A 288358-nucleotide genomic window follows, 5' to 3' on the forward strand; every position below is an offset into this window, starting at 1 on the left:
TCGCTTTCTGGTGCTGTATAATCTACATGATGTTTTGGTGCTGGGATTGCCATGGCTGCAATCTCATAACCCAGTCCTCGACTGGAGAGCTATGTCTGTGTTAAGCTGGGGATGTAAAGGAACTCATGGGGACGTACCTTTGGTTTCCATTTCATCATCTATTCCCTCTGAGATTCCTGAATTCTTGTCTGACTTTCGTGACGTTTTTGAAGAACCCAAGGTTGGTTCACTACCTCCGCACCGGGAGTGCGATTGTGCCATAGACTTGATTCCGGGTAGTAAATACCCTAAGGGTCGTTTATTTAATCTGTCTGTGCCTGAACACGCTGCTATGCGAGAATATATAAAGGAGTCCTTGGAAAAGGGACATATTCGTCCTTCGTCATCTCCCTTAGGAGCCGGTTTTTTCTTTGTGTCTAAGAAAGACGGCTCTTTGAGGCCGTGTATTGATTATCGACTTTTGAATAAAATCACGGTTAAATATCAATATCCGTTACCACTGCTTACTGATTTGTTTGCTCGTATAAAGGGGGCCAAGTGGTTCTCTAAGATTGATCTCCGTGGGGCGTATAATTTGGTGCGAATCAAGCAGGGGGATGAGTGGAAAACCGCATTTAATACGCCTGAGGGCCATTTTGAGTATTTGGTGATGCCTTTTGGTCTTTCAAATGCCCCTTCAGTCTTCCAGTCCTTTATGCATGACATTTTCCGTGATTATTTGGATAAATTTATGATTGTGTATCTGGATGATATTCTGATTTTTTCGGATGACTGGGACTCTCATGTCCAGCAGGTCAGGAGGGTTTTTCAGGTTTTGCGGTCTAATTCCTTGTGTGTGAAGGGTTCTAAGTGTGTTTTTGGGGTTCAAAAGATTTCTTTCTTGGGATACATTTTTTCCCCCTCTTCCATCGAGATGGATCCTGTCAAGGTTCAGGCTATTGGTGATTGGACGCAACCCTCTTCTCTTAAGAGTCTTCAGAAATTTTTGGGCTTTGCTAACTTTTATCGTCGATTTATTGCTGGTTTTTCTGATGTTGTAAAACCATTGACTGATTTGACTAAGAAGGGTGCTGATGTTGCTGATTGGTCCCCTGATGCTGTGGAGGCCTTTCGGGAGCTCAAGCGCCGCTTTTCTTCCGCCCCAGTGTTGCGTCAGCCTGATGTTGCTCTTCCTTTTCAGGTTGAGGTCGACGCTTCTGAAATCGGAGCTGGGGCGGTGTTGTCGCAGAGAAGTTCCGACTGCTCCGTGATGAGACCTTGTGCTTTTTTTTCCCGTAAGTTTTCGCCCGCCGAGCGGAATTATGATATTGGGAATCGGGAGCTTTTGGCCATGAAGTGGGCTTTTGAGGAGTGGCGTCACTGGCTTGAGGGGGCCAGACATCAGGTGGTGGTATTGACTGACCACAAAAATTTAATTTACCTTGAGTCTGCCAGGCGCCTGAATCCTAGACAGGCGCGCTGGTCGTTGTTTTTCTCTCGGTTTAATTTTGTGGTGTCGTACCTACCGGGTTCTAAGAATGTTAAGGCGGATGCCCTTTCTAGGAGTTTTGAGCCTGACTCCCCTGGTAATTCTGAGCCCACAGGTATCCTTAAAGATGGAGTGATATTGTCTGCCGTTTCTCCAGACCTGCGGCGGGCCTTGCAGGAGTTTCAGGCGGATAGACCTGATCGTTGCCCACCTGGTAGACTGTTTGTTCCTGATGATTGGACCAGTAGAGTCATCTCTGAGGTTCATTCTTCTGCGTTGGCAGGTCATCCTGGAATCTTTGGTACCAGGGATTTGGTGGCAAGGTCCTTCTGGTGGCCTTCCCTGTCACGAGATGTGCGAGGCTTTGTGCAGTCTTGTGACGTTTGTGCTCGGGCCAAGCCTTGTTGTTCTCGGGCTAGTGGATTGTTGTTGCCCTTGCCTATCCCGAAGAGGCCTTGGACGCACATCTCGATGGATTTTATTTCGGATCTGCCTGTTTCTCAGAAGATGTCTGTCATCTGGGTGGTGTGTGACCGTTTCTCTAAGATGGTCCATCTGGTTCCCTTGCCTAAGTTGCCTTCTTCTTCCGAGTTGGTTCCTCTGTTTTTTCAAAATGTTGTTCGTTTGCATGGTATTCCTGAGAATATCGTTTCTGACAGAGGGACCCAATTCGTGTCTAGATTTTGGCGGGCATTCTGTGCTAGGATGGGCATAGATTTGTCTTTTTCGTCTGCTTTCCATCCTCAGACTAATGGCCAGACCGAGCGGACTAATCAGACCTTGGAGACATATTTGAGGTGTTTTGTGTCTGCGGATCAGGATGATTGGGTTGCTTTTTTGCCTTTGGCGGAGTTCGCCCTCAATAATCGGGCCAGCTCTGCCACCTTGGTGTCCCCGTTTTTCTGTAATTTGGGGTTTCATCCTCGATTTTCCTCCGGTCAAGTGGAATCTTCGGATTGTCCTGGAGTGGATGCTGTGGTGGAGAGGTTGCATCAGATTTGGGGGCAGGTGGTGGACAATTTGAAGTTGTCCCAGGAGAAGACTCAGCTTTTTGCCAACCGCCGTCGTCGTGTTGGTCCTCGGCTTTGTGTTGGGGACTTGGTGTGGTTGTCTTCTCGTTTTGTCCCTATGAGGGTTTCTTCTCCTAAGTTTAAGCCTCGGTTCATCGGCCCGTACAAGATATTGGAGATTCTTAACCCTGTGTCCTTCCGTTTGGACCTCCCTGCATCCTTTTCGATTCATAATGTTTTTCATCGGTCATTGTTGCGCAGGTATGAGGTACCGGTTGTGCCTTCCGTTGAGCCTCCTGCTCCGGTGTTGGTTGAGGGTGAGTTGGAGTACGTTGTGGAAAAGATCTTAGACTCTCGTGTTTCCAGACGGAGACTCCAGTATCTGGTCAAATGGAAGGGATACGGTCAGGAGGATAATTCTTGGGTCACTGCCTCTGATGTTCATGCCTCCGATCTTGTCCGTGCCTTTCATAGGGCTCATCCTGATCGCCCTGGTGGTTCTGGTGAGGGTTCGGTGCCCCCTCCTTGAGGGGGGGGTACTGTTGTGAAATTGGATTCTGGGCTCCCCCGGTGGCCACTTGTGGAATTGAACTTGTGTGCATCATCCCCTCTGTTCACCTGCTCCTATCAGGATGTGGGAGTCGCTATATAACCTTGCTCCTCTGTCAGTTTCTTGCCGGTCAACAATGTAATCAGAAGCCTTCTGTGCTTGTTCCTGCTACTAGACAACTCCCAGCTAAGTTGGACTTTTGTCCTTGTGTGTTTTTGCATTTTGTTCCTGTTCACAGCTGCTGTTTCGTTACTGTGTCTGGAAAGCTCTTGTGATCGGAAATTGCCACTCTGGTGTTATGAGTTAATGCTAGAGTCTTAAAGGAATTTCTGGATGGTGTTTTGATAGGGTTTTCTGCTGACCATGAAAGTGTCCTTTCTGTCTTCCTGCTATCTAGAAAGCGGACCTCGATTTTGCTAAACCTATTTTCATACTACGTTTGTCATTTCATCTAAAATCACCGCCAATATATGTGGGGGCCTCTGTCTGCCTTTTGGGAAAATTTCTCTAGAGGCGAGCCAGGACTGTCTTTTCCTCTGCTAGGATTAGGTAGTTCTCCGGCTGGCGCTGGGCATCTAGGGATAAAAAACGTAGGCATGCTACCCGGCCACTTCTAGTTGTGCGGCAGGTTTAGTTCATGGTCAGTATAGTTTCCATCTTCCAAGAGCTAGTTCTCATATATGCTGGGCTATGTTCTCTCGCCATTGAGAATCATGACAGCTCCCCCTTCTGGCCTGGAGTCAGAATTGTGTTGTATGTGCTGAATACCTGTTAAAGGGATCCTTCCTCGCTTCCAAGCATGACATCCCTATCCCTGTGAGGAAAGCAATGCCACTGTAGCAACTGGTTATCTGGGATATTACATTTATATAGTGTGGGGGCCATCATAGAGTTTTGGAGCCATTAAATAGTATAGGGACTACTTAGCTGTCAGTATACTGTGTGGGGGTACTATACTGTGAGGGGGCATTATATTATGTATAGAGAGCATCATACTGTGTAGAGGAGAGCTTTACAGGGGGGAGACTATGGACATTATTAAATGTTAAGTGGGTACTTATTGTTATAGGGGAACTAGGGTAATTGTGACTGTCAAATGGGCACAAAAGGCATTATTACTTTCAGGGGGGCAAAACTTGGGCACTGTTTTCTAGGGCACTTGCAGACGGTATTACTATATTCTTAAAGTTTGTTTTACCTCTTAGAGGGCAAACAGTACCGCACAGCAGGTGCAGTAATAGGGACCCATATGGCAGCAGCGGCTCAGTATTGATGTATCAGCAGGATGAGGAGTTTGTGCAGGTTGCGAATACATGGGGATGGTGCAGGAAATTTAAACAAATGTCTTTTGGATATATTCTCTGCAGATGAGTCCTGGCTGGAGAAGTTGTCTTGTCGGTCTGGGCCAGATGAAAAAGATGGGAATAGTGAACAACTCCATCAGAAAGAACTTCACCTGTAAGTCACTATCTGTAACAGTGCAGATCTATTACATGATCTGCAGGACTGGGATCTACTATTATATGGTCACCAAATGGCGGTAATATCAGAGTTGATCTTTGTATAGAGATTATTTTAGTAACAGCTCTGTCATCTGCTGAACTCCACCATAGTTGTAATCAGGGTTACATGGTTAGGGGCCCACTCAGAAGTTTGGCCCCCTTAACCAAAACCCTAGCTATGCCTCTGAGTAGAGATGAGCAGATCTTTTGAATTTCGAGTTGTTTTAATTTTCACTAAAAATTTGACTTAGGGAGAATATGAATCTCAAAGTGGGGGAGAGGAGAAAGAGTGAGTGAGTGATCTGATGACTATAAAGGTACCTTCACACTAAACGATATCGCTAGCGATCCGTGACGTTGCAGCGTCCTGGCTAGCGATATCGTTTAGTTTGACACGCAGCAGCGATCAGGATCCTGCTGTGATATCGCTGGTCGTTGAACAAAGTTCAGAACTTTATTTGGTCGTCAGACCGGCGTGTATCGTCGTGTTTGACACCAAAAGCAACGATACCAGCGATGTTTTACACTGGCAACCAGTGTAAACATCGGGTTACTAAGCGCAGGGCCGCGCTTAGTAACCCGATGTTTACCCTGGTTACCACTGTAAAATGTAAAAAAAACAAACAGTACATACTCACCTTCGCGTCCCCCGGTGTCCGCTTCCCACACTGACTGAGCGCCGTAAAGTGAAAGTGAAAGTACAGCACAGCGGTGACGTCACCGCTCTGCTGTTAGGGCCGGCGCTCAGTCAGTGCAGGAAGCGGACGCCGGGGGACGCGAATGTAAGTATGTACTGTTTGTTTTTTTTACATTTTACGCTGGTAACCAGGGTAAACATCGGGTTACTAAGCGCGGCCCTGCGCTTAGCAACCCGATGTTTACCCTGGTTACCCGGCGGCCCCGGCATCGTTGGTCGCTGGAGAGCGGTCTGTGTGACAGCTCTCCAGCGATCAAACAGCGACGCTGCAGCGATCGGCATCGTTGTCGCTATCGCTGCAGCGTCGCTTAATGTGAAGGTACCTTTAGAGCCAACACTTTATGCGTGTAAGAGAGAGGACTCCACTGATTAAAAAAGCTTACAAACTGTGCTCTGATGTGAACCGTTGATCTGTAATCGCACAGGTGCTGACCGCCAGTGTGCAAGGTGTGCGAGGTATGATAAACTGTAATATGTCATAGCTGCAGGGCATTATGAGATGCCTTGCACAGCAACGCAAAATGACAATAGCCCGCGCTGTGATGCTTCCAAATGGGAAACGGTGCCAGGCAAATTTTTTATTTTTTTATTTCTGCAAATCATGCATCAGATTTTGAAATGTTTGATTTTGTGTGAAGCTGCGAATTTTTATGAATTACTCAAACACGATCATCCGTGGTTTTATGTGCTTACATGTATCCATTATGTTTTATGCAGCTAGTCATGTGTTTTTTGTGGCCATATGTCTGCAAAAATATTACAGAGACATGTCCGATTTTGTTTATGAGTATCGGTTCAAAATGATGGACTATGTGTCCTTTAAAGTTAGTCTACCACCCCAAAATGCATTTCAAATGGACTATACAGTGTTGTAGGGGATTCTGCCCCCATAACAACCATACTAGCACTGCATCTGTTGCTGGTACATTGCCTGAGAAAATAACTTTTAATTCATATGCAAATGAGGAGGTATCAGTGCACCCTTGGCATAGAAGGGTTTGGTGCACCGTTACGCCTCCTCATTTGCATAGTGGGGCCCTTCCTCCTCTTCTGATGGACAGTGCTCGCTTCTCAGAGGTAGAAGGAAATCAACTGTTTTGTAATAAAGGGTCTTTTTTTATTCTTGGCATTACCCCCAACTTGTTTTTGAACTCTGCTATGTCTTAGAAAAGCGTAACTAGGATGATAAGTAATATTAGATGTCCAAAAAATGATTCTCATAAAAGTAAAATTTTTTCTTTTTGTGCATTGGTAAAATCCTGTTTACACTTGGCTAAATCTGTTCTCACAGTACTGGTTCCATGACATAGGCCTGTGATTAGCAAGTCTCCTTTATATCCGTGGGACCCTGATAAGGGCTGGTGGCTGCGGGCCAAATCATGAAGGTCATTCTATCTGTGTGTCATTCTGCGTAAGTGTTTGTGGCATGCATTGCCAGCCTTCTGCGTGCCGGACAGAAACACCGAAGGGGTCCCACAGGAAAGTGTGACTCAGGTTTTGTGTCCTGAGGTGTATGACCATGGAGCCCTGCTTAGTACTTTCAAATGAATGGTATTAGCCTTTAGACCAATATTTGCCATTCAGGAGTGAATAATACTGTGCATCAGTGATTAACCTGTAAATCACCGTATTCCTAGAGCTGTGGGTAATGACACAGTTTGTCATGTGAAGTTCTGCGCTCTATCATTTGGAAACAATCAAGGCTGACTGAAGAATCTGGAGCGCCTGCACCTTCACATAACCTCTTCAATATTTGGCAAGTTGTCTCAAAAAATAGAAAATTCCTGTGTTTTTCCACTGCAAGCACAAAGCTAGTTCATTCAGTCATGGGTCTCAAGGTTAGGACTGCAGCTAAATCATTGAGAATTAGAGGAGCCATCATCATTTCGCGTGAACATTCTTTTCCTATTTTTATCTAAAAAAAGTTTCCAATACTTGGTATTATATTCAGGATACACTGCTGGCAACCTCTGTGGCATTAAAGAGGACAATATCAACAAAAAATTTAGTTTAATAAAAAAAAATTAAAATATAATTATATCCATGTGTTTACTTATTTTAGATTGCTAAAACCTTTGTTTTATGTACATATTTTTCAATGGGAATGCAATGTCATCTTGTGGATGGCACAACTTCTCACTGATCCCACTGCTCCATTAATACATCTAATGCACATGTGTAGGCAGACAGACCATAAAGGGGCCAATCCTAAGACCATCTTATGGTGGGCTTGCGGTAGCACACTGAAACTAGAGTTAGCGCAAATCGATTTGCAGGACCCAAGCCATCAGCCATATCAGTATCTCTGGCCTCTGGATGGAAGCTATGAAAACCACATGTTATCTGATGGCATCCATGTTTTTTTTTATTAGCTGGTCTTGAAGATATCAAATTCCAGGTCATGTCGCAATGATGATGTTGCGTCAGGCCATCTGGTCAAAAGAAGACAGTGTTCAGGTAAGAGGCAATTCTCGGGGCTCCTGTTTAGCTGACAAGGATTAGTGACTTTGCTCATGGATTGGGTTCAGCACAAATTCTAACTGCACCCAAACTGAACTGTCAGAGGTGTAACGGAGAGTATTTGGGTTAGGCAGAACGAACCATAGGTGACTTTCAGTCTACTGGTACCTGTAAACGGTGACAAAAATTCAATCCTTAAGGGTCAAAGTTAAAATGGAGCCATCTGTGAAGAAAATAACCAGCTACTGGTAAGTTCTAACCCATTCCCAGAATTAACCCATTGTATACAGATACTATTGGAATCATTTCATAGTTTTTAAGGTTAAAGGTAGAATAAAGTCCATTGAGTTCAACCTATCGCCTAACATGTTCATCCAGAAAATGCAAAATCCAAAGGGCAGACACTAATATTAACTAATGTTAGGGGAAAAATTCCTTTACAACTCCACATACGGCAATCAGACTAGCTCCATCACAGAATCAAGTGCCCATAACCTTTAATATTATATTTTTCAAGAATGGTTTCCAGGCCCTTCTTGAATTTTAGTAGCAAATCAATCATTACATCATACGGCAGAGTGTTCCATAGTCTCACTGCTCTTATAGTAAAGAATCTGCATCTGTCATTATAATTAAACCTTCTTTCCTCTAGACGTAGATGATGCCCCCTTGTCCCCGATACAGTCCTAGGTGTAAAAAGATCATTAAAAAGATCTTTGAACTGTTTCATCACACATTTGTACATTGTTTTAAGCCCCTAAACCTTCATTTGCAAACTGAATAGCTCCAAGAGTAATAACCTGTCTTGGTATTGCAGTTGACCCATTCCCTTAATAATCTTGGTTGCTCTTCTGTGCACGCGCTCTAGTTCAGTTATGTTCTTCTTATACACTGGAGCCCAAAATTGTACAAAGTAAGTAATTGTGGCTGCACTAATGACTTGTATGTAGGCAAAACTATGTTCTGGATTTATGGACTACAGAAATGTGGAAAATATTGCACTGATGTCTTGTGCCGTGAATAAGCCGCCTTATATCTCTAAAATACGGTATTGTGATTTGCTCTCCGCTTCTCTTCGAGCCTTCAGCACATCTCTCTGCTTGTTATGTCTTTGACACTTAGCTGCAATTTTAAAAGCATGAACCACATAGATTAGGAAAGCGCTGACAGTGGAGAGCGTGGGTGGAGTGTTTGCAGCATGCTGTTTGCTGTTGCTATGCAGAGCTTTGTTGGCTTCAAGATCTTCCTCTTAGCTCTGACGCCAGCTCTGCAAATGTGTGGTTGATTTCCTATGCAATCCTGGCATAGCCGGCTGGATAGAACTAGATAGGCACAGACGAAGACGCCAGAGGTTGTGTCGCTTCCTATAAAACAAAACATAAATAAGGGCTGTCATTATAATCATGTGCATAAAATATGGTGATGCACCCGGATGGTATCACATTCTCATGTATGATTTATGATATTATCAGGAAGATTTCTTTATCAGATCTGTTTGTGATCCGCATCTAACATAGCAATCCTTTTTTTCTACATTAATAATGGCAATGCTTAGTGGCTCGTAACAGGAATATGACATTGAAAATGAAGCAGCCATTATTTATGGCCCTCACTGAGTCATCGGCTTTTTAATGTATTTAGCCATTTTATTAATATGAATATGACATGCTTGGGTGACAGAAGTTGAAAGACGCCGACTAGTCAATTGGGTTGATTGAATATGATGACACAAGTTCAGAATGAATGGAAGTCATCAGAGAGCGGCTTCAATGAACATCCATCCAAGCACAAAAAGGATCATGCAACAGAGCCAAACAATCTTCTCTTTGTCCTAGCCTCCTTTACAATGTTTGATCAGTGCTGGGAGGAAGCTAAAAGTGACAATAACATATCATAACCTGCTGCTGTGGAGACATATGACCAGATATAGGTACTTGGTCATGGAAATTTATCAAGCAGGGGTGGACATACCACCTATGCAACCCACAAAGAGGCCCAAATCAGGTGCAATTTAGCATTTTTTCATGTGCTGCAAAGGACTCATATATTGTCCTTGCACATGGGCCCTTTCCTGTCTGTGTCCGCCAGTGGTCAAGTCTACCAAGTAAAAAACAATTATCTCTAAAATCCCCTTGACCACCAAGGAAAGGAGTGTTAATTTGTAAAGAACCCTAAAGATGTAACCATATACCCGTCCAATAACATAGACCACCAGTAAAAGAACCATTACATCTTAAAAACCGTAAATGATCTAAGATCACTCGGTATAGAGGTATGAACTCAGTTTTGTGAAATACCATGGTACATATATGAAAGTTTAATTTTGGCAGTATATTAAGGTATTATTTGTGAACAGTCACCATATTTAAACACACCCCATTAAAGGAAACCTATTATAAAATTCTTGCTGCCCAGACCTCGGCCAGCATTATTCAGAGCCTAGCTATACAATTGGAGCCAGGTATGGTTTTCTATGAAATGCCACCGCCGCATTAACAGGTCTCTTCCACGTACATACATGACTAGCTTTTCAAGCTATGTTTTCTTGAAATGCCTATAGGGGCTTTAGAGAGAGACCTGACTAGTCTAGTGCGGCTTCTCTCCACCCCACTCCAGTTGTTTGATAGGTCCTTTTTATGTAAATACATGAGAGAGACCTGTCAATGTCACATCGGGCTCCATATACATGTACCCAGCCACTACTCACACAGATGTCCTTGATAAAGGCCACAAACTTGTCAAAAATGTTGAGCAATATCTGTTTTTACATTGGTACCATATCAAAATAAATCACATTTGCAGCAAATCCATCTTTGTCTCTCTTTGTCAGTGCCGAGGTTATCGCTACCAGTCAATGTGACTGCTGCATTTCAAAGGAAAACATACCTGGCTGCAATCATGCATCCAGGCTCTGACTCATGCTGTCCGTGGTTCGGGTAGCATGAATCTAGTGACAGGTTCCTTTTAATGATTCATCCATCCATTGAGTGAAGGACACATTACAAGTTGTGCTTCCTTTTTGATTGGTTTCTCATATAAATTGACCATTGAAACTCTAGACTTAACAAGTGTCCACTTGAATTTTCATACATATATATAATTGCCTAATGGGTACTTCCGTTTGTTTCTAACTTCCGTCTGTCTGTAACGGAAATCCTGGGTCGCTGATTGGTCGCGGCCGGTCGGCCGTGACCAATCAGCGAGATTGGGGCGGGATTTAAACACAGCTTAACTTTTTACTATTGATGCTGCCTATGCAGAATCAATAGTAAAAACATATAATGTTAAAAATAATTAAAAAACTACGTGCCTGTGTAATATACTATGTGGCTGTGTTATATACTGCGTGGGCTGTGCTATATACTACGTGCCTGTGCTATATACTACATGGGCTTTGCAATGTACTATGTGGCTGTGTTATATACTGTGTGGGCTGTGTTATATACTGCGTGGGCTGTGTTATATACTACATGGCTGTGCAATATACTACGTGGCTATGCTACATACTACGTGGGCTGTGTTATATACTATGCGGCTGTGCTATATACTAAGTGGGCTGTGCTATATACTACGTGGCTGTGTTATATACTGTGTGGGCTGTGTTATATACTGCGTGGGCTGTGTTATATACTACGTGGCTGTACTATATACTACATGGGCTGTGTTATATACTACGTGGCTGTGCATTCTAGAATACCCGATGCGATAGAATCGGGGCACCATCTAGTTATTAATAAAAAGCTATATTTCTTTTACAGACCGCCTGCCATACCACCCCACTGGAAATGCTATCGTGTATCCCTGCTTTCCTGAATTGGACAGCTGAATGTTAAGTTCTGAGAACAGCGCTATCCCTCTGTCAGCATTTTCAATGCTGATCTAGAGAGCTGATTTCCTTTAGATCAAGGACAACATGATGTAAGGATTGCAAGTAAATAATATTTCAAGAGAAAAGATTATTATTCAGTAAGATATCTGCTGTTAGTGATAACTCACAAGTTCCTCTTTAAAAGAACATTAAACATAGAATAGGCACCATTATTACTAAAAAAAATAATATCTCAGCACTTTCCCCGCCATTTTGCTACTTTCCTTGAACCTGATGTTGTCTTATAATATAACTAAAACCAAAACATGCAGTACATAAAGAACCATTTATATGTCCCAGGAGATCACCCATACCCCCTTATTTTGTCTCATTGTCCTGTACCTAACATGAAGACAACTGGCTGCAGCTGGATCCCCTCTCTCTGCCCCCACAACATCCTCAGCTGCTGCTTTACCAAACATAAATTACATAAGCTGAAAGTTACCCTTTTTATACTGCAGGATTACTACAAGATTGCTTTAGGAATATGTAGAAAGCTCTATAGGCTAACATTGTGCGCAATTTATTTGAATCATTCAGGCTAAGTCTTCTTTTAACTTATCATTGCCATTTTTGTGTTACTTTTTACAGAAACCATTATATAATGCAAAGGATGCAAACCTAGGAGGGATAGCTAACACTAGAGAAGACAGAGAAAGGATTCAGAAGAATCTAGAGAAGCTTGAACAATGGGCAGCGACTAATAGAATGGTATTTAACAGGGAGAAATGCAAGATTCTACATCTGGGCAAGAAAAACGAAAATTACATCTACAGAATGGAGGAATAGAACTAAGCAACAGCACGTGTGAAAAAGACGGGTTCACTAATAGGTCACGGACTGCACATGAGTAAACAGTGTGATGCAGCAGCAAAAAAGGAAAACACAGTTCTTGGATGTATTAAGAGAAGCATAGAGTCTAGATAACATGAAGTCGTTATCCTCCTTGGTCAGGCCTCTTCTAGAATACTGTGTCCAGTTCTGGGCACCACATCTTAAGGTACCTTCACACTAAACAACTTTCCAACGAGAACGACAACGATCCGTGATGTTGCAGCGACCTGGATAGCGATCTCGTTGTGTTTGACACGCAGCAGCGATCTGGATCCCGCTGTGATATCGCTGGTCGGAGCTAGAAGTCCAGAACTTTATTTGGTCATCAGATCGGCGTGTATCGTCGTGTTTGACAGCAAAAGCAACGATGCCTGCAATGTTTCTTCATGGAGCAAACTGGAGCGAACAACCAGCGAGAACGATAAGTACGTCACTGGATCGCTCCTGCATCGTTCTGCTGTTGCCGGTGTCTGACGTCTCCTAGCGACCTAAACAGCGACGCTGCAGCGATCGGCTCGTTGTCTATATCGCTGCAGCGTCGCTTAATGTGACGGTACCTTTAAAAAAAACATTGAAAAATTCGAGCAAGTTCAGAGAAGAGCTACCAGGATGGTAAGCGGACTACAAAGTAAGTCCTCTAAGGAATGGTCAAAGGATCTGGGAATGTTTAGCTTGCAAAAAAGAAGGCTTAGAGGAGACTTAATAACTGTCTACAACTATCTGAAGTGATGGTACAGTGTAGAGGGATCATCTTCATTCTCATTTGCACATGCATGGAAACACAAAAGGAGCAATGGAATGAAACTGAAAGGGAGAAGATACAGATACAGACTAGATATTAGAAAAAACTTTTTGATAGTGAGTGTGATCAATGAGTGGAACAGGCAGCCAGGAGTTGTGGTGAGTTCTTAAATGGAAGTCTTGAAACAGAGGCTGGACAGACATCTGTCTGAGATGGTTTAGCGACTCCTACATTGAGCAGGGGGTTGGACATAATGACCCTGGAGGTCCCTTCCAACTCTAACATTCTATGATTCTATAATTCTACAATAATAAATAACTAGGAAACAAAGCTACTCTTTCGGATATTTTTCTGTTGACATGCGCATAAAGAAACAGATCACTGCAGTATATTAAAGTAAATGTTTATCAAACCTTTAACAAGCTTTGTCATATGACTCAGAATAAAAGTCAAACCAGAATCTCAATTTGAAGACATATGTTTCAGGTTGTTGCCTCTCATGAGCGCAAATCATGAGATCTCATTTGGCTGAGAGAGGCTTCTGACTGGGACCTAAGGGGTAACATTTCTCCTTGTGGAGATTGACCTGTCTGACATGCCAGTGTAAGGAGACTTATGAGCCACGTAATGCTTCTATGGGAAATTATATATGCAAATTATCCTACGTCATATGGCAAGGCTCCTTAAAGGGTTGAGATTGACTTTTATGATTGCTACTTTCAATAGGTTGAACATGAGTGCTCTTAAGGTACCGTCACACTCAGCGACGCTACAGCGATATAGACAACGAGCCGATCGCTGGAGCGTCGCTGTTTAGGTCGCTGTAGAGACATCAAACACAGCAGCTCCACAACGATGCAGGAGCGATCCTGTGATGTAACGGTGACTCACTTATCGTTCTCACAGGTCGTTAGCTCCATGTAAAACATTGCTGACATCGTTGCTTTTGCTGGCAAACATGACGATACACGCCGACCTGGCGACCAAATAAAGTTCTGGACTTCTAGCTCCGACCACAGCGATATCCGATATCACAGCGGGATCCAGATCGCTGCTGTGTGTCAAACACAACAAGATCGCTATCCAGGACGCTGCAACATCACGGATCGTTGTCGTTCTCATTGTAAAGTTGCTGAGTGTGAAGGTACCTTTACTCTCTGAAGAGGCAATTTGCATATTTATTTTCTCAGAGGAGCATTTCATTGCTTAAAAGACTCCTTACACTGGCATGCCAGACATGTCACTCTCCACAATGAAAATGTTAATCTTTCAATCAAAGTAAATAAATAACATTTTTGTTCTCAATGTTGATCCAATTGACCGACAATTGGGATCAGGAGGGAAAAAATGCTCTTTAGGGCAGACTGGATCATACTTACCGTAATAGATCCACCTATACCCATTCCCTTTAGCGTTTCTCATTTCTTGGTTGAACTTGATGGACTTGTGTCTTATTTAATTCGTGCTATGTAACTATGTATATAAGTATAAGCTATCCTCTTTATGCCCTGCAGATGCCTAAAAATAGGCAGATTGATTGTACATGAAATGTATAGAAATAATGATCAACATTTGGAAAACGTGAGACCAATAATATCCAAATTTTTCCTAATGGTTTGAGATTCTTGTATTGTCACACAGAACTTTAGCTTTTAGATTGCTACCAAATACTGTACACTCTTGCTTCATTAACGAGTAATGCAAATGCTTCATTTTTTTGGCAAAAAAAGTGACAAACCAAGCTTTATTGCAAACCTGAAGACCTTAAATTCCAGATTCTGTACCATGATGTTGTCTGAGGTCCTTGTACTTTGCAGTTGTTTATCTATACGCTGTATCATTAGAACTGTGTTTTGCTGTGGTTTCTTGGCTGTTATTGGCGTTACCATGGTAGTGTGGTGACTAATTTTGTCCAACGTTCCCGCTCCGGTTGCACACGTTAGATGAGTACATAGAAACCGGCAGCAGACAAGAGCCAGCAGAATTGAGCACAAATCACAGGCAGCACTGAACGTGAATATACTGTATTTTATTAAAGATATTTATGCAGAATTGTAAAAAAAAATGAAAATACACCTTACACTATTGGTTATCTGCACACATAACATAAATATAAAATGACACCAAGTCCTACCCAGTTTTACCTACAGTGGACAGTTATTTAGTAGATATTGTCATGTTCACCAGCTGACTGCCCACACTCAACTTGAAGTACTGAATTCTGCACCTGTAAAGTTAAAGCTCACCTTCAAAAAATCCACAAGAATTTTGGTGACTTTCGTTAAAACGATCTATGACACAGATCTATAATTTAAAAAAAAATTAAAATTCAGATGCCAAGGTTTTTTGAATTAATTTAGTGTATTTTGAGGGTGCTGAATTCAAAAATCCCATTAATTTTGCTGTATTGGTTCTAATTTTTGACATAATTCATCCATGAAAATAATGCATTCCCCCAATGCGACTTGTGTGACAAATGCAATAGCTTTTGGTCTGTCTTTTGATTCTCTAGCAGTGTCTTAGGTAATGAAATATTGCATATACTTATTTTATATTTCAATTCATAGGCTTACAATGCTATAAAAGTGACTTTTTGAAGCCAGAGTTCTACTGTAATTAATTATTAGGAATCTTAGAAACTAGAGCTAGAACTGAAGTCATATTCTTAATCAGCAGCCAAAACACCAAGACCCGACCCGTGGCGGGAAGACTTGGAGAGGGTGAATATTTTCACTATTTTATATTTTAGTTCTGTCAGAGCATTTTTGGGCCAACTTTCCTGAAAGTGAAATACCCCTCCCTAAACGAAATAAGAATTGTGGCATAATATTTATGTATGCCTCACTCACCAAGAGGATTTGATGTGGATGGAAAAGGGATGTCACGCTAAGAGTACCTGTGACTTGTAATAAACATGTACTTTTTTTACATGGTGTATATTCTGTTGTTCTACTAAATCTGGATATATTTTTTTGCTCCTGTGCCTCTCCATTTTGGAGATACAGTGGATTGCAAAAGTATTCCCCCCGTTGGCATTTTTTTTGCATTGCTACCTCACAACCTGGAATTTTACAGTTTTTGTAGGGTTTGCATTAGTTCATGTAAAGAACATGCCTACAACTGAGAACGCTTGGTTTTCTTTTTTTTTCGCAAAGCAAATAACGAATAGGACAAGATAACTGAAAACTTCAGTGTGCATAACTATTTACCTCTCTGAAGTCAGTACTTTGTAGAGCCTCCTTTGGCGGCAATTACAGCAGCTAGTAATATATACTATACTCACACTTGCGGACTCTGGAAACAAAACAATATATATTTCCATTTGTTTCGATCATCTGTGTCTGCATCCATCTTAGGCTAGCGCATAATTGTCTATCTCACTTTATTGCAATAATAACATGTGTCCTAAAATGTCTCTAAATTATCTGGATACTTCATATGCTTTCACTTATATGCTACAGTGACTTATTGTGATATATGAGGAGCATTCGGGCCTGCACTTTAGGGAATTTTTCATCTGATGCTGAGAAATAAAAGGCAGTGTAAATGTTCTCAGATTTATACCTGTGTACTTGATGGAACGCATCCATACATTTGCGCCTACGTGGTGGATGAAGGAATGACACTCTGCCGGGACAATGACACTCTGCTTGCTGACGCATGCGCCTCCAGTACTTCTGGATGCCGTGTCTATCCAAGACTGGTTAGTCTGCATACTGTCGAACATTTGGCAGCACTTATCCATTTATTGATGAAATATATAATGCAGACACTTTTTGACTGATGGTATTCTACCCCCAGGGCCGGTTTTAGGCAAAGTGGGGCCCTAGGCAAAGTTTAAAATGGGGCCCCAAATGCTAACATATTGCACATCACACAAAAGCATTTCGGTTGTATTTACATGCGCTGATCTCAGGCCGCTAAATGAGTTTGATCGACAATACTGAAGCTGTTCAACACTTGTTTCCCGGCCTCTTTCCACCAGCTGAGGAATAATGATGGGACAGAACGATCACTAACAGATCACTATACAGTATCATGTTATCAGCAGCACATCTACAGTTTACACCGGCGATGTGCTGCTGAGAACAATGATTTCTATTTCGGCATAAACAATCCAATCACTCGATGAATATGCAGCTTTTTGCTTGTTTAGTAAAATACACCCCATAGTCCTGCATATATTATAATGTGCACCACAGTCCTCCATATAGTATAATACACTCCCTATAGTCCTCCATATATTAAAATACACTACTTAGTCCTCCATATAGTATAATACACTCCTCATAGTCCTCCATATAGCATAATACACTCCTCATAGTGCTCCATATAGTATAATGCACCGCCATAGTCCTCCATGTAGTACAATTCACTTCCCATGGTGTAATGCACCCCATAGTTCTTCATATAGTATAACGTATTCCCCATAGTCCTCAATATAGTATAATGCAGCCACCACCCCACAGAGTATAATGCAGCCAACCCAGAGTATAATGCAGCCACCCCATAGAATAGAATGCAGCCCCCCTCATAGTTTAATGCAGCACCCTCATAGAGTATAATGCAATCACCCATCAAAGAATATAAATATAATACAGCCCCCATAGAATATAATGTGGCCCCGAATAGAATATAATGCAGCCCACCTCCCCTCAGAATATAATGCATCCCCATCAAAGAGTATAATGCAATCATCCCTCAAAAAATCTAATACAGACCCCTATAGAATATAATACAGCTCACCTCCCCATAATATATAATGTAGCCCCCATAGAATAGAATGCAGCCCCCCATAGTATATAACACAGCCTCCCCATAGAATATAATATACCCCCCATAGTATATAACACAGCCTCCCCCATAGAATATAATAATAATAATAATTTTATTTATATAGCGCCAACATATTCCGCAGCGCTTTACAACTTAACCTCCACAATAGTGTATAACACAGCCACATAGTATATAATACGGCCTCCCCCATAGAATATAATATACCCCCATAGTATATAGTAAAGCCCGCATAGTATATAGCACAACCCGCATAGTATATAGCAAAACCCGCATAGTATATAGCAAAACCCGCATAGTATATAGCACAACCCGCATAGTATATAGCACAACCCGCATAGTATATAGCACAACCCGCATAGTATATAGCACAACCCGCATAGTATATAGCACAACCCGCATAGTATATAGCACAACCCGCATAGTATATAGCACAACCCGCATAGTATATAGCACAACCCGCATAGTATATAGCACAACCCGCATAGTATATAGCACAACCCGCATAGTATATAGCACAACCCGCATAGTATATAGCAAAACCTGCATAGTATATAGCAAAGCCCGCATAGTTTATAGCACAACCCGCATAGTATATAGCAAAGCCCGCATAGTATATAGCACAACCCGCATAGCATATAGTACAACCCGCATAGTAGTATACAGCACAGCCCGCATCTCTCCTCCCCCCCGAGAATGGCCCCACAGTCCAGTAAAAAAACCAACCCACACTCCTCACCTCTCCTTGTGCCCGCGTTGCTCCCTGCGCCTGTCTCGGAGGCTGCCGCTGCACTGCCTGGCACATAGTGAGTGTGCGCACACCCGCAGTGTCAGAGGCTGAGCAGGGAATGATGGGAGAGGGAGCGTCAGCGGACGCTCTCTCCTCCATCATTGTATTCAACTGTACCGGCGTCATAGACACCAGTATAGTTGAATGCGGTGGCAAAACGCTGGTGGGGGGTGAGTCGGCACGCAGCGGCCCGCTACTGGCACAGGCCCTTCTGGCATTTGCCAGAACTGCTCGATGGCCAGTCCGGCCCTGGTTACAAGAGACCCTCAGGGGTTTTCTTCTCCGAGGATGCTCTATACTTTACAAGTCAGTGGCTTAGAAGACACCCTGACATCTTTTTGAGCATTTTTTTCTTAAGAAACCATTAGGCTGGGTTCACATTGCGTTCCTGGCGTCCGTTAGACGGACTACGTTACACCACGGCATAACGCGGTGGTAACATAGTCCGTTAACGCCACCATTGACTGCAATGTCGGACACATCGCTAGCGCACGCCCACAATGGGCGTGCGCTAGGGATGTGCCGTCACTGAGTGACGGACCCTGAGACGCGGGCTGCAACGTTTCCGGGTCCGTCACTGCTAGTGCAGATAGAGCTAGCAGATCCTCTATCTGCGCTAGCGCGATGTAACGTCGGCAATTGCGTTAACAGCAGCCCGTTAGCGTATGTGCTGAACGGGCTGCTGCTAACGCAATGTGAACCCAGCCTTATTAGCAGTTTCTTTACTGCTGAAAAATACCAAGTACAAAAGACACACAAAATGCTAAAGAAACAAAAAAATGAGGTGGTGTGGCCAGTGTGTGACTGGTGTGGTAGTGCAGTTGAAAAAAACTCACCAGTAAGCAGTGAAGTCTCCATATGGGAAAACTCCTGGGTGGCAGCACAGCTCCTGTACTGTGTCCTGACAGGGGCTGCTGTGCAGCGTCAGGACAACGTCAGTGGTCAGGTGTGACATAGGAAGGTCCTGCCGCTGAACAGCAGCTGCCAGCCCAGGACACAGTATAAATTATAACCCTGAAGCCTGCTGCAGAGTGAGGATCGACGGCCATAGCAGAAGAACAGGAGAACATGCAGAGCGCAGGTCAGGTCAGTATAACACGCCTGACTGCTTCTGCCTGGGGGATTGCAGCCGACGTTACAATAGATAACACGAGGCAGTGCAGCGCCGTCAGGAAACGCTCGCATTGCAGAACAGATAAGACAGATACACTTTTATGTCTGCCTCTTCTGCAAAGTGAAGCACTGCCTTGTGCTATTTTAATTTTAAGCAAGCTCCATTGTGGAACCAGCAGGGGGCCCTTGGAGGAGCGGGGGCCCCAGGCAGCTGCCTGGTCTGCCTGTGCTTAACGCCGGCCCTGTCTACCCCTGAGGAAGCCACTTGGCAGGTGGCGATACACATGGAGCTCATCTTCATCTTTATTTTTGCTCTATCCATAGGACAGCACTACTTGTCTTTCTCATTATATACCAAGGTATTTGACCAGTGCCCAGGTCCGCATTTGTGTTCGGAATTGTTTTCATTGATATCATCATCGTACTTATAGAGGATGGTTGTTTATTGTTAACTACTAGTGATGAGCAAGTGTGCTCCTCACCATGTTTTCCGAGCATTCTTGGATGTTCTCTGAGTATCTTGGGTTTGCTAGTCGAATATGTTTTTGTTTCTGCAGCTGCATGATTTGCAGCTGTTAGACAACCTGAGCACATGCATGGATTGCCTGTTTGTTAAGGAATCCCCACATGTATTTAGGCTGTCTAGCAGCCACAGATCATGCAGCTACAAAGACAAACATAATCCATGAGCACGTTCAAGATACTCGAAGACCACCCGAGCATGCTCGGAAAACCTGAGTAACGAGCATACTCGCTCATCAGTATTAACTACTGTACCACTTGTCTTGAATGATTAGCATAGATTCACACCGATCATTGATACATTACACCTAAAGAGATTTAAAAAATCCCGCTATTACAGTACAGTAGATCAATATTGGGGTTTTGGCATGGTTTGATACTGATCATTACTGTCCTAAGGGTATGTGCACACGTCTGGATTTCTTGCAGAAATTTCCTGAAAAAAACCGGAAATTTTCTGCAAGAAATCCGCATTTTTTTTTTGCGTTTTTTTTCGCGTTTTTTTAGCATTCTGCAAGCGTAATTAGCTTGCAGAATGCTAAAGTTTTCCAAGCAATCTGTAGCATCGCTTGGAAAACTGACTGACAGGTTGGTCACACTTGTCAAACATAGCGTTTGACAAGTGTGACCATCTTTTTACTATAGATGCTGCCTATACAGCATCTATAGTAAAAGATAGAATGTTTAAAAATAATAAAAAAAATAAAAAAATGGTTATACTCACCTGCAGGCGTCCGTTCCTATAGATGCCGGTGTGGTTCAGGACCTTCCATGACGTCGCGGTCACGTGAGCGGTCACATGACCGGTCTCGACCAATCACAAGACCGCGACGTCATTGCAGGTCCTTCACCGCACACCAGCTATAGAAACCGAAGCAGCAGCATGCAGCGGAGAGGCGGGAAGACATCGAAGGTGAGTATATGACTATTTTTTATTTTAATTCTTTTTTTTTTTGACCAATTATATGGTGCCCAGTCCGTGGAGGAGAGTCTCCTCTCCTCCACCCTGGGTACCAACCGCACATAATCTGCTTACTTCCCGCATGGTGTGCACAGCCCCGTGCGGGAAGTAAGCAGATCAATGCACTCCTAGGTGTGCGGAATCCCCTGTAATTCCGCATTTTAATGAACATGTTGCTTTTTTTTCCGCGATGCGATTTTTTCATGGAAAAAAAGGCTACATTTGCACAAAAAATGCGGAATACACTGAAAATAATGGGAGGCATATGTTAGCGTTTTTTTCACGTTTTTATCACGTTTTTATAGCGAAAAACGCGAAAAAAACGCGAAAAATACTGAACGTGTGCACATGGCCTAACTCTTGGGTTTATTTAGAATTTGTTTTTCTATATAACGCGGAAAGAAAAAAGATGACAAATGGTCACACACAATAAATAGAAATACTATAAACTTTATTAATAGCATACCACAATATTAAAACCAGGTGAAAGGAGGGAAGGTAGTAACAGCACAAAAACCTCTGTTATAGAGTTAACAGGAAGGGTGCCACCAGGAATACCAGTCCTACAGGCTTATACATTATCAGAGTAAAAAAAAAATAAGCAAAAATAGGAAACAAATAGTAAAAAACTAAATAAACAAAAATAATAATTTGATCCTACTGCAGTCAGGAATACCAAGCCAAATAACAACAGTTCACATATAAGATAGGTAAATACAAGAACCGCTATAGTGCTAACCTAATTGAAGTCCCATAGCCTATCAAACAAACATAGTAGATATTATTGGAGCAAGGTACCCACCGCACAGAGGACTGTAGTACTGGAGGCACGCTTCCACCCCAACGCGCGTTTCGGCGATCACACCTTCATCAGGGGGCAAAGACAGTGAGTGCACATGGGTTTAAAAAGCTCCCGGACCGGAAATGAGCGGGTGCAACGACCAAAATAGTCCGTACGGCAACAGGAAAGAAAGAAACAGTGACCGCATATACCGGAAGTATAGGGGCGTGGCTATCAAAGTGATTACGCAGTACCGTGGAAACCATGACGCAGAAGCGTCAAAAAGAAAACGCTGTAACATGGCAAATCAAAACGCAGCAGCGTCAGGAAAAGAACGTAACTCCGTGGAAACCACAACGCTAAATAGTTGCGAAATTTCATGAACACCATAGCGCCGGCGACGTCCAATGGGGGCCAAAGGGAGCCGGAGACCACTGGGGCCCCAAGTGATCCGTAGCATCCAAAGGCCACCACAAGAACGCACCGGCGTATAGGATTCACTAAAGCAGCACCCAAAGATGTAATAATTACTGCTAGATGGAATCACTACAATCACTAAGAATGGCCCCATTCAATTGTACATAGACATAAACATAGAATATAAGAACATAAAATAAAGGGACAAATACCAATAGATACCTATGACACCGACCACAAACTATATATTACTTTTTTTCTTTCCGCGTTATGTGCTTATCGTGATGATAGGTCTTGTTGGTCCTTTTCACCTATGGTACAGATTTTTGTCATATTATGAGTTACCATGGTGTTTAGTCATATAAGTTGTTATTCATTTCTTGCTGTGTTTTGCACAGGGTTGCTTATAGGCATGGACTTCAGAGCCAAGGAAATAGCTTGGCGCTCACATATTGATCAGGTGTTCGGAGGTGATGTTTCCATCACACAGCAGGCTACCGATCGCAGATGGGAGGAACAAGTTATGGAGCTACAAAATATGGTGATAAAACGGACAAAACTTTGGTGGAACTGTAGCTTCTTGGAAGGGTACCAAAATAGAAAGATGATACCACGTGGCCTTAGAGTTCGGGTCATTCCGACTTTTCCTGTGGAGGATGCGGCCTTTATTGCTGGTTGGGAGGAGGCGTGCAATAATTGTTCTGGTCAACTTATGAAGTTATTGGGAGATTACAATAAAGGAATCATTGAACAGTTGGATGCATCTATTAAGGTGGCAGAGGAGGAGTTGAAATTATGTGGGACTATGGAACAACTCGACCTATGTAATAAACAAATTGAGAAATCCTTGGAAAATGTTGTTAAAAAAATCCAAGACACTCAGTCATCTAAAATTGGTAGAGATCGTCATGATTATGAGTGTAAAAGGGTGTACCTATGGAGAAAAAGTAGACAAGGCGATGGACAGATGAGGCGGGCCCAGTCTCAGTCGTCCATCTCTTCTGTAAGTGATACTTCAGAACGATCTACATCTTCAGTGACCACACGGTCAAGAATGACTACACGGAACCAGAGAGATTTTATGTTTCATCCTTACAGACGAGATGATTCCTCCACCGAGCCCCGTAAATATAACAACAAGGTAATTAACCTTAGCTCACATGACTTTACTGATACTGATTTAGAACTACTAGAGAAGGGTCTATCTTTTTCACCTGCAGCACCCTTTGATGTGTTTGAGGCTGTAAAAGATCTTCACCTCTTTGCCAGATCATTAATTTTCAAAAAATATTTTTTTGATGGTAATCTGGCTGCACTCTTCCCCACAGAGGAAGAACAGATAGCCCTTCGTACTTTGGAAGAATTGGCAGTCGAACACGACACCCCTGAAGGAGGTATGATCCCAACCTCCATTCGTTCTAGATCCAAAAAATTTCCTCCCCTGTCTTCATGTCCAAATGTAGATTTGTTTGTACAAATGGTTACCAAAGATTTTCAGGGAATCCCCAAACACATCTATAAAGATAATTTAACATTTGAGGAGAGGGGGCGTCTTCGTGTCCTTCAAGGTCTTGGGGATGTTGTGTTTAAGCCGGCGGACAAGGGGGGTAACGTGGTGGTTTGGCCGAACTCAATGTATGAGAAGGAGGCCTATCGCCAGTTAAACAACAAAGTTTGTTACAAAAAACTCACGTTTAACCCCTTGTCCGCCTTCTCTAAACAACTTGTTGATATTGTTAAACAGGCTAGAGATGCGGGTACCATCACTAATGAATTAGCATCAGCATTATTGACAAGTGACTCTACAATTCCGACATTCTATCTTCTCCCCAAGATACACAAGGACACAAAGACGCCCCCTGGGCGTCCTATAATATCTGGCAGAGGCAATTACCTCGAGAAGGTAAATCAATGGATCGACTCTAAGTTGCAGCCATTGGTTATAAGTCTTCCGTCGTATCTTAAGGATACGGGTGAATTCCTGAGACTTATGGATGGGGTCAGTCTCGGGGATGAGGAATTGTTAGTTACAGCCGACGTCGAGTCGTTGTACACCAGTATTCGACACTCCGATGGCCTTCGAGCGGTCAAGTTTTTCTTAGATGCATCCAACTCCTCAATTGAAATCATAAAACTTATTTGTGATCTCCTGGAATTTTCTTTAACTCACAATTTTTTTGTTTTTAAGGGGTCCTTCTTCCTGCAGCTCCAAGGAACAGCAATGGGTGCCCCCTTTGCCCCTGCTTACGCCAATCTGTTCTTGGGGCTGTGGGAGAGGGGCCTCTCCCTGCCAGATCATCCGGAGTCAATGTGCCGTGTCCTTCTGTGGACACGGTACATTGATGACATTTTTATGATCTGGCGGGGTTCTTCTATCAGCCTGCAGGAATTCATGACATCCCTTAATGATAACACCAGTAATATTAAATTGACATACAAATTCGATGGCAATGCCATCGAGTTTCTAGATGTCATGACTAAACGGGATGCTCGTGGTGACCTGCAGACAGTGATTTACAGGAAACCTACCTCTACCAATCTCTTGTTGCACGCCTCCTCCTCACACCCGGATCATGTCATTCAATCAGTTCCCACGGGGCAATTCCTCCGTCTGCGTAGACTTTGTTCTACTGAGACGGACTTCTGTGAGCAGGCTGAAGATTTAAAAAACAGATTAGTGTCCAGAGGCCACAGTAAACGCAGTATCAAAAAAGCGTTCAATAGAGCGAAATACTCCTCGAGGGATTCACTACTATATAAGAGCAATGCTAAACAAGAGCACGATATTGTCAGATTTGTTACTAGGTACCACTCCCAATTTCCGATGATGAAAAATATATTACAAAAATCATGGCATGTATTGAGGGCTGACCCTGTTATTGCACGATATCTCCCTGAGAGGGCTGGGATTGCAGTCAGACGGTCCAGGAATCTCAGAGATACCCTGGTGCATAGCCATTATACTGGTGAGAGGATTACCACATTTCTTGATAGTATGGCGGTTCGGGTGGGGTGTGTTCCGTGTGGCCGCTGTGTCGCATGCCCAAACATTGAGAGAATTGGCGTATTTGCCAACTGGGATAGATCACGCGAATTTAAAATAAAGAAAAAAATTACCTGTACTAGTACCAATGTGATCTATGTTGTCACATGTCCTTGTGACAAAATGTACGTAGGTATGACCACCCGCCAACTTAAAACACGTATCCGGGAACATGTATTGGGCATCGGCGCAGCGGCTACTGTGGAAGACACATCCACCCTCAAAACAATACCACGCCACTTCAAGACCTTTCATGACTGTAACCCTGATCTTCTCAGGGCTAGAGGGATTGATTTACTTGAAGTAGGGATCCGTGGGGGTGGTACCTTTCAGAGGCTGGCCCGCGTCGAGTCAAGATGGATATGGACTCTGGGCACGGTTCAGCCGACTGGCCTTAATGACAATATTAGCTATGCTCCCTTTTTGTAAGATTGGCATTAATACAACTGCTCCTCTTCCAAGTGTATATGCTGTTATCGGTCCTGCTGGTAGTATCTGCACGTTTACGCTGTTAGTTCTTTGTTTTTAATCTTGTTTTTTACTTACTTCGTTGTTTTTAGCACATGTTGACCTGGTAGTACCCTGCGGCATATCCCAGATTTTTGTTCTATGAGAAAAAAAGAAAAAAAGGAAAGAAAAAAAGAAAAAAAGAAAAATTGGGAAAAAAAAGAAAAAAAGAGTTAAAAAGAAGAAAAAAGAAAGAAAAGGATTTAGAAGGCAGAAATGAGCAATTGACTAAGGCCACAGTTATTACAACCACAGTTTTGTATATATATATATGCTTTCTCTATATCTATTATTGCTATCTATATATGTGATTGTTATCACTTTTATTGCATTTGCAATGTATAGATTGTATGTTAAATTCGTTGTATTAATCTCTCATTAACTGTGGGATGAGCTCCTTGTATTTCTGTAGGATTAGAGGTGATTAAGTAATATATAGTTTGTGGTCGGTGTCATAGGTATCTATTGGTATTTGTCCCTTTATTTTATGTTCTTATATTCTATGTTTATGTCTATGTACAATTGAATGGGGCCATTCTTAGTGATTGTAGTGATTCCATCTAGCAGTAATTATTACATCTTTGGGTGCTGCTTTAGTGAATCCTATACGCCGGTGCGTTCTTGTGGTGGCCTTTGGATGCTACGGATCACTTGGGGCCCCAGTGGTCTCCGGCTCCCTTTGGCCCCCATTGGACGTCGCCGGCGCTATGGTGTTCATGAAATTTCGCAACTATTTAGCGTTGTGGTTTCCACGGAGTTACGTTCTTTTCCTGACGCTGCTGCGTTTTGATTTGCCATGTTACAGCGTTTTCTTTTTGACGCTTCTGCGTCATGGTTTCCACGGTACTGCGTAATCACTTTGATAGCCACGCCCCTATACTTCCGGTATATGCGGTCACTGTTTCTTTCTTTCCTGTTGCCGTACGGACTATTTTGGTCGTTGCACCCGCTCATTTCCGGTCCGGGAGCTTTTTAAACCCATGTGCACTCACTGTCTTTGCCCCCTGATGAAGGTGTGATCGCCGAAACGCGCGTTGGGGTGGAAGCGTGCCTCCAGTACTACAGTCCTCTGTGCGGTGGGTACCTTGCTCCAATAATATCTACTATGTTTGTTTGATAGGCTATGGGACTTCAATTAGGTTAGCACTATAGCGGTTCTTGTATTTACCTATCTTATATGTGAACTGTTGTTATTTGGCTTGGTATTCCTGACTGCAGTAGGATCAAATTATTATTTTTGTTTATTTAGTTTTTTACTATTTGTTTCCTATTTTTGCTTATTTTTTTTTTACTCTGATAATGTATAAGCCTGTAGGACTGGTATTCCTGGTGGCACCCTTCCTGTTAACTCTATAACAGAGGTTTTTGTGCTGTTACTACCTTCCCTCCTTTCACCTGGTTTTAATATTGTGGTATGCTATTAATAAAGTTTATAGTATTTCTATTTATTGTGTGTGACCATTTGTCATCTTTTTTCTTTCCGCGTTATGTGCTTATCGTGATGATAGGTCTTGTTGGTCCTTTTCACCTATGGTACAGATTTTTGTCATATTATGAGTTACCATGGTGTTTAGTCATATAAGTTGTTATTCAGAATTTGTTTTTCTGTAGTGGTATATTAATAATGACGTCACATTTGCTATAATTAATTTTAAATGGCAGTATATCACTCTCATTCATACTGACGGTACTTATTGTGGGGCAGATGAGGAAAATTGATTGCTATATTTTTGCACACCTTTACTAGAATGTTTACAGCCTTTTGTTTTGTTTTTTTTTATGTTTTTAACTTTGTCTTTAAGTGTTCCTATGTTGTGTAATAAAATGTGTTAGGTGATCCCAAACTGTCTATGCATACTACTTTCTTGTTTATGTTTATGTGCTGATGCATCACACACAAATGGGATTGCAAAAAAAATTAAACACTGGTTGTAATATAACAAAATAGGTAAATATAACAAAATAGGTTAAAAGCCAAGGGGGTGAATACTTTCACAAGCCACTGTATGGATCCCACTTCATTGCATGTAAATTTAGTCTTGTGAGCCAAGGGGGTATAATCCATAATTCTTCTTTTTGGGAATCTCTGTAAGGATCATGAGCCCTTGCCTAACAAGACAACATTTCCATAAAAGAAAGTGTGGGAAATTCTTTATGAACAGACAAAGTAAAGAAAAAAAGATTCCAAATTTAAGAGAACAGGATCATTTAGAACAGATAAAACAGTTACATATTAATGGCAAGGGAAAAATCCTCTTTAAAATGCGCCAAAATAGTCCAAAGGAGCCAACCAGAAGGCAGCACAGTGTAAAATTAGGCAAAGGTGTCTAAATATGCACTAAATTTACCATCCAGCATGAGCGACTGCGATTTACTTACTCAGGGTGACCATTACTTATAATTCTTCACAGCAGAGGTAACAGTTTACAGGCACACAGCTATGACACAGTTCTGAGCTGGAGTTGATCACTGGTGTTTTTTTCAAGCTTCTTTTCATCACACAGAATCACTTCTCTTCATGTAATGCTTCATCAACACATATGAAAGTCTCTTCACAGATAAATTCTCTTCACAGATAACTTGTCTTCACACACAGTATCTTACCTAAGCAGAACTGCACCTTGCTCATGCAGTGAGGTGTTCTGTGCTTCACTTATCCCACGACTCATGTTTTCCGCCAAGACTTTGGGTATGGCCAGAGATGTGTGTACCACCTCCACGACGAGTGTCCCTGATTTGCACTTCCAGATAATGGAGCGCCCCACCTGGGCAGTGGGGTACTCGGTACCGGGTCCGGTCTTAAAGGGGATGTCACGGTGGCTGCGACCCGGTCCGTGGCCCTGGGCGTCCAATTAAGGGGGAACGGTCTTTTAATTGTGGTAAAGTCTGTCGTGACGCCACCTGTGGTGTTCGGTCAATAGTGTAACCAACGCTGCATTAAAGGGGTCCTCTGGGGGATGTTGTGGCAGCAATGATGGTAACGCTTCCCACAGGTGAAGCGGGGTCCCCAGAGGTCCTAAGATGTAAAGCGATGATGATGTATGCTGGGCAATAAGTAAAGGACACAAGTTGTAAGTCTTTACCTGGTTTACTGTAGTTGGCAGGCCACAGTCCAGGCTACCAGGCACGGGTGGTGGTGGTCCGGCCGGCTCAGAGGCAATGGGAGAATCTCCTTCCCAGTTGAGGTCTGTGAACCTTTTCAATTAGTGCTTGCTGTATATGAAGTCCCTGCTGCCTGAAGCTTTCTGCAGAGTCCTCTATTCCCCCTGTCCTGAGACAGGTACCTGCATGACGGGCAGCTTGAGCCTTTTTACAGGGACTCTATCATGCCCCGGGCTCTTCAGGTGCTGCTGCATCTCAGGTATGGTGTGGGCCAATTACATACAGTTCTCGGCCCTCCAGTTCTGCTCTGTGTCTTCGAGTCCCACAAAAGCCTCAGGCTTCCTGTACCCGGCTACTGCTCTCTGGCTCTGAGGGTGTCCTTCTGCTGTTCCCCTCTGAGCCATTTCCTCTCTCCTCTGCTCCTTTCTTCTGTAGCTCAACCACATACAACAACCCTTCAGGTTCTCACTCTTCCAGAGGCTGCAGCTCCCTCGTGGCTGCCAGGCCTCTCCGTCTGTTACAGACGTCCTTCCTCTAGCTCTCCCTCCTGGAGACTCACTCGCTCTTCCTCCGGGTCAGGATACATATAGCTTAGGGAAGCTCCCCTTAATCCGGGTCCTGAGCTCCCCCTCCTGGCCTGGATTTGGGATATGTTGCATGTGGGTGCCTTACCTGCTGAAGAGAACTTCATTGCCTCTGAGCATTATATTACCCTCCCCGAAGGGAAAGCAACATCACTGTAACAACCAGTTACCTGGGGTGTTACAATAACCTCACTGATCAAGTTGTAGCCCAGGATAGTTTCTTTGGCCACATTCTTATCACAGGTGACAAGAAAAGGTGCCAATAACTCAATGGTCACTTCCACATAGCCTATGAAAGAAAGTTCGGTCTGATTGATAGCTTTGCCATGGAGTTCCACAGGTCCTAAGAGTTCTTTTAGTCTAAGAAGGCAGGTATGCGGTAAACTACACTTTCTCGATTCTTCATTTAGGAGGCTTAATTGAGCACCTGTGTCTCAGAGCGCTGTCACCAGGAGTCCATCTAACTTGCACTGTATGAAGCACCTTTCACCGATTAGGTTGATGAGGCTATCCTTACTGACCAAGGATTGCTCTTGTTCCCAGGAATGCATAGTCTGACTTCTGCACTGGGCATTAAGTTGCTGATGCCCCAGTCTCTGTTGCAACTGTTGAAGATGGTCACGTACTGGGTGATAGCGCCTATGCAGCCGTTTCATCTCAAAAGCTGTTTTGAGGGTTGGTGGTGTTTGTGTTTGTTTCTGGGGCTTCATCTGTGTTGTGTTTACCAGTTGCTCTGCACTAGCAACCTTCTGCCTTTTAAACCCAGGAATGGTGACACTTGACATTCGTTGGCATAATGTCCTTCTTCACCACACCTTAGACAATGGACACAGACAGCACTCTGATTTGATGTCCGGCAAGCCTCATAAGCAGGATATCTTCTATTTTGGAAGCCACTACAGAGTCTAAATGGTCTGGGCTCTGGCTTGGTGCGAATCAACTTCTTCACTTCTGTCAACATAGCTCGGAGTTCTCCAATTACCTATCAGGATTCCATGTTCGCGCCACAATTGTTGCATGTACGCCACTCAGTATATGAAGGCGATACAAAGGAAACATGAGTTTTTTTGGAATACTGGGTAAATCTTACTCAGGGTGACCATTGATTATAATTCTTCACAGAAGGAGGGAGGTAATGGTTGACAGACATGCAGTTATGACACAGTTCTGAGCTGGAGTTGATCACAGGGGTTTTATTCAAGCTTCTTTTCATCACACAGAAGTCACTTCTCTTTATGTAATGCTTCATCAGTATATATGAAAGTCTCTTCACAGATAATAACTTCTCTTCACACACAGTGTCTTAACCTAAGCAGAATTGTACCTTGTTCATGCAGTGAGGCGGGGAGAGTGGGATTAGTCCGGTGCTGTAGCTTTCTCACTTCTATATTGAGGTAATAAAGATGCTCCTTGCTGTCCTGACTGCTTCTATAATTACAGAAATCGCTTCCCAGGAAGAACTGGGCTATACAATTGATTTCAGTCTGACAGGAGATTCTGACACACATCTTACTCTTGGATGTCCCGGATACAATTACAACTTTCCCAGCATCCCCTGGGGCTGAGCCACCACTCCCTGTCCACTATACCCATTTTAACCCCTATAGTTGCAGGATGATTCTAAATAGTGTTGAGCATTCCGATACCGCAAGTATCGGGTATCGGCTGATATTTGCTGTATCGGAATTCCGATACCGAGTTCCGATATTTTTGTGATATCGGAAATCGGAATCGGAAGTTCCCAGTGTATGGTTCCCAGGGTCTGGAGGAGAGGAGACTCTCCTTCAGGCCCTGGGATCCATATTCATGTAAAAAATAAAGAATTAAAATAAAAAATATGGATATACTCACCCCTCCGGCGGCCCCTGGACCTTAGCGATGTAACCGGCAGCCTCCGTTCCTAAGAATGCAGTGAGTTTAGGACCTGCGATGACGTCGCGGCTTGTGATTGGTCACGTGAGCGGTCACATGAGCGGTCACGCGACCAATCACAAGCCGCGACGTCATCGAAGGTCCTTCACTCCTAATTCTTAGGAACGGAGGCTGCCGGTTACATCGCTAAGGTCCAGGGGCCGCCGGAGGGGTGAGTATATCCATATTTTTTATTTTAATTCTTTATTTTTTACATGAATATGGATCCCAGGGCCTGAAGGAGAGTTTCCTCTCCTTCAGACCCTGGGAACCATCCAGGATAGCTTCCGATACTTGTGTCCCATTGACTTGCATTGGTATCGGGTATCGGTATCGGCGATATCCGATATTTTTTGGATATCGGCCGATCCCATCCGATACTGATACCTTTGAGTATCGGAAGGTATCGCTCAACACTAATTCTAAATCAACAATGCAGCTTCTATTTGTGACACATGCTTTCTACATTTAAGACATTTTTTATAAACCTGAAACAATGTCTATGGGGGCAGCCCAATAGTTCCTCTACAACTATCATTGTGGGGAAATTGGCAATGATGTGGTGTCTCAGTGGTTAGCACATAGTGATAAGGAATTTAGACTATGAGTTCAAATTGTGACAGTAATGATAATGTCTGTAAAGCGCTGAGGAGGAATCAAACAGCTTCATAAGTGAGAAAAAAAAACTAATTCTCACATTCATGTAGAAAGGTACACCTAGCTAAAGGGAACATGTATATTTAAGGGAGTGTAAAAAGAGGCAATGGTCAAGCAACTGATATATAATGTAAAAAGCCTTTTAATAATTTCCCTGTTATATACAATACATGTTAATTTATATAGAGCTCTCTTTGAATAACTGCAGCTTCAATAGCGAGTGATTTTGAAAATGGTTTAAAATTAAAATCACAAAAGACGAAGAGGAAAACAGGAGAATGTAATGAACTGCACATGACCTCAGAGATTACAACCCAGACGGTCATACTTTACTTTAGTTTCAAACATACTTTGAAATCAAAGATTTGTTAATCTGACATTGCTCTCTACTGATTATAATGAATTATTCTTTGAGTGAGGGATTAGCAGAAATTCCAGAAACGTGAAGGATTTTATGGTTTACTGTAAGATTCAATTTATAATATAAAGGTTTTATAACAATCTAATTTATGATAATGATCCAAACATATTCTACTGATGATATCCCAAAACACTATGCTGATTTATTACATGCTATGGCCCATTAGCGTTTACCCTGTCAAGACACTATTGACTCGTAGTATGGTCTCTTACCATTACCCAGTATTGTGTTCCAGTCTATTTAAAGGAAATCTCTCAGTAGGATCATCCCTCCTAAGCATATAGGTCATGTAAGTCATAGGAAGCTTACCTATATGGGCATGTAGGTCATAGGAAGCTGAATAAAATGATACCTTGATATCTGTGATCAGATGTCTTATTCTAGAGAAATCCATGTTTTTCTCATCTGTAAATGATCTCTTCTAGGCTATGGGGAGGATGTTGCCTGGAAGATAACTCTGCCTCCAGAGTTTATCTATATATATATGATTGCCTTAGGTCCACTTCTGTCTGTTTGTCTGTAACTTCCGTCTGTAACGGAAATCCCACGTCACTGATTGGTCGCGCCCGGCCGGCCGTGACCAATCAGCGATATTGGGGCGGGATTTAAACACCTCTTCACTTTTTACTATTAATGCTGCCTATGCAGCATCAATAGTAAAAAGATATAATGTTAAAAATAATTAAAAAAACCAAAAACATTATATTCTCACCTGTTGGCATCCGCGCCAGCCTTTCCCGCTCATTTAATCATCATTTACTCCCCCCCACCCTTAATTCAAAATTATTTGCTCTTCCCCACTCTCAAGTCATCATTTGTTTTTCCCCACCACCCACAATCAATGCATATATTGCTGTCCTCCTTCCCCACCTTCAATACATAATTTGCTGTCCCCGTCCACCACCTTCTATTAATCATTTTCTTTCCTCATCCTCACTCTTAATTTATAATTTGCTCTCCCCATCCATCACCTTCAGTACATTATTTGCTGTCCCTCGTTCTCCACCAGTAATTCATAATTTGCTGTTTCCCACCCTCAATTCATCATTTGCTGTCCCCTAACATCAGTACATCATTTGCTGTCCCCAGCCCCCATCTTTAATACATCATTTCTTTTACATCATCCCCCACCCTCAATTCATCATTTGCTGCCCCCACCCTCAATTCATCATTTGCTGTCCCCCGTCCACCACCTTCAATTCATAATTTGCTCTCACCCACCCCCAATTCATCATTATTTGAGCTCCCCCAACCTCCATCATTTCATTTGCTGTCCCCTTCCCCAAACTCAATACATAATTTCCTACCCCTCTCCCCTACCCTAAGTGCATCACTTGCTGTCCCCCACCCCCCATCTTCAATACATCCTTTGCTTTACCCTGTCCTGCACCCTCAATTCATCATTTGCTGTCCTCCGTCCACCACCTTCAATTCATAATTTGCTCTCACCCGCCCCAATTCATCATTATTTGAGCTCCCCCACCTCAATCTACATCATTTGCTGCCTTTCGTCCCACACCATAAATACATCACCATTTGCTGTCCCCCATCTTCAATACGTCATCATTTGCTGTCACCCCACGCTCAAGTCATCATCAACTTCATTTCAACATTTGTTTTCTCCACCCACCACCTTCAATACATCATTTAATTTTCTGTCCTCCTTACCCACCTTCAATACGTAATTTCCTACTCCTCTCCCCCACCCTCAATGCATCCTTTGCTGTCCCAGTCCCCGCCTTCAGTTCATCATTTGTTTTCCCCTGTCTCACACCCTAAATCCTTCATTTGCTGCCCACCCTCAGTTCAGCATTTACTTTCCCCTGTCCCCCACCCTCAATTCATCATTTCTGTCCCCCACCATCAGTTCATCATTTGCTGCCCCCACCATCAATTCATCATTTGCTCTCCCGCACCCTTTATTAATTATTATTTGTGCTCCCCCACCTCAACTCATCATCATTTGCTGTCCCTCGTCCCACACCCTCAATATAGTATCATTTGCTGTCCCTCACCTTCAATACATCATCATTTGTTGCTCCCCACCCACAATACATCATCATTTGCTGTCCCTGTCCCTCACCCTCAATACATCTTCATTTTCTATCCCCCACGATCAAATAATCATCATTTTCTATGCCTCAACCTCAGTTCATCATCATTTACTGTCCCGCACCCTCAATTCAACATTATTTGCTCTACTCCCATGCTCCAGTCCTCATCATTTGCTGTTCGCCACCTCCTCCTTCAATTAATCATTATTTGCACTCCCCCCACCTCAATATACCATTTGCTGTCCCTCAGCCCACACCCTCAATACAATATCATTTGCTGTCAAACACCCCCCACCTTCAATGCATCATCATTTGCTGTTCCACATCCTCAACACTTGAACATTTGCTGTCCCTTGTCCCCACCTTTAACCCCTTCATGACCCAGCCTATTTTGACCTTAATGACCTGGCCATATTTTGCAATTCTGACCAGTGTCCCTTTATGAGGTAATAACTCAGGAACGCTTCAACGGATACTAGCGATTCTGAGATTGTTTTTTCGTGACATATTGGGCTTCATGGTAGAGGTAAATTTAGGTTGATAATTTCTGCGTTTATTTGTGAAAAAAACAGAAATTTGGCGAAAATTTTGAAAATTTCGCTATTTTCACATTTTGAATTTTTATTCTGTTAAATCAGAGAGTTATGTGACACAAAATAGTTAATAACTAACATTTCCCACATGTCTACTTTACATCAGCACAATTTTGGAAACACAATTTTTTTTTTTGCTAGGAAGTTATAAGGGTTAAAATTTGACCAGGGATTTCTCATTTTTACAACAAAATTTACAAAACCATTTTTTTTAGGGACCACCTCACATTTGAAGTCAGTTTGAGGGTTCTATATGGCTGTAAATACCCAAAAATGACACCATTCTAAAAACTACACCCCTCAAGGTGCTCAAAACCACATTCAAGAAGTTTGCTAACCCTTCAGGTGTTTCGCAGCAGCAGAAGCAACATGGAAGGAAAAAATGAACATTTAACTTTTTAGTCACAAAAATGATCTTTTAGCAACAATTTTTTTATTTTCCCAAGGGTAAAAGGAGAAACTGGACCACGAAAGTTGTTGTCAATTTGTCCTGAGTATGCTGATACCTCATATGTGGGGGTAAACCACTGTTTGGGTGCACGGCAGGGCTCGGAAGGGAAGGAGCGCCATTTGACTTTTTGAATGAAAATTTGGCTCCAATCTTTAGCAGACACCATGTCGCGTTTGGAGAGCCCCCGTGTGCCTAAACATTGGAGCTCCCCCACAAGTGACCCCATTTTGGAAACTAGACACCCCAAGGAACTTATTTAGATGCATAGTGAGCACTTTAAACCCCCAGGTGCTTCACAAATTGATCAGTAGAAATGAAAAAGTACTTTTTGTTCACAAAAAAATTCTTTTAGCCTCAATTTTTTCATTTTCACATGGGCAACAGGATAAAATTGATCCTAAAATTTGTTGGGAAATTTCTCCTGAACACACCGATACCTAATATGTGGGGGTAAACCACTGTTTGGGCACATGGTAAGGCTCGGAAGGGAAGGAGCGCCATTTGAGTTTTTGAATGAAAAATTATCTCCATCGTTAGCGGACACCATGTCGCGTTTGGAGAGCCCCTGTGTGCCTAAACATTGGAGCTCCCCCACAAGTGACCCCATTTTGGAAACTAGATCCCCCAAGGAACTTATCTAGATGCATAGTGAGCACTTTAAAACCCTAGGTGCTTCACAGAAGTTTAGAACGCAGAGCCATGAAAATAAAAAATAATTTTTCTTTCCTCAAAAATGATTTTTTAGCCCGGAATTTTTTATTTTCCCAAGGGTAACAGGAGAAATTGGACCCCAAATTTTGTTGTCCAGTTTGTCCTGAGTACGCTGATACCCCATATGTGGGAGTAAACCACTGTTTGGGCGCACGGCAGGGCCCGGAAGGGAAGGCACGCCATTTGGCTTTTTGAATGGAAAATTAGCTCCAATCATTAGCGGACACCATGGAACGTTTGGAGAGCCCCTGTGTGCCTAAACATTGGAGCTCCCCCACAAGTGACTGCATTTTGGAAACTAGACCTCCCAAGAAAATAATCTAGATGTGTGGTGAGCACTTTGAACCTCAAAGTGCTTCACAGAAGTTTATAACGCAGAGCCATGAAAATAAAAAATAATTTTTCTTTTCTCAAAAATGATTTTTTAGCCCACAATTTTTTATTTTCCCAAGGGTAACAGGAGAAACTTGACCCCAAAAGTTGTTTTCCAGTTTCTCCTGAGTACGCTGATACCCCATATGTGGGGGTAAACCACTGTTTGGGCACAAGTCGGGACTCGGAAGTGAAGTAGTGACGTTTTGAAATGCAGGCTTTGATGGAATGCTCTGCGGGCATCACATTGCGTTTGCAGAGCCCCTAATGTGCCTAAACAGTAGAAACCCCCCACAATTGACCCCATTTTAGAAACTAAACCCCCAAAGGAACTTATCTAGATGTGTGGTGAGCACTTTGAACCCCAAAGTGCTTCACAGATGTTTATAACGCAGAGCCGTGAAAATAAAAAATCATTTTTCTTTCCTCCAAAATAAATTTTAGCCCGCAATTTTTTATTTTCCCATGGGTTACAGGAGAAATTGGACCCCAAAAGTTGTTGTCCAGTTTCTCCTGAGTACGCTGGTACCCCATATGTGGGGGTAAACCACTGTTTGGGCACACATCGGGGCTCGAAAGGGAGAGAGCACCATTTGACTTTTTCAACGCAAGATTGGCTGGAATCAATGGTGGCGCCATGTCACATTTGGAGACCCCCTGATGTGCCTAAACAGTGGAAACCCCTCAATTCTAACTCCAACACTAACCCCAACACACCCCTAACCCTAATCCCAACCCTAACCGCAACACACCCCTAAACCTAGTCTTAACCCTAATTCCAACCCTAACCCTAAGGCTATGTGCCCACGTTGCGGATTTGTGTGCGGATTTTTCCGCACCGTTTTTGAAAAATCTGCAGGTAAAATGCACTGCGCTTTACCTGTGTATTTACTGTGGATTTCCAGTGTTATTTGTGTGGATTTCACCTGCGGATTCCTATTATGGAGCAGGTGTAAAATTGACATGCTGCGGAAAATACAACGCAGCGTTTCCGTGCTGTATTTTCCTCACCATGGGCACAGCGGATTTGGTTTTCCATAGGTTTACGTGGTACTGTAAACGTGATGGAAAACTGCTACGAATCCGCAGCAACCAATCCGCTGCGGATCCACAGCCAAATCTGCACCGTGTGCACATAGCCTAATTCTAACCCTAATTCCAACCCTAGCCCTAATTCTAACCCTAATTGTAACCCTAACCCTAATTGCAACCCTAACCCTAATTCTAACCCTAACCCTAATTCTAACCCTAATTCTAACCCTAACCCTAATTCTAGCCCTAGCCCTAAGTGCAACCCTAGCCCTAAGTGCAACCCTAGCCCTAAGTGCAACCCTAGCCCTAAGTGCAACCATAAGTGCAACCCTAAGTGCAACTCTAGCCCTAAGTGCAACCCTAACCCTAAGTGCAACCCTAACCCTAAGTGTAACCCTAAGTGCAACCCTAGCCCTAAGTGCAACCCTAGCTCTAAGTACAACCCTAGCCCTAAGTGCAACCCTAGATCTAAGTGCAACCCTAAGTGCAACCCTAACTGTTGTGAATTCTTTTCTCGGGCTCCCTCCTGTGGTTGTGAGTGGTACTTCGGCGAGTTCTGTTCATGGACTCCCTCTGGTGGCTGTGAGTGGAGCTGCTGGTTCTGAGATTCCTTCTCCAGCTGATCTCGTTCAGGTCTTGGCTGGCTGCTCTATTTAACTCCACTCAGATCGTTACTTGATGCCAGCTGTCAACGTCCTAGTACTGGTTCAGTTCTCTTGGATCTTTCAGATGACCTGTCTACTTCAGCAAAAGCTAAGTCTCTGCTAGCTTATTTGTTACCACTGTGTTTTTGTCCAGCTTGCTATTATATTTAATCTTGTTAGCTGGAAGCTCTGGGATGCAGAGTGGCACCACCGCGCCGTGAGTCGGTGCGGTGGTTTCTTTTGCACACTCTGCGTGGTTTTTTGTTAGTTTTTTATGCTGACCGCAAAGATACCTTTTCTATCCTCAGTCTGTTTAGTTCAGTCTGGCCTCCTATGCTGAAACCTATTTAATTCCTGTGTTTGTGACTTCCATCTTAACTCACAGTCAATATATGTGGGGGCTGCCTATTTCTTTGGGGAATTTCTCTGAGGCAAGGTAGGCTGTATTTTCTATCTTTAGGGGTAGTTAGCTCTTAGGCTGTGAAGAGGCGTCTAGGCAGAGTCAGGAACGCTCCACGGCTATTTCTAGTTGTTGTGATAGGATTAGGGCTTGCGCTCAGCAGAGCTCCCACTTCCCAGAGCTCGTCCTGTACTGCTAGTTTGCTCATCTGGTCATTTCTAGTGCTCCTAACCACCAGCCCAACATAACACCTAACCCTAGTTCAACCCTATCCCTAAGTGCAACCCTAACCCTAAGTGCAACCCTAACCCTACCCCTAACCCTACCCCTAACCCTAACCCTACCCATAACCCTACCCCTACCCCTAACCCTAACGGAAAAACAAAAATAAATATATTTTCTGTATTTTATTATTGTCCCTACCTATGGGGGTGATAAAGGGGAGGGTTTATTTACTTTTTTTTATTGTGATCGCTGTGATAGGTTCAAAATGTACAGGGAACGAATCTGCCAGCCGGCAGATTCGGCGGGCGCACTGCGCATGCGCCCGCCATTTTCCAAGATGGCGGCGCCCATGCGAGAAGACCGAGGACACCGGGAGGGACACAGGGACTAGGTAAGTATGGGGGGGTGCGATCGGACAGCGGGGGGGCGGAGGGGAGGACGGGGGAGGGGCGGAGGGGAGAGGAAGGCGCTTAGGACAGGACAGAGGGGTAGGGAACACTGACTGCGGCTGCAGATCGCCGCCGTCAGTCGGTGGGGGGGCCAGATCGGGGTCTCCAGCCATGGCCGATGCTATTGCAGCATCGGCCATGGCTGGATTGTAATATTTCACCAATTTTCATAGGTGAAATATTACAGATTGCTCTGATTGGCTGTTTCACTTTCAACAGCCAATCAGAGCGATCGTAGCCACGGGGGGGCGAAGCCACCCCCCTGGGCTGAAGTACCACTCCCCCTGTTCCTGTAGGTCGGGTGAAATTGGAGTTAACCCTTTCACCCGGCCTGCAGGAACGCGATCATTCTGTGACACAGCATATGCGTCACAGGTCGGATTGGCACCGACTTTCATGACGCATACGCTGTGTCACAGGTCGGGAAGGATCAGCATTTGCTGCCCAACCATCAATTCATCATCATTTGCTGTCCCCCACCCTCCACTCTCAATTCATCATTTGCTCTCCTCCACCCTTAATTCATTATCATTTACTGTCCAACATCCCCCTGTCTCAATACATTATTACTTACTCCCATTCTCATGTCATAGTCATTTGCTGTTTCCCACCTCCCACCTTCAATTCATCGTTTGCTCTCCTCCGTTCCCCACCCTCATTTCATAATTTGCTGTCACCCATCCCCCACCCGCAATTAATCATTTGCTGTCCACCGTCCCCCATCTTCAATACATCATTTGCTTTCCCCCATCCTGTACCCTCAATTCACCATTTGCTGTCCCCTGTCCCCACCTTCAACCCATAATTTGCTTTCACCCACCCCAATTCATTATTAATTTAGCTCCCCCACCTCAATACAACGTCATTTGCTGCCCCACATCCCACACCCTCAATTCATCATTTGCTGTCTCCCACCCCAATACATCATAATTTGCTGTCCCCCGTTCCCAAAGTTCAATACAACATCATTTGCTGACCCCTATCTCCCACCCCCAATGCATCATAATTTGCTGTCCCCGGCACTCAGTACATCATCATTTGCTGTCCCCGTGCGCCCACCCCCAATAAATCATCATTTTCTATCCCCCACCTTCAATTTATCATCATTTGCTCCCCCCACACCCATGTAATTCATTTTATTTTATAAAAAGAAAATTCAGACTTACCTCTCATATGATCCCCTGCTGCTCCACTTCTGGACTGGTATCCTGGCGTGCGTAGTGCATACATGTCATAGCTTAGGTGCTGTCACAGCATGTCCCAGAAAAGGCAGAAGGAGCTACCCTGGAGCTGTGCAGCCATTCTGTTTTGATGACTTCATGCTTCAGGAATGCTCCCAGGGCAGAGATGTTGCCTGCGGTTATATCCCAGGGTTCGGTGAAAAGAATCAAAATAGGGGAGAGCCCCCTGTTTTTGCTTCTGCTCACCGGGCCCCATACACTAGTAAGGGCAGTAATGCCCTGGTGGCTTCCCTGCTTTCTGTTCCTAAACAATTTAGCAGTGGTATTACCCTTTTTCCTTGGTACACTCTGAACCAGTTGCCTAGCCATCACAGAATTGCTATGTACTATATATTATAAAAGAGATTAAATTAATAAATGTAATAAATTATATTATACTGCATCTGTAACCCCCACATTATGCATTAATCTGCTGAAATAATACTTCATAACATGCTTTCCGCATATTAAACAATATCCTCAAAGTGACTAGTTCCCCTTTAAAATACATGCTAACGCAAATGTGACTCAAACAATAGAGAGGAACTTTCAGCCATCATTCTTCCCTTTCTTTAACTTCCCTAGCTGCTACTCTAGAATTGATTTTAACCACTAGTGTTGTAAACATGTACTTTTAATTTTTGTTCAAACATCTAAATGTATAGATTGTTCCTTGTTCCTGCACCACATTTGTTTGCGTTCTATTACTACTTTAAAAAGTTTGGTCCAGGGTTATACATAAAAATCAAGGGGTTCCATAGCAAAAGTTCCAATTGACCCACTTTCCCACACCAAAAAAAAATATTTAGTTCACGGTGTGCAGCGCCCCAGAGTACTGGTCGTTGCAGTAATGTCGTTCTTCCACCAGGGGGAGTGATATTGCGTCTGATGGCAATAAAGGAGATCTTCCTACCAGGTATCACAAACCATACACCACACTTCACACTCCAGACCACCAGGGGGAGCCTTGCTCCTATCTACTAGGGCACTCCTCACAGAAGGGTAAAACTGGTGGGCTGGATAGAAAGTTAGAGAGAGGCTGACTGGGCTTTGCCCAGGCAACACCTGTCAGGCAGACAGGGGGAAAGGAGGAACATCGGAGCTGCAGACAGAGGGTCCCTGACAGGGGTGGGATCCTGTCGGAGGCCTAGCAAGACAGAAAGACATGGAGCTCCGCCTGCCCCACGTGCGGCAGCATCCAAAGAAAGGACACGAAGAGAATTGTGTTGTAGAGGGTGAGATGCGAAGTCACAGCACAAGGAGATAACACCAGAAGAAGTTCTGCCCTGTAATAGGCTGCCTCCTTCTGAGGCGCGTAGCCGGTGGCCAGAACACCGAGGGAGCAACAGTCTCCAAGCCTTGCTCCAGAGACCGGCAGGACAGTCAATTCAAAGTTCATGTAGAAAAGCCACGGAGACACCATCACGTGTTTCTCAATGCAAGCAATGAATAGTCAGGTCTTTCACCGGGAAGGAACAACCACGGGAAGGGCAGCATCCAATAAAGGAAAACCACCTATGCCAAAACATGGTATCCACCCACAGACAGCTGTTTCGGGGTATTTGCCCCTCATCAGTGTGGAGTAGAAAACTGGCTATTAGGAGCAGTGCCTAGTGAAAAGACTATAAACATAAGGATGAATGACCTCGCGGAGATCAAAACATCCAACACTGCGGAGACACCATCACATGTTTCTCAACGCAGTGATCCAGAACACTGCCCCCATCCCTAAAAGGAAATATGCAAATGCATGTAGAAAAGCTGCGGAGAAACCATCACATGTTTCTCAACGCAAGCAAAGAATAGCCAGGTCTTTCACCAGGAAGGAACAACCACGGGAAGAGCAGCATCCAATAAAGGAAAACCACCTCTGCCAAAACATGGTATCCATCCACAGACAGCTGTTTCAGGGTATTTGCCCCTCATCAGTGTGGAGTAGGAAACTGGCTATTAGGAGCAGTGCCTAGTGAAAAGACTATAAACATAAGGATGAATGACCTCGGGGAGATCAAAACATCTAACACCACGGAGACACCATCACGTGTTTCTCAACGCAGTGATCCAGAACACTGCCCCCATCCCTAAAGGGAAATATGCAAATGCATGTAGAAAAGCCGCGGAGACACCATCACGTGTCAAAGTTGGCTGCCCGACCTTAATACCTAGGAGACACGGTGGCAACTTGTGGGGGTCGGGGCGTCTCTAGGGTTCCTATAAACAAGCCTCAGGCCATCAGTCATAGGGGTTTGTCCTATCCACACTATCTGGGGGACAGAGAGGAAGAAATAACATCTAGAAGATCTACAACAGTTGTGAGGACCTTACCGAGAAGCTCAGCAGGGAGGTACTACAACACACAGGCGCTAGAGGAAGGCTACGGATTTCCACCTGGATAAGGGAACTCTGGATTTGCCTTCAGACTGGCCGGACTCTGCCTACCTTGTGGTCTGTACCCTGGACTGTGGATGCCGAAGCCTTCAGTAAAGGTAAAGAGACTGCACCCTTGTGTCCTCGTTATTCACTGCGCCTTACATCATCCACCATCACTATCTACACTTCTGGGAAGCCCTGGGGACACACTTCACCTGTGGGAAGGTATACCATCTAGCTGCCATAACATCACCCCAGCGGACCCCTCACAGCAGCGTACCGAATACCACAGGTGGCGTCACGAACACTATTCCCATAAAGACTATTACTTTTGTTGGACGCCCCCCCTCAAAGGGCCACGGACCGGGTCGGGCCACCGTGACATCCCTACCGAACCGAAGGCCCCGGTACCAAGTTCCCCCTTTGCCCTTGCCTGGGGGCGCGACAGGTGCATAGGCCTAGATGGCGCACAAAATGGAATACCATTCAACTTTAAAAAGAGAGAGGGACGTGTACTGCTGAACTTATACGGTAATTGTGCCCCTATTGAGAAAACTTTATACCTTTAAAATCTAACCTTTAATCCTTATCCTTTAAAAAATACCCAAAAATTTAACATAGAAATACACCTGGCCAAGCCAAGAGGTTATTGCTAATTAGATAAGTAGAATGCCTCACCCTTTGAAGCCCTAATAAACTCCTTCCTACCAGCAGAGGTTGGCACCCTAGCTTGGTCGCAATGTGGCACTCCTGCTCAACGATGGCTCTCCCTGATAAGCCCTGTTTGCCCCTAGCTAGTTAAAGACAGAATCTGGTTAAACCAGCAAAATTCAAGGTCCAAAACCCAGGGTATAAGGAGAGAAAAATAAATAAACCTCTTTGAAGGGGGATTTATTAGAAGAATGGAGAGGATAAATTAAGTCCGAATATTGGACTCCTGGTAAAGGGTTCATCACAGTCAAAGTCAATACAAATCAGTACCAACACATTATGTAAGCACAGGCAAAAGACAATAGCTTACTGCCACAATAAATACAAAGCCTATATAAAACAGATAAGTCTTTTAAGGGTATGTGCACACGTCCGGATTTCTTGCAGAAATTTCCTGAAGAAAACCGGAAATTTTCTGCAAGAAATTTTTTTGCGTTTTTTTTCCGTTTTTTTCGCGGTTTTTTTTAGCATTCTGCAAGCGTAATTAGCTTGCAGAATGCTAAAGTTTTCCAAGCGATCTGTAGCATCGCTTGGAAAACTGACTGACAGGTTGGTCACACTTGTCAAACATACTGTTTTACAAGTGTGACCAACTTTTTACTATAGATGCAGCCTATGCAGCATCAATAGTAAAAGATAGAATGTTTAAAAATAATTAAAAAAATAAAAAAAATGCTTATACTCACCCAGACGATCTCCTCAGCGGCGTCCGTTCCTCTTCCTATAGCTGGTGTGTGCGCGCAGGACCTTCCATGACATCGCGGTCATGTGAGCGGTCACGTGAGCGGTCACATGACCGCTCACGACCAATCACAAGACAGTGACGTCATCACAGGTCCTTCACCGCACACCAGCTATGAGAACCGAAGCGGCAGCATGCAGCGGTGAGGCGGGAACACTGCGGGGGACATCGAAGGTGAGTATAGGACTATTTTTTATTTTAATTCTTTTATTTTTGGCCAATTATATGGTGCCCAGTGCGTGGAGGAGAGTCTCCTCTCCTCCACCCTGGGTACCAACCGCACATGATCCGCTTACTTCCCGCATGGTGTGCACAGCCCCGTGCGGGAAGTAAGCAGATCAATGGACTCCTAGGTGTGCGGAATCCCCGCAATTCCGCATTTTTAATGAACATGTTGCTTTTTTTTCCGCGATGCGATTTTTTTGCGGAAAAAATCGCAACATTTGCACAAAAAATGCGGAATACACTGTAAATAATAGGAGGCATATGTTAGCGTTTTTTTCGCGTTTTTATCACGTTTTTATAGCGAAAAAACGCGAAAAAAACGCTAAAAATCCTGAACGTGTGCACATGGCCTTAAGGTTTGTCTCTGAACTCATAGTCTGGTTTAACCAGATTTTGTCTTTAACTAGCTAGAATAAAACAGGGTTTATCAGCGAGAGCCATCGTTGAGCAGGGGCACCACATTGCGACCAAGCTAGGGTGCCAACCTCCACTGGTAGGAAGGAGTTTATTAGGGCTTCATAGGGTTAGGCAGTCTACTTATCTAATTAGCACCAATTACTTGGCTTGGCCAGGTGTATTTCTATGTTTAATTTTTGGGTATTTTTTAAAGGATAAGGATTAAAGGTAATATTTTAAAGGTATATTTTTTGTGAGCCATTTTTTTATTTATACCTATCTATCACGTATTTAATTTTTTCAATAAAGTATAATGACCCTGAAATTGCCTCCTTACACATTGTGATACTCCCACAGTGAATTTCCCCAAAGTACCACCCACACAAAATGTATGATGACCACACAGCAACCTCAGCAATGATGCCCTTGATGTAGCCAATGCACAAAATGATGTTACCGCATTGCATCAAAAATGGTAAGATGTCCTCACCATGCCCCCAAAACAGTTTAATGCCTCAACATCCTTACAAATACAGTAGGATGTTCCTATAGTTGCCCCAAACAGTATAATTTCTCCTCAATTTCCTCACGAATATGATGAGGCCCCCAATGTGACCTTCAACACAAAATAATGCCTACACAGTTCCCACACAATGGATAATGCCCCCACAGAAAGATTCCCACCCATTCCCCACACTGTATCATGACCCGCACTCATTATAATGGCCTCTCAATGCCTCTACACAGCATGATACCTTCACATAGTATGATGGTCTCACAGTCCCCCCACAAAGTATGGTGGCTCCCAGTGCCTTTCAGACCTGTTAAAATTCCCCCATAAATCCTGTCTCACTGTTTAATGCCCCCCACATCACCACTACATATTATGATATCCCCCACAGCCTTTCTACACTCATGAATTTCATCCACAGCCACTACACAGTATGATGAAGATTACTATTTTTTTATAGAGTATGATGGCCCCCATAGTATCATAGCCCTTAGAAGCACCCACACAGTTCTATGGTCCCTACACAAAATTATTTCCCCGACAGTACCACTACACATTATTATAGCCACACCACACAGTATGATAACTTCAATATCTCCCTATAAAAATTATGACCCTCACACAGTATGATACTCACAGCAGTCCCCACCACACAGTATGATACTCCCGCAGCTACCTACACAGTATGATAACCCTCAAATAGTGTGATGCCCATTCAGTCACCCCTACACAGTTTGATGCACCAACACTTTCCACCACACAGTATGATGCCTTACACAGAATGATGGAACCCATAGACCTCCATCACAGTATGATGGCCCTACAATCACTCTAAACAGCATGATGATCCCCACATAGTATTATGCACCTAAAAGTTTCCACCACACAATATGATGCCCTTCAGCTCTCCACACAGTATGATGGCAACAACAACCTCCCACGCAGTATAATGGCTCCCACAGCCCCCCAACTCAGTATGATGCTCCCAACTGTCTAACTACATCATTTGATAGCCCTCACATAGTATAGTACCCCGAACAGAGTTTACCACACAATATGATACTCCCAAGACCACACCCCACAGTATGATGACTCCACGCAGTATGCTGGCCTGTACAGTTCCCTACATAACATAATATCCCCCACACATTATGATGCTGCACTCACAGTAAGTATAACACCCTCACAACCACCACACAGTCTAATGGCCCCCACACAGTATTATGCCCGCACAGTTGTACTACATAGTATGATGGTGTGGCACCCCAGGAGTCAGGATGCCACAATGGTATTGCCTTCCTCACGGGGGAGGTGATGTCATGCCTGGAAACAAGGAGGGATCCATTAATCAGGTGATACTGACATGCAACACCGTTCTGACTCTGGTCCAGAAGGGGGAGCTTTAAACCCGGCTTCAGGGGAGCTTCCCTAGATATTCTGGCTGGAGGAGGAGTTAGTAGTCAGTCTGCTAGGGACAGTGAGAGGAAAGGATGCAAAAGGAGAGGAGCCTGGGGTCTGGAGCTGTGAGTGGGCTCACCCCAGAGGAAAACACCAAGAGACTGGACACCGGGGTCCGTGGTGGTGTTGGAGCTGCAGACCCAGCCACTGAATCTGGAGGTCAGGAGATTGCAAGTCTCCTGTCCCATCTAACACCTGCAGGTACCACAGCAAGTCAGGAGCCTGAGGCTGCCAGAGGAAGGACAGTGCCCATGAAAGGTTCAAGCTGTCAGTCATACAGGTTGAGAATACAAACACTGAGAGGACTTGTGCAGAGCTTCAGGCAGCAAGGGTCAGATATACAGGACAGAGGGAAGGCCTCCGAGCCCACCTTGCTAAGTGGATCCGAAGCTGTTACCAGGCTGCCCAGACCCCACCGTCACATGTTACCTGTACCCTGGACTGTACCTGAATTCTAGCAGTAAAAGGTAAAGGAAACTGTTATCCCTGTGTCCTGCAGTTATCTCCTGCACCCTCAGTCCTGCTCCCCACTGTCGACCATCCCTCTTACCAGCTACATCGGGAGCCCTGCGGGCCAAGCTCTACCTGTGGGGGAGCTATACCATCTAAGCTGCAAAACCATCAGTCCCAGAGAACCCCTTTAAGCAGCGTTGGCCACCCCTGACCGAATACCTCAGGTGGCGTCACGAACTCTATTATATTAGACTTTATTGCCATTTTCATTAACCCCTTTTTACCGGGGCCACGGACCAGGTCACTGCCATCATGACCACCCCTTTAAGAACAGAACCGGCCCGCTACTGAGTACCCCATGGTCCTAGCGGGCGCTCTAGTGGCCCCCATGCAGTATTATGCCCCACACAGTATGCTTGCTTCCACATAGTATGATGGCCCCCACAGGCTTCACACAATATGATGAACCCACACAGTATGATGCCTATTGCACAGTATGATGTCACCAACTCTTCTCTTCAGCCCCAACACAGTATGATGGTCTCCGAGGCTGATGATAACCTCCATACCGTACGATAGCCTTCACAGCCTCCCCTACAGTATGATGGCTCATAAAGAATGATGCACACTACAGTTCCCCCACAAAGGCTATGTGCACACGTTGCGGATTTTGCTGCGGATTCGCAGCGGATTTGATGCTGCGGTTCTGAAGCTGTTTTCAATGCGTTGTACAGTACCATGTAAACGTATGGAAAACAAAATCTGCAGTGCACATGCTGCGGAAAAAAATGCGTGAAAACGCAGCAGTGTTTTTTCCGCAGCATGTCAATTCTTTGTGCAGATTCCGCACACCTGCTCCTCAACAGGAATCCGCAGGTGTAGAACCGCAAAAGGAATCCGCACAAAAACCGCGGTAAATCAGCGGTAAATCTGCGAGTAATCCGCAGTGCGGTTTACCTGCGGATTTTGCAAAAACAGTGCGGAAAAATCCGCACACCAATCCGCAACGTGTGCACATAGCCTAACACACAGTATAATGCCCCCCACACAGTATGATGCCAACTGTCCCCACCAAATAGAATGTTACCCCTTCAAAGTATGATGGCCCTACACTCACTCTAAACAGTATAAACAGTATGATGATTCCCACATAGTATTATGCACCTTTTTACAACAGGTTCAATTTAATGACATCATTGCTCCTGATGCACAGGCTGACTGTTGCATTTAATTTGAGATGCCCGGCAGGGAGGTTGTGGGTGGTGCTATTCTACAACTCATGGGCCCCATACTGACCGCAAGGTCTGCTACTATTTGGAGTACACCATTAGTTTGGTCCAGCACATCAAGATTGAATTAATCATATATAGGAATATGTGAAAGAAAACATTGTATATATCATGTGTTGTTCAGGCCATTGTTAAACTTAGGAAGGGATTGCAACATTACACTGTGCTAGGATTCTTGTTTTACCGTCATAGTGGGTGTCATGTGAGCTCTTGTATGCGATTTTCATACTTGCAATCGTATGCCGACCACTTTCTTTTACATTTCTTTCAACCGTGACCATTGAGAGAAGCAGAAGAGATAGTGGTCAACACATGATCAGAAGTATGAAAATCACATATAAGAGGTCACGTGAGTGGGGAATCCTAACCATGTGTAGTGCTATACTCCCTCGCTTCTTTTGTACGAGGCCTGGACAACACTTAATTTGATTACAAAGAAGGCCTTCAAAATCATTCTGCTTGGTTAGATAGTACAATATATAAAATGCCAACAGTCACTTTCTCTGAAATTCAATCTCTCCTACAATGCAATCAAACTTAAATAAAAAAGCAAAAGCCATATGTTATCTATATTTTGTTTAGTAGAACGTTGAAGCATCTAGATGTTGTTATATCCGCCACTTAAGCTCAACTCAATGCTAGAAACTTTTTACAGTTTTTAAGCCAGTCAGGAACGGATATAATAAGAGACATAAGTATAAAGGAGAGACTTCTCTGTTTTGTATTAACTCATGTGTTAGCCTCAAAAAACCTGCCATACTTTAAGTTGCCATTGATAATTGATGTCATTTACACAAGATCCGTCATGCCATCTCAAAAATGTTTCAGGAACATCTGAAACTTTTGTACCTTTCCAATAGAAAACATTCAAGCATTGCAATGTTTTTTAAATGAAACTTTCTCTTACATGCAAACTTAGCAGAAGAATATGGCTTCAATCTAAAGGGCACAGAGCCAACTTTGTGATTGCCTTTATGTAAGCTTCTATCCACATTCACATTCCTAAAAGAGTAGTCATCATGCTAATTAAAGCCACAAGCTGTTCGTTTGGAAGCCAATCCCCCAGGCATGAAATGTCTGCACAAATCAAGCATTATATACACGAGCCTCTCATTGTGGGTCTCCTGTTCCTGCTTCTCCTGGTCCTCAGCTGAGGATTACTAGAGCTAACAACACATGTAGTGTGTGCTCGTCACATGTTACTCATATGGTGCTACATGGGACCTTTGTACATTGCATTTCATTTAAGGACTGTTATTCACTGTGACAGAAGTCAAACAAAACACCCATCTGCCATGTCAATCAGGTAGCTAAATTTGGATCTATGTCTAAGGCAACGTTCAGTATTTGGTGAGTATTTTACCTCAGTATTTGAAGCCAAAATCAGGAGTTGAACAATCAGAGGAAAAGTATAATAGAAACGTCACCACTTCTGTATTTTTCACCCACTCCTGGTCTTGGCTTACACATACTGAGGTAAAATACAGACCAAATACTGAATGTGTGAACGTCGTGGCCTAAAGTTGAATCTCAATATCAATTCAGAGATTCACACTATTGAAGCTCAAACCCTAAGGGCTCATGCAAACAATCGTATTATTGGTCTGAATGTGATCCAACAAAACATCGAATCACACCAATGTTAGTCTATGGGGCTCTGCACATGTCCAATTTTTTTCACTTGACAGAGACTGTCCAAGGAACAAATCACACCATGCCTGAGTTTGATCCAATATTCGGATAGTACTCGGCCATGCAAGTCAATGAGTTTATGGAAATCATCAGACTGCATTTCCACAGTCTTTCAAAATGGAGAAGATAGAGAATTTGTTTTCTATCTTTTCCTCATCCGAGAGAATTGAATCACACTAGGCTCACACTGACCAAATGCTCACACAGTTTAAACATAGTGTAATTTGCACAATCGGCCCGATTCTCTCACATGAAAGATTCCACTGCCATCTGCACCTGCCCTCAAAGGTAATAACTAGTAGTGTCCCTGTTTCTTCATGTTAATTTATATATTTTAGGCTAAATGCCGGACAGCTTATTCTAGCAAGTGATCTGTAAGTATTAGGCCGGCGTCACACTAGGCGTATGAAAATACGGTCCTTTTTTTTATGGCCGTAATACGCAGTAATTGTCCCAAAACACTGTTCCGTATTCAATGCGAGGATGCGATTATTATGCACAAATTTATCCGTGTGTCATCCGTATGGCATCCGTAGGGCTTCCGTACGGCGTTTTTTTCTCGCAGGCTTGCAAAATGGACATATCATGGATCCATCAGCTCAAAAAACATATATACAGTCTATATATATATATATATATATATATATATATATATATATATATATATATATATATATATGTCAGTGAGACTCGCTAGTGTGATGCCGGCCTTACAGTTTTAGAGGAGTTCAATTTACCAAAAGGTAACTTTTCTGTTTTTATTTGATTTTGAATGTGTTTTTTCTTAACTTGTTGTATATCAAACTTATTTTGTGGCACACAACTGTTTTCTGAATTTGTCATCAATGCAAAAAAAAGATACATAGCCAAGATAAAAAAGGACAAAAAAGACCCAAATAACAACAAAAAAGTATACAACCCGGAGAACAAGGAGCAAAGCATGGAATTGGATATAAGCAATAAATTTTATTAATACAAAACATTAAAAATTGATTAACAGTAATTAGTCAAGGTAAGGACATTTCCAATAAATATGTGAAGGGGAAACCACCTCCCCACAACACCCCTCACTGACCATAAATGGTAGCCCAAGTAAGCAGGGTAAAATGTGAAACCTGCAGATATATTCAGTAAGCAAGACCATGTAAACATGAATGCACTATATGCCATGAAACATCCATCCCTAACATAGGGGTAACAAAGTGCATCCTATAAGTAATAAGGGCAAATTAGCAAGAAAAACAAGCGGGCTTACCGCAGGAGGGATGAGGAGGGAAGGGCGCAACCAGAGAGCGATCCCCGACGCGCGTTTCACGGCGTTACACGCCGCTTTCTCAAGGGAATGAAGAGTGAGAGCGAACAGGACCTTAAAGTAACCCCTCGACCCCAGTCACATGGGTAAAGCCGGCCAATAGTAATGGCGCAAATGGCGCATGCGCACTGTAGCGGCAGGGTCCTGACATGGAGACAGGGCGTCAGCCAAAGTGCGCAAACGCCAGAAAAAATCCCGGGGCAGGCACACCAGGTAAAGAGACGCCCGCCCACATGCCGGAGCCGGCCATATACAGCGCGATGCGCACGGCCACGTAGGAAAGCAGGCTTCCATAGCGAACAGACCCAGAAAATATGTCTGTACATTGTTACAGCATCATTGGTGACATACAAAATAGACGTACATACAGTGCTGTTTACACAATAGAGAAAGTCACAAAGAACAGTTATATCAATATATATACAGTCCGCTCATTTAGTGGTCAGCCCGTTCTTATTCCAACATGCCATGTGCTTGCTTGTGGGTGGCAGGAATGTAAGTTAACTGAGTCCATAGCGGGTGGAACAGGTCAGAATAAGGTCCATGGACTATAATACTGATAACGAGAAAACAGAAGATAAAAACAGTTAAAAACAAAATAAAGATGACAGCAAATCTGACTACCATGGTGGGGAACCCAGAGATAAAAAGATAGGAAGAAGGTAATAATTCAAATATTGCGGGACATTGGCACGGCCAAGACAGCTCTCACAACAAATGACCTTAAGACGATCCCTCGTCATTTCAGGTCTCACCACAATTGTGATGCCAGGCTACTTTCAGTCAGTGGGATTGATGTACTTCATTTAGGCATTAGGGGCGGTGATAATAAAAAACGTTTGGCACAGATTGAAACTAAGTGGATCGTCCTATTAGACACCTTGACCCCCAAAGGCCTAAATGAATCCTTGAGTTTTGCCTCCTATTTATAATTTAATTTATTATTTGAATTATTACCTTGCGGGCGTCTCTTTACCTGGTGTGCCTGCCCCGGGATTTTTTCCGGCGTTTGCGCACTTTGGCTGACGCCCTGTCTCCATGTCAGGACCCTGCCGCTGCAGTGCGCATGCGCCATTTGCGCCATTACTATTGGCCGGCTTTACCCATGTGACTGGGGTCGAGGGGTTACTTTAAGGTCCTGTTCGCTCTCACTCTTCATTCCCTTGAGAAAGCGGCGTGTAACGCCGCGAAACGCGCGTCGGGGATCGCTCTCTGGCTGCGCCCTTCCCTCCTCATCCCTCCTGCGGTAAGCCCACTTGTTTTTCTTGCTAATTTGCCCTTATTACTTATAGGATGCACTTTTTTACCCCTATGTTAGGGATGGATGTTTCATGGCATATAGTGCATTCATGTTTACATGGTCTTGCTTGCTGAATATATCTGCAGGTTTCACATTTTACCCTGCTTACTTGGGCTACCATTTACGGTCAGTGAGGGGTGTTGTGGGGAGGTGGTTTCCCCTTCACATATTTATTGGAAATGTCCTTACCTTGACTAATTACTGTTAATCAATTTTTAATGTTTTGTATTAATAAAATTTATTGCTTATATCCAATTCCATGCTTTGCTCCTTGTTCTCTGGGTTGTATATGATATTTGTGGAGTGGATCTAATTTGTCTGGGGGCCCATCACTTCTTTGTGCCTTTTTCCAGACTGTCGTCATGTTTTGGGGATTTTGTGTATTAACAACAAAAAAGTAGCCTGATTTAGATATTAGACCACAGTTTCTATGAGGGCTTCACATTGGAAGAGCAGTAAGTTAATGGTTAGAGAGTGGGTCAACATTATGCAGGTGTGTAATGTCTTTTAGTACCCTAACATTTTAGCCATTATCCTACAAGCGTTCTATAGGATAATAAAATATCATGTCAATTACAGATGATGACAGAAAACAAAATTTCACCACACCTAAAGTACATCCACAGTTTATTTCCATAAAGGTCTTGGAAAAAATGGAAGCTCATATAAAGATTGCTAGGCCGGGATCACATATACGCGAGATACGGCCGAGTCTCGCACGTGAAATCCCTCCTCTGGCGTCGGCACTCCGGAGCGGAGCGTGCAGCTGCACAGCAACACATGGAGCTGCATACTCTGCTCTGGAGTGCTGGTGCCAGAGGAGGGATTTCACCTGCGAGACTCAGCCGAATCTCGCATATGTGTGATCCCGGCCTTAGAGTATGTTTTCCAAGGAAGAATGGATGAATGGATGAAAATCCCTCAACCAAGAATTGAAAGACTCTTCACTGGCTACAAAAAGTGTTTACAAGCTTTGATACTTTCAAAAGGGGGTGCTACTAGGTACTAGCCATGCAACGTGCCCAAACTTTTACATTGAACCATTTTCCTTTTAGTAATTTTCGAAATGTAAAAGATTAAAAAAAATTTTTCACAAAATACAAAGGAAATGTGTCATCTTTAACTTTAGGCCTTTTAGAGATCATTTCACCTTCAACTTGCTTAAACCTGTCACCCCAAAAATCGTATCTGAGCTAATCCCATCGGCATCAGGGGCTTATCTACAGCATTCTGTAATGCTGTAGTTAAGCCCCCGATGGAACCTGAAAGATGAGAAATAAAGGCTAGATTATACTCACCCAGGGGCGGACCCGCTGTGGTCCGGGTCCGATGGGCGTCGTGGTCCGGGTCCGATGGGCGTCGTGGTCCGGGTCCGGCGCCTCCTATCTTCATTTGATGACGTCCTCTTCTTGTCTTCTTGCAGCGGCTCAGGCGCAGGCGTACTTTGTCTGCCCTGATGAGGACAGAGCAAAGTACTCCAGTGTGCAGGCGCCGGGAAAGGTCAGAGTCATCTGATAGGAGGCGCTGGGTGAGTATAATCTAGCCTTTATTTCTCATCTTTCAGGTTACATTGGGGGCTTATCTACAGCATTACAGAATGCTGTAGATAAGCCCCTGATGCTGGTGGGCTAAGGCTATTTTCACACTAGCGTTGTTTGCTGTACGTCGCAATGCGTCGTTTTGGAGAAAAACGGCATCCTGCAAAGTTGTCTGCAGGATGTGTTTTTTCCCCATAGATTTACATTAGCAACGCATTGCGACGTATGGCCACACGTCGCTACCGTCGTGCGACGGTTGCGTCGTGTTTTGGCGGACCGTCGGCACAAAAAAGTTACATGTAACGGTTTTTTGCGCGTTGTGTCCGCCATTTTCGACCTTGCATGTGCGGCCGAAACTCCGACCCCTCCTCCCCGGACCTTAAAGTGGGGCAGCAGAAGCGCCGTAAGACTGCTTCCGCTGCCCACGTCGGGCATCACTTTCACAACGCGCGTCGGCTCGTCGGGCCGACGCATAGCGACGGCCCCATGCCGACGCTAGTGTAAAAGCAGCCTTAGCTCAAATACGATTTTTGGGGTGACAGATTCCCTTTAACTGTTCACAATAACAGTAATTTTTACCAAAGGTACCCAAACTTTTACATGCCACTCTATATATCTAACCCAATTAGACATCCTTAAAGTTAGGCTCCTTTCAGATGTTTATTTTTCATATATTTGCTCCATCCATGTTTTTCTCAGTCTATCAGTTATCTATGTTTTTTGTGGACTGTGTGTCTATTAAAAAAAGCCAGAGACAACTGTGTTGGATCTCATTCACAGATCTAACTTGCCCATTCAAATCAATGTGGTTGTGAAGAAAATGGACAGAATATGGATGCTTTCTGTGTGTCATCTGATTGCTGTCAGTTTTTTACTATTTAATGGGTAGGAGAAGCAAGAAAGCTTTTATTTTTTTTGGTAAAAACACACGAAGAATGAGCAGCACACCAAAAATGAATGAAAATTGGATACAGCGCATATATGAAAAATGCTTTATTTTTTTCTCAGATGCAAATAAAAAGGAATATTTTAATGGAGCCTTACCATGAGGATGTCATTGTTTGCATCTAATAATTGTACATTTATCCCAATCTCAATTATCAGAAAACTACAGTAACAACTCTGCTATCTCTTCTTTGCTTTTCTGTAATGCACAAGGATGTATGTAAAATTATAATTATATTATGAAAGCTCTTGTGCACAATATACCAGTTGGCCGAACCAGCTTTGGTGGGACAACTCAACTATTTCATGTGTATTAGGGTATGTGCACATGTTGCGGATTTTGCTGCGGATCCACAGCAGATTGGCAGCTGTGGTTTCGCAGCAGTTTTCCATGAGTTTACAGTACCATGTAAACCTATGGAAAACAAAATCCGCAGTGCAAATACTGCGGAAAAAACCTTGCGGAAACGTAGCGTTGTTTATTCCGCAGCATGACAATTCTTTGTGCGGATTCCACCTGCTCCATAATAGGAATCCGCAGGTGTAAAACCGCATGTGGAATCCACACAACATCCGCAAAAAAATTGCTGTAAATCCGTGGTAATTCTGCAGGAAATCCGCAGTGCGGTTTACCTGCAGATTTACAAAAATCAGTCCGGAAAAATCCGCACCACTTTCCGCAACGTCCGCAACGTGTGCATGTGGCCTTAGAGTCTCTTGACTCTGTCATCTGTCCCGGGAGAGGAAAATCATGGATTTAGAATTTCAAAGCCTTACTATTTTGTTCTTATGAAAGATAAGCCACTATAGGTGTCCGACAGCTTTTTTCAACTTTCACTATTAGGGCACGTGCACCGACCGTTTAAATTGGACTATCCATAATAATAACAACAAATATTAATACTTTTATTTCTAGAGAGCCAACATATTCCGCAGCACTTTACATTTTAGAGGGGACTTGTCCAGACAATGAAAGACAATAAAGAATATCAATAATCACATAAATCACCAGTAACCAAGAGGAGTGAGGTTCCTGCTGGCAAATTTGCAATCTATCAGGAAATAGGGGAGAAAGGTGGATGGTAACAATTGCTTTCATTGTCTGGTCCAGCCATCAATGTACTAAACAGGGTGCTCACGAAATGCTGCATGAACGGGTCACCAACCAGTATGTGTATGGACACAGAGGATTGTTAAGTGCATGTAGGGTGTGTGAACAGATGATACGATGGTCCTGGTTTTGAAGAAAATTTTGTATGGGCAAAACAGGGATAGTTAGATAAGTATGTTGAAGCTATATGCCAGTCTAAAGAAATGTGTTTTTAGAGCATGCATAAAACTGTGGTTATTGGGGATTAATCAAAGTCTCCTGGGTAATGCATTCCAAATAATTGGCACAGCTCATGAGAAGTCTTGGAGATGGGCATGGGAGGTTTAGATTACTGAGGATGTTAATCTAGGTTAGTATAGGGTGGAAACACAAGGAGTTCAGTTTTTGACAGGTTGAGTTACAGATAGAGGGAGGACATGATATCAGAGACAGCGGAAAGACAATCACTGGTATTTTGTAATAATGTAGGCGTGAGTAGAGGTGTATAATTGGGTAACATTGGCATAGAGATGGTACTGAAATCAAATTTACTGATTATTTGTACTATAGGGGCAGTATACAAGGAGAAGAGGATGGGGCCTAGGACTGATCCTTGAGGAACCCTGACAGTAGAAAGAGGAACAGGAGCCAGCAAAAAATACAGTGAAGAAGCGGTCAGAGGGACATGAAGAGAACCAGGAGAGAACGGTGTCCTTGAGGCTGATAGAGTGTAGCATAATGAGGAGTATATGGTGATCCACAGTGTTGAATGCTGCAAAGAGATCCAGTAGAATCAGCATGGAGTATTGACTAGTGATGAGCGAGTGTACTCGTTGCTCAGGTTTTCCCGAGCACGCTCGGGTGACCTCCGAGTATTTATGACTGCTCGGAGATTTAGTTTTCATCGCGGCAGGTGAATGATTTACAGTTACTAGCCTGGTTGATTACATGTGGGGATTCCCTAGCAACCAGGCAACCCCCACATGTACTCAGCCTGGCTAGTAGCTGTAAGTCATTCAGCTGCCGCGATGAAAACTAAATCTCCGAGCAGTCATAAACACTCGGAGGTCACTCGAGCGTGCTCGGGAAAACCCGAGCAACCAGTACACTCACTCATCACTAGTATTGACCATTAAACTTAGTTGTTAGTAGATCATTAGAGACCATAGTGGCAGCAGTTTCAGCAGAGTGTCAAGATCGTAAACTGGATTGTAGAAAATCAAGAAGAGAGTTATCTGAGAGATAACGGATTAGACAGGAGTGGACTGCTTGGTCCAGGAGTTTAGAGATGAAGGGAAGATTAGAGACAGGTGTTTAGTTAGCAACAGCTTTGGTCAAGGGATGGTTTTTTAAGTATTGGATGTATACTAGCATGTTTAAATTAGGAGGGAAAGATATTAGGTGAGAGAGGTTGAATATTTTAGTTAGGTGAGTGGTGACAACCAGACAAATGGACTGGAAAAGATATGAGGAAATAGTATTACTGGTGAAAGTAGTAGGGCAAGAAGATGCAAGGAGCCTGATCACTTCTTCTTCCGTAACTGGTTTAAAGGCAAAGGGTGAGCTAGATTCAGTGAGGCATGGAGGACTGTAACAAGGTATTAAGGGATTGGGAGAAAATTTCCTGTTGGAAATGGTCAATTTTTTCCTTGAAATAATCGGCCAAATCCTCAGTTCTGAGGTCAGTGGTCGGGGGCCTGTACTCTTGAATTGAAGAGGAAATGAAAAGTGTCAAAGAGACCTTTAGGATTGTTGGACAGTAAGGCAACGAGGCTGTTGAAATAGGTTTAGGTAAGGTTAGGTTAGGTGAAATCTTTGGCCAAACTGCAATTTCTCCACACACGTTCAGCGCACCTGGACCACCGCTGTAGGAAATATTTTTGCAGCAAGTGACAGGGTTGTTGCCATCTGTGCCGAGTTGTTCTATGTGTAGGAGGTGCAGCTTCATCAGGGCACTCTGTAATGTATCATTATAATGCTTCACTGCAGGGTCAGAACATGAAAGGGAGGAGATTGGGGCCAATTATGACTACAAATTCTTCATTTCTGCGTGTTAATAGAGAATATATTTCTATAAGTGTGGAAAGTGAGGGTGTCCTGAACTGGGTGACAGTTACTGACAGGGAATGAAAGAAGGAAGTGGTCAGAGAGCAGGAGAGGGGAGTTAGTAAAATCATGCACTGAGCAGAGCCAGGAGAAGGTCAGGTCCAGGGTATATCCCATCTTCATGTGTCGGAGAGTTAATAAGCTGTGAAAGGTTAGAGCAAGAGGTTAGAGACAAAGGGTGAGTGGCAGATAGGGAGAGGGGATCACCAATGGGGATGTTAAAGTCCCCCATGATGAGGGTGGGGATATCACAGTTTAAAAAATGTGGAAGCCAGGTGGCAAAGTTATCCAAGAACTGACGGGAAGGGCCCAGAGGGTGATACACAACCGCCAATTGAGTTGCAAGCTGAAGGAACTGTAGCGTCTGACAGTGTGGACCTCAAAAGAAGGAAAGATAAATGAGTTACTGGGTAGGAAACCTGAAAAGTACATTTGGTTGATAGGAGCAGACCAACACCTCCACCTTATCTGCTCTCAGGTCTATGGCTATGTGAAAAATGTAGGCAACCGTATGAAAGAGCAGCGGCGGCTGTGTCTGACTGCTGGATCCAGGTTTCAGTAGTAGCCAGAAGGTTAAGGGAATTTGAAAGGAAAAACTCCTGGATGTAGGAGAGTTTATTCCACACTGAACATGAATTCCAGAGTGCACAGTTAAAAGAGACAAAAAGCTGGGTTTCTGAACGTAGTAGGGGAGAGGTTGGACTTACTATTACAAGAAGAGGTTGGGAGAGATGTCTGCTGTGACAAGAAGAATCCCGACATGTATTCAACCATAGCCACAGCTTCCATGCATATATATGTCCATGATTTTGATGGCTAGCATTCGTACCTATGTTATTCTATGGAGCTGTGCATATGTCCAATTTTTTCTCTGGACCAAGTGGTATGTGGAAGAAAATCTCAGTATGCACAATTCTCTTCTGAGAATCAAATGGCACTTGGCCTTTCAAGTCTGTGAAAAAAATTGGACCACACTTGGATGTCATCTGAGTGCGGCCCGCTTTTCAAGGACTGACATAATAGAGGAAGTGGAGAAACTTTTTTTTCTCTCCACCTCTGAGAAAATCATATCCTATTTTGATCAAACTCTGATCAGAGTCTGATTAGCACAATCAGACCATTTTTCTCAGATGGAGAGAAAACTGTCATGTGATCCTAGCTTATAAAATATATTCGCAATTATCCAGAATTATTATACAATAATTAAGAACATGTGAATGATGGCATGTCAGCGAGAAAGTCAGATATTGTGAAGTCATCACATATGGCTAATCTGCAACACATTTCTTGTGTTTTTATTATAATAAGGAGTCTGCATTATATATATACTGTATAGTATGGATCGCACTGATGTTGGATGTCAGCATAAGTTTTTACATTTGGGACTGTTTAAATACACAAAACACATAGGTTTCTTATACTTTAACCTTTAAATTTAAGATTTGCTGTACATTAGTTGCCACATTGCATTCATTCCTTTTTGCTGTACTAGCACTGTTGGGCTTTTCTCCTTGCTAACATTAGTAAAGATTTTGCTTTGTGCACTATCAACATTCGCGTTTTCAGAAAAATGGAATCTGCTTCATATACTTGTACATAATGTACCATATTTTTCAGACTATAAGACGCACTTTTTTCCCAAAAATTTTTTTGGGAAAATAGGAGTGCGTCTTATAGTCGGAATACACTTATAAGTAGTGTGGCCGCAACAGCAGTCAGGCGATTCTGCGGTGGTCCCGGTCCGACGCTGCAGGGCGATGATCACACTCCCTTCCCAGGCTGGTGCGGCAAGTTCAGCGGTGCTCTGTGGTGCAGGTGCTGCGCTGGCATTTTGTGAAAGCCCAGAGGACCCCGCACATCCATTGATCCATTTAATTGTACTGATCTGCAGAATTATGTTGCCAGGCAGGCCAAAAGACAATGGCAGAATTTGTGGGGAGACAAGAGGGAGGTCAGCAGTTTCACAGAACTTAGATTTATTTTCCCCGATTTCCAGTATATTGTATGTTAACTCCTTCACTGCATCCGTCCAAACGTTTGCATCGGCCCATTTTCCTTTTTTGCAATTTTATAGATAAGAAAAAATGACAATACATATTTTTTTTGCCTAAAATGCAAAGGCAATGCGTCATCTTTAACTTTAGGCCTTTTAGAGATCATTTCATCTTCAACTTGCTTAATTGTTCACAATAACAGTAATTTTGACCAGGGGTGCCCAAACTTGTACATGCCACTGTATGTCATAATAGTAAGTATAAGGTAAGGGCATGCACCCATATATGATCATGTAGACGTCGTGCTGCACACTAGTATCACAACTGAAGGCTATATTGCATTTCATAATTTCACATTTTCATTTCATAAAAGAATAACATAATTTATTTAGCTTAACTCTTGTAGTATCTTATTCAGCTCGCTTCATATGGGTTCACATGGGGCATGCTGGTACCTTTTGTTTCCCTTTTTGTAATGCTGGACCCCAGTCTCAACAGAGCTATGTAGAGATATGAATGGAATGTGGGAAGGATCCTTAAGAACACAGTGTTCTTTCCTGAGATGGAGCACTGACGTCATCCATTGACTGCCTGTCGCTGAGGAAGGAAGCATAGGCTTATTCTCAACCTGTTCGCCTCTTGTGCTTTAATCTTTTGAAAGAAAAAATTTATCACGCAAAACATCAACATATTCGAACTGAGTCTGCAAAGTAATGAAAACACGCAGTTCTAGCTGCTCTACCGAATCACTGAACAGTATAAGATATTTACTTTGTATTATCTCAGTACTATGTTTGTAGAGTAATCAATAACCCAATGAAGTCCACGCATTTTACATAACTTTAGTTTACTGACTGGGCTAATGAATATGCCCTTAAATACATTAGAAAGATAAAAAGATGAGTTAACTCAATTACTTAAAGAGAATTTAATCAGACTTTGCCATAATAATTGGACAGATTGGCAGTGAATATGCAAATGAACAATGATTAGCATAGTCTGCTACAATAGCAATGACGTAAATTACTGCATTGAGGAATTCCAGCCAGATTTTTGGAAAAAAGGCTTTGAATAATTTTATAGACAAAAACTTAAGTTTGCGGATGGAGACTAGGTATTATGATGTCTCCCATGCACAAACACCCAGAGAAATAAGAGATTCCTGCTCTCTTACCTTTATGTAGCACATGTTTAAAAGCAGAAGTCACAAGGAAAAGGAGTACGGGAATACTGAGCAGAGTAGCTGTTAATCCAGCACTGTGCTGAGGAGATATAAGTACATTTTTCTGATAGGATATATTACAAAGTTTCTTATATTTTTTTCTACTATTGATCTATGCAAAGTTTGTTAAAGCATTACTCCAGCATTTTGTTAATTTCAGTCCAGGAGTGGCACTTCTATTCTAAGGTCCGTGCCCCTACTTTTATACTTACCCACCACCATCTTTATCTTTTATATGTGCTGTTCCAGTCCCGCTGTGCCATCTTGTGACTGCAACTTCTGAAAGGTCGGAAGACAGAGGTAATGGTCACAGACTGGCACCGAGGCTCTCATAGACTTGAATTGAAAAGTGATCTGCGACTCGCTCCAGCTAAAACTGGAGGGATCTGGTAGGTCGCAGTCTGCTGGAGATTGGCAGGAGCAGCGGCAGTAGAAGGAGAAGACGGCAGTGGGTAAGTATAAGACTAGAGGCAGGGAGCTTAGACTAGAAGCACCATTCCAGAGTTACAGTAACAAAAATTAAGTGGTGCTTTAATATGACATCTTTAATAGTAACTATTAAATGTGTATAACCGAGTGCTTCTCACTAAATTAGAATATCATCAGAAAGTTAATTTATTTCAGTTCTTCAATACAAAAAGTGAAACTCATACATTATACAGTCATTACAGAGTGATCTATTTCAAGTGTTTATTTCTGTTAATGTTGATGATTATGGCTTACAGCCAATAAAAACCCAAACTCTGCTTTTAATGGCTCTATATAATATATGAGCTTCACTTTTTGTATTGAAGAACTGAAATAAGTTAACTTTTTGATGATATTCTAATTTAGTAAGAAGCACTTGTATATGTTTTTATGGTGTCCTGCTCAGCATGTTTCGTGCAGCTCATATGGCAGCACGATAAGACAACAGGATTTGTTTAGCATAGGAGCTACATTCACAAAGTAATTGAAGAGGTTTAATCATGATTCTTTGCAAAGTTACTTTATATTTTCTTTAGAAAAATGTAAAATATTTTTATTGATAAAGTGGACAAAGCCATTCAAGTATATGATAAGTAAAGCATATGTGTTAAAGGTTCAGTATTAGCGAATATAGGATGTTTGCTACTAAATGGTCCACCTTTCGTCTCCTGGAGAGAATAGATGTCCTCTGGGGCCAACATAATGTTTTCCTTCCTACATACTATGAATACTATGAAGACGTCTAGCAAATGATATCACTTACATAATTTACATGAGTTCCTTGTGCTTCACAATCATGTTAGCGCAACATTGTAACTGATATGAATGGCCCCTTGTTCCCTGTATTTTCTAATGTCTACGAGCAGCTGAATTCGCAGCACACATAGGCTAAGCCTTAGAACAATGGTGATAACATTCCCAGGCACAACGGTTACAATGCCAGAACTGTACAGGCATTGTGCTACTTGTAATATTATGCATTGGGGTATTCAATGTAAGCAGCACAGAAAGAACCGACAGTGCCACAAATATTTGCTCTTACCCACACACTCACTTATTTACATGGGTCAGAAAATAGGTATTCATGTTAAAAAAAATCCATAGAAAGAAAGACAAAGCGCAACAGTCATAGGAACCAGAATCCAGTATTATCTTCTAGTAACCTAACATAATCATAAAAAACAGCAGAAATCTATTAAAAGGGTATTCACATCTTGAAAGATTAAAAAAAAAAACACTTTAAAATAGGCTACACGATTCGAAGAAGGCCTCTCTCTGCGAGAACAGTAAATGATATTTGTCACCTCGTTTTGACACTGTACTGGCATCTTTTTCAAGTGAAAAAAAATGATCTTGAACTTCCCCAGCCACTAGGCAGCAGCAGTTGAATTTTTTACCATGGGGCCACCACTTTAACCCTAAGGGTACCGTCACACAGTGCCATTTTCATCGCTACGACGGCACGATTCGTGACGTTCTAGCGATATCGTTACGATATCGTTGTGTCTGACACGCTACTGCGATCCGGATCCCCGCTGAGAATCGTACGTCGTAGCAGATCGTTTGAAACTTTCTTTCGTCGTCTAGTGTCCCGCTGTGGCGGCATGATTGCATCGTGTGACACAGGTTGTATACGATGTGCGCACAGTAACCAACGGCTTCTACATCGCAAATACGTCATGAAATTATCGCTTCAGCGCCGTGTATTGCAACGTGTGACTGCAGTCTACGACGCTGGAGCGATAATCATACGACGCTGCAACGTCACGAATCGTGCCGTCGTAGCGATGAAAATGGCACTGTGTGACGGTACCCTTAGGTGAGTAATATTAATTTGGTATATTTTTTATACTCCTAAATACATTCACTCTATTGTGTGCTTTTCCCTACTCAGTTTCTTGCAAATTTTATAAATGCATGATAGTCGTTGATATCAGTAACTACCTTGAAAATGGGACCCTGTTGTGTGCAATTTTAATAACGTAGAGCCGTGGAGATAAAAAATCGTATTTTTCCACAAAAATGATTTTTTTAGCCCGCAATTTTTTATTTTTACAATGGTAACAGGAGAAACTGGACCCCAAAAGTTGTTGTCCAGATTGTCCTGTGTACGCTGGTTCCCCATATGTGGGGAGGAACCACAGTTTAGGCACACGTCGGGGCTCGGAAGGGAAGTAGTGACGTTTTAAAATGCAGACTTTGATAGAATGGTCTGCGGGCGTCATGTTGCGTTTGCAGAGCCCTTGATGTGCCTAAACAGTAGAAACCCCCACAAGTGACACCATTTTGGAAACTAGACCCCCCCAAGGAGCTTAAGTAGATGTGTGGGGAGCACTTTGAACTCCGAGGTGCTTCACAGAAGTTTATAACGCAGGGGCGTGAAAAAAAAAAATCCTTTTTTTTCCACAAAAATTATTTTTAGCCCCCAATTTTTTATTTTCCCAAGGGTAACAGGAGAAATTGGACCCCAAAAGTTGTTGTCCAATTTGTCCTGAGTATGCTGGTACTCCATATGTGGGAGAAAACTACTTTTTGGGTACACGTCGGGGCTCGGAAGGGAATGTTTTAGAATGCAGAGCTCAGAAGTGAGGGAGCACCATTTGACTTTTTGAACACAAAATTGGCTGGAATTAATGGTGGCACATGTCGCGTTTGGAGACCCTCTGATGTACCTAAACAGTGGAATCCCCCAAATTCTAGCTCCATCCCTAACCCCAACACACCCCTAACCCTAATCCCAACCCTAACCATAACCCTAATCACAACCCTAACCCCAACACATGCCTAACCCTAATCCCAACCCTAGCCATAATCCTAACCACAATCCTAACCTCAACACACTCCTAACCCTAATCCCAGCCCTAACCATAACCCTAACCACAAACCTAACCCTAATCCCAGCCCTAACCCTAATAATAACTCTAATCCCAACCCTAATCCCAACCCTAACCCTAATTTTAGCCCCAACCCTAACCCTATTTACTGTTATTTTATTTTGATCACTGTGATAGGGTCTATCACAGTGACCAAAATGAACCAATAGGAAAAATCTCTCTTTTGTTGCTGGGTGCCGGCCGGCAGATTTCGGCGGGCGCACTGCGTATGTGCCCGCCATTTTCTCCCGGAAGAAGAAGCCAGAGGCACAGGGGACTTTATGGGGCCATGGAGGGACAATGACTATACCGGGGGGGATCGGGGACCCTATTTCTCTCTCTAATTTGCGATCACATCAGAGGAGAGAGAAATTAAATGGCAAATCGCTCTTTTTTTTTGGCACTCGCCATTATACGGTTAATAACGGCGATTGCAACATCGGAGTTGGTAAAAATCGACCCGAATCATGTTCTCTTGGGGCTCCGCTACCCAGCCGAGACCCCGGAGAAAATCCGACTCAGGCGGGCGCTATACGCTTTTTCCACAGTGCCGTTAATTAATGGAGCAGTGGTTTAAGTACCCTTAACTACTGCCATTAAAAGGCATATCAGCAGTCGGTAAGGGGTTAAATCATAATGACAACCCAAAACATCCAAGTGTCCCTGATCAAAAGTTCACATACCCTGGGGATTTTGGCCTGATGACATGCACAGAAGTTGATACAAATGGGTTTGAATGGCTTCTAAAGGTAACATCTTCACCTGTGACCTGTTGGCTTGTAATTATTGTGTGTGCATAAAAGCTGAGTGAGTTTCTGGGATCCAGACAGACTCTTGCACCTTTCATCCAGCCGCTGACGTTTCTGAGTCATGGGGAAAGCAAAAGAATTGTCAATGGATCTACGGGAAAAAGTAGTTGAACTGTATAAAACAGGAAAGGAATGTAAAAAGATATCCAAGGAGTTGATAATGCCAGTAAGCAGCGTTCAAACTGTGATTAACAAATGGAAAATCAGGAGCTCTGTAAAAACGAAACCATGATCAGGTAGACCAACAAAAATGTTGTTCACAATTGCTAGGAAAATTGTTCGGGATGCAAAGAAAAACCCACAAAATAACATCAGCTGAAATACAGGACTCTCTGAAAACTAGTGGTGTGGCTGTTTCAAGATGCATAATAAGGAGGCACTTGAAGAAAAATGGGCTGCATGGTTGAGTCGCCAGAAGAAAGCAACTACTGGACAAATGAATCTCGCCTACAATACAAAAAACAGCACAGAGACAAGCCTCAAAACTTCTGGAACAAGGTAAATTGGAGTGATGAGACCAAAATGTAATTTTTTGGCCACAACCATAAACGTTACATTTGGAAAGAGGTCAACAAGGCCTATGATGAAAGAAACACCATTCCTTTTGTAAAGCACAGAGGTGAATCGCTGATGTTTTAGGGATGCGTGAGCTACAAAGGCACAGGAAACTTGGTCAAAGCTGAAGGAAAAATGACTGCAGCACGTTATCAGCAAATATTGGAGGCAAGTTTGCAATCATCAGCCCAGAAGGTGCGCATGGGACATACTTGGACATTCCAACATCACAACAATCCAAAACAAAAGGCCAAGTCGACCTGTCATTGACTACATCAGAACAAAGTGAAGGTTCTGGAGTGGCCATCTCAGTCTCCTGACCTCAATATCATTGAGCCACTCTGGGGAGATCTCAAGCACGCAGTTCATGCTAGACAGCCCAGGAATTTACAGGAATTGGAAGGTTTTTGCCAAGAAGAATGGGCAGCTTTACCATCTGAGAAAATAAAGAACCTCATCCACAACTACCACAAAAGTCTTCAAGCTGTCATTGATGTTAGAGGGGGCAAGACACGGTGTTAAGAAATGGGGTGTGTGAACTTTTGATCAGGGTAATTTCTATGTTTTGGGTTGTCATTATGATTTAAAAAGAGAAAACACAGTAGTTTGACAATAAATGGCTTCACCCAACCACTAACCATGAGTGGAGAAAAAGGTTTGGTGTTATCATTCATATTCTCTGAAAAAAGGTCAAGAAAGCAAAAATTCTGCCGGGGTATGTAAAGTTTTGGGCACAACTGTATATTTCCAACTCTTCCAATTTGTGTCTTCAAATATACAAAAAATGGTAGTTGTTAGCAAATGAAAACAAAATAGAAGTGTATTACTCATCTTTCAGCTATGCTAAATGGTATAATTGAAAATGAATGTTTTCCTGGAGTTGAAATGAGTTGACATAGCTGACTATTACAAACATTACTGGCCAAACATTTGGACACCTTTCAGTACAATGGTCTTCCTTATTCTTAATGGAATGTGCACATTGTGAGTTCATTCTGAAGGCAGAAGAAACACAAACAAACACATATGGAAACAAGGAGTAAAGAAACGTGTGAAAGAATACAAAATATGTTTAAACCTAGTATTCCTCAATGTATCCCTTTAACCTCAATTTTCTCAAGCAGCTTCATCAGGTACTCATATAATATGACTTTCCATCAGTTTAGAAGACATTCCCAGGGGTGCTGAGCAATTGTTGGCTGCTTGGTCTTCACTTTGTGGTCCAACTCATCTCAACCCATCTCAATTGGAATGGGGTCGGGTGACTGTGGACGCCATGTCAACTAACATGGCAATCCATCTCTCTCGTGTTGGTCACATAGCCATAACATAGCCTGGTGGTACATTTTGTGTGATTGTCCTGTTGCTACACACATGATGGTCCCACTAAACACAACCAGATGGAATGTCACATTGGTGGAGTATGATGTGGTAGACATGCTGGGTAAGTGTGCCTTGAATTTGGAATAAATCACCAACAATGTCACCAGCAACCACCCACACATCATCACATTTTCCCTTCTATGCTTCATAGTGGGCATCACCCAAGTAGAAACTATCTGCTCAACTTTTCCACATCTTACAAAGACATGGCAGTTCATGCCAAAAATATAAAATTTTGATTAATCAGACAACATTACATATTTCCACTGATCTAATGTTAAATCCTTGAATTGCTTGGCCTAAACAAGTATTTTCTTCTTGTTTGTGGTCCTCAATATTGACTTCTTTGCAGCAATTTCACAATAAAAGTCTGCTTTTCATATTCTCCTCTGGGCAGGTGATTTTACAATTTTTCTGCTACTTGACATTTATGTATCATTTTATGACGGCTGTTATCTGATATGCTGTCTATTTGCAGTTTCTGAGGCTAGTAATTCTGATGAACTTATCCTGTGCATCAGAGATATTTCATCATAACAATTGATGTTTTTCATGACTGCACTTAAGGATAACTTCAAGATTCTAGCAATTCTTTGGACTGACTGACCTTCATGTCTTACTTGTTTGAGTAGTTATTGCTATAGTCTGGTTTAGAACAGTTTTGGTATGGAACTGTGAACAAACACTGCAAAACATACTTGATGGTCACAAACACTTTTTGAAGGTAGGTGATCCCACAAAATAATTGACAAGCCATGCTTGTCCATTGGAAGCTATTTCAGGTGGCTACCTGATGAAGCTGTTGAGAGAATGCCAAAGAGGTGTATAGCTGTCATCACAGTGGTTAGTTTCACACGTTTTTTCCTTACTCCTTGTTTCAATATGTGGCCCTTTGTGTTTTTTCTACCTTCAGTCTGAATCTTTTGACCCGTACTATATAGTAATGATAATGTGCATGCTTCATTGCATTAAGTGTGGCAGAACATTCCTCAGACATCCAGTAATAAACTCATTGATAGCATGCTAAGGCGTGTATATTTCTGCTCATGCTTGATACTGAATAAGTCAAAATGTTTTGAACATTTTATTTCCATTTTCATAATTTGGATATCATTTACATGTCTATATAACCTGTGATTTTCATTATTCCACGTCTTTTAATTCTTGATATTGCAATTTCAAAGTTGAGGAGTGTATATACATTTGTACATTTATTGCCAAATCTGACAGAGATTTTGTCTTAGGTCCTTGATTTATCTGTATTTACTGGCCCATTTACACTAGGAGGCAACATAATGTTCAAGGAACGTCAAATATCTACTGACTTGTTTGAATTGCTCAGTGAATCTCCCACTGACATGTCTCTAGAGAGTTTCTTTCCGGGTGGTGTCAAGTCTTCAATTATGTCTACCTTATCACTGTGTAATTTACGTTTTAATTTTGCAGGGTAGTTTTGACGGATGTTAAAGTTTAGGTGTACCCTACGGCACCAAGGAACCCTACGGAGGGTGAAAAAAGAACACTTAAATGGCCAAAAATGTATAAATATAATTATTGATCAGAGAACCCGCTGACAAGGATAGGGAATACTATCTGGCAGGATCTAGGTGTCAGCTAAAAAATAATAGTAATAGTACATATATGAATTGATCGCACAGTGGGAATGCAAAATAAATTGCCCTCATCATTTCTAAAATATTAGCTGAGAGATTATTACCAACAAAACCAAACTAGTATTCCTACCCAAAATTCATAAAACATTGAAATTTTCCCCATGTTTGTCAATAGCGGCAGGCAGTGGCTGAGGTACAGAGCCATTGTCACATTAACTGGATTGGTATCTTTGATCTTTATTACTAGTCTTCGCTCCTTCCTAGTTAAGGCAATGTTACAAGATCTTAGTGATATTAATTGTCATGAGACCTATTCACTGTCCACCATATATGTGTACACTAGGAGTCGCCATGAGGATAGCATAGCATATGTTGTTTTATGCTTTATTCTGTCATTGTAGATTTTTCATATTATATATTTATTATGTTTGGCCTCAATTTGTAGGGTAGGTATTTCTTACTAACTTGAAAAAAGTTGCACTAGTTTGTTAACTCATATGAAGGATGCTCACAATGGTGGATCCAGACTTTTTATCTTTTCCAATGCCCCTATAGACAATAGACTAATGTAGATTGAATCCACCAATATCGACAGGTTCGGTCGACTATCTAAAGGTACCGTCACACTAGGCGATATCGCCAGCAATCCGTGACGTTGCAGCGACCTGGATGGCGATATCGCTGTATTTGACACGCAGCAGCGATCTGGATCCCGCTGTGAAATTGCTGGTCGCTGCTAGAAGGTCTGCACATTATTTGGTCGCTAGGTCGCCGTGTATCGCCGTGTTTGACAGCAAAAGCGACGATACCAGCGATATTTTACACTGGTAACCAGGGTAAACATCGGGTTACTAAGCGCGGCCCTGCGCTTAGTAACCCGATGTTTACCCTGGTTACCAGCGTAAAAGTTAAAAAAACAAACAGCACATACTCACCAGCGCGTCCCCCAGCCTCTGCTTCCTGACACTAAAGCGCCGGCCCTAAACTGAAAGTGAAAGCAACAGCGGTGACGTCACCGCTCTGCTGTTAGGGCCGGAGCTCAGTCAGCGTCAGGATGCAGAGGCTGGGGGACGCGCAGGTGAGCATGTACTGTTTGTTTTTTTAACTTTTACGCTGGTAACCAGGGTAAACATCGGGTTACTAAGCGCGGCCCTGCGCTTAGCAACCCGATGTTTACCCTGGTTACCCGGGGACCTCGGCATCGCTGGTCGCTGGAGAGCGGTCTGTGTGACAGCTCTCCAGCGACCACACAGCGACGCTGCAGCGATCGGCATTGCTGTCGCTATCGCTGCAGCGTCGCTTAGTGTGACGGTACCTTAATGTGTAGTGGACACCAGCTGACTGATTGCCAGCAGAGATGTTAATCGTGCATATTTAATTTTGGACTTCCCATCACATTGTTATCCCAGAGACAATCTGACATGTCAGTCGGAGGCTCTCTCGGAAAGAAGACTGGAGAGCTCGGCTAGAAAAGCTCTTGTGTATCGGAGAATCGAGTGAGATAGCTGTTGGCCGAACGATCAGCACCAGAAGCCATATAATCTAATGTCTATGACCAGCTGTAGGCTTAGCAGTCCTGTTAAATGGAAAGGATACTCACAGAAGAGAGGCATTGGAACCATGTGCTTTTAATTACCGAAATGATTTGTCTTCTTTATTGAACTGAAAGGCCGTGTTATCTCTGTTTTTAATTGTATGTATATTTTTCTGCAATTTAGTAATATAGTATGTGGTTTATTTTTCATTAGATAGGTATTACAGTGTCATAAGACAATGGTATTTAAAGAATGATCTTTGCAGATCCTGACGGTCCTTGATAAGGCGTCATATGAACACAAAATGGACATAGGCCAACTAGAGGCTTTGTTCCTGTTTGCATCTATTGAAGCCATAAGGTGGTATCTATACCAACTTGTTGAGTGCCATAAAGCCTTATAATTGGATTAAAGTGGAACTGGCTTTTTATACTGAATAGCACCAAAGGTAGGATTGTTTTTCTCCATTCTTTGGAACGAAAACCCCATACACATGTGTGGTGTCAACCATATGTTTCTTTTTTTGGATCAGCCATGAAAGTCTTTAGAGTCATGTATCACTGTGTTATTAAAAAGTGCAGTGAAAAAACCTTCTAGAAAACAGCCGGTTTAGAATTTCCTATTTATTTCTTCAAATATCTCACTATATATTTTTATTTGTTCTGGCATCAATAAAAAAAAAAGTAGTTGTGAGCAAACGATGACAAACATGTATTACTTCATCTCTCAACTATGCCTCACTGAAAATAATGGAAATTAATGTTTTGCTGAAGGGTGGAATGGATCTGGACATAGCGTCCTGTCGTACATATGTATACAGTACATATATAATTGTGTGTATTTTAGAACAGCTTAAGACCTGGACATTTTTCTGTTAAAAACAAGTACAGTCTTGCTTTTTTAGTACATACCTTGTTTGGCTACTCTTTTTTTTTTTAGATTTACAATACTGCACACAAGTTTTAGGCAAGGGTGGATAAAATGTTGCAAAGTAAGAATACTTTCCAAAACAGAAATGTTTATTTTTATCAATTAACAAAATACTAAGTGAGCAAACAAAACAGAAGTCTATATTAAATCAATATTTGGTGTTACAGAGGCCTGACCTCAACACCAGGGCTGGGATTGGGGGTAGGCAAGGTTAGCATCTATCTAGGGCGCTATGTCCTGCCTACCCGAGGGGGCGCCCTTTAAAAAAAAATTGCTGAATGACTGCGGTCACCCAACATCTCCCTGTGACGGGTGAGGTGCAGGCACGGAGGTGAGTAATGTCTTTCAAGACATGGAAGAAGAAAGACACTCCTTTTGTTTCTAGGTGCAGGGATAGGGCTCCAACCCGTTACATATAAAAAGTCCAAGAATCTGGCACTCTATTTGGTAAGTTTATTTACATCGTAAAGCAAGTGTACAAAACGTGTTAGATCATCAGTGTACACAAAGTGGTTCAAAGAGATTCAGAGAGATTCAAACATATAGCATATGCATATCCATATATTTTTGTTTCAAGAATAAACTTGTGCCTGGAGAAACTGAGTCTATGGCAGACCGCAGGGTTTCAACTTCCATTGCTAAGGAAAGCAGATCCCTTGGATCATGTGAGCATGAGCTTCCTTTATTGTTTCTTTGTTTTTTTTTAATTTCTTATATTACTGTCCAAGGGGGATAAACAGAGGTGAGGGGCTATGCTGATAAGAGGAATAAAATGAGGGAGGGGGCTGTGCTGATGAGGGAATAAACTGAGGGGCTGTGCTGATGGGGGTGCTGTGTGTTCCCCCAGGATGCGCGCGGAGGTGTATTGAGGCCATGAGAGGGCATTGCAGTCACAGGCATAGCTGTGGTTGCAATGTAGACTTAAGTAAGTATAGGTCTTGGACATGCTGTTTGTCCAAGGCAGATTTAGTGAAAACCTGTTCTGGGCTTTTGTATTTTGAAACAGACTGCAGATGGTACTGGTGCAGTCTGTTTCATTCATGGCCGGGTTTTCCATGTGGCTGAAGGCCACAGGTTGTTAGTTAAAAACCCTGCAGTATAGGGTTTGGGGGTGTCAGGTTCAGAGTCAGTGTCAGTCTGGTGTTTGCTAGAGGGCAGAGCAGTTGGCTCTGTAGGGCTTCATCTGTGTGAGGCAACACAGGCAAGCGGAGCCAAACACACAAGGCAGCTAGAAGGCCTAGCACCCACAGCTTACACAGCGGTGCAGTCACCCACGGTAACTGGTCAGAGGTAGACTGGCATGTTTAGTGACTGTAATCCAGAGGATATGTGCCTAGCTGCAAACCGGAGGTGGACTGTTTTGTTCCCGGCTGTGATCCGGAGGTGGACTGAGCTGTTTACCGGCTGCGATCCAGAGAATATCCTGTGCTGTGGCTTTTGAGTTCAACATTAAAGAGAAATTTTGCTTTGAACTTTGCTGGGACATTGCCTCATCACTGCACAGGGTGCTACCGTTGCACTACATATGGCTGGAGAATGCGGAGCAGTGTGAACTGAGGCATACCCCAAAGCATGCTGCATATCCGTGAGCAAGCCGGCATTGCTACAGCTCAAGCCTGCTGGAAAAATGGAGGAGATTTTGAAGCAAGTGATCCTCATGCAGGAGCTGCAGCAGCAAGAGCCGCTGCAGTTCCAGCGGCATCAGCAAGAAGTGCTGCAGCAGCTACAGTTATGGCAGCAGCACTGGGAGCACCAGTGGTGTAAAGAGGAGACCCCTAAGGTGAGGGGCGAACACTGGTGTCAAGAAGAGATCCCCAAGGTAAGGGGCAATCAGAGGGTGTACCAGTGGTCCTTTGCAGAGACTCGTCCCGTGAGCTCTCAGGCATATGACTTATTACAGTTGGTGGAGGAATGGCTCCAGCCTGAGACTTTGATCCCGGCCCAGATGGTAGAGAGGGTGATTGTCTACTGGCTGGCGAGGGCTATGCCGGCCGCCCTGCAGCATAGGGTGGTGCAAGGGGACCTGGGCACTGTTCACCAACTCATAAGCTGGATTGAGCTGTATACAGCCTCTCAGAACTGTGTACAGGAGCATGGGAAAAGTCTACAAACCACTGTTGGGGCTAACCAGGACTGAGCCGGTGATGAGGGGGTAATCGAATGTGAGAATGACAAAAGTCCTGTTTCCCCTAAAGTGGCTCCAAGGTATAGCCATGCCACAGAGATTAAGTGTTGGCGGTGCCGCTGACCAGACATGTGGCTGTCAACTGCCCTCTGAAATCTGAGCACATGGACTGCAGGTATGCTCGCCAGGTGTCTATGTATGCCCAGCCAGTCTGTACTGCCACAACGGGCACGGCCAACAGCGATGCTCAGCTGTGCCAGGCACTCATGAGCAGGTACCAAACAGAGGCTATCCTGGACTCTGGGAGCGTAGTGACTTTGATCCATGGGTTCCTTGCTGCCGGGGACAACCCCAAAGGACGGAAAGTGGAGGTGATGGGTATCCATGGGGAAATCCGGGAGTACCCGACTGTGAAAGTTAATTTTTCCACACCGTGTGGGGACATTAAACATGTGGTGGGAGTGGTGAAGACCCTTCCATATGGGACTGTGTTGGGAAGAGACTTGCCCCTGTTCTGGTCCCAGTGGGAGACCAGGGTCAACTCTCCCAAGGTAAATGTTGCTCTGGGTGTAGAACCTGAAGATCCCAAGTCAGGGATACCTGCCTTAGGGGTCACCAACCTAGGGACAGAGTGTAACCCCGATAGGTTCCCCCTAGAGGTTGTGGCAGGAGAGGTCTTGGAGACCCCATTGAACCCCGAGCTGGAAATGTTCCCAAGTATATTCGGGACGGCACAGTTCCAGGGTCCCACGCAGAGACACAGGTATAAAAAATGTGCATATAAAAAGAAAGCCGGGAGAAATTGGGAGTGTGTGGTCGCGGAGGCGACTAGGGTGGTACCCATGAGGAACCCGCTGGCATCAGCCAAGGATGTGGCTGGAGGTAAGGGTAAAATGGATAGAGCTCTCACAAAACAGCAGCGTTGGGAGGCTCAGATTCGGGTGTGACGTGGTATGGATATATGACCAGAGTTGCCGGGGTGGACCTCGTCGCTTTGGTGGGATGTAGTCACCGAAGCACAGATAAGGGTGTGGAAGAAATGGTACCCGACGCTCGAGGGCAGGTACTTAGCTCATGGGATGAGCTGTGGGGTTAGTGAACCCAAAATAAAAAAGGTCAATACTACCCACAACTGGCCCAAGTCTACTGTCAGTCAGGAAAGGGGGCATGTCGGCCGCACCGGAGAACGGGGAGGTGGTAGGTCGGGTGACAAAGCATGGAGGAGAAACGCAAAGGGGAGGGATGCAAGGGTCAACCGATGGTTCCGGTCACTACTTTAGATTCTCAGTACAGTGTCTGGCGGGGGTGTCACAGGGTCATACAGATGCCCTGTCACGTGCCCAAGACGTGACCAAGTGACAAGTGTTCAACCTCACAGAGGGGGATATGTGAGGCAGTGACTGGTGTCACGGGTAGGGGGTCACTGTGTGTTCCCCCATGATGCACACAGAGGCGTATTGAGACCATGAAAGAGCATTGCAGTCACCGGCATAGCTGTGGTTGCAATGCAGTCTAAAGTGAGTAAAGGTCTTGGACATGCTGGTTGTCCAAGGCAGATTTAGGCAAAACCTGCTCTGGACTTTTGTGTTTTGAAACAGACTGCAAATGGTAGAGGTGCAGTCTCTTTCATTCCGGGTTTTCCATGTGGCTGAAGGCCACAGGTTGTTAGTTAAAAACCCTGCAGTATAGAGTTTGGAGTCAGGTTCAGAGTCAGTCTGGTGTTTGCTAGAGTGCATATCAGTCGGCTCTGCAGGGCTCCATCTGTGTGAGGCAACACAGGCAAGCAGAGCCAAACAGACAAGGCAGCTGGAAGGCCTGGCACCCACAGCTTACACAGTGGTGCAGTCACCCACTACAGGGGGGATAAACTGAGGGGAGGGGCTGTACTAATGAGGTGGGAATAAAATGCGGTGAGGGGCTGTGCTGATCGGGGGAATAAAATCGGGTGAGGGGCTGTGCTTATGGGTGGGAATAAAATCAGGGGCTGTGCAGGGGGGCATGAAATGAGAGGAAGTTCGGGGGTCCATGAAATGAGGGCCTGTGCGGGGGCAACGAAATGCGGGAATGTGCATTTGGGCTATGAAATGAGGGGCTCTGACGGGGGGACAGCGAAGTATATAAGCAGCTGTGGTGACCATACTGTATAAGGGACTGTTGAGGTCATTATACTAGAGACTGTGGTGAACATACTGGATAGTGGGCTGTGGTGAATATCATATTGTTGTACTGTGTGGGGTGTTGTTTGTGGGCCATAATACTATATGGGGTGTTGTGGGGATTATCATAATATTCATGAGTGCTGTTTTGGACAATATACTATTTATTGGGGTTTGTGGTGGACCTCATACTTTACATGGGGGCTGTGGTGGTGACCATACTATATATTGGGGGGTTGTTGTGGATACCATACAGTAAGGATGGCTGTGTTGACCAGGATACTGTGATTACAGTTTGAAGAGGGCAGCGTGATGAGCAGTATAAAGGCATAGTGTAAAAAGGGGCACAGAATGGATATGGAGAGGGTACAGCGTGAAGTAGAGGCCCAATATGGAGATGGGTTAACATGGCGGGGGGACGGCATGGAGATATAGAAAGTGTAATGGAAAATTAGAGAGGGGATAGCCATGGTATAGGCCATGTTTCATAAGGGCAGATGGTGTGGCAGTTATAGCTGATAAAGGTAGACAGTGTGGAGACCATATATCATAGGATTATTTAGGGCATAGTATGGACTCTTGCTTTTAAGAGCACTGTATCGGGATATGCAGCAAAAGACCGGAGAAAAGAGAGGTCTGCAACGAACAGCTGTGGCTGTGAAAAGTCATCATGACTAGAGTGGGCGAACCCGAACAGTAAAGTTTGGGGTCCTTACTGAACACGGTGCAGCGCTGACCTCAGAGAGTTCACCAGGAGAAATTAGAAATTTCTCCTAGTGAACTGGAGTAAACTTACTGCTGCACCGTGAGACTTTTTCTCACTGTGCTAACGGTGATCTCACAGAGGTCACTATTGGGCCCAGCTTAGAATGCGGCCTCAGTGACGTGCCGTAACCTCGATGATATCACTGTTAGTCACTGAGGCTGAGCTTGCAGCAGCTCATTCCCCAGTGGTTCTCAGCCTGGATTTATTTTTGTTTAGAGTAGACTTTGCCTTCAGTGGAATTGGGAGTTAGGTGAGTATTTTTGTTGTTTATTATTTTATGTTTTTAACAGGAGACTAGGGTTTCAGTTGAATGGGCGTTAGTTAGGTATAACTGTGTTTGTTATTTTTCAATAAAAAAGTAAAAGTGTGTTTTTTATTTCAAATAAAAGACTTTATTCTGGGTGTGTGTTTGTTTACAATATAACTATAGGGTTAGTAATGGAGAGGCATCTTACAAAGCTGTGGGCTTCATGTCACTGGACAAAACAAAGGTAATATCAACCCCACAAGTATAAACCCCACTTGCCACCCTCACAGTGCAAGTAGGAAGAGCCAGACAAAACACCAGAATTGGGGCATCTAATAGATGCGCCTTTTCTGGGTGGCTGCGGGCTGCTATTTTTAGGCTGGGGGGACAATATCCATGGCCCCTTAACAGCCTGAGAATACCAGCCCCCAGGTGTCTGCTTTAGCTTGGCTGGTTGTTAAAAAAATGGGAGGGATCCCGTGCTGTTATTTTAATTATTTTTTTTTTAATTTGCTAAATGGTGACAGCTGAGGGTTGCAGCCTGCAGTTGTCAGTTTTGTCTGGCTGGTTATCAAAAATATAGGGAACCCACACAGGTTTTTATTTATTTATTTATTTACAGCGCAGGAGCCAGCTGATAAATACTCCCCTCCACCACCTACTCTCACTACTACTAGTGGTAGCAGGTGTCGGCTGGTCGGAGTAGTAGTCTCATCAGCCGACGCCAGTGACCAGAGGTAAACGTTTTACCTCCAACCATAGCTGGGGGCTCACGCTGTAATTTGACAGCGTCAGAACCACAGCTGTCTTACCAGTGGTAATGATTTTACCGACGATCAGAGGCAGTGTTTGCTGCACTATCATGCACATTACAGCGTGGCAAAAACTTGATGTTTGGGCTCCCCATTCAAGTGAATGGGGTCCATGTTCGGGTTCAGGTTCAGGTTCATGTACTGTTCTGATCCCTGAACTGAACTTTTTTTTTAGCTGTTCGGCCAGACCCAAACATCCAGGGGTTCACCCTTCTCTAATCATGGCATCTAGACAAGATGGATAAGAAAAGAAAGAAAGAGACAACTCCAGAGATTATATAATCTATAAAGTACCAAGATGTATATGTTTATTTGTGACACTGACTAATTCTCATCAATACTGTGGTTCCTCTATCGTCCGCAGTCTGATGATTGCTTTTAATAACTACTCCCAGTATCTCCATACCATTGTTAAGGACATACTGGGAGTTGTAGGTAAATGCAGTACAATTGTTTATGGAGCTGACTTGCTATTACAATTGATTGTCGTACTAAGCTTGGATCTTGCATTTAAGTACTCTTGATTTCAGGTCATGTATTCTTGTACTTATGGTGGTTTTTGTGACGTATTAATAAACTGATTGGAGTTTCTGGTGATGTATTAATTTACTGATTGTGGTTCTGGTGACGTTGTCAAGTACTGCTGGTGGATCTGTTAATGTATTCATGTACTGATGGAGGCTATAGTGACGCAATCATGTACTAATGATAGTTCTGGTGACGTACTCATGCACTGATGGTGGTTCTGGTGACATTGATATACTGATGGTGGTTCTGGTGATGTTCTTATTTACTGATGATTAGTGATGAGCGAATATACGAGGGTCCTCCAAGTATTTTTTAGTGCTCGGAGATTTATTTTTTCTTGCTGCAGCTTAATGATTTACATCTGTTAGCCAGCATAAGTACATGTGGGGATTCCCTAGCAACCAGGCAACCCCCACATGTACTTATGCTGGCTAACAGATGTAAATCATTCAGCTGCAGCAAGAAAAACTAAATCTCTGAGCACTAAAAAATACTCGGAGGACCCCCGAGCGTGCTCGAGAAATCTCGAGTAACAAGTATATTCGCTCATCACTACTGATGATGTTTCTGGTGCCATATTCATATACTATTGATAGCTCTTGTGCTCTAATTATGTACTGGTGATGATTTTGGCTTGATCTTCATGTACTGAGTGATGATGGTTCTGGTGATGGTTATATCACCAGAATTATCATCACTACCAGAACAACCTTCACTGCATGAATCTGTCACCAGAGATATGTCACCATAGATCACCAGAATCACCATCAGTTTTGTAGAAGCTGTATTTGTCGCATGACGGACGCAAAAGCCATCAGACGTTTCCCTTTATTTATAATTTGGGTCTGTTTATTTTCCATTAGGGCATTTTCACCTTAATTGAAACCAAACAGCTCAGATTATAGTTACGCTTCATTAGTTTCCATAACTATCCTTGGGTTCTATATATAGGGCGTCAGAGATAAATATCTCTATTTTTCCCTTGTATTGTGTAAATCGTCTGCAAAAAATGATTTATTCTGTATCTAACTTGAAATTGTTCTGCCTGTTAAGTCGCATCCTTAAAGTACACCACTTGTTTTTACCTTTGATAACATTTTGTTGTGAAAAAGGTAATAATTCTAGTGGAAGTGGTCATCAGAGTTTGCAAATTAACCCATCAAGGGGGAAGGGGGATGCGCATTAGGAGTACTAGTACCTTAGTTTCTGAGCCATTACTTTGCTATGGGGTGGGACACACCATTGGCTTCATCTGCCTAGAGCACCAAAATTATTTGTCCTGGGCCTTCTCAACATCATTGACTCTGGGATTACATGAAAAGCCAGAAGAATTTGCACAAGCTGTGGTTAGATATCCAACATGCTTGGTACAACCTTCCGCAAAGTTCCTCCAAACACTATGTACAAATGTATAGAGAAGAATTGACGCTATCATGATGTTTTAAAGACGAAGCTTGGTCACACCAACTATTCATTTGATTTAGCTTTCTCGTTTGTTCATTCACTTTGCATTTTATTAATTGATAATAATGATCTAAATACCCATAATAATAACAATAAAACAGCCATTAACACTTCTATTGAGTTAAATGCAATCTACAGTACATTTGCAGCATTTTTTTGACACATGCCTAAAACTTTTTGCATAGGACTTTCTATATATACATTTGTACATTTATGGGCAAATCTGACAGCAATCATAGTCTGCACACCAACTTACGTATGAGCTTTTTTAGTTACTAGGATAAGCATATGTTATTGCTTAACATATCTTGCTCATGCAAAAGAAGATAATAACCAGTGAATCAGTATTATTGCATCAAGCCAAATATAGATCTTTTTAGGATGCAACATAAAACCCACATCATATACGAAGTATTCCTATCAATGCAAAACCCATGAGAGCAACTTTTCTGATAGCTAAGTTATGCGCCTGGCTGAAACAATGTTAGTTGAACACCGTCTTCGTCTATTTGCCTAGAAAGCTGTTATTGAAATTTGGAACATGAACATCCCCTGCTGTGTCCATTCTGTTACTATTGCCAGAAAACCTCAGGACATGTGTTTCTGATTAAAGCAAAAATCTAAATTGTTTCAGCTCAAAACTTCTGAGGAACAAAGGGGTCTATATTTGGAATGCAATCTCCATGCACAGAAATAGCGTAGAATCACACCTGGAAATCTCTGGCTTCTGCCTGCCACATGTCCTTTGGACTCTTTGTTCCGGATGGCAGGCAGGTCAACTTAAAATCGTCTTCAAAGAATGATAATTAATGGATTCCTAAAATATTAGGTGATACTTTTAAGCTTCTACATATGGTCATGGTTCTAGAATGGATGTATGGATAGATAGATAGATAGATAGATAGATAGATAGATAGATAGATAGATAGATAGATAGATAGATAGACTGTGAGCCCTCTCGGGCAGGGTCCTCTCTTCTTCTGTACCTGTTACTGTAGTGCCTTGTTTTTTGCTCATATTTATTGTATTTGTCTTAGTGTTGAGCGATACCTTCCGATATGAAAAGGTATCGGTATCGGATTGGATCGGCCGATACCCAAAAAATATCGGATATCGCCGATACCGATACCCGATACCAATGCATATCAATGGGACACAAAATATCGGAATGGTTCCCAGGGTCTGAAGGAGAGGAAACTCTCCTTCAGGCCCTGGGATCCATTATCATGTATAAAATAAAGAATAAAAATAAAAAATATTGATATACTCACCCCTCGGACGGCCCCTGGCTCTCACCGGGCCAAGCGTCTGCCTTCATTCCTAAGAATGCAGAGTGAAGGACCTTCGATGATGTCGTGGCTTGTGATTGGTCGCGTGGCCGCTTATGTGACCGCTCACGCGACCAATCACAAGCCACGACGTCATCGCAGGTCCTACACTCACTGCATTCTTAGGAACGGAGGCTGCCGGTTACATCGCTAAGGTCCAGGGTCCGCCGGAGGGGTGAGTATATCCATATTTTTTATTTTAATTATTTATTTTTTACATGAATATGGATCCCAGGACCTGAAGGAGAGTCTCCTCTCCTCCAGACCCTGGGAACCATACACTGGGAACTTCCGATTCCGATTTCCGATATCACAAAAATATCGGAACTCGGTATCGGAATTCCGATACAGCAAATATCGGCCGATACCCGATACTTGCGGTATCGGAATGCTCAACACTAATTTGTCTATATTTGCCCCCTTTTCACATGTAAAGCGCCATGGAATAAATGGCGCTATCAAAAAAGTATAATAATAATAATAATAACTGGGGAAGTGAGAAAGAGCTGACACTTCAACATCCATTGAAATATGGACCTCCTGCTGTGAACAGGTAATTACAACAAAATATTTTCTCTGAGAGACAGACACTAAGCATGGAATTTGTTTATTCAGAGGTGGAGAAGTACACCTCCAGGGCATGAGCTTTCTCTTGTCAAAGTAAGGGTCCCAGACATTTTGGAATCAGTGGTCAGTGATTAATATTGGGGTTTGCATCGATCCGATATTTATAGGAGGTATATTTTCAGAAACATAGCTAGAGGACGAACATAACACATCACCATAAGGCCATTCTAACTCTTCCAACTTAATTTTGGTACAATAGATGATTCTATCCATGTCATGTTTAATTGCTATAGAAAGGTAAAATCGCAAAAGGAAGAATGAGGATAATATCTACTGCCTGGGACATCCAGGGGCCAAGATATCCTAAAATGTAGAGATCTTATAAAATTCTAACAGACCTAGCAACCTAGCAGTACGTCCCACAACTAGCCCCCCACATGAACTCACCGAGGGGAGGTATGTAGGCATAACCTTGATCTAATAAAAATGAAAGTTTGGGTGTATGTCATTGTTCATTCTGGAAAACATAGACCACTATGAGAGTATTACATTTTCCTAATCAAAGCTCTTCCCTCCATAAAGATAAGAGCCCGTCCTGCAATATCAGGTTTATACTTCTCGTTCGTTATTTCTTTGTATCTTATGTAATTGTATATACCATATTGCAGAGGCGTAGCTAGGGTTTTGGTTCGGGGGGGCGAAGCTTCTAAGTGGGCCCCTAACCAGGTAGCCTTGATAACAACTGGGTGACGCACCCTAATAGTGGAGGAGAACCTCAGCAGATGACGGCGCTATTACTGTAAATAATCTCTATATAAAGACCAACACTGATATTACCGCCATATGGTCAGTGGTAAATACCAGCCCTACAGAACATATAGGAGATCACCGCACAGTTACAGATAATGACTTACCGCTGACGTTCTTTCTGATGGAATTGTCACTTTCCCCATCTTTTCCATCTGGCCCAGACCGACATGACAACTTCTTCCAGCCACGACTCGTCTGCAGAGAAAACAACAAAGACAAATTTCACTTCTCATATTCCAGCCCCATCACCATCTATTCCCAACCACCCACACAGTATACTGGCCCCTTAGTAGCCTCCAAACTTTTAGATGGCTCCAACACTGTATAATGGCCCCTTCACTGTAATCTCCACACTGTATGATGGCCCCATAGATAACTTCCATATAGTATAATGTGCCAGATAGTCCTCAATATAATACAAGGCAGCACCCCCATAGGCAGACCCTGTAGTATAAGACAGCACCCCCCATAGGATAGGCAGATCCTGTAGTATAAGGCAGCACCCCACCCCATAGGCAGATCCTGTAGCATAAGGAGCACCCCCCATAGGCAGATCCTGTAGTATAAGGCAGCATCCCCCATAGGCAGATCCTGTATATAAGGCAGCACCCCTCCAAAGGCAGATCCCCTCTCTGACCACAACATTCTATCCTTCACACTCACAATTCCTCCCCCACCGCAGCACTCTCCTACCTACAACACATTCAGAAATCTACATGCCATTAACCCTCATACACTTTCAGACTCCCTACACTCATCATTGTCCTCAATCTCTTCTTTTTCATGTCCTGATCTGGCTGTACATCACTACAACGACACTCTTAGAAGCACCCTTGAACAAGTAGCTCCCCTCACCCTCAGAACCTCCAAACACAGAGTGAAACAGCCCTGGCTCACATCGCAAACCCGATTTCTCCAGCGATGCTCTAGGAGTGCTGAACGCTTATGGAGGAAAACACGCACACCAGAAGACTTCACACACTTCAAATTTATGTTAAGAACCTATAACTCTGTGCTTCACCTCACCAAACAGACCTACTACACCACCCTGATCTCCTCACTATCCAGCAACCCCAAGAAACTTTTTAACACCATTCACTCCCTCCTCAGGCCCAAAGCACAAGATCCTATCACAGACATTTGTGCTGGTGACCTGGCCTCCCACTTTATAGAGAAAATAGACAATATCCGTTAGGAAATCTGCTCCCAGACACCAAGTGCAATGACTCCCATCCCTCCCTGCATCTCCCCTGGCTCACTCTCCACATTTGATCCCATCACAGAAGAAGAAGTCTCCAAGCTGCTCTCCTCTTCTCGTCCAACTACATGCACCACCGACCCCATTCCCTCACACCTCCTCCAGTCTCTCTCTCCAGTTGTCACAACTCACCTAACCACAATCTTTAATCTCTCCCTCTCCTCTGACATTTTCCCCTCCTCCTTCAAACACTCTATCATTACTCCATTACTCAAAAAAACCACCCTTGACCCATCCTGCACAAACAACTACAGACCGGTCTCCAATCTCTCCTTCATCTTGAAACTCTTGGAGCGCCTGATCTACTCCCGCCTTACCCGTTACCTCTCCACTCATTCCCTCCTAGACCCTTCACAGTCCGGTTTCCACCCATAACATTTGACAGAAACTGCACTCATCAAGGTGACCAATGACCTTCTGACAGCAAAATGTAACGGTGACCACTCTCTGCTCATTCTTCTCGATCTCTCTGCAGCTTTCGACACTGTTGACCACCCTCTCCTACTCTCTAGGCTCCAGTCACTAGGCATTAAGGACACTGCTCTCTCCTGGTTCTCCTCCTATCTTTCTGACCGCTCCTTCAGTGTTCTGTTCTCTGGTTCCACTTCATCTCCTCTTCCTCTCACTGTTGGGGTACCTCAGGGCTTAGTCCTTGGCCTCCTTCTCTTCTCCCTCTACACAGCCCCAATTGGACAGACCATCAGCAGATTTGGCTTTCAGTACCATCTTTATGCTGATGACACACAACTATACACGTCATCCCCTGACCTTACCCCCGCTGAACTACAGAACGCCACTGAGTGTCTGTCCGCAGTCTCCAATATCATGTCCGCTCTCTATCTGAAATTCAACCTCTCCAAAACTGAACTTCTTCTGCTCCCGCCTTCTACTAACCTCCCTAAATCTGACATTTCCCTCTCCGTGGGTGGCACCATAATAACACCCCGGCAGCAGGCGCGCTGTCTGGGTGTTTTGTTTGACTCCGATCTCTCCTTCACATCCCATATACAATCTCTTGCCCGCTCGTGCCGCTTACACCTAAAGAACATCTCTAGAATCCGCCCATTTCTCACCATGGAGACAACAAAAACCCTCACTGTCACCCTGATCCACTCCCACCTGGACTACTGTAACGCTCTATTAATTGGCCTCCCCCTCACTCGACTTTCCCCTCTCCAGTCTATCCTTAATGCAGCAGCCAGGGTGTCCATCTGGCTAATCGTTACTCAGATGCATCCGCTCTTCGCTGGCTGCCCATTCATTACAGGATACAATTCAAAGTTCTTGTTCTCACCCACAAAGCTCTCCACAGTGCGGCACCCCCTTACATCTCCTCCCTCATTTCGGTCTATCGGCCTAGCCGACTGCTGCGCTCTGCAAATGACTTTCGACTAACCTCGGCACTAATCCGTACCTCCCACTCCCGACTCCAAGACTTTCTCCCGTGCTGCGCCAATCCTCTGGAATGCTCTACCCCAAGATATTAGGACTATCCACTACTTGCATAGTTTTAGGCGCTCCCTCAAAACACATTTGTTCAGAGCTGCCTACATTAACTAATCAAGGTCATTTTATGTTTGTGTGTGTGTAGCCCATTCACTATCTCCATCTATCCCCCTGAAGATGGCTGGACCATCATTGTAAATACATCATTGTAAATACACACCTGTACTTTGTATCTCCCCCACCTCATTGTAGATTGTAAGCTACGAGCAGGGTCGTCTTATTTTGCTTTATTATTGTATTGTTAACATTGTTACCTATGATTGTTGTTTGAAACTGTTAAACTGTAAAGCGCTGCGGAATATGTTGGCGCTATATAAATAAAGATTATTATTATTATTATTATTATCCTGTATATAAGGCTGCACCCCCCATATGCAGATCCTGTATGTAAGGCAGCACCCCCCATAGGCAAATCCTCTATATAAGGCAGCACCCCCATAGGCAGATCCTGTATATAAGGCAGCACCCCCCAAGGCAGATCCTATATATAAGGCAGCACCCCCATAGGCAGATCCTGTATATAAGGCAGCACCCCCCCATAGGCAGATCCTGTATATAAGGCAGCACTGTTGTGAATTCTGCTCTTGGGCTCCCTCCGGTGGTTGTAAGTGGTAGCGCTGCTGTCTCTGAATCGCAGCATTTATCAGGTGTGTTCACTTTTTGCAATTTTGACTGGGCTATTTAGTCTTGCTTCACCCTTTAGTCAGTGCCAGTTGTCCATTGTTCCTGGAGGATTCACATCCCTGCCTGGTCTCTTCTGCTTTGCAGTTCATTTCAACAAAGATAAGTTCTGGCCTTGATTTTTGCTGTCCACATGCTGTGGCCTTATTGTTCAGTTCTTTTCCATGTTTTTGTCTTGTCCAGCTTGGACTGTATAAGGATTTGTTTAGCCAAGCTGGTATCTCTGGAGATGCAGATATACTCTCCATATCTTTAGTTAGCTGTGGAGATTTTGTATTTTCTGTGGTGGATATTTTCTAGTGTTTTAACACTGACCGCATAGTACTCTGTCCTATCCTTTCTATTTAGCTAGAAGTGGCCTCCTTTGCTAAATTCTCATTTCAGTCTGTGTATGTTTTTTCCCTCTCCTCTCACAGTCAATATTTGTGGGGGGCTGTCTATCCTTTGGGGATTTTCTCTGAGGCAAGATAGTTTTCCCTTTTCTATCTCTAGGGGTAATTAGTCCTCCGGCTGTGTCGAGATGTCTAGGGAGCGCTAGGTACATTCCACGGCTACTTCTAGCTGCGGTGTTAAGTTCAGGGTCTGCGGTCAGTACAGGTACCACCTTCTCCAGAGTACGTCTCATGCTGCTCTTAGGCCACCAGATCATAACACAGCACCCCCATAGGCAGATCCTGTATATAAGGCAGCACACCCCCCATAGGTAGATCCTGTATATAAGGCAGCACCCCCCATTGGTAGATCCTGTATGTAAGGCAGCACCCCCCATAGGCAGATCCAGTATATAAGACAGCACCCCATAAAAAACACAATAAATATTCACCTCTCTTCCTCCTTTTTCCAGCGGCGCTCCCTGCTCATCTCCTTACAGGGGACCTGGGTGGTGACGTCATCGCGCCCGCTGTCAGACAATGTGGGGGATGATGGGAGAAGGAGAGCAGCGCAGCGCTCCTTCCCTCATCACCGCGGTCAGCTGTATCAGCTAGATGCCGATACAGCTGACCTTGCAATGACAGCGGGGGGCCCACTGCTGGCACCAGGCCCCCCCGCCTGCTCAGGGGCCCCATAGCGGCAGAGCAGGGAGATTGATTCTCCCTTCTCTGCCGCAGAATGTAACTGTATCGGCGCGCTGCACGCGCCAATGCAGTTACAGTAGCATAGCTTTGGGTGGGCTCCCTCAGAGCGCGGGGCCGGCTGCCGCCTCACCACCACCCGAACTCCTGCACGTGTGGAGAAATCTTAAAATTGTTTTTTGGGTGAAGGCACCCTTCAAATATGAGAGACCTGGAGCAGTTTGCAAAAGAAGAGTGGTCCAAAATTCCATTTGAGAGTTGCAAGAAACTTGTTGATGGTTATAGGGAGCAGAGGTGTATCTAAGTTTTCTGGCACCTGGGGCAAGAAATCAGTTAGCCCCCCAGGACATATGTCATGTACCCACGAGCTCCTCTCCCTAATGCTCTCAATGTTCAGTGAAAAACTGAGAGAAGCAGAAAGAGAAGCTCATTGTCACAGGACCATAAGTATGAAAGTCGCATATGAGTGAAGTGTCCATGTGATGACTACTGGAACCTGCAGAACTGAATCCTGACATCGCAGGCTTCTGAATTCTCACAACTAATGTGGAGCACCCCCAGACGCAGGGCAATGGGGTTCTCGGTACCGGGTCCCTCTGTCTCGGTTCTGGGGATGTCACGGTGGCCCGATCAGGCCCGTGGCCCTGCTAAGGTGCGTCCAATTAAAGGTGTAGGTGGTGGTGGTTTAGGTCGCGGTAAATAACGAGGACACAAAGTTGCAGTCTCTTTACCTTTTACTGTAGACTTCGGCATCCACAATCCAGAGCACTGCTAACAGGGCTTGCTGAGACCGGCCGGTCCGAAGGCACATCCAGAGTTTCCTTTGCAGGTGGAAATCAGTAGCCTTCCTACTTGCGCCTGTGTGTTGTAGTACCTCCCTGCTGAGCACCACGGGATAGTCCTCACAACTCTTGTATCTGTTTCTGATGTTCTCTCTCTCCGTCCCCCAGTTTCGATAGGACGCACCCGTATGACGGGGGTAGGCCTGGAGCTACAGTTAGGTCCATATACACTCACTGGCCACTTTATTAGGTACACCTGTCCAACTTCTTGTTAACACTTAATTTCTAATCAGCCAATCACATGGCGGCAACTCAGTGCATTTAGGCATGTAGACATGGTCAAGACAATCTCCTGCAGTTCAAACCGAGCATCAGTATGGGGAAGAAAGGTGATTTGAGTGCCTTTGAACGTGGCATGGTTGTTGGTGCCAGAAGGGCTGGTCTGAGTATTTCAGAAACTGCTGATCTACTGGGATTTTTACGCACAACCATCTATAGGGTTTACAGAGAATGGCCCGAAAAATAAAAAAATCCAGTGAGCGGCAGTTCTGTGGGCGGAAATGCCTTGTTGATGCCAGAGGTCAGAGGAGAATGGGCAGACTGGTTCGAGCTGATAGAAAGGCAACAGTGACTCAAATCGCCACCCGTTACAACCAAGGTAGGCCTAAGAGCATCTCTGAACGCACAGTGCGTCGAACTTTGAGGCAGATGGGCTACAGCAGCAGAAGACCACACCGGGTACCACTCCTTTCAGCTAAGAACAGGAAACTGAGGCTACAATTTGCACAAGCTCATCGAAATTGGACAGTAGAAGATTGGAAAAACGTTGCTTGGTCTGATGAGTCTCGATTTCTGCTGCGACATTCGGATGGTAGGGTCAGAATTTGGCATAAACAACATGAAAGCATGGATCCATCCTGCCTTGTATGGAGCATCTTTGGGATGTGCAGCCGACAAATCTGCGGCAACTGTGTGATGCCATCATGTCAATATGGACCAAAATCTCTGAGGAATGCTTCCAGCACCTTGTTGAATCTATGCCACGAAGAATTGAGGCAGTTCTGAAGGCAAAAGGGGTCTGCAGCGCCCCAGAGTCCTGGTCGTTGCAGTACTGTGGCTCCGCCACTATGGGGAGCTATGGTGCGTCCGATGGCACTGAAGGAGTTCATCTGATCAGGTATCACAGACACCAATACATTTCACAGCCGGGCCTCCGGGGGGAGCTAAGGGTGCTATTCATTAGGCCACTCCCCACCATAGTGAGTAAACTGGGGGTCAGGCAGGAAGTTAGATCAGAAAGCTGACTGGGTTGGAACCAGGCAACACCTTGTGGCAGAGGGTGTTGCAGGGGAAGATACAGTAGGGTCTCTGTCAGGGGTGGGATCCTGACAGAGGCTTGGCAACGAGAACGAACGTAACGGGACCGTGCCTGCTCCGGGTAGCGGCGGTGCCCAAGAAAGGATTAGAAGAGAGATAGATTGTGCTGAGTGAGAAACGGGATCACGCAAAGGAGAAATACCAGTAGGAGTCGTGCTGTAAGACCGAAGCAACATCCTACTGAGGCGCACTACCGGTGGCCGGAACGCCGAGGGAGTAGAATAACATTCAGCTTCAAGCAATACTCCAAACAGCGGCAGGGCAGTCAGTCTCAGGCGGGCTGCCTAACTCAAATCACCTATGAAGTCTTGGGAGGCAATTGCGGGAGAGGGGCGTCTCTAGGGTCCCAGAAGAACTCCAGGCCTACCCGTCAAACGGGTGCCGTTCCTACCCAAACCTCAGGGAGGGACGGAGGATTAGCAGAACATCATCTAATCGAGTTGTGAGGGAACATCAGAAACAGACACAACAGTTGTGGGGTACTTTCCGTAAGCACAGCAGGGAAGGACTACAACACATAGCGCTAGGGGGAAGGCACAGATTTCCTCCTGTGAAGAGAACTCTGGAAGTGCCATTGGACCGGCCGGACTTGCGCAGCCTGGTGAGCCGTATTCTGGATTGAGGACTCAGAGATCTTCAGTAAAGAGGTAAAGAGACTGCAACCTGGTGTCCTTGTTATTTATCGCGACCTGCACCCCACAACTGCACCGTTACAACACCACTTTTTGCACCGGACGTCCCCCACTGGCAGACAGGGCCACGGACCGGGTCTAGCCACCGTGACAACCCCAGGACTGAGACCCAGAGGCCCGGCTCCGGGTACCCCTCGGCCCTGCGGCGGTGTGGGGGCGCTCCAAACCCAACCCGTTACTAGCATGGTGTACCTAATAAAGTGGCCGGTGAGTGTATATTTGGACAGAGACAACATTTTTCTCATTTTGGTTATAGACATTACCACAATGAATTTTAAACAAAACAATTCAGATGCAGTTGAAGGTCAGACTTTCAGCTTTCATTTGAGGGTATCCATATTAAAATTGGATGAAGAGTTTAGGAGTTTCAGCTCCTTAACCTGTGCCACCCTGTTTTTTAAAGAGACCAAAAGTAATTGGACAATTGACTCCAAGGCTATTTCATGGACAGGTGTGGGCAATCCCTTCATTATGTCATTCTCAACTAAGCAGATAAAAGGCCTGGAGTTGATTTGAGGTGTGGTGCTTGCATTTGGAAGGTTTTCCTATGAAGTAAAAATGCGGTCAAAAGTGCTCTCCATGAAGGTGAAACAAGCCATTCTTAAGCTGTGAAAACAGAGAAAAAACCCATCCGAGAAATTGCTACAATATTAGGAGTGGCAAAATGTACAGTTTGGTACATCCTGAGAAGGAAAGAAAGCACTGGTGATCTCATCAATGCAAAAAGACCTGGGCGCCCACGGAAGACAACAGTGGTGGGTGATCGCAGAATAATCTCCATGGTGAAGAGAAACCCCTTCACAACAGCCAACCAAGTGACCAACACTCTCCCGGAGGTCGGCGTATCAATATCCAAATCTATCATAAAGAGAAGACTGCATGAAAGTAAATACAGAGGGTTCACTGCACGGTGCAAGCCACTCATAAGTGTCAAGAATAAAAAGGCTAGACTGGACTTTGCTAAAAAAACATCTAAAAAAGCCAGCACAGTTCAGGAAGAACATTCTTTGGACAGATGAAACCAAGATCAACCTCTACCAGAATGATGGAAAGAGAAAAGTATGGCGAAGGCTTGGTACAGCTCATGATCCAAAGCATACCACATCATCTGTAAAACACGGCGGAGGCAGTGTGATGGCTTGGGCATGCATGGCTGCCAGTGGCACTGGGTCACTAGTGTTTATTGATGATGTGACACAGGACAGAAGCAGCCGAATGAATTCTGAGGTATTCAGAGCCATACTGTGTGCTCAGATCCAGCCAAATGCAGCAAAACTGATTGGTCGTCGTTTCATACTACAGATGGACAATGACCCAAAACATGAAGCCAAAGCAACCCAGGAGTCTATTAAAGCAAAGAAGTGGAATATTCTTGAATGGCCAAGTCAGTCAACTGATCTCAACCCAATTGAGCATGCATTTCACTTGTTAAAGACTAAACTTCAGACAGAAAGGCCCACAAACAAACAGCAACTGAAAACCACCGCAGTGAAGGCCTGGCAGAGCATCAAAAAGGAGGAAACACAGCGTCTGGTGATGTCCATGAGTTCAAGACTTCAGGCAGTCATTGCCAACAAAGGGTTTTCAACCAAGTACTAGAAATGAACATTTTATTTAAAATTATTGAATCTGTCCAATTACTTTTGGTCCCTTTGAAAACAGGGTGGCACGCACATGTTAAGGAGCTGAAACTCCTAAACCCTCCATCCAATTTTAATGTGGATACCCTCAAATGAAAGCTGAAAGTCTGAACTTCAACTGCATCTGAATTGTTTTGTTTAAAATTCATTGTGGTAACGTCTATAACCAAAATGAGAAAAATGTTGTCTCTGTCCAAATATATATGGACCTAACTGTATTTTATAGGGACCCTAGAGACGCCCCTCTCCCACAATTTGCCTCCGTTGTCTGCTTAGGTGAAAAGTTGAGACAGCCAACCTAAAGTCAACTGCCCTGCCGTGATTGAAGTAAAGCGTAGAGCCAGTACTCCCTCGGTGTTCCGGCCACCGGCTACACGCCTCAGAAGGATGTTGCCACGATCTTAGGGCACGACTCCTCCCGGTATTATCTCCTTTGTTGCTGTAATCTCGTTGCTCACTTCTCCACAATATACTTCGCTTCTTGTCCTTTCTTAAGATACCGCCGCAATGAAGTGCAGGCGCGGCTCCGTAACGATCTGTCTCTTGCTAGGCCTCTGTCAGGATCCCACCCCTGACAGGGACCCCCCTGAATCTTTCCCCGCAACACCCTCTCTCACTGGATGTTGCCTGGGCAAAACCCAGTCAGCTTTTTTTTCTAACTTCCTATCCAACCCCCAGTTTTACCAGAGTGTGAGGAGTGGCCTAATACATAGAACCTTTTGCTCCCCCTGGTGGCCGGAGTGTGAAGTGTAATGTGCGACTGTGATACCTAGTCAGGTGAACTCCTTTAGTACAATCAGACGTACCATCACTCCCCTTAGCGGCAGAGCGACAATACTGCACGACCAGGACTCTGGGGCGCTGCACTCCTCCCCCCCCCCCCCCCCGTTAAATCCAGTACTCCCAGACTGGGAAAAGAAGAACAACAATACATGTTAGCAAAAGACATACAAAATTTTGAAATGCTGTAAACAATTAAATATAACAGTGCTTCCCTTTATGGGAGGTGAGGACACTTGAACGTTACAAACAGAAACATATTTACATTGTGCTTAAGATTTTAAATAACACTTATAATTAACTGACTATAAATAACTATCACTACCCAGCCGGGCATTCTATCGACTAAGTACAATTTCTGAACAATAATTTAACTTCTCCTTTAAGAGAAAGGCAGGTACCCACTAAAGGCATATTATAAAACTTTACAGTATTAATTAACTTTTCTTTATTTCTCTTTTCCAAGTGCAAAATCTATGAACCATCTCTCTATGGCTCCCCGGAGGACTCACTAACCCCTACGGGTTCACTTTATTGAAACTCAGCTTTCAACTTCCTTCGTCCTCAATTCCTAAGATTCATCATTAAACAATTCTCATCACTATCTAGCTAACTACATATTATTTCTATGCAACACATTATCACTGTTCAACTTTCTTAAGGCAACATTATAGTTTAAACTAAGTGCAACAATTAGACATTCCCTTTAAGAGGGAAACCAAGTCTCTTCTGAGGTAGTGCAAACTCTCAAGTTGCAAGTCTGTTTAAAGCAAGAACTTCTGCGCTGTAATCAGGAACAGTCTCTTCAAAAAGCTCTTTCTTTTGTAAAACCAGTAGGGGGCACCTTTAAGAAGGTGCAAACTATATACAGTAACAATTTATGAATCATTCACCGTCCATGATTCGGCAGTCTTTTAGAACAATGATGAACTTGTGCAAAAAAAACATAAAACAATAGGGATCCCGGGTCAACAAAGGGATCCCTTTAAGAACTAACCCTAAACGGGTGTAGCAGCAAAACAGCAGGAAAACAAACAGTTAACTACTTACAGTTTTCGGTTCTCCGAGGTTTAGCTGGACGGCTTCCAAGGCTGCACCTGGCACTTAACCCTTCTTGGCCTGGGAAGGGTGAGGTCCAGGGTTACACACAGTGCTGGATAAACGCCGTTAATCCGTCTTTCATGTACGGTTAAGTCATGCGCAGCGATGGAGGTCTGCGTAGCTTGAGTATGGGCATTTGCTGCAGCAGAGGTAGCGGCTGCTGCAAGATCAGTCACTGGAACGGAGTCAGCAGCTGTGGCACTAGCAGTCGCTGGAGTGGTGTCGGTCATCAGGGCAGGGTCGTTCTTCATACCTGCTTCAGATGCGGTCCCACCGGTGCCGGTCTGCTTGGTCTCCGCTGGGGTCTGGAACGCTGGTTGAGGGGCCTTGTGCTGCGACGTTGTCATCTCTGTTTGCAGCATCTCGCTTTCTGGCAGGGCCTTGCTTTCTGGCTTCGGAGCGCTGGAACTTCTTTCCTGCTCCGGACCAGATGAGGCTGCCGACAGGCGTCTGGTGAGGCTCCCAATGAAGGTCTTCTTCCACCCGGCCTCAGTGCTCAGCTGCGTCCGCAGGAGTTGGTCGCTGAGCTCTTCCACGCTGGCCTGCAGGAAATCAGCATCAGCGGAGGAGGCCTGGTTACGGTGCCCCTCCGGGTAGCTGGGGAGTCCTCTGCTCCGACCTCACGCTCCGGCTCCGGGTGGCTGGCCATGGCGTCCTCCACATGGCTGACTTCTTCTTTTTCCCGCTCTCCTCGCAGCCCTGTAATGGCGGTGGTTTTGGCAGGAATTTTTGGCGGCAAATAGCAATACACAGTCTTTGCAATAAATCACGATTCAAGCACAATTCAGTCACAGTTCCAAGGCACACATGACCTGATCTTCAGGCTTAAGTAGATCCTGTTCGTGACGCCAAGTTTGGAGAGCCCCCAGACGCAGGGCAATGGGGTACTAGGTACCGGGTCCCTCTGTCTTGGTTCTGGGGATGTCACGGTGGCCCGGCCCGGTCCGTGGCCCTGCTAAGGGGCGTCCAATTAAAGGTGTAGGTGGTGGTGGTTTAGGTCGCTGTAAATAACGAGGACACAAAGTTGCAGTCTCTTTAACTTTTACTGTAGACTTCGGCATCTACAATCCAGAGCACTGCTAACAGGGCTTGCTGAGACCGGCCGGTCCGAAGGCACATCCAGAGTTCCCTTTGCAGGTGGAAATCAGTAGCCTTCCTACTTGCGCCTGTGTGTTGTAGTACCTCCCTGCTGAGCACCACGGGATAGTCCTCACAACTCTTGTATCTGTTTCTGATGTTCTCTCTCTCCGTCCCCCAGTTTGGATAGGATGCACCCGTATGACGAGGGTAGGCCTGGAGCTATTTTATAGGGACCCTAGAGACGCCCCTCTCCCACAATTTGCCTCCGTTGTCTGCTTAGGTGAAAAGGTGAGACAGCCAACCTAAAGTCAACTGCCCTGCCATGATTGAAGTAAAGCGTAGAGCCAGTACTCCCTCGGTGTTCCGGCCACCAGCTACGCGCCACAGAAGGATGTTGCCACGATCTTAGGGCACGACTCCTCCCGGTGTTATCTCCTTTGTTGCTGTGATCTCGTTGCTCACTTCTCCACAATATACTTCGCTTCTTGTCCTTTCTTAAGATACCGCCGCAATGAGGTGCAGGCGCGGCTCCGTAACGATCTGTCTCTTGCTAGGCCTCTGTCAGGATCCCACCCCTGACAGGGACCCCCCTGAATCTTTCCCCGCAACACCCTCTCTCACTGGATGTTGACTGGGCAAAACCCAGTCAGCTTTTTTTTCTAACTTCCTATCCAACCCCCAGTTTTACCAGAGTGTGAGGAGTGGCCTAATACATAGAACCTTTTGCTCCCCCTGGTGGCCGGAGTGTGAAGTGTAATGTGTGACTGTGATACCTGGTCAGATGAACTCCTTTAGTACAATCAGACGTACCATCACTCCCCTTAGCGGCAGAGTGACAATACTGCACGACCAGGACTCTGGGGCGCTGCAAATGCACTGCACACTTTTAGGATTCCCCCTTGCTTGTGGACAGTTATGTCAGCACAAGTATGTGATTTGTATACTTCTGACCACATTCCGACTAGACGTGCCTGGCCTCGCTCAGTTCATTTTCATTGAGTGAGGCCACACATGTCTAGTCGGCATGTGACCGCAAATATGTAAAATTGCCAGCACGAGACAATCCTGACAGCGTACAGTGCGCACTGTGAGAATTCAGAAGTCTACAGTCACATAGAATAACTGCAGACTCATTACCAACCTTGACATCCCCTTTAATGCTCCTAACATATATAAAAACATGAGAATTAGTTAGTATCACAAATAACATTTACATCCAGGTACCTTATAGATGACGTCGTCTCTGGAGTCATTCTCCTTTTCTTCATCTTGTCCAGACCTCATGATGAGTTTTCTCATCCACAGCTCATCTCTGCAGACTTGCATCTTCTCTGCTCTTATGCAGAAAATCTCCACATGATACCCTTAAAGATAACAGTGTCATTATAATGCTCCTGAATAAAAAATTGGCCCTCACTATATTGTCTGCACAAAATATGACCCCCACACTGTCCCTCTTATGGTACATACTCTTCACACTGACCTCTCCTTTCCATACCGGCCCCCTCTTCACATTGTCCTCTCATACTGTGTCACCCCTATAGGGCCAAGTATTTATACTGTACTCTGTCATCTCACTTCCCCTCCTTGGTATACTGTCCCCGCGTGGCTGTGCCCTTACACTGTTGCCCTATGCTACGCATGCACACATCCCATCACCCTCACTCCCCGTACTCTGTCCACATACATTTTTCACATCGCTACTCATACTGTGTCTGCATACATTCGCTCCCCATACTGTCTGCACCCATCACCCTATACTGTTTCCTCATACATGCCCCACTTTCCCCTGTACTGTTTCCTCATACATGCCCCCCATTCCCCTGTACTGTTTCCTCATATATTCTCCCCATTTTTCTGTACTGTTTTCTCGTACGTGCCCCCCATTCCCCATACTATTTCCTGATATATGCCCCCCATTCTGTTTCCTCATGTATGCCCCCCATTTCACCATAATGTTTCCTCACACATGCCCCCCTTTCCCCAGTACTGTTTCCTCATAAATGCCCCCCATTCCCTGTACTGTTTCCTCATACATGCCCCCATCTTCCCCTTTGCTATTCATTTTGTGTCCTCAAATCTCCCCAGCACATTAAATCCCCCATCTCCACTCCAAATCTCCTCCACACATTAAATCCCCCATCCTCACTCCAAATCTACCCCCACACATTAAATCCTCCATCCCCACTTCAAATCTCCCCACACACATTAAACACACCCATCCCAACTCCAGTTCTACCACCACACAATAAAAACCCCCATCCCCACTCCAATTCTCCCCCACACAATAAATCCCCATCCCCACTCAAATTCTCCCCACACACAATAAATCCCCCATCCCCACTCAAATTCTCCCCCACACAATAAATCCCCCATCCCCACTGAAATTCTCCCCCCACACAATAAAACCCTCATCCCCACTCAAATTCTCCCCACACAATAAATCCCCCTATCCCCACTCAACTTCTCCCCCACACCATAAATCCCCCATCCCCACTCAAATTCTCCCCCCACACCCCCACACAATAAATCCCCCATCACCACTAAAATTCTCCTCCCTATGATGCAGTGACCCCTGTTACAGGTAGGGGGCGCAGCATGTTCTACACAGAATATGCAAGGAGGCGTATTGAGGCCATGGGAATGCATGGCAGTTGAAGGCATGATTGTAAATGGCCTGTATGTGTCGCAGAGGGAGTCTGCACTATAAGCCTAAAGTAATGTTGTTGTGGGACCTGTAGTTCCACATGTTTGTTTACTTTAGAGAGAGGCTTATAGGGTTAGTTGAAGAGCTGGGCGGGTTTGACTAACCACACACACCTCCCACCTATGGGAGTGGTTACAAGTATATAATGTGACCATGGTGGTCACATGGTTGGAGAATGTATGGACCTAATTGGTCTGTGTGTCAGGTCCTGGAAGGCCTGTGTTGGGAGGTCCTGGGAGTAGGATCTGATGCCTGAGGAGCACATGGGGAAGCCTTGGACCTGGAGACCTGTGTGTTGGACGGTCCGAGGTGGGGAAGGACGTCCTGAAGAGCGCACAGAGAGGCTGTGTGTGCAGAGACTGTGATGGCACTGCATTGGGGAAGCTATCATCCATCTGAGGATCTGGACTGTCAGGAGTGCACTAGTCACAGGGATGGTGATCCCAGTTCGGCAGCTTCCCAGGAGAGAATACTGACAGGAGTCAGCGTGTGGAGCAGGAGCTCCTGGAAGGTAACCCAGAGCATCGGGAACTGTGCCGTTTCCCATGGTAACTGGACAGGGTAAGGTCCAGCATGTTTAGCGACTGCAACCTAATGTCATGTGTTGGTGCCTGTTGCGGTCACCCACGATAACTGGACAAAGAGGTCCGGTGTGTTTAGTGACTGCGTTTCAAAGCCGTATACTATGAAGTGCTAAGGACAATGTGAGGTCTGTGATATGTAACATAGCCTACAGTGGTTTATGCTGAGCATACACTCACCGGCCACTTTATTTGGTACACCATGCTAGTAACGGGTTGGATCCCTTTTGCCTTCAGAACTGCCTCAATTCTTCGTGGCATAGATTCAACAAGGTGCTGGAAGCATTCCTCAGAGATTTTGGTCCATATTGACATGATGGCATCACACAGTTGCCGCAGATTTGTCGGCTGCACATCCCAAAGATGCTCCATACAAGGCAGGATGGATCCATGCTTTCATGTTGTTTACGCCAAATTCTGACCCTACCATCCGAATGTCGCAGCAGAAATCGAGACTCATCAGACCAAGCAACGTTTTTCCAATCTTCTACTGTCCAATTTCGATGAGCTTGTGCAAATTGTAGCCTCAGTTTCCTGTTCTTAGCTGAAAGGAGTGGTACCCGGTGTGGTCTTCTGCTGCTGTAGCCCATCTGCCTCAAAGTTCGACGCACTGTGCGTTCAGAGATGCTCTTAGGCCTACCTTGGTTGTAACGGGTGGTGATTTGAGTCACTGTTGCCTTTCTATCAGCTCGAACCAGTCTGCCCATTCTCCTCTGACCTCTGGCATCAACAAGGCATTTCCGCCCACAGAACTGCCGCTCACTGGATTTTTTTTCTTTTTCGGGCCATTCTCTGTAAACCCTAGAGATGGTTGTGCGTGAAAATCCCAGTAGATCAGCAGTTTCTGAAATACTCAGACCAGCCCTTCTGGCACCAACAACCATGCCACGTTCAAAGGCACTCAAATCACCTTTCTTCCCCATACTGATGCTCGGTTTGAACTGCAGGAGATTGTCTTGACCATGTCTACATGCCTAAATGCACTGAGTTGCCGCCATGTGATTGGCTGATTAGAAATTAAGTGTTAACAAGAAGTTGGACAGGTGTACCTAATAAAGTGGCCAGTGAGTGTATAATAAACCACATGGACTGTTTATGTGAAAAACTGTGCCCATCTACATTTATCCTGTTGCCAAGCGAGTATTCTCCAACCCGCTAGTGATCACGGCATCACACCACACACAATAAATCTCCCCATCTCCACTCAAATTCTCCCCCACACAATAAATCCCCCTATCCCCACTCACATTAAATCTCTCCCCCCCTCCAGCACCTTCGGTGTCTTCAGCTCCACTGGAGCACTTACCACCGATCTGCGTCTCTGGCTCTGCAGCGCCGGCGAGTGACATCAGTAGCGTGATCACATGACATGATCACACTGCTGACGTCACTCTGACCCGGCGGTCAGAGCCTCAATTGTACTTGATTCGGTAAGATGCGAGTACAATTGATCCCTGGGAGCCGGGTGCGCTGCAGCTTCTCTGTGCCGACTCCCAGTCTGGGGGGCGGTACTATGCAGCCGCTAGGGGAGACACTGCGGCCGCCGCATTAGGCGGCCAGACTGCGCCCCCCCCCCCCCGCCAGCTGCGCCCGGGGCACATGCCCCGGCTGCCCCCCCCCAGATGCGCTTCAGATAGGGAGAGACTGATTGCAGTTATTTATTCCAAAGGGTGTGCAACCAAATATAAAGGGTGACAACAATTTTGCCTGGTCCATTTTTAGGGTTTTGTGGGAAATGATGTCCAACTTGCCTTTTTTTCATTTTTTTGTGTTGTTCCAATACACACAAAAGAAATAAACCTGTGTATAACAAAACATGTAATTGCAATAATCTTCTGGGAAAAATAGTTCATTTTCTAGAACAATTTCAAGGGTGCCAACACTTTTGGCCATGACTGTATTCATGATTTTTTTGCGATAAATAGTATACATATTTCAATGTACTACTGCTAGTGATCAATTAATATACACTGGAAAGCTATGGTGTATGCAATAATATGAAATGTGAAGAGTCATACAATGTTTTCAACCAAGGCAGTAAGTTTTCAATGTCTCATTGAAAGGGTAAAATGTGGTGTACTCACAGAGATTATAGAGATTATGTCTGTGTCATCCGCTTTACAAGCTGTTACTTGTGCAGCCATATTTATTGAACTCTGTCAGAGGTAACAATTTGAGAGATTTGTGATGAAAAACTGAATGTTCAAAATGTAAAAAAAAAAAATAGTTGTATGGTCCTTATTCTGCCCCTCTTAGAAGTCACTCACCATAACAGAAAGGACTAAGTTGGCCCTTTAGAGGTATTTTGCCATAGTCACCCTAGTTTTCACACAGCATGTATTAGAGCGCCTTCCATTTTAAGTGGTTTTTCAGCTACATTTATCTTGTGTGTATATACTAATTCTGGTCATTGTATGACTTCCATCCAGAATTTATCACCAGTTAATCCCAGAGACCCTATCTCTAATTTTCCGCTCTTTGTGAGATATCGGGTCGAGACTAGCTGCTATGATGGTTGCCATACACAGTACACAGAGACATCAGAGATTCCTGCTCCCTTATCTCTTTCTTACACATGTTCAGAAGCAGGAGCATTGAAGACATTACATATCAGAACCAGGTGGTGTAGCTGTGAATCCACACTGTGGTGAGATAGAACACTTACTAGAAAACAGCATATCCTCTATCTGACTCACTCTGTACCTCCCTCCTACTCTCCTTTCTCTTTCCTATAGACTTTAAAATGCATCTACAAACTCATACCACTCTAAGCTTGCAGTCAACTTTGGTTGGAATCGGGGTGTACGCTTCCCGGCTTCAGAGGTAAACACTGCGCAGGTCCGGAAGTTTAGAAGACAGCTCCCAGTCACGCACAATGAGCGCCACTGAAGCCGGGAGCATACACCTGGCTTCAGAGGCGCAGTGACACTGCCGGAATGAGCTACGCTCATGCGCGAGATTTGCACGAGCGGCGATGACGCCATTTATGCAAATTATGCTATCGCGCCCACATTGGTTTGATAACATGGAAAGAGGGCTGACTAGTCTGAGGCAACTAACGCCCCATCGACTAGTCAAAGCCCTCATTAGCATAGCATTATAAAAACATTTTTGATACCTCATTTGCACAGAAAAACGTTACACAAGGATGGTTAGGCAGGGAATTTACCCATAAATAAGTGAATGCTGCCGGGTTGGAGGGCATGACAGATTCCCTTTAAAGAATATTTTAATGTAATAATAGATAGAAATCCACTGATCTGTCTGTTGGGAGAGTTTTAAAAAGAGTTAGTTGATCTAGAGAAGAAACTGAGAAGGGACCTATATACTGTAGTATACCGCTACTAAACAAATCATAGTAAAATAATTTCAGAATTGAAGAATACAGATACTTAAAGGGGTTTTGTGTAACTATTTTAATTTTTTTAACATGAGGCTATAAACGGACAGATGCTTGCTATCTACTTTTTCGCTCAGAGTGATCACAGACCCCTCCTGCCTGCGATTTTGCTGCTTCACATCAACAGAGCAGCTTTTCCTCTTTTGGGCTACTCTGTCAATAAAGCGTGACTGCTGACATTATGCTGATTGACAGTGACCACAGACTAGTGGCAGGTACAACAGCCAGATATTTAACAGCTACGGTCTTGTAAGTTATTACGCCCATAAGAAAAAAATATATTTTCCTGAATAACCCTGTTAAATATGCAATATGAAATATGGGATTCTGTAAATGCAGCTCTGCAACAAAAACAGAGTAAGAGATAGACCAAGTCACTATATAAACTACAGTCTTAAAAGCAATTTGTCATCAGGTTTTTGCTATCTAATTTTTGAGTAGCATGATGTACATACCGAGACACGGATTCCAGCAATGTGTCGCTTACTGGGCTGCCTAACGTAGTTTTGATAAAATCACTATTTTATCAGCAGGAGATTATCACTAATCATTAAAGGGAACCTGTCACCCCCAAAATCAAAGGTGAGCTAAACCCACCAGCATCAGGGGCTTATCTACAGCATTCTGTAATGCTAAAGATAAGCCCCCGATGTAGCCTGAAAGATGAGAAAAAGAGGTTAGATTATACTCACCCAGGGGCGTTCCCGCTGCGGTTCGGGTCCGATGGGCGTCGCAGTCCGGGTCGGCCCTTCCAATCTTCTTACGATGACGTCCTCTTCTTGTCTTCACGCTGCGGCTCCGGCGCAGGTGTACTTTGTTTGCCCTGTTGAGGGCAGCGTAAAGTACTGCAGTGTGCAGGTGCCGGGCCTCTCTGACCTTTCCCGGCGCCTGCGCACTGCAGTACTTTGCCCTCAACAGGGCAGACAAAGTACGCCTGCGCCGGAGCCGCAGTGTGAAGTCAAGAAGAGGACGTCATGGTAAGAAGATGGGAGGCCCCGGACCAGACCGCGACGCCCATCGGACCGGACCGCAACGGGAACGCCCCTGGGTGAGTATAATCTAACCTCTTTTTCTCATTTCTTTCAGGATACATCGGGGGCTTATCTACAGCACTACAGAATGATGTAGATAAGCCCCTGATGCCGGTGGGCTTAGCTTACCTTCGATTTTGGGGGTGACAGGTTCCCTTTAATTTAGTGAAAACATGTACAATTGTTGGAGATAGGTTGAACTTGATGGACCTAGGTCTTTTTTCAACCTATGTAACTATGTATCTACAGGGGTTGGACAAAATAATGGAAACACCTAACGTTTTGGCATCATAATTTTCAAACATATTATATACATCCCAACCATGACATATAGTGATATTTTGTAGTTGATTATTTGTGTTATGTGATATGTGTATGTAAATTAACTGTTTGTTTTGCATAATTGTAAGAACATTGATGAGAACCTGATACCAATGGCAGACCTCTCGGATTTTCAAAGAGGCCAAATTGTTGGTGCTCGTATGGAAGGCGCTAGTGTAACAAAGTGCCTGAATGCTTGGCGTGTCAAGAGGTACTGTCTCCAAAGTAATGACTGCGTTTGAAAAAGAAGAAATAACGTCCGCAGCAAAGTACAGGTCCCGCCGAAAGTCAAAGTTGACTGAGAGAGACCGTTGGACTCTAAAGCGAATTGTGAGAGAGGATCGCAAGACCACGACTCTGAAAATCACTGCTGAGCTCAATGAACACCTACAGAACCCAGTTTCCACGAAAACCGTTCGTCGGGAGCTGCACAAATCTGGATTCCACGGAAGAGCTGCAATTAGAAAACCGCTGCTCTCAATGACAAATGTTTCCAAGCATTTAGAGTGGTGTAGAAACCTCCAGAATTGGTCCCTCGAGCAGTGGAAATGAATCATAGTTTACCCTATTTCCGACCTCGGGCCGAGTGTACGCTTGGAGACAGCCGAAAGAAGCATTCCATCCAGGCTGCCTACCGTAAAACATGGTGGAAGTTCTGTGATGATCTGGGGTGCTATTTCGTGGACATCCGCCGGGCCAATGATATCCCTTTATGGAAGAATTAACAGTCGAGATTATTTAGGTATTTTGGGCGACCAAGTGCATCCAATGGTTCAAGCACTGTTCCTGGAGGGGAACGCCATCTTTCAGGATGATAATGCACCAATTCATACAGCTAGAATCGTTAAAGCATGGCATGAGGAACATTCTAATGAAGGTGAGCATCTCATCTGGCCCCCACAATCCCCAGACCTCAACATTATTGAGCATTTTTGGTCGATTTTAGAGATTCAAGTTAGACGTCGATTTCCACCACCATCGTCACTCAAAGAACTGGAGGGTGTTTTAACTGCAGAATGGGCTAAAATTCCTTTTGAAACAATTCACACCTTGTATGCAATACCTCGGAGAATTGAGGCTGTATTCGCCGCAAAAGGTGGACCTACACCAGATTAAACTAACTTTTGTTGATGTTTCCAGGTGTTTCTGGAGCGCCCCCACACCGCCGCAGGGCCGAGGGGTACCCCGAGCCGGGCCTCTGGGATCTCAGTCCTGGGGTTGTCACAGTGGCTAGACCCGGTCCGTGGCCCTGTCTGTCAGTGGGGGACGTCCGGTGCAATAAGTGGTGTTGTAACGGTGCAGTTGTGGGGTGCAGGTCTCGGTAAATAATGAGGACACCGGGTTGCAGTCTCTTTACCTCTTTACTGAAGATCTCTGGGTCCTCAATCCAGAATACGGCTCACCAGGCTGCGCAAGTCCGGCCGGTCCAATGACACTTCCAGAGTTCTCTTCACAGGAGGAAATCTGTGCCTTCCCCCTAGCGCTATGTGTTGTAGTCCTTCCCTGCTGTGCTTACGGAAAGTACCCCACAACTGTTGTGTCTGTTTCTGATGTTCCCTCACAACTCGACTAGATGATGTTCTGCTAATCCTCCGTCCCTCCCTGAGGTTCGGGTAGGAACGGCACCCGTTTGACGGGTAGGCCTGGAGTTCTTCCGGGACCCTAGAGACGCCCCTCTCCCACAATTGCCTCCCAAGACTTCATAGGTGATTTGAGTTAGACAGCCCGCCTGAGACTGACTGTCCTGCCGCTGTTTGGAGTATTGCTTGAAGCTGAATGTTGTTCTACTCCCTCGGCGTTCCGGCCACCGGTATTGCGCCTCAGTAGGATGTTGCTTCGGTCTTACAGCACGACTCCTACTGGTATTTCTCCTTTGCGTGATCCCGTTTCTCACTCAGCACAATCTATCTCTCTTCTAATCCTTTCATGGGCACCGCCGCTACCCGGAGCAGGCACGGTCCCGTTACGTTCGTTCTCGTTGCCAAGCCTCTGTCAGGATCCCACCCCCGACAGAGACCCTACTGTATCTTCCCCTACAACACCCTCTGCCACAAGGTGTTGCCTGGTTCCAACCCAGTCAGCTTTCTGATCTAACTTCCTGCCTGACCCCCAGTTTACCCACTATGGTGGGGAGTGGCCTAATGAATAGCACCCTTAGCTCCCCCCGGAGGCCCGGCTGTGAAATGTATTGGTGTCTGTGATACCTGATCAGATGAACTCCTTCAGTGCCATCAGACGCACCATAGCTCCCCATAGTGGCGGAGCCACAGTACTGCAACGACCAGGACTCTGGGGCGCTGCACTCCCCCCTGGTTAAACACAGTACTCCGGGACTGGGAAGAAAACAACAATACAAGTTTAGCAAAAAGACATACAGTTTGGTTGAGTGCAATAACAATAAGTATACTTGAACAAGCTTCCCTTTATGGGAGGTGAGGACACTTGAACGTTACAAAACATGGTTAAATATCATAGCAACATACTATAATTAACTTTCCTTACCCAACCGGGTATTCTACTAAGTGCAAAAATTGTTGAACAATAATTTAACTTTGTCTTTAAGGACATACACTCTTAGTCCACTAAAGACCTTCCTATAATCACATTATAAGGTATTTTAACTTTTTCATTCCCCTTCTTTAAATCTGCAGGACCGCCTGTCCTATCGGCACCAGACCTACTGCCTCTCCTTTCTGTTACAGGACCGCCCCGTTCAGCCAGGGCCTACTGCCTTTTCAACTACTATACACAGTATAGAACATAACATTACTTTCAGTTTAAGAGCACTGAGCCATCTCTACATGACTCCTATGAGGACTCAGGGTTTACCTTCTATCCTAACTATCTATCAACATTATCAAGCATTTTCTTCTGAACATTAAGCCTTCTCATTATCTTTCTTTCTATCATGCATGCTGGACTCCACGTCTATCCCTACGGGTCCACTGCATCCTTCTTCTACCTTTCACCTTTTTACTTCTCAGAGCACATCATCAGTATTTCTTCACATTTAACTAATTAAACACATATAACTTTCTCGTACAACATTATCATCACTTTTCTCTCATCAACATTATTGCTACTTGTCTTAAGCAATATTTCTATCGAAATGCGGCAAATGAACATCCCCTTTAAGAGAGGACCAAGTCTCTGTGAGGTAGCGTATTTTCTCAAGCTACCAGTCCATACTCAGCAAAGGTTCCAGTGCGGTATCTTCGCAAAGAGTCCTTCTTTAAGTAAAACCAGTAGGGAGCGCCTTTAATAAGGTGCAAACTATATACAAAAAGTTCGTATCATGCACTGTTCATGATTTCACAGTTTTTGAATAACATAGAAAAAATAGAAAATAACCAAAAACAATAGGGATCCATAAGGAATTAACCCTGAACGGGTTTAGCAGCAACAGTAAACAAACAGTTAAAAGAAGAACTATTTACACTTTCTTAAAGCATTCATGCTTACTCATTCGGCGCAGCAGGTGGTTTCCTTCCGGGCCTCACCAGGAAGTGGCTCTGGTCCCAGCAACGACAAGATCCCCCGCCGTGATGTTCTTCTCACCGAGGATCCTGCTCGCCCCCACGGCACAAGGTGGGTCCGGGTTCTCTGCTGCTCTGCCGGGTCGGGTTCTTTGGCCTTTTCGGCAGGAGGTTCATCATCAGCTGTTTCAGCGGCGGCCTGGAGCGCAACGCATCGCTGGACGCCCCGTGCCATCCAGCCAGCTTCGCCTGTTGCTCTCCTCCACCGGGTGTAAGTCACGGCATCACCGGGCTCCAGGTCGCGAGCAAACCTTCCTCCGCAGTGCTCGACCTCCTTCCGGTCCACGTGGACTTGTAGCGGCTCCCCGATCTCCTGGATAACCCCTCTTCCATATCGGGGGTTGAAGGAGACCACTACACCCCAGTGGGACGAGGGGACCTCCGCGACGGTGGTTAAATCGATCTGGGCCGCCGGTTGCGGTCGGTTCCGCCATGCAGCCATCAAGCGCCGCAGGTGCTCGGCCTCTGGCATAATCTTCAGGCCTTGTGTTTGCAGCGCACCTTCAGCCGCGGCCGGGTCAGAAGGAGCAGGGGACACCGGAGTTAGACGGACCTCCGTGGGTTGGCCCAGCCGAGCGAGCACGCGGGCCTCGGCCTCCACGCGGCGCGCTAGCTGGCGGGCCTCGGCTGCAGCTACACACTCCGCCGACGGCGGCAAGGGGGATCGGCCCATCGGTAGCTCCGTAAGGGTCAGCTCCCGCAACGCTGGCGCATCTGGGGCTGTGTCGGGTGGTGCAGCCTCAGGCTGGATCGGGGCAGTCCCACGCGGTGCTCTCGGGGTCGCCATCTTTTCTCCTCCTTCGGTGTCCTCTTCCCGCGGTCTCTTTCGTGGGCGGCCCCGTCTCCATGGTCTCCACCCTCCAAACAGGATCAGGAGGCGGACCTCGGCCGTTGACGGACACGTCCTCAGGACCAGGAAATGTTTAGACTGGGCGGCCATTGCCCTTCGCGCTCTCTAGCTTGTCTACGCCCACTCCACGCCCCTCTTCTTCTCCTGCGCCTCTCCTCAGCGCTGCAATGGCGGCGGTTTTGGCGGCAAGTGGCGCAGCACACAGTCTTTGCAATAAAGTACAGTCCAAGCACAGTAAATCACAGTTCCAAGGCACACATGACCTGATTCTTCAGGCTTAAGTAGATCCTGTTCGTGACGCCAGATTGGAGCGCCCCCACACCGCCGCAGGGCCGAGGGGTACCCGGAGCCGGGCCTCTGGGATCTCAGTCCTGGGGTTGTCACGGTGGCTAGACCCGGTCCGTGGCCCTGTCTGTCAGTGGGGGACGTCCGGTGCAATAAGTGGTGTTGTAACGGTGCAGTTGTGGGGTGCAGGTCGCGGTAAATAATGAGGACACCGGGTTGCAGTCTCTTTACCTCTTTACTGAAGATCTCTGGGTCCTCAATCCAGAATACGGCTCACCAGGCTGCGCAAGTCCGGCCGGTCCAATGACACTTCCAGAGTTCTCTTCACAGGAGGAAATCTGTGCCTTCCCCCTAGCGCTATGTGTTGTAGTCCTTCCCTGCTGTGCTTACGGAAAGTACCCCACAACTGTTGTGTCTGTTTCTGATGTTCCCTCACAACTCGACTAGATGATGTTCTGCTAATCCTCCGTCCCTCCCTGAGGTTCGGGTAGGAACGGCACCCGTTTGACGGGTAGGCCTGGAGTTCTTCCGGGACCCTAGAGACGCCCCTCTCCCACAATTGCCTCCCAAGACTTCATAGGTGATTTGAGTTAGACAGCCCGCCTGAGACTGACTGTCCTGCCGCTGTTTGGAGTATTGCTTGAAGCTGAATGTTGTTCTACTCCCTCGGCGTTCCGGCCACCGGTATTGCACCTCAGTAGGATGTTGCTTCGGTCTTACAGCACGACTCCTACTGGTATTTCTCCTTTGCGTGATCCCGTTTCTCACTCAGCACAATCTATCTCTCTTCTAATCCTTTCTTGGGCACCGCCGCTACCCGGAGCAGGCACGGTCCCGTTACGTTCGTTCTCGTTGCCAAGCCTCTGTCAGGATCCCACCCCCGACAGAGACCCTACTGTATCTTCCCCTACAACACCCTCTGCCACAAGGTGTTGCCTGGTTCCAACCCAGTCAGCTTTCTGATCTAACTTCCTGCCTGACCCCCAGTTTACCCACTATGGTGGGGAGTGGCCTAATGAATAGCACCCTTAGCTCCCCCCGGAGGCCCGGCTGTGAAATGTATTGGTGTCTGTGATACCTGATCAGATGAACTCCTTCAGTGCCATCGGACGCACCATAGCTCCCCATAGTGGCGGAGCCACAGTACTGCAACGACCAGGACTCTGGGGCGCTGCATTTCCATTATTTTGTCCAACCGCTGTATGTAACTAGAGGACTAGTAAACCTGCTGCCATGTAGTCCTCCATATTCAGGGGCTCTGTATAACCCCGCCCCATCACTGATTTGCAGCTTTCTGCTTATGCACAGTGTACACAGAAAATTTCCAATTAGTGGTGTGTGTGGGGGGGTTATACAGAGCTCAGCAATCAGAAAACTAGTACATCTGCAACAGATAAAACTGCGGATTTTATCAAAACTGCAGCAAGCAGCCAAGTAAGTTATACATCACTGGAAGCAGGGTCTTTAACCCTACACCATGATGCTCTCACATAGGGTAGCAAACAACTGATGACAGATTCCCATTAAAGCTACCATATTCATTGGATTAAATCTGTTTTTTCCAGGAACTGGGTGACCAGCAACCATGCATGGTGGTCTCCCTACTCTCCCAAGACAGATGATGATGGAAAGAAAAGGATAGGATACTTTGAATTCAAATGTCTTATCCTCTTGTTCTCCATGGGGATAAGCAACAGACAGAGGAAAGCTTAATTTTGTGTTGAGAAAGTTATGCAAATATACTAGCAGCACTGTATCTCTGCAGCACTGGGGTCCTGGGTTCAACCTCCCCCCAAAGACAACATCTGCAAGTAGTTTGTATGTTCTGCCCGTGTTTGCGTGGGTTTCTTCTGGGTTCTCGGGTTTCCTCCCACACTCCAAAGACATACTGATAGGTAATCTAGATTGTGAGCCCCAATGGAGACAGTGCTGATGTCTGTGGAATATGACTGCATCATATAAACAGGCATAATAATCTAGTACCATCAGCATTTACATAGGCACCTCAATATTATGGCTGTAATTGAGTCTGATATTCAGCTGTATAGGAGGAGTCATGTTTACTCCATATAGTAGAGTCCCACCTAGCTTTCTCAATCTATACACAACTATAAAAAATATCGTTCAGGACACTCCCTGAGGGATCATGCCCAAAATAATTGAACTGGGAGAGAAGCTTTAACTGGATTTTCCCCTGAGAAACAGATAAATTTCAGCACTTGGGCAGTGTCTTCAATTAAACCCATAATTATCTGTCATCAAACCTGCTAGTTAAGTCCTCTACCCTTGATGAGAACTACCCTGTCATTTCCCAACCGTATGACACCCAGACTAATAAACACCTCCTTATAGCTGCTCTTTCTGTCACCTCAGGTGGACATACTGCAGATTGATCTCATCTTGAGTAAGTCCAGTTGATTTGATTTAGGGGGTTGTGGCAAATAGGGTTGGCTCCTATTTACTCCCCCTCCCCAAGTCCCAGGCAATATCCAATTTCAACAAATTGCCTGACTACTTATCAGACTTCACAGCCACATTTGTTCAGCTGGATTGATTACCACACATAATAACCATTTGTTTATGCCTGTGTCTGCCTCCTTACGTAGAGTATAGCAATGAGAAGCCGTACAGATGGCACCTGTCTGTGAGAACTGCCTTTATTTGCTCAGCGTGGGCTTTTCTTGGCTCGCCTTTCATGGCAACATCTAGCAATGGCACAAATAACAAATTCTTAATTATTGTAAATGAATGTCGCTAGGATTTCATCTCCAGAGCTGGCCTTGAAACAGGAGATGCATACTTACTGCCAGAGTGGCTACCTGTCAGCGACACCCAGAAGCGAGACACAAGGAGGATAAACTGTGCTGTCATAGTACATAAAACAAGAAGCTTAGGGGATTACATATAAGAGCAAAATAATTACGTTTTTAGATGTAATTCATCATTCTGCTTTATGTGCTTATATCTCCGTGGGAAGAAATGTAAAACTTGGACGTTAGTAGCAGCGGAATGCTATTGGTGGTAAAAGACTAATGCTTCAACTTTTTGTCTTTGTAAATGATTGCAAATAATTTGTAAACGCTTTTTTTTAATAATAACATATATTCTGTTTAGGAACTTTTTATTATCACATTTTTGATAGAAATTAAAATTGAAATATTTATTTAAAAATGCTTAACAGCAGGACGTGTGAAAAAATTTTAAAAAATCACCAATACCACCTGCTAAACCTCTGGTAACTCAAGTGCCGAAGTTCTGGTGGTCCTAGACTTGGTTTACTTTGCTGCATTGATGACGGATTTGCATGTAGCTGCCGCAGCCAATCACTGCTTTCAGTGGTCTTGTGCTTTCCGCCCAAGCATCACCACTAATGCCAGTGATTACCAATGTAAAGTGACCACAGGCGGTAGCCATAACCAAGCTGCTGCTCCATATCGCCCTGGCACTTCATTGGAAAATTGTGTCCTATTCCCAATGTGCTATCATGTGTAGGGTGGATTACTCTCACTTGTAGGCCGCAAACCTTCGCCATCTCCGGACCTCCATTTTCAGGAGCCGCTGCACACAGATCAAAGGAAACTCGTTTCATTTCAACACGTACAAGTTTACTGAACAGTTCAAGTTCATCAGACTGCAAGACGCAGTATTGGGCACCACGCTTCCTGTTGCTTGTTTCCTTAACCCAGCACGCCTTCAGCATTGCTATCCATTCCTTCCGGACTATCCCCACGTTCACTGGTTTTCTCAGCCCTTTAGATTTCCTGTCCAGATCCTTTGTTTTCCCTTCTCAAGGTTCCACATCCATTGTCCCCTGTATGCCAGAGGATAAGGCACTCTCCATAGTGCCAATACCGAGCCCTGAGCTCCCAATGTTGCAGGAATGTCCACGAGGGATTCTAGTAAGTCCTCCCACTGCCAAGAGCGATAGATAATTGCTGGTGCTAGAAGACCACTACACTTGAACTTGACCTCTTTTACTGTACTTTCCTATCTGACTATCAGGAAGTGATCCACTTTTACTAGGGATTGCCCCTCCCACTGTGGGCTAGTCCCAAACTTTAGCTATATCTTATCCTATGTCTTAGCTAACTACAGTTAATGTCTCATAACATTATGTACTAAGCCTAGTGTTCCTATCTTGTGTCGTAGATCCTAAGCTACATCTCTGCCATATGGTCTACACTACTATATCACAGTCTATTTACAATATACACTAAAGCCGCATTATCAAGTTCACATTTCACATAGAACATTATATGTGTAAAAAGCATGACATTATATACATGACTCAATTGGTGTCTTCAGGGGTAGCAATGCAACAGTACAGTCCACCACTCTTACACCTGCAGCAATAAAATAAATGTACTACATTTAACAACAATAGAGCTGGTGGATAGTTTGAAATTCAAATTCATCAGCTTCGCTGAATTTTCCTATCTCTATGTGATGTGGAAGGTTGGCTCACTTAGCTGATCCCTGAGATAGACACAGGAACACGTTTGGTTAAAGTCTGTGGGTGGTTTACTGCTTCATAAACCATAAAACCCTAACTAATAACAGAAAACAGACTTTCTGGCTCAAATGAAATACAAAAAAAGGCCATATAAAGTCCTTCAAAGTATGACTCCCGACTTCTGGGACAACACATGCAGCATCTCTCACTGGAGCTTCAGTCTGGAGGCTTCCTTTTCTCTGACTGGACATTTAACTTCCTCCAGCCACACTCTGGAGGTGGAGATATGGTGGGTAGGCATCCCGCCCATCTCTAACTTACCCACCATGAATGCCGGTCTCATATAGCTACTGGATTGCTCTCAGCACATATCATGCTGAAGGAAAATGTATGGCTTTCACATCACACAGAATAACAACCTTTGCAACACATATCTCCCCTCAAGTACGGTGCCAGAGACCCTGTCACATTCCCCCCCTCTGACCAAAGCTAGGGGCTTTGGCACCTTCAGACACCAAACAAGGAATTCATGAGAAGGCATCTGCGTTCCCTTGTAACTTCAGAGGTCTGTCTTCTACGAGGAACCTGAAATTTTAGAGGCCTAAGAACCAACTAGTCACTCGGGCATTCTTACCCTTTTTCTCCCTTAACCATCTCAGAGGGGCACAAGTTTGAATGTCTGGCCTAATAGATAATACTTCAGTGTATCCACAGCCCATTTTATGCCTAGACAGTCACTTCTTCTCGATGATGGCATAGTTCTTGTCGCATGATGAGAGCTTCCGGGTCAAATACAGGATAGGATGTTCTTCTACATTTATTTCTTGAGACAGCACAGCTCCCAAGCCAACTTCTGATGCATCCATCTGGACCACGTACTTTTTGCTGAAGTCTTCTTGGAAAGCAGTTGCTGCCGCTTTTGAGTCGCCTTAATTTTGTCTATTTGCGACTGAATTTCGCCCCTCCCGACAACACAGCCTAAGTACTTGGCCTCTTCCTTCCCTATGGCACATTATTTGGGATTTATGGTGAACCCTGCATTTCTTAAACCATCCAGAACCACCTGTAACTTTGGCAGATGACTAGCCCAGTCAGGGCTAAAGACCACAATGTCATCAAGGTACGCTGCGGCATACTTCTTATGCGGAGCTAGGATCCGATCCATCGCCCTCTGGAAGGTTGCCGGGCCATCTGCAGACCGAAAAGCATTCTGTTGTATTGAAAACACTCATCAGGCATTGAGAAGGCCGTCTTATCCTTTGCACTCTGGGACATGGGGTTCTGCCAATAGCCCTTTGTCAGTTCAAGAGTTGTAATGTACCCCACGGGACCAAGTCTCTCAATGAGTTTGTTTACATGATGCATCGGGTAAACATCAAAACTTGAGACTTCATTCAGCTTGCGGTAGTCATTACAGAACCGCCACTCACCATCGGTCTTTGGCACGAGGATGATTGGACTCCACCATCCACTTTTCAACTCCTCTATCACCCCAAGGTCTGGCATCCTCTTCACCTCATTTGAAATCACCTCCCGCCGTGCTTCTAGAATTCTATAGGGCTTGAGGTTCACCCTTACATGCGGTTCTGTCAACACATCATGCTCCATGACCTGCGTATGCCCTGGCAACTCCGATAACAGGCCACGGTTTGGATGAAACTGCTCACGACACTGTTGCCTCTGGGCCGGCGTTAGAGTCTCTACAATGGTGACATCGCCCACTGTGGCTTTAGGACTGGCTCCCAGGCAAGAGGTTTCCAACAATTCTTGGTCTCACCAAGGTTTGAACAAGTTCACTTGATAGACTTGGCGCGGCTACCTTCGCCCTGGCTGGTGTACCTTGTAATTAACTTTGCCCAATTTTTCCACCACCTCGTATGGGCCTTGCCACTTGGCTAGGAATTTGCTCTCCACTGTTGGGATAAGCACTAGCACGCGGTCCCCAGACTGGAACTGCCTCAGCCTCGCTGATTGGTTATACATCCTTGCCTGTGCCTCCTGTTCCTTCATGATATGCATTACTTTCCCCATCCTCTCCGCAGCTTGGCAACATGCTCTATAATGCTTCAGTGTGGTGTGATCTCGGCTTTCCAGGTTTCCTTGGTGATGTCCAGGAGCCTTTGCAGATGACAACCATAAAAGAATTTGAAAGGTGAGAAGCCAGTAGAGGATTGGGGAACTTCCCTGATGGAGAAGAGCAGAAACAGAAGCAGTTATTCCCAGTCTCAACCATTCTTATCAATAACCTTTTTGAACATGGCTTTCAAGATTTTATTGAGTCGCTTTACTAGGCCATCGGTCTGCGCATGGTAAACTGAGGTTCGCAGCTGGGCAATCTGGAGGACCCTACACAGTTTTTTCAATACCTTGCTTATGAAAGGGGTTCCCTGGTTAGTCAAAATCTGCTTTGGCAGGCCGACCTAGCAAAAATATTGACAAGTTCCTGGGTGATTCTCTTAGCTAAAGAGTTCATTAGGGGTACTGCTTCGGGGTACCGGGTTGTATAGTCCATGACCACTAGGATATATTGGTGCGCTTGTGCAGACTTAACTAGAGGGCTTATTAGGTCCATGGCAATTCTCTTAAATGGGACCTCTATTACAGATAAGCGGACTAGGGGACTTTGGAAGTGAGAAGAGAGCGGTTATCTGGCAGGTGGGGCAAGACCTACAATAATTCAATAACATCCCGGCCAATAGAACCTCTGCAATATTTTCTCTTGCGTTTTCTCTACCCCCAGATGTCCCACCAAAACATGCAAATAGGCCATGTCTAAAACCCTCAGCCGGTACGGTCCTGCTCCACTAACTCACCTCCCATCAGTGTAGTCACTTGATACAACAATTCGCCATTGACTGCAAAGTGTGTACCTAGTGTCAGCCCCCGGCTCTTGAGAAACCCCATCAATCGCAGACACATTTTCAAAGGCCCCTTTTACAGTAAGATCCAACATTTGAGCAATTCCAAAATTTTCCCCAGTAACCGCCAGTTCAAGAACCTCGGCCTCACTGGTCACGGTTTTGTCCTCATCACCAGCTAGGCACACAAGGGGAGCTCCTTCACCTCTGACTGCAACAGGGATTAATCAGGGTTGTGCTGGTTCCTGCCCGACTCACTTGATACCCCTGCCTTTCCCCACAAGTCCCAGAACAGGCTGAAGTCCTGCCCAATTATCACGGGGTGTAGCAGGTTTGTAACTACCCTGACCTCATGGGACTCCATACCACAGTTCTTTGCTATCAATACTCTGACAATAGGGTAGTCTTTGGCATCCCCGTGGATAAAACAGATGCCCACATGTCTCCCTGGGATCAACTAGTAGGGAAGCCTGACCCTTATAAGGCTCACCAAACTCTCGGAGTCCAAGACTCCTGACATCAGTGCTAACAGTCCACACTGCAAGTGGGAATAGGCATAATACGAGCAGCGCCTGCCTATGCTACAATCCATCTGCTTGAAAGACATATGACAACGGGCCACTATGTGTCTAGGACCATGATACCGCCTGTAGATCAGGTCTTTACCAGCAGCCTTTGGTAGCCACTCAGCAGCTCCTTGGGACCTTGGGCTCCCCTCAGTGGTGGCTCTATTACCCCTCTTTTGGGACTCAGGTTCCTCCTGGGTACCTGTCAACCACCTGGTACCTTTCTACGATGCCCACCAGGTCATCCGCATTCCGGGGTCTACCTGGGCAACCCAGGTCTGCACCGGCCTGGGGAGGGACTGAATAAACGTGTCCATAACCATCCGCTCAACTATCTGGGCTGGAGTGGAGAACTCTGGCTGCAACCATTTCTGGACCAAATGCAATAAGTCAAACATTTGTGAGCGGGGAGGTTTATTACCATAATACGCCCAGTGATAAACCCTTTGGGCTCTGACAGGCATAGTGACCCCTGAGCATGTCAATATCTCCATTTTCAACTTGGCATATTCCTGTGCATCCTGTAATGCCAAATCATAATAGGCCTTCTGGTGCTCAGCAGTCAAATAGGGGGCCAGCACTTCTGTCCACTGCTCTACTGGTAGCTTCTCACGCTCTGCCACTCACTTGAACACAGTCAAAAATGCCTTTACATGATCACCTGGGGTCATCTTTTGCATTGCACGTTTTACCGATTTCTGGACGCACGAGCCATCACCTTGATGTGGGAGAGGGGCGATTTCTCTGCTGCGGACATCTCCCACCAAGAGTTCCATCTGCCTTTGTTGCAGTTGAAGTTGTTGTATTAGGAGTTTACTTGTCTCCTGCTGTACCTGCTGCTGTTGGCTCAAGATCTGGTGCTTGATTAGCTCCTCCATTTTGTCTGTCTATTGCTTCGGGGCAGCTTCTCCCACTTTGCAATATGTTTGAAAACAGTCAAAAATACCTCTATATGATCCCCTGGGGTCATCTTTTGCATGGCTTGTCTTACCACTTTACGGACATACGAGTCATCACCTTGATGTGGGGGAGGGGCAGTTTCTCTGCTCCAGATATCTCCCACCAGGAGTTCCATCTGCCTTTGCTGTTGTTTAATCTGCTGCATAAGGAGTGTATTTGTCTCCTGCTGTACCTGCTGCTGATAACAGAACTGCTGCTCCTGGTGCTGCTGCTGCTCCTGGCACTCCTGCTGTTCACGATGTAGTTGATGTTGCTGCTGTTGAGTCAGGTGCTTTATTAGCTCCTCCATTTTGTCCGACCATTGTTCCTACTTTGTAGCCACCTAAACCCAGAACAAATGAGTCGCCCACAGCTGCTACCCATGTTCCTGGAACGTTGTCCGCATTCTCCACCACTTGTGGAAGGTGGATCAGTTAGCAGCTCCCCGTGATAGACACAGGAACACATTTGGTTAAAGTCTCTGGGTGGTTTATTGCTTCATAAACTATAGAGCCCAAACTAATAACAGAAAGCAGACTTTCTGGCTCAAATGAAAAACAAAAAGAGTCCAAATAAAGTTCTTCCCAGTTTGGCTCCTGCCTTCTTGGACAATACATGAATCAGCTCTCGCAGGAGCTTCAGTCTGGAGGCTTCCTTTACTCCAAACAACACAGAGAAAAAAAAAACCGGCTGGACATTTAACTCCCTTCAGCCACACCCTGGAGGTGGAGATATGGTGGGTAGGCATCCCGCCCATCTCTAACCTACCAACCATGAAAGCTGGACCCATATAGCAATTGGATTGCTCTCAGCACATATCATGCTGGAGGAAAACTTATGGCTTTCACATCACGCAGGATAGCAACCTTTGTGACACATATCTCCCCTCACATACAGCGCCAGTGACCCTGTCACAGTGAATTGAGCTCTGCACTCTGACCTCATATCCATATACTGTACAAGCATACAATGGCGCTACATGGCCAACCTCCATCTTTTATACTGGCTGTAATAGTCTACCCTGTTTGGCTGGGCTAGACAATATGATGTGAAGGCTGCTGCACATTATATGAAAGCCCACCTGGTCATGCCTAATGTTATTTGCCCACTCTCTATGTCTTCAGCAGTGCTTTTTCTTTTTTATGATCCTTGCAAATCAAATCACAGAGTTCAATTTCGTAGAGACCTGCACATTTTAGGAATTTCAACTCAAAGTGATCTGCTCATGTCTAACCAACATGTAAACCAAAGCAAACAAAGACAGGAGCATTAGGCCTCATTAAGATGTCTGCTTTCTCACAGGTAAAACACATTATTATAGTGCATGACTGAGTTGTCTGCAAAAAGACACGTAAATAGTGTTGAGCGATACCGTCCGATACTTGAAAGTATCGGTATCGGATAGTATTGGCCGATACCCGAAAAGTATCAGATATCGCCGATACCGATACCCGATACCAATACAAGTCAATGGGACACCAAGTATCGGAAGGTATCCTGTATGGTTCCCAGGGTCTGAAGGAGAGGAAACTCTCCTTCAGGCCCTGGGATCCATATTAATGTGTAAAATAAAGAATAAAAATAAAAAATATTGATATACTCACCTCTCCGACGCAGCCTGGACCTTACCGATGTAACCGGCAGCTTCCGTTCCTAAGAATGAGCGCTTGAAAGACCTTAGATGACGTCGCGGCTTGTGATTGGTCGCGTGAGCAGTCACGTGACCCCCACGCGACCAATCACAAGCCGCGACGTCATCTGAGGTCTTTCAAGCGCTCATTCTTAGGAACGGAAGATGCCGGTTACATCGGTAAGGTCCAGGCTGCGTCGGAGAGGTGAGTATATCAATATTTTTTTCTACAAATGGATAATAATCCTAAACACACATCAAAATCCACAATACACTATTATTATTATTATTTTTATTATTATTATTATTATTATTATTATACATTTTTATAGCGCCATTTATTCCATGGCGCTTTACATGTGAATACTACCTCAAAAGGCGCAAGCTGAAGGTTTTACAATGGCCCTACAGTCCCCTAATCTGAACATCAGTGAAAATCTGTGGCTAGATCTCAAAAGAGCAGTGCATGCAAGACGACCTAGGAATCTCACAGAACCGGAACAATTTTCCAAGAACGAATGAATGAAAATCCTTCAAACAAGAATTGAAAGACTCTTGTCTGGCTACAAGAAGCATTTACAAATTGTGATACTTACAAAAGAGGGTGCAACCAGGTACTAACCATGCAGGGTGCTCAATCTTTTGCATCAGTCCATTTCCCTTTTTGTAATATTTGAAATGTGAAAGATCAATATATACTGCTCAAAAAAATAAAGGGAACAATTAAACAACAGAATATAACTCCAAGTAAAACAAACTTCTGTGATATCAAGACACACTCAATAAAGGAGTGGTTCTACAGGTGGGGACCAGAGACCACATCTCAGTACCAATGCTTTCTGGCTGATGTTTGGTCACTTTTGAATGTCGGTTGTGCTTTCACACTCGCGGTAGCATGAGACGGACTCTACAACCCAGAAAAATGGCTCAAGTAGAGCAGCTCATCCAGGATAGCACATCAATGCGAGTTGTGGCAAGAAGGTTTGCTGTGTCTGTCAGCGTAGTGTCCAGAGGTTGGAGGCGCCACCAGGGGACAAGCCAGCACACCAGGAGACATGGAGGGGGCCGTAGGAGGGCAACAACCCAGCAGCAGGACTGCTACCTCAGCCTTTGTGCAAGGAGGAACAGGAGGAGCACTGCCAGGGCCCTGCAACATGACCTCCAGGAGGCCACAAATGTGCATGTGTCTGCACAAATGGTTAGAAACCGACTCAATGAGGATGGTCTGAGTGCCCAACATCCACAGATGGGGGTTGTGCTCACAGCCCAAAACCGTGCAGGATGCTTAGCATTTACCACAGAACACCAGGATTGGCAAATTCACCACTGGTGCCCTGTGCTCTTCACAGATGAAGGCAGGTTCACATTGAGCACATGTGACAGATGTGACAGAGTCTGGCGACGCTGTGGAGAGCGATCTGCTGCCTGCAACATCCTTCAGCATGACCGGTTTGGCAGTGGGTCAGTAATGGTATGGGGTGGCATTTCTTTGGAGGACTGCACAGCCCTCCATGTGCTCGCCAGAGGTAGCCTAACTGCCATTAGGTACCGAGATGAGATCCTCAGAACCCTTGGGAGATCATATGCTGGTGCGGTTGGACCTGGGTTCCTCCTAATGCAGGACAATGCCAGACCTCATGTGGCTGGAGTGTGTCTGCAGTTCCTGCAAGATGAAGGCATTGAAGCTATGGACTGGCCCACCAATTCCCCAGATCTGAATCCGATTGAACACATCTGGGACATCATGTCTTCCACCATCCACCAACGTCACGTTGCACCACTGACTGTCCAGGAGTTGGCGGATGCTTTATTCCAGGTGTCGGAAGAGATCCCTCAGGAGACCATCTGCTGCCTCATCAGGAGCATGCCCAGGCATGGTATGGAGGTCATACAGGCACATGGAGGCCACACACACACTACTGAGCATCATTTCCTTGTTTTGAGGCATTTCCACTGAAGTTGGATCAGCCTGTAATTTGATTTTCCACTTTGATTTTGAGTATCATTCCAAATCCAGGCCTCCGTGAGATATTAATTTTGATTTACATTGATAATTTTTATGTTTAATTGTTCTCAATTCTTTCCACTATGTATTGAATAAAGATTTATTTTATTCAGTGATATCTAGGATGAGGTATTTTAGTGTTCTCTTTATTTTTTGAGCAGTGTATATATATTACATAACATGCAAAGGAAATGTGTCATCATCTTTAACGTCAGACCTTTTAGAGATCATTTTATCTTCAACTTGCTTAGCTATTGACAATAACTGTAATTTTGACCAGGAGTGCCCACATTTTTACATGCCACTGTAAGTGTTGAGCCCAAGAACGGATCTATAAATCCTGGGCAGACTAGTCAACCAAGGTTAGGGTAGGCAAGTTTTATTAATGTGGTGTTCAAGCAGATCTTCTGGACAGATGGTAGGCAAAAATCAAGGTCAGCATACAGTACATGCCAAGTCAGACACTAGAAGACTAACACTGCAGAACATCTTACCATGGATGAGAGCTATAGAATTTTATTGATCAAAAAGGAGCATTAGGGGAGTGTCCCTTAAGTGTCTTTGGAGCAGCACTGAGAGAAGGTGACAGATCACTTGTTCTCCCTAGACAGAAGCAATGGTGAAGGTGTTCACCCAACCTCCCTCAACACAAACAGATTCAGTAAGAATAATTTTGTATTGATCATATCCTGGCTCATTATGTATTTAGTAAGTGCTGAAATCTTAATTCCCATAATTACATCACTGTATCATTCAGATTAGCATGATGCAATAGGAATAAGACACCTGACAATCTTAAACAAGTACATAAAGACAAGTGCTTCTTAGCAACTGGCCTTTGGCACTATGAAGTAGCACAGCATACATTGGTCCAAGGGACACACTGTCATACTGAACCAATACAAAGGGCTACAAAAATATTTAAAGGGCAACTTACTCAAATACATCACCAGAAGCATCATCAGTAAATTAATTCATCATCAGTACCAAGTGTTTAGTATTTGAGAAGGATTTGGAGAGTTTAATCCACCTCAATCTCAAAAATATGTTATGAGGCTTTTTAGTTTTAACTTGAAGCACGTCAATACATAAATGCAGCACCAGAACCACCATCAATACATGAATGCAGCACCAGAACCATCATCAATACATGAATGTCGTGCCAGAATCACCATCAGAACATGAATGTAGTGCCAGAACCATTATCAATACATGAATGCAGAACCACTGTCAGCACATGAAAATATCACCAAGCTTAGTAAAGTGATGAATTTTAATTTTAGGTCAGCCTCATATACACTTTTGTCATGTGAACCTCTAACTACCAATAGGTCCTCAAAAATGGCAAGGAGATACTGGGAGTTGCTGTTACTGGTCATCATCAGACTGCAGATCATACAAGAACCCCATACTGATGAGACGTAGTTAGTATCACAAATAAACATTTACATCCAGGTACCTTATAGGTGACATCTTCTCTGATTGATGTTGTTCCCATCTGTTATGTCCAACCCTTTTGTGATAGTACAGATGCTATGTTGAGATTCCACATCCAGAGCTCGTTTCTCCAGTCTTCCCTCTTCTCTAGCCTTCAGCAGCACTCCCCGACATGGTACCCTTAAAAATAAAATTATAATTATACTGTTCCATAGCAAAAATATCATTTGTGCCCCTTGAATAAACAATTACATCTCACTGTTATACCTGTAGAAAATATCCCCCACACTGCCCATCTGCATAATGTCCCCCACACACTGCCCCTCTCTAATGTCCCATACAAACTGCTCCAATATATAATGCCTCCACACACACTGCTCCTACCCATAATGCCACCCAACAATGTTCCTCCACACTGCTTCTATCCATAAGGTCCCCCCACACAACCTCTCTCACATTGTTCCTCTGCATACTGTGCCTCCTTCACAATTCATTTTCCTTCCCTCCCCTCTCTTGCCGGATAAGGTGCACTGATAGTAAAAATAACACTAACATCAACCACTCCTCTCATATAATAGTATATTTAATCTACAGCTCCTGCTGGAGCGCTTACTATCTCGTCACCTTTGCACTGCAGCTCTGACAACAGTGTAATGAGGTTGTAAGGGGCACAGGGCGGTAGTTGAGAGCAAGGGGCTGCTGTTCCCCAATGCCCTAGCCCCCTACTAACAAGTAATGTCCTGTTTATCTTATGGTTTGGGTGTAGTGCACAACACTCACGTTAGGTCCTGAAGACTCCACAGGTCCTGCAATACTGTGTGACTTTCAGCCCTATGGCTCTGAACCATTCATCCCACAAAACTCTTATCTGATGCTTTCTTTCTTATCTTCAACTAACTGCCCTAAACCTTTTATATCTACTTCTACCCCTCTCAACTTGGGATATTCCCTAACTGGGCTAAATACTTCTCTACTGATCCTATTTAATTTCCCAAACTAAAGTGCCCTACAGTACCCTTCCCATTTCTATCTATATTAACCCCTTCCCGACCCATGACGCCACGTAGGCGTCATGAAAACCCGTGCCAATCCGACCCATGACGCCTATGTGGCGACATGGAATGATCGCGTCCCTGCAGATCGGGTGAAGGGGTTAACTCCTATTTTACCCGATCTGCAGGGAGAGGGGGAGTGGTACTTCAGCCCAGGGGGGGTGGCTTCACCCCCCCGTGGCTACGATCGCTCTGATTGGCTGTTGAAAGTGAAACTGCCAATCAGAGCGATTTGTAATATTTCACCTAAAAAACTGGTGAAATATTACAATCCAGCCATGGCCGATGCTGCAATATCATCGGCCATGGCTGGAAAACCTGAAGTGACCTCCCCCACCCCACCGATCGCCCCCCCAGTGCTCCGTTATGGGGTCCGGTCCCCTCCGTCCTGTGCTACGCTCCCCCGTCCTCCTGCCCGCTCCCCCCCTGCTCCTATGTCACCCCCCGGTGCTCCGACGCCCCCCCGTACCCCGATCTCCCCCCCCTTATACTTACCGAGGCTCCCGGTGTCGGTCCCTCTCCTCGCTGGGCGCCGCCATCTTCCAAAATGGCGGGCGCATGCTCAGTGCGCCCGCTGTTGTGAATTTGCTTTTTGCTCCCTCTAGTGGTTACTAGTTTTTTGACTCTGGTTTTTCTGTCATTCCTTTTATCCGCACCTGGGTCGTTAGTTAGGGGTGTTGCTATATAAGCTCCCTGGACCTTCAGTTCAATGCCTGGCAACGTAGTTATCAGAGCTAGTCTGCTGTGCTCTTGTCTACTGATCCTGGTTCCAGTTATATCAGCTAAGTCTGCCTTTTGCTTTTTGCTATTTGTTTTGGTTTTGTATTTTTGTCCAGCTTGTTCCAAATCTGTATCCTGACCTTTGCTGTAAGCTCTAGGGGGCTGGTGTTCTCCCCCCGGACCGTTAGACGGTTCGGGGGTTCTTGAATTTCCAGTGTGGATTTTGATAGGGTTTTTGTTGACCATATAAGTTACCTTTCTTTATTCTGCTATCAGTAAGCGGGCCTCTCTGTGCTAAACCTGGTTCATTTCTGTGTTTGTCATTTCCTCTTACCTCACCGTCATTATTTGTGGGGGGCTTCTATCCAGCTTTGGGGTCCCCTTCTCTGGAGGCAAGAAAGGTCTTTGTTTTCCTCTACTAGGGGTAGCTAGATTCTCCGGCTGGCGCGTGTCATCTAGAATCAACGTAGGAATGATTCCCGGCTACTTCTAGTGTTTGCGTTAGGAGTAGATATATGGTCAACCCAGTTACCACTGCCCTATGAGCTGGATTTTTGTATTCTGCAGACTTCCACGTTCCTCTGAGACCCTCGCCATTGGGGTCATAACAGTTTGCCAGGCCCATATTAAATGTTTAATGCATTGCAGAAGAGGGATTATAAGAAAGAAGATTCTGAGTTTTTTTTTTCTTCTTCCCCTTTACCTCAGAGTGGCTATGCTTGCTGCAGACATGAATGTCCAGACCTTGATTACAAGTGTGGACCAGCTGGCTACTCGTGTGCAGGGCATACAAGACTATGTTATCAGAAATCCTAGGTCAGAACCTAAAATACCGATTCCTGAACTGTTTTCCGGAGACAGGTTTAAGTTTAGGAATTTCGTGAATAATTGTAAATTGTTTTTGTCCCTGAGACCCAGTTCATCTGGAGATTCTGCTCAGCAAGTAAAAATTGTGATTTCGTTCTTACGGGGCGACCCTCAGGATTGGGCTTTTTCGCTGGCGCCAGGAGATCCGGCATTGGCTGATCTTGATGCGTTTTTTCTGGCGCTCGGTTTACTTTATGAGGAACCCAATCTTGAGATTCAGGCAGAAAAGGCCTTGCTGGCTATGTCTCAGGGGCAGGACGAGGCTGAAGTGTATTGCCAAAAATTTCGGAAATGGTCCGTGCTGACACATTGGAACGAGTGTGCACTGGCCGCTAATTTTAGAAATGGCCTTTCTGAAGCCATTAAGAATGTTATGGTGGGTTTTCCCATTCCCACAGGTCTGAATGATACTATGGCACTGGCTATTCAAATTGACCGGCGGTTGCGGGAGCGCAAAACCGCAAATTCCCTCATGGTGTTGTCTGAACAGACACCTAATTCGGTGCAATGTGATAGAAAAACCGCAAATTCCCTCATGGTGTTGTCTGAACAGACACCTGATTTAAAGCAATGTGATAGAATCCTGACTAGAAATGAGCGGAAAATTCATAGACGCCGGAATGGCTTGTGCTACTACTGTGGTGATTCTACACATGTTATCTCAGCATGCTCTAAACGTATAGCTAAGGTTGTTAGTCCGGTCACCGTTGGTAATTTGCAACCTAAATTTATTCTGTCTGTAACTTTGATTTGCTCACTGTCATCTTATCCTGTCATGGCGTTTGTAGATTCAGGTGCTGCCCTGAGTCTCATGGATCTCTCATTTGCTAAGCGCTGTGGTTTTACTCTTGAACCATTAGAAAATCCTATTCCTCTTAGGGGTATTGATGCTACACCATTGGCAGCAAATAAACCGCAGTATTGGACACAGGTTACCATGTGCATGACTCCTGAACACCGCGAGGTGATACGTTTCCTGGTTTTACATAAAATGCATGATTTGGTTGTTTTAGGGCTGCCATGGTTACAGACCCATAATCCAGTCCTGGACTGGAAGGCTATGTCAGTCTCAAGTTGGGGCTGTCGTGGTATTCATGGGGATTCCCTGCCTGTGTCTATTGCTTCTTCTACGCCTTCGGAAGTTCCGGAGTATTTGTCTGATTATCAGGATGTCTTCAGTGAGTCTGAGTCCAGTGCACTGCCTCCTCATAGGGACTGTGACTGTGCTATAGATTTGATCCCAGGCAGTAAATTTCCTAAGGGAAGACTGTTTAATCTGTCGGTACCTGAACATACCGCTATGCGTTCATATATCAAGGAGTCTCTGGAGAAAGGACATATTCGTCCGTCTTCTTCCCCTCTTGGTGCGGGATTCTTTTTTGTGGCAAAAAAGGACGGATCTTTGAGACCTTGTATTGATTATCGGCTTTTAAATAAGATCACTGTCAAATTTCAGTATCCTTTACCGCTGTTGTCTGACTTGTTTGCCCGGATTAAGGGTGCCAAGTGGTTCACAAAGATAGACCTTCGTGGTGCGTACAACCTTGTGCGCATTAAGCAAGGTGATGAATGGAAAACCGCATTCAATACGCCCGAAGGTCATTTTGAGTACTTGGTGATGCCTTTTGGGCTCTCCAATGCGCCTTCAGTTTTTCAGTCCTTTATGCATGACATTTTCCGGAAGTATCTGGATAAATTTTTGATTGTTTATCTGGATGATATTTTGGTTTTTTCTGATAATTGGGATTCGCATGTGGAGCAGGTCAGGTTGGTCTTTAAAATTTTGCGTGAAAATTCTTTGTTTGTCAAGGGCTCAAAGTGTCTCTTTGGTGTACAGAAGGTTCCCTTTTTGGGGTTCATTTTTTCCCCTTCTGCTGTGGAGATGGACCCAGTCAAGGTCCGAGCTATTCTTGATTGGACTCAGCCCTCGTCAGTTAAGAGTCTTCAGAAGTTCTTGGGCTTCGCTAACTTCTACCGTCGTTTTATCGCTAATTTTTCTAGCATTGTGAAACCTTTGACGGATATGACCAAGAAGGGCTCCGATGTAGCTAACTGGGCTCCTGCTGCCGTGGAGGCTTTCCAGGAGTTGAAACGCCGGTTTACTTCGGCGCCTGTTTTGTGCCAGCCTGACGTCTCACTTCCCTTTCAGGTTGAGGTGGATGCTTCGGAGATTGGGGCAGGGGCCGTTTTGTCGCAGAGAGGCCCTGGTTGCTCTGTTATGAAACCTTGTGCCTTTTTCTCTAGGAAGTTTTCGCCTGCCGAGCGAAATTATGATGTGGGCAATCGGGAGTTGTTGGCCATGAAATGGGCATTTGAGGAGTGGCGTCATTGGCTCGAGGGTGCTAAGCATCGTGTGGTGGTCTTGACTGATCACAAAAATCTGATGTATCTCGAGTCTGCTAAACGCCTTAATCCGAGACAGGCCCGCTGGTCATTGTTTTTCTCCCGCTTTGATTTTGTTGTCTCGTATTTACCAGGTTCTAAGAATGTGAAGGCCGATGCTCTTTCTAGGAGCTTTGTGCCTGATGCTCCTGGAGTCGCTGATCCTGTTGGTATTCTTAAAGATGGAGTTATCTTGTCAGCTATTTCTCCGGATCTGCGACGTGTGTTGCAGAGATTTCAGGCTGATAGGCCTGAGTCTTGTCCACCTGACAGACTGTTTGTCCCGGATAAGTGGACCAGCAGAGTCATTTCCGAGGTTCATTCCTCGGTGTTGGCAGGTCACCCGGGAATTTTTGGCACCAGAGATCTGGTGGCCAGGTCCTTTTGGTGGCCTTCCTTGTCAAGGGATGTGCGGTCATTTGTGCAGTCCTGTGGGACTTGTGCTCGAGCTAAGCCTTGCTGTTCTCGTGCCAGCGGTTTGCTCTTGCCCTTGCCTGTCCCGAAGAGACCTTGGACACATATCTCCATGGATTTCATTTCTGATCTTCCGCTATCTCAGGGCATGTCCGTTATCTGGGTGATATGTGATCGCTTCTCCAAGATGGTCCATTTGGTTCCTTTGCCTAAGCTGCCTTCCTCTTCCGATCTGGTTCCTGTGTTTTTCCAGAACGTGGTTCGTTTGCACGGCATCCCTGAGAATATTGTGTCAGACAGAGGATCCCAGTTCGTTTCCAGGTTCTGGCGATCCTTTTGTAGTAGGATGGGCATTGATTTGTCGTTTTCGTCTGCTTTCCATCCTCAGACTAATGGACAGACGGAGCGAACCAATCAGACTTTGGAGGCTTATTTGAGGTGTTTTGTCTCTGCTGATCAGGACGATTGGGTGACATTCTTGCCGTTGGCTGAGTTTGCCCTTAATAATCGGGCTAGTTCCGCCACCTTGGTTTCGCCTTTTTTCTGCAACTCTGGTTTCCATCCTCGCTTTTCTTCGGGTCATGTGGAGCCTTCTGACTGTCCTGGGGTGGATTCTGTGGTGGATAGGTTGCAGCAGATCTGGAATCATGTGGTGGACAACTTGAAGTTGTCACAGGAGAAGGCTCAGCGCTTTGCCAACCGCCGCCGCGGTGTGGGTCCCCGACTACGCGTTGGGGATTTGGTATGGCTTTCTTCCCGCTTTGTTCCTATGAAGGTCTCCTCTCCCAAATTTAAACCTCGTTTTATTGGGCCTTACAAGATATTGGAAATCCTTAATCCTGTATCTTTCCGTCTGGATCTTCCTGTGTCGTTTGCTATTCACAATGTATTTCATAGGTCCTTGTTGCGGCGGTACATTGTGCCTGTAGTTCCTTCTGCTGAGCCTCCTGCTCCGGTGTTGGTTGAGGGCGAGTTGGAGTACGTGGTGGAGAAGATCTTGGATTCTCGCCTCTCCAGGCGGAGGCTTCAGTACCTGGTCAAGTGGAGGGGCTATGGTCAGGAGGATAATTCCTGGGTGGTCGCCTCTGATGTTCATGCGGCCGATTTAGTTCGTGCCTTTCATGCCGCTCATCCTGATCGCCCTGGTGGTCGTGGTGAGGGTTCGGTGACCCCTCACTAGGGGGGGGGTACTGTTGTGAATTTGCTTTTTGCTCCCTCTAGTGGTTACTAGTTTTTTGACTCTGGTTTTTCTGTCATTCCTTTTATCCGCACCTGGGTCGTTAGTTAGGGGTGTTGCTATATAAGCTCCCTGGACCTTCAGTTCAATGCCTGGCAACGTAGTTATCAGAGCTAGTCTGCTGTGCTCTTGTCTACTGATCCTGGTTCCAGTTATATCAGCTAAGTCTGCCTTTTGCTTTTTGCTATTTGTTTTGGTTTTGTATTTTTGTCCAGCTTGTTCCAAATCTGTATCCTGACCTTTGCTGTAAGCTCTAGGGGGCTGGTGTTCTCCCCCCGGACCGTTAGACGGTTCGGGGGTTCTTGAATTTCCAGTGTGGATTTTGATAGGGTTTTTGTTGACCATATAAGTTACCTTTCTTTATTCTGCTATCAGTAAGCGGGCCTCTCTGTGCTAAACCTGGTTCATTTCTGTGTTTGTCATTTCCTCTTACCTCACCGTCATTATTTGTGGGGGGCTTCTATCCAGCTTTGGGGTCCCCTTCTCTGGAGGCAAGAAAGGTCTTTGTTTTCCTCTACTAGGGGTAGCTAGATTCTCCGGCTGGCGCGTGTCATCTAGAATCAACGTAGGAATGATCCCCGGCTACTTCTAGTGTTTGCGTTAGGAGTAGATATATGGTCAACCCAGTTACCACTGCCCTATGAGCTGGATTTTTGTATTCTGCAGACTTCCACGTTCCTCTGAGACCCTCGCCATTGGGGTCATAACAGCCCGCCGAATCTGCCGGCCGGCAGATTCATTACAAGTACATTTTGATCGCTGTGGTAGGTTCTATCACAGCGATCAAAATAAAAAAAATAATAAATAAACCCCCCCCCTTTATCACCCCCATAGGTAGGGACAATAATAAAATAAAGAAAATATTTTTTTTTCTTTTTCCACTAGGGTTAGGGTTAGAACTAGGGTTAGAACTAGGGGTAGGGTTAGGGGTAGGGTTAGGGTTACGGGTAGGATTAGGGTTAGGGGTAGGGTTATGGCATGTGCACACAGAGCGGATCGGCCGCGGATCCGCAGCGGATCGGCCGCGGATCCGCAGCGGATCGGCCGCGGATCCGCAGCGGATCGGCCGCGGATCCGCAGCGGATCGGCAGCGGATTGGCCGCGGATCCGCAGCGGATTGGCAGCGGATCCGCAGCGGATTGGCCGCGGATCCGCAGCGGATTGGCAGCGGATTGGCCGCGGATCCGCAGCGGATTGGCCGCGGATCTGCAGCGGATTGGCCGCTGCGAATTCGAAGCAGTTTTCCATCAGGTTTACAGTACTATGTACACCTAAGGAAAACCAAATCCGCTGTGCCCATGGTGCGGAAAATTCCGTGCAGAAACGCTGCGTTGTATTTTCCGCAGCATGTCAATTCTTTGTGCGGATTCCGCAGCGTTTTACACCTGTTCCTCAATAGGAATCCGCAGGTGAAATCCGCACAAAAAAACACTGGAAATCTGCTGTAAATCCGCAGGTAAAACGCAGTGCCTTTTACCTGCAGATTTTTCAAAAATCGTGCGGAAAAATCTCACACGAATCCGCAACGTGGGCACATAGCCTTAGGGTTAGGGTTGGAATTAGAGTTAGGGTTGGAATTAGGGCTAGGGTTTGAAATAGGGTTAAGATTAGGCTTGTGGTTAGGGTTACGGATAGGGTTAGGGGTGTGTTGGGGTTACAGTTGTGGTTAGGGTTGGGATTAGGGTTACGGTTGGGATTAGGGTTAGGATTAGGGTTGGAATTAGGGTTACGGGTGTGTTGCGGTTAGGGTTGTGGTTAGGGGTGTGTTGGGGTTAGGGTTGTGATTAGGGTTATGGCTACAGTTGGGATTAGGATTAGGGGTGTGTTGGGGTTAGTGTTGAAGTTAGAATTGAGGGGTTTCCACTGTTTAGGCACATCAGGGGTCTCCAAACGCAACATGGCGCCACCATTGATTCCAGCCAATCTTGCGTTCAAAAAGTCAAATGGTGCTCCCGCCCTTCCAAGCCCCGACGTGCACCCAAACAGTGGTTTACCCCCACATTTGGGGTACCAGCGTACTCAGGACAAACTGGGCAACAACTTTTGGGGTCCAATTTCTCCTGTTACCCTTGCAAAAATAAAAAATTACTTGCTAAAACATAATTTTTGAGGAAAGAACAATTATTTTTTATTTTCACGGCTCTGCGTTATAAACTTCTGTGAAGCACTTGGGGGTTGAAAGTGCTCACCACAAATCTAGATAAGTTCCTTCGGGGGTCTAGTTTCCAAAATGGGGTCACTTGTGGGGTGTTTCTACTGTTTAGGCACATCAGGGGCTCTGCAAATGCAATGTGACGCCCGCAGACCATTCCATCAAAGTCTGCATTTCAAATGTCACTACTTCCCTTCCGAGCCCTGACGTGTGCCCAAACAGTGGTTTACCCCCACATATGGGGTATCAGCGTACTCACAACAAACTGGGCAACAAATATTGGGGTCCAAATTCTCCTGTTACCCTTGTGAAAATAAAAAATTGCTTGCTAAAACATCTTTTTTGAGGAAAGAAAAATTATTTTTTATTTTCACGGCTCTGCGTTGTAAACTTCTGTGAAGCACTTGGGGGTTGAATGTGCTCACCACACATCTAGATAAGTTCCTTGGGGGGTCTAGTTTCCAAAATGGGGTCACTTGTGGGGGGTTTCTACTGTTTAGGCATATCAGGGGCTCTGCAAACGTAAGATGATGCCCGCAGACCATTCCATCAAAGTCTGCATTCCAAAACGTCACTACTTCCCTTCCGAGCCCCGGCATGTGCCCAAACAGTGGTTTACCCCCACATATGGGGTATCAGCGTACTCAGGAGAAACTGGTCAACAACTTTTGGGGTCCAATTTCTCCTGTTACTCTTGCAAAAATAAAAAATTCTGGGCTAAAAAAATATTTTTGAGGAAAGGAAACACATTTATTATTTTCACGGCTCTGCGTTATAAACTTCTGTGAAGCACTTGGGGGTTCAAAGTGCTCACCACACATCTAGATAAGTTCCCTTGGGGGTCTAGTTTCCAAAATGGAGTCACTTGTGGGGAGTTCCTACTGTTTAGGCACATCAGGGGCTCTGCAAACGCAACCTGATTCCCGCAGAGCATTCCATCAAAGTCTGCATTTCAAAACGTCACTACTTCCCTTCCGAACCCCGACGTGTGCCAAAACAGTGGTTTACCCCCACATATGGGGTATCAGCGTACTCAGGAGAAACTGGACAACAACTTTTGGGGTCCAATTTCTCCTGTTACCCTTGGGAAAATAAAAAATTGTGGGCTAAAAAATCTTTTTTGAGAAAAGAAAAATTATTTTTTATTTTCATGGTTCTGCGTTATAAACTTCTGTGAAGCACTTGGGGGTTCAAAGTGCTCACCACACATCTAGATTAGTTCCTTGGGAGGTCTAGTTTCCAAAATGGGGTCACTTGTGCGGGAGCTCCAATGTTTAGGCACACAGGGGCTCTCCAAACGCGACATGGTGTCCGCTAATGATTGGAGCTAATTTTCCATTCAAAAAGCCAAATGGCGTGCCTTCCCTTCCGAGCCCTGCCGTGCGCCCAAACAGTGGTTTACCCCCACATATGGGGTATCATCGTACTCAGGACAAACTGGACAACAACATTTGGGGTCCAACTTCTGCTATTACCCTTGGGAAAATAAAAAATTCTGGGCTAAAAATCATTTTTGAGGAAAGAAAAATTATTTTTTTTATTTTCACGGCTCTGCGTTATAAACTTCTGTGAAGCACCTGGGGGTTATAAGTGCTCACTATGCATCTAGATAAGTTCCTTGGGGGGTCTAGTTTCCAAAATGGGGTCACTTGTAGGGGAGCTCCAATGTTTAGGCACACAGGGGCTCTCCAAACGCGACATGGTGTCCGCTAACGATTGGAGCTAATTTTCCATTCAAAAAGTCAAATGGCACGCCTCCCCTTCCGAGCCTTGCCGTGCACCCAAACAGTGGTTTACCCCCACATATGAGGTATCGGCATACTCAGGAGAAATTGCCCAACAAATTTTAGGATCCATTTTATCCTGTTGCCCATGTGAAAATGAAAGAATTGAGGCTAAAAGAAATTTTGTGTGAAAAAAAAGTACTTTTTCATTTTTGCGGATCAATTTGTGAAGCACCTGGGGGTTTAAAGTGCTCACTGTGCCTCTAGATGAGTTCCTTGGGGGGTAGAGTTTCCAAAATGGGGTCACTTGTGGAGGAGCTCCAATGTTTAGGCACACAGGGGCTTTCCAAACGCAACATGGTGTCCGCTAACGATGGAGATAATTTTTCATTCAAAAAGTCAAATGGCGCTCCTTCCCTTCCGAGCCTTACCATGTGCCCAAACAGTGGTTTACCCCCACATGTGAGGTATTGGTGTACTCAGGAGAAATTGCCCAACAAAATTTAGGATCCATTTTATCCTGTTGCCCATGTGAAAATGAAAAAATTGAGGCTAAAATAATTTTTTTGTGAAAAAAAAGTACTTTTTCATTTTTACGGATCAATTTGTGAAGCACCTGGGGGATTAAAGTGCTCACTATGCTTCTAGATAAGTTCCTTGGGGGGTCTAGTTTCCAAAATGGGGTCACTTGTGGGGGAGCTCCAATGTTTAGGCACACGGGGGCTCTCCAAACGCGACATGGTGTCCGCTAAAGATTGGAGCCAATTTTTCATTCAAAAAGTCAAATGGCGCTCCTTCCCTTCCGAGCCCTGCCGTGCGCCCAAACAGTGGTTTACCCCCACATATCAGGTATCAGCGTACTCAGGACAAATTGGACAACAACATCCCTGGTCCAGTTTCTCCTTTTACCCTTGGGAAAATAAAAAAATTGTTGCTAAAAATCATTTTTGTGACTAAAAAGTTAAATGTTCATTTTTTACTTCCATGTTGCTTCTGCTGCTGTGAAACACCTGAAGGGTTAATAAACTTCTTGAATGTGGTTTTGAGCACCTTGAGGGGTGCAGTTTTTAGAATGGTGTCACTTTTGGGTATTTTCAGCCATATAGAACCCTCAAAATGACTTCAAATGTGAGGTGGTCCCTAAAAAAAATGGTTTTGTAAATTTTGTTGTAAAAATGAGAAATCACTGGTCAAATTTTAACCCTTATAACTTCCTAGCAAAAAAAAAAATTGTTTCCAAAATTGTGCTGATGTAAAGTAGACATGTGGGAAATGTTATTTATTAACTATTTTGTGTCACATAACTCTCTGGTTTAACAGAATACAAATTCAAAATGTGAAAATTGCGAAATTTTCAAATTTTTTGCCAAATTTCCGTTTTTTTCACAAATAAACTCAGAAATTATCGACCTAAATTTACCACTAACATGAAGCCCAATATGTCACGAAAAAACCATCTCAGAATCGCTAGGATCCGTTGAAGCGTTCCTGAGTTATTACCTCATAAAGGGACACTGGTCAGAATTGCAAAAAACGGCAAGGTCATTAAGGCCAAAATAGGCTGGGTCATGAAGGGGTTAACTATTAGTGATGAGCGAATATACTCGTTACTCGAGATTTCCTGAGCACGCTTGGGTGTCCTCAGAGTATTTTTTAGTGCTCGGAGATTTAGTTTTCATCGCCGCAGCTGAAAGATTTACTTCTGTTAGCCACCATAAGTACATGTGGGGGTTGCCTGGCTGCTAGGGAATCCCCACATGTACTTATGCTAGCTAAGAGATGTAAATCATTCAGCTGAGGTGATGAAAACTAAATCTCCGAGCACTAAAAAATACTTGAAGGACACCCGAGCGTGCTCAGGAAATCTCGAGTAACGAGTATATTCGCTCATCACTATTAACTATCCTTTTTACTCTATCTTATATTTATAGTGGGTACGGAAGGTATTCAGACTAGTGATGAGCGATCATACGCAGTGCTCGTGATGCTCAGAGCTTGCCAACTATTTCCGGGATTGCTCGGCAGGAGCTTGGGTCACCGCCCTGCATGTTTGGTGCTCTTTAGAGAGCCAATGAACATTGGTAGTTGAGAGCAAGGGGCTGCTGTTCTCCAATGCCCTAGCTCCCTACTAACAAGTAATGTCCTGTCTATCTTGTGGTTTGGGTGTAGTGCACAACACTCACATTAGGTCCTGAAGACTCCACGGGTCCTGTGATCCTGGATCCAGATGCAACCACACAGTCAATGAGACACTCTTTATTCACTTTCAACAGTTTAACTTTACTCAACAAGTTCAGTTCAGTCTTACTCACAGATACCGCACAGTAGGTTACATTGGTAACAGTTCCTTTATCCTGTTCTGCCCCTTCCTCAGATGGCACTCATTGCCTCTGAGATGTACCATCCGGTACCGCAGCTTCCCAGAATTACGACTCGATTCCTGTCTGTGTTCATTTTCCCCTTTGCGGACGAAAACAAGGTTGGCTCCTACATATGTTTTCAGGCCATTGGCCTCATACATTACGGAGTAAATCTCTGAACCTAGTCACGGCCATTCTAATGCTGTTCTTTTTTCTCTTTCTGTTTTCCCTCGTATAAGTGTAACTTTCAGCCCTATGGCCCTGAACCATTCATCCCACAAAACTCTTATCTGATGCTTTCTTTCTTATCTTCAACTAACTGCCCTAAACCTTTTAGGCCATGTGCACACGTTCAGGATTTTTCACGTTTTTTTCGCGTTTTTTCGCTATAAAAACGTGATAAAAACGCAAAAAAAATGCTAACCTATGCCTCCTATTATTTACAGTGTATTCCGCATTTTTTGTGCAAATGTTGCGATTTTTTCCGCGAAAAAATCGCATCGCGGAAAAAAAAGCAACATGTTCATTAAAAATGCGGAATTGCGGGGATTCCGCACACCTAGGAGTGCATTGATCTGCTTACTTCCCGCACGGGGCTGTGCACACCATGCGGGAAGTAAGCAGATCATGTGTGGTTGGTACCCAGGGTGGAGGAGAGGAGACTCTCCTCCACGGACTGGGCACCATATAATTGGTAAAAAAAAAAGAGTTAAAATAAAAAATAGTCATATACTCACCTTCGATGTCCCCGGAGTGTTCCCGCCTCTCACCGCTGCATGCTGCCGCTTCTGTTCCTATAGATGGTGTGGTTCAGGACCTGTGATGACGTCACTGTCTTGTGATTGGTCGCGTGACCGCTCATGTGACCGCTCGCGACCAATCACAAGCCGTGACGTCACCGAAGGTCCTGAACCACACCGGCATCTATAGGAGGGTGAGTATAACCATTTTTTTATTTTTTTTATTATTTTTAAACATTCTATCTTTTACTATAGATGCTGCATAAGCAGCATCTATAGTAAAAAGTTGGTCACACTTGTCAAACAGTATGTTTGACAAGTGTGACCAACCTGTCAGTCAGTTTTCCAAGCGATGCTACAGATCGCTTGGAAAACTTTAGCATTCTGCAAGCTAATTACGCTTGCAAAATGCTAAAAAAATGCAAAAAAAACGCAAAAAAAAATGCGGATTTCTTGCAGAAAATTTCCGGTTTTCTTCAGGAAATTTCTGCAAGAAATCCGGACGTGTGCACATACCCTTATATCTACTTCTACCCCTCTCAACTTGGGATATTCCCTAACTGGGTTAACTACTTCTCTACTGATCCTATTTAACTTCCCAAACTAAAGTGCTCTACAGTGCTCTTCACATTTCTATCTATATTAACTAGAGCACTGTAACTATTCTTTTTACTCTATCTTATACTTACAGTGGGTACGGAAAGTATTCAGACTAGTGATGAGCGAGCATACTCGCCACTACTCGGTGCTCGCCCGAGCAGTGCAATGCTCACAATGCTCGGAGCTCGCCAACTATTTCCGGGTTTGCTCGGGAGGAGATCGGGTCACCGCCCTGCATGTTTGGTGATCTTTAGAGAACCAATGAACATTGGATTTTTGCGGATGACACCACTGCTTCTTCCGTTGTGCAAGCCAATCCCCTGTCCATGGTGCAAGTAAAGTTACCTCTTGCCCTGCACCTGTTGCTGCACAAACTCAACTAGCACCATCAGCAAGCACGTCCATGTCCTTGTCCCAGCGCAGCATTTAGTTGTCCATACCCCAGTCCTTGGAACGCAAGCACAAATACGCAGCCAATGCCCCACAGGCCACAAGACTAAATTCACACATTTCAAGACTGCTTGCGCTCGAAATGTTGCCTTTTAGGCTCTTGGAGACGGAAGCTTTCTGCAACCTGATGGCGGCAGCCATCCCTCGGTACTCGGTCCCCAGCGACCACTATTTCTCCCAGTGTGCTGTCTCCGCATTACACAAGCACATGTCCCACATTAGCCATACCCTCAACAATGCAGTTACTGGGAAAGTCCACCTAACCATGAACACATGGACAAGTGCTTGTGGGCAGGGACGGTACATCTCGCTGACGGCACACTGGGTTAATATAGTGGAAGCCAGGACCCAGTCAGACCTTGGGATGGAACACGTCATCCCAATGCCGAGGATTGTGAGCCCTAGGTCAATCAGGGTTGCCCCCACAGTCTACAGCTCCTGCACCTCCTCCTCCTCTTCAGCCTCTATCTCTGAAATGACCACATCAGACACAAGCTGTAAGCACTGCAGCACTGCCTCAGCCAAGCGGCAACAGGCTGTGCTGTAGCTAATATGCTTAGGTGACAAAACCGCACAATGCTGAAGAGTTGTGGACAGCTCTGAAAGAGCAGGCAGATCTGTGGCTGACACTGCTAAGCCTACAGCCAGGCATGGTTGTGTGTGACAATGGCCGTAGCCTGGTGGTGGCTTTGAGACAAGGCGAGCTCACACACGTACCATGGCTGGCCCATGTGCTTAACCTCATTGGTTTCTCAAAACCTACCCGGAGCTACCGGATCTGCGTGTCAAAGTAAGCCACCTGTGTGCCCATTTTAAAAAGTCAGGTACAGCTTCTGCCGCCCTTGCCATGCTTCAGCAGCATTTGCAGCTTTCAGCTCACCGACTGGTGTGTGATGTCCCCACGCATTGGAACTCTACACTGCAGATGTTGGGAAGGATTTGTGAGCAGAAGAGGGCAGTTGTTGACTACCAGCATCAACAAGGCCATCGGTATTCAGTTCAGACTCACACATAAGACCTCAGGAGTAGACATGGATGTCAGACATATGTACCATCCTCCAAAAATTTGAGGACTCCACCAAGATGGTGAGCGGCGATGATGCCATAATTAGCGTCACCATCCCACTTCTCTGTCTTCTGAAACGCTCTCTGCTCACAATCAAAGAGGATGCATTGCAAGCGGGGCACGATGAGATGGAGTAAGGAACCATACAGGGTGATAACACACAGTCCAACCTCATCTCATCCCAACGTGGATTGGGTGACAATGAGGAGGAGTAAGAAGAATAGGAGCTAGTTTCATGCCCTATAGACGGTTCTACCTGCACATCTGTCATACCGTCTGTTCAGCGTGGATGGCCTGAGGAAAGGGACAAAGAGAAGAGCATGGACACAGAAGTCTTGCCTGTTAGCAGTCTGGCACGGATGGCTGAGTTTATGTTACACTGCCTTGACCGTGACCATCGCGCTCTCAAAATTTTGGGTGACAGTCATTACTGGTTGGTGACACCTCTAGACCCACGATACAATGAGAACTTTCTATCTCTTATTCCCGAGGCGGACAGGTCTACTAAAATGGGGTACCAGAAGGCCCTTGTTGTGGAATTATTTAAAAAACTTCCATCTGAAAACGCAGGTGGCAGAGGTCACAGTTCTTTGGACAACCAAGGAATACAGGTGAGAGAGACACAACTCCAATCCAGCAGAGGCAGAGGAAAACTGTCAAAGTTCTGGGAGAGTTTTCTCAGACCCTACCATCGCACAGACCCTGAGGCGTGGGGTACTCTCAAAAGGAGTGCAAAGTTTTGAAAGATGCTGAGGGAGTACCTTGCTGACAATATCAATGTCCTCTGTGATTCCTCTGTGCCTTATAATTATTGGATATCCAAGCTAGACACGTGGCATGAGCAGTGAAGAAAGAATAATTTACATTTTTACCACCAAAGTTGTGTTAGTCCCAAATTTTACATTTTCATACTGGGAAAATAGTAAAAGTGGCACCAAAATCTGTCCCACAATTTCTGCTGAATGTAGAAATACCCCATATGTGCCTGTACAGTGCTGCTTAGCCATATGGAGAGACTAGAGAGGGACGGAGTGATATTTGCCTCCTGGAGCGCAGATTTTCCTAGAATAGTTTGTGGACTCCATATACAGAGGCACTAAGTGCTAGAAAAGCAGAATCTCCCCTGAAGTGATCCCATTTTAGAAATTATACCCCTTTGGGAATTTATCTACAGGTATAGTGACGATTTTGACTCTGTGGGCATTTTCCAGAAACAAGCACCAGTGGATGTTGCTGAGTGAAAATTGCAAACTGATGGTGCAGTCAACAGTACAATATACCCAGCTCATGCTTATGGGGACACACACCTGTAAATTAGGCAGGCTCTCATCACTACAGAAATGCCAAACATGTGGGAGCTAAATGTGGTTTAGGCACACTGGGGCTCAGAAGGGAGGGGGGCATTTGGATTTGGGAGCAGAGAATTTGCTGAATTTCTTTTGGGGGGCCAGGTGCCATTTTGCTTTTCCAGAGCTTCTGTACTACCAGCAATGTGGAAGCCCACTAAATTTCCGTGGTGTGACAGATAAAACCCCCGATGGCTCCATTCACTATAATGAGGCAGCAGGGTTACTCTGGACTCCGTCTGGCCTCTGTTCAGCTTTGTCCTTTTCAGAAGTGCACAAAACTGTGGCCGATGGCACCTTTATGCAATCTTAAAAATACGGACACCGCCGAATCACAGGTCCTATGGCATCCACAGTGCCTCCATCTGCCCCATTATAGGGATTCTTCCACTAGAGGTTTCATTTGAATCACGTATTTCAGTGATTTACACAGAAACTTGATGCAAGCGCTCAGTGCAGAGCGCAGGATAAATGTGTGCAGAACCTTACTGCGATCTTTGTGAGGCAGAATGAAAAAAATCAACAGCTGGCGAAGAATTGGTTTTATTTATTTTTTACGCTGTTCCTTGTGTGGCATAAGTGATTAGGCAACTTTATTCTTCAGGTCGATGCGACTACAGCAATACCAGATTTATATCAGGTTTTTATATTTGGCTGCAGTCACACACTAAAAAACGGTTTTTATTGCAAAAACTAGTTTTTGCATCACATTTTGAGAGCTATAATTTTTCCATATTTCAGTGGACATAGTCATGTTATGGCTTGTGTTTTGCTGGACCAGCTGACATTTTTATTGGTACCATTTTCGGGCACATGACATTTTTTGATTACTTTCTATTCCGATTTTTGGGAGACAGAATGACCAAACACCAGCAATTCAGGAATTGCTTTTTGTTTTTGTTTTTTTATACTGTTCCGCTTGTGATAAAATTGGTAAGGCAGCTTTATTTTTAGGGTCAGTACGATTACATGTATTGCATTGCACGAGACCTATCAGTTTTACACTGTCAGATTGCCTGTTAGGGAAGAGACAGACTGCCGTATTTCTCGTGCGAGAATCGCATCTTAAACCTCATACTGGCTGTCGGCTCTCCTGAACTGAGCTTGACAGCTGCATAGAAATACATCATACTATCTTGCTCAGGTCAGGAGAGGTGCCAGGCCAGTGCAATGCAATTCTCGCACGAGAAATACGGCAATCTGTCTCTGCCCTTAGATTCAGGTGCTGGCTTAGTCTAACAGGCCACTGTATCTGGCAGCTCCGGCAGCTCCGACAACCCTTAGCTCCCTTGTGATCACATCTCATCACAGGGAGCGCCGGAGAGGTGAATGAACGAGCTCTCTCCCTGACACTATCTTCTAAATGCTGAAATCTCAGAATCTAGAAAATAGCAAAGGAGTAACATTATTGGGACCTCATCCAATCAGGTCCCGATGATTCAACCTGTCTGAGCTACCTGTCAGGGGTCCTGAATGGTGCAAGACCGCCAACTGTAGAGAAAAGTCAGCGCTGCACAAAGCCCTGCCTTAAACTAAGTAAAATCTTACTCAAACAAGTTGTGATGTCACAGCAGTTATACTTGTGATGTCATAACCTGTACTACATTAACCACATTGGATATGTGCTTCTAACACTGTGAGTCCCATTACTGAGCGTTATCTATGAAAGGTCACATTTTTAGGAATCCTAATGTTCAGCTGTTGTCTGCTTTGACTGTTAAGCCAGGTTCACATTGCGATAACAGCAGCCCGTTCAACACATGCGTTAACGGGCTGCTGTTAACGCAAGTGCCGAAATGTGATCGCGCTAGCGCAGATAGAGCTAGCAGATGCTCTATCTGCGCTAGCGGTGACGGACCCAGAAACGCTGCAGCCCGCGTCCCAGGGTCCGTCACTCAATGACGGCACATCGCTAGCGCACGCCCATTGTGGGCGTGCGCTAGCGATGCGTCCGACATAGGGCATAATGACGGCGTTAACGGACTGCGTTACACCGCGCTATGCCGCGGTGTAGCGTAGTCCGTCTAACGGACGCCATAGATGCAATGTGAACCTGGCCTTAGCCGTCACCACCTCTGTTTGAAGTCCACGTCAGTACTTTTTTTGCCGTATGTGTTATCATTATATGTTCAATGATAGTCATTACTATTTTCTTAACCAGACAACAGGCAACCACTGGTGCCAGCAACTCTATATAAGTGGTGTATTGGTTGACAACAAACTGGTTTAACAGCATCAGGATGTGACATTTCTTGTTTCCATAAGACAGGAAACCCCTTGTGGTTTGTGACACTATTCAGAGTAAGACATTAAGAAAACAGCCAGAATGGTACATTATGGTTAATAGCACTTCTTATGAGGATTACACATTGTATAGATCTAATGTCGTCTAATAACGTGGTCAACTTGTCATTTTCCTACAACCTTTATTTGCGGACACTTCATCAGAATTAATTAGTATGACTGAAAGCTAAACCATTTACTATAACCCTTTCATTAGTCACAGCACTTAGGTGATCCTGTTTCCTTCGTGTAGTTGATGGGAATGAGCATAGATAATAAAGCTAGAAAACCAGCCTGTGATAGTCAAACGTATATGTTCTCCTTGACTCACGGGATGCTCAGAAAATGACAAGTTCACCAATCTATGAGCAAAGGATATGAGGACACTGTTGTCTGTAGTTTGCTGACACAAAATTCCTTTCAGTCCATTGTCTGGCACTTGCTCATGACAGCACATATCCTGTTTGAGTCATCGCACCTCAATTTGTTTACATGTCAATATCAACACTTATTGTTATTTTTCTTCAACACCTTTTCTAGCGTATTCGCTCTTTCACAATAGATTTTTTTACAACAAAATATAGTAAGCCACATAAAAAAATGTAGGCTAGTTGCAATTTTTTTAAATACAAAAATATCTGGTTGACAAAACTTCTCGGATGCTTGGCAAAAAAAAATATAGGATGTTTAATATTCCCTCTACACTTCAAGATTCTTAAATGTACTGTAGGAATGGATGTAGGATAATAGGGTAACTGCTCTTTGTAAACCTGTCTAAAAGACCATTTCTTTTATTAATAATAATGATAATAATCTTTATTTATATAGCGCCAACATATTCCGCAGCGCTTTACAGTTTAACAATTTCAAACACAACAGTCTTTTAGAAGACCACATTTTTATCCAGATCAGATTTCCATCTAACTTCTTTAAGAACCAGCATTCTTTGAGACCAACATTCTAGAGAAATAATTAAAAAAAAAAATTTTTGGAGTGGTGCTACAAATCTAAATTCCCTGCCCCTAGTGTCATACTTACAAGCCGCCGTCTTCATCTGTTATTGGCAGCACTCCAGACGCTCTCCAGCAGTTTGTGACAACTTAATGTAGTAAGAGTCTCGTTCTGGTTCTCGTAGACTTAAATTGAGAGCTATTTATCGTTACTTCTGACTTTCAATCAGTAAGAAGTTGCAGTCATAAGAGGGCGGGGTGGGACTGGAGTGGTGGAGGGAGCAGAAGAAAATAGCGGTTGGTAAGTATAATACTAGGGCCAAAGAACTTAGTTTCACCTCTCCAGCGCTAAAATAAAAAAACACTAGAGTGGTGCTTTAAAAGAATTTCTCTACCTATAATACACTGAAGACACAGAAAAGAAACTAACCTCTATTTCCCGGGAAAGTACAGAAAGGAAGCTTACATGTGGTAAACCTACTTTAATCTGCAGCAAAAAGTTATTATTGCTTCCTAAGCTCTTTCGACATGTAAGCTACATAGTGTGCACTGTTAGAGAAATTGTCAACACTTTAAGGGGAAATATTGTGTGATATATTATAATATGTATATATATGTATACATATATGTATATAAATATATAGAAACCCCAGTGAAAACAACAAGGGACGAGTGGAAACCACTCCTTATGTATAAGAACAAAGAACCAATCACCTAGAGCAAGGATACCAACCCCAGAAGCAAGGAAAACAGAGCAGGGTATACTTATAATATATTTAATTCTTTATTAATGGTGGTGGTACATATAAATAACAGTGCACATGTTGGATGTATAACAGATTAAAATAATATAGCCAATATACGCATACGGTTTCCCCAAAAAGGATAAAATAGGAAATGTTTGTATAATACCTATATATATATGTCTTCCAAGATGGAGTAAAATAAGTGAAAAAAACGTGGAAACATTAAAAGATAATAACCCGTAATAGGGTAAAAACGAGAAAATTCAGGGCTAAATATAAAGTGACAAAGTGCTAAGTGAAATCGTGCAATATAACCTGGTGTGAATCACTCACACATATATAAAGTGTTTTGCACCAAAGCAGAAAAAAGAGAATGGAGGACAAATACCTTAATGGGTCACCGTATCCAACAGAGCGCACCCCGACGCGCGTTTCGGATACACGATCCTTCGTCAGGGGGTGATGGATATAAGGGGCTAGGAGTTTATATATGATGCTGACAGCTGGTGCCATTGCGTTAGCGGCGCAGGCGCCGACAGATGGACCGGAAGCTCCCGCCCCCCACGTCACGTGGTCGGACGCACAGGATGTACCCGGCGTTGCCAAGACCACAGAGACGCTAGGAGCAGAGACCGCGGGCCCCCGAAGGCGCATGCGCACCACTCCGGCACTCAGGCGTGAGCAATCAATTGAGGAATAATACATTGAAAGACCGGATAAGAGGCTTACCGAATAGAGAAAGACGCTAGTGATGTCCTAATATATAGCCAAAAAAGGGGAATTTAATATAAAAAAAGAGATTAACTGAGTAAAAAGTAATAAGGTGAAGAATGAAAAGGAGGACTAACCCAAAACAAAAAAAAAAAAATAATAATAATAAATAAATAATAAGGTGTTAATTGGAATATATCAGGCAAAGTGCAATTGCAAAATATGAATATCCCTAGTAGTGTGCCCAAGGGGTATACAAAAAAGGGGGGGACCTAAATAAAAGAGAGATGAGTCGAAAGACCCCAAATAAACCCTCTCAAACCCATAAAAATTGTAAGTGCAACAGGGAGATCAGGATGAACACAAGTAATTTAGCAAAATAATATGTGCTACCCAATTACACACCTAAAAAATATTAATATACTAATAATACTCAGTAGAATTATATGGTTAAATGGACTCATAAGAGTCTAACACTCATAATTAATGCAATCAGAAACGTACTATATGTTAAACAACTCGACCCTTATGTACTAACATCTTAATATTACGCAGTAACTATGTAAATACATTAAATATACAAAAGAGAGAGAACTATATGTATATATAAATAGATATACATAGTGTAGTAACAAAAGTCTCTTTTTTACATAGGTCAGATATCCGTCAACATCTCCACTGGGACAAGCCGATCACATGGAAGGAATAGGCGACCTGATGGTGAGGAATAGTGGACATCATGATGACAAGGTAAGTAAAATCTGAAAGGTTAATATAAAAAGATATGAGCACCATAGTATAAAAATAGACATTTAAAATATAAAACTCCTAGATAAAAATAATAAAAGAATAAAAATCCAAAACTAGTAAAATTACACTAATGCTGAAGTTTACAAAAAAGGGGCAAAACTTAGATTTTCATTGAGACCAAGTGGGGAAACAGTATCTAAAACCCATATCCACTTGGCCTCCATTTGGGCTAAAGGTGTACTAATTTTGCCCCCACGTTCATTTGGTTTAATCATATCGATGCCTATGACTTTCAAAAGTGAGGCATCACAATTGTGGTGGACCCTAAAATGCTTCGGGATTGTTTTTAGGGTGGAAATATCTTCCACATCCTTAGCTGCTAAAATTCCCAAGACGTGTTCCCTGGTCCTGACTTTTAATTGTCTTGTTGTAAGTCCCACGTAAATGAGGGAACAGGGACATGTGGCATAGTATATTACGGCCTTTGACATGCAGTTGATAGTATGTTTTATTCGATATGTATTGGTCCCTTTTGAGTTGGTAAATTCTTGGGCTCTTTGGATGTTAGGGCATGACACGCATTTCCCACAGGGTTTACATCCAGTCTGTAACCTAGGACAAAAGGGGAGGGGAGAAAGAAGAGTGTTGTTGTGTGTATAATGACTTTGTACCAGGTAGTCACCCAGGTTTTTAGATCTCCTATAAGTAATATTGGGCCTATCTCCAATGTATTTTTGTAGAATAGGATCAGATTGGAGAATTGACCATGATTTCATTATATATGATTTCATCAAGTCAGCTTGTCCATGATACTGTGTGATGAACCTTACTGGCTGATTAAGAGCAGACGTTTTTTTGGAGTATAGGGCCTCATGTCTGGTTATATGTTTAGCTCTATTGTAAGCTTTTTTTATAGAGCGCCTACTGTAGCCTCTATGACGTGGGGGGCGGGAGCTTCCGGTCCATCTGTCGGCGCCTGCGCCGCTAACGCAATGGCACCAGCTGTCAGCATCATATATAAACTCCTAGCCCCTTATATCCATCACCCCCTGACGAAGGATCGTGTATCCGAAACGCGCGTCGGGGTGCGCTCTGTTGGATACGGTGACCCATTAAGGTATTTGTCCTCCATTCTCTTTTTTCTGCTTTGGTGCAAAACACTTTATATATGTGTGAGTGATTCACACCAGGTTATATTGCACGATTTCACTTAGCACTTTGTCACTTTATATTTAGCCCTGAATTTTCTCGTTTTTACCCTATTACGGGTTATTATCTTTTAATGTTTCCACGTTTTTTTCACTTATTTTACTCCATCTTGGAAGACATATATATATAGGTATTATACAAACATTTCCTATTTTATCCTTTTTGGGGAAACCGTATGCGTATATTGGCTATATTATTTTAATCTGTTATACATCCAACATGTGCACTGTTATTTATATGTACCACCACCATTAATAAAGAATTAAATATATTATAAGTATACCCTGCTCTGTTTTCCTTGCTTCTGGGGTTGGTATCCTTGCTCTAGGTGATTGGTTCTTTGTTCTTATAGTGTGCACTGTACAGAGTCCAGCCTCAGGGGGACAATATTTTATCTGCGTGGATGCCTTATACTATCACCTGATGTCCGAACATCAATGAATACGTATAAAACAAATCAGACGTCTTACTGTCAAAGATGTACACTGTAAAGTCTATGAGGGAATGTTGGCTCAAAAAAGGTATCTCAAACAGACTTGATGCTAGCCACTCCGTGTGGCAAATTACAGTGGAACCCCAGTCTTCTCCCTTTAAGATATGGCCTTATATCATGTTCTCGTGGATTGCTTCCACGGAAGGGATTCTGGCCAGAGGAGAAAACCAAAGGCATGAGACATCTAGCTAGCCAAATCAGTAACAGTAGTGATAAAACAAGGATAGAAACGGAAATCAAAAGGGCGTAGTCAGAGGGATAACATGGGTCAGATCCCAGGTAATCAGTTAGAGTGCAGTCAACCAGACTAAAGGCTGAGTCACACATAACGATATCGTTAACGATATCGTTGCAACGTCACGCTTTTGGTGACGTAGCAACGATCCCGCTAACGATCTCGTTATGTGTGACAGCGACCAACGATCAGGCCCCTGCTGGGAGATCGTTGGTTGATGGGAATGATCAGGACCTTTTTTTGGTCGCTGATCACCCGCTGTCATCGCTAGATCGGCGTGTGTGACGCCAATCCAGCGATGTGTTCACTTGTAACCAGGGTAAATATCGGGTTACTAAGAACAGGGCCGCGCTTAGTAACCCGATATTTACCCTGGTTACCATTGTAAAAGTAAAAAAAAAAACAGTACATACTCACATTCTGATGTCTGTCACGTCCCCCGGCGTCCACAGGGTTAAAACTGCTTTCGGCAGGAGCGCTGCTAATATGCATGCGCTCCGGCCGAGAGCTTCCCTGCACTGACTGTCAGCGCCGGCCGTAAAGCAGAGCACAGCGGTGATGTCACTGCTGTTACTGCCGGCGCTGAGACATTCAGTGCAGGGAAGCTCTCGTCAGCAGCGCATGCATATTAGCAGCGCTCTTGCCGAAAGCAGTTTTAACCTTGTGGACGCCAGGGGACGTGACAGAATCAGAATGTGAGTATGTACTGTTTTTTTTTTTTTACTTTTACAATGGTAACCAGGGTAAATATCGGGTTACTAAGCGCGGCCCTGCACTTAGTAACCCGATGTTTACCCTGGTTACCCGGGTGCTGCAGGGGGACTTCGGCATCGTTGAAGACAGTTTCAACGATGCCGAAGTCGTTCCCCTGATCGTTGGTCACTGGAGAGAGCTGTCTGTGTGACAGCTCCCCAGCGACCAAACAACGACTTACCAACGATCACGGCCAGGTCGTATCGCTGGTCGTGATCGTTGGTAAGTAGTGTTGAGCATTCCGATACCGCAAGTATCGGGTATCGGCCGATATTTGCGGTATCGGAATTCCGATACCGAGTTCCGATATTTTTGCGATATTGGGAATCGGGATGCATATTCATGTGTAAAATAAAGAATAAAAATAAAAAATAGGGATATACTTGAGCAGTCACATGAGCGGTCACGCAACCAATCACAAGCCGCCACGTCATCGAAGGTCCTTAACTCGCTCATTCTTAGGAACTGAGGCTGCCGGTTGCAGCGGTTACAACCAGGGCGCGTCAGAGGGTGAGTATATCCCTATTTTTTATTTTTATTCTTTATTTTACACATGAATATGGATCCCAGGGCCTGAAGGAGAGTTTCCTCTCCTTCAGACCCTGGGAATCATCCAGGATCACTTCCGATATTTGTGGCCCATTGACTTGTATTGGTATCGGGTATCGGTATCGGCGATATCCGATATTTTTCGGATATCGGCCGATACAATCCGATACCGATACTTTCAAATATCGGAACGTATCGCTCAACACTATTGGTAAGTCGTTTAGTGTAACGGTACCTTAAGTTTGGGACAGGGGGGATAACAGAATCAGAGGAGGTCAACATACAAGTCTGGTCTACTAAATCAATCAACAACAAACAAAGATTGTAAGCTTGCGAACACTGCCCTCACGCCTCCTGTAACTATTGCCTCATGTGTTATAATGTCTTTATTGTCTGTACATGTTTCTGCTCAATTATAAAGTGCAGAGGAATATGTTGATAATGTATAAATGAAATTATTAATTAACATCAGAATCCTGGGAACTCCCAGACACAACATATGGCAAAAAGCAGGAAGATGGGAGTTTATATAGGGTGTGGTACTGCCACAAAGGCCACAGAATGGAGATGATTATACCTGCTGGGCTACTGGCTAGACTAATCCCTGGCTGGACAGCAAGGACACTACTGGCTACCACATCTGAAGATCACCGCAGGGTGAATAGGACAGCATATGGTGACCAAAGCAGATGTACCTGGAGCAGATTGGGTTGGAGATGTAACACCCACTCTTTGTTGAGGAAAGTCTACTGTATGTACACAACCAATCCCCATTCACACAGTATTGTTAATTGTAATCCCTTTATTCTTTTTGCACAGTATATAATTTATCTGTGGCACTACCATGATTATTATGTCTGACTACTTTATTTCTCTGTTCAACTTGCAACTGGGGTGTTGTCAACTCTGAGCAATTATATTAGGTTTGCCTTCCTTCCTTTAATATGTTATCCTATACAAACACTTCCCATCACTGGTCAATTACCCCCCGAAAAGTTAAAATCATTGCAAATGTTTCCCTTAATTTGAGTCTTCAACCCAGTAGATTACACAAAGGCTCTGTCATGCTCCACGTGAGCTATTGCTTCTAGGGAAGAATACCTTCATACATGCTCTGACTGGCCCACAGGAGAACAGGAGGGCCCTTGTGCAAGAGTGGGCCACCACACCATCTTATTCATTTAACAATCTACTCAGTTCAAATTTGTGATTGAGTATAATGTCACATTCGCACGTAGATGAAAAGTGAGGCCCTGGATCTGGCACTCTAATCCAACACTTCATACATAAGGGATCTGATGGAGCAAGCTACAGTATTTTTCCTGAAGATTTATGAAAAATTCCATAAGTCTCTTCTATTACAATTTGTCCATGAGTCATAATAGTCATTGCAGAACGCATCTATATTTATAACAAACTAACGAAATGTATGCTAAATTTTTCTGCTCCTTACTATATTCAGATGATTAAGTGTTAAAAGAAAAATATGCCTATCCAATTAATTTCATGTCTAGTTACATATATGATGTAGTTGAAAAGTGAGAATCATGACTTAGAATATGGACAAATCCAGAAACAAACATCAAGGAGATATTTTTGCTCGACCCACTCATTCTCTTTGTATATATTTGCTCAGGCTATGTTCACACATTTTACAGATTTTTCTTAGATCTAAACATATTGTAGAACAGATGGCAAATTCATATTAGTTTTCTATCTTTTTCTATTTGCCATTCGTGGAACTAAATGGATACAAAAAAACATGTAACGAAAGTGGATAGATTGTATTTAGGAAGAGTTAGGGTACTGTCACACAATGCAATTTTGAGCGCTACGACGGCACGATCCGTGACGTCACAGCGTCGTATGAATATCGCTCCAGCGTCGTAGACTGCGGTCACACGTTGCAATCACGGCGCTGGAGCGATGCCGAAGTCCCCGGGTAACCAGGGTAAACATCGGGTTACTAAGCGCAGGGCCGCGCTTAGTAACCCGATGTTTACCCTGGTTACCAGCGTAAACGTAAAAAAACCAAACAGTACATACTTACATTCCGGTGTCTGTCCTCCGGCGTTCTGCTTCTCTCCACTGTGTAAGCACAGCGGCCGGAAAGCAGAGCGGTGACGTCAGACGTCACCGCTGTGCTCGCTTTCCGGCCGGCAGGCGCTCACAGTGCAGAGAAGCTGAGACGCCGGAGGACAGACACCGGAATGTAAGTATGTACTGTTTGGTTTTTTTACGTTTACGCTGGTAACCAGGGTAAACATCGGGTTACTAAGCGCGGCCCTGCGCTTAGTTACCCGATGTTTACCCTGGTTACAAGCGAACACATCGCTGGATCGCTGTCACACACAACGATCCAGCGATGTCAGCGGGTGATCAAGCGACGAAAGAAAGTTCCAAACGATCTGCTACGACGTACGATTCTCAGCAGGATCCCTGATCGCTGCTGCGTGTCAGACACTGCGATATCGTAACGATATCGCTAGAACGTCACAAATCGTACCGTCGTAGCGATCAAAATTGCACTGTGTGACAGTACCCTTAGGCATAATCTCCGTCCTGTAGTGTTCTTTCAATTTTCGAGTCATGTACCATCTTTTCAGGCCCTGCACTAAGTACATCACACTAAATCTTGGTGTGTCTCTCCAATACGACATCTTAGATTAACATCCTACTGTCCAGCAGAAATTTCTTCTGCATAAAGGTTGATTCCATAATTGGACTTGAAGAGGTTGTCCCATCTTTGACATCTCTCACATATTCAAGCATGGCCACCTCTTCGTTCCAGGATGCTGGAGACAGGACCTCTTCCTTGATATAAATTATCAGTTGTATTTATTGTTTCAGCAATTTCTTGACGGCAGTTTCTTTTCATTCTTAACATTTTATCATTTTATGTTCAGTTTCATTATACCCTTTAAAGCCTCTAAACTTTGAGCTCTCACTAAAAAAGTCCACTTTCCTAGAATTCGCTTACATCGCCATATAGGGACTCCAACCTAGGACACATGCCTTAGCACTTTGTCTCGCAAAGCATTACGGCATCGTCCTGCTCATATTATGAGTGCACTTTTTTTTCATGGCTGCTCCGCCAAGTTGTGTTTTTCCCCGACACAGCTGCTCTGGGTTAGTGAGGTGAATTCTTGAGCTGTTTATAGAAGTGCTGAGGTTACAACATAGCAGCACTGGTGCTCGTTGGGCGGAGCAGCCACGCACTATATTGTGAAATTGTTTCTCTGCCAGAATATTTCCATAAACCAGAGCAGTCTGGTTGTTTCCACAGTTCTCTATGATAAGTTATTGCTTTTGAATATTTACTATGAGAAAGTATTGTAACCTAGATATGGATGATAACCTACCGTAAGTGCCTAAAAGTCATTTACAAATAATCAATAATGATACAAAAGACCTCACCATTTACAGAAGGTTTAAAAGACCATCAAAATGTCACACGAAAATATATATAATTTTAGAGAATACTCATTAAAAATATAACAAAGGAGGCTTCCACCCGTATTTTTTTAAAATTACCATTTGACAGTCTATAAAACAAAAAAAAAGTCCATAGATTTGGTCTTACATTGGAAACAGGCCTGCAAATGGCATAAATGAATAAGAAAATACAGTGGCATGTAAAAGTTTGGGCATCCCTGGTCAAAATTACTGTTATTGTGAACAGTTAAGCAAGTTAAAGATGAAATGACCTCTAAAAGGCCTACAGTTAAAGATGATGCATTTCCTTTCTATTTTAGGCAAAAAATCTAGATATTTTCATTTTTTAGGGTACCGTCTCACAAAACGATTTACCAACGATCACGACCAGCGATACGACCTGGCCGTGATCGTTGGTAAGTCGTTGTGTGATCGCTGGGGAGCTGTCACACAGACAGCTCTCCAGCGACCAACGATGCCGAGGTCCCCGGGTAACCAGGGTAAACATCGGGTTACTAAGCGCAGGGCCGCGCTTAGTAACCCGATGTTTATCCTGGTTACCGTCGTAAATGTAAAAAAAAAAAACCACTACATACTCACATTCCGGTGTCCGTCAGGTCCCTTGCCGTCTGCTTCCCGCACTGACTGACTCCCGGCTGTAAAGTGAAAGCACATCACAGCGGTGACGTCACCGCTGTTCTCTGCTTTCACTTTACGGCCGGGAGTCAGTCAGTGCGGGAAGCAGACGGCAAGGGACCTGACGGACACCGGAATGTGAGTATGTAGTGTTTTTTTTTTTTTACATTTACGACGGTAACCAGGATAAACATCGGGTTACTAAGCGCGGCCCTGCGCTTAGTAACCCGATGTTTACCCTGGTTACAAGCGAACGCATCGTTGGATCGGTGTCACACACACCGATCCAACGATGACAGCGGGAGATCCAGCGAAGAAAGAAAGTTCCAAACGATCTGCTACGACGTACGATTCTCAGCGGGGTCCCTGATCGCTGCTGCGTGTCAGACACAGCGATATCGTATGGATATCGCTGGAACGTCACGGATCGTACCGTCGTAGCGACAAAATTGCCACTGTGAGACGGTACCCTTACATTTCAAAAATTAGAAAAAGGAAATGGGGCAATGTAAAAGTTAGGGCACCCTTGGAGATTTGTGTGCTCAGATAACATTGAACAAAGTTTCAGACCTTAATTAGCTTGTTAGAAGCGAGACCTTGGAAGACCAAGCAATATTTCAGTGAGCGCTGGAGAGGCAAATCAGAACACCAGCTTGACTGCAAAAGACCTTCAGAAAGATTTAGCAGACTCTGGAGTTATGGTACACTGTTCTACTGTCCAGAGACACCTGCACATGGCCTTCATGGAAGAGTCATCAGAAGAAAACCTCTCCTGTGTCCTCATAATACAATTCAGTGTCAGACGTATGCACAAGAACATCTAAACAAGCCTGATTCATTATGGAAACAAGTCCTGTGGACCAATGAGGTTAAAATAGAACATTTTGGCCATAATGATCAAAGGTATGTATGGAGAAAAAAGAGCACAGAATTTCAGGAAAAGAACATCTCACCAACCATTAAGGGTGCTTTGGAGTTGTGTTGCAGTCAATGTCACAGGAAACATGTCACGGGTAGAGGGGAGAATGGTTTCAATGAAATTTTAACAAATTCTTGATGCAAACAAAACACCATCTGTAAAAAACCTGAAGTTGAAAAGAGGATGGCTTCTACAAATGGATAATGATCCTAAACACATGTCAAAATCCACAATAGACTACCTCAAAAGGCGCAAACTGAAGGTTTCACAATGGCCCTCACAGTTCCCTGATCTGAGCATTATTGAAAATTTGTGGCTAGACCTCAAAATAGCAGTGCAACCAAGAAAACCCAGGAATCTCACAGAATTGGGAGAGTTTTCCAAGGAAGAATTCATGAAAATCCCTCAATCAAAGGTTGAAATACTCTTGGCTGGTAACAAAAAAACATTTACAAGCTGTAATACTTTCAAAATGGGGTGATACTAGGTGCTAACCATGCACGGTGTCCAAAGTTTTGCATTGGCCCATATTCCTTTTTGTAATTTTTAAAATGTAAAATATGAAAATATATATATTTTCCCCCTAAAATACAAAGGAAATGTATCATCTTTATCTTTAGGCCTTTTAAAGATCAGTTAATCTTCAACTTGTTTAACTGTTCACAATAGCTAATTTTGACCAGGGGTGCCAAATCTTTTACATGCCATTGTAGCTCATAAGTAGCAGTTTGACAATGACAATGACACCTACCTATAAATTAGAACGGTAAAGTGATTTTCTAGGCTTCATTTAAATTTGCTCACTGCAAATTGCTGAATTCTGACAATGTACATATTGCACACTGTTAGGATTCCACTGTTGCTAGCTTGAGTGATTGCAAATTGCATACTGGCAGTCATGCACTGACCAGCAACTTTTTCAAAGTTCTCTTAAAAGAAATGGATGACACAAATCACATAGTTGTGGTCTCATTACTACCACTCAAGTTTACATGAATGTAGAATCCTGACAGTGTGCATAGAACACAGTGTCAGGATTAGTCAGTCTTCAGTCACCAAAAGTGACTGCAGAAGATTCGGTAAAGCCTAGAAAACCTCTTTAACGGCCTGAACAATTTCATCCCCTCTGAAGAAAAAGGCCATAATTCACCAGTTTCCCCCAGAATTGTGTTGGGAAACTGTTTGAAACATCACAAAAATTTAGTACAACTTGTAGTTGGTGAAAATGTCTTGACTTTTGGCATTTTTATGCCAGTCCCGGCACCTATTGAAAATGTGGGCAGAAATTACCCATATTGAATGCCAGAAAAGTGGCAAAAATTACGACAGATATAATAACAGGCAATATTTCTTGAGCTGAAAGATCAAATTTGCATGCCTCCCAATGAAGTTGGCATATGTTACTCCAGCGCACTCTTCACCAACACTGGCATACAAAACATCAGTCTAGATCACGGGTGGGGAACCTCAGGCCTGTGGGCCATTTACAGTCTTGATGACTTTTTTACCCAGGCCCCTGGGCAGATTACTAGGGACCACAGTACTTGAGTGGGCAGCTGTATTTTGATGGCCGCTGGCCCATTAATTTCTTCTCGCTCTATGAGCATGCGCACACAATGTTCACTACTAAACGCTGAGGTGCATGCAATGAAAGATTACGTCCTGACACCAGTACCAGCATCACTACATACTTTATGGGCAGAGTTAGCGTGCAATTTGTAAGGCCCCAAAAGGATGGTATAAATAGCCAAATGGCCCTTGGCAAAAAATATATTCCCAACCCCTGGTTTAGACGAATCTGGTTCATAGAATGTGAGACCTCTCCCATTCTGTGTGTATCCTTACGTTCAAGAGCCCTCAACAATATCAAGTTAGGTTGATGATTCATGGTCATGGTATAGAAAATTGATATGTGGTAGATTGGATAGATAGATAAATAGATAGCTATTGGATAGATACAGTTTTCACACCTACAAAGAATGGAGAGGTCTGTAATTTTTACACTTCAACTGTGAGAGACGGAATCTAAGAATAAAAAACAGAAAATCACATTGTATAATTTTTTAAGTAATTAAATTGCATTGTATTGCATGAAATAAGTACTTGATCAATTGACCTTGTAGTTTTTCTTTAACAAGTCCTCCTACTCTGCACTCATTTCCTGTATTAATTGCACCTGTTTGAACATGTTACCTCTATAAAAGACAACTGTCCACACACTCAATTAATCACACTTCAACCTCTCCACCATAGTCAAAACACTAAAGGCCCCGTCACACATAGCGATTTACCAACGATCACGACCAGCGATACGACCTGGCCGTGATCGTTGGTAAGTCGCTGTGTGGTCGCTGGAGAGCTGTCACACAGACCGCTCTCTCCAGCGACCAACGATCAGGGGAACGACTTCGGCATCGTTGAAACTGTCTTCAACGATGCCAAAGTCCCCCTGCAGCACCCGGGTAACCAGGGTAAACATCGGGTTACTAAGCGCAGGGCCGCGCTTAGTAACCCGATGTTTACCCTGGTTACCAGCGTAAATGTAAAAAAAAACCAAACAGTACATACTCACCATCTGATGTCCGTCAGGTCCCTTGCCGTCTGCTTCCTGCTCTGACTGAGTGCCGCCGTACAGTGAGAGCAGAGCGCAGCGGTGACGTCACTGCCGTGCTGTGCTCTCACTTTCCGGCCGGCAGTCAGAGCAGGAAGCAGACGGCAAGGGACCTGACGGACATCAGATGGTGAGTATGTACTGTTTGGTTTTTTTTTACATTTACAATGGTAACCAGGGTAAATATCGGGTTACTAAGCGCGGCCCTGCGCTTAGTAACCCGATGTTTACCCTGGTTACCAGTGAAGACATCGCTGGATCGGTGTCACACACACCGATTCAGCGATGTCAGCGGGACCTGAACGACCAAAAAATGGTCCAGGCCATTCCGACACGACCAGCGATCTCACAGCAGGGGCCTGATCGCTGGTACGTGTCACACATAGCGAGATCGCTACTGAGGTCGCTGTTGCGTCACAAAACTTGTGACTCAGCAGCGATCTCGCTAGCGATCTCGCTAGCGATGTCGCTATGTGTGACGGGGCCTTAAAGAGCTATGTAAGGACACCAGGGACAAAATTTTAGACCTGTACTAGGCTGGGATGGGCTACAGGACAATAGGCAAGCAGCTTGGTGAGAAGGCAACAACTGTTGCCGCAATTGTTAGGAAATGAAAGAAACACAAGATGACTGTCAGTCTTCCTCGGTCTGGGGCTCCATGCAAGATCTTGCCTCATTAGGTACAGATGATTCTGAGAAAGGTCAGGAATCAGCCCAGAACTACATGGGAGGACCTGGTCAATGACCTGAAGAGATCTGGAACCACAGTCTCAAACATAACTGTTAATAACACACTACGCTGTCATTAATTAAATTCCTGCATGGCATGTAAGGTCCTCCTGTACACGCCAACACATGTCCAGGCCCATTTGAAGCTTGCCAATGACCATCTGGATGTTCCAGAGAAGGCATGGGAAAATGTCATATAGTCAGATGATACCAAAATAAAACTTTTTGGTATGAACTCCACTCGCCGTGTTTGGATGAAAAAGAAGGATGCGTACCACTCCAAGCACACCGTCCCATCCATGAAGCATCGTGAGGGAAACATCATACTTTGTGGGTGCTTTTCTGCAAAGGGGACAGGATGACCTCACTGTATTGAAGAAAGGATGGATGGGGTCACGTATCGCGAGATTTAGGCCAACAACCTACTTCCCTCAGTAAAAGCATTGAAGATGGGTCGTGGCTGCATCTGCCAGCATGACAATGACCACAATGAAACACACAGCCAGGGCAACTAAGGTGTGGATCCATAAGAAGCATTTCAAGGTCCTGGAGTGGTCTAGCCCATCTACAGACCTGAACCCAATAGAGAATTTTTGGAGAGAGCAGAAACTGAATGTTATCCTACGACAGCCCCGAAACCTGAAAGATCTGAAGATCTGTATCAAATAAAAAATTTCGGCTTTTCTATTGTATCAAATACTTATTTCATGCAATAAAATGCTAATTATGTAAAAATCAAGCAATGTGATTTTCTGTATTTTTTTACATTCTGTCCCTCATAGTTGATGTGTACCTACGATAAAAATTACAGACCTCTCCATTCATTGTAGGTGTGAAAACTTGCAAAATCGTCAGTGCATCAAATACTTATTTTCCCCACTGTAGATAGATAGATAGATAGATAGATATATAGATAGATAGATAGATAGATAGATAGATAGATAGATAGATAGATAGATAGATAGAAAAAGAAAACGAAAACAAAAAACAGCACCAAAGGAAAAAAAAAGGTGCAAAAAATCCTTCCAGGTATGTACCAAACCTCATGCTATAATCCCAAAAAATGAAGGCAGCACTCCAATAGAAAAAAAGATGTGGTTTATTTGCCCATGTGCAACGTTTCAGTCCAAAATGTGGACCTTTCTCAAGCCCATTTTTTTGGATGATAGATAGATAGATAAATAGATAGATAGATAGATAGATAGATAGATAGATAGATAGATAGATAGATAGATAGATAGATAGATACAAATAAAAAATCAAGAGGGATTGAGTGTAAAGCCTCCCAGGTACATACAGTCCACAAATGTAGCAATGAGGTAGGCTCACCCTTTGGAGACAAAATGTCGTTACATGGGCTATTAAATTAGCTTTTTTTCATGGATTGTGGTGTGCTGCTTCCATACTTTTTTGATAGATAGACAGACAGATAGGCTTTTCTTTCTTAAAGGGGTTGTTTCAAGTCATTGAATTGGTGTAATTGCAATGTGGTTGTAAAAACAAGCAACTTTGCAATTTACCTTTTATTAACCCCTTTCCGACATCTGGTGATGTATAATAATATGCCTATGTCGGACACCCTCCCATTTGATGTGGGCTCCGGCGGTGAGCCCACATCTTTTCCGGCACATGTCAAGTGTCAACAGCTGACATGTGCCTCTAACAGCCATGATCCACTCGCGGCTGTTATCCCATTAAATGGCGCTGTCAAACTCTGACAGCGGCATTTAACATGCGCTTCCGGCAAGCGCGCCGGAAACCCCGCACATCGGTGACCCCGTCACATGATCGTGGGTCACCGATGGGTCGGTATGACAACCCGATGTCTCCAGCAGACCTATATGGTTGTCACTGCCAGATTGCTATGAGCGCCGCCCGGTGGTCGGCATTCATAGCAAGTCAGCAATTCTGCTACATACAGGCGATCTGATCACCGCCTGTTTGTAGCAGAGCCTATCGGGTTATGGCAGCTTCTATTCCAGTCCCATGGAGACTATTGAAGCATGCCAAAAGTGAAAAAAAAATGTTTATAAAAATAAAACAACAAAAAAATCAAACACACACATTTTTGGTATCACCGAGTTCAGAATCGCCCGATCTATCAATATAAAAAAATTAACCCAATCGCTAAATGGCGTAGTGAGAAAAAAGTCAAAACGCCAGAATTACTTTTTTTGGTTCCCGCAACATTGCATTAAAATGCAATAACGGGCGATCAAAAGATCGTATCTGCACCATAATGATATCATTTAAAACGTCAGCTCGGTGCGCAAAAAATAAGCCCTCACTCCACCTGAGATCACAAAAATTGGAGTCACTTTGGGTATCTGAAAATGGCACAAATTTCTTTTTTTTTTAACAAACTTTGCAATTTTTTTTCATCACTTAGATGAAAAAGAACCTAGACATGTTTGGTCATTCTACGACTAAGGCTGGAGTCACACATGGCGTAAGACAATACGCCACGTATTATACGTCCGTACTACGGCCGTAATACGGAGAAATGTTCCCAAAATATTGATCCGTAGGCAGGGTGTGTCAGCGTATTTTGCGCATGGCATCCTCCGTATGTAATCCGTATGGCATCCGTACTGCGAGATTTTCGCGCAGGCTTGCAAAACCGACATCTAATGGATTTATGTGCTCAAATGTTAGGGAAAACATATATACAGTATATATATATATATATATATATATATATATATATATGTCATTGAGACACATATATATATATTCTGTATTTAGATTTCATTCAGCGCGATATCTGTGAACAGCCGGTAATTCAATTGCCGGCTTTTCATTTCTCCTGCACAAACCCAACAGGATATCAGACATGGTTACATACAGTAAACCATCTCATATCCCCTTTTTTTTTGCATATTCCACACTACTAATGTTAGTAGTGTGTATGTGCAAAATTTCAGCGCTGTAGCTGCTGAAATAAAGGGTTAAATGGCGGAAAAAATTGGCGTGGGCTCCCGCGCAATTTTCTCCGCCAGAATGGTAAAGCCAGTGACTGAGGGCAGATATTAATAGCCAGGAGAGGGTCCATGGTTATTGGCCCCCCCCCGGCTACAAACATCTGCCCCCAGCCACCCCAGAAAAGGCACATCTGGAAGATGCGCCTATTCTGGCACTTGGCCACTCTCTTCCCACTCCCTGTAGCGGTGGGATATGGGGTAATGAAGGGTTAATGCCACCTTGCTATTGGAAGGTGACATTAAGCCAGATTAATAATGGAGAGGCGTCAATTATGACACCTATCCATTATTAATCCAATTGTTGGAAAGGGTTAAAAAACACACACACACATGATTTAAAAGGATTTTAATGAAAGAAACACAGCGGTTGTTGTAATAATTTATTGTTCTCGCAATCCATTTCCAGGCCCTCGCTTGGCAAAATAATAAACGCACAAGATACATACCTTCTGATGTCAGATCACGTCCCACGAAGTAATCCATCTGAAGGGGTTAACTAATATTACAGGCACGAGCTGCGATAAACCACTCGCTCGTGCCTGTAATCCCCCGGGTGCTGAAAGGAAAGCAAGATCTGTACTTACATTGAGTCGCGGTGAGGCGCCCTCTGCTGGATGTTCTCATGAACTGCAGCCTGGGAACTTTTTCCCACGCTCCAGGTCATATGAGGACATCCACCAGGGGGCGCATCACCGCGACTGAAGGAAATGTAGGTCAATGACCTACATTTCACTCATTCGCCGGGGATTACAGACACGAGCACCGCTGCATTTAGCAGGGCTCCTGCCTGTAATATTAGTTAACCCCTTCAGATGGATTACATCGTGGGACGTGATCTGACATCAGAAGGTATGTATATTGTGCGTTTATTATTTTGCCAAGCGAGGGTTTGCAAATGGATTGCGAGAACAATAAATTATTACAACAACCGCTGTGTTTATTTCATTAAAATACTTTTTAATCATGTGTGTGTGTGTGTTTTAACCCTTTCCTACAATTGGATTAATAATGGATAGGTGTCATAATTGACGCCTCTCCATTATTAATCTGGCTTAATGTCACCTTCCAATAGCAAGGTGGCATTAACCCTTCATTACCCCATATCCCACCGCTACAGGGAGTGGGAAGAGAGTGGCCAAGTGCCAGAATAGGCGCATCTTCCAGATGTGCCTTTTCTGGGGTGGTTGGGGGCAGATGTTTGTAGCCGGGGGGGGGGGGCCAATAACCATGGACCCTCTCCTGGCTATTAATATCTGCCCTCAGTCACTGGCTTTACCACTCTGGCGGAGAAAATTGCGCGGGAGCCCATGCCAATTTTTTCCTCCACTTAACCCTTTATTTTAGCAGCTACAGTGCTGAAATTTTGCACATACACACTACTAACATTAGTAGTGTGGAATATGCAAAAAAAAAGGAGATATGAGATGGTTTACTGTATGTAAACCATGTCTCATATCATGTCGGGTTTGTGAAGGAGAAGGAAAAAGCCGGCAATTGAATTACCGACTTTTCAATAACAGCGCTGCGTATTTCTCGCAAGTCACACTGCAGGTCCGTGTGGAATCCGTATTTTTCTCGCCCCCATAGACTTTCATTGGCGTATTATTTGCGCAATACGCTGACAAACGCAGCATGCTGCGATTTTGTACGGCCGTAGAAAGCCGTATAATACTGAACCGTAATATACGGCTAATAGGAGCAGCCCCATTGAGAAGCATTGTGCCGTATGTAATGCGAGTTTTACGTACGTAGTTTTTGCGCTCTTACGTACGTAAAACACGCATGTGTGACCCCGGCCTTAGGGCTACGGCCAGAAATGCGTAAGAATGCTACATGATTGTATCATCTGTCTGGACTAATTTTTTTAAAAGAATGAAATAAAGAAGAATTTTTTTTATTGAAATTCAGTTTGCTGATCCAATTTTCTTTCTTAGACATGTTTGGTGTTTATGAACTCGTAATGACCAGGAGAATCACAGTAGCAGGTCAATTTTAGCATTTATTGAACATAGTAAAAAAGCCAAACAAAAAACAATTGTGGAATTGCACTTTTTTGCAATTTCACCGCACTTGGATTTTTTTTTCCTGTTTTCCAGTACATGATATGTTAAAACCAATGGTGTTGTTCAAAAGTACAACTTGTCTCTCAAAAAACAATCCTTCACATGGCCATTTTTGACCGAAAAATAAAAAAGTTATGGCTCTGGGAAGAAGGGGAGCAAAAAATGAAAATGCAAAAATGAAAATACCTCCGGTCATGAAGGGGTTAAAAATCCACTGAGTTTTAATTATGTAGTGTACAACCAGCTTTCTAGGTTACAAGTCACCTTGAAATTGTTAGAGTGGCCAGTTGTCTAGGCAAGGAGTGTGTGACTCTTGCAATCTGTACGCGTTAGATAGAGCCTGCAAGAGCCGCATTGAAGCTGGCTTGATTGCGGGTTCTGGCCAACTTCAGTCCGCCTGCGCTTCTCCCATGCTACAGCCTGGGAGAGCACTTAGTTTGGACCAAAGGCACAGGAGAAAAAACAGCTACTGGCAGGAGAGCACCCACTCATCAGCAGAGCACTGGCCCACGGGCAACCAGGCAGTCGGGAGGCAGAGTGCTGGTGCGCTCCTTAAGAGAGAAGATTAGAACACTTCTTTAAACTTGATTTCTGCTATCAACAGCCTTTTTTATTATCTGGTTGCTCTGTACTCTGTTTATTTTGACAGATTCAGTGTCAAGATTAATAATAATAGTAGTATTTATTTGGAGCAATGTAGTAGTTTCAGTTTATTAACTGTTAAAATATAGTTTTCCTATTTCATTGCTGTGTCTACTGACATATAAAGTTTCAATTCTGGGAAAAGATATTAAAAAAAAAGGTGTAATAAACCTTTAATCGGAGATTGTCAGCTGATTCATGCTGCCCAAACTGCAGGCAGCATGAATCAGGACCTGGCTGCTTGATTGCAACCAGGTATATTTTTTTCTGAAATTCTGGGAACCATAGCCAGAGACAGGACTTGCCTGGCATTTCCCAGCACTGCTGCAAGTGATTGACAGGTCTCTGGCTAGATCATGAAAAAATGAAAAATATGTCTTACTGCAATCATGCAGTCAGGTTCTGATTCATGCTGCCCAAATTGTGGTCAGAATGAATCAGATAATGGGTTCACTTTAACTTAGGCTGATAAATTGCTCACATCAAGCCCCTATCAGCGATCTATGAACTCAAGTGACACTCATTTACTTTCATTCATATGTTATAAAGATCATGGGGAAGGGGGTTCGTACAAGTGATCAGTTCACTGTTCATCTTTGGGCCCCAACCAACGAAAAATTCTCTGTTCTCAAAAGAGATGGAATCAACAACAAAGTCTTTTCTTGTGATTGCTGGGCAAAGATTGGGAACATAATTTGTTCATGCTACAATAGTCCGGTGTAAAAGTCCCCTAGCAGCTCGAAAAGATAATCATAGCATAGTCAAGTATAGGTACCAGTGAGCCCCACTAACTTGAAATGCCCAGTCTGAATGGAGCAGTGGCCAGGCACCTCCACTCCATTCATTCTTTATGGGACTGCCAGAGAAGAATACTCAACTATCATCAGCAGTCCTATAGAGAAACAATGGAGCAGTGGTGTACGGTGTGCATTCTGGCCCACTGATCCATTCAGATGGGTCATTTTAGAGTGCTGTTCTTGGGATCAGGGCCGGACTGGCCAGTGGGCAATTCTGGCAAATGCCAGAAGTGCCTGTCTGATCATGGGCTGCCTTGTCTGCTACATTGTTAGCAGAATCAGTGTTCTCAAGACACCCATACTGTTAACAGTTGTGATGGAGCACAAAGTGGCAGGCCATGGGTATCATTAGAAATATTGGTCGTGTAGTAAATCTTGCTTTCCTCCATCCACGATAATGTTAGTAATATATCCCCTTCTGTTGCTTGGAAATGGTGACAACATGGGCCTGTGTGATTGCAAATGCCAGGACTGAATTTTAGTCCCAGTCCATACCTGCTTGGGATCTGTGATAGTCCCAGAAGTCAGACACTCACTGTTTCGCTATTATCACCTGTTTAATGGATAGGTGGTAATATTTGAACATTAAAATGACTATTTATTTGAAAGTCCGAGATTGTGCTCTCCACCCCAGAGTGATAAAAAAGTGACAAAATTGTGCCACAAAAAAGTGCACTAGGATATAGTCTCTTGTAGCCCTCTCTAACAAGAGAAAGGCCTCTAATAACCCCATCTCCCAGAGCCAGAAGGCCAGAGTGAGGGTCAAGGACAAATAGCCTCCCCTAACCAAAGTCAAAGGAGACCCAATCTAGCGCCTCCTAGGCTGCCACCCAAGCGAGAACTAGGATCCATTAATGGTCGACTCCTTTCTGAAAGATGTAGAGGCAGGCGTCCGGCCATACACTCCCCCCTAGACCGATCAGAAGGGAACCCGTAAGGGAAGTGCACTCTAATGACACACAGTGGTATGGTAACACCCAAGTGAAAGCAATCAAAAATAAATAGATATATAGGGAAATAACTGTTTATTGGTTCTGCAGGCTCTCACAGACTTAATAGCGTCACTTGAGACTACCAAACATGATAAGATCTGCCCACCAACATGTGTGTTAAATTACTATCCTTCACTAAATCTCATGTGGAGAGAGCGGAAAGATCATTCGTTTCTAATGGCACAAGTGTCAGATCAGTATCCTAATAGAACCTGCATTAGTTTGCATGCATCCTGGGAATGTTTATGGTAATGTGATGGTTCCTTGCAGACATGGAATGTTGTAATGCAAAGTGCAAGGCAGATTGAATGATAGCCGTATGTTCTCTGATACGTGACAGGGCAAAACAACACCACCACAGTGTATATACACAAATTTAAGATAGTCAGATGGAATTTACATCATGTCAACATGCTGTGATTAGATTCAACTGCGGTGAAAGAAGTTTACATGTCTAGAAATGATGTTAGCGTCTACCATTTGTGTCTCCAGTCTGTGAGCTAAATATATGATCAGCAACTACACAAATTTCACTGATAGTTTGCTAATTTATCAGGTTGGAGTCCACCCTGTCTGGATTAGAAAGCATTGCATAGAGTAAACTGAATATAAATGTATCCAATTGTGTGCAGAGAGTAAAGGTACCTTCACACTGAGCGACTTAACAACGATATCGCTAGCGATCCGTGACGTTGCAGCATCCTGGATAGCGATATCGTTGTGTTTGACACGCAGCAGCGATCAGGATCCCGCTGTGACATCGCTGGTCGGAGCTAGAAGGCCAGCACCTTATTTCGTCGCTGGATCACCCGCTGACATCGCTTGATCGGTGTGTGTGACACCGATCCAGCGATGTCTTCACTGGTAACCAGGGTAAACATCGGGTTACTAAGCACAGGGCCGCGCTTAGTAACCCGATGTTTACCCTGGTTACCATTGTAAATGTAAAAAAAAAAAAAACAGTACATACTTACATTCCGGTGTCTGTCCCCTCGCCGTCAGCTTCCCGCACTGACTGTGAGCGCCGGCCGTAAAGCACAGCGGTGACGTCACCGCTGTGCTTTCCGGTCGGCGCTCACAGTCAGTGCAGGAAAGCACAGCGCCGGGGGACAGACACCGGAATGTAAGTATGTACTGTTTGGGGTTTTTTTACATTTTACACTGGTAACCAGGGTAAACATCGGGTTACTAAGCGCGGCCCTGCACTTAGTAACCCGATTTTTACCCTGGTTACCCGGGGACTTCGGCATCGTTGGTCGCTGGAGAGAGCGGTCTGTGTGACAGCTCTCCAGCGACCACACAACAACGAAACAGCGACGCTGCAGTGATCGGCATCGATGTCTATATCGCTGCAGCGTTGCTTAATGTGACGGTACCTTAAGATTAGGTATGTGTAAGCTTGTAGCCACGGAGTGCAAACATCAGTGTTCACCTTGACTGAGAGCAAACAGCTTTAAAATGGTGAGAAATTGAAATACAAAGAATAAAAGAAACTTTAAAGCATCACTACAGCGTTGTTGTTTTTTAATTAAACTCCTGGAGTGACGCTTCTAATCTAAGGTCCTTGACATCTGTCTTATATTCACCTTCCGACATATTCATCTGTTATCACCGGCGCTCCCGTCAGTCTAGGGAAGTTTGTGACCTGCTGGATCGCTCCAGTGTTTCATGGAGCGAGTCGGACGTCACTTTACAATAAAGGTCTATGAGACCCTTTTTCTGGATCTCTTAGACTAAAATTGAGAGCTTGTGACATAACTTCTGACTTCCGGCCAATCAGAAGCTGCGGTCACAGGATGGCAGGATGACAAGAAGCACCACTCTAGCTCTGAAAAAAATAAAACCGCTGGAGAGGTGTTTTAAAGAGAATCTGTCATTCGATTTATGCTGCCTAAACCACAGGCTTCTTGATCCAGAGCCTTTGATGTATGATTGCGTATTTTGAAGAATCCCACTCTACAGACAGTTCTCTCAGCGGTGGACACACCATTGGTGTAACCTGTGCACCGCACAGGGGACCAAGAGATAAGGGGAACACTTCTACCTCCAAAGCAGGTTGAAAAGTCATTATGAGACTACAAATAGCCCATATATTGTTCTTGCAGAGGGGACTTCTCCTGTTTGTGTCTGCCCCTCAGTTCTCTCCTTATCTACATACATGGGATTTACCTATCAATCAACGAGAGCAGGGGTGAGGAATCTTTTTTCTGCCAAGGGCCATTTGGATATTTATACCATCCTTCGGGGGCCGTACAAACTCCGCCCACAAAGTACATCCTGACTCTGGCACTGGTTTCAGGACGTAATCTTTCATTGCATGCCCTTCAGTGTTCAGTAGTGAACACTGTGTGTGTGGTAACAGAGCAAGAAGAAATTAATGAGTTGGTTGTAAAAAAAATACACCTCCCTGCCCAAGAATGCGGTCCCTGAGAATGTGCTCGGGGGCCTGATAAAAGGTCATTGAGGGCCGTAAATGGCCCTGGGGCCTGAGGTTCCCCACCCCTGAACTAGAGCAATATAGAGAAAGCCTTCAAACTAGAGCTAGGCTGTAAATCATGCTACCTGTGCTTTGGGAAGCATGATTTGTGGCTCCAACTTGGCCTTTTTTGGAAAACCTGACACGGAAACAATGACAGAGGTAGACATACCCCATGATGATGTTTGTAAAGAATGGTATAATTAACAGCACCATACAAACGAATAAAATAAATACACTAAAATTAATTTAATATGTAGGCTATTCAGCTGCACATGGGTCCATAGTGAAGGTGGGCCCAGTCACACTGCGTGTATGTCAGACACTGCTGTGATACTGCTAGAGATGTTGAGGAAAAGGCCCTTTCATATACAAAAGTGCTTCTCACAAAATTAGAATATAATTTAAAAAGTTCCTTTATTTCAGTTCTTCAATACAAAAAGTGAAACTAATATATTATATAGAGTCATTACAGAGTGATCTATTTCAAGTGTTTATTTCTGTTAATGTTGATGATTATGGCTTACAGCCAATGAAAACCCAAAAGTCATTATCTCAGTAAATTAGAATAATTAACAACAAAAACCTGCAAACGCTTCCTAAGCGTATAAAAAGGTCCCTTAGTCTATTTCAGTAGGCTCCACAATCATGGGGAAGACTGTTGACTTGACAGATGTCCAGAAGGCAGTCATTGACACACTCCACAAGGAGGGTAAGCCGCCACAAAAAGTCATTGCTAAAAAAGCTGGGTATTCACAGAGTGCTGTGTCCAAGCATATTAATGGAAAGTTGAGTGGAAGGGAAAAGTGTGGTAGAATAAAGTGCACAAGCAACCGGGATAACCACAGCCTTGAAAGGATTATTAAGAAAAGGCCATTCAAAAATTTGGGGGAGATTCACAAGGAGTGTACTGCTGCTGGAGTCATTTCTTCAAGAGCCACAACACACAGACTTATCCAGCACATGGGCTACATGTGTCACATTCCTTGTGTCAAGCCACTCATGACCAATAGACAACGCCAGGTTCAAAGTCAGCGCAGCCGTCTACCAGGAAATTTTAGAGCACTTTATGCTTCCCTCTGCCGACACGCTTTTTGGAGATGGAAATTTCATTCTCAGCAGGACTTGGCACCTGTCCACACTGCCAAAAGTACCAATACATGGTTTAAAAACAACAGTATCACTGTGCTCGATTGGCCAGCAAACTCACCTGACCTTAAACTCATAGAGACAGGTAAGACAATCAAAATCTATTCCCTATTCAGTTGGCACACAGCAAATACTCACCATATGTATTTGTATAATCTATATCATGGCTGCTGCTTTCACACACAATCACCGCCCTTGCATCAACTCTTTACACTCCATCCATATTGGCCCCTCTGTCCTGGCCTCTCCTATGTATAGCACTCATGCTCTGTTCACATTGCTCAACAGTACAGATCCATTCAGTCCCACCATCCAACACAAGAGACGCTCTCACAAATCACTTAACCATCTGCTCACTCTTTCTATCCTCCTTCTCCTAGTTGCTGGAGACATCTCTCCGAACCCCGGCCCCCCATGTTATAGCCAGTCAAACCTCCCAATTGCTACACCCAGAAACCCCTCTAACCTTATTAATATTCCATGCATGCCTTCTGTCTCTTTCAATTGTGCTCTTTGGAATTCTCGCTCTGTGTGTAATAAACTCTCCTTCATTCATGACTTCTTCCTTTCTAACTCTCTTAATCTCCTGGCTCTTACTGAAACCTGGATCCAGCAGTCAGACACCACCGCTGCTGCTGCTCTCTCATTTGGTGGACTACACTTTTCTCATACCCCAAGATCAGACAACAGAGCAGGTGGAGGCGTTGGTCTGCTCCTTTCACCCAAATGTACCTTCCAAGTTATCCCCCAAGTACCCTCACTTGTATTCCCTTCCTTTGAGGTCCATGCTGTCAGATTCTACGTCCCCTTCTCCATGCGAGTGGCGGTGGTGTATCGTCCTCCCGGCCCCTCTCACCAGTTCCTGGATCATTTTGCCACCTGGCTTCCACACTTTCTCTCTTATGACACCCCCACCCTCATCATGGGTGATTTCAATATCCCAATTGCTTCTCCCCTCTCCCCATCTGCTTCTCACCTTTTATCTCTAACCTCCTCTTTCGGCCTCTCGCAGCATACTAACTCTCCAACACATGATGATGGAAACTCCCTTGATTTGGTCTTCTCCCGGCTTTGCTCACTGGATGATTTCACAAACTCCCCTCTCCCGCTCTCTGACCACAACTTTCTTTCATTCTCTATCAAGAACTGCCATCCCGCTCAGGTCATCCCCACTTTCCACACTTATAGAAACATACAGGCCATTAACACCCAGAAACTTATGAAGAACTTGCAGTCTTCATTGGCCCCAATCTCCTCCATCTCTTGTCCTGATTCTGCTCTGAAGCATTACAATGAAACCCTGCAAAGTGCCCTGGAAGAAGCTGCACCTCCTATACATAGAACAACTCGGCACAGACGGCGACAACCGTGGCACACGCTGCAAACACGTTTCCTGCAGCGGTGCTCCAGGTGCGCCGAACGTCTGTGGAGAAAATCTAATCTGCCCGAAGATTTCATCCATTATAAGTTCATGTTAAAAACATACAACTCTGCCCTTCACCTCTCCAAACAAACCTATTTCAACACCCTCATCACCTCGCTGTCCAATAACCCTAAACGTCTCTTTGACACTTTCCGGTCCCTACTCAACCCAAGAGAGCAGGCCCCAACCACAGATCTCCACGCTGACGATCTAGCCAATTACTTCAAAGAAAAAATTGACCACATTCGACAGGAAATCATTTCCCAATCTCTTCATACCAAGCACTGTCCTCCCTCCCCCACTGCATCTAGTTCACTCTCTGACTTTGAACCAGTTACAGAAGAAGAAGTAAGCAGGCTCCTTGCATCTTCTCGCCCGACCACTTGCACCAGCGACCCCATTCCGTCGCATCTCCTCCAGTCCCTTTCCCCGGCTGTCACCTCTCACCTAACAAAAATATTCAACCTTTCCCTCACTTCCGGTATTTTTCCCTCCTCATTTAAGCATGCCATCATACATCCACTACTTAAAAAGCCCTCCCTCGATCAAAATTGTGCCGCTAATTATAGACCTGTCTCTAATCTTCCCTTCATCTCTAAACTCCTGGAACGCCTGGTCCACTCCCGTCTTACCCGCTATCTCTCAGATAATTCTCTTCTCGACCCTCTTCAATCTGGTTTCCGCTCTTTACACTCTACTGAAACTGCCCTCACTAAAGTCTCTAATGACCTACTAACAGCTAAATCTAATGGTCACTATTCCATGCTAATTCTCTTGGATCTCTCCGCAGCATTCGACACTGTGGATCATCAGCTCCTCCTCACTATGCTCCGCTCCATCGGCCTCAAGGACACCGTTCTCTCTTGGTTCTCCTCCTATCTCTCTGGCCGATCCTTCACTGTTTGTTTTGCTGGTTCCTCCTCCTCTCACCTTCCCCTTACTGTTGGGGTTCCTCAAGGATCAGTCCTAGGCCCCCTCCTCTTCTCTTTGTATACTGCCCCTATTGGACAAACAATCAGTAGATTTGGTTTCCAGTACCATCTCTATGCTGACGACACCCAATTATATACCTCTTCTCCTGTTATCACGCCGACCTTTTTAGAAAACACCAGTGATTGTCTTACCGCTGTCTCTAACATCATGTCCTCCCTCTATCTGAAACTGAACCTGTCAAAAACTGAACTCCTCGTGTTCTCTCCCTCTACAAACCTACCTTTGCCCGACATTGCCATCTCTGTGTGCGGTTCCACCATTACTCCAAAGCAACATGCCCGCTGCCTTGGAGTCATCCTTGATTCCGAGCTTTCATTCACCCCCCACATCCGATCACTGGCTCGCTCTTCTTATCTGCATCTCAAAAACATTTCCAGAATTCGCCCTTTTCTTACTTTCGACTCTGCAAAAACTCTTACTGTCTCACTTATTCATTCTCGTCTGGACTATTGTAACTCTCTACTAATTGGCCTACCTTTTACCAGACTCTCCCCGCTCCAATCTGTCCTGAATGCTGCTGCCAGGATCATATTCCTCGCCAACCGTTACACCGATGCCTCTACCTTGTGCCAGTCATTACACTGGCTACCCATCCAATCCAGAATCCAGTACAAAACTACTACCCTCATCCACAAAGCACTCCATGGCTCAGCACCACCCTACATCTCCGCTCTGGTCTCAGTCTACCAACCTACCCGTGCCCTCCGCTCTGCTAATGACCTCAGGTTAGCATCCTCAATAATCAGAACCTCCCACTCCCGTCTCCAAGACTTTACACGTGCGGCGCCGATTCTTTGGAATGCACTACCTAGGTTAATACAATTAATCCCCAATCCCCACAGTTTTAAGCGTGCACTAAAAACTCATTTGTTCAGATTGGCCTACCGCCTCAACGCATTAACCTAATTATCCCTGTGTGGCCTATTAATAAAAAACAACAACATAATCACGTTCCTCCATCATGTTCTCATACACTTTATGCAGTTAATAGCCTCTGTGTCTGTACTGTTACATACTTAGGCAGTTAACTGGTTCATGCAGCTTTACATGAACACCCGAGCCTTACACTATGGCTGGTCCAAATAACTAAAGCAATTGTTACCATCCACCTCTTGTGTCTCCCCTTTTCCTCATAGATTGTAAGCTTGCGAGCAGCAGGGCCCTCATTCCTCCTGGTATCTGTTTTGAACTGTGATTTCTGTTATGCTGTAATGTCTGTTGTCTGTATAAGTCCCCTCTATAAGTTGTAAAGCGCTGCGGAATATGTTGGCGCTATATAAATAAAATTATTATTATTATTATTATTATAGAGAATCTATGGGGTATTGTCAAGAGGAAAATGAGAGACACCAGACCCAACAATGAAGATGGAAGATGAGCTGAAGGCTGCTATGAAAGCAACCTGGGGTTCCATAACACCTCAGCATTGTCACAGGCTGATCGCCTCCATGCCACACCGCATTGATGCAGTAATTGACACAAAAGGAGCCCTGACCAAGTACTAAGTGCATTTATTGAACTTACATTTCAGTAGGCCAACATTTTGGATTTTAAAATCATTTTTCATGCTGGTGTTATAAATTATTAGAAAAAACAGCAAAACATGGCAGAGATGCTTACCTGCCTAGGCCTCCAAACAAATGCACTATCAGGATAGTGCATTTGTTTGGAGGCCTAGGCAGGTAAGCATCTCTGCCATGTTTTGCTGTTTTTTCTCATTTTTGGAGGATCTCTGAATCCTCTTTTTGTGCTTTTAGCTGTTATAAATTATTCTAATTTACTGAGATAATAAATTTTGGGTTTTCATTGACTGTAAGCCATAATCATCAACATTAACAGAAATAAACACTTGAAATAGATCACTCCGTTTGTAATGACTATATACTATATGAGTTTCACTTTTTGTATTTAAGAACTGAAATAAATTAACTTCTTGATGATATTCTAATTTAGTGAGAAGCATTTGTGGTTAATTATTAGATTTTGTTCATATTTTATTATATTGTGTCTCAAGTGAATATACATGTAAATGCATAACATTGCTGAGTCTTGACGTATGGGGGGCCCAGACACAAGCCGTGCACAGGGGGCCTTCGCTGTCAGTTTCTGCCCCTGACCAGATGGAGTCAGTTTGTACTTCATTTTTTGACCAATGCCTTATGCGAATCAGATGACTTTCAATTCATGAGAAAGCACAAAATCACAAGAGGTGATAGGTGATTCTATATACAATCTGAATGGAAAAGTGGAACTTTTTTTCGATTTACTGGTGAATAGAATATAATCCGAGAATCTATTCCGCTAATTTTCTCAAAAATTCACCAAAAGAGCAGCAATCCAAATAGCGGCCAAACTTTAGCCAACTTCAGTCTTTCTTTCTTTAAGGAATTTTCCATCAATAGTCAATACATATTTTAACACCATTGGCCTGCTGCAGCAGTAATACCACAACTTCACTGCAGTCAATAATTGTGCTAAACCAATGGGCAATGAATATTATTATTATTATTCATTTTTATAGCGCCATTTATTCCATGGCGCTTTACATGTGAAATACGGGGCAAATACTGTATAGACAAATACATTAAACATGAGCAAAAACAAGGCACACGGGTAAATAAGGAGGGAGGACCCTGCCCGCGAGGGCTCACAGTCTGCAGGGGATGGGTGATGATACACTAGGAGAGGGCAGAGCTGGTTGTGCGGCGATTCAGTAGGTTCAGGATCACTGCAGGCTGTAGGCTTGTCGGAAGAGGTGAGTCTTCAGGTTCTTTTTGAAAGTTTCTATAGTAGGCGAGAGCCTGATGTGCTGGGGTAGAGAGTTCCAGAGTATGGGGGAAGCACGGGAGAAGTCTTGGATGCGGTTGTGGGAAGAAGAGATGAGAGGGGAGTAGAGAAAGAGGTCTTGAGAGGATCGGAGGTTGCGTGTTGGTAGGTACCGGGAGATCATGTCACAGATGTATGGAGGAGATAGGTTGTGGATGGCTTTGTAGGTCATTGTGAGGGTTTTGAACTGGAGTCTCTGGGCGATAGGAAGCCAGTGAAGGGCTTGGCATAGGGGAGAGGCTGGGGAATAGCGGGGAGACAGGTAGATTAGTCGAGCAGCAGAGTGTAGGATGGATTGGAGTGGTGCCAGAGTGCTAGAGGGGAGTCCAGAGAGTAGGAGGTTGCAGTAGTCGAGGCGGGAATATAGCAGGCTTTATTGTTTTTATTTACAGCAAGACCATAGGGTGAAAAAAATGCATTGGTGGAAAAGGCACAACGAAAATTAACAGTATTTTTTAATTTTCCTAATTTTATATATTTGAGAAAGGTTTTCCATTTACTGTATGAAGTTTTCCAGGAGGTTATAGATTATTTGTGAAAGGAATTTTGTACATTTTGGGGGCATAAAGGTGATATAGCAGAGTTTTACTGTCATTAAAACCACGTTCTAGAGTAAAATAATAGTAAATATCATGTGACCCTGTTAGTCACACCAATCTTTGCTAAGCCCAACCTACTTTTTTAATAAAAGTGGTGCGACCAGCATCTACACGTTGCATGAAGAAATGTGTGTCTTTATATGTCATTTTTGTGGAGTAAATGCCGCTATGCATATCCCCTCATTGTGTAACCTATGGGTCTCAAACCTGAGGGGCACAGGAACTCCCTGTAACTTAGGGCTCACCTTCCCACACCATGCAGGGATGCCTGCATACTCACCGCCTTGCTCCTGCGGCGTGGCCTCAGGCATGTCCCCTAGTGCACGCATATAGTAAAATGCCCTAAGCCTATAGCTGAGAGGCATTTGGTAACAGAGTTCACCTAAAAGATGGCTCCCAGCCAATAACTGGGAGGTATTGTGCATAAAAGACTCCTTCCTCTTAAGGAATCGCCGAAGCAACAATATTCATTAGTGTGTTGTTCCTCCTACTAATGAGTGGTGAGGTCCCCTGGTCCTGGTGTGGCCAGTGTCCTGAACCCGCATCCCTGCTCCCAGTGTAGCCATGTCCTGAACCTGCCCCCCTGCTCCCCTGGTCCTTGTGCGTCCAGTGACTGAAAATGCTCCCCTGGTCTATGTGTGGCCAATGCCTGAACCTGCTCCCTTGGTCCATGTGCAGCCAGTTCCTGAACCTGCTTCCCTGGTCCATGTTCGTCAACGGCAGGAACCTGCTCCCCTGACCCATGTGTGGCCAGTGCCTGACCATGCTCCTCTGGTCTGCGTGTGGTCAGTGCCTGAAACCTTGTTCCCTGGTCTGTGTATAAAGTCTGCTAAAACCAGTCTCCAAATCAGCCCAGTCTGAATATAGCTTGAATCCATGTAAGTAACCGTTATGTAGAGGAGCCAGAATTTATTAATCTGAACGAAGCCCTAGTTCTTAAACAGTGTCAGCGAACGTGACCCCTAGCAGAGTCAGAGACAGTAGCAGAGCAGAGTGACCGCAACAGGGTCCAGGGAGCAATGTGGCTCGCCTATATCAGCATCTTTTTCAGCTGAATGTCCAAGAACAGAAATTCAGTTGAAATGTACTGTGGTGCAGAGAGCCTCCAGCTCCCTGCACCACAATAGCTATAAGAACCATCGGCCTATCAGAGGTCGGCAGATGATACAGGCATGAGGGATATTATTACGAAATGGGAGACATTATTACAGGATGAGGGACATTTTTACAAGACTGGAGATACCATTATAGTATGGGTGACATTATTACACAGGAAGGAGGACATTATTTCAGGATGGGGACCATTATTATAGGAACAGGGACATTATTACAGGATGGAAGACATTACAGGATGGAGAAAATTATTACAGGATGGAGAATATTATTACAGAACGGGGAACATTATTACAAGAAGAGGACATTATTACAAGAAGAGGACATTATTACAAGATGGGGACATTATTACACAGGAAGGGGGACATTATTACAGGAAGGGAGATATTATTACAAGATTGGGACATTATTACAGGATGGGGACCATTATTACAGGAAGGTGGACATTATTTCAGGATGGAGGACATTATTACAGGATGAAAGACATTACAGGATGGAGAAAATTATTACAGGATGGAGAGTATTAATACAGGATGGGGAACATTATTACAAGAAGGGGACATTATTACAAGATGGGGACATTATTACAGGAAAGGAGATATTACTACAGGACGGAGGACATTATTACTGAAAGGGGGAAATTATTACAGGATGGAGGACATTATTACAGAAAGGGGGAAATTATTTTAGGATGGAGGACATTATTACAGGATCTGAAACATTATGACAGGATGGGGAACTTTACTAAAGGATGGGAACATTATTACAGAAAGGTTGACATTATTGCAGGAATGGGGGCAATACTACAGCATTATTACAGGATGGGTCCCATGATTGGTGACATTATTGCAGAATAGGTGACATTATTACAGGATGAGCGACATTATTAGGGACATTATTATTAGAAAAGGATGTTATTACAGAAACAAGGATATTATTATAGGAAAGGGTACATTATTACAGAAAGGGGCACATTATTACAGGATGGGGAACATTATAGCAAGGGTGACATTATTACAGGATGGGAAACATTATTGCAGAAAGGGGGGCATTATTACAAAATGGATGTTCTTATTATGGCTAGGGAGACATTATTACAGAATGGGGGAAATTTTTACAGAATGGAGGCCAGCATGGAGGACAATATTACAGGACGAAAGACATTGTTACAGGAGGGGGGCCAGGACAATGGAATATAATTTCAAAATAAGAACCAGAATGGAGGGAATTATTAAAGAAAGGAGACAGGACTGGGGGCATTCTCATAAAATGGTGACCAGGAAAGGGGACATTATTAAATAAAGCCACCAGGACAGTGGCCCCTATGTCACCTATGCTTGACATGTAGGGTGACACTTGGGGGATAATATAACTGTATATGGCTAATGGGAAGACAAAAAAGGAAAAAAATGTTGCCACTAAAATGCTGTTTTATGTAAAAACTAAAGTAAACACAAGAAGCCTACAAATTTAGTAATGCCGCGTCCGGAACGACCCAAGCTATGAAACTGTACCATAACCCAAGAACACCATAAAAAATAAATAACATGCCAAAAATGTATCTTTTTCATTATACAGGCACACAAGAAATGGAATAAAAAGTGATCAAAAAGTAGTAAAAAAAATAGTATCATGTCATCTCTCAAAGAATACATCATATAAAATTAAATTTTTTCTATGTCTGACATTTTAACTTTATACTGGCTTTTCATTGTAATAATTCTGTCTGACATGTACCTTTCCAGTTAATCATCAATGAACCTTTCCAGGAAGCTAAAACACAATATTAAATAGATCTAAAACTTCATAACAGTATTTTTTGCCAAAATACAGCAACCTTTTGGTGAATCTACTGCCAAACTTGAGGTGCTCTCACAATAGCACTGTAGGTAGCTATCTCCTGTATGCCTACATCCAATCCAATAAAGTATATGCAAATGTGTGGCCATCACTCCATTCAGAAGAAAAAAAATACCAGAGTCTTGGTCTCAGCATCAATGAGGGTCCCAGCAGGAGGACCACCAACGATCTGATACTTATCACCTATCTTGTGACTGGACAACCTCTTAAATTTTATACAAGGGTAAAAAGTTGAGACTATAAAGTGGGTTTGTTAGGAAACTGCTTAGACAATCACATGATCAGTAAATGCGCAAACAGGAAATTCTATCACATTGGCCAACAATATGTAGAATGTGTATGATAAGAGAATTGTATAGAGTTCTGTAGTTCACCCACATCTTTAGGTCATTTAGTGAGGGTCTGATTGACATTGTCCTCCATGCCAGGCTGTAATCCCCTTGTATGCTGTCTATGTAATCAGGAAGCATTAAGAGTCAGACATACAATTCTGTTTTGTTGCAAACAAACCTAAGCTGACCATACACAATAGTGAGGCCGACTGCTAATGATCCAGACGTACTAATACACATGAAGCAAAGAACTCAATGGTTTTCCATATGGAGAGCATAGAAAGCCCCTACAAAGCACCTCTGGTGGCAGATTATCTCCTAGAGAACAAAAGGGTGGAGAGTTAGAATTCAAACTACCTACAGTCACACATCCATGGTTGACAGTCCATGTATGGACCATGATTCACAGACCTGCTATGGGTCTCCTGACCAGGATTTTACAGCTTCACATATAGTGGATCTAAAAGATCTGCAGTACATACCCCTGTATAGAAAAAATCATACCAAAAAGAAACATTTCAGAACTTTTTCCACTTTTTTATCACCCATAATCTATACAAAACCCAGAAATAAACAAACTTCAATCACTTTGAGTGGGAAAATAGAAATATACTTGGGATGTGGCTGTGTTCAGAAGTACCCAATCACATTTATGTTTGGTTAGGTTTTTCTTAAAGAAGAAGCCATCTCTAAATATTAATTTTATAATTGCAAGTGTGTTTTGGTAAAAGTAAAAAAATAATTGGCTCCATTGACATATAAATACTATGATGGACACTTGGCATATACATGTCTGCAGTATAATGGATAAAAAAAACCCATCTCCACTATCGATTTACACCATGTTAACTATTGCTGATTGTTCCAAACACAACAAATGGCATGGTGAAAACTGTTTGTTTGTGTCAATGAATGAGTCAGACCAGGATAACAAGCAGGCCCTGAAAAATGCTAGGCAGGTAATTTTATTCATTAGTCTGCAAAGCTTATCAGTGCTGGGATCTGGATAAGTCTGGCTCCCAGTGGATGTGGATGTAGCAAGTTCCATTTGTAAAAGGAAGCGCAGCTTACCAACAAGCAATCCTCTCATCAGGATCTGTCACCTCTTGGAAAATTGATATAAGATTTCTTTAAATACAATATTATTTATTTTTTGTATTTAATTTCACTTTTTTAAATTTTTATATGATGAGAAGCCTGAAGGTATAAACAAAGGACAGAAGATGTATGGAAAATGTAACTATCAGATACCAACAAATATCAGTCTGGTCTTTCGCCTTAGGCTACTTTCACACTAGCGTCGTGCGCTGCACGTCGCTATGCGACGTGGTGGCGCACCGACGCTAGCTGTGGAAGCGCCGCACAACGGGGGCAGCGGATGCTGTTTTTCAACGCATCCGCTGCCCCATCGTGAGGTGCGGGGAGGCATGCGCGCATGCGCGGTCGGAAAAGACGGGAACGACGCACCAAAAAACGTTACAAGCAACGTTTTTTGGTGACGACGGTCCGACGCAACACGACGCAACCATCGCACGACGGTTGCGACGTGTGGCAATGCGTCGCACTGCGTCATTAATAAAAGTCTATGGAGAAAAAACGCATCCTGCAAGCACTTTTGCAGGATGCGTTTTTTCTCCAAAACGACGCATAGCGAGGTGCAGTGCACGACGCTAGTGTGAAAGTAGCCTTACTTGATCTATGAAATCAAGGAAAACCTTCCTTGACATAAGAACTTACAAAATGGAATTGGAGCAATGACATAACTGGTACATGGTGTAATTTTGTACTAAGACTATTAGTGGCAATGGGGAATATAAATAAACTGCAGATAGGAGCACCTAAGGTCACTTTAAGACCTCCTTCACGCATCTGATTTTGTGTCCATATGCGATCCCGTTTTTAAGGACTACAAATACGGACACATGCACACCCATTGTAGTCCATGGTGGTGTACACATGTTTTTTAGAGATGCACACGTGCACGGGTAACATCCGTGTGTCATCAGCGTAACACGTAGTGGCGCCTGAAAAGAAGCAGTACTGTTCGCACTGTTCCCAAGCGCCTGCTGCTGAACACAGCTCTGATCATTGTGGTCTGGTCTTCCTGTGATCAGCATGGCCAGGTGACAATGGTGGGAGTTGTATTTCGCAATTGGTGTGAACATTGTGTGTTTAATTAAGAATTAAAATAAAAGAAAATAGTGTGGCTCCACGTGCAATTTTCAGCCGACTTAAAGACCACAGCTGATGTTACCTACCTTCTGACGGCCCCCGACTCTCAGCAGTGCACGTGGCGGCTTCCGTTCCCAAGGATGCATTGCGCGAAGGACCGGAGATGACGTCGGAGTTCCGCGACCGTGACGTAATCTCCGGTCCTTCGCGCAATGCATCCTTGGGAATGGAAGCCGCCGCGTGCACCACTGAGAGCAGGGAGAACTCCGGGGGTTGTTGGAAGGTAAATATATCCCTATTTTTTATTTTTATTCTTTTTTTTACATGAATATGGATCCCAGGGCCTGAAGGAGAGACAGAAAAACCCACAATGGTCACAGTAATAACTTGAATCTGACAAAAGTAATAATAAATAAAAATCTATGAAAATTAACAAATGAAAGTCAGACATTGCTTTTCAACCATGCTTCCACATAATAAAAAAAAAAAAAAAAAAACTCATGAAATAGGCCTGGACAGAAATGATTGTACCCTTAACTTAATATTTTTTTGCACAACATTTTGAGGCAATCACCGCAATCAAACGGTTCCTGTAACTGTGAATGAGACTTCTGCACCTCTCGACAGGTATTTTGGCCCACTCCTCAAGAGCAAACTGCTCCTGTTGTCTCGTGTTTGAAGGTTGCCTTTTCCAGACTGCATGTTTCTGCTCTTACCAAAGATGCTCAATAGGATTTAGGTCAGGGCACATAGAAGGCCACTTCAGGATAGTCCAATGTTATCCTCTTAGCCATTCTTGGGTGTTTTTAGCTGTTTGCTTTGGGCCATTATCGTGTTGCAAGACCCATGACCTGCGACTGAGACCAAGCTTTCTGACACTGGGCAGCACATTTCTCTCTAGAATCCCTTGATAGTCTTGAGATTTCATTGTACCCTGCACAGATTCTAGACACAATTTTGACTCAATATTGACCAAGTGTGTATGTGGCAGTATGGAATTTATACATTGACTCAAAAATTGTTTAAATATTGCCCTTGTGTGTTTTATACACCTTTTATCAATATAGTAGATTAATCTATATATGAGGATTATAATTGAACTAGTGCAATCCAGCTCTTTCCAACAGTTGGTATATGGTTAACACAGTTGCACTAATTGTTCAGTCCGTGAACATATACTAGAGGTTCCCCCATCAGTATATGCACTGCATGTGTCTATGCTAATTTGTGAAATACGACATGGAAAATACATATATAAAAAATCCTCCCTTGTGTAGTCTTCCCATAGCACTCTTTGGTTTATAATTTTCAAATACAGCAAATTACAATAGTGTTTAGGGCTTAAAAATAGACATTTAAACAGGAAATGTTATGTATCGGACAACCCCTTTAATCTTCCAAATAAGACTTATCACCACACAAAGGCTTATGCACACAGACTTATTGGCTTTTTTATTTTAAAGATATTTCACAACATTTTTATTCTGTAAACCCTCTTAATTATGCATGTAATTTTCACTGGTGAATCCCTTTAAAGGGAGTCTGTCACCCCAAAAATCGTATATGAGCTAAGGCCACCGGCATCAGGGGCTTATCTACAGCATTCTGTAATGCTGTAGATAAGCCCCCGATGTAACCTGAAAGGTAAGAAAAACAGGTTATATTATACTCACCCAGGGGCGGTCCCGGTGCGGTCCGATGGGCGTCGCGGTCCGGTCCGGGGCCTCCTATCTTCATATGATGAAATCCTCTTCTTGTCTTCATGCTGCGGCTCCGGCGCAGGCGTTCTTTATCTGTCCTATTGAGGGCAGAGCAAAGTACTGCAGTGCGCAGGCGCCGGGCCTCTCTGACCTTTCCCGGGGGCCTGCGCACTGCAGTATTTTGCTCTGCCCTCAACAGGGCAGACAAAGTACATCTGCGCCGGAGCTGCGGCAGGAAGAAAAGAAGAGGACGTCATTGTATGAAGATGGGAGGCGCCGGACCCGGACCGCGACACCCATGGACCGGACCGGGACCGCCCCTGGGTGAGTATAATATAACCTGTTTTCCTTATCTTTCAGGTTACATCGGGGGCTTATCTACAGCATTACAGAATGCTGTAGATAAGCCCCTGATGGCGGTGGCTTTAGCTCATATACGATTTTTGGGGTGACAGATTCCCTTTAATGCAGACCATCATAATTGTACATCATAGTTATGGTGTAGGCACAGTAGATGGGCAGGAGTCACCAGTATTTTACAATTGATGCCCTGCTCTAACTGATATAATGCTTAATATGCATCTGTAGTGTGGGATTCTAGAGTAAATCTGACCTGTGGGCCCTAGGCACCCCAGTCCAACATTGTCCTCAATAAATGGCCTGGGCAACCCATTTAACTAAAATACACCTCATAGAACACATCTTTTTTTAAGGCCACGGTCACACGTTCAGTATTTGGTCAGTATTTTACCTCAGTATGTGTAAGCTAAAACCAGGAGTGGGACAATCAGAGGAAAATTATAATAAAAACAGGTCACCACCACTTATGGATTTTTCATCCACTCCTGGTTTTGGCGTACACATACTGAGGGAAAATACTGACCAAATACTGACCGTGTGACCGTGGCCTTATGCCAATTACATAATACCGCTCCATGAATTTATTACGCCTTTAGGATGACCATGCATCACAAATTGAAATATAATTGGCTCAGACTTCTAATATAGTTTACTTCAGCTTATGTTGTAAATTATAAGCTGTCTTCTTGCGTCCGGAAGGCGTCCAAGTTTCCCATTCAATACATTGACATAGTGCTATGATGAGGTTGGAGAGATCTCCCTTCAACACAAAGGTTCTCTGTGTGGAAAAGGCAGGCACAGAACTAGATTAACTCATTCAATAATTACCACCTGTCCTACTTTCCTAGGGAGGATCTGACATCCCATATGGTGCGCTACTGCCACGACTACAGGAAACAAGATTTACAAGAGTATAATTTCCACTTTGTCTGCTAATTTGCTGAGTATTTAAAATAAACACACTGGGTCATTTCCGCCAAGCAGCCCAAACTGGTGCTTGAACCTACTTTTGAGGCACTATTGGAGAATTGTAAAAAAAAAGATTGATTCCAATGTATGCTAAGGAGTCTCATACGAAACTAACTCCTTGTGCCCCCTATTTAGGTCTCATATATTTGGCAGAGCCCTCTACATACAGCCCATATAACATCACAGACCACTAAGCAGATCCATAAAAATCTAGAATAAGAATAAATCTTTGTAGGACTTCTTTTGAAATCAATAGGAAACTTTATGGTCGTTTTTAGGTCTGGATGTAATGCTGACTTATTCTTGGGTTTGGTCATTACACAGGTGAACTGAATATATTTTTTCCATTTTATTCTCGTGAGTAGATGTTCTGCAGGACCTGTGACTACCTGGGACTTTTGAGAAAAAGCTGTTCTGCAGTACCAGAGAGTGACCACTACACAAATGGAACTGAGCTGTCAGACCTTCACTGATCTGATACTGATGACCTATCCTACGCATAGATCACCATATATCCTGTCCGGAGAACCCCTTTGACAGTTAATATGGAGCCATAATAATAAAATAGCCATGCATATATGAGTAATGACAGCTACTTGATAGGGGCCTCACCTCCAGTGCTAGATGGAGAGTGAACTGCTCTAATATAAAATCTACCTGTTCTGCAGAACACATCAATAAACAATTACTGCATGTAGACATTAGCATTTACGTTATGTATCCTAGAGATACAACACAATTATCATCATTGCAGACATGGACATACGTAATTCTGCCTGTCGTTAATGAATCTCAATCAATATATCATTAACACATCAATTTATTTCACAGAATCCCTGAAGAATTACTTCTATGTAATTGCTTCTTTCAACAGTTCTTCAGCCTCGGGATTTATTTAGCATGTCAGCCATGGAACAGTCTGTTCTAATAATTCCAGTTGTATAGAAATAGATGTGATTATAATTTAGTCTGTACAAGTTGCCAAATACATGAAGATCTAATGGGTCCATTAGGACATCTTATTATCATATGTGCTTGTATTATGCAGCCGCTTTTAGTGGACCAATATTAATTGTATGTTCGCACGACCGTACAGTCGGCAGAAATTGTTGTGGACGTGTTGCTGGTTAAGCGGACACTTCACTCTGCAATATAAAGGGAGAATTACTTGGCAATATTGGATACATATATAAATATATACATACATATATAGAGAAAAATATATCAATATTACATCTTCAGCGTTGGACAATTTTAGCTGTAAATATTTTGCATGCCTTAACAAAATAAAATGGAGCAAACTGTGCAAAAGCACAGGAGCAAGTCAGCTGACCAAAAGAAAGTACAGATTCAGCAACCAATGGGATTTTTAGGTGGCGTCATTACAACTCCTGCCTCCCCTCAACGGTCCCAGCTATGCAATGCTTTTTTTTATTCTACTCTAGTGCAATTAATATTAGTATTCTGACCCGGCTGACCATTAAATAAGACTTGGAAGACCTTACTGTTAGAGTCTTTTATGCCTTTTGATTCTGACTGAACCCCAACCCCCCCCCCCCCCACTCCCGACCTCTAGACTCATGATTCTGACTGAACCCCTGAACTCTAAGGCTGGGTTCACATTATGTTACTGGCGTCCGTTAGACGGACTACGTTACACTGCGGCATAACGCGGTGTAACGTAGTCCGTTAACGCCGCCATTGAGTCCAATGTCGGACGCATCGCTAGCGCACACCCACAATGGGCGTGCGCTAGCGATGTGCCATCATTGAGTGACGGACCCTGGGACACGGGCTGCAGCGTTTCCGGGTCCGTCACTGCTAGCGCAGATAGAGCTAGAAGATGCTCTGTCTGCGCTAGCGGTATGACAAGTCGGCACTTGCGTTAACAGCAGCCCGTTAGCGTATGTGCTGAACGGGCTGCTGCTAACGCAGTGTGAACCTAGCCTAACTTGGCTTTCTCTGACTTTTTTAGGCAATTATATTTTTCATCTCACTCTACTACAGCGTGTGTATGCTTACATGTGTATGTGCAGTGTGTGTATCCTTACATGTGTATGTGCAGGGTGTGTATCCTTACATGTGTATGTGCAGGGTGTGTATCCTTACATGTGTATGTGCAGTGTGTGTATCCTTACATGTGTATGTGCAGGGTGTGTATCCTTACATGTGTATGTGCAGTGTGTGTATCTTTACATGTGTATGTGCAGCGTGTGTATATTTACATGTGTATGTGCAGGGTGTGTATATTTACATGTGTATGTGCAGGGTGTGTATATTTACATGTGTATGTGCAGCGTGTGTATATTTACATGTGTATGTGCAGGGTGTGTATATTTACATGTGTATGTGCAGGGTGTGTATATTTACATGTGTATGTGCAGCGTGTGTATATTTACATGTGTATGTGCAGCGTGTGTATCTTTACATGTGTATGTGCAGTGTGTGTATCCTTACATGTGTATGTGCAGGGTGTGTATCCTTACATGTGTATGTGCAGTGTGTGTATATTTACATGTGTATGTGCAGTATGTGTATATTTACATGTGTATGTGCAGTGTGTGTGTATTTACATGTGTATATGCAGTGTGTGTGTATCCTTACATGTGTATGTGCAGTGTGTGTATATTTACATGTGTATGTGCAGTATGTGTATATTTACATGTGTATGTGCAGTGTGTGTGTATTTACATGTGTATATGCAGTGTGTGTGTATCCTTACATGTGTATGTGCAGGGTGTGTATATTTACATGTGTATGTGCAGGGTGTGTATATTTACATGTGTATGTGCAGCGTGTGTATATTTACATGTGTATGTGCAGTGTGTGTATCTTTACATGTGTATGTGCAGTGTGTGTATCCTTACATGTGTATGTGCAGGGTGTGTATCCTTACATGTGTATGTGCAGTGTGTGTATATTTACATGTGTATGTGCAGTATGTGTATATTTACATGTGTATGTGCAGTGTGTGTGTATTTACATGTGTATATGCAGTGTGTGTGTATCCTTACATGTGTATGTGCAGTGTGTGTATATTTACATGTGTATGTGCAGTGTGTGTATATTTACATGTGTATGTGCAGCGTGTGTGTATTTACTGTACGTGTGTATGTGCAGTGTGTGTGTATTTACGTGTGTATGTGCAGTGTTTGTGTGATGACATGATTATAATTGAATAAATGTTTATTTTTTGTTGAATAATAAATATGGAATGTTGGTGATGGAAAAAAAAAGACATCCTGTGAAAATAAGGCCTAGACCATCTTTCGGAGCAAAAAATAATCTAAGACCCTGTCTTATTTTTGATGAAACATGATACATACGAATCACTACAATCTCTCTTCTATCTTTTTTTGCAATGTTCTCATGTGTCATCTGATTCTGACTTGATGTAAACAGATATATTTTATCAGTCATACGGAGTTCTCTGTCATCAGGTTCACACTAAAAAAAAAAGTGTTGAAATGTATTTAAGTAAGAGCGAAAAACCACAGCATGGAATTATTTCACTTTTGTTCATATATTCCATATTAGATGCAGGCAAGTAAAGAGTTGACCTTTCTAATAAAACCATTCATTTCTCTATTTTAAATGCAATTAGTGATCAAGCCTGGTATTTTATTGCAGTCTTTGGAATTCAACGTGTCTTTGGAATTAAAATGTCATGCTGTTTTCAGAAAGACTTGAGTATTTTTTATTATTTAACTTATTCTTTAATGGTTAAATGTCTAAAAAGTACAGCATTGATGTGTGTCTACTAAAAATGGTAGGTGGAGATTCTGTGCCATAGATAAAATGTAAAGTTTATACACCAAACATTAATGCACAGACGTCTTAGACCTGCTGAAGCTGATGCACTTACTTTGAAAAATGTCAGAAAAATCCTGATATTACAATGAGAATTTTATGTTTCAGCCCAGACAATCTTTTAAATGAAGAGATGAATTGATGTGCTTTCCCTGAAGAATGGGCACAGGACCACCGATCAGCAGTACTAAACAGAACTTGAAAACATATTTAAATATGTAAACATTTAGTTACACTTTAAGTATTCATATATTTTGCAACACAAATGTAGTACATGAATGAGGCTATAAATCCATGCAACTGTATAGCTAGTTACATATATTTGACACATACAATACACATAAATTTTGTGTTGTTCTAAAATTGAGCCATGCGTGTGGTACACGTTCTGAATATGCCTACCCATAGCTGTACCTCACTAACGAGGCGCCCCCAAACTTGTGGGAGGTGCAGTCAGGGAGTCCCTAAGCGGGACTTTCTACGGCTGCACCTATCTCTAGTTTAGCAACATCATTGATGCGGCTTGGGCCTATATTAATGTTCTACTGCTTTCCAGAGACGAAAAAAAAAAATGATACCCGCTTTCAGGACTGGTGATTCTCCTCCGTGACCCATTGGTCTGCTGGAATCAACTTTTAAAAACATTGACAGGGACTTTGATCAACGGTGGAGCCTAAGCGACACCATGTTCGGCCTGGTAAGGTCCCAGTAGAGGGATATTGCCTCTTGGGTTCAGTATATGTAATTTTTTTTGAACTACGGTACTAATTGTGAGTTAAGGTCCCAGTAGAAAAGTAATGGCTGGTGAGTTCAGTATATATAAGAATATTTTTTTTTTAACTAGACATTTCTGCTATCTGTATGGTCAAGTGCGATGTGAAGCTAGCATTGACTGACACTGTATATGTTGAGACTAAAAGGATAATTTTTGCTAAATGTAGAATGCTATAGCATAAATCTTCAGTTTATTTAGGATATCGGGTCATAATAAAAGAATATTTAAAGTATAGAAGCTTTGTCATTTTTTGTCTGCATCTTATATACTTGGTGTCAACATATTCCATAGTGCTGTACAGAGACTGGCATCACTGACAGCATTTAGTCAATAGGTTTCCCATGTGTATGATTTAGGCTAGGGTCACACAGCCATTTTATTTCCATGTGAGAAAAACGGTCCAATTATCCTAGTCAGACTGTGACCAGGGTGGGATACGTTTTTCTGAGGTAAAGAAAAACCAAAAAAAAAAAAAAAGGATTGTCCATCTTCTTCATTTAGTCAGTCAGTGAAATTTGTACCTCGGCCGGATGTTATCCGAGTGTGGTCTGACGTTTTCCACAGACCCATAGACTTGCATAGCCGATTTTGACCCGACATTCAGATGAAAATCAGACATGTTGATGACTTTTTACCTCAGACACTCAATTTGAGGAAAAAAAAAAAATTACATAGGGATGAATGTTATCTATCAAAACGGGGATGGGACTCATCTGATATAATCGTGTACATGAGCAATGAAGGGGAAAGGAACTGTGAGCCCAACAGGGACTAATGTGAGTGATTACTTGCACCGTACTGTACAATATGTTACTGGGTGTAATTGTCATTGAGTTGTACTCTTATTGGCGCAGACAATATGGCCGCCCTGTAATTTAACAGCAAATTAATATAACAGATACGCAGCACATTTCAGTACAAAGTCATAATTTATTCTATTCAGTATAAAAAGTCATAGTTCTGTATTAAAAATGTCTTCTCCCAGGAGAAGATATATATTATTTTACATCATAAATAAGATGAAAGCATATATACAGTTGTCAGCAAACTCAGAAGAAGGCTCCGGCCTAGTGCTATTTTCTTCATCAGTGCTTTGAAAACTGAAGCTGGTCTTGAACTACAACAGGAATTACAGTACCAGAAAATACTGAGGTATTTCTTCTTTGCTTCGTTGAAAAGCTGAAATCTTAGGCATCCGAAGGCAGGACGAAGCTTGCAGAATAAATAAAGGACGTACATTATCTTCTTTTATAGGCAGCAGCCTTCTCTTGCACTATAAGCAGTACAAAAAGGAATGGAAAAACACTGTCGAATCCCCATGAAACGGAGATTATAAATACGATTTAGACGTAGAAAAAAAAAAAAAGGCAATTGTGACCTGTCTACTTTCTGATTTCCTCAGTGGTCAGGACATATGTCCAAAATCACGACAAGTCATGTCAGTTTGCAATGTTCATTGTGGTTTCACCAGTTCATCTTGCCCTTCAAGGACGTGACGGCTTCAAAGAAAAGAAAATGGTAAAAAATAAAAGTTTTTTTAAAATTATTGCACTTAAGAGTAACACATTTAGTCCATGTGCTTCAGTCCAGTTCTGTTGCTGTGGATCTCAGCAGCTTGGTGATGTAGTGATTGGACTTTGAAGGTAGCTCAGAGAGCTCGTTGCTGGGTGAACTGGGATGGAAACTGGGAAATTGAAGACAGTGGTGGTCGCCGCCGACCTGTCCAAAACCGATATTGAGGGGCTACCAACTTCTGCCGAGCAGGACGGGGCTAGTACTTGAGACTCAAACTGAAGAAGCTGTCCCATGAAACTGAAATTAGGGGAAATGATGCTCCTTCTCTGCTTGACAAACTCAAAAGCCTCATCCAGCTTAACCCGGTTAGTCCTCATTAGATAGGCCAAACAGATGGTAGCCGATCGAGAAATACCAGCTTGACAGTGGACAAACACTCTTCCTCCTTTATTTTTTATAGAGTCTGAAAACAAAAACAAATACAACAGGTTATTATAAGCGCTGAACAATATACAAGAACAAGTGTCGGAAGTCTACAATGTAAGGGCTAGAAATAGACTATGCTCAGTAGGGACATTACTAGCACTGAACACTTCGGGGCAGTGCTGAACACAAAAGGAGCTAATCCCATTGACTTATGGTCAGCTAGACCCCATATAAACAATGAGCTCCATAGCCTAGTAAAAAAACGAATCTGTGGCCATTCCTAACCCTCTCAGATAGTATGACCAATCCCGTTCAGATCTAATGATAAATTCGACAACTTTCTCATTATCTCATTCTCATTATTTTTGGGGGGCTGTATTGTGCATAAATATGTGTTTTTTCAGAATTTGTATTAGTCTATGCCTGAGGAAGGGACCTGCGTAGTCTCGAAAGCTTGCAATTTGTTACCATCTTCTCAGTTAGCCAGTAAAAGGTATCAACCACTGAGGACTCTCAATTCTAAATATTTTTCATTATTAACCAGTAACTCATTGTAGAAATATTTACCTATAAAATCTATGGCTTCATTGAACCAGGAGCTGATGTCGGCTTTATGACTGTCTTCCACAGGAATGCTCTTGTACTGAAAATGTCCCTCAAAGTGGTTGGGGCAGTTAGCAGAAACGTTGATCAGAGCTGTGATGCCAAGGGTATCCAGCATGTCTTTTCTGGAAGCATGGTAGGCACTGCCCAAGTACAAAAAGGGCAAAATTTCCACTGGTCCACCCTATAATGGAGCAAGAAAAGAGAAGATATGGTCATTGATGGGATCACAAATGTCCATATTCACAGTGATGGTGGTAAACATTATCCTTGGCATTGTGCTACTTTGGGCACATGGTAACATCTAAGCTTCTGTAACTTTAACCCTTTCATAAGTTAAAGGGACAAGACATATACCAACCTGATCATATAGTGGGGTCCCACAGGGGGTACAGTTGGAATCCGCGCTGCCTGGCACACTGCTGGCACTCAGGGGCAAGCTCAGTCCCACTGGAGGAGAACATTTGTTGCAGAATTCTGGACACTCAGAAGAAAAGGCTTCATAGCCACCTGAGAAAGAGAATGGATAGCATGAGATCACATGGCTCTGCAGGGGTTAAAGGGAGAGGATCTTATCAGTGACGAGGGTTTTTTGGAGGGAAAGCTCAATGTACCTTTAAGAAAGAAGATCCTGCTGCCCCGGGGGTCTCTGCACAGGGCAGACACAGCCAGCATCATGGTGCTGTCCTTCCTGAGGGGCTCCAGCTCACATGTCCTCTCATCCAGCAGCACCACCGCCTCGTACAAGCCCGCGATCAGCCGGCAGCGCTGCTCCTCGTTGGGGATGATGTGCTCCAAGCCCATGCTGCCCTTAGCCCTCCTCTTCACGATCGTGCTGAAGCGGACATTGCTGGAGCCCATGATGTGAGACGAGCTGAAGGAGAAGAACGATCGGCAGTCCAGCACCAGGCACTTGTGGGCCCGCTCTGCCAGGAGGGCTTTCAGGGTGCTGCAATCCATGGCACAAATCTCCATGTTGACCATAGCTCTCGTCGATCCGTGCTTCCTCAGTCCTGCTGTAGTGCACTAGTCCAATGGCCGCAGTCGCCTTGTGACCACCTTGTCTGAAAGTTACAATAAATAGGAATAGAGTCCTGCTGGGGGATCAGCCAGCCCTGTGTCCTTGGGTTACGTTAGCCTTGTGCTGGCTGGCTGAGGCTGCTCGGCTCACACTAGCTATATATACAGAGCGGGGGGCAGGCGCTTTTTGTGAATGGGATGGGGGCGTGTTCAGAATGAAGCTGCGCTGGTGACGTCAGTGTACGGCCGGTGCTGGCTGCCTCCTTCCTGCACAGTGCAGCGCCGGCCGGGAGCAGCAGGGGGCGCACTGAGCAGGGAATCACAGCACGGGCGAGAGTGAATGTGCTCATGGTGGGATCTCAGGGGCTGCCGAGGGGGTTAATAGGAGCTATAAGGGGACCTCTGGAGTTGGGCTTTAATGTGGAGTGCTTTTAAGGTTAAAAGGCAAAAAGGGTTTGGTTCCCGTTAAAAAAAAGAGTGACTGCGCTCAGTAAGAGACACACAAATATTGTTAGCCATTAATAGGCATCATCGTATCTATATTATTACTTTGTTTCCCTTACTGAGAACAGTCAGCCTTTAAGGTTAATGTAATGTGAAGGGTGAGAGTAGTAGTTCTGGAATGGGTTATATTTAGTATGGTGCTTCTAGGGTTAATGCGTAGTAGAGAGATGCTGGATCATCTGTGGAGGCAATGGTTCTGTAGGGGTTGATGTGATGTAGAAGAGATGCTGGGTCATTTGTGGAAGCCATGCTGGCTCCAAGGGTTAATGTGACGTAGAAGGGTTGCTCTGGGTCATCTGTGCAGGCAATGGTGCTATAAGGGTTAATGTGTAGTAGGAGAGATGCTGGATCATCTGTGGAGGCCACGGTGTTATTGAGGATGCTGTCCTGTACTAACTGTTGCTGTTTTTTGAGGGTTAATACGTGGTCCTGAGGGACTGGTGCTTTAGGAGCTTATGTAGGAACAGTTTAGGGGATCTCTTGAAAATGTAATGAGCATTGGGGGGCAGACTCTTGGATCACAGCATTGGGGCAGATTCTTGGATCACAGCTTTGGGGCAGACTCCTGGATCACAGCATTGGGGCAGACTCCTGGATCACAGGACTGGGGGAGACTCTTGGATCACAGCTTTAGGGCAGACTCTTGGATCACAGCATTGGGGCAGACTCTTGGATCACAGTTTTGGGGCAGACTCTTGGATCACATCATTGGGGCAGACTCTTGGATCACAGCATTGGGGCAGACTCTTGGATCACAGCATTGGGGCAGACTCCTGGATCACAGGACTGGGGCAGACTCTTGGATCACAGGTTTCGGGCAGACTCTTGGATCACAGCATTGGGGCAGACTCTTGGATCACAGTTTGGGGGCAGACTCTTGGATCACAGCTTTGGGGCAGACTCTTGGATAACAGTTTTGGGGAAGACTCTTGGATCACAGCATTGGAGCAGACTCTTGGATCACAGTTTGGGGGCAGACTCTTGGATCACAGCTTTGGGGCAGACTCTTGGATAACAGTTTTGGGGAAGACTCTTGGATCACAGCATTGGGGCAGACTCTTGGATCACAGCATTGGGGCAGACTCTTGGATCACAGCATTGGGGCAGACTCTTGGATCACAGTTTGGGGGCAGACTCTTGGATCACAGTTTGGGGGCAGACTCTTGGATCACAGCATTGGGGCAGACTCCTGGATCACAGGACTGGGGCAGACTCTTGGATCACAGGTTTCGGGCAGACTCTTGGATCACAGCATTGGGGCAGATTCTTGGATCACAGCTTTGGGGCAGACTCCTGGATCACAGCATTGGGGCAGACTCCTGGATCACAGGACTGGGGCAGACTCTTGGATCACAGCTTTAGGGCAGACTCTTGGATCACAGCATTGGGGCAGACTCTTGGATCACAGTTTTGGGGCAGACTCTTGGATCACATCATTGGGGCAGACTCTTGGATCACAGCATTGGGGCAGACTCTTGGATCACAGCATTGGGGCAGACTCCTGGATCACAGGACTGGGGCAGACTCTTGGATCACAGGTTTCGGGCAGACTCTTGGATCACAGCATTGGGGCAGACTCTTGGATCACAGTTTGGGGGCAGACTCTTGGATCACAGCTTTGGGGCAGACTCTTGGATAACAGTTTTGGGGAAGACTATTGGATCACAGCATTGGGGCAGACTCTTGGATCACAGTTTGGGGGCAGACTCTTGGATCACAGCTTTGGGGCAGACTCTTGGATAACAGTTTTGGGGAAGACTCTTGGATCACAGCATTGGGGCAGACTCTTGGATCACAGCATTGGGGCAGACTCTTGGATCACAGCATTGGGGCAGACTCTTGGATCACAGTTTGGGGGCAGACTCTTGGATCACAGTTTGGGGGCAGACTCTTGGATCACAGCATTGGGGCAGACTCCTGGATCACAGGACTGGGGCAGACTCTTGGATCACAGGTTTCGGGCAGACTCTTGGATCACAGCATTGGGGCAGACTCTTGGATCACAGTTTGGGGGCAGACTCTTGGATCACAGTTTGGGGGCAGACTCTTGGATCACAGTTTGGGGGCAGACTCTTGGATCACAGCATTGGGGCAGACTCTTGGATCACAGCATTGGGGCAGACTCTTGCATCACAGCATTGGGGCAGACTCTTGGATCACAGTTTGGGGGCAGACTCTTGGATCACAGTTTGGGGGCAGACTCTTGGATCACAGTTTGGGGGCAGACTCTTGGATCACAGCATTGGGGCAGACTCTTGGATCACAGCATTGGGGCAGACTCTTGGATCACAGCATTGGGGCAGACTCTTGGATCACAGCATTGGGGCAGACTCTTGGATCACAGCATTGGGGCAGACTCTTGGATCACAGTTTGGTGGCAGACTCTTGGATCACAGTTTGGGGGCAGACTCTTGGATCACAGTTTGGGGGCAGACTCTCGGATCACAGCTTTGCAATCCTTGTTATTATGGGATATAAGTGGTGCGGAGATATTCCACTGTAACTTTATGATCTCCCACATAAGAATAAAAACATATAGGGCCAGTTTAATAACAATGACACAATGGCTAACTAATCTAGCTCACCTGCCATGCTCCACATTGCTTATTACTGCACCATCTGGTACCAACTGCGCCACTTTGCTACATTTGGTGCATCTTCTGCCCGACTCATCAATCTGCCCCATAATTTTCAGTGCCATGGTTGCCCGCAAGTGACAGCGTAAGCCCCTGGTCATGTCACTATTGAACTGCCTAAATTAAAGGCCCTGCGGAAAGGATTTGCCAGGAGTAATCCTACTCTAAACACCAGAGAATGGGATGTGCCACACGTACTTTACGGTGACATCATGTAAACTCCCCATGCTGCCCTCCGCCCATCCCTGCCTGCTGCCAAGAACAATGACGTAAAGTCAAACACTGCTATACACAATGCTATGGCCGGCCCAGGCAGGAAATACACTGCTGTAACCCTATCCGCCAGCACCAAGGCCCCAGGGAGGCTCCACACAATGCGGAGAATAAGAAGCACACAATGTTCTCTGAAATAGGATCTCACATACATACACGAATGATTACATGTCAATTGCCGGCTTGTTTTAGATGTTTTCACCAATATAGCTGGAATGTGAATGGGAGTAGTGTGAGGTAATGTGTCAGCTCTTCACTTGGGATCTTTGTTTGGGCCAAATGCCGCCAAAAATCACAAAGAATGACCACAAGGAATGATGGAGAAGGACATGGTGTCACATCAGGCGTGTTTCCATCAAATACTTGAAATGTTTCATCTGACATTCAGATAAAATAAATCATAACATGTTACACAGTCACCAATATTCCCCAAATGAGGCCTTTGCTGATCTTTTTCTTGCGTTAGCTAGGATCCATGACAGATACGATGTTTAGGATCTGTTACAAATCGCAATGACTGAAAGGGAATCTGTAATCAGGTTTTTGCTACCCCACATGAGTGCAGCATGATTGTAGGAGCAGAGAACCTGATTCCAGCAATGTGTCACTGCTTCCTGCAGTTTTGGTCAAATTACTGTTTTATCTGCTGCAGATCAGTTCTTTCAGTGCTGAGCTCTGCCATTGACTGGCAGCTTTTTATGTCCACAGTGTATAGGCAGAAAGCTGCCAATTAGTAGTAGGAGCGGGGTTACATATGAAGGACTACATGGCAGCAGGTTTCGTAGTCCTGTAGTAATAATCTATTGCTGATAAAACAGTGTTTATATTAAAACTACAGTACGCAGCTCAGTAGGTGTCACATCGCTGGAATCAGGGTCTCTGTCTCTACTTCACACTGATCTAAAAGTAGGCGGCAGAAGCCTGGTGACAGATTCCTTTAAAAGGGTTGTCCACCACACGAGCAACCCCTTCCAATGCTCGCGTTACATTTTTATGTCACGTGAGTCCTGCAGCCAATCACTTCCTTAGGGCGAAACTGACTTCCGGAAGAAGTGAGATCTGCTGCTGCTCTCTGACTTCCTCCGCATATCCGTTTTGCCGCAGGAAGTGAAAATGAAGCAGCCCGTTAGAGGGTTATTAACTGCAGGGCTTACGTGACATAATAGAAGACCCAGCGCCGACAAAAATGGAAGCGCGCCGTCACCAGGGATGAGTACAGGCTATTATCATTTTCCATGGGGGAATACAGTAATTGTCCGAGTAGTGGATAATGGCCTTAAGGTGCCTTTACACGAGCCGAAAAGTCGCCATTCATAAGAAATCTCATTCCCGATCACCGGCCCATGTTATCTGACAAAAAACGACCAAACGCTTCTTGACTGAACAATGGCAACTTTTATGCTGCCTACAAAATAGCACATTTTTACGGCAATATGCCAACTTTATAAGGTACTAACAATGGTTCTAATGATTATTCATCCCCATACAGTCTGTACCGGCCAGTGTAAAAGTTCCTTTAAACGATCACTAGATGACTCTACCAAGGTAAAGGACCCTTATAAAGAAATCCCTCCAATTTGTTTTTTGTTAGAGGGTCAAAGAAAGCAATGAAATACAAATCGCTCAGACCTGTCATCTAACCTCACACATACAGAAATATTGATACATTTATAGGAAAAAAAAAATCAATGAAAACAGGTGCAGGGGCTTAGCATAGCGACACATGAGCAACATATGGTGTATTAATGCGGATTTATACCAGGATATAGTTTGGTAGAGTTCGCCAGTGCCGGTCAAGATCCTGATGGGGTAGAAAACAAAAGCTTTCTATGCCCATTTATTCCACCTCAGTTTCTCACACCCCCTGTGATTTCAGCCCAATGATCTCTGAAAGGGACAGAGATCCAGGGCAGAGACCCTCATGTATTATTCTAAGAATAATGTGGGGGTGGAAAGCTTCTCCTTTAGTGGTTTGTAGACAGGGAAGAAGCCTTTCAGGAGTCAGAAGAGTGTAACAAAACAGTTAAAGTGAGTCTACAATAGGGAAATAGCTGGACAGTAAATAATAGTTAACCATTAACCTGTCAAGAGCGAAGAACATTGCAGGCAGGAAAATTACTGGGAGCTTTTTTTTCTTCTTACGACTCACCTGTTATAAATTCAGTATTTAGTTATAAATTGTATGCTCATTCTCTGGTGGAAATGACTAGTGAAGAAAAGAAAGGGAATGGGCTGAGTACCTGTGTGTTCACACTTTATTTCCTAGAACTGCAATGACGACATATACAGAGTCATGTCAAGTTCTGTAGCTGGAGCGTAATAGTGTCAGGCACTAAAAAAGCATATTCTACCTCTTATAATAAAGGATAATGTAAGCACAGCGGGCGCGTTGGCGTCATAGCTATCATATATCTATTATGCTATCATCTATTTATCTATCCCATATCTATCATCTATCTATCTATCTATCTATCTATCTATCTATCTATCTATCTATCTATCTATCTATCTATCTATCTATCATCTATTTATGATCTATCATCTATCTATCTACCATCTATCTATCTATCTATCTTGGGTTGGGAAAAAGTATTTTGGTGTCCTAGGCAGATGAAGCCAATGACCCACCCACACACACACTCACACACACCTCCACCACAAAGCAAAGAAATGACTCAGAGACTATGGTAACAGGATCCCTAATCCACACCCCCCCTTCCCCTGCGATGGCCACTTCCACTAGATCAGCCCTTGACTACATCACCAGAACCACTATCAGTAAATAAATACATCACCAGAACCTTCATCGGTACACAAATACGTCACCAGAACCACCATAAGTACATGAATACATAACCACAACCAAGAGTACTTGAATACAAGAATCAAGATTAGTACAACAATCAATTGTAATATCAAGTCAGCCCCATAAACAATTGTATTGCTTGAACCTACAACTCTACAACTCCCAGTATGTCCTTAACAATGGTAAGGAGTTGCTGGGAGTTGTTATTAACAGCCATCATTAGACTGTGTACCATACAGGAACCACAGTACTGATGAGAATTAGTCAGCATCACAAATAAACATTTACATTCAGGTACCATATTACATCTTCTCTGGAGTCGTCTCTTTATTTTCATTTCCATCTTGTCTAGCTGCCATGATGACTTTTCACATTCAGAGCTAGTCTCTGCAGACCTCTCTCTTCTTCGGTCTTTTGCAGCACATCCCAATGCAGTGCTCTTAAAAATAACAGTGTTATTAAAATGCCCTCTGCATAAAAATATGTGAACATATTATGACCTAAATAAGCCTCCTATGGTATATGGCCTCCACACTGTCTACCATTATCATCTATAACCGCCACACCATCCTCCCTTACGAACCACGGCCTATACCATGGCTATCCCCTCCCTAATTTTTCATTACACTTTCTGTACCTCCACACTGTCCCCCACCATGCTAACCGCTCTCTATATTGGCCTGTTTCACACTGTTCCCTCTCCATATCCACACTGTGACCTAATGTTGCCCACTACATTGCCCTCTTCAAACTGTAACCCCTCCTCACACTGTCCCTCTACACAGTATGATGGTCACCATAGCCACCTTTAGTCTATGATATCCACAACAAATCGCCTATTGTGTGGCCAGCACCACAGCCCCCCATATATAGTATGATGTCTACCACAGCCCCCCATAAATAGTATGATGTCCAAAACAGCCCCCCATGTATACTATGATGGTTCCAACAGCACCAAATACAGTATTATGGTCCACAAACAATACCCAAAACAGTATGATATTCACCCAGCCTCTTATTCAGTATGGTCACCACAGGCCCAAGTATAATGACCTCCACAGCCCCAAATACAGTATGGTGACCACAGCTCCTCACATACTTGCTGTCCCTCTTCACAGCCCCTCATTTCATGGCCCAAATCTACAGCCCCTCATTTCATGCCCCCTCTCACAGCCCCTCATTTCATGAGCCCCACACAGCCCCTCAGGAACATTTTTTCACCAGGTGTTCTGTCAGACCCATGTAAGAGATAATAGTGTGTTCTTTATTTACTACCGATCTTCCTGTGTGAATTTCTTTAACATTAGTTTACAAGTGTTTCCCATGGCTGCATGAAGTAAAGAACAAGGGCTCAGAACATTGTGAGATCAGCTGAGTAAACGCCAATAAAGCTGTCAGGAATGGATTGGTGTATATGATGCTGACTGGTGTTGTGTTGTCTTCACCTTCTACACTGATAACGACCTGTTGTAAAGGTAAGATGCCACTCATGTTGGTGAGTCATGTGTGTGAGGTCACACGTTGTAGGTGCTGTAGTCTTTCATTTCTGGTCCTGTGATCAAGGTGTTCAGCGCTCATTGTCATGATTTAGTGAGCTTATCAATTAACGGGTACAGTATATTGCCAAATATATGGCTGACACAATTTGCTTGGATTTGGCAATATCTACTAATGCAAAAAAAGTCCTATAGCCATTTTACCGAAGGACTAAGAAGTTGAGAAAGTTTCCGTTGTGGTGGATCACAGCTCACAATCACGAGAGCCAGAGGAAATGAAGTCAGCAGCTCGAGCCTACTTTATAGACCACATTTAGGACAAAAATACATTGTGTACTGATCGAAATGCAATTGTTCAAAGCGAGACATTGATGCATATCACAACCGTTCATGACATAGATACATTCGGTTGTTATAAGTAATTAAGTTGTGGTTAGGATGAAATGTATTTTTAGTGAAAATAATATTTCTAATCAATTATTCACACGAGATGACCGGGCTCTCCTGCTAAAATTGATGGGTTTGGATGACTTTAATAAAAATGTTATTAACTTCTTTGGTAAAAATTACTTCATTTGAACGTTGCTCAGCCATGAGTTTCCTTGTATATGATGTGTATGGCCACCTTTATTGTTGTCCGTAGTGAAAAGACAGATCTCAACTTTAATATGTTTCAGAGCAGATTTGAAACCTATGGCCACGTTCACACATTCAGTATTTCGTCAGTGTTTTACCTCAGGAGTGGGTGATAAATACAAAAGTGGTGATGTGTTTCTATTATACTTTTCTTCTGATTGTCCTACTTCTGGTTTTGGGCTTACAAATACGGAGGTAAAATACTGACCAAATACTGAACGTGCGAACGAGGCCAAATGGTGTTGTCCTTATCTGCTCCCGGTGTCTGGTATTGGCTGCGGTGCTGACAGTTCAGCAGCCAATCAGTGAGCTCAGTGGCTCTGCCCGCATAGCCAAATCTTCTCCTTCAGAGATGCTGAGCTCATTAATTGGCTGCCGGGCTGCCAATGTGACATCAGCACCACAGCCAATATCGGGCACCAAGAGCAGCACCAGAGACTCAGCACTGGCACCTGGGATGGTGAGTGTTGTGTGGTTTGCTTATTTTTTATAACAAACTGGAGCCAAGGACAACAATTTTGTGAAAGGGAACAACCTTTTAAAGTTGTGATCTGACAATTTTTTTTAAGGGCACCCTCTAACTTCCAACATTAAATGTGTATACTATACATTTCCCAGGTACAGTCACCATCTAATGTCCTTCATTCTGTATTTACTGCCTTTATTTGAAAGACTGTCTCAATGTTTTCTTAATCTCCAAAATGGCCACTACATAGACATGTGAAGCACAGTGGAAAGTCTGAACCACACCTCTTCTGTCTCCATTGGTCTGGGATGGACAAGCAACAAAGACAAGCAGCGTTGTATCTATCCTGGGGCAAAGAATTGATGGGGCTGCAGCAAAGACAAGCAGTGTTGTGTCCATCTTGGGGCAAAGAATTGATAGGGCAACAGCAAAAAGAAGCAGTGTTGTGTCTATCCTGGGGCAAAGAACGGATGAGGGGCAGCAAAGACAAGTAGCATTGTGTCCATCCCGGTGCAAAGAATGGATGGAGGGCAGCAAAGACCAGCAGTGTTGTGTCCATCCTGGGGCAAAATATGGATGGGGCCGCAGCAAAGACAAGCAGTGTTGTGTCCATCCTGGGGCAAAGAATGGATGGGGTGGAAGCAAAGACAAGCAGTGTTGTGTCCATCCTGAGGCAAAGAATGGATGGGGTGGAAGCAAAGACAAGGAGTGTTGTGTCCATCCTGGGGCAAAGAATGGATGGGGTGGAAGTAAAGACAAGCAGTGTTGTGTCCATCCTGGGGCAAATAATGGATGGGGTGGAAGCAAAGACAAGCAGAGTTTTGTGTCCATCCTGGGGCAGACTGGATGCGGTGGAAGCAAAGACAAGCAGTGTTGTGTCCATCCTGGGGCAAAGACTGGATGGGGTGGAAGCAAAGACAAGCAGTGTTGTGTCCATCTTGGGGCAAAGAATGGATGGGATGGAAGCAAAGACAAGCAGTGTTGTGTCCATCTTGGGGCAAAGACTGGATGGGGTGGAAGCAAAGACAAGCAGTGCTGTGTCCATCCTGGGGCAAAGAATGGATGGGGTGGAAGCAAAGACAAGCAGTGTTGTGTCCATCTTGGAGCAAATAATGGATGGGGTGGAAGCAAATACAAGCAGTGTTGTGTCCATCTTGGGGCAAAGAATGGATGGGGTGGAAGCAAAGACAAGCAGTGTTGTGTCCATCCTGGGGCAAAGAATGGATGGGGTGGAAGCAAAGACAAGCAGTGTTGTGTCTATCCTGGGGCAAAGAACGGATTAGGGTCAGCAAAGACATGTAGCATTGTGTCCATCCCGGTGCAAAGAATGGATGGAGGGCAGCAAAGACCAGCAGTGTTGTGTCCATCCTGGGGCAAAATATGGATGGGGCCGCAGCAAAGACAAGCAGTGTTGTGTCCATCCTGGGGCAAAGAATGGATGGGGTGGAAGCAAAGACAAGCAGTGTTGTTTCCATCCTGAGGCAAAGAATGGATGGGGTGGAAGCAAAGACAAGCAGTGTTGTGTCCATCCTGGGGCAAAGAATAGATGGGGTGGAAGTAAAGACAAGCAGTGTTGTGTCCATCCTGGGGCAAATAATGGATGGGGTGGAAGCAAAGACAAGCAGTGTTGTGTCCATCCTGGGGCAAAGAATGGATGGGGTGGAAGCAAAGACAAGCAGTGTTGTGTCCATCCTGGGGCAAAGACTGGATGGGGTGGAAGCAAAAACAAGCAGTGTTGTGTCCATCTTGGGGCAAAGAATGGATGGGATGGAAGCAAAGACATGCAGTGTTGTGTCCATCTTGGGGCAAAGAATGGATGGGATGGAAGCAAAGACAAGCAGTGTTGTGTCCATCCTGGGGCAAAGACTGGATGGGGTGGAAGCAAAGACAAGCAGTGCTGTGTCCATCCTGGGGCAAAGAATGGATGGGGTGGAAGCAAAGACAAGCAGTGTTGTGTCCATCTTGGAGCAAATAATGGATGGGGTGGAAGCAAAGACAAGCAGTGTTGTGTCCATCCTGGGGCAAAGAATGGATGGGGTGGAAGCAAAGACAAGCAGTGTTGTGTCCATCTTGGGGCAAAGAATGGATGGGGTGGAAGAAAAGACAAGCAGTGTTGTGTCCATCCTGGGGCAAAGAATGGATGGGGTGGAAGCAAAGACAAGCAGTGTTGTGTCCATCTTGGGGCAAAGAATGGATGGGATGGAAGCAAAGACAGGCAGTGTTGTGTCCATCCTGGGGCAAAGAATGGATGGGGTGGAAGCAAAGACAAGCAGTGTTGTGTCCATCCTGGGGCAAAGTACAGATGGGGCGCCAGCAAAAACAAGCAGTGTTGTGTCCATCCTAGGGGAATGAACAGATGTGGCAGCTTGTTTCATACCACAGTGTTGACAGAAATTCAGCAGCAGAATGGAGGACATTAGGTTTGGTGACTGTACATTAGAAATGTATAACAACATTGTCTTTTCAGACTGGCAAAAAAGCATAGTAGACCATGGCCAACAATCTAGACAGTTTGGTCTTTCAAAAATTCACAGATCTTTATGGATGAAATTCCCAGAGCAAAAGAATGACATGTGTTCCTTAATGTAAAAAAATCCCAATCTAAAAGATATTTGTCATAAATTGAACTCTGGGAAAGCCTGTGTGACAGGTCTAGCCTGTTCATTCTGTATACCAGTTTTTTTTGCCACAAATACCTTTAACAAAGAGATCAGTTATATGTTGAACTATTGTAACTACTGAGCTATGCCCTTGGTGCAGTATGTCATAAACAGACGCATACATTGGCGCCTATCTCTCTAACATTTGCTCCTGTACCCACTGTACAGACAGTACATACCACCGCAGTGGAGGCAAAATAATACACTTTCTAGCCTTTTTAGTTAATAAGTCTATGGCTATGTTTTCAATATACACCAGGAGTTCTCCCTATACATTTGTCAACTGCAAACAGAGCTTAATTTATGTGTAAGTAGACGCCGAGGTTCCGATTAATCATTCACCCTTTTTTTAGGTCACTCTTCTTTTTAGTCTTGTTCTAAAAGTTATTTTACTTTGCCAAATTCTTCAAAATGCTTCATGAATTTTGCACAGAAGCAAAAATGTTGCTTTATTTTTATCTTTTACCTTTTTTGCTCCTCCTTAGAGCCAAAAGTTGAGTGTTCCGCTAAAATGTTGCAAAAATGTATGTAGTTTTTTTATGGTGGGGTGACCCACTTTACCTTCGCAAAAGTTGAACAACTATTTAAAAAGGCACAATTAGCTGAAACATCTGAAATAAAAAAATAATACCCCCATTTTATCAAGGAACTTAAAGATGCAAACATATATGAAATAGATTAAAAATAAACGCCAGTTGTAAGAAAATCAGGCAAAAAATTAGACAAAAAAAGGTGAAAATGGAATGATGAATCGGACTCGGAGTGTATATATATTCTTAACACAGTTGCAGTTGTTGCAGTTTATATGACCTGATCCAAGGCATATGTGATATTTTGGGGGTATTTCACCATCAGGCCAGATGCTAAACTATATGGATTGGCCAGTGTCGGCCCCTGATGTTTATGTAAAGCCTTCTAAACAGGAGACCAGCGGGTGGCTTTACAAGTCATTCTTTCCTGGCCTTGATGTGTTCTCTTCACAGGTTTCTGGGTCATGTGATTGTGACGCTTCTGGGAGAGGCTAGAAGATTCATGGGCCACGTCACAGTGACTGGTGAAGAGCATTGTGCTCGTGTGTTTGTATGTGTCACATTACATATTTGAGTAAGAGGGGTTAGGCTGAAGAAAACGAATGCTGCGTAGGTCATCGATTCACTCCACCGATACATTGTATCAGAGATATCTATCTTAGGACACCAACACAATACTTTTCTGTGGTTAGTATGTTCTTATAGATATCGAGAACACACGCTCTGTAAACTATACATTGTTTAGACCAGGAACTTTCTTCTATGTTACATAAAGTAAAAACAAGACGAAATATAGTCACATGGCCAAAAAAAAAAAACTTTTCTAACTTTTTCAAGACTTGGTAACTAAGCTATTTGCTATGTACTAAGATGCATTCAAGCTGGAGGACCAATATGGGAGTTTGCTTCTCATATCAAAGTAGATCATCAGATTCCGGATATGGCGGACAGATCTACAGTGCTATTCTTGGTGAAAGAAGAGCTACCCCCAATAATATGTTCTTAAAATGTTTCCTAAAGAGGTATCTCATTTTATTTATTAGACGGGTCCGATCAGTGAGGGTCTAGAGCCAAAGAAAAAATGACATAGTGAACAGTACTGGTAACCTGCGTACACGCGGACATGACTGGTTTTTGACAAAGTGGGGCCCTGCCGCAAAAATTAAAAGTAGGGCCCCAAATGCGAACAGATTTGTTCCATCACACAGAAACATTTATGTTATAAGCAGATTTCAGATCATTAAATGAGCACCATTAGACTATGATCAAAGAATGATGGGGATGGAACAATCACTAACAGATCGCTCTGTCCCCATACATATCATGTTATCTCCTGTATACACACAGGGTGATGTGCTGCCGAGAACAGTGCTTTTTTTATAAATGATATACAAAAACAAGAGTGATATTACAGCTATATGGTGACCGTATTGTGGTGGATACCAGATCGGAAGATCATGTACCTACATAGACAGTGTCTTACAGGTGACACTCTATCTCATGGAGTCATTCACTTTTCCTGTCTTTTCCATCTGGCTCACACTGAGTGTCTGTAGAGTATACAACAAAGACATTGGACTTCTCACATTTCCAGCATTATTCGCATCTATTCCCACTCTACACAACTCCCCTTCCTACTGGCACCCCGATTCTGGGCTTCTGCTACTGTATTTGATGCTGTTATTGTACCTGCTGTGTGACATGGTAATAGTTCTCCTCTTACTGCCTGACATAGTAATGCCCAACACCATGCCCCTTACATATCAAAATGCCAACTTTGTGTCATATAGATAGTAAAATTGCCCCCTAGAAAATATGAGTGCTGTAAAAAGTAAGTGTTCACATTTTGTCCCTAGAAAGTAATAATGCCTGCTGTGTCCCCTCTGACAATACACTGAGTGCCCTATAATGTAATGATGCCTCTTAAGTGGCCACCTAGCATTTAATATTCTGCCTTGAGTGCCCCTAAAAGTAATAATCCAAACAAACAAGAAAAGAGACTATGCATATAGGGCGCACAGGCAGAATACAATTAAGTTGAAAAAATACAAAAAATTATTTATTAATGAGGAAGACAGAAAACACCAATAAAAACATATTAAAATACAACCAACACACCAATGGTCCTATACAGAGTAAATATATGGAGACAGCTAAAGATACAATAATATATGGTGAGTCACGCCACCAACACACTGCTGGTACTTTCGTAAATGTAAAATACAAAGATGTAGCATAAATAGCACAACACATATGCACAAACGGTGACTTATGTGCACAAAGGCTTATGTGCACAGAGCAAGGTAGCAGGTAAACTCTGGGCGTCCCCAGAGTACCATATAGTGCAGGAGTGCTATGCATTGAGTTGCACCCCTTATTATACTTACCTTATAGGTCGCAATTGGCTCCTCGCCCATTGGTAGTGCTCCCTAGCTCTCCCTCTTCCTTTGCCTAAAAGTAATAATGTCAACTAATATCCCAACAGCCCCCATATACACAGCATGTTGGCCCCCACAGCTCTCATATATACAGTATGATGTCCACCACAGCCCCCTATACATTGTGATGTGCCCCATAGCTCCCTTATATACAATATAATGCCCCCTACAGCTCCCCTATATAGAATATGACGTTCCCCATAGTTCCTATATACAATATGATGGCTCCATAGGGCCCCTATGTCAAGGATGGGAGCCCTGGGCAATTGCCAAGTTTGCCCCACCCCCAGCACATTCTGATGTCATACAGCTGTAATAAAACAATGTACCAATGTAAAAAAAAGCATTTAGATTGCATATGGGTATAAAAAACTAATATATGCGTTGCATACAGATGGCATGTGAATTAAAATAGTTTTTTTTCTAGATGAAAAATGGACGATTTTGCATATGCTTGTCTGAACCTGGCCTAAAATTGAGTTCACACAAACATATGCAAAATCATCCATTTTCCTTCTAGAAAAAACTGACTATATTTCTTGCATATAGTCATTAGTATGCCATCTGTCTGTCTGTTTTATACAGTTGTATGCAATCTATGCGTCCATTTTACACATTCATATGGCATCCGCTTTTTACATGAACCAATTAATTAAAGGACAAATACAGTTTCCTACCTTTATAATTGTAATGTATCCATGAAAAACATATTGCATAGGTATGACAACCCATGTGATCTGTTTACGCACCTATTAAAGGGAACCTGTCAGCAGGTTTGTGCACGGTAACCTACACACACTGTCAGGTCGGCGCCGTTATACTGAAAAAAATGATACTTGGCTGATGAAATCTGTCTTGTGGTTGTTTAATCTTTATTTTCAGTTAATGATATGCTTGTGCTCCGGGGGCGGCCTGTGGGGGTCTGCATGTGGTGCTCTGCTTAGGTATTCACCAGTATGGCTTCTGACAGGTCACTGATCCCTCAGTCCCTCACTGACCCCCTATTTTACATACTGAATAAAATGTTTTGAAAAAAATAAATTCACATTCAGCATGCAGACACCGGTGCCGCCACCTGCGCTGGAGCATGATTGCATCTATAATGTCCAATTTTTATTGGTGATATAAATTTATTCAGAGAAAAAAGAAAATTCTCTCAAAATGATGCCAGCCGTGCCAGCGCAGTAGCTTCTATCGGCAATCCAATAGATGCTACTGCACAGGCGCCATCTCGGTGGAGACAATTTTTTTTTTCCTTTAGCAAAATGGCGCCTGTGCAGTAGCATCTATCGGATCGCTGGTAGATACTACTCGGCAGGCGCAGCAGGGACCATTTTGAAAGTTAATTTTTTTTTCTGAATAAATTTATATCACCAAATAAAATAATTAAATGGACATTATAGATGCAGTCATGCTACAGCTCCTGCCTGCTGGCTGAATGTTAATTTTTTTTTTCAAAACATATTATATTCAGTATGTAAAATATGGGGCAGGTCAGTGAGGGATCAGTGACCCATCAGAAGCCAAACTGATGAATACCTAAGCAGAGCACCACATGAAGACCTCCCAGAGACTGCCCTGGAGCACGAGACTCTCATTAACTGAAAACAGAAAATAAAGATTAAACAACAACCACAAGACAGATTTCATCAACTCAGGTATCATTAATCAGTAAATACAAATGTTTATCTGAACAAACTAAGGGGTAGTCCATTTTAGTTCCAGTCCCCAGAACCGCACCACTGTGACCATATTAAAACTCATTTAAGAACTTACTAAAACATTGATAAAATAATAACTGACTGTGGTGATAAATTATTGGATATGTTTCGAATCATGTAATTATAATAAAATTATTATCTCCTTGCCTGACGAGGTCAGTACAACCTGTGGACGAAAACATGCTGAAAAGAGAAGCCTGCATCTTATTACGCTATTACAGGAGAGTGGGGCATTGGTATTTTTAGTACCAACGAGCCCTACATTAAAAGCATATGTCAGTGAAATTAGTAATGACAAGACTGCCCAACAGTAGAAGGAAACGAGGTTATTTACTCAAGTGTTTTACTCTATCATCTATTTAAAGCAGAAAATGACTTGGTGAGATCATCTGGCGACTGCTCATTTTTTCCACAAAAATATAATTTTGGTGAAGTACCTTCAATGACCAAACAAGTCCATAATAGATGATGATACATGTTTTTATATGACTTTAGAACAAGTATAAAGGGAAAGCAGTGGTTTTAAAATCCACACCGCATAAACCAAAAATATGCTTAAACGTTTGAGGGGATGTTCTATAATCATAGCTTATTACCTAACCACAGGATAGGTGGTAAGTTGTTGATATTGCTGAGGGTCCCACCACCAGATCCCCCATGACTACGACCATGGGGATCCTAAAACCACCATCTGAACAGTGCTTCAGTCAAGATTGTGCACTGGAGCTTCATGTAAAACATAGGGAACTGATGGAGACAGCCGAGCTCTGTACACGGTTACCTTCATTAGTCCTATATATACTATGAATGGAGAGGCAGGGGGAATTCTTCCCCTCTGCTGTACATTAAAAAAGGGACACAGATCCCCCGTTCTTTTCCAGTGGGTAGGTATTAAGTTGTAATTGAGGAAAAATTCATTGTATGACAATGTATCTTACAAAGAATAGTAATAAACCACATTAGTCTGACTCTTGTAAAGGGTCTTCCTTATCCCAGATTTACGGGAAGTGAGAGAAGCTGTTTTAAGAAGACTCATAGAAGTCGATAGAGAAAGCCATGCACCCTCCACAGCCACCCATGACGGTGGTCTCGGCATTGGGCAGTGCAGTGGGAGACGGTGAAGAAAGGGAAGGGTGGATGTGTCATGAATGTCAACGATGAGACAACTTCTTCATAACTAGCAGGCTGAAACTATATGGCTGGCACAAGTGTTCCTGGTATAATGAATAGATGATATGCTTAGTGATACAATAGTAAAATGGATATAAATAGATAAATATGAAATAAATGTAACATAAGTAGAGATAAAATACTGATGATAGATAGATAGATAGATAGATAGATAGATAGATAGATAGATAGATAGACAGATAGATATGGGATAGATAGATAGATAGATAGATATGGGATAGATAGATAGATAGATAGATAGATAGATAGATAGATAGATAGATAGATAGATGATAGATAGATAGATAGATATGGGATAGATAGATAGATAGATAGATAGATAGATAGATAGATAGATAGATAGATAGATAGATATGGGATAGATAGATAGATAGATAGATAGATAGATAGATAGACTGATGATAGACAGATAGATAGATAGATAGATAGATAGATAGATAGATAGATATTGGATGGATAGATAGATAGATAGATAGATAGATATGGGATAGATAGATAGATAGATAGATAGATAGATAGATGATAGATAGATAGATAGATAGATAGATAGATAGATAGATATGGGATAGATAGATAGATAGATAGATAGATAGATAGATAGATAGATAGATAGATAGATATGGGATAGATAGATAGATAGATAGATAGATAGATAGATAGATAGATAGATAGATAGACTGATGATAGACAGATAGATAGATAGATAGATAGATAGATAGATAGATATGGGATAGATAGATAGATAGATAGATAGATAGATAGATAGATAGAAATATTCCTAAAATGTGCGGAATCAAGATTTTGTTTGCTTATGGTTGTAATGCTAAATGTCAAGAAAGTGTGATTCACCCAATGTGACCAGTGATCTCACCTGGTATGGTGCATTACCATATCACAGTGAATTGACATTTTCTGATTCATTAAAACGAGTGCTGTCCAAAGCAAATACTCATTGAGCATTACAAACATTATGTCATATATCAAATAATGTCAAATAATGATAATAATAATATATCGGAGTAGGACGGTTCTGGGGGAAGCTGACGGCAACAGTAAAGCTTATTTGCCAGCCTTAGGATGAGGTCAGATCTTTAATGTAAAGCAGCGCATTCAAATAAGCTCTATTTAATGTAATGTTCACTTTTAACCGAATTCTTATCCACCCTGGCTTTCAACAAATTCCACTAAAGTTAGTTTTAACCAATTCACCCCCCAGCCTGTTTTCACCTTCATGACCAGGCCAAATTTTATAATTCTGACCAGTGTCACTTTATGTGGTACTTAAGGCCCCGTCTCACACAGCGACGCTGCAGCGATACAGACAACGATGCTGATCGCTGCAGCGTCGCTGTGTGGTCGCTGGGGAGCTGTCACACAGACAGCTCTCTCCAGCGACCAACGATCAGGGGAACGACTTCGGCATCGTTGAAACTGTCTTCAACGATGCCGAAGTCCCCCTGCAGCACCCGGGTAACCAGGGTAAACATCGGGTTACTAAGCGCAGGGCCGCGCTTAGTAACCCGATGTTTACCCTGGTTACCAGCGTAAGTGTAAAAAAAAAAAAACAGTACATGCTCACCATCTGTTGCCCGTCAGGTCCCTTGGCGTCTGCTTCCTGCTCTGACTGATCCGGCCGGAAAGTGAGAGCGCAGCAGTGACGTCACCGCTGCGCTCTGCTCTCACTGTACGGCGGCTCAGTCAGAGCAGGAAGCAGACGGCAAGGGACCTGACGGGCAACAGATGGTGCGTATGTACTGTTTTTTTTTTTTTACATTTACGCTGGTAACCAGGGTAAACATCGGGTTACTAAGCGCGGCCCTGCGCTTAGTAACCCGATGTTTACCCTGGTTACCAGTGAAGACATCGCTGGATCGGTGTCACACACACCGATTCAGCGATGTCAGCGGGACCTCAACGACCAAAAAAAGGTCCAGGCCATTCTGACACGACCAGCGATCTCGCAGCAGGGGCCTGATCGCTGGTACGTGTCACACATAGCGAGATCGCTACTGAGGTCGCTGTTGCGTCACAAAACTTGTGACTCAGCAGCGATCTCGCTAGCGATCTCGCTATGTGAGACGGGGCCTTAACTCTTGAAAAATTCAACGTATCCCACTAATTCTGAGGATATTTTTTTCATGACATATTGTACTTCATGATAGTGGTAAAATTTGTTCGAAATGACTTTATTTGTGAAAATGTTGGAAATTTGGAGAAAATGTTGAAATTTTCAAACTTTTAATTCTTACATCCTTAAACCAGAGAATTATGTCACACAAAATAGTTAATAAATGGCATTTACCACATGTCTACTTTACATCTGCATCATTTTTTAAACATATTTTTTGTTAGGAAGTTAGAAGGGTTAAAAGTCTCTCAGCAATTTCTCATTTTTCCAACAAAACCATTTGAAAAACCATTTTTTTAGGGAACACATCACATGAAGTAACTTTGAGGGGCTTGTACGACAGAAAATACCCAAAAGTGACACCATTCTAAAAAAACTGCACCCCTCACAGTGCTCAAAACTACATTCAAGAAGTTTATTATCCCTTCAGGTGCTTCAACTGAGTTAAAGCAATGTGGAAGGAAAAAATGAACATTTTAATTTTTTTTCACAAAAATTTTATTTCAGCCCAAATGTTTTATTTTTACAAGGGTAGCAGGAGAAAATGGACCCCCAAATTAGTTGAGCAATTTCACCTGATTACGTCGATACCTCATATGTTAGAGAAAATTACTGTTTGGACGCACAGCAGGGCTCAGAGGGTAAGGAGCACCGATTGACTTTTTGATTGCAAAAATGGCTGTAATTGAGAGCGGACGACATGTCACATTTGGAGAGCCCCTGATGTGCCTAGAAAGTGGAAACCCCCCACAACTGACCCAATTGTGGAAAGTAGACCTGACCCCTCAAGGAATTTATCTCAATGTGTGGTGAGCACTTTAAACCCCAGGCACTTTACAGAAGTTTATAACCTTGACCCGTGAAAATAAAAAATCTAATTTTTCCACAAAATTGTTCATTTAGCCCGAAATTATTTTTATTTTCACAAGGGTTACAGGAGAAAATGGACCCCAAAATTTGTTGTGCAATTTCTTTTGAGTACTCCCATACCCCATATGTTTGGGAAAACTACTATTTGGGTGCACAACACGGCTCGAAAGTGATGGAGTGACGTTTTGGAATGCAGACGTTGATGGATGGTCTGTGGGTGTCATGCTGCGTTTGGAGAGCCCTGATGTGCCTAAACTGGAAACCCCACACAAGTGACCCTATTTTGGTAACTAGAACCCTCAAGGAATTTATATAGACATGTAGTGAGCACCTTGAAGCTACAGGTGCTTCACAGAATTTTACAACGTTGAACTATGAACATGAAAATAATATATATTTTTACCACAAATGTTGTTTTTGCCCCAAATCTTTTCATTTTCATAAGGATAGCAGGAGAAAATGGACCTCAAAATTAGTTTTGCGATTTCTCCTGAGTCCACAATACTCGATTTGTGGTCAAACACTACTTTTGAGTCACAATGTAAAACTCAGAAGGGAAGAAGCGCCATATTGGAATTCAGATCTTGCTGGAATGGTTGTAGGATGCCATGTCACATTGGCAGAGCCCCTGAGGTTCCAAAACAGCAGAAACTCCCCCATAAGTGACCTCATTTTACAAACCACAACCCTCAAGGAATTCATTTAGAAGTACAGTGATCATATTGACACCACATGTGCCTCACAGAATTTTATACCATTGGGCGGTGAATAAGGAATAATTAAATTTTTACCACTAAAATGTTGTTTTAGCTGCTAGTTTATTATTTACATTCGTCCGTTTTATCACGTTTAATTCCTCTTTTTGTTCAGCGGTATGATAGAAAAGCATAGTTTTTTTGCCTCATTTTTTATTTATTTTTTACGGTATTCACTTAAGGGGTTAACTAGTGTGACAGTTTTATAGGTCGGGTCATTCCGGATGCGACAATACCTAATATGTACTTTTTTTTTGTTTCTTTTTTTTAACCTTTTTTTATTTTTATTATTATTTTGCAATTTAAAAAAACATATTTTTACACTTTTTAAAAAAAAAACTTTTTTACTTAGTCCCTCTATCGGCCTTTCACTTTTACCATTCTGATCGCTGTTATAAAGCATTGCAAAGCACTAGCATTGCAATGATTTATAACTGTCAGTGCTGCACTGACCCAAGCCCCTTAGACCATGCTTTGTGCATGGTCTAAGAGGCTTTCCGTAGCCTGGTGGCCCAGATGTGATCATGACAAAATACTATGGGCAGTGCGGGCACCGCTCCTGGCAGTGACAGCCGGGTGTCAACTTTCATGTTAGTTGAACATGCGGCAGCGATCACGCTCGCATAGAGCCTGTGCCGCTGCGATTGCCATGACGTAAATATAGCGCATTGGTCGGTAAGTCCTTCCCTTCCATGACGTATAGATACGTCTAATGTCAGGAAGGGGTTAAAGTACCAGTAAACCTGTTTTGTACTTATAGACTATCATCTAAATAATAACTGAACAGCACATTTTGGTGTAGTCCTTTTGCCAAATGGCCAGCGCGGAGCAGATATGTATGCTAATTATATGTCCTTTTATCATACAGCTGACAGGTTTCCATGTGGTAACCTTTTTTGACTATATAGAAAAATATGCACTGCTTCATTATGTGAAACAGCAGAAATCCTTAAGGGTACGTGCCCACGATCCCGAATACCAGCGTTTTGGATGCAGCTCACCTGTGCTGTGCCCAAAACACTAGGTTACAAGCACAGTGGATGGATTTATAGAAATCCCATGCCTACTATGCATCTAGTTGACGCTGCCTAAACTCACCAGCTGTGCGGTTTTAGGAGCCCGTAGCATGTCAATTAGCAGCATCGTGTCACCCAAAGCCATTCATTATATGCGGTAAATCTGAATTGTTTAGTAAACACATGTGGACTCTTCGGAGGTGTGTATATACCACTCTATTCTGCTTATTGTCTATGGAACTGTCAAACAATGCTCAGCAATTTCCAGAAGAAGCAGAGGTTGAACATACACAACTCCGCTCCTTTCAAGAAAATAGAGCCGCTTTCTCAGGAGACACAGCCCTGTTCTCAGGATCACTAGGGCTCCCAATCGACTGGCCCCGAGTGATCAGTAAGTTATTCCCTATCCTATACATGGGGATAACTTTCAATTCTTGGAATATCTCCATTAATATAAACATTTATAATGCCAAAAATATCATATGTGAGTTATATAACTCCATCAAGTGGAGACCATACTGATCGGTAATACCATCCCATAGATAATGATTCTTTACTGTGAGAGCAGTAAACTCTGCCACACAATGTTCTGATGATTGTCTGATTAAGCAAATTTAAGAAAAGCTACAAGCCTTTTTGAATAATGTAATATTACAATTTATAGGCACTATTTAGAGATAAGCAAATCGATTCGCAGGACTCTGGTCAAGTGGCCACATCAATATTCCATGGCTGCTGGACGGGAGCCGTGTGGACTGCCTCCTAGCTGTTGGCATGCCTGACTCCTCTTTTATTAGCTAGCCTGGCAAGATGTCAATGTTGTGGTGTGATGCACACATGACATCATACTAGGCCAACTAATCAAAGGAAGTTGCTGGCTGGAAGGAGGCGGTTTACACTGCTCCCATCTGTCAGCCATGAAATGCCAATGTTTCATTGGACCAGGTTCCTGCCCATGTATTTGCTCATACCTGTTAATGGGATTTTAATCTGGGGTTTTATTTTAACATCCACAATTGAAGTCTCTAACAATTTTTTCCCTAGCATGAGACAATTAGCATCGTCTCAGGTTTTCGCCATCCTCTGGATCAACAGGTTAAAATGATAGGTTGGACTTGATGGACCTTTGTCTTCTTTTAACCTTATCAGATATAGAATGTAACTATGCCACGCATAGAATTCTACACTTGTTTTTTTAATATTTTAAAAATGGAGTGCATAACATAAAAAAATATGGCCCATGATGGCATAACTCAGGCAGAAATTGGGGCAGAAATTGGGGCAAAAATGTCATACATGCCGTGCTCCATGTTTTTGTACAGTTTTGAGAAGTGAGGCTGAGAGTTTGTAAAATGAACATGTGCCATAATATTGGCACAAAACGGGGGCAGACATACATCGGTGTAAGGTGTGCAACTGCACAGGGCCCAAGAGGTAAGGGGGCCCACGTCTCCCTCCTAAGCAGGTGGAATTGTGCATTATGATGACTGCAAAGGTCCATAACCATATACTCTTCTTGAACAGGGGTCCTCTTCTGCCCTCGTACATAGTATGTGTGTTTTTTTGCAAATAATTCATTTTACCTGAAAAGCCATGTGGCCATGGAATTTGAAAGTTTTATCACTGTTCAGTAAACTTAGCCTGTTACATGTTTCACTATCATTATGGGAGCATAGTAGGCTGTAAAAAGTGGAAAAGAAAGCGCAAATCCAAAACGAGAACGAGGCACTAGGCCATATTCATACAGGGCGCAGTTTCTGAGTTATGTTTCATTTTTCTTTTTTAGGCTAGGGTCATATGACAGTATGAAAAATAAGTCCAATTTTTATTCAAAAAAGTGGTATGATTTTTTTTCTCACTTGTCTTTCATTTGAAATCTGTACAATCCATTGTTTTACTCAGCAGCCACAGTATTAATCATTTACAGAATGATTTATAGTTTCCCAAGTTACAGAACTGCAATGTATCCGTAAAAATCAGATGCTATATTGTGGCTCCATACGGCATCCATTTTTCTTGCATTCATAGATGTGAATGGGTGAGTCTCATCCGATTTACGGAGGAAAATCGGGCATGCTGGAGTTTTTTGCACGAGCAAATTTTTAAAATTTTCAGCTTCTTTTACTAGGATATTGAAGCTGCCTGGCTTTGTTGTATGTGTTCCCTGTTTGCTCTGGCTTCAAACCAATACAGATGCTACATTTGAATGTTAATTTATTTAACCATCCAGCACTGAGACCGTGAAAATGTATGGACACACTTGGAATGGTAATAAGGATTAGTGCAGTACATTTCCCTATGTGGAAATGACATTTCAATATACAAGGTTTACGATTAGCATATTTATTGGTTTCAGAGATGTTGTCTAGGAGGACTATTGTAGATTTATTGTGTGCTCCCACACAGATGTAGGGCTATGATGGGAATATGTGAGAAAACATACTACATGCCAAAATGTGGCATTACCATGTGGCATTAAAAGAGTCACATTTATTTGCAAACGCTATACTAGTGCCTGGCAGGATCCTGGGAGGTGATGGTCTTACAGAGGAGCTTTATGTAGTACTGGGAACCTCATTTGTTGGCACAATATGAGGAGATTGTGATGGAGAGCACAATGCTTCCATCTCTGAGGTGCTTCCGTCTCTCCATCTTACACAATCTTGTGTAAAAAATTTACTTCCCATCTCTTTCTTGAACGTGGGCTACAAGATGCTAGCCAAGGTATTTGCCAATTGGATAAAGGCTGTCATTGGGGCAAATCATCCTGGTATATATGTCCCTCATTCTGGCCCCATCCTGGTATATATATGCCCCATATGTCCTCCAACTTGGTATATATGCTTCCCTTACTGGCGTCATCCTAGTATATATAGCCCCCATCTGGTACATACCGGTATGTTCATTTTCCAGGGCCCCATCCTGGTATATACAGTATATCTCCCATCCTGGTATATGTCCCTTATCCTGGGCCTCATACTGGTTTATATATCTCCCACCCTAGTATATATGTACCCCCATCCTGGCATATATATCCCCTATCCTGGTATACATGTCCCTTATCCTGTGCCCCATCCTGGTACATATATGCCTTGTCCTGATATATATTTCCCTTATCCTGGTATATATATCCCCAATCCTGGTATGTATGTTCGTCATCCTGGTGTATACACTCACCGGCCACTTTATTAGGTACACCTGTCCAACTTCTTGTTAACACTTAATTTCTAATCAGCCAATCACATGGCGGCAACTCAGTGCATTTAGGCATGTAGACATGGTCAAGACAATCTCCTGCAGTTCAAACCGAGCATCAGTATGGGGAAGAAAGGTGATTTGAGTGCCTTTGAACGTGGCATGGTTGTTGGTGCCAGAAGGGCTGGTCTGAGTATTTCAGAAACTGCTGATCTACTGGGATTTTCACGCACAACCATCTCTAGGGTTTACAGAGAATGGTCCGAAAAAGAAAAAAAATCCAGTGAGCGGCAGTTCTGTGGGCGGAAATGCCTTGTTGATGCCAGAGGTCAGAGGAGAATGGGCAGACTGGTTCGAGCTGATAGAAAGGCAACAGTGACTCAAATCGCCACCCGTTACAACCAAGGTAGGCCTAAGAGCATCTCTGAACGCACAGTGCATCGAACTTTGAGGCAGATGGGCTACAGCAGCAGAAGACCACACCGGGTACCACTCCTTTCAGCTAAGAACAGGAAACTGAGGCTACAATTTGTACAAGCTCATCGAAATTGGACAGTAGAAGATTGGAAAAACGTTGCTTGGTCTGATGAGTCTCGATTTCTGCTGCGACATTCGGATGGTAGGGTCAGAATTTGGCGTAAACAACATGAAAGCATGGATCCATCCTGCCTTGTATGGAGCATCTTTGGGATGTGCAGCCGACAAATCTGCGGCAACTGTGTGATGCCATCATGTCAATATGGACCAAAATCTCTGAGGAATGCTTCCAGCACCTTGTTGAATCTATGCCACGAAGAATTGAGGCAGTTCTGAAGGCAAAAGGGGGTCCAACCCGTTACTAGCATGGTGTACCTAATAAAGTGGCTGGTGAGTGTATATCTTAATGTATACTTACCTTGTAATGAATTCACATTCTGTTCCGTCCAGATGTGTCCGGATTCCAAGCGGCGGAAGTTCACCGACCGACATATTGGGACACCCAAGTGGTGGGTGTCTCAATATGGAAACTGCTGGAGGTACCAGCCTCTTGCGTGGTACCACCAGGGGAACACTGTCGCACCACACACACACAGAAACACACACTGTATATGACATATACACCACACACACACACACTGTATACACTGTACGCACGACACACACATACACACACACACTGAACACGCCGTACACAGCCTCTTGTGCAGTACCACCAGCGGAACACTGTTGCGAACACGCCGCCGCCGGGATCAGCCGAATGATTCACTGACCGCTGCTATCTTTGTACAGGAGGAGCACATAGCACATGGGGTAGACAGGTCAAAGAAGAGAGCACAGATGGGAGAAGTTAGCACATGGGAAAAGAGAGAGTGGATAGGTGGGAGAGCACTTGAGGGGAGAGATTCTCAATGCTGCAAAGCCTACCCCATCATCACATTACCGCCCTCCCCGATGCAATAGCCTCCTTCTAGTATATACAGTATATACAACCCCTGGCAAAAATTATGGAATCACCGGTCTTGGAGGAAGTTCATTCAGTTGTTTAATTTTGTAGAAAAAAAGCAGATCACAGACATGGCACAAAACTAAAGTAATTTCAAATGGCAACTTTCTGGCTTTAAGAAACACTAAAAGAAATCAAGAACAAAAAATGTGGTAGTCAGTAATGGTTACTTTTTTTAACCAAGCATAGGAGAAAAATTATGGAGTCACTCAATTCTGAGGAAAATATTATGGAATCATGAAAAACAAAAAAACACTCCAAAACATCACTAGTATTTTGTTGCACCACCTCTGCCTTTTATAACAGCTTGCAGTCTCTGGGGCATGGATTTAATGAGCGTCAAACAGTACTCTTCATCAATCTGGCTCCAGCTTTCTCTAATTGCTGTTGCCAGATCAGCTTTGCAGGTTGGAGCCTTGTCATGGACCATTTTCTTCAACTTCCACCAAAGATTTTCAATTGGATTGAGATCCGGACTATTTGCAGACCATGACATTGACCTTATGTGTCTTTTTTCAAGGAATGTTTTCACAGTTTTTGCTCTATGGCAGGATGCATTATCATCTTGAAAAATGATTTCATCATCCCCCAAACATGCTTTCAATTGATGGAATAAGAAAAGCGTCCAAAATATCAACATAAACTTTTGCATTTATTGAAGATGTAACGACAGCCATCTTCCCAGTGCCTTTACCTGACATGCAGCCCCATATCATCAATGACTGTGGAAATTTGCATGTTCTCTTCAGGCAGTCATCTTTATAAATCTCATTGGAACGGCACCAAACAAAAGTTCCAGCATCATCACCTTGCCCTTGCGATTCATCACTGAATATGGCTTTCATCCAGTCATCCACAGTCCATGATTGCTTTTCTTTAGCCCATTGTAACCTTGTTTTTTTCTGTTTAGGTGTTAATGATGGCTTTTGTTTAGCTTTTCTGTATGTAAATCCCATTTTCTTTAGGCAGTTTCTTACAGTTTGGTCACAGACATTGACTCCAGTTTCCACCCATTCATTCCTCATTTGTTTTGTTGTGCATTTCCTATTTTGGAGACATATTGCTTTAAGTTTCCGGTCTTGACGCTTTGATGTCTTCCTTGGTCTACCAGTACATTTGCCTTTAACAACCTTCCCATGTTGTTTGTATTTGGTCCAGATGTTAGACACAGCTGACTGTGAACAACCAACATCTTTTGCAACATTGCGTGCTGATTTACCCTCTTTGAAGAGTTTGATAATCCTCTCCCTTGTTTTAATTGACATCTCTCCTGTGTTTTGGAGCCATGATTCATGTCAGTCCACTTGGTGCAACAGCTCTCCAAGGTGTGATCACTCCTTTTCAGATGCAGACTAATGAGCAGATCTAATTTGATGCAGGTGTTAGTTTTGGTTATGAAAATTTACTGGGTGATTCCATAATTTTTTTCCTCAGAATTGAGTGACTCCATATTTTTTCCCCTATGCTTGGTTTAAAAAAGTAACCATTACTGACTACCACATTTTTTGTTCTCGATTTCTTTTAGTGTTTCTTAAAGCCAGAAAGTTGCCATTTGAAATGACTTTAGTTTTGTGCCATGTCTGTGATCTGCTTTTTTTCTACAAAATTAAACAACTGCATGAACATCCTCCAATGCCAGTGATTCCATAATTTTTGCCAGGGGTTGTGTGTATATATATATATATATATATATATATATATATATATATATATATATATATATATATATATATATGTATATATATCCCTATCTGTTCTTTAACGCATAGAAAAAAACAAACAAATTATACTTCCTTGTGCTCTCCCGCCGAATGGCGTCCTCTTCTGGAGGCTGTTGATTTCAGCGTGCAAGCAACGTTAGCTTATGACATCGTTGCCATGTTCCCCCAGTCACGTGTATGCCGACATCAGCTGCTGGCCTCTGATTGGCCAGCAGTGGGTATTTCGTTAATTGAAGTAAATAAAAGCTCGAACTGGCCCTGAGGGAACTGGGGCAGGAATGGGTCCCCCACCACCATATATGAGGAATAGTTGGCACAATACACTTGATTCACTATTTACAACCAGAAGCCACTTCTTATCAATTATTTAACAAACAACTGAGTATATTATCATATAGAAGCAGAGGTACTGTACATTTGGGAATGAGGGTAATGTAATCTTTGCATGTAGCTGAGCAGTGGACCCTGTTGTGAATTCTGCTCTTGGGTTCCCTCCGGTGGTTGTTGGTGGTAATGCAGTTGTCCCTGGGTTGCAATCCTGGGAAGGTGTCCCTGCTGATTGCAGTGCTGACTGGGGTATTTAAGGTTGCAGGATTCATTAGTCCTTGCCAGTTGGCCATTGTTCTTGGAAGGTTTGGATCTCAGTCTGGTTCCTCCTGCCTTGCTGCCAATTCAGCAAGATAAGTGTCTGGTTTTTGTTTCTGCAGCACACATGCCATGTGCTTTACAGATCAGTGCTATTCATTGTTTTTTCTTGTCCAGCTTAGACTGTGCCAGGATTTTTTCCAGTCAAGTTGGATTCTCAGGAGATGCAGATATACGTTCCATGTCTTCAGTTAGATGGTGGAATTTTGTGTTATCTGCTGTGGATATTTTCAGGGTTTTATTACTGACCGCTTAGCATTCTGTCCTATCCTTTCCTGTTTAGCTAGAGTGGCCTCTTTTGCTAAACCCTGTTTTCTGCCTGCGTGTGTCTTTCCTCTAATACTCACAGTCAATATTTGTGGGGGGCTGTCTATCCTTTGGGGTTCTGCTCTGAGGCAAGATAGGTTTCCCATTTCCATCTATAGGGGTATTTAGTCCTCCGGCTGTGTCGAGGTGTCTAGGATTGTTAGGTACATCTCACGGCTACTTCTAGTTGCGGTGTCAGTTTAGGGATTGCGGTCAGTATAGGTTCCACCTACTCCTGAGAAAGTCTCATGCGGCTCCAAGGTCACCGGATCATAACAGGACCCATGACATCCCTGTCCGACACACACATGCACACACAAACACCTATCTGCATGGTTTTAGACAAAGTGGGTCCCTGGGCAAAAGTTTAAAGTGGGGCCCCAAATGCTCACATATTGCACCATCACACAGAAACATTCCAGTTGCATTTACATGCTGACAATATTGAAATCGTTGGACGTTTCTTTCCCGAGTCTCTGAGGAAGAATGATGGGCACAGAACAATCACTGATAGATCAATCTGTCCCCATACAGTATCATGTTATCAGCAACATATCTGCAGTTCACACTGGGTGATGTGCTCCTGAGAGCAATGATTTTTGTTCTCGTATAAACAATCCAATCACTCAATAAATAGGCAGTATTTTGCTTGTTTAGTAAAATGCACCCCACAGTCCTCCATATAGTATAATGCGCACCCCATAGTCCTCCAAATAGTATAATGCAAACCCCATAGTCCTCTATATCAGGGGTGTCAAACTGCATTCCTCGAGGGCCTCAAACAGGTCATGTTTTCAGGATTTCCTTGTATTGCACAGGTGATAATTTAACCACCTGCACAGATAATGATTCCTGCACCTTGTGCAATGCTAAGGAAATCTTGAAAACACGCATGGTTTGAGGCCCTCGAGGAATGCAGTTTGACACCCCTGCTCTATATAGTATAATGCACATTCCATAGTCCTCCATATAGTATAATGCACACCCCATAGTGCTCCATATAGTACAGTACACACCCTATAGTCCTCCCTATAGTATAATCTGCGCCATAATCCACCAAATAGTATAATGTGCTCCATAGTCCTCCATATAGTATAATACACTCCCCATAGTCCTCCATATAGTTTACTACACTCCTCATAGTCCTCAATATAGTATAATGCACACCCCATAGTCTGCCGTACAGTATAATGTACTCCATAGTCCTCCATATAGTATAGTACACTCCCCATAGTCCTCTATATAGTATGACACACTCCCTATATCCCTCCATATAGTATAATGCACTCCCCCTAGTATAATACACTCTCCATAGTCCTCCATATAGTATAATACACTCCCCATAGTACTCAATATAGTATAATACATCCCCTATAGTCCTTCATATAGTACAATGCATTACTCATAGTATAATGCACCCCATTATCATTGATAGGGTACAGTGCAGCCCCAAAGAGTATAATGCAGCTCCATAGAGTATATATAGTATAATACAGCCCCATAGAGTGAATATAGTAAAGCGCAGCCCCATTGAGTACATATAGTATAATGCAGCCCCATAGAGTGCATATAGTAAAATGCAACCCCCATAGTCTTTGATAGAGTATATTGCAGCCCCATAGAGTATAATACAGCCCCATAGAGTACATATAGTATATTGCAGCCCCCATAGTCATTGATTAAGTATAATTCAGCCCCATAGAGTACAATGCAGCCCAAATACAGTACATATAGTATAATGCAGCCCTATAAAGTATAGTGCAGCCCCATAGAGTACAAATAGTAAGATTCAGTCCCATAGTCCTGCAGTATTATGGCCACTACGTACTCACGGATTAAAAAAAAAATACATATTCACATCTCATTGTTCCCCCCGCTGCTCTGGTCTCTGCACCACTTCTACTCAGCTCAGCATTTTTTACTCAGCACAGCATGGTGCACGATGTAGTGACATTATCACGCCCGCTAAGTCAGGCGCAGAGGAGGAATTATGGGAGAGGAAGCATTACCTGATGCTCTCGCCTCCATCATTGCTTCCAATTGTATCGTCATCTATGATGCATTAACAGTTGAATGCGCTATGTGGAGGGAATAAGCTGGTATCGGGCCTCCCTGACTCACAGGCCCCATAGCAGCCGTGTGGCCTGTCGCTATTAGTGGGACGCCACTGGCTACAGGCATCTGAGGGAGATTTAGGCAAATGCCTGGTTTGCTTGCCCCTAACGCTGGCCCTGTCTATCTGTCTGTAATAAAATATGTGCTGTAGGTTATTCCCAAAAGACTGACATGAAGTTCTGCTGACATCATGTTAATGGCCTACATTTAATGCATACACTCGGACATTCAGTATACTGTACACTAAATGGATTCCTTCTACAGATGCCAGTCAGTGCTACCTTAAGTCACATATGGATGAACCCTAAGGGGGTTTTCCAACAATGTAATAAAAATAGCAGAGATATGTTAATTACTTCACCCCCAAGCCTATTTTCAACTTCATGGCCAGGCCAAATTTTTCAATTTTGACCAGTGTCACCTTATGTGGTAATAATTCTGGAACACTTCAATGGATCCCTCTGATTCTGTGAACATTTTTTTCTGACATATTGTATTTCATGACAGTAGTAAAAATTGTCAGACATAACTTGTGTTTATTTGAAAATATCGTAAATTTGGCTAAAATCTTGAAAATTTAGCAATTTAATTTCAACGCCCTAAAACCAGAATGTTATGTCACACAAAACAGTTAATAAATAACATTTCCCATATGTTTACTTTATATCAGCACAATTTTAGAAACATTAATATTATAATTATTATTTATTTATATAGCACCATTAATTCCATGGTGCTGTACATGAGAAAAGGGGTTACAAACAGGGTTATAGATATTGTTAACAGAAAATAAATTTACAATGACAGACTGGTACAGAGGGGAGAGGACCCTGTCCTTGCGGACTTACATTCTACGGGATAATGGGGAAGAAACAGGAGGTCGGGGGTGCTGCAGCACTGGTGGTTGGTGAGGCGGCAGCTCGGGTGTTGGGGAGGCGGCAGCTCGGGTGGTTGGTGAGGCGGCAGAATGGTTATTGCAGGCTGTAGGCTTTCCTGAAGAGATGGGTTTTCAGGTTCCATCTGAAGGATCCGAGGGTGGTGGATAATCGGACGTGTTGAGGCGTGGAACTCCAGAGGATGGGGGATATTTGGAAGAAATCTTGGAGACGGTTGTGTGAGGAACGAATAAGTGTGGAGGAGAGTAGGAGGTCTTGGGAGGATCGAAGATTACGTGAGGGAAGATAGTGGGAGATTAGTTCAGAGATATAGGGAGGGGACAGGTTGTGGATGGCTTTGTAGTGTTAGTAGGTTGAACTGGATTTGTTGGGGAATTGGGAGCCAGTGGAGGGATTTGCAGAGGGGAGATACTGTATATATATTATCTATATATATAATTGTCTAAGGGTTTTTCCGTCTGTCTGTCTGTCTGTCTGTCTTTCTGTCTGTCTGTCTGTCTGTCTTTCTGTCTGTCTGTCTGTCTGTCCTGGAAATCCCGCGTCTCTGATTGGTCGAGGCCGCCAGGCCTCGACCAATCAGAGAGGGGCACAGCATGGTGACGATGATGTCATAATGGAAATCCCGCGTGTCTGATTGGTCAAGGCCGCCAGGCCTCGACCAATCAGCGACGGGCACAGTCTGCCGCGAATTCTGGAATCATCATTGTCCATATACTACGGGGACATGCATATTCTAGAATACCCGATGCGTTAGAATCGGGCCACAGTCTAGGCCTCGACCAATCAGCGACGGGCACAGTATCGACATAGATGTCATAATGGTTGCCATGGCGACGATGATGTCATAAAGGTTGCCTCGACCAATCAGCGACGGGAACAGTCTGCCGCAAATTCTGGAATCATCATTGTCCATATACTACGGGGACATGATGCATATTCTAGAATACCCGATGCGTTAGAATCGGGCCACAGTCTAGTATATATATATATATATATATATATATATATATTTTTTTTTTTTTTTTTCTTGCTAGGAAGTTAAAAGGGTTAGAAGTTGACCAGCAAGTTCTCATTTTTCCAACAAAATTTACAAAATTATTTTTTTAGGGACCCCATCATATTTCAAGTGACTGTGAGGGGCCTTCATGACAGAAGATACCCCAAAATGATGCAAATCTAAAAAATGCACCCCTCAAAGTACTCAAAACCGCATTCTAGAAATTCTAGAAGTTTATTAACCCATTAAGTGCTTCACAGGATTTAATGGAAAGTGGAAAGAAAAAAAAAATCGGTATTAACCCCTTTCTGCCATCAGACATACTATTCCATCCATGTTGTGACCTGGGCCCTAATTCCCATGGATGGAATAGTATGTCACATGCGATCAGCCGCGCTCATGGGGGGAGCGCGGCTGATCGCGGACGGGTGTCAGCTGATTATCACAGCTGACAGGTACTAAGTCACGGACCGCTCCTGGCACTTTAACCCCCTTAACACTGCAATCAAACAAAACCGCAACATTCCAGTGGCATAGAGAAGCATCACGCAGGGAGGGGGCTCCCTGCGTGCTTCCCTCAGACCCTCCGAACAACACGATGTGATCGCGTTGTTCTGGGGTTCTCCCTGCCTGCAGACCCCCAGATCCAAGATGGTCACGGGATCCTTCCGGGTCCTGCAGGGAGGTGACTTCTCAGTGCCTGCTGAGAGCAGGACCTGAGAAGCCTCCTTCACTGTCTTTCAGATTGATGATCTGACACAGTGCTATGCAAAGTGTCAGATCAGCGATCTGACTTTATACAGTGATGTCCCACCCTGGGACAATGTAAAAAAGTTAAAAAAAAATATTATACTGTGTAAAAATATATTTTTTTTAAATTCCTAAATAAGGAAAACAAAAATAAATAAATATTGTTCCATTACATTTCTGTATGTAACTAAAAAAAAACCCAATAAAAGTACACATATTTAGTATCACCGAGTCTGTAATGACCCGACCTATAAAACTGTCCCACTAGTTAACCCCTTTAGTGAACCCCATAATAAAAAAAACAAGGCAAAAAATCATCATACCGCCGAACAAAAAGTGTAATAACACGCGATCAAAAAGACAGATATAAATAAACATGGTACCGCTGAAAATTACATCTTGTCCCGCAAAAAAACGAGCCGCCATACAGCATCATCAGCGAAAAAATAGGCTTGGATCTCCCCTATCATTTTTGCTGTAGTAACGGCCACTAAGAACGCTGTCTTAGTGATCCAACTCGAAATGCTCATGCTCTCCCCAGGCACATAAGGATCTTTACAAAGGGCACTAAGGACTAGGTTCAAATCACACGGTTTACTGACCGCCTTACAGCAGGCCTTAGCCTCTGTATTGCCTTAATAAACCTAGCTACCCACGAGTGAGAAGCTAACAGATGATCGAAGAAGATGCTTAAGGCCAATATCTGGACTTTAAGAGTGCTTGGCCTAAGACTTTTGTTAAATCCTACCTGAAGAAAATCCCAAATCTTTGGAATATCAGGCCTGCCGGAGACTATATCTGAACTGCCACATTCAAAACAAAACCTCTTCCAGATCTTATTATAGATTGCCGAGGTAACTGGCTTTCTGCTTGCTTGAATTGTATTAATAACCTCCGAGCCCTTAGGATGTTCTTCTCAGGATCCAAGCCGACAGATGGAGTCTTTCCAGGTCAGGGTGAAAGACTGGGCCGTGATGAATTAAGTCTTTCCTCCGGGAAAGCAGAATAGGCTTTTCCAAGGCCGTAGCTTTTAGAAGAGGAAACAAACTTCTTTTTGGCCAAAATGGAGTGATCAGAAGCACCTTGACCTGATCCTCCTGAATTTTTCTAAGCTCTCTTTTGATAAGTGGTACCGGGGAAAGGCATATGACAGTGTCCCGCTCCACTTCTGGCTCTACCCTTCGACCCCTTCTGGATTTTCCGTGGGACTCAGGGAATAAAATCTGATGACCTTTGAGTTCTTTCTTGTCGCAAACAGGTCCATCTGAGTGGTACCCCAAAGTTGGCATAACTGCTAGAATGCTTTCTCATTCAGTTCCCACTCTGTAGGCCAGATCTTCTGTCTGCTCCAATAATCCGCCTCAACGCTCTGGGATCCTTCCAGATGAACCACCGAAAGGACTGTTCTCTCTGCCCAGGAAAATATTTTTGATGACAGATCTTGAAGGGCAAGGTATCTTGGGCCTCCCTGGTGGCACAAGAAGGATACAGTGATCATGTTGTCTGACATGAGCTTGACGTGCTGTGCCTCTAACAATGATCGATTTTGTCTTAGGGCCTTCCACATGGCGTAAAGCTCCCTGTAGTTCAATGATTGAGCACTACGCAAGGGGAAGTAATCCATGGAATGTCCAACTGAAGGTTTCCTGGAATAGTCCACCAGAGTAGCAACTTTGTTACTGCAAGGAATAAGCACATTCCTCTGTCGAGCGATATGTGATACCGGTCCCAGATGGATATGCAGCGCCCCCACAGGGCCGAGGGGTACCCGGTACCGGGCCTCTGAGTCTCTGCTCCGGGGTTGTCACGGTGGCTAGGCCCAGTCCGTGACCCTGCCAAGGGGCGTACAGTGATAGGTATGATGGATGATGGTAGTGGTGGTGGTGCGGTGCAATAAATAACGAGGACACCAGGTTGCAGTCTCTTTACCTCTTTACTGAAGATCTCTGGGTCCTCAGTCCGGAATCCGGATAACCAGGCTGCGCAAGCCCGGCCGGTCCAATGGCACCTCCAGAGTTCTCTTTACAGGTGGAAATATGTGCCTTCCTTCTAGCGCTATGTGTTGCGGTCCTTCCCTGCTGTGCTTACGGAAAGTCCCAACAACTGTTGTGTCTGTTTCTTAAGTTCCCTCACAACTCGATTAGATGATGTTCTGCTAATCCTCCGTCCCTCCCTGATGTTACGGTTGGGACGGCACCCGTTTGACGGGTAGGCTCGGAGCTCTTCCGGGACCCTAGAGTCGCCCCTCTCCACAAGTTGCCCCCCAAGACTGCATAGGTGATTTAGGTGAGACAGCCCGCCTGAGACTGACTGTCCTGCCGTAGGTTTGAAGTATTGCCTGAAGCTATATATAGAAATACTTCCTTCGGCGTTCCGGCCACCGGTTGTTTGCGCCTCAGTAGGATGTTGCCTCGGTCTTACAGCACGACCCCTACTGGTATTCTCCTTGTTGCTTTGATCTCGTTTCTCACTCAGCACAATCTATCTCGCTTCTAGTCCTTCCTTGGGCACCGCCGCTATACTGAGCAGGCACGGTCCCGTTACGTTCTCTCAGTTTGCCAAGCCTCTGTCAGGATCCCACCCCTGACAGAGACCCTACCGAATCTTCTCCTGCAACACCCTCTGCCACAAGGTGTTGCCTGGCTCCAACCCAGTCAGCTTTCTGTCTAACTTCCTGCCTGACCCCCAGTTTTACCAGTGTTGTGGAGAGTGGCCTAGTAAATAGAACCCTTAGCTCCCCCTGGAGGCCCGGCGGTGAAATGTATTGGTGTCTGTGATACCTGCTCAGATGAACTCCTTCAGTGCCATCAGACGTACCATAGCTCCCCTTAGTGGCGGAGCCACAGTACTGCAACGACCAGGACTCTGGGGCGCTGCAGATAGAATCGCCCTCTACAGTATCATTGAGTGGACACAGGGAAAGCAAGCTGTTAGCAGATCTAGTATCTTCATTGCCGTCCTGATTGAAGCTCGACTCCCCAGGAACAGCTGGATTCTGCTATTCACGGTCTCCTGTTTCTCCCTTGGCAAGAAGGACGTTCTTCGTCTGGAGTCTAACAGAATCCCCAAGAAAACCTTTCTGGTTCCCGGAATTAAGTCCAACTTCTTCCAATTGAGGACACAACCTATGTACTCCAATGTTGATATGGTCTTTTCCTTGTAGGACTGAAGTTCTACCACAGAATTTGCCACCAGGAGTAAATCATCCAGAAACGGAATTATAATCCCATGTTCCTTAGAAAGACTACGATTTCTGAAACCAATTTCGTAAAGACACGGGATGGGGGGGGGGGGAAGTGAGGCTAGACCAAAGGGAAGGCACTGGAATTGAAAGAGTCCGGCTCGATATTTAATTTTTACCCCATATCTTAAGAATTTCTGGGAGATAGGATGTATTGGCACCTCATAATATGCACTCTTTGAATCTAGGGTGCACATAACTGCGTCCCTGTTTATTAGGGGAATCGTTGAGTTTATTGATTTCATCCAGAATCTCTTGTATTTTATCTTGAAATGTGATGGCTTCAGGTTTACTATGGTGCGGGATTCGCCTGAGGGCTTCTTGATGGTAAATAGTGTTAAATAGTGGCCTCTGCCTTCGTCTGACAGAGGAACTAGTACTATAACGACTGTATCCACCAGCTCTCCTATGTCTGCGGCCACAAGAGAACCGGCTGACAGAATACGGGGAGCAGTAAACTTTTCAGGGGGAACCTGCAAACTCTATCGCGTATCCCTCTGCAAAGGTCTTTAGAGGCCATTGATATTGGGTAATATGGCACCAATTTCCCGTGAATTGTTCGAGTCGCCCTCCCTCCCTGATCCTGAGCTTGACCCAAAGAGGGAGCCTCTACTTTTCCCCCCCTTTTTGGTAATTCCATCTATTGGATCTCCCTTGGCTTTTGTAATCAAACTGCCTCCAGGATGGCCTAGGTCTCTGAAAGGACTGAATCCTCCTAGACCTATCCTCAGGGAACCCCTTCTTTTTGTCTGATGCTTTCTCTAAGATTTCATCCAAGGCTGGCCCAAACACTCGCAACCCCGAGAAAGGAATGGAGCATAATTTATTCTTAGAAGAGTTGTCCCCCGACCAGCTCTTCATCCAGATGGCCCTGCTGGCTGCATTAGGCAAAGAACTATTTCTGGCCACCAACCTAACTGACTCAGTGGAAGCATACATCATAAACGCCGTGGCCGACTTCATCAAAGGGAGGGAGGCTAAGATGTCCTCTCTAGGAGTCTTAAGACTCAAATACTCCTCCAGTTGTCCGATCCACAAAAACATGGACCTAGCAACTGAAGTGGTGGCTATATTCAACTTCATCAGTGCCGCTGAAGCTTCCCAGGCCCTCTTCAGCAGATTATCTGCCTTTCTTTCCATCGGGTCTCTCAAGCTTGAGAAGTTCTCAAAAGGTATAGGCGTTTTCTTAGCTCATTTGACCACAGGTACATTAATCTTGGGGCTCTCGTCCCATATCTTAATGTCCTCTGGCTCAAAGGGCAAATGCATCTTGAAGTCCTGGGGTATCACCAGACGTTTCTCTGCGTCCTCCCATTCCTCCAGGATCATAGCCTAGATCTGGTTATTTACTAGGAACACCAGTTGTTTCTGGGATCTGAGACCCCCAAACATATTGTTCTGGATGGACTGCAGTTTTGGGGCTTCCTCCACCTGCATCATGCATCTGACCGCTTGAACGAGCTCGTCAGTGTCCTCAGAGGCAAAAAGATTTCTCTTGCTCCTATCTGAATTCTGTGGCACTATCACCCCTTCCTTGTCCTGATCTGATTCCAGAATCTGGAGTTCCTCCTCTGAGGTTGACACTGGGGGGACCCTTAACATTGGAGTCCCTCCCGAGGGACGCCGGTCTCGCCGGAGGTACGAGGGCTTCACCTTTTCGTCCCACCAGAGGGACAAAAAGGGGGCGTTCCGGGGGCGCAGTTACACGGATTGGACCTTTCCTATACTTTAACATGGCAATGCATTTAATACTGTCAGCCCTACGGCTGCTTGCCTCACTCTGTTGGCAAATTAAGCTTCTATGGAAATCACTACTGACCTGAGCTGCTGTGAGATGAAAGATGTCTGAAGTGTCGTAAAATTCTTACATGGCCATCAAATTCTAAATTTTAACAAGCTTCTGTTGCAAGACGTAAATATTGTTTTAAATCCTTGTCATATAACCATGTTACTACATACTATGATTTGCTAGGATGATGTGGGTTCACCCACTAGTTGCCCAATGGGCTACTGTGGCGCCCCTGCGGATCCAGTCACCCCGGGCCACGGGCTGGGCCGCCTGCCACCGTTACCGCGGTATTCCCAGCCACCGACGCAGGCCCGGACCCGAGTACACCTCTGCCCCGGTGGGCGCGTCACTACCAAAGGGCATTTTTAGCCCGTATGCTGATCTGAGGCAGCACCCTGTCAAATTCTTAGCATTTACATGCTTGAACATAGCAGCATATCATATTTTGCTAGAGGCTCGGCATCTAGCACTACCCTTGACAAACAACCACCTGAGGAGCTGCATTGTCATGCATTGTTCTGATAAACCAGGGAGAATCAGAGTTAAAATTATATATTTTTTCCTCTAGATATTTATATATATATTACATGTAGAATCCATTGGATTTTGCACTGTGATAGTTGCTGTTCAGTCTCAATAAGCTCTTATTATCCCATTTTGACCTGTCAGTAGTGTTTAAGTATGTTTTATTTATTGGCAAATAACTCCATCTCCTATCTGGGTCTTTTAGCCCGGGGCGGGGTGAAGATAGTTATAGAGGCCTGGACCTCCTCTCGGATCATAGACCACATCTCAGACAGAAGGGACGGCTGCTCTTCCCTCACAATTTAGGTGGCGCAGCCTTCACACAGTAATTTCCCATACGCCTCTTGTAACTTTTCACTACACACAGGACATAGCTTGGACTTCATAGAGCCCTTGCCAGACCTTTTAGGTGTTGGGAGAGCAATGATTCCCTTATGCTGATCAGTATAAATAGAAGGGGAATAATCAGGCTCTGTAAACAAGATGGGACTGCATCAATCACATTTAGCAAGCAGTCCTGATCTCCTCTGCCCGCTTTCTCCATAACGCCTGAATGCATGCAGTGTAACCCCCGAGACCCAGGCAATGATTTTATTATCTGTTTTCATGATACTTCCATGTTCCACCTTGAAACGCATGCCAAAACCAGAAGCCAGGCGAGTCCATGACATCACCGGAAGTACATCAGTTGCTCATACTGCTCATACTGCACGTCTGCCTAGAAGAGGCTGCACACTGCCCACCGGAAGGAAGCAGCTCAACCCAGGAGGCCTCCGCTCTACTGGTCTCTGTGGCTGAGGGACTCCCCACCGGAGATTGTTGGCTGTGGGCCTCTTGGCAGGGGGGGAAGATTAGCTGTGCAGCACGATCCCCCTGAGTCCAATCCTGTAAGCTCTGCTCCTCTTGCGTGTTCCTCCATGTAAGGACATAAAAACACTGAGGGAGGTGGATGGGAGGGGCCTTTTAACCTCTCGTGTGTTTCCTGTCCCTGTAAGGAGGAGGACAACCTCCATGGTGCTATCAGGAGGGACGTCCTGGAAATTAACATTACATTTTTTTTCACATAAATTCAAGCAAAATTTGGGTTATTTTCACAATGGTAACAGGAGACAATAAACCCCAACATTGGTCGTGCAATTTCTCCTGAGCACGCTGATAACTCACATGTGGTGGATAACTACTGGTTGGGTGCATGGCTGGGTTCAGAATTGAAGGAGCATCATTTGACTTTTTGAATGCAAAACTGTCCGGAATCATTAGCGGACACCATGTCATGTTTGGAGAATCGTTGATGTGCCTAAGCAGTGGAAACCCTCATAAGTGAAGTCATTTTGGAAACTAGACTGTCATGATCTCTGCAGGCAGAGATCATAGCAAGCCTATAGAGGGACAAGCTCTCGGAAGATGGAACTATACTGACCATGAACTAAGCCTGCCGCGCAACTAGAAATAGCCAGGTAGCATTTCCTATTTATCGCTAGATGCCCAGCTCTGGCCTAAGACCTAAATAGCTAGCAGAGGGAAATATAAGACCTGGCTCACCTCTAGAGAAATATTCCAAAGAAGACAGTAGCCCCCCACATATAATGACGGTGAGTTCAGATGAAACTACAAACGCAGCAGGAAAATAGTCTTAGCAAATTTGAGGTCCGCTTACTAGATAGCAGAAGACAGATAGTATACTTTCATGGTCAGCAGAAAAACACTAACAAAACACCATCCAGAGATTACCTTAAACTCTGGCATTAACTCATAACGCCAGAGTAGCAATCCCTGTTCAACGAGAGCTTTCCAGACACAGTAACAAAACTTCAGCTGTGAACTGGAACAAAATAGGCAAAACAAAACATGGACAAAAGTCCAACTTATCTAGTAGTTGTCAGAAGCAGGAACAAGCACTGAGAGGCATCAGATAACATTGTTGACCGGCAAGAAACCACCAGAGAAATGAGCTTAAATAGCGACACCCACTACTGATGGAACCAGGTGAAACAGGAAAAAGGATGACAAGTCCAATTCCACAAGCGGCCACCGGGGGAGCCCAGAATCCAAATTCACAACAGTACCCCCCCCTCAAGGAGGGGGCACCGAACCCTCACCAGATCCACCAGGGCGACCAGGATGAGCCCTATGGAAGGCACGAACAAGATCAGAAGCATGAACATCAGATGCATTGACCCAAGAATTATCCTCCTGGCCGTAACCCTTCCAGTTGACCAGATACTGGAGTTTCCGTCTGGAAACACGAGAGTCCAAAATTTTCTCCACAACGTACTCCAACTCACCCTCAACCAACACCGGAGCAGGAGGCTCAACTGAAGGTACAACAGGTACCTCATACCTGCGCAATAACGACCGATGAAAAACGTTATGAATGGAAAAGGACGCAGGGAGGTCCAAACGGAAAGAAACAGGATTAAGAATCTCCAATATTCTATAAGGGCCGATGAACCGAGGTTTAAACTTAGGAGAAGAGACCCTCATAGGGACAAAACGAGAAGACAACCACACCAAATCTCCAACACAAAGCCGAGAACCAACACGACGATGACGGTTGGCAAAACGCTGAGTCTTCTCCTGGGACAACTTCAAATTGTCCATAACCTGCCCCCAGATGTGATGCAATCTCTCCACCACCGCATCCACTCCAGGACAATCCGAGGATTCCACCTGACCGGAGGAAAATCGAGGGTGAAACCCCGAATTACAGAAAAACGGGGACACCAAGGTGGAAGAACTGGCCCGATTATTGAGGGCGAACTCTGCCAATGGCAAAAAAGCAACCCAATCATCCTGGTCAGCAGAGACAAAACACCTCAGATATGTCTCAAGGGTCTGATTAGTCCGCTCGGTCTGGCCATTAGTCTGAGGGTGAAAAGCAGATGAAAAAGACAAATCTATGCCCATCCTAGCACAGAATGCCCGCCAAAATCTAGACACAAATTGGGTACCTCTGTCAGAAACAATATTCTCAGGAATACCGTGCAATCGGACAACATTCTGAAAAAACAGAGGAACCAACTCAGAAGAAGAAGGCAACTTGGGCAGAGGAACCAAATGGACCATTTTAGAGAAACGGTCACAGACCACCCAGATGACAGACATCTTCTGGGAAACAGGCAGATCTGAAATAAAATCCATCGAGATGTGTGTCCAAGGCCTCTTAGGAATAGGCAAGGGCAACAGCAGTCCGCTAGCCCGAGAACTACAAGACTTGGCCCGAGCACAAACGTCACATGACTGCACAAAGACTCGCACATCTCGTGACAGGGAAGGCCACCAGAAGGATCTTGCCACCAAATCCCTGGTACCAAAAATTCCGGGATGACCTGCCAATGCAGAAGAATGTACCTCAGAGATGACTCTGCTGGTCCAATCATCCGGAACAAACAGTCTATCAGGCGGACAACGATCCGGTCTATCCGCCTGAAACTCTTGCAAGGACCGCCGCAGATCAGGAGAAACGGCCGACAAAATTACTCCCTCCCTAAGGATACCTGTGGGTTCAGAATTACCAGGAGAGTCCGGGTCAAAACTCCTAGAAAGGGCATCTGCCTTAACATTCTTAGAACCCGGTAGGTATGACACCACAAAATTAAAGCGAGAAAAAAATAAAGACCAGCGCGCCTGTCTAGGATTCAGGCGTCTGGCAGTCTCAAGATAAATCAAATTTTTGTGGTCAGTCAATACCACCACCTGATGCCTAGCCCCCTCGAGCCAATGGCGCCACTCCTCAAACGCCCACTTCATGGCCAAAAGCTCCCGATTCCCAACATCATAATTCCGCTCTGCGGGCGAAAATTTGCGAGAAAAGAAGGCACAAGGCCTAATGACGGAGCAGTCGGAACCTTTCTGCGACAACACTGCCCCAGCTCCGATCTCCGAAGCGTCAACCTCAACCTGAAAAGGCAGATTCACATCAGGCTGACGCAACACAGGGGCAGAGGCAAAACGGCGCTTAAGCTCCTGAAAGGCCTCTACAGCATGAGGGGACCAATTAGCAACATCAGCGCCTTGTCTGGTCAAATCAGTCAGTGGTTTAACGACATCCGAAAAACCAGCAATAAATCGGCGGTAAAAGTTGGCAAAGCCCAAAAATCTCTGAAGACCCTTAAGAGAGGAGGGCTGAGTCCAGTCACAAATAGCTTGCACCTTGACGGGATCCATCTCAATGGAAGAGGGAGAAAAAATATACCCCAAAAAGGAAATTTTCTGGACCCCAAAAACGCACTTAGACCCCTTCACACATAAAGAATTAGACCGCAAAACCTGAAAAACTCTCCTGACCTGCTGGACATGAGAGTCCCAGTCATCAGAAAAAATCAGAATATCATCCAGATATATTATCATAAATTTATCCAGAAAATCGCGGAAAATATCATGCATAAAAGACTGGAAAACTGAAGGGGCATTAGAAAGACCAAAAGGCATGACCAAATACTCAAAGTGGCCCTCGGGCGTATTAAATGCGGTCTTCCACTCATCCCCCTGCCTGATCCGCACCAAATTATACGCCCCACGAAGATCAATTTTAGAGAACCACTTAGCACCCTCTATACGAGCAAACAAATCAGTAAGCAATGGCAATGGGTATTGATACTTAACAGTGATCTTATTCAGAAGCCGATAATCAATACATGGTCTCAAAGAGCCGTCTTTTTTTGAGACAAAGAAAAACCCAGCTCCCAAGGGAGAAGAAGATGGACGAATATGTCCCTTTTCCAAAGACTCCTTTATATATTCCCGCATAGCAGCATGTTCCGGCACAGACAAATTAAACAAACGACCCTTTGGATATTTACAACCCGGTATCAAATCTATGGCACAATCGCACTCACGGTGCGGAGGTAACGACCCAAGCTTGGGTTCGTCAAAGACGTCTTGATAATCAGAGAGGAACTCAGGGACTTCAGAGGGAATGGACGACGAAATAGAAACCAAAGGTACGTCCCCATGAATACCCTTACATCCCCAGCTCAACACAGACATTGCTCTCCAGTCCAAGACTGGGTTGTGAGACTGCAACCATGGCAATCCCAGTACCAAATCGTCATGTAAATTATACAGCACCAGGAAACGAATAATCTCCTGGTGATCCGGATTGATACGCATGGTTACTTGTGTCCAGTATTGTGGTTTATTATTAGCCAATGGGGTGGAGTCAATCCCCTTCAGAGGAATAAGAGTCTCCAAAGGCTCTAAATTAAAACCACAACGATTGGCAAAGGACCAATCCATAAGACTCAGAGCGGCGCCAGAGTCAACATAGGCGTCCGTGGCAATGGATGACAAAGAGCAAATCAGGGTTACAGACAAAATAAACTTAGACTGAATGGTGCCAATGGAAACAGACTTATCAAGCTTCTTTGTACGCCTAGAGCATGCTGATATAACATGAGTAGAATCCCCACAATAGAAACACAATCCATTCTTCCGTCTAAAATTCTGTCGCTCGCTCCTGGACAGAATTCTATCACACTGCATACTTTCTGGCGTCTTTTCCATAGACACCGCCAGATGGTGCACCGGTTTGCGCTCCCGCAGACGCCTATCAATCTGAATAGCCATTGTCATGGACTCATTCAGACCTGCAGGCAAAGGGAACCCCACCATAACATCCTTAACGGCATCAGAGAGACCTTCTCTGAAAGTTGCCGCCAAAGCGCACTCATTCCACTGAGTAAGCACAGACCATTTACGGAATTTTTGGCAGAAAACTTCAGCTTCGTCTTGCCCCTGAGATAGTGCCATCAAAGTTTTTTCTGCCTGAAGTTCCAAATGAGGTTCCTCATAAAGCAAGCCCAAGGCCAGAAAAAACGCATCCACATCGCGTAACGCAGGATCCCCTGCTGGCAATGAGAAGGCCCAATCTTGAGGGTCACCCCTGAGCAAGGAAATCACAATCCTAACCTGCTGAGCAGGGTCTCCAGCTGAACGAGACTTCAGGGACAAATAAAGCTTACAATTATTTCGGAAATTCTGGAAGCTAGCTCTATTCCCTGTGAAGAACTCCGGCAAAGGAATTCTCGGCTCAGATACCGGAGCATGTACCACAAAATCTTGTAAATTTTGTACTTTCGTGATGAGATTATTCAAACCCGCAGTTACACTCTGGAGATCCATTATTGTCAGGTGCACACAGAGCATACAGAGATTAGGAGGAGAGAGAGAAAAAAGACTGCAGCAAGGCAGACTGGAGAAAAAAAAAAAAAAATTCCAGCAGACTTCTTATAACTCTCCTTTCTAAACCTGGGTCTTTAACACTTTATAGGCCGGTCAAACTGTCATGATCTCTGCAGGCAGAGATCATAGCAAGCCTATAGAGGGACAAGCTCTCGGAAGATGGAACTATACTGACCATGAACTAAGCCTGCCGCGCAACTAGAAATAGCCAGGTAGCATTTCCTATTTATCGCTAGATGCCCAGCTCTGGCCTAAGACCTAAATAGCTAGCAGAGGGAAATATAAGACCTGGCTCACCTCTAGAGAAATATTCCAAAGAAGACAGTAGCCCCCCACATATAATGACGGTGAGTTCAGATGAAACTACAAACGCAGCAGGAAAATAGTCTTAGCAAATTTGAGGTCCGCTTACTAGATAGCAGAAGACAGATAGTATACTTTCATGGTCAGCAGAAAAACACTAACAAAACACCATCCAGAGATTACCTTAAACTCTGGCATTAACTCATAACGCCAGAGTAGCAATCCCTGTTCAACGAGAGCTTTCCAGACACAGTAACAAAACTTCAGCTGTGAACTGGAACAAAATAGGCAAAACAAAACATGGACAAAAGTCCAACTTATCTAGTAGTTGTCAGAAGCAGGAACAAGCACTGAGAGGCATCAGATAACATTGTTGACCGGCAAGAAACCACCAGAGAAATGAGCTTAAATAGCGACACCCACTACTGATGGAACCAGGTGAAACAGGAAAAAGGATGACAAGTCCAATTCCACAAGCGGCCACCGGGGGAGCCCAGAATCCAAATTCACAACACTAGACCCTCAAGGAATATATCTAGATATGTGTTGTGAACTCTGTTTTTGGGCTCCCTCTAGTGGTCACAAGCGGTACTATGTAGTGTTGTCTTTCTGCAGGTTGGCTTCATCAGCTGGTTCGTTATCCTTGGTTGGTTTCCTATTTAGCTCACCTGGATACTCAGTTCCTTGCCTGCTATCAATGTATTCAGTGCTCTTCAGATTCCTTGTGACTACCTTGCTCCCAGTCTCTCCAAGACAAGCTAAGTTCTTGTTGTTCATTTCCTGATTATCAGTGTTCATCATGTTTTTTTGTCCAGCTTGCTAAAATGTGATTTCTTGCTTGCTGTTGCTCTAGGGGACTGAGTTTCTCCCCCCACACCGTTAGTTGGTGCGGGGGTTCTTGAAATCTCAGTGTGGATATTTTGTAAGGGTTTTTTACTGACCACATAGACCCCTTTTGTATTTTCTGCTATCTAGATTTAGTGGGCCTCTTTTGCTGAATCTGCTTTCACCCCTATGTATGTGCCTTCCTCTTACCTCACCGTTATTATCTGTTGGGGGCTTCTATATCTTTGGGGATTATTTCTCTGGAGGCAAGAGAGGTCTTTCTTTCTCTCTAGGGGTAGTTAGTTTCTCAGGCTGGCTCGAGACATCTAGGAATTTAGTCACGTTCACCGGCTACCTCTAGTGTGTTTGGATAGGTTCAGTTTTGCGGTCAGTCCAGTTTTCCACCTCCCTAGAGCTTGTCCTATGTTTACTCACCTTGCTGGAGTATTTGTGATCCTCAACCACTAAGGATCATAACAGATATGTGATGAGCACCTTGAACTCCCGGGTGCTTCACAGAAGTTTATTACTTACCATAATACTCTGAAAATGAAAAAAAATCAAATTTCTCATAAAAATGTTTTTTTTTTAGCCCCAAATTTAGCATTTTCACAAAGGTAACATGGGAAACTGTACCATTCAATTTGCTGTGCAATTTCTCTTCAGTATGCCGATACCCAATATGTGTAGGTAAACTACTGTTTGGGTGCATGGCAGTGCCTGGAAGAAAAGGAGCGCCATAACAGCCCAAGTAGCATATAACACAGCCACATAGTATATAGCACAGCCCACGTAGCATATAACAGCCCATATAGTATATAGCACAGCCACATATTATATAACACAGCCCACATAGTATATAACACGGCCCACGTAGTATATAGAACAGCCCACGTAGCATATAACAGCCCATGTAGTATATAACACAGCCCCCGTAGTATATAGAACAGCCATGTAGTATATAGCACAGCCCTTGTAGCATATAACAGCCCATATAGTATATAGTACAGCCACATAGTATATAACACGGCCCACGTAGTATATAGAACAGCCATAAAGTATATAGCACAGCCCACGTAGCATATAACAGCCCATATAGTATATAGCACAGCCACAAAGTATATAACGCGGTCCACGTAGTATATAGAACAGCCATGTAGTATATAGCACAGGCTACATAGCATATAACAGCCCATATAGTATATAGCACAGCCCACGTAGTATGTAACACAGCCATGTAGTATATAGCACAGACATGTAGTATTCAGCACAGCCCCCCTCCCCCCAAAAATGGCCCCATAGGCCAGTACTCACTGTTATAGTTGCAAAAAAAAAACCATTTTTCACCTCTCATCGAGCCCGCGCTGCTCCCTGCTCCAGTCTTCGGTCTCGACGGCTGCTGTTGCACTGCCTGACACACAGAGAGTGCGCGATGACGTCATCGCACACCCGCAGCGGCAGTGTCAGAGGCAGAGTGGGGAATGATGGGAGAGGGAGCGTCAGGTGACGCTCTCCTCTATCATTTGCTTTGAACTTTACCGGCAGACGCCGGTATAGTTCAATGCGGCGGCGGGGGAGTTGGCGCTGGCGACATGCGGCCCCCCTGCCTCACAGAGGCCCCATAGCGGCTACGTGATGTGCCGCTAGCTGAGGGCCCCAGGGGGAGCGGGGGCCCTAGGCAGTTGCATTCCCCTAACGCCGGCCCTGAATGGGCCCCCCTGTCTCTCCAGGGCCCGGCACTTGCCCGGGTACGCCGGGTGCTGACGCCGGCCCTGCTTTTGAGGTACAGTGCAAAGCTCAGAAGGTAAGAAGTGCCATATTTTGCTGGAATGGTTTGACGGCGCCGTGTTACATTGACAGAGCCCCTGGTGTGCCAGAACAGCAGAAACTCCCCCATAAGTGATGTCATTTTACAAACTACATCTCTCAATGAAATCATCTAGGTGTACAGTGAGCATGTTGACACCACATTATACCATTGGGCGGGGGAGAAAGAATAATTACATTTTTAATACTAAAATGTTGTGTTAAGCCCAAATTTTTTATTTTTATAAGGGCTAATCGGAAAAAACGGACCTCACAGTTTGTTGTGCAATGTTTCCTGAGTATGCCAATACCCTACATGTAATCGGGAAATACTTTTGAGGCAGAGTACAAAACTCAGAAGGGAAGGAGTGTGCATCATTTAGTGCATAGTGGATTTATTTTTCCCTTAATAATAAAGACCTTAATTTAACTGCATTTTGTGCTTACTTGTGTTATTATCTTTGTCTAGTATTCAAATTTAATAGGTGACCTAAAGCATTTATGTGTGACAAACAAGCAAAAGAATAGGAAATCAGGATGGAACACTACCCCGACTCTATCACACTTATGGTACCCTAAATCCTCATCAACATGTTGGAGGTGTTCTAAAGAAACTGGTACTTTTTTGCATATGTGGTGGTCTTGTGAATTATTACAACCCTTTTGGAAGGAAGTATTAGAACACACAACTAAAATATGCAATTTATTACACCCACCTTCCCTAACAATTATTTTCTTGAACTGGAAGGGAGACAACTCTAAATATAAAAATAAATCTTTATTGGCATTCCTTTTGTCAGCAGCTAAGCTTCTTATCCCAGTCCATTGGTTGACTAAAAACTGCCCGAACCTTTCGGACTGGGCTAATAAAGTGGACCAGTTATTCTATGTAGAGGAAATCTCCGCACTTACTTATTTTTCAAAAGAGAGATTCTACACAACGTGGGCTCCCTGGAAATCTTTCAGATCTAGCGACGAATATCTGGCTATCATCAACAATTAAGAGACTCTTTCTATGTATGGACTTCTTCTTAATTCCAAAGTAATCACTCCGATGTATCCCCTTTTAATTTCCCCTTATCTACATTAGGACAAGTCGGATCCTCTCCTTTTGGAGGAATCAACCCCGAACCTGGCTTTCCCCCACCTTCTTCTCCTTCTCTTTCTCTTATTCTTTTTTGTTTGTTGAATAAATGTTGTATTGGTGAGTTACAGGTCCCTACTTCGGGTTTGGCCTTTGGGAAGATACAAGACGACGAGAGTGAAATCTATTGAATTCTGTTTTTCTCACTGCAAATTTATTATTTGATCATACGGTCATTACTATTACTACTTGATTATAATGGATTGGCCTTTCCGGAGTGTGGATGGGCAAATTAAGGATGTATCTTATAAACCACACGTTACTTGTTAATTGTCTGTTATATGTGTAAAATTTAATAAAAAGAAATTTAAAACAAAACAGAATAGGAAATCAGGAAGGGGGCAAACACTTTTTCACACAACTGTATGTGTACTTTTTTTCCCCATAAAATTATTTGTTTCTGGGTACAATATATATATATATATATATATATATATATATATATATATATATATATATATATATATATATATATATATATATATATATATATATATATATATATATATACACATGTATTATTATAGTAAATATATTTTTATACATTATATTTTATTATTACAAAAGAGGGTGCAAAGGACATCCAGAAATCCCCAAAATTCTGATAAATTGTTTTGTGTGTGACTGTTTTTATAGAACTTTGCAAATGGAGAGGCTCTGCTGTCCATGTCTCTCTTTTTCCTTCTTACCCGGCGGTGGGGGCTCAACTTGGACAAGTAGGCCAGTTCCTACCCTTACAACTGGACAATGCCCTAGCTCTATGGAGACATTTTTTGGTTTGTGAGGGAGTACCAACAGGAGGGATTTAAAGGGCCACTGTCACCCCCCTCCAGCCGTTATAAACTAAAAGAGCCACCTTGTGCAGCAGTAATGCTGCATTCTAACAAGGTGGCTCTTTTAATTTTAGGTTCAAGTATACCCGAAATAAAGCGTTTTTATACTTAGCCTCAATTCCTGTCTCTAGCCAGGTAGGCGGGTCCTCACTCCCCAGCTTGACCAGCTCCTCTGCCGTCACTCCAATCTTCCTGCGCTTTCGGCGCCACCCCCTCAGCGCTGTTATTGGTTCAAAACCGGCGCCTGCGCAGTGTACTGCTGTGCTGCGCAGACGCAGTAAGCTCTGGCCGTCTGACGTTCCAGCCAGGCTTGCACACTGCGCCTGCGCGGGCATTGTGGCCAGCCACCTTTGGAATCCCCGCCCCACACTGTGCATAATGCATAACACATAGTGTGGGGCTGGGATTCCAAAGGTGGGTGGCCGCAATGCCATATCATCTTTTCAGTTAGCCATTAAAAGGTATCAACCACTGAGGACTCTGAATTCTAATTATTTTTCTATCCACTGGCTAACACGGTACCAAGATATACAGTATATCTTTCCTAAATCTTTGTGATAGAAACATTTTTGCATGTCTTTTGGAATTGCAAATTGTCGCATGTTTAGTAGGATATCCTGGAACATTAATTCAAAGACTCAGTGCCCGGGAGGAACATATTATGTAACTTCGTACTTTACAGACTATTTCTTGGGGGTTGATTGTGTTGAGGCCATTTAGGAGATCTGTTGCTTTATGTAATGATAAAAAATACTCAGAGACTATTTTATCTTCAGCAGTCTGGATGTTGATAAAGAAGAGGACTAAACACCTCTACTTCTCCTCTTCCTTCTTTGTGTGCTATTGCCTCTCAATAAAGCTATAAACCCATGATTTCCCCACCCTATACACTCTTTCCCATGCTGTTTACTCTCTGCAGCTTGCGGTGTTTTGTTGTGGGACTTGTTATATTAAATTGCATGCTAGTGTAGTGTGGGGGTTGATGTATACTGTAGACTCACCTGTGCTGGGTATTGACTCTCATGCTATGTATGGTAAATATTTTTATTTATTTATATTACCCACTTATATAGCACCATTAATTCCACTGCGTTAACCCCTTAAGGACCAGGGGTATTTCCATTTTTGCATTTTAGTTTTATGCTCCACTTCTTCCCAGAGCCATAGCTTTGTAAAATAACAAAAAATAATAATAAAAATCTCACCATTTTCCGAGACCCATAGCGTCTCCATTTTTCAGGATCTGGGGCTGGGTGAGGACGTATTTTTTGTGTGACGATCTGATATTTTTATTGATACCATTTTGGTGTAGGTACATTGTTTTGATCGCCCATTATTTCAATGTTGCAGCGACCAAAAAAACATAATTCTGGCATGTTGATTTTTTTTCTCGCTACGCCATTTACCAATTGGATTAATTATTTTTATGTATTGATAGATCGTGTGAGTTTGAAAGCAGCGATACCAAATATGTGTATTTTTTTAAAATTGTTTTCTTTTAAATGGGGGGTGATTTGAACTTTTATATTTTTTTTAGTTTTTTTTATATTTTTGAAAACTTTTTTTACTTGCTTCAATAGTCTCCATGGGAGACTAGAAGCTGTGATCAGCTGATCGCTTGTGCTACATAGAGCAGCGCAACAGCCTTGCTCTGTGTAGCAGAAATGCTCACTTGCTATGTGTGCCGCACGCTGGGCGGTGCTCATAGCAATCCAGCAATGACAACCACAGGTGTCTCCTGCAGGCACCAAGTTGTCATGCCAACCCATCGGCGACCCACGGTCATGTGATACGGGCACCGTTAATGACACACTTCCTGTGCGTGCTTGTTAAATGCCGATGTCAGAGTTTGACAGCTGCTTTTAACATGTTGACAGCCGCGGGTGGATCGCGGCACATGACAGCTGATCAGATCAGCTGTCATGGGCTGGAAAAGGTGCAGGTTCATCACCAGAGCCTGCACCAAACAAGGGGAGGCATCCAATGTCGGAGATATCCGTCATTGGACGTTAAGGAGTTAAACCGGATTATTTATTGTGTGCTGCTACTTGGCCTGCTATGCCTCACTACATTGTATGTTTGCGTTTGATTACTGATTTGCTAATAAAGTTTTCTTTAAAAGAAAATAAAATCTTGTGCAAAAATGTGATACTTTTTGCCCTTTTCCGATGTTCTCCACGCTTTTTGGGCAAAGTCAGATGGCTTATAAATTGGATCAGGAGAGCTGCCATCCAGTCCAAGAATTGTGTTTCAATCTCTGTCCTATTTATATGGCTGTATGACTGCTCCCTTTTAAAAAGTGTGAGGGGCTTAATTTGTGGGTCACAGGCAGCTCAAAATTTGACCCATTTTATTCCAGTGCTCTTTTTATTAAGACTGGTCATAGAAAATGTCCCACTATGTATCCATGAGAGAATAACAGTCCTGGTAGTTTACAGTGTTCTGAAAGGAATTCTTCACTTCTTAGTAACTTATACTCTACAGAGAACACTGAGTAACCTTCTAAGTACTTTACTTATCTAAGTTTGGATTGGTTTTAGCTATAGGTCATTTTATTTCCCATTCACATTCAATATGAAAGTGAAAACTCTGCTAACTTCTTGGAATCTGGTAGCGGTTTGTTGGCTGTTCTCAGACGTGTCTTAATAGCTTAGCTTTCATCGTCCGAACTCCCAGAATGCAAAACTTAAAGAGATCTATTAAATGCCCAATTCACCTTAGCTCCAGACGCATACACAACCATTTCCATTAGGCCCCACTAACCCAACGTATGGCAAAAGCATGTTCTTTTGGCATATGTCAGGGCAGTACGCGCGAGAATTCATTAGTTGGCTACATTATTCAATGTATATACATCCCACAAAAAAAACATTAATCATAGGTATTTTAGAATTAATGAACTCTGAAAACAATGCACAGCACCCAGCTATGTAATGGACACTAAAGCATGATAGGCCAATTGGCTTCTTATGGACCTTACTATAGAGGTTAATTGGCTTCTTATGGACCTTACTATAGAGGTTAATTGGCTTCTTATGGACCTTACTATAGAGGTTAATTGGCTTCTTATGGACCTTACTATAGAGGTTAATTGGCTTCTTATGGACCTTACTATAGAGGTTAATTGGCTTCTTATGGAGCTGACCATAGGGCATATGTCTGATATATACTGCAATGTTAAAGACAGGAAATAAATAGTATTACAAGCTAAGTAGTTAGAGATAAGTGTACATACCTTACTGCAGTATCCGCTCAGGATGGCAAAACAAAAGAACAGCCTTTTCCGGCACGAAGTGAAAACATAAAGTAAAAAGTCCATACAACATACAGCGGGTCCGCCCACTCATGATAGTGTCTGGTTCTTTAGGCCTTGCACAGACCAACACACAAGAGATCCACACATCTCCAGGTTCAGACACTGAATGAGGCACTCTGCCTCCATTTTATTGGCCAGACCACGCCACGGGGGTTGGATATGTGAGCAGTCATTCCCACCCATCTCTTATGACCACTCGTAAATCCCTCATTTCATTCCCCCAGTTTATTCCCCCATCTGCACAGCCCACTTTTTACCTCCTTTGCACAGCCCCAGTTTATTCTTCCCCATCTGCACAGCCCACATTTTATTCACCCCTTTTGCACAGCCCATTTATTCCCCCACCTGCCCAGCTTCTCATTTTTTTCCCCACTCTGCACAGCCCCTCATTTTATTCCCCCATCTGCACAGCTCAAATTTTATCCCCCCTTCTGCACAGTCCATTTATTCCTCCACCTGCACAGCCCTTCATTTGCACAGCCCATCTGCTTATTCCCCATCTGCACAGCCCGTCTGTCTATTTCCCCATCAGTTTATTCCTTCCCTTCTGTACAACCCCTCAGTTTATTTCCCACCATCTTCACAGCTCATCATTTTATGCCCCCCTACTCAGTATTACAAGAATTAAAAAAAAAGAGCTCATGCATAATCCCGGCTCCTGTCCACCATCTCCTCTTCTGTTAACTGTAACAGTGGACACTGGGCGGCATGATGACATAGCTGCACTACATCATCCAACGTCCCCTGCATGCGCCTTCTCTGACAAGGCGCAGACCAAAAGTGGAAGTTGCTGGAGATCCCAATTGAGAGCAAGTAGGGAGCGAAGGCCTGGGTGCAGGCATAGAGAGGGATGAGCGTTGTCGGTGACTGACACCGCTCCCCTGTGTGCCCGTCACTGTGCTAAATGTCTGCAGCTGCAGGAAGATGTTGGGGGACATTAGACATTCAGCTTTTTTTTTCAAAGTGCCCCCCCCCCACTTGGGAAGGCAGGAGATAGCACCCTAGGCAGGTGCCTGCCCTGCCTATCCTTCGTCCTGGCCTGGGTCATGGATTCAAATGCCACCGTGGACAACATCTGCAAGTGTTTTTATGTTTTCCCAATGTATCCATGGGTTACCGTCATTTAATCCCACACTCCAAACACACACTGATAGAGAATTTACATTGTGAGCCCAATGGGGTCAGTAATGATGATGTCTGTAAAGTGCTGTGGAATATGATGGCGCTATATAAGTGAGGTAAATAAATAAGTGCAGATCTTATCTATTCTATAGAGATGACTTGTCATTTCTATAGCAACATTTATCTAACATACCTTGTGGTAAGGAAGTATATTAGCTGTGTTACCTAGTTACATCAATTGTTTCCCATATGTCACAAACAGTTACTGAATATTACATTGTTCTACCGCACATTGCAGTTGTTTATGACACAAAAAAGTTACACAATTTTATTTTCATGTTTTTTTGTTGTTTTTTTTAAATAAGCTGAATCTGACTAAATAATTTATCAAAATAATGGCCAGAATTCTGTTGTAAATCTGAACTAAATGTTGAAAAATTTTTGATCATAGCTACAGAAAAAATCTTTGCAACTTTCGCCATTTTTATGCTTGACTTATTGAAAAGCGGGAAGGTTTTGTGACGGCAAACAAATTCAACATAATTTACGCCACAAAAGAGGCACAAATAATGGCAGAAATGTGTTCCCGTCACTTCAGTGCATCTCTGAGTCTGGTGTATGGCAGCTAACAACATTACCTCATCATTATCAAGACTCGCATCCAGAACACCAGTACTGATGAATCGGGGGCCCGTGTCTTTTACGATATTTATTGCATATTTTGATCTATCTAGTTAATTTAAATTGAACTTAATTACTTAATTTACTTTCATATTTACCAAATACATACAAAACTTTTACATTTTAAAACAGTCAGAAGAGAGGCAGACATTTATCGCTGCATATTCATTTATTGGTCATTTATTTTTGGATTTTATTCAGTACTATTTATGTTGAGAAAATCTTTGGGGTTAACTACAGGACAAGCTGTGGAGCAGCAGGGTGGCTCAATTGTTAATTAGACTTTGCATTGCTGGGGTCCTCGAGTCAAATCCCACCGAAAACATCTGCAAGAAATCTTTGTTTATCCCTAAAGACATTCCGATGGGGAATTAGATTGTGAGCCCCAATGGGGACAGTGATTTTGTCTGTAAAGCACAGTGGAATTATTGGTGCCATATAAGAAAGCAAATAATAAGTGCTGATAACTAAATATTTCCTTGTACAATAATGAAAGAGAACATCTTTCCATTTGCTTTTCTATGCCACATAGAAAAATCTTCCAGCGTTAACTTTTTTCATACTCCAGATTGTGTGTTGAAAACCTAAGCAATATATTTGACTGTTGATTTACATTGCCCATACCCATTAGGTGTCAGGTGAACATGTTGACCTCCATAGGTTCTACCTCCAATTTCCCCTCTATAGCAGGTGTCAGGTGGTGGCTTATCTCCTGTGAGATCAAAGGGATCAGGTATGTTGAAATCCAACAGTCTCAACCTTCTTTTCCCCCAACATTTGTTGGCAGGACACCCTCGCACACATAAAATGGTTAACCAGTCCCGCAAAAATCATTGGCTTTGGATGACAATCTGACCCACCTGAATGTCAGTACATAGTTCTCATATCAATTTACATTAAGTCATTATTACAAAGGTCAACATGGAGCAAAGTTGTCCGAACCCTCTGTTTGTTGGCAAGATTGGTTGACATTCTTATGTCTATGTGGGCCTACAGGATTGGGCATGTTAAATTTTAATGCCTGTTCCTTCTGTTCTCAGGGCAGATGAATTGCCATCAGTGGCAAGTGCACATGTGTAAGGGAGCCATCATACCATTTGGAGGGCTATTTGAGGGGGTCATCATACAATTTGGAAAGCTATTATACCATAATACTGTGTGAAGGTATGTGTGGGGGCCATCACACTGTGTGGAGGGTATGAAGGGACACTATACTGTATGGCAAGACACTATGTTGTATGGAGGGCCAGTATACTGTATGGAGGACCATCATGCAGTATGGAGAGACATCATAAGGTATGGAGGGCTGTGTCAGGCCTTCACACTGTGTTGGGGTCAATGTGGGGGTATCTTACTGTGTTTAGGGGACCACTTTTGTTGGCATCATAGTTCATGGGGCCATGGGAGGAGTACCTTAGCACATAGGTGCACTATTGGGAATTAATAGTGGAGCGCCCCCAGACGCAGGGCCGTGGGGTACTCGGTACCGGGCCTCTCTGTCTCGGTTCTGGGGTTGTCACGGTGGCTAGACCCAGTCCGTGACCCTGCTAAGGGGCTTCCAATGAAAGATGTGATGGTGATGCGTGGTGCAAGTCGCGATGAATAACGAGGACACAGGGTTGCAGTCTCTTTACCTCTTTACTGAAGGCTTCAGGATCCGCAATCCAGAGCACTGCTAACAGGGCTGGCTGAGACCGGCCGGTCCGAAGGCACATCCAGAGTTCCCTTTGCAGGTGGAAATCAGTGCCTACCTTCTAGCGCCTGTGTGTTGTAGTACTTCCCTGCTGAGCACCACGGGATAGTCCTCACAACTGTTGTGTCTGTGTCTGATGTTCTTTCTCTCTCCGTCCCCCAGATGATATGGCTAGGACGCACCCGTATGACGGGGTAGGCCTGGAGTTATTCTGGGACCCTAGAGATGCCCCTCTCCCGCAATTGCCTCCGTTGTCTTCGTAGGTGTAAAGGGTGAGACAACCAACCTGAAGTTAACTGTCCTGCCATAGTTCGAAGTAATGCGTAGAGTCTGTTACTTCCTCGGTGCCCCAGCCACCGGCTATGCGCCTCAGTAGGATGTTGCCACGATCTTAAGGCACGACTCCTACTGGTTCTATTCTCCTTTGTACTGTGATCTCGCTTCTCACTTCTCCACAATAGACCTCGCTTCGTGTCCTTTCTAAGAAGCCTGCCGCTATATCACTCAAGCACGGCTCCGTAACGATCTGTCTTTTTCGCTAGGCCGCAGTCAAGATCCCACCCCTGACAGGTCCTCTCCCGAACTCTACCGGGCTGCTTTTTCCCTAACTTCCTGTCCAAACCCCAATTTTACCAGAGCGTGAGGAGTGGCCTACTAGATAGAACCACTCCCCCTGGTGGCCGGAGTGTGAAGTGTAGTGTGTGTGTGTGTGATACCTGGTCAGGTGAACTTCGTTAGTGCCAACAGACGTAACATCACTCCCCTTAGTGGCAGAGGGACATTACTGCAACGACCAGGACTCTGGGGCGCTGCACTAGGGGTAAAATTACTTTGTAAAGGATGCAAAGTTGTGAGATGTGCTGTTCTGTGACCCCGCTGAATATTGTTTGTTGGGGTGATGGGGGAAACAATTAGGACTTCTTCTATGGAGTCCCATGATTTCTATGTACCCCCTGCATATAGCCAACCTTAGCTCCTTCTTGCGATGGCCTCTATTTGCTGTGGGCTTCAGGAAATGGTGGAAATATGCCTCGATACAGGCTTTCATCTGATGCGAATGTTCTACTTTTTCATTTCACTTTTCAATGGAATTTTTTGTTCACTTTATTACAGGGAAATGTTTTCAAATATATTCTCTGTTGTCATAGCAGCTAAGTGCAAAATAGAGTTTTATAGTTGTTTCTTATCTGTTGTGAAAAATTAATTTATTGCTTTTGTGTGTTAATGGGTAGTATGTTAACTCGCTTGTGTTTGCTGCATTATTGTAAGAAATTAAAAACAAAATGTAATGAAAGATAAGATTATTTTGATGAATGGTAAAAGAACAGTTGTAAAAGTTGGTTCTGCAAAAATATAGATCAATTAATCTAAAAATCAATAAAAATGTTAAGTGCAGAAAACATATACACATTATTAATACTGCTTTAAATGAAAAACATGTTTTTAGTAGTATTGGAAAAATCCAATTAGCAGAGAAGTCTCCAGGAAAAATTTAAAGGGAATCTGTAATCACATTTGACCTAAGCTGTTAATATGGGCGTACAGGCTATAGAATGCTGAAAAAAGTCCTACTTCTACAGTATGTCTCATATTAGAAGACTTGTTGCTGAGAAATGATCTTTTATCACTTTATGTAAATGACCTCTTTCAAGCTACGGGGAGGATGTTGCCTGGAGGATAACTCCCCTTTCATGTAAAATTAGCTCTGGAGGTTAGTGTTGAGCATTCCGATACCGCAAGTATCGGGTATCGGCCGATATTTGCTGTATCGGAATTCCGATACCGAGTTCCGATATTTTTGTGATATCGGAAATCGGAATCAGAAGTTCCCAGTGTATGGTTCCCAGGGTCTGGAGGAGAGGAGACTCTCCTTCAGGCCCTGGGATCCATATTCATGTAAAAAATAAAGAATTAAAATAAAAAATATGGATATACTCACCGGTCCGGCTGCCCCTGGACCTTAGCGATGTAACCGGCAGCCTCCGTTCCTAAGAATGCAGTGAGTTTAGCACCTGCGATGACGTCGCGGCTTGTGATTGGTCGCGTGAGCGGTCACATGAGCGGTCACGCGACCAATCACAAGCCACAACGTCATCGAAGGTCCTTCACTCCTCATTCTTAGGAACGGAGGCTGCCGGTTACATCGGTAAGGTCCAAGGGCCGCCGGACGGGTGAGTATATCCATATTTTTTATTTTAATTCTTTATTTTTTACATGAATATGGATCCCAGGGCCTGAAGGAGAGTTTCCTCTCCTTCAGACCCTGGGAACCATCCAGGATACCTTACGATACTTGTGTCCCATTGACTTGCATTGGTATCGGGTATCGGTATCGGCGAGATCCGATATTTTTCGGATATCGGCCGATCCCATCCAATACCAATACCTTTGAGTATCGGAAGGTATCGCTCAACACTACTGGAGGTAGTTACCAATATGATGTGAAATGGTTACCAGTGTTACCAGTGTGATGTGTAATGCCCTCTCTCTGCTCTCCTGATCTCACTGTAGAGCTGTGTGTGATTATAACTGACACATCTGTAGGTTCCTCTCAGCTTCAGTTTCCATCTAACAGGCAGACATGGTTGCAATATTGTTGCAATACAGCAGAGCTCAGACAGAAGCAAAAAACATGTTTGCAAGAAGACAAATTTCATTTCTCCTGTTCTGTGTTAGTTACTTGTCTCACTCACATGTAAGGCTTCTTTCACATTTCCGTCTTCTGGGGGCCATCGCAATCCGTGGTTATGGCAAAAAAAACGGATCCTGCAAATGTGCCCACAGGATCCGTTTTTTTGCCATTGACTTGAACTAACGACGTATTGCGACGGATGGACACACGTCACATCCGTCGTGCGACGGATGCGTCGTGTTTTTGCGGTCCGTCGAGACAAAAAAACATTCAATGTAACGTTTTTTCGTCTGTCGAATCCGCCAGTTCCGACCGCACATGCGCAGCCGGAACTCCGCCCACTCCTCCCCGGAACTCACAATGGGCAGCGGATGCGTCGTAAGACTGCATCCGCTGCCCACGTTGTGCACAATTGTGCACAATGTCTGTCAGTACGTCAGGCCAACTGTTTGTGACGGCCCCGTACCAACAGAAATGTGAAAGAAGCCTAACTTCCCATTCATGTAAAATAATCTCTGGAGGCAAAGTTATCTTCCAGGAAACATCCTCCCCATAGCTTGGAAGAGGTCATTTACATAAAGTGATAAAAGATGATTTATCCACAACAAGGCATCTGATACAAGACATACAGGTATGACTTTTTTCAGCAGTCTATATCCTGTATGGCCATATTAATAGTTTAGATAGGTCAAATGTGGTGACAAATTCCCTTTAAGTAAATGGATGTTCACCTAATATCTCCAACACTGAGTATAAAAAGCAATGAAAATCAATATTTGATGTGACCACCCTTTGCCTTGAAGCAGAAGTGCATCAGTAGATATACAGGTGCTCCTCACAAAATTAGAATATCATCAAAAAGTTAATTTATTTCAGTTTTTGAATACAAACGTGAAACTCATATATTATATAGTCATTACAAACAGAGTGATCTATTTCAAGCGTTTATTTCTGTTAATGTTGATGATTATGGCTTACAGCCAATAAAAACCCAACATTCATTATCTCAGTAAATTAGAATAAGTAACAAAAAAACCTGCAAAGGCTTAATAAGCATTAAAAAATGTCCCTTAGTCTGTTTCAGTAGGTTCCACAATCATGGAAAAAACTGCTGACTTGACAGATTTAGAGATTCACAAGGTGTGAACTGCTACTGGAGTCATTGCTTCAAGAACCACCACACACAGACGCATCCAGGACATGGGCTACAAGTGTCACATTCCTTGTGTCAAGCCACTCATGACCAATAGACAATGCCAGAAGCGTCTTACCTGGGCCAAGGAGAAAAAGAACTGGACTGTTGCTCACTGGTCCAAGGTGTTGTTTTAAGATGAAAGTACATTTTGCAATTCCTTTGGATATCAAAGTCCCAGAGTCTGGGGGAAGAGTGGAGAGGCACACAAACCAAGCTGCTTGAGGTCTAGTGTGAAGTTTCCACAATCAGTGATGATTTGGAGAGCCATGTCATCTGCTGGTGTAGGTCCACAGTGTTTTATCAAGACCAAAGTCAGCGCAGCCATCTACCAGGAAATTTTAGAGCACTTCATGCTTCCCTCTGCTGACAAGCTTTTTGGAGATGGAAATATCATTCTCCATCAGGACTTGGCACCTGGCCACGCTGCCAAAAGTACCAAAACCTAGTTTAAAAACAACAGTATCACTGTGCTTGATTGGCCAGCAAACTCATCTGACCTTAACCCCATAGAGAATCTATGGGGTGTTGTCAAGAGGAAGATGAGAGACACCAGACCCAACAATGCAACCTGGGCTTCCATAAAACCTCAGCAGTGCCACAGGCTGATCGTCTCCATGCCACACCGCATTGATGCAGTAATTGATGCAAAAGGAGCCCCGGCCAAGTAATATGTGCATTTCCTGAACATACATTTCAGTAAGCCATCATTTCGAATCTTAAAATCATTTTTTCAAGCTGGTATTATAAAGTATTCTAATTTACTGAGATAATGACTTTTGGGTTTTCATTGGCTGTAAGCCATAATCATCAACATTAACAGAAATAAACATTTGAAATAGATCACTCTGTAATGACTCTATATATGAGTTTCACTTTTTGTATTCAAGAACTGAAATAAATTAACTTTAGCTCAAGAAGAAGTACATTAAGGTCATGGAGTGGCCTAGCCAGTCTCCAAACCTTAATCCCATAGAAAACTTATGGAGGGAGTTGAAGCTCCAAGTTGCCAAGCGACAACCTCAAAATCTTAATGATTTAGAGATGATCTGCAAAGAGAAGTGGACTAAAATGCCTCCTGACATGTACGCAAACCTGATCATCAACTACAAAAAACGTCTGACTGCTGTGCTTGCCAACAAGGGTTTTGCCACAAATTAAGTCTTGTTTGCCAGAGAGATCAAATACTTATTTCTCACTGCAACATGCAAATAAATTTATATAATTTATACAATATGATTTTCTGGATTTCATTTTTGATATTCTGTCTCTCAATGTTAAAATTAAAAACATGAGAAAAAATGGAACTTCAATCATGCTAAAAAAAGCATCAATTTATTCCACAAAGTCAAATAGTAACACTTATTTAAATACATATGACATATATTAGAACAACAACACAAAAGACGTGTTCAGCAAAGAGATCAGGTAGAAAACGGTGTGTATGCCCAATGATACCAAATGATAAATAATATAGTAAAGTGCTTAGTGTAATCTCATATTGTCAAGGGAAAAAGAACAAGGTAGTAGGATGGTGAATAGTAAACATAATACTCAGTACCTAGAGCCAAAGTGCCCTGTATATATCAGACCATCCCATATCCTATAGTTCCTTACAAATCATGTGGTGCATTAGGACCCATGCCGTGCAGCCCCAACGCGCGTTTCGCGTTGGCTTTGTCAGGCTTAATGATTTAGAGATGATCTGCAAAGAGAAGTGGACCAAAATTCCCCCTGACATGTGCGCAAACCTCATCATCAACTACAAAAAACGTTTGACTGCTGTGCTTGCCAACAAGGGTTTTGCCAATAAGTATTAAGTCTTGTTTGCCAGAGGGATCAAATACTTATTTCTCACTGCAAAATGAAAATAAATTTATACAATATGATTTTCTGGATTTTATTTTTGATATTCTATCTCTCAATGTTAAAATTAACCTACCCTTAAAATTATAGATTGTTCATGTCTTTGTCAGTGGGCAAACTTACAAAATCAGCAAGAGATCAAATACTTATTTCCCCCACGTAATGCTCCAAACAGTATAATGAACCCGATATAATGCTCTATACAGAATAATGAGCCCCATATAGTATTCCATATATAATGGTCCCAATATAATGCTCCATAGAGTATATGATGGGCCCCATATCATGCTCCATACAGTATATGATGGGCCCCATATATTGCTCCATATATATTGAGACCCATATATTCCATACGTAACGGGCCCCGTATATTGCTCTGTATATAATGGGCCCCATATAATGCTCCAATGTATTATGGGCCCCATATAATGCTCCATGCAGAATGGACCCCATATTTTACTCCTACATTACAAAAATGAAATACTCACTTCTCCTTGATGGCTGCTGCTCTGCTCCACACTCCTCAGGGTTGCCCTCTTCCAGCTCTCTGCACTGTGACTGATCAAAGCAGAGGGTGCACATTAGTGACGGCATCGCGCCCTCTGACCTGAAATGTCACAGAGTCAGAAGACGCCGCAGCAGATGAATGGGGAGAGCTAAGTATTGCAAGTATCGGGTCCCTGAGCAAGCGAGGGGGGCCACTCATGGGCACTGGCACCGAGCCCCTGGTGTCCACAAAGACGAGTAGGCCCCTCCGCCTGCTCAGGGTCCTGGCATTTGCGTGGGTGCTGATGCTGACCCTGGCTATATACCTACACAGCTTCCAAGACAAAGAGTGATAGGATGGAGAGCTGGTGGCTTCTTGTTCTATCATGACCAAATATTTGCCGCACTAGAGAAGAAATTCACAATCGGAGCTCTGGAACGTTATCGCTAGCAATACCTCTGAGTCCACCCGTGGTATGGACCAAAGGGTAGGCAGATTAGCCACTTGCTAAGGGTGTATCTATCTATCTATATATCTGTCGATCTATCTATCTACAAATAGGCAGCACTCCCAAAATAGAAAATGAAATAGTCCACATTGACAGCAACATTTTTGTCTCATTGAGGACCTCGCTGGGTGGAAATTCTCAGTTCAGTGGACTCCAGTACTTGGTAAGAGGATCGTTATGTGATATTCCTATATGTGTGTTATAGGCCATTTGGCATAATTTGGAAGCTTCATATGGGACTTCACATGGGTTGGTGAAAACCGCATAATGAAATTTAGCCTGGCCCTTTTAGAATAGCCAGAGCAGGCAGGATTGAAGATCATTGGGTTAAACTAACAGGCAATTTGGTTCTAAGGTTTGGGGTTGTATGAGCATTGATAGATCCTCTTGTCCATACTATGTACGTGTGATTTTTGGTCATTGATAGAGTACTGGAGGCCACTTCATGGTGTCCTTATTTTGTATCTGATACTTATGTGTGTTTTTTACCAAGTTTTCTAGTGTTTGATACATTTTGTATACTCTTTTTAAACACTCCCTGTGTCCTCCTCTTTGAAACAGTATCTGTTTGTCTGTCTGTCAACTGTATTGCAGAATTACGGTGATCGGTTTACACGAACTGACGGGTGGCACAATATGACCGCTGATTGATAAACTTTTACTGATCAGCGGTTGTTTATATGCCTGTTAAAACAGACAGACTAAAGTAACCAATGGACATTGAGCGATCTAAAATAGATCCCTCAGTGCGTATAACCTGCCAGGGTTCTTGGCTGTACGAGTCCTGTTTACACAGGATGATGCACCGCCAAAAATGATGATCTTTTGCGTTGCACAAAAGATTTCTTCACCTATAAAACGAGCATTTTGCCCGTTCATCGGCAGCCTGTTTGCAAAGCAAGATGATTGTGAAATGAGCTTCTATAAGAGCACATGGTGGTTGTGAGGTGGGGAGAGATAACTTGTTCCACTCCTCAGTTCATCATATATTTATTTTATTTATTTTTTTACTCACTTATATATAGTGCCATTAATTCCACAGAGTTTTACAGACATTATCGGCACTGTCCCCATTGGGGCTCACAATCTAATCCCCTATCAGTATGTCTGAACCGGAGAACTCAGAGGAGATCGACTCAAACACGGGGAAAACATACAAACTCCTTGCAGATGTTGTCCTTGGTGGGATCCCAAAGCTGCAAGGCAACAGTGCTAACCACTGAGCCACCATGCTGCCATTATGATCCATAGAACATTCTAGTTTATGAAGATCTTGTACATCACCACCAATATTGAAGGACAGTGTGTATGACTGTTTTGTGCCACTCTTGGGCAATCCACGTAAAGAAGATTAAAGCCATAGATTTGTATAACAAATGTTTGTAGAACAATGTTGGTGATACTTCTAGTAATGTCTTACTTTCTCTACAGTAGATTCAAAGGTTGAGGTTCACAAATAATAACTAACAGTATTACTGTGTTTCAGAGATCTCAGTTGTGCAATTAGAAGCCAGTGATGTCGCCAATGAGCCCGTTCTCAGAGGTTTTACACTTTCGTGAACTTCAGTGATTACGTGATTGCAATTAGCCAATAAAAAAAGCTGACACGCACTTGTAGGTTCAAGAAAGTACATAATGTAGTGATCAGGAGGGCATGATAACACAGTATCTTATGAAAATAATTCCGCCTGTACAAAACTGTGAAGATTTGTGTGATACAATCTGCCATACATAATGTTACGTAAAACATTAAAGTTGGGATGTGAGTTTAGTTGTCAATCTGCCATGACATTTGCGATGGGTATAATCTGGGCCTCAACATAAAAGATCTCAGTGACATTCTTAACAAACATGAGTTGACAGCCCAGTAGTCCATTTATGTGACCATACACATTTATCAAAAATGAGTGCGAATACCATGCAGTAGCCACTTCTTCAAGTCCCATTCACAAGTGGCGATAATTATGATTCCTTTCATTTAAATCAACTGGCAAGTATAAATGCATAAAAGATTAAATGATTAAAAATGTAATTTATAGTTCATGAAAATTGATTGTGTGTAGTAAAATCAGAATTGCTGGAGCTATTGGTAACTGTACATGTCATCCAACAATGGAATTGAAGTGTGCAACTATTAGACAACTCTTTATTCTGCTTACTTTTAATCCAGTGATCATTGGAGTATAAAAAAAATTGTGTAAATGGACTTCAAAGGGGATTATGTGATCATGTGGACAAAACTGGCAAAGGGTATGAAAACTCAAAGGAGCCTATTCTCAGTCAATGAAGGCAGGGTTGCCAACCATCCAAAAATTCTAGGACAATTCTTAAAAATAATGCACTTTTTTGCCCTGTCCGTAAAAAAAACCCTAATGCGTCCGTAATTTTTTTGAAACTGAAAAAACATTTATACAGATTATTTTATTGTAATTATGATCATTTTACTGTTTACAATGAATACAGCTCATGCCATCCTTTCAGAATTATAGGCTGTAGACCTATATCACATATAGCCATAATGATTTATTATGGTTTTCCAATGTGTCCGTAAAAAATATTGTCCGTGATTTTTTTACAAGCTGTCCATAAAAATAAAAAGTCAAGTTTGCTACTCTGAGAATAGGTTGTTGCCTTTGTTTATTTGACTCACAACCTAATTGCCTAATACATGTACAGTGCAGATATTGATAATGTAAATGGATAATGTCAAGTTCAAAAAGGAACCAAAGAGTGAGTAGAAATCAATCATTTTAATGGTCATGTTATGATTCTGGTTTCCTAGCCTGTATATTACAATACTGTTATATATCATAGTAATTTATCAGTATACAATCAATATATTATGCTGTCGTGAGATCATGGTGTACAGTACTTAATAAAGTATGTACAAGGTTAGCTTAAAGTGTAACATCTACTGGTAGAAACTGAGAGCAAAATGCACCACAATTCTGCTTCTCAGAACGACGCTCCATAGGTTGCAGTAGAAAGGACAACGTGGAAACTCCAATTAATTATGTCGGAGCTTCAGGGATTGTTTTTTAATAAATGAGTAAACCAGAGAATGTGTGGGGAGTCTTTATAGAAATAAAGTATTTTTTTTGTGTGTGTGTTTTTTTGGATTACTTGGTTAGTATTGTGGGTATCTGATTGACACCTCTCTATTACTAAACCTTGGGCTTGCTGCCAGCTGACATTACACAGTCGACATCAACCCCAAAACAATTACTCCAAGTGCCACCACATCAGGGCAATCGAGAATAGGCAAGGCTAAGTTCCAGGATTGGTGCATCTAATGGATGCACCATTTCTGGGACATCTGAAGGCTGGTGTTTTTAGGCTGGGAAGGGACCAATATCCATGGACCTTCCCAGACTATTAATATCAGCCCCCAGCTGTCTGCTTTGCATAAGCTGGTTATTAAAAATAGGAGGGAACTCACATAATTTTTTAGGGTTCCCCCATCTTTAATAACCAGCTAAGGCAAAGCAGACAGCTGGGGGCTGATGATAATAGGCTGGGAAGGTCCATGGATATTGGCCCTTTCCCAGCATAATAAGACAATCTCACAACTATCTGCTTTCCCTTGGCTGGTTATTACAAATAGGAGGGACCCCACAACATTTTTTTAAGGGTCCCCCCATTTTTAATAACCAGCAAAGGCAAGGAAGACATGTGAGCTGATATTCATAGGTTGGGAAGCTCCATGGTTATTGTGCCCATCCCAGCAATATAAGACCAGCTCACAGCCAATAGAAGACAATGGGAGCCCTAACTTTTGTCCTATAAAATGGGGGTAATAAAGGGTAGGTTTCTGCAAAAATAAGCAAAATAGGGGTAAGAGCAGGACAGTTTCCCTGCAAACAAATGTGGATAAGAAAATGACTTAAAATTACAGAGAATACAAAAAAGTATACTAATAATATTGAATCCCGAGGCGAAGGTCCAAGTGGAGGAGGTGGTCATTGCGGTGTAAGTGGAAGAGGCAAAGGAGAAGATATCCAACACTGTTTTTGCGGGTTTTTTGTTTGTTTTTAGGGAAATTATTTAAAAGAACACAGAATAAAAAAATAACAACCTAGAAAAAGGAGGCAGAGGTCCAAGTGGACGAGGAGGTGGAGTAGATGGAGGAGGTAGACGTGGCAGTGTAGGAAGAAGAGGTAGAGGAAGAGGTATCCACCTGTTGTGAATTCGGTTTGTGGGCTCCCCCGGTGGTCTGTTATGGTAGTGTCTCTTATGTGCCTTCCTCCATCTCTGATTACCTGTCGCCACCCTCTAGGGGAGTTTCCTATTTAAGGCTGCTTGGCTGTTAGTCACATGCCGGCCAACAATGTGCTAGTAGCATTCTGTTGCATTCACCTGCCTCAAGTTCCAGTTCAGCTAAGTTGTATTTTGTTTCTTGTTTTGCTATTTTTGTCCAGCTATCTGCAATGTGACTCTTCAGTGCTGGAAGCTCTTGTGGACAGAAAATTACTACTCCAGTGGCATGAGTTGTCACTGGAGTTTAAAGTAATTTCTGGATGGTGTTTTTGAATAGTGATTTTTAGGTCGACCGTGAAGTAACTCTTTCCTGTCCTTCTGCTATCTAGTAAGCGGACCTCACTGTGCTAAATCTGCTGTTCATCCTACGTATGTCATTTCCTCTGAACTCACCGTCAATATCTGTGGGGGCCTACTATCATCTTTTGGGGTTCCTCACTGGAGGTAAGGCAGGCCTGTATATTCCTCTTATAGGGGTAGTTAGATCTCCGGCTGGCGCGTGGTGTCTAGGGCATCGTAGGTACATCCCCCGGCTACTGTAAGTGTTGGGTCAGGTTCAGGTCACGGTCGACCTTAGTTTCCATCACCCGAGAGCTAGTCCGTTTTGTATTTTTTTCCCCATGGTCATTGGGGTAACCATAACAGTTTGGCCGGCCAGTAAAAAATCTATGTGTTAAAATATGCACTAAAGTAGGAAGGAGAAGAAAAGGTTTTTTTTTCTGTGTTTGAAAGTGCACCTTAGTTTGATCATTTGTATTCCTTGCTTAAACTGCAGTCTTCAGCCTTTTTTTTTTTTTTTCTCTCCTCTCCTCTTAACCTCTGAATGCTTGGGTTACACCCATTTGAAACATGGATCCACAGAGTTTAGTTGCAGGTTTGAATAACCTTGCGACAAAAGTACAGAACCTACAAGATTTTGTTATACGTGCTCCAATGTCTGAACCTAAGATTCCTCTGCCTGAATACTTTACCGGAGACAGATCCCGGTTTTTGAGTTTCAGAGAAAATTGCAAATTGTTTTTGTCTCTGAGATCTCACTCTGCTGGTGATCAGACTCAACAAGTTAAAATTGTTATCTCTCTACTGCGCGGCGACCCACAAAGTTGGGCATTTGCATTATCGCCAGGGGATCCTGCGTTGTTAAATGTAGATGCGTTTTTTCAGGCTTTGGGGTTGCTTTATGAAGAACCTAATTTGGAGATTTTGGCTGAGAAAGCCTTGATAGCTCTTTCCCAAGGGCAAGATGAAGCTGAGATATACTGCCAGAAATTCCGTAAATGGTCGGTGCTTACTAAATGGAATGAGTGCGCTTTAGCAGCTAATTTCAGAGAAGGTCTCTCTGATGCCGTGAAGGATGTCATGGTGGGGTTCCCTGTGCCTACAGGTCTGAATGATGCCATGAAATTGGCTATCCAGATTGATCGGCGTTTGCGGGAGCGCAAATCTGTGCACCATATGGCGGGGTCTTCTGAGGAAAAATCTGTGCACCATATGGCGGTATCTTCTGAGCAAAAACCTGTGCACCATATGGCGGTGTCTTCTGAGCAAAGACCTGTGCACCATTTGGCGGTGACCTCTGAAAAGGCATTAGAGCATATGCAATGCGATCGTGTTTTGTCTAGAGGCGAACGTCAAAATTACAGGCGCAAAAATGGATTGTGCTTCTACTGTGGAGATCCAGCTCATGTTATATCAGCATGCTCTAAACGTATGAATAAGGTTGATAAAAAGGTTGATAAATCTTTTTCTACAGGTACCTTGCAGTCAAAATTTCTTTTGTCCGTGACATTGATTTGTACCTTATCATCTGTGACTGTGAATGCTTATGTGGATTCTGGCGCCGCTCTGAGTCTCATGGATTGGTCCTTTGCCAAGCGTTGTGGGTTTGATTTGGAGCCGTTGGAAGTTTCTATTCCCCTGAAGGGTATTGATTCTACACCTTTGGCTAGCAATAAACCACAATATTGGACACAAGTGACTATGCGTCTTACCCCAGACCATCAGGAGATTATTCGTTTCCTTGTATTATATAACCTACATGATGTCTTAGTGCTTGGATTACCATGGTTACAGATTCATAATCCCGTCTTGGACTGGAAATCTATGTCTGTGTTGAGCTGGGGATGTCGGGGCATTCATGGGGATGCACCTTTGGTTCCTATTTCTTCATCTACTCCCTCTGAGATCCCAGCATTTCTGTCAGATTTTTATGATGTCTTTCAAGAGCCTAAAGTTGATTCTCTCCCTCCTCACAGAGAGTGTGACTGCGCTATTGAATTGATCCCCGGTAGTAAGTTTCCTAAGGGTCGCTTGTTTAATTTGTCTGTACCTGAACATACTGCTATGCGGGAGTATATCAGAGAATCCTTGGAAAAGGGTCATATTCGCCCCTCGTTGTCTCCACTAGGGGCAGGATTTTTCTTTGTAGGTAAAAAGGATGGTTCATTGAGACCTTGTATCGACTATCGACTTTTGAATAAGATTACAGTTAAATACCAGTACCCGTTACCTTTACTGACTGATCTGTTTGCTCGTATAAAGGGGGCTAAGTGGTTCACTAAGATCGATCTACGTGGTGCGTATAATTTGGTGCGGATTAAGCAGGGGGATGAGTGGAAGACCGCATTTAATACGCCTGAAGGCCATTTTGAGTATTTGGTAATGCCTTTCGGTCTCGCAAATGCCCCTTCCGTTTTTCAGTCCTTTATGCACGATATTTTCCGTGAATATCTGGATAAGTTTATGATTGTGTATTTGGATGATATTCTTGTTTTTTCGGAGGACTGGGAATCTCACGTTCAACAGGTCAGGAGAGTTTTTCAGGTTTTGCGAGCTAATTCTCTTTTTGTAAAGGGCTCAAAGTGTAGTTTTGGAGTTCAGAGAATTTCCTTTTTGGGATATATTTTTTCCCCTTCATCTATGGAGATGGACCCTGTCAAGGTCCAGGCTATTTGTGATTGGATGCAACCTACTTCTTTGAAGAGTCTGCAAAAGTTCTTGGGTTTTGCTAATTTCTATCGCCGATTTATAGCGGGTTTTTCTGCCATTGCTAAACCTTTGACTGATTTGACCAAAAAGGGTGCTGATGTTGCTAATTGGTCCTCTGCGGCTGTGGAGGCCTTTCAAGAGCTTAAGCGCCGCTTTTCTTCCGCTCCTGTGTTGCGCCAACCTGATGTGTTACTTCCGTTCCAGGTTGAGGTGGATGCTTCGGAGATCGGAGCAGGTGCAGTTTTGTCGCAGAAAGATCCTGACTGCTCAGTAATGAGACCATGTGCGTTTTTCTCCCGAAAGTTTTCGCCCGCTGAGCGAAATTATGATGTGGGAAATCGGGAACTTCTGGCCATGAAGTGGGCGTTTGAGGAGTGGCGTCATTGGCTTGAGGGTGCTAGACACCAGGTGGTGGTCCTCACTGACCACAAGAATCTAATTTATCTTGAGTCGGCCAGGCGTCTGAATCCTAGACAGGCGCGCTGGTCGTTGTTTTTCTCCCGATTTAACTTTGTGGTGTCATATCTGCCTGGGTCCAAGAATGTGAAGGCGGATGCCCTCTCTAGGAGTTTTGAGCCTGACTCGCCTGGTGATTCCGAACCTACCGGCATCCTGAAGGATGGGGTGATATTGTCAGCTGTCTCCCCAGACCTGCGGCGTTCTTTGCAGGAGTTTCAGGTGGATAGGCCTGATCGCTGTCCGCCTGGTAGACTGTTTGTCCCTGATGATTGGACCAGTAGAGTTATCTCGGAGGTTCATTCTTCCGCGTTGACAGGTCATCCTGGAATTTTTGGCACCAGGGATTTGGTGTCTAGGTCCTTCTGGTGGCCTTCTTTGTCTCGAGATGTGCGCATGTTTGTGCAGTCTTGTGATGTTTGTGCTCGGGCCAAGCCCTGCTGTTCTAGGGCCAGTGGGTTGTTGTTGCCCTTGCCTATTCCTAAGAGGCCTTGGACGCACATCTCTATGGACTTTATTTCTGACCTTCCGGTTTCTCGTAGGATGTCTGTCATCTGGGTGATTTGTGACCGTTTTTCCAAGATGGTTCATTTGGTACCTTTACCCAAATTGCCCTCCTCCTCTGAGTTGGTTCCTCTATTTTTTCAGAATGTGGTGCGTTTGCATGGTATTCCTGAGAATATAGTGTCTGACAGGGGTACTCAGTTTGTGTCTAGATTTTGGCGGACGTTCTGTGCCAGGATGGGTATCGATTTGTCTTTTTCGTCTGCATTCCATCCTCAGACTAATGGCCAGACTGAGCGTACTAATCAGACCTTGGAGACTTACTTGAGGTGTTTTGTGTCCGCTGATCAGGATGATTGGCTTGACTTTTTGCCATTGGCAGAGTTTGCCCTTAACAATCGGGCTAGTTCTGCCACTTTGGTTTCTCCATTTTTTTGTAATTCAGGGTTTCACCCTCGGTTTTCGTCCGGTCAATTGGAGTCTTCGGATTGTCCTGGAGTGGATGCTGTGGTTGATAGGATGCATCGGATTTGGGGACAGGTTGTGGACAATCTGAAGTTGTCCCAGGAGAAGACTCAACAGTTCACTAATCGTCATCGGCGTATTGGTCCTCGTCTTTGTGTTGGGGACCTGGTGTGGCTGTCTTCTCGATTTGTTCCTATGAAGGTCTCGTCTCCTAAGTTTAAGCCTCGGTTTATCGGCCCTTATAGGATTCTGGAGGTTCTTAATCCTGTGTCCTTTCGTTTGGACCTCCCAGCATCTTTTAATATCCATAATGTTTTCCATCGGTCATTATTGCGGAGGTATGAGGTACCGGTTGTTCCTTCTGCTGATCCACCTGCTCCTGTGTTGGTTGAGGGTGAATTGGAGTATGTGGTGGAAAAGATCTTGGACTCCCGTGTTTCCAGACGGAAACTTCAGTATCTGGTTAAGTGGAAAGGTTATGGCCAGGAGGATAATTCTTGGGTGACAGCATCCGATGTTCATGCTCCCGATTTGGTTCGTGCATTTCATAGTGCTCATCCAGGTCGCCCTGGTGGTTCTGGTGAGGGTTCGGTGCCCCCTCCTTAAGGGGGGGGTACTGTTGTGAATTCGGTTTGTGGGCTCCCCCGGTGGTCTGTTATGGTAGTGTCTCTTATGTGCCTTCCTCCATCTCTGATTACCTGTCGCCACCCTCTAGGGGAGTTTCCTATTTAAGGCTGCTTGGCTGTTAGTCACATGCCGGCCAACAATGTGCTAGTAGCATTCTGTTGCATTCACCTGCCTCAAGTTCCAGTTCAGCTAAGTTGTATTTTGTTTCTTGTTTTGCTATTTTTGTCCAGCTATCTGCAATGTGACTCTTCAGTGCTGGAAGCTCTTGTGGACAGAAAATTACTACTCCAGTGGCATGAGTTGTCACTGGAGTTTAAAGTAATTTCTGGATGGTGTTTTTGAATAGTGATTTTTAGGTCGACCGTGAAGTAACTCTTTCCTGTCCTTCTGCTATCTAGTAAGCGGACCTCACTGTGCTAAATCTGCTGTTCATCCTACGTATGTCATTTCCTCTGAACTCACCGTCAATATCTGTGGGGGCCTACTATCATCTTTTGGGGTTCCTCACTGGAGGTAAGGCAGGCCTGTATATTCCTCTTATAGGGGTAGTTAGATCTCCGGCTGGCGCGTGGTGTCTAGGGCATCGTAGGTACATCCCCCGGCTACTGTAAGTGTTGGGTCAGGTTCAGGTCACGGTCGACCTTAGTTTCCATCACCCGAGAGCTAGTCCGTTTTGTATTTTTTTCCCCATGGTCATTGGGGTAACCATAACAGTCACCGCTGTTTTTGTGTTTAGTTTGCTTGGTTTTGAGGGGGGTTGTTCTTTTTAGGGAAATACTTAAAAGAACACAGAATAGAAAAAAATAAAATAACTAACAATCTAGAACCAGGAGGTAGAGGTCCAAGTGAAGGAAGTTATGGTGGATGTGGCAGTGTAGGTGGAAGAGGTGGGGGAGGAGGTATACAATACTTTTTTGTGTTGCCTTTTTGTTTGTTTGATTTTTTTTTGAAAAATTACTTAAAATAACAGAAGGAACAAGGAGGCATAGGTCTAAATGGAGGAGGTGAAGGTAGAAGTGGTGGTGTAGGTGGAAGACGGTGAGTAGGATGTAGCAAACACTGTTTTTGTGTTTTTTTGTTTTTTTGTTTTTCTTTTGTTTTTGTTTATTTTTTATTTGGGAAGGCTTCAAAATTAAAAGTATGACAAATAGATCTGGGATCCACCCCTGGTTAATTTTAATGAATGTTAGCTTCTTCACATTGGCTGTGGACAGGCGGATGCCCCTATCTGTGATCACATCCCCTGCCGTGCTAAACACACATTCTGACAGTACACTTGCCGTAGGGTGGGCCAGCACCTTCAAAGCATAAAGGGCAAGCTCAAGCCATGTCTCCAGTTTGAAGACCCCGAAGTTAAATGGGGCAGACCCATCACTTAGTACGTGGAGATGTGTTGACATGTACTCTTCCACCTTGTTGTAGTACCGCTGACTCCTGCTAATACAGACTGTATCAGATGGTGGTGCTGAATGTTGTGATGTGCTGAGGAAGTTTTTCCACATTTTGGTCATGCTAACCCTGCCTTCCGAGGTGGTGGCGTTGCTTCAGCTACGTTGATGACTTCCTCTTCCTCTGCCTTGCTCTTCCACTGAGCCCCTGCTGTTAGATAGTGCCTCTACCAGTATGTGCTTATATTCATGCATTTTCCGATCCAGCTCCAGTGACAGAAGGATGGCACGTTTTCCTGGTAGCAGGGATCCAGCAGGATGGCCAACCTGTATTTGGCACTGGTAACAATCTGGGCAACTCACCGGCCATTGTGCAGGCACAGCAGCATGTATTGGCTCACATATGCTAGTCTGTCCAGAGGGAGGCAATGACAAGCTGTCCTCGGTGGGAGGTGTATAGTCTGGGTCCTCTTTATCACCCCTGCCTTGCTCCAGTGATGCCTATGAGCTGCTTTGAGTACCACCCTGCTGAGAACACACTTATTCCTCATCATCATCATCCTCATCCTTCAAACCATTCCCCGGGATGGATAGTAGTGTACCTGGCTGCTGTTGGTACAGGAACCCACCCTCTGAGCCACGTGTGGACGACAGGCCTGATAATGGTGTAAATGGTCCCGGTTCCTACTGCTATTCTCCTTCCTAGTGGAGGTGGGGCATCCAAAGTCCAAGGGTATGGAGAAGGTCAAGCTGAGGGACACACTCCCTCTCCAATTTATCCCTAGGAAGAAGATGGGTATCCCCTGTATTCACCTTCTGTATTTCCTTCTGTGTTATGGGAGAAGAGGAGAAGATAGTATCTCTTGAGGCAGACTTCCCTGTGATATGGGTGACTAGAGAAAATTTTGGGTTCACGCAACATTGGGACATAACACTAAAAGAAATGTTCAGTAAGGTAACAATTAAATTTAAAAAAGCATAGCACAAGAGTGGGGAGTTATTGTACTGGGTTACTAAGGTGAGGGAGGAGACACTGGATCAATTGTTGGTACCAGGACTCTATAGACAAAGGTTGCTGGACATGGCCCATTCACATGTCTTGGGTGGCCATTTGGGGGTGGAGCAAACTCAAGAAATGGTCATGCAGAGGGCCTACCTGCCAGTTAAAGGGAATCTGTCACCCCATTTTTGTGATATGAAGTAAAAATATCCATCAATTCAGCTTCAGTTCTGCATTACAGCAGTACTTTTGATACCCCCTGACTCCCCACCTTTGATGAATAAATACCTTTTGTATCTCTCCTGCGTTGTATGTAAATCTCCTCGGTCCGGTCCAAGGGGCATGGCTTATACTCCTTCTCTCCCCCCGCTCCTCGGCTTGCTGTACGTAATGAGATCTGTGAATAGCACAGATCCTGTATAGTTGCGCATTGAAATGGCCTCTCAAACGTGCGCAGTATGCGTTGCCCAACTGTTGTCAAAGCATAAAATCACTATTGCGCATGCGCCCGCATTTTTCATTACGTTCTATGCCCCCTTGCATGGCAAGACTTCCGGGGCATAGAACATAATGAAAAATGCTGGCGCATGCGCACTATTGTGGGCAAAGCATACTGCGCATGCTCGAGAGGCCATTTCAATGCACACGCACGGCAACTGTATGTGAATGCAGGAATGAGGAGAAATAAATGCGTAGAGCAATACAGGAGGTGGGGAGAGAAGGAGAATAAGCCACGCCCATCGGACCGGACCAAGGAGATTTACATACAACACAGGAGAGATAAAGAAGGTATTTATTCATCAAAGGTGGGGAGTCAGGGGGTATCAAAAGTACGGCTGTAATGCAGAACTGACACTGAATTGATGGATATTTTTACCTCATGTCACAAAATTATGTCATCATCTTTAGTACCAACTGGCATACCCACTTGTCCAGGGTGCAAGTGGTAGTGGATTCGCTCTGAGCCACGGGCTTGACAACGAACTCAAAAAAATGTGCAATAGGTCTCAAAGACCCAGGGTACGTGACTGGCCATGGGGTTATCAAACCCAAAATAATTCAAAACAGTCCACGTCCTCTTACCATATAACAGATAATATTGTTCCTCTGCATTATTTGGTATTACTGACAATTTATACCAAATTTTGCCAGAAAATCGGCACCCTTGACTAAGGGAAGGAAATCAGTCATGGATCGGTAGAACCCTCAGGCGGAGGAAGCATTCCAATCCATAAAGTTGCCATTATGTGGACAGCCCCAACTTCAAGAAAAGGATTATTATGCAAACAGGTGTGTCTGAGGTGCCAAGTCCTGCTGAGAATGAAAATTCCTTCTCCAATAAGCTTGTCGGCAGAGGGAAGCATGAAGTGCTCTAAAATTTCCTGGTAGACGGCTGCGCTGACTTTAGTCTTGATAAAACACAGTGGACCTACACCAGCAGATGACATGGCTCCCAAAACCATCATTGATTGTGGATACTTCACATTAGACCTTGGAAATCAAGGTCTCAGAGTCCGGAGGAAGAGTGGAGAAACAGACAATCCAAGCAGCTTGAGGTCTAGTGTGAAGTTTCCACAATCAATGCTGGTTTGGGGAGCTATGTCATCTGCTGGTGTAGGTCCACTGTGTTTTATCAAGACCAAAGTCAGCAAGGCCGCCTACCAGGAAATGTTAGAGCACTTCATGCTTCCCTCTCCTGACAAGCTTTTTGGAGATGATTGGCCAGCAATCTCACCTGACCTTAACCCCATAGAGAATCTATGGGGTATTGTCAAGAGGAAGATGAGAGACACCAAACCCAACAATGCAGACGAGCTGAAGGCTGCTATCAAAGCAACCTGGGCTTCCATAACACCTCCTGCCCCATTACCGTGAAATCTGCTGCCTTATAATATAAATAGTGTGTATATATACACTGCCCAAAAAAATAAAGGGAACACTTAAACAACAGTGTACGCATGACTAATTCTTCATAGATTAGATTCCAGTTATGACTGACAATGTCACTAAACAGAAATGATTCATTTTTACAGCTCACTTGAACATGTGAATGATAACGGCATAATGGGTAAGGTGCATAAGGGGTGCAGTACTAGGGGTTAAATTCAGATCTCATTAGTCATTGTGGTTAATATCAGATTGCCTGTGTTCCTTCAAAAGCCACAAGCAAAGACAACAAATACAGCATGCGAATGTGTACTCATCCCACGGTTATAATGTATGCTAGGTAAGACGAGTGGTCCCAAACAAGTCTCGTATACTAAGCACTGCCATTACTGTGACTATTTTACTATTACTATTTTTACTCTTTTTTTTTAATTCTCAGCAGGAAAAAAAAGAATGTATGTGAAAACACATAGCAACATGACTTTAGTGGCTCTCATATTATTATTTTTGAGTAACTGCATTAAAAAGAATAATGTATGCTCAACACCGGATATATGAAGCCACATTTTTTTTCAATAAGAAATGTATTATTTTGTGGCATATGATATTCCATACCAACATGTTGGCATACTACCAAGCGGTTTGGCAATACTAATAATTAATAATGGTCAATGATGCCTTCTTGTCTACTGTACTTTCTATTGGTGATTGGAGGGAGGATACTTTTTGTTGATGGGAGATCTATTCGCAATGTTTGTTCTCCTGGATTAAATTTACCTCTTAGATAATAGAATAATCAAAAATACTTGATGAAAGATAATGATTGATGCTGTCATATTTTGGCTTTGTGCCTCTGTGGAATGAGGATGAATTTTGCAATAACAATTGAGAGAGGAAATTCACATTGCCTAGATGTGATCTGTGGTGACATGCCACTAATATTTCCAATATCTTCCTTCTGCTCTTGTACTCACGTGTAGCTAACACCACCCAAGGTTACATTTTCACATGAACAGATATCTTGGGTTCATTGAGTCATCAGAAGGCAAAATCCAGGAATAAAATATTTCAGTATGTTATAGCTCTTTACTGCTAGTAACCAAAATGGAAAACATATTTTGGCTAATAGGTGAGCTGAAAGAATAAAATTATGAATCCAATATATTCATGAGGAGTTCGCTCTCTGTCTCTCTAGTCTCCATTCATCGGGATGGTAATTGATAGGATGCAGTGGATATGTGCGTAGATAGCAGTCTATCAATCACCACCATGAGCGGCAAATGGAGTGCTCCTAGTAACCCAACAGCACAAAGAAGTGCTACTACAAGTATGGGTATAGCATATTAAGCCGACCGATCCACTCCTGTAGTCCCCTGCTGGTCTTTGTTATATACAACTAGCAATGAATACCCTCAGCAGTGTCATGCCATGTTTATTGGCATCAGTAATTGGCTACAGTGGTCATGTGCCATTCTGCAAGAATTGCTGCTAGTAAGCAAAGACCAACAGTGGACCGAGCACTGGCTCTTCAGCAACGTGATGTCTAACAGGTAACTAAAGTGTTATTTGTTGTGTGAATACTGTTAAAACTGGCCAGATATTTTCACCAACTCTTGGACAAGAGAAATCATTCTTCCCCTATCAGCTGTACACTAGTTGAGCCAAGTCTGTTGGATGGTTGATAACTTTTAGATTTTTGAGAGTTGCCTGGATTGCCAGAAAGCAGCACTTACACCCCCAATGGAATCGCCCCCTATGGAATTGAGAGGGCGCGCTCATGTGTAAAGTGTCTGAGAGCGGTAGTTTCACGGGTATACCGCTATAGAGAAGAGCCAGAAGACAGCAGCATTTGATTTCTCCTACTGCTGCGTGGATTAGAAGCACTTCACCTTCTTATTAAATGGTGTAAATTTCTTTGGGTAGTGCAGGGGTTAATCTGCTTTGTTGAGAGCTCCTGGAGCTAAGGCTGTCAGCTGTGCACTGTTAGCCGCTCCTGTCTAATATATAAACTGAGTCCTGATAAGCAGTCATTGTCAGAGATAGCTTTTGCTGCATGGCTGGAGAGTGTTGGCTGGTGGCTATTGGAGAAAGTCGTTTGGTGGATTTATCTGTGACTGCTGCTAGGTTTTGAGTGTGTGCTAATTCCTTTTCTTCTCCTACTTTGGTTTAACACCATCCTCTACTCACCGGTGTTTACCTCTGTTGTTTATGGGTGTATATTTGTATGTTTGGTATTTTCGGTTACCCCTGGATTTTTCCTTCAAACAGTATTACGAGCACCACATAGTGCTCTATTCAGTAGTATGAGCACCATATAGTCCTCCATACAGTATTATGAGCCCGATATATTGCTCCATACAGTATTATGGGGCCCATATATTGCTCCATACAGTATAATGGGCCCCATATAATGCTCTATGCAGTATAATAGGCCCCATATATTGCTCAATACAGAGTAATGGGCCCCATATATTGCTCCGTACAGTATAATGGGCCCCATATAATGCTCTATGCAGTATAATAGGCACCAAATATATCTCTATACAGAGTAATGGGCCCCATCAGGGCCGGCGTCAGAACCCGGCGTACCCGGGCAAGTGCCGGGGCCCTGGCGAGACGGGGGGGCCCATTTATGGTAGTACACGTGACGTGAGCGTCACTCACTGACTACATGCACATCGCCCGGCGCCGGCGGCGCCTTGGCTGCAGGGGGCACAGACAGTCAGCTCTGTCTGAGCCTGAGGCCGTTTCGCTGGCGCCTGCCTGGTCTGGCGCTGCGCAGCTGCAATAGCAGCGCAATACTCACCTCCGCCGGCCCCCCTCACCAGTCACCATGGATACACAAGAAGACACTTCCGGATCGCTGGGTCATCTCCTCTCCGGTTACATCCGGTCGGCGGGCTCGTCATGCTAGACTCGCAAGAAGGAGAGGACAGAGAGAGCGCCACTGAAGCCTTCCACTAGTCTCCACTGCAGTCCAGACTCCAGAATCTATCCGTCCCAGCGTCCACCATCCAGGACATGAAGAGAGGAGGACAGGTCCGGCAGCGCCAAGCAGGAGGAGAAGACGAGCAGCAGCCTGCAGTGAGGACGGTGCACGGTCGGTGCACCCTCTCCTGCTGTGTCCACAACGAGTGAGTGAGTCAGTGACTCGTCTTCGGTGAGGGGGTGAGTGAGGGTCCCGTCCCAACGCTGCGCTTTGCGGGGGGGAGGGAGTGGAATATCAGATGCCTGCTGCTGAGCCTGGCAGTGGCTGGGTCTGCTGAGCCTGCGTGCTGCGTGACACCCTCAAATTAATAAAGCTCATTCAGGAGCAAAATGGGCAGAATTGAAAGCTGCGCGCAGTGCCAGTGATGATGTGGGTGCTGGCTGCACTGCCCTCAGGCCGGGGGTACTGTGCGCTGGACGTGGTTATGGGGGCTCCGTGGCCGCTGTGACGTGATCTGTGTGGGCTCGCGGCTGTGTGTGTTATATACTGCGTGGGCTGCTGTGCGTTATATACTGCGTGGGCTGCTGTGCGTTATATACTGCGTGGGCTGCTGTGCGTTATATACTGCGTGGGCTGCTGTGCGTTATATACTGCGTGGACTGCTGTGCGTTATATACTGCGTGGGCTGCTGTGCGTTATATACTGCGTGGGCTGTGTGTTTATATACTACGTGGGCTGTGTGTTATATACTGCAATACAGACAGCTTGGCTTCTATGTATTCAAAAAAAACCTTTAAATTCAAATATCACAATTAGCAGGCTCTTTTTATAATAAACTAGCTGTACTACCCGGCTTCGCCCGGGTTAATGACTGCTGTTAGCAAAATAGAATGTGTTAACAAAAATTTATTCTGCACACAAAAACCACAAAACAAATAGATAGAAATGTAATTATTAAAAGGCAAAAACTAAGCAAATAGAAGCATTTCACAACATATATTAGCTTTGTTATACTGAGAATGTCTTTGTTGCCTATATTAACCAATCAGAGCTCAGGTTAATTAACTGTAGCAAAATAGAAGCTGAGCTGTGATTGGTTGCTATTGGCAGCCTGATAAATCCCCAGCCAACAGGAAGCCCTCCCCCCTGGCAGTATATATTAGCTCACACATACACATAATAGACAGGTCATGTGACTGACAGCTGCCGTATTTCCTATATGGTACATTTGTTGCTCTTGTAGTTTGCTTATTAATCAGATTTTTATTTTTGAAGGACAATACCAGACTTGTGTGTGTTTTAGGGCGAGTTTTATGTGTCAAGTTGTGTGTGTTGAGTTGCGTGTGGCGACATGCATGTAGCGACTTTTGTGAGATGAGTTTTGTGTGGCGACATGCGTGTAGCAACATTTTGTGTGTTGAGTTGCATGTGACAGGTTAGTGTAGCAAGTTGTGTGCAGCAAGATTTGTGCATGGCGAGTTTTGCGCGTGGCGAGTTTTATGTGTGGTGCATTTTGAGTATGTGCAAGTTTTGTGTGAGGCAACTTTTGCATGTGGTGCAACTTTTGTACATGTGGCAATTTTTCTGTGTGTGCAAGTTTTGCATGAGGTGAGTTTTCCATGAGGTGAGTTTTGCACGTGTGGCGAGTTTTGCGTGAGCCTAGTTTTGCATATGGCGAGTTTTGCATGTAGCGAGTTTTGAGTGGTGACTTTTGTGTTTCGACTTTTATGTGGCGAGGTTGGTGTGTGTGTGTGGTGAAATGTGTGCTGAGGGTGGTATATGTGTTCAAGCACGTGGTAGTGTGTGGCGCATTTTGTGTTTGTGTTCATATCCCCGTGTGTGGTGAGTATCCCATGTCGGGGCCCCACCTTAGCAACTGTACGGTATATACTCTTTGTCGCCATCGCTCTCATTCTTTAAGTCCTCATTGTTCACATCTGGCAGCTGTCAATTTTCCTCCAACACTTTTCCCTTCACTTTTTCCCCATTATGTAGATAGGAGCAAAATTGTTTGGTGAATTGGAACGCGCGGGGTTAAAATTTCACCTCACAACATAGCCTATGACGCTCTCGGGGTCCAGACGTGTGACTGTGCAAAATTTTGTGGCTGTAGCTGCGACGGTACAGATGCCAATCCCGGACATACACACATACATACATACACACATTCAGCTTTATATATTAGATATACCTGTATGTAATCTCCTGTATATAGTATATACCTGTGTGTCATCTCACCTATATATAGTATATATCTGTGTGTCATCTCCTGTATATAGTATATACCTGTATGTCATCTCCTCCTATACATAGCATATACCTGTGTCATCTCCTCCTGTATATACTATATACCTGTAGGTAATCTGCTCCTGTATATAGTATATACCTGTGTGTCATCTCCTCCTGTATATAGTATATACCTGTATGTCATCTCCTCCTGTATGTAGTATGTACCTGTATGTCATCTCCTCCTCTATATAGTATATACCTGTGTGTCATCTCTCCTGTATATAGTATATATCTGTGTGTCATCTCCTCCTGTATATAGTATATACCTGTGTGTCATCTCCCCTGTAAATAGTATATACCTGTGTGTCATCTCCTGTATATAGTATATAGCTGTATGCCATCTCCTCCTGTATTAGCCCTCGTTCACACGTTATTTGGTCAGTATTTTTACCTCAGTATTTGTAAGCTAAAATGGCAGCCTGATAAATCCCCAGCCAACAGTAAGCCCACCCCCTGGCAGTATATATTAGCTCACACATACACATAATAGACTGGTCATGTGACTGACAGCTGCCGGATTCCTATATGGTACATTTGTTGCTCTTGTAGTTTGTCTGCTTATTAATCAGATTTTTATTTTTGAAGGATACCAGACTTGTGTGTGTTTTAGGGCGAGTTTCGTGTGTCAAGTTGTGTGTGTTGAGTTGCGTGTGGCGACATGCATGTAGGGACTTTTGTGAGATGAGTTTTGTGTGGCGACATGCGTGTAGCAACTTTTTGTGTGTCGAGTTGCATGTGACAGGTTAGTGTAGCAAGTTGTGTGCAGCAAGTTTTGCGCATGGCAAGTTTTGCGCGTGGCGAGTTTTATGTGTGGTGCCTTTTGAGTATGTGCAAGTTTTGTGTGAGGCAACTTTTGCATGTGTTGCAACTTTTGTGCATGTGGCAATTTTTCTGCGTGTGGCAATTTTTCTGCGTGTGCAAGTTTTGCGTGTGGCGAGTTTTGCACGTGTGGCGAGTTTTGCATGTGGAGAGTTTTGCGCGTGGCGAGTTTTGAGCGGCGACTTTTGTGTTTCTACTTTTATGTGGCGAGGTTGGTGTATGTGTGGTGAAATGTGCACTGAGGGTGGTATATGTGTTCGAGCACGTGGTAGTGTGTGGCGCATTTTGTGTGTGTGTTCATATCCCCGTGGTGGTGTGATTATCCCATGTTGGGGCCCCACCTTAGCAACTGTACAGTATATACTCTTTGGTGCCATCGCTGTCATTCTTTAAGTCCCCCTTGTTCACATCTGGCAGCTGTTAATTTGCCTCCAACACTTTTCCTTTCATTTTTTCCCCATTATGTAGATAGGGGCAAAATTGTTTGGTGACTTGGAAAGCGCGGGGTTAAAATTTCACCTCACAATATAGCTTTGACGCTCTCAGGGTCCAGACGTGTGACTGTGCAAAATTTTGTGCCTGTAGCTGCGACGCCTCCAACACTTTTCCTTTCACTTTTTCCCCATTATGTAGATAGGGGCAAAATTGTTTGGTGAATTGGAAAGCGCGGGGTTAAAATTTCACCTCACAACATAGCCTATGACGCTCTCGGGGTCCAGACGTGTGACTGTGCAAAATTTTGTGGCTGTAGCTGCTACGGTTCAGATGCCAATCCCGGACATACATACATACATACATACATACACACACACACACATTCAGCTTTATATATTAGATAATGTTACACTTAAAACATAACTTTTACTTAGTTCCTTTGTTAAAAACTAAAACGGACAGTGTCACATATAGTGCAGGTGCTGACTAACAATACATATATTCTTACAACCTTAAAAAGGAACGTCACTATCCTTACCCCTCCTGAGGGTTGAATGTCTTTCTTTTAGATAGGAGTACAGCCAACTCTTTATGCACTCTAGTAGTTACTTATGTTGTAATGTTCCTCCATCATACACAACCAATACAACCTTTTCCTAGGTGCTTGAGACCACCTATCACAATCCTTTCATAAGGGGAATCCAGGATTAAGTGAAAAAATTGGTTCCTCCTCTAGCAATGTGTGGTTTCTGTCGATCACTACATAGATCTGCTAGGGACCTAATCTGCTTCAAAAATTAGGTAGGTTGAATATCTATACACCAGTGGCTGTTTTAACAGTCACACCATCTATCACATGGATACTTTCTCTAGGTGCGTATGTAAACAGAACACTGTTCAGTCTTACAACATATATCCACCCATCCCCGGTGTACTCATCTGCCTGTACTGCTCCTCATTACAATCGCAGTTTCCTTGCAAGATGAGTTGCCTCAGTCAGGATTCCTTTTGCGGTTCTCTTATACATCCGCTTTACGGTTTCGCCTCACAAATGCCAATGATCCCCTGATGAATCCTAACACGAAGAAACGCGTCGGGAGGCGTAAAGAAATCAGAAAACCGTAAAGCGGATGTATAAGAGAACCGCAAAAGGAATCCTGACTGAGGCAACTCATCTTGCAAGGAAACTGCGATTGTAATGAGGAGCAGTACAGGCAGATGAGTACACCGGGGATGGGTGGATATATGTTGTAAGACTGAACAGTGTTCTGTTTACATACGCACCTAGAGAAAGTATCCATGTGATAGATGGTGTGACTGTTAAAACAGCCACTGGTGTATAGATATTCAACCTACCTAATTTTTGAAGCAGATTAGGTCCCTAGCAGATCTATGTAGTGATCGACAGAAACCACACATTGCTAGAGGAGGAACCAATTTTTTCACTTAATCCTGGATTCCCCTTATGAAAGGATTGTGATAGGTGGTCTCAAGCACCTAGGAAAAGGTTGTATTGGTTGTGTATGATGGAGGAACATTACAACATAAGTAACTACTAGAGTGCATAAAGAGTTGGCTGTACTCCTATCTAAAAGAAAGACATTCAACCCTCAGGAGGGGTAAGGATAGTGACGTTCCTTTTTAAGGTTGTAAGAATATATGTATTGTTAGTCAGCACCTGCACTATATGTGACACTGTCCGTTTTAGTTTTTAACAAAGGAACTAAGTAAAAGTTATGTTTTAAGTGTAACATTATTTATTATAAAAAGAGCCTGCTAATTGTGTTATATACTGCGTCACAGACTCACCGGCTGTGCGTTATATATAAATGTGGTATGAATGTGTTAAAGGGGGGGGCCCACTGAGACTCGTTTGCCCGGGGCCCTCAAAAACCTGGAGCCGGCCCTGGGCCCCATATATTGTTCCTACAGTACAATGGCCCCATATATTAATCCAGGGCCGGCTCCAGGTTTTTGAGGGCCCCGGGCGAACGAGTCTCAGTGGGCCCCCCCCTTTAACACATTCATACCACATTTATATATAACGCACAGCCGGTGAGTCTGTGACGCAGTATATAACACACAGCCCACGCAGTATATAAACACACAGCCCACGCAGTATATAACGCACAGCCCACGCAGTATATAACGCACAGCCGGTGAGTCTGTGACGCAGTATATAACACACAGCCCACGTAGTATATAAACACACAGCCCACGCAGTATATAACGCACAGCAGCCCACGCAGTATATAACGCACAGCAGCCCACGCAGTATATAACGCACAGCAGCCCAAGCAGTATATAACGCACAGCAGCCCACGCAGTATATAACGCACAGCAGCCCACGCAGTATATAACGCACAGCAGCCCACGCAGTATATAACGCACAGCAGCCCACGCAGTATATAACGCACAGCAGCCCAAGCAGTATATAACGCACAGCAGCCCACGCAGTATATAACGCACAGCAGCCCACGCAGTATATAACGCACAGCAGCCCACGCAGTATATAACGCACAGCAGCCCACGCAGTATATAACGCACAGCAGCCCACGCAGTATATAACACACACAGCCGCGAGCCCACACAGATCACGTCACAGCGGCCACAGAGCCCCCATAACCACGTCCAGCGCACAGTACCCCCGGCCTGAGGGCAGTGCAGCCAGCACCCACATCATCACTGGCACTGCGCGCAGCTTTCAATTCTGCCCATTTTGCTCCTGAATGAGCTTTATTAATTTGAGGGTGTCACGCAGCACGCAGGCTCAGCAGACCCAGCCACTGCCAGGCTCAGCAGCAGGCATCTGATATTCCACTCCCTCCCCCCCGCAAAGCGCAGCGTTGGGACGGGACCCTCACTCACCCCCTCACCGAAGACGAGTCACTGACTCACTCACTCGTTGTGGACACAGCAGGAGAGGGTGCACCGACCGTGCACCGTCCTCACTGCAGGCTGCAGCTGCTGCTTGTCTTCTCCTCCTGCTTGGCGCTGCCGGACCTGTCCTCCTCTCTTCATGTCCTGGATGGTGGATGCTGGGACGGATAGATTCTGGAGTCTGGACTGCAGTGGAGACTAGTGGAAGGCTTCAGTGGCGCTCTCTCTGTCCTCTCCTTCTTGCGAGTCTAGCATGACGAGCCCGCCGACCGGATGTAACAGGAGAGGAGATGACCCAGCGATCCGGAAGTGTCTTCTTGTGTATCCATGGTGACTGGTGAGGGGGGCCGGCGGAGGTGAGTATTGCGCTGCTATTGCAGCTGCGCAGCGCCAGACCAGGCAGGTGCCAGCGAAACGGCCTCAGGCTCAGACAGAGCTGACTGTCTGTGCCCCCTGCAGCCAAGGCGCCGCCGGCGCCGGGCGATGTGCATGTAGTCAGTGAGTGACGCTCACGTCACGTGTACTACCATAAATGGGCCCCCCCGTCTCGCCAGGGCCCCGGCATTGCCCGGGTACGCCGGGTTCTGACGCCGGCCCTGTATTAATCCATACAGTATAATAGGTCCCATGTATTGCTCCATACAGTATAATGGCCCCATATATTGCTCCATACAGTATAATGGACCCCATATATTGCTTCAAACCATATATACTGGCCTCATATATTTTTTCTACAATATAATGGCCCTATCTATTGCTCCATACAGTATAATGGCCTCATATATTGCTCCATACAGTATAAAGGGCCCAATATAATACTCCATAGAGTATAATGGGCCCCGTATAATGTTCCATAGAAAAAAAATCAAACACTTATCTCTCACCCTTCCCTCGCTGCTCTCGTCTCTTCAGTGTCTTCTGACGCTCTGCACTGCTCAGCACATAGGGCACGCTGTAGTGACGTCATTGCGTCTTCTGCCCTGAAACGTCACAGAGAGATAGAAGATGCTGACGAAAGAGGAGCATTGTGAGAAGTAAATATTTGAGAACGCTGGCACCAGTCACCCGCTGACTGACGGGCCCCATAGCATGCCGGTGTCCCCAACTGCATGTGGACCCCCATTCATCAGGGGCCCTATGTGGTGACCACTGGTCAGACTCCACCAATCTAAAAATTGTCATCTTTCCATTTAAAAACTTTTGCTTTCACACTTTAATCTGGTCTGTCACAATTAATGATATAAGGTCAGGAATAGTCTGTATCTATATCATGAATGGAAAGACTCACAGTCAAAATTACTGAATGAACTCTCCTAACTCACTCTATACCAAGCAAACTTATTCAAATATAGTCCAGTAACATAGTTTTTATCATAAAAGATGATATATAAATGTACTGATGTAGGGTCGGACTGGCCCACAAAGGAACAGGTTAATCATCCAGTGGAGCACTGTACAGCATGTGCACCCATCCCTCTACATGAGCAATAGTTGGCACAATACTGTTGTTTTCACTGTGTACAGACAATGTATGGTGTCCTCTTTCTTTTACTGTAGCAGACAACCTAGCTTATTATATACAAACATAGGTACATTTGTGACTGAGATTAGAGTAATAATTGTATAGCTGAACAATGGATCCACAGAGTCAATATTACTGGTGAGCCCTTGGCACTCTAGACTGACACTGTACTTAGTGTGACACACAATGCAAAGATTGAGTCAACCGCTCCCTTTTTTATCTGGTTTCAGGTGTGATTTTCATTTTGCCCACACCTGTTACTTGCTGCAGGTGAGTTTGAACGAGCATCACATGCTTGAAACAAAGTTGTTTATTCCCAATTTTGGAAAGGTGCCAACAATTTTGTTCGGACAATTTTGGGGGTTTTGTGTGAAATGATGTCCATTTTTTCTGTTTTTTTGTGTTGTTCTAATACACACAAAGGAAATAAACATGTGTAATTGCAATAATTTTCTGGGATAAATACTTCATTTTCTTGAACAATTTCAAGGGTGCCAACAATTTCGACCATGACTGTATGTTTAAGATAGAGAAAATAAATTGTGTCTTCTACTGGAGAGAGGGACTTATGTGAATCATGGCAATATTTTACTGCTCTGGTACCATTTAGGCCATGTTCACACTGCTGTTTTTACCGCGGAACCGCCGCGATTTTGATGCTGCGGGTCCGCAGCAGTTTCCATAGCGTTTCCATTTACATGTAAACCCTATGGAAACCGCAAACCGCTGTGCACATGCTGCGGGAAAAACCGCGCAGAAACGCAGCGGTTTAAAACCCGCAGCATGTCACTTCTTTGTGCAGAATCGCTGCGATTCTGCACACATAGGAATGCATTGCACCGCTTACTTCCTGCATGGGGCTGTGCCCACGTTGCGGGAAGTAAGCGGATAATGTGCGGGTGGTACCCGGGGTGGAGGAGAGGAGACTCTCCTCCAGGCCCTGGGAACCATATTTGGGATAAAAAAAAGAATAAAAATAAAAAATCATGTTATACTCACCTCTCAGCGCTGCACGCGGCCGGCCGGTCAGAGTTGCTGTGCGAACAGGACCTGCGGTGACGTCGCGGTCACATGACCGTGACGTTGTGGTCACATGACCGTGACGTCACGAAGGGTCCTTCTCGCACATCATCTTTGGAACCGGACCGCCGGGTGCAGCGCCGAGGAGATCCGGACATCAGAGGGTGAGTATAACCGATTTTTATCATTTTTAACATTACTATTGATGCTGCATATTGCTGCATATGCAGCATCAATAGTATAGGCGGAAACCCGCAGCGGAAACCGCGGAACAAACCGCGATAAATCTGCAGGGATAACCGCAGCGGTTTTGCCCTGCAGATTTATCAAATCCGCTGCGGGAGAACCCGCAGAAGTCACCCGCAAAGTGTGAACATGGCCTCAAGCAATGAAAATAAAATAAATAAATAAATAAAACAAAATAAAAAAACATATAAATAAATGTATATATTTTGTATGAATAGTATGCATTTCAACAAGAAAAAATATATTCATCTTTCTGAAGATAATCGTGACCTACATAAACGATCCCAGTGCTGAGAAAAGTATTGTACAATAGATTATGCACAACAAAACCTTCCTTTTTGTATTGTGTAAAAATAAAAAAAAGAGCATGAACCGCACATCCCAAAATCATACGTTGATCTAAAGCCGCTAGGCAAAAATTTATATACTGAACATGAGGTTTTCAGTTTAACATTCTGATCAGACTGTATGAAGCCCACTGCCACTTCACGGCAAACCTCGTAGTGGGTCCTAACGCCCTAACGGAGCAGAGCCGTGCGGCGACCACCGCCACAGCGGCCATGCACCAGCAGGGCGGACGACCTGTTGTCCCACAGCACCCATGCTGCGAGACTGAGCCCCCATGACTCCAGACCGCGCTGCCCCACCAGCACAAAGCCACAGCAACAATGGCCGCCACACAGCACCAGCACCAAAATGAAATGTGATGTGCGGTTCATGCTCTTTTTTTTCTTTTTGCACAAAGCATGTTCTTGTCTCTTTCTTGGACCAGCACTCCTCCCATTTGGCACAGGTGATTTTAATTAGCAGGAGACTGCAAAGTAAGGGGTCTAGCCCATTTTGGCTCTCACTGAAGAGCTGGAGGAAGGTGAGTTTAAATGCTCCTTTCATTTTGGTGCTGGTGCTGTGTGGCGGCCATTGTTGCTGTGGCTTTGTGCTGGTGGGGCGGCGCGGTCTGGAGTCATGGGGGCTCAGTCTCGCAGCATGGGTGCTGTGGAGCAACAGGCCGTCTGCCCTGCTGGTGCATGGCCGCTGCGGCGGTGGTCGCCGCACGGCTCCGCTCCGTTAGGGTGTTAAGACCCACTACGAGGTTTGCCGTGAAGTGGCAGTGGGCTGTTATGACCCCAATGGCAGAGGGTCTCAGGAATAATTGCTAAGTCTGCAAACACAGAAAAACAGCTCATAGGGCAGTGGTAACTGGGCTGACCATATATCTAATCCTAGCACCACAAATACCAGCAGCCGGGGAACGTGCCTACGTTGATTCTAGACGTCTCGCGCCAGCCGGAGAACTAACTAACCCTAGAAGGGAAAAGAAAGACCTTTCTTGCCTCCAGAGAATAGACCCCAAAAGTTGGATACAAGCCCCCAACAAATAATAACGGTGAGGTAAGAGGAAAAGACAAACATAAGAATGAGCTAGGTATTTAGCAAAGAGAGGCCCACTAGCTAATAGCAGAATATAGAAAGATAACTTATATGGTCAGCAAAAACCCTATCAAAAATATCCACACTGGAAATTCAAGAACCCCCGAACCGTCTAACGGCCCGGGGGGAGAACACCAGCCCCCTAGAGCTTCCAGCAAGGTCAGGAATCACATTTAGTACAAGCTGGACAAAAATGAGAGCAAGCAAATAACCCAAAAAACAAAGAAGCAGGACTTAGCTTAATTTTGCACGAACCAGGACCAGCAGATAGGAGCAAACAGAATGTGTCTGATTACAACGATGCCAGGCACTGGACTAAGGATCCAGGAGGTTTATATAGCAACACCCCTGAACTAACGACCCAGCTGGGTGCAAACTGAGGGAAGAAAATCCCAGAGTCATATCACTAGTAACCACAAGAGGGAGCCAAAAAGTCTAATTCACAACAGTACCCCCCCCCTTAAGGAGGGGTCACCGAACCCTCACCAAGACCACCAGGGCGATCAGGATGAGCAGCGTGAAAGGCACGAACTAAATCGGCCGCATGCACATCAGAGGCAACCACCCAGGAATTATCCTCCTGACCATAGCCCTTCCACTTGACCAAATACTGAAGCCTCCGTCTGGAGAGACGAGAATCAAAGATCTTCTCAACCACGTACTCCAACTCGCCCTCAACCAACACTGGAGCAGGAGGCTCAGCAGAAGGAACCACAGGCACAACGTAGCGTCGCAATAAAGACCTATGGAACACGTTGTGAATGGCAAACGAAACCGGAAGATCCAAGCGAAAGGACACTGAATTAAGGATTTCCAATATCTTGTAAGGACCGATGAAGCGAGGCTTAAATTTAGGAGAGGAGACCTTCATAGGAACAAATCGAGAAGACAGCCACACCAAATCCCCAACACGAAGTCGGGGACCCACACCGCGGCGGCGGTTGGCAAAACGCTGAGCCTTCTCCTGTGACAATTTTAAGTTGTCCACCACATGATTCCAGATCTGCTGCAACCTATCCACCACAGAATCTACCCCAGGACAGTCAGAAGGCTCCACATGTCCCGAGGAAAAACGAGGATGGAAACCAGAGTTGCAGAAAAATGGCGAAACCAAAGTAGCGGAACTAGCCCGATTATTAAGGGCAAACTCAGCCAACGGCAAGAAGGTCACCCAATCATCCTGATCTGCCGAAACAAAACACCTCAAATAAGCCTCCAGAGTCTGATTAGTTCGCTCCGTTTGTCCATTAGTCTGAGGATGAAAGGCAGACGAGAACGACAAATCAATGCCCATCCTAGCACAAAAGGATCGCCAGAACCTGGAAACAAACTGGGATCCTCTGTCAGACACAATATTCTCAGGAATGCCGTGTAAACGAACCACATTCTGAAGGAACACAGGAACCAGATCGGAAGAGGAAGGCAGCTTAGGCAAAGGCACCAAATGGACCATTTTCGAGAAGCGATCACATACCACCCAGATGACAGACATACCCTGAGACACCGGGAGATCAGAAATGAAATCCATGGAAATGTGTGTCCAAGGCCTCTTCGGGACAGGCAAGGGCAAGAGCAACCCGCTGGCACGAGAACAGCAAGGCTTAGCTCGAGCACAAGTCCCACAGGACTGCACAAATGACCGCACATCCCGTGACAAGGAAGGCCACCAAAAGGACCTAGCCATCAGATCTCTGGTGCCAAAAATTCCCGGATGACCTGCCAACACCGAGGAATGAACCTCGGAAATGACTCTGCTGGTCCACTTATCAGGAACAAACAGTCTGTCAGGTGGACAAGAGTCAGGTCTACCAGCCTGAAATCTCTGCAACACGCGTCGCAAATCAGGAGAAATGGCTGACAAAATAACTCCCTCTTTAAGAATACCAACAGGTTCTGCGACTCCAGGAGAGTCAGGCACAAAGCTCCTTGAAAGAGCATCAGCCTTCACATTCTTTGAACCTGGTAAATACGAGACCACAAAGTCAAAACGGGAGAAAAACAATGACCAGCGGGCCTGTCTAGGATTCAGGCGTTTAGCAGACTCGAGATACATCAAATTTTTGTGATCAGTCAAGACCACCACACGATGCTTAGCACCCTCGAGCCAATGACGCCACTCCTCAAATGCCCACTTCATGGCCAGTAACTCCCGATTGCCAACATCATAATTCCGCTCAGCAGGCGAAAACTTCCTAGAGAAGAAAGCACATGGTCTCATTACCGAGCAACCAGGGCCTCTCTGTGACAAAACGGCCCCTGCCCCAATCTCAGAAGCATCCACTTCGACCTGAAAGGGAAGTGAGACATCAGGCTGGCACAAAACAGGCGCCGAAGTAAACCGGCGCTTCAACCCTTGGAACGCCTCCACGGCTGCAGGAGCCCAGTTAGCAACATCAGAACCTTGCTTGGTCATATCCGTCAAAGGTTTAACAACGCTAGAAAAATTAGCGATAAAACGACGGTAGAAGTTAGCAAAACCCAAGAACTTCTGAAGACTCTTAACTGACGTGGGTTGAGTCCACTCATGAATAGCTCGGACCTTGACTGGGTCCATCTCCACAGCAGAAGGGGAAAAAATAAACCCCAAAAAGGGAACCTTCTGTACTCCAAAGAGACACTTTGAGCCTTTAACAAACAAAGCATTCTCACGCAAAACCTGAAACACCATCCTGACCTGCTCCACATGTGAGTCCCAATCTTCAGAGAAAACCAGAATATCATCCAGATAAACAATCATAAATTTATCCAGATACTTCCGGAAAATATCATGCATAAAGGACTGAAACACTGAGGGAGCATTAGAGAGCCCAAAAGGCATCACCAAGTACTAAAAATGACCTTCGGGCGTATTAAATGCAGTCTTCCATTCATCTCCTTGCTTAATGCGCACAAGGTTGTACGCACCACGAAGATCTATCTTGGTGAACCACTTGGCACCTTTAATCCGGGCAAACAAGTCCGACAACAGAGGCAAAGGATACTGAAATTTAACAGTGATTTTATTCAGAAGCCGATAGTCAATACAAGGTCTCAAAGATCCGTCCTTCTTGGCCACAAAAAAGAATCCCGCACCAAGAGGGGAAGAGGAAGGACGGATATGCCCCTTCTCCAGAGACTCCTTGATATACGAACGCATTGCGGCATGCTCAGGTACAGACAGATTAAATAATCTTCCCTTGGGAAATTTACTACCTGAAATCAAATCTATGGCGCAGTCACAGTCCCTATGAGGAGGCAGAGCACTGGATCTGGACTCGCTGAATACATCCTGATAATCAGACAAATACTCAGGAACTTCCGAAGGAGTAGAGGAAGCAATAGACCCCGGCGGGGAATCAGCATGAATTCCCTGACAGCCCCAACTTGACACAGACATTGCCTTCCAATCCAAGACTGGATTGTGGGTCTGTAACCATGGCAGACCCAAAACGACCAAATCATGCATTTTATGCAGAACAAGTAAACGAATCACCTCCCGATGTTCAGGAGTCATGCACATGGTCACCTGCGTCCAAAACTGCGGTTTATTTTCCGCCAATGGCGTAGCATCAATACCTCTAAGAGGAATAGGATTTACCAACGGTTCAAGAACAAAACCACAGCGCTTGGCAAATGACAGATCCATAAGACTCAGGGCAGCACCTGAATCCACAAACGCCATAACAGGGTAAGAAGACAAAGAGCAAATCAAAGTCACAGACAAAATAAATTTAGGTTGCAAATTACCAATGGCGACAGGACTAACAACCCTTGTTAGACGTCTAGAGCATGCTGGTATAACATGTGTAGAATCACCACAGTAAAAACACAACCCATTCTGACGTCTATGATTTTTCCGCTCATTTCTAGTCTGAATTCTATCACATTGCATTAAATCAGGTGTTTGTTCAGACAACACCTCCAGAGGATTAGCATTTTTGCGCTCCCGCAAACGCCGGTCAATTTGAATAGCCAGCGCCATAGAATCATTCAGATTTATAGGAATGGGGAAACCCACCATCACATTCTTAATGGCCTCAGAAAGGCCATTTCTGAAATTTGCGGCCAGAGCACACTCATTCCACTGAGTAAGCACGGACCATTTCCGAAATTTTTGGCAATACACTTCAGCTTCATCCTGGCCCTGAGAAATAGCCAGCAAGGCTTTTTCTGCCTGAATTTCAAGATTGGGTTCCTCGTAAAGCAATCCGAGCGCCAGAAAAAACGCATCAATATTTGCCAATGCCGGATCTCCTGGCGCTAGGGAGAAAGCCCAATCCTGAGGGTCGCCCCGTAAAAAAGAAATAACAATTTTAACTTGCTGAGCTGAATCTCCAGATGAACGGGGTCTCAGAGAAAGAAACAATTTACAATTATTCATGACATTCCTAAACCTAAAACGGTCTCCAGAAAATAATTCCGGAATAGGTATTTTAGGTTCAGACATAGGACTACTGGTAACAAAATCTTGTATGCCCTGCACACGAGCTGCCAGCTGGTTTACACTTGTAATCAAGGTCTGGACATTCATGTCTGCAGCAAGCACAAGCCACTCAAAGGTAAAGAGGAGGAAGAGAGGAAAGAAAAAAAAATAAAAACTCAGAATTTCTTTCTTATTATCCCACTTCTGCAATGCATTAAACATTCAATGTTGGCCTGGCATACTGATATGACCCCAATGGCAGAGGGTCTCAGGAATAATTGCTAAGTCTGCAAACACAGAAAACCAGCTCATAGGGCAGTGGTAACTGGGCTGACCATATATCTAATCCTAGCACCACAAATACCAGCAGCCGGGGAACGTGCCTACGTTGATTCTAGACGTCTCGCGCCAGCCGGAGAACTAACTAACCCTAGAAGGGAAAAGAAAGACCTTTCTTGCCTCCAGAGAATAGACCCCAAAAGTTGGATACAAGCCCCCAACAAATAATAACGGTGAGGTAAGAGGAAAAGACAAACATAAGAATGAGCTAGGTATTTAGCAAAGAGAGGCCCACTAGCTAATAGCAGAATATAGAAAGATAACTTATATGGTCAGCAAAAACCCTATCAAAAATATCCACACTGGAAATTCAAGAACCCCCAAACCGTCTAACGGCCCGGGGGGAGAACACCAGCCCCCTAGAGCTTCCAGCAAGGTCAGGAATCACATTTAGTACAAGCTGGACAAAAATGAGAGCAAGCAAATAACCCAAAAAACAAAGAAGCAGGACTTAGCTTAATTTTGCACGAACCAGGACCAGCAGATAGGAGCAAACAGAATGTGTCTGATTACAACGATGCCAGGCACTGGACTAAGGATCCAGGAGGTTTAGATAGCAACACCCCTGAACTAACGACCCAGCTGGGTGCAAACTGAGGGAAGAAAATCCCAGAGTCATATCACTAGTAACCACAAGAGGGAGCCAAAAAGTCTAATTCACAACAGTGGGCTTCATACAGTCTGATCAGAATGTTAAACTGAAAACCTCATGTTCAGTATATAAGTTTTTGCCTAGCGGCTTTAGATCAACGTATGATTTTGGGATGTGCGGTTCATGCTCTTTTTTTTCTTTTTGCACAAAGCATGTGCAGCACCCCAGAGTCCTGGTCGTTGCAGTACTGATGCTCCGCCGCTAAGGGGGGCTATGGTACGTCTGATGGCATTGAAGGAGTTCACCTGACCAGGTATCACAGACACCAATACATTTCACAGTCTGGCCTCCAGGGGGAGCTAAGGGTACTATGTATTAGGCCACTCCTCACAATCTGGTAAAACTGGGGTTTGGATAAGAAGTTAGAGAGAAGCTGACTGCGTTGGAACCAGGCAACATCCTGTGGCAGAGGGTGTTGCAGGGGAAGATTCAGGGGGGTCCCTGTCAGGAGTGGGATCCTGACAGAGGCCTAGCGAACAGAAGGAACGTTACGGGACCGCGCCTGCACTTCAATGCGGCGGTACCCCAAGAAAGGACAAGAAGCGAGGTTTATTGTGCTGAGTGAGAAACCAGATCAACGCAACAAGGAGAAACACCAGTAGGAGTCGTGCTGTAAGAAGAGGCAACATCCTACTGAGGCGCGTAGCCAGTGGCCGGAACGCCTAGGAAGTATTGAGCTCCAGGCCTTACTTCAAACCTACGGCAGGACAGTCAGTTATAGGTGGGCTGTCTCACTCTAATCACCTAAGAAGACATAGGGGGCAACAGTTGGAGAGGGGCGACACTAGGGTCCCGGAAGACCTCCGAGCCTACCCGTCACACGGGTGCGTCCTAGCCATATCATCTGGGGGGACGAAGAAGAACATCAAATTCGAGTTGTGAGGGAACTTCAGAAACAGACACAACAGTTGTGGGGACTATCCCGTAAGCACAACAGGGGAGGACCACAACACACAAGCGCTAGAAGGTAGGCACAGATTTCCACCTGCAAAGGGAACTCTGGAGGTGCCATCGGACCGGCCGGACTTGCGCAGCCCGGTTACCGGTATTCCGGACTGAGGATCCTGAAGCCTTCAGTAAAGAGGTAAAGAGACTGCAACCTGGTGTCCTCGTTATTTACTGCGACCTGCACCGCACCATAACATCATCACCATCCCCACCTTTCATTGTACGCCCCTCAGCAGGGTCACGGGCCGGGTCTAGCCACCGTGACAACCCCAGGACAGAGACTCAGAGGCCCGGTACCGGGTACCCCTCGGCCCTGCGGCAGTGGGGGCGCTACACATGTTCTTGTCTCTTTCTTGGACCAGCACTCCTCCCATTTGGCACAGGTGATTTTAATTAGCAGGAGACTGCAAAGTAAGGGGTCTAGCCCATTTTGGCTCTCACTGAAGAGCTGGAGGAAGGTGAGTTTAAATGCTCCTTTCATTTTGGTGCTGGTGCTGTGTGGCAGCCATTGTTGCTGTGGCATTGTGCTGGTGGGGCGGCGTGGTCTGGAGTCATGGGGGCTCAGTCTCGCAGCATGGGTGCTGTGGGGCAACAGGCCGTCCGCCCTGCTGGTGCATGGCCGCTGCGGCGGTGGTCGCCGCACGGCTCCGCTCTGTTAGGGCGTTAGGACCCACTACGAGGTTTGCCGTGAAGTGGCAGTGGGCTTCATACAGTCTGATCAGAATGTTAAACTGAAAACCTCATGTTCAGTATATAAGTTTTTGCCTAGCGGCTTTAGATCAACGTATGATTTTGGGATGTGCGGTTCATGCTCTTTTTTTTCTTTTTGCACAAAGCATGTTCTTGTCTCTTTCTTGGACCAGCTCTCCTCCCATTTGGCACAGATGATTTTAATTAGCAGGAGACTGCAAAGTAAGGGGTCTAGCCCATTTTGGCTCTGACTGAAGAGCTGGAGGAAGGTGAGTTTAAATGCTCCTTTCATTTTGGTGCTGTGTGGCGGCCATT

The 288358-nt window shown here is 44.1% G+C and overlaps 1 protein-coding gene and 1 long non-coding RNA gene across 2 annotated transcripts; one reads left to right on the forward strand and one right to left on the reverse strand.

The window, feature by feature from the left end:
• The first annotated feature begins 26300 nt into the window (after nucleotides 1-26300).
• Nucleotides 26301-170896, forward strand: LOC143773796 (uncharacterized). The gene is made up of 3 exons (XR_013215367.1): nucleotides 26301-27135; nucleotides 144232-144327; nucleotides 170723-170896. It is a non-coding gene; the product is annotated as an uncharacterized LOC143773796 (long non-coding RNA).
• A 15942-nt stretch (nucleotides 170897-186838) lies between these two features.
• DUSP1 (dual specificity phosphatase 1) lies at nucleotides 186839-189646 on the reverse strand. Its single transcript, XM_077265790.1, has 4 exons — nucleotides 189087-189646; nucleotides 188834-188982; nucleotides 188437-188656; nucleotides 186839-187906 (listed from the first exon to the last, which is right to left on the reverse strand). The coding sequence occupies exons 1-4, from the start codon at nucleotides 189454-189456 to the stop codon at nucleotides 187536-187538; spliced, it is 1110 nt and encodes a 369-aa protein (XP_077121905.1). The 5' UTR covers nucleotides 189457-189646; the 3' UTR covers nucleotides 186839-187535.
• Between the last annotated feature and the right edge of the window lie 98712 nt (nucleotides 189647-288358).

The sequence above is a fragment of the Ranitomeya variabilis genome, chromosome 5, assembly GCF_051348905.1.
Source record: "Ranitomeya variabilis isolate aRanVar5 chromosome 5, aRanVar5.hap1, whole genome shotgun sequence".
NCBI lineage: Eukaryota > Metazoa > Chordata > Amphibia > Anura > Dendrobatidae > Ranitomeya > Ranitomeya variabilis.

Coding starts and splice junctions, on each gene's coding strand:
- DUSP1 (XM_077265790.1), bottom strand. CDS start 189,456: ATGGTCAACATGGAGATTTGTGCCATGGATTGCAGCACCCTGAAAGCC. Junction 188,983..189,086: donor CAGGATCTTCTTTCTTAAAG/GTACATTGAGCT, acceptor TCTCTTTCTCAG/GTGGCTATGAAGCCTTTTCT. Junction 188,657..188,833: donor GGACCCCACTATATGATCAG/GTTGGTATATGT, acceptor GCTCCATTATAG/GGTGGACCAGTGGAAATTTT.